Raw genomic sequence first — 237,999 nt, 5'->3', positions numbered from 1 at the left:
GTAGGGAGAACACGTTTAATTTTAGTGATCAAAGGGGACATGTGTTACATGAGAAAGTGCTAAACCTATTGCTCTTTAATGACGATGCAAGCAAGTGATTCTACAAAAAGGGGTGCTTGGATCTGAGATAGACTAAGAGCATTAGGCTACATGAGTTCTTTTAATCAACGGAACTGAAGTTCCATTAATTGAAGTAATGTTAGTCACAGTGAAAACAACTTTAAATAGTTAAACTAGTATTCGTAAAGTATTATTTTACATAGGCTTACACTTACGAAATGGTAATATGTCTTGGAATCAATAGGCCCATATAAGCTAAATAATGTTTAAAAAAATGTATGTGTGATTCATATTGCCAAATGCAATACATTTAAAATATCTATGAACGAACAAAAAGTTACAAATGACATATTTCACATGTATATTGTATTGTTTTGTATTTTATTTATTTCACAGTAGAAAGGTAAGCCAATACGTTCGCTTTGACAGAGTAGCGGAGATAAGCATACTTGTTAGACGTGACTCATACGCCACCTTTTGGGCACTTTGAGAATGTCTTCTCTTGCTCTCTAGTCAAACACACACGTTACATATGAAAAGTACAGAGCCAATACATGTTTTAAGATTGAAAAAGCTGGATAATGTTGTTTTGAATTGAACTGCAAAACAATGTAAACGTAATTCAATATACATAATAAATGCTAGTTTGTAAGGCTAAAGATATTTTAATAAAAACCTAACTCCATCATGACTCATCTGTTCTCCCTGCTAAACATATGTATCTAGAAGTTCGCTAATCTGTCATCTAATTGATCTGGTTGTTATATATATATATATATACAGTATAGCAAGAACAATATGATATTTGATCATTTACAGCTATTAACTTATAACAGTTCAACTATTAATTATGTGGATACAAATATATGTGTGTGTGTGTGTCTGTGGTGACCTTAAGGAATGGTTAGACCTGGGGTGCTTATAAACAGGCAAATGCCTGCATGAGGAGATAGAGATTGTGTCAGTCCAACTTGTCGGGGTAAAGCAGCAGCATACATCACATTTGCATATCCTGATCTGCTTTGATGCATCTTGAAATGCAAGTCTAGCCTATTAATATTTGAAAAGGATAGTGCATGAAAATCAACATTTTTGTTAAATTAAATTAACATGTGTTCTTCTCCTGTTCTGCATGGTTGATTAGAGAACACTATTCTGTCAGAGGAGTGGAGGAGGCTGCCATGTGATTAGTTGGATCACAGCAGAAGGACTCAACAACACTTTACATACATCAGTTTCATGTTGGAGTTCAACTACATGGCAGACTTTCTTTAAAAAATCCTAAACCATCATCGAGCCTCCTGAAAAGGTGTCGAAGCATCCTCGACAGGATATTAGACAGGAATAAATTATTTAGTTGAGAAAAGGGGTTTCAGTTCAGATCTGTGACACATTTAATTTCATAAGAAATGTTGAAAGACAATATTTGAATATTCAAAAGTAAGCTGAAGGTAATATTTATGATTCTTAGCATTTTGGTAATCTAGCAAACACTCATTCAGTGCAAATATAGTAAGCTTTTTTTCTTCACTTTGATGGCTTAGGAATTAAATCCAAGAACTTATCAGTTGCTGGGCCACCATTAGGCTTTTTGCCTACAATTTCCTTTTACTTATGTGGTAGGAAACAAGAAGAGAATGTCCAGTTAGTGGCTATTGGAAAATACACTTATGTTTTGTGCTGATGGCAAGACTAATGCTAATTATAGATAATAGCTTCATATGTGCAAAATGTTTAATCATAATGATATGCACTGACTGTAGACCCTTTTCAAGTTAATGTCTTGATAGTCCTATTTCAAGTATGACATTTAGAAAATGTAGTAGGAGCTGCAATATAGTTATTGCCATTCTTTCATTGACTTAAAGCCCTAACCGGTTGATGGTAAACATGACTGAGGACATTCATTTTAAAGTGTGCCAAAGTATTCCTTGTAATTCTTGGTAAAAGTTAATTGCAAATTTAAGGTATGTGGCATTTGAGATCCTGGCTATTGACTGCACTGAACTGTGTTCATCTTCAGTTAACTGTCAAATGATTGTCAATTACATTCTTCTACAAAATACAGAGTCATATTTCTATTCTGTTAAATCCTTCTACATTTAAATTGTTAACTTGCCAAAAGAATGTTTGTAAAAAAATGTACGAAACATTTTAAAAAACAAAAAAGTGCAATGCACTCACCTGGAATGTATAAATGGGTGTTATTTTCCTATTATTTATTTAGGTAAAACTTTTCTACTAAATGTGAGTCCACAAACTTTTCTTTATACATAGTCTGCTAATAAGCCCAGCTAGCTGAAATGTTTTCAACAGTGATAATTTTCAAGTAGGCCCATAACCACACTGATCTCTAAGGTATTCTCATACTCTAGGTATACAGCAAAAGCAAATTGATTAAAGTATCAATGATATTTGACATGGCACCTACTAAATAGGCTACTGCTGTTGTATTTGAGTAATACCTTACTGTTTTTCTCAAAAGGGAAAGCTGAAATCAATTAACATATTTCCAGATCCGATTGTATAATGAACAGTCTGTAAACTGGCACTATTAGGGTCACAAACTAACACACTCCCAATGAATGCTCCACAATCTGTACATGAACCAAGCATAAAGGCCTGGCATACATCACACTTATTATTAATGAATGGCAAGTTATGTAATTAACTCAAACATAATTTGCATGCATGCAAATCCTTCTTCTCCCAATTGGACCAGTAAAGTAGGACACCGTTCTCATTATCTGACCCAAATCCTTTACTTGTAACTCTAAATTCAATCAAAGTTCAGTCAAGATTAGTTTAATAGGGAATGACTGATTCATCATGTTTGATTAGGAATGTTACATGCTTTGTCAAATTACATAATGACAGGGACAGCATTTTCTATATTGTGTTATTTCATTTTTATTAGCAAATATTTCAGTAAGGCATATTGCTTGCTCAGGGGTATGGCTTGAAGAGCGTTTATAAATTAGTGAGTTCTTACCAAGGTAGCAGTGCATCTTTCATTAGTTATCAGTAATCAGTGGCAACTTCTGATTGTATTGTCTGTGTAGTGTTGGCGGTGCCAAGATATGATGGAATTTGTGTTATATCAACAGACATTTATTGCAGTCCCTTCTTCATGCAATCACATACTGCTAAAAGAAATAGGAATATACCAACCTTTCACTCTGTTAACATGCTGAACGAGAATCAATAACATGTGCAGGTGGCCAGCATGGGCTTAGCTCATGATATGACATAGACATCCACTGTGGTATATTGACAGCAAAGCTACAATGCCACATAGAAGAAAACAATGGTAATGATCTTAACATTACCATTACCATTACCATGGTCTTAAGTTCAGATATTATGTATAGATCATTGCTAGAACAACAGTAACTAACCAATTAGTTATTCTGATTCACACAGCTTGTTTGGAAAGATCAGAGAAATACATTTCTCACAGTTCAAACGATGACCATAAACATATGAAGGTTTTTAAAAATACTAATCTAACAATCCCTTGTCCGAATGACATTATTGCCACAGTTGCCTTTGTTAGCTAGCTTGTTACAGAATTTCATCCCAGCAGTTTTGTTTCTAGTGCAGCTAGAAATGACAACATTGATTACATAAAAGAAACATTGTAGTATTGTGTTTCTTGCGTTATTATGACTGTAATTGCTACATCACACAACTGGCAGCAATAAAAACAGCATTCATGCAAGTGTTGATGTCAGTGTCCAAAAAGCCTAACTGCCTGTCATAACTATGCCAGAGACCACCAGGATAAACCTGAAGGTTTCTGGAAGTCCATTCTCTGGACAAATGAGTCAAAAATGTACCTTTTGGGCAAAATCAAAACATATATGTCTGGCAAAAACCCAATGCTGACTAGCATCAGAAGAACCTTCTTCCAGAAGAACAGTCAAGCAATGTGGCTCACATGAAATCAGAGTTTTTGTTAAATAAAGCACTTTCATTGAATAAACAATGGAAATCTATGATATGTATTTATGTATAACCCCGTTTCCAAAAAAGTAGGGACTTACAGCTTTTGGAAATAAAAAAATCCAGTACCTCAAAATATTAGAATAAAAATATTAGAATACAGAAATGTTGACCTGAGAAGACCTCTAATCAACATATTAACTCAAAACACCTGCAAAGGTTTCATAAAAGTATGTTAATTTATGCACTCAATACTTGTTCGGAGCCCCTTTTGCACAAATTACTGCATCAATGCGGCGTGGCACGGAGGCAATCAGCCTGTGGCACTGTTGAGGTGTTATGGAAGCCCATGTTGCTTTGATAGCAGCCTTCAGCTCGTCTGTGTTGTTGGGTCTAGTGTATCTCATTTTCCTCTTGACACCTCTTGGTGCATTTCCATTTTCCTTCAGGTCAATCGAGTTTGCTGGCCAATCAAGCACAGTAATACCATGGGCAGCAAACTAGTTACCTGTTGTTTTGGCACTGTGGGCAGGTGTCAAGTGCTGCTGGAAAAGGAAATCAGTATCTCCATAAAGCTTGTCAGCAGATGGAAGCATGAAGTGCTCTTAAATCTCCTGGTAGAGGGCTCCATTGACTCTGGACTTAATAAAAAAAAAAACAGCACCCCAAATCATCACTGACTGTGGAAACTTCACACTGGACTTCAAGCAACTTCCTCCAGACTCTGGGACCTTGATTTTCAAATGAAATTCAAAATATACTTTCATCTAAAGAGAGGACTTTGGACCACTGAGCAACGGTCCAGTTCTTTTTCTCCTTCGCCCAGGTAAGTCGCTTCTGACATTGTCTCTGGTTCAGGAGTGGCTTGACACTAGGAATGCGACACTTGTAGTTCATTTCCTGGACACATCTGTGCGTGGTGGCTCTTGATGCACTGACTCCAGCCTCAGTCCACTCCTTATGAAGCTCCCCCAAGTTCTTGAATCAGCTTTGCTTGACAATTCTCTCAAGGCTGCTGTCAACCCTGTTGCTTGTGCACCTTTTCCTACCACACTTTTCCCTTCCAGTCAACTTCCCATGAACATGCTTTGATACGGCACTCTGCGAACAGCCAGCCCTTTCAGCAATGACCTTCTCTGGATTATCGTCCTCGTGGAGGGTGTCAGTGAGTGTCTTCTGGATCTCTCAAGTCAGCAGTCTTTCCCATGATTGTGGTTGTGTGTACTGAAGGCTCTGGGAGTTAATTAGCTGATTAGAGCTCTTCTCAGATTGACATTTCTGTAATAAAACATTTTTATTCTAATATTTTGAGATACTGGATTTCTGATTGAAACAAAAAAGGCTTGAAATGTTTCACATTATGTGTAGTCAATGTAGAATATATGAAGGTGTCACTTTCAGATTTAGAACATGTGTGCATCTATAACATTTCTCAGTTTCAACAATTGATATGTTGTCTTGGTACTATTTTCTATTGAATACCGGGTTTAAATGATTTGTACATTATTGCATTATGTTTTACTTTACATTTTACACAACATCCCAACTTTGTTGGAAACGGGGTTGTACTTTATTTTGAATGGGATCAAATTGGGGTTTAGTTAAGTATTTTCTGAGTTTATTTTAATATTTTATACAAAAATAATGACCATCCCTGTAGGGTTCACATACTTGGGTCAGACACTGGGTCACACAACCAGCACTTGGATTACAGGTCAATTGCTTGCCTGTGGGGGAGGGCTGCACCAAGCAAAGTCGAAGCAAAATGCTAAGGGGATGTTTTTCTGCGACAAGGACTGGGAGACTAGAGCCTAGACTTGAGCAATATTAAACATCTTGTACATGTGGAAAAAGTAAATGGGTCTGAATACTTTCCATATGCAATATGCATTTAAAATTACTGTGTGGTCCGACAGAATGATCTTAAGATGAACACACTACCTGTAAATTGCTCTGGTTTAGAGCATCTGCTAAATCACCTGTAAAGCTGCATCCTGGAATTATTGGCAATTTGTTGTGAAAGTGGCACAGTCGAGGTAAAACAGGTCTACAGAAATTGTGTTCAGTGTTACTTATTGTCAGGTCCTGGCTGGGGTGCCTCTAGGCATCTCTATGCGCCCAGGGGCCACAGCCAGGGCCTAACCGTGGGGATGCCTCAAGGCATCTCTACACTTCTGTTTTCTGTTCTCTCCTATCAGAGGCAGCTGCACCTTATTGTCTCTGATTGGGAAACTTTCTTTTGTTTTGCTTTAGTTTTTGGTTAATTATTTGTGCTGTTTGCCTCAGTTATTGGTTCTGCCTCGCCTGTTGTTGTTGTTGTTGTTGTTGTTGTTGTTGTTGTTGTTGTTGTTGCTGTTGTTGTATGTTTGTAGAAGAAGAAGAACATTAGACAAATGTTTAGTTTTGAATCTGCACCTGTGTTCTGCCTCCACGAATGTGACATGTATATTGCCAAAATATGCCACATACACTGATGAGCCAAAAATTGTGACCACTCACAGGTGAAGCGAAAAACATTGATCTCCTAAGGGGACATATCAAAATCTGGGTAGAATACATGGTAAGCAAACGATCAGATCTCGTAGTCAACGTGTTGGATGCAGGAGAAATAAAACAGGAGGAAAGACCTGAGCAACTGTGACAAGGGCCAAATTGTTATCTGTGGGATATGCTGGACTAACCAATCCGATCCACAGTGGCTCCACCTCGCAAATGACAGGACTTGATGGATCTGCTGTCTTAGTGCCAAATACCACAAGACACCTTCAGGGTTCTTGTAGAGTCCATGCCATGCTGTTTTGGCAGCACGCGGATGACCAAGAGCATATTAGGTGGTCATAATGTTTTGGCTCATCAGTACACACTACTGTACTGATCAAAAGTTTGGGGTCACTTAAAAATGTCCACGTTTTTGAAAGAAAAACAGTTTTGAACTGTTATATTATTGTGCCAGGGGAATAGAGTTTGTTCTGCTTCTCCTTTGTAAATCCTTTGTAAATCTACGGAATGCACTCTCTTAATTCTCCTTGTGCCCTGCTCTATTTGAACTTAGGAGGATACGAGTCCTTGGACCACACCTTAGGACTACCAGGCACGAAAACTCGTAGCTGTCCCTGTTCAAAGTCCTCCTGGTTGTGTTGCAAATCAAGCAGCTGACAATACCAGATGATTTCGACTGCCACTTTGCTGATCCCTCCACCCGATTGTCCCTGTCCTTGTGCATCTGGTCATGCTGCTGACTTAAAATATATTTTACAGACTCTGGACAAAGCCCACATGGATTTATTAATTATTATTTGTACTCTTAAAATGTTCACGTCCTAGCCATACTGGATCAACCCTTTTGTTGCTTGCTCTTTGGAGTTTCTAACTGGGTGTTCTGTAAAAGCACTCCATGACAACTGCTGATGTAAAAAGGGCTTTATTAATGAATTTGATTGATTGATCTGGAGCATCAGCAATTGCGATCACAAAGGTCCTCAAATGGTAGTTTTATAAAATAGTACCCGCAAAGCACCAGTCTCAACGTCAACAGTGATGAGGCGACACCAGGATGCTGGCCTTTTAGGCAGAGTTCTTTCTCTGTTCTTTTACTCATCTTAATCTTTTTTTGTGGCCAGCCATTATGGGTTTTTCTTTGCAACTCTGCCTAGAAGGCCAGCACCCCGGAAACATTAAAAACATTGGCAGGTATTTTTTTAAACAAACTTTGCTATTAGCTATTGATAATTTTGCTATCTATATACAATTTGACAAGATTTTGATGCCAATATTTATTCCTACAAAATATTTACCTGTTAAGAGCAATTTAGAAAAACTTTAATTTCAGTTTCTGTTCTGTCCTATCAATAAAACTCAAACATAGTCTCAGGGCCCTCCAGACATTTCAGAAATGTAATTGTAGCTAGCTCATCTGATTCATACAGCTGGGAATTTGATCATTAAATGTCAATTTGAGTCACGTGTACTAGCTGTGTAATACCTCAAATACATGGAATGGGTGGCATTAACTGAGATTTGAGAGCATAATAACCCATAACAATTCCATTGATGACAGCAAATGCAGTGATCCTCATTGAAATCATAGGATCCACCTGAAACAGCCATGGTTAACACTAGCTACAGTACTTCCCTTGCCATTCTGTAAGACAAAACCTTTTGATACAGGAACATGGGATAATGTGCCTTCATTTTGCAAGGCAGGCACCTACCTGTCATGCAATGCCTCAAACCAAAGAGTGAGAATTATTTTGACAATAAAAGCACTCATGCAATGTCTCAAACCAAAGAGTGAGAATTATTTTGACAATAAAAGCACTTAAAGGTTTATTTCACCAAAGCTCACCAAGATAATATACTAATTACTAATGTTAGCAATAGTATATTTGTTTGACAAAAATCTATTTCCTCAACACAATCTAGAATGAGCAAATTCTAATTTTGTGGCAGAATCACCTTTCTCTGCATTCGTCTGTTCATAAAATACCAAAGTTCTATCATTCATAGCAAACATATGCTGATCAGAGAATACAATAATTTCAAATATTGACAGGAAGGTTTTGAATAATAGACATTTTGGAAAAAACTGCTGATCATGCCCATATGGTGTTCTGTGTCTAGCAGTAAAATTACAAGCATGCACAAAAGTGCTCTTTAATTTTTACAAAATAATGTTCATATTTTTGCTCTACGAAATGTTTAGACAGCAGAATGACAGAAAAGAATGACACCAAAGTAAACATGTCTCAAAACAGTAGATTTCTAGCCACATATCCCAAAAGTTAATTCCCACAGGCACAGTTTTCAGTAAGCATGGCTCAGATCAATTTTAACAACAGTAGCCAAATGTAGGTTATACACTTTACAGGAGATTGCTAGCCAGAGATCTCAATAGTCAGTTACCTTGGCACAGTTTTCTTTGAACAAGGCTCTAAGCTATACATTTTACAGGAAAGTAAGTTGCTAGCTACAGATCTTGGTCAACCCAAAGCAGGCCCCACCAGAGTTGTAATCTTTTAGGAAGAGGAAACATGTTCACACAGTGTACATTTTACAAGATATATGCAGATAAAAACATCAGTGAAGACATCCAATGTTTCTATCAATCAAAGTCAACCGCAACTACACACAAATTGGCTTGGAGACTATTCTCACTCTTCAATATGGTTTAGCGTGCAAAATCCATTCACATGCTCCTTCTGGCCTATTATGTGTGAAACAAATTCAGTGCTCTATAAATCTGTCAAACTTGATAAAAACCAACTACGGGTCCTGCAGGGTGAAATGCCCATGTGTATTTCTCATGTAGGCTTCTATCCTACAATTTACCTAGGGAGGGGAACACATTATTGACACCATCTGACAGCATATTAGTAATATCAACACATGAGTTCAGTTGTGTGGAGTTAAGCAGGTGTTGGTCACACCAGCTCTTCGTTGTGCATCCTGAGAGCAGTTAAGTTGGCTACTATAATACCTGATTGAAAATTCTCCCATGCCCATCTATACTTTATTTCACAGGTGTCACAATCATTCAGTGGAGGGCCGAATGTTGCAGGATTTCGCTACATCCTTTTATCTGGTTGAAAATTAAGATAATTGATAAGTTAGGAATGCCCCTCATCTTGTTGTGTAGCTCATATTCGGACACCGAAAAACCAGTTCCATCGTGGAATGACTTTAACACCCTTGATGGTTTATTTTATGATTGTTAGTGTCTGGTTGTTGTTAGTGTCTGCAAGCTAGCAGTGTGGCAATATCCTTGACATTGCTCACTCTACTCAGAGAGAGGGGTATTTTGGAAGTTGTAGGACTGATCAAGACATTTAAAGCCATAGATCTAGACACTGTCAATGTTTCTTTAATAATTACTATAAAGACTACAGAAGAACAAAACATCTGGAAAAAAACAGGAGCTTTTTCTCTTGAAAGATGGTATATTTTCAATTATTCATCGTTATTTTGGTCAATTTACTTTACATAAGATAATGTAATACTTTCTTAATTAAGAACCAAATCCTACTAATTTCAGAGTCATCTTTATGCTAAATCTTTTTTTTTTATCTAGCACTTAAATGATATGGGCTCTATAAGGTCTGGTTAAAAAAAGGTATGTCATAAATGCCAAATTATTTCTCAGTTATGTTTTAGATTCAAATGTCAAATATGTAAACAATCCTTCCTCTAAAGGATCATTCTATAGATTCAATTTGCTGAACATTCCCTAAATTTTTGTTTTTGGTCTGAGTTTGTAAGGAAAGACTCTTGTGCAGTATATTAGCAGCTCACACAAGATGAATGAATCCAATTTGGCTTGATCCTGGCTTGATTGTACCATATTTTTGGACAAAAGAAGCTTGCAGAAATGTTCGGATTGCTTGCTAATACTAGTGTTGGTCTGTATTATGTTAACTGCAAATATTTGGAGAGGACTCAAAGTTAAGGCAGTGATCTACACAAAGCAGAACAAAGAGACTAGGGTGTTGAATGGCTCTCACTCTCACTCTATTAGTACAGCTAAGTGTTCCTTTTATTTATGTCATATAAATTACCTTATAAAAATGAGAATAAAGTAATTAATTTCACACTCTGTTAGCTATTGTGACACATTAGATCTGCATTTGTGCCGTTTTAATATAATAAAGTGGCAGTACTGCGTTAGCAGTTAATTGCAGTTAGACTGCAGTATTACCAAAAGGCATTGCTATGTTGCTCACTGCATTACAGTATATCTGCAGTTTCTTCTTTGTAAGTGAGGATTGGTCCTTTACAAATCTGACAGGATTGTTCTCTGTAAAACCCAACAAAAGAAGCCCAAACAAACGATCCTATGGGATCTACATAAATCATGTAAAAGAAGCCCCTAAAGAGTGCTATAGTACTGGAATCCCAAAGGGTTTTCTGAATAGGGTCTATGATGCATCACTTAGAAGGGAGGATACTTCAGACAGGGATCCATTTTAAATTCTCTCAAAATGCTTTCGAGTGTTTATTAAAATATTTGACAGGCCTATTTTAGTAGCCTGCTAGAAAACCAGTTGGATTATTATTTTGGTATTACTGAGATTCTGAATGAGATGTTAAAGATTTGAAATGCAAGAGTTTTAGTCCTCCAGATTCAAAGCTAATTAATAGGCGCATTTGATTAGGATTTCAGCAGTTTACTGGTGACACACAATGTTGTTTATTAGAATCGAAAATTGCAAGCAGTTAGACTTATTAATTTGTAATGACTTACAGAGACAAGTGTAACTAGTATTATCACATTAGATAGTGTTGCAACGCAATTAGCTAACATGTTAACGGTAATGCTTTTGTAGTTAGTGAGTAGTGTCAGAGGTTACGTTATGTTTTTCTTTGTAAGCTACTTAGCGTTAGCCACTCCAGCTACAATTAACTAGCTACGTAGCTATTTCCATCAATCAATCAAATGTATTTTATAATGCAATTTTACATCCGCAGTTGTCACAAAGTGCTTTTACAGAAACCCAGCCTGAAACCCCTAAGGGCAAGCAACAACTGAGTTGATGCACAGTGTCTAGGAAAAACTTCCTAGTAGGTTAGAAATTAGGAAGAAACCTAGAGAGAAACCAGATTTTGAGGGGTGGCCTATGTCCAGAATCCATAAACAAAATCCAGGTACACAAGTACCGGAACAATCAGGTGGGGTGAGAATAGTGGCAGCAGGAATCATCAGGCAGCCACTTGATCTGCAACAACACCAGGAGGACTTTGGACAGAGACAGCTACTAGCCATTCGGCCTGAAGTCCTGAAGTTGAAACAGAACAGGACACAAGGACATTTTAGAGCATGCCTTTGTTGGATTTACAAAGGAGAACTGACCCTCCTTCCCCAGCACAAAAATACAGCAGCGTAAAACCTTGGGGCCGAGACAGGGCCCACACAATGGCCCTATCCGAAAGTAACTGTTGACTGTCTGACCGTACAGTACCGTAGGTATCTTTTGTCAAAAGTAGCTGTATCAATTATCTAACTAGTAATGTTGTTTTCATTGTATTTTGCTACCCTTAAGTTGACAGTGTCATAGACATATACACTCACCTAAAGGATTATTAGGAACACCTGTTCAATTTCTCATTAATGCAATTATCTAATCGACCAATCACATGGCAGTTGCTTCAATGCATTTAGGGGTGTGGTCCTGGTCAAGACAATCTCCTGAACTCCAAACTGAATGTCAGAATGGGAAAGAAAGGTGATTTAAGCAATTTTGAGCGTGGCATGGTTGTTGGTGCCAGACGGGCCGGTCTGAGTATATCACAATCTGCTTAGTTACTGGGATTTTCATTCACAACCATTTCTAGGGTTTACAAAGAATGGTGTGAAAAGGGAAAAACATCCAGTATGCGCCAGTCCTGTGGGCGAAAATGCCTTGTTGATGCTAGAGGTCAGAGGAGAATGGGCTGACTGATTCAGGCTGATAGAAGAGCAACTTTGACTGAAATAACCACTCGTTACAACCGAGGTATGCAGCAAAGCATTTGTGAAGCCACAACATCCACAACCTTGAGGCGGATGGGCTACAACAGCAGAAGACCCCACCGGGTACCACTCATCTCCACTACAAATAGGAAAAAGAGGCTACAATTTGCACGAGCTCACCAAAATTGGACAGTTGAAGACTGGAAGAATGTTGCCTGGTCTGATGAGTCTCGATTTCTGTTGAGACATTCAGATGGTAGAGTCAGAATTTGGCGTAAACAGAATGAGAATATGGATCCATCATGCCTTGTTACAACTGTGCAGGCTTGTGGTGGTGTAATGTTGTGGGGGATGTTTTCTTGGCACACTTTAGGCCCCTTAGTGCCAATTGGGCATCGTTTCAATGCCACGGCCTACCTGAGCATTGTTTCTGACCATGTCCATCCCTTTATGACCACCATGTACCCATCCTCTGATGGCTACTTCCAGCAGGATAATGCACCATGTCACAAAGTTCGAATCATTTCAAATTGGTTTCTTGAACATGACAATGAGTTCACTGTACTGAAATGGCCCCCACAGTCACCAGATCTCAACCCAATAGAGCATCTTTGGGATGTGGTGGAACAGGAGCTTCGTGCCCTGGATGTGCATCCCACAAATCTCCATTAACTGCAAGATGCTATCCTATCAATATGGGCCAACATTTCTAAAGAATGCTTTCAGCACCTTGTTGAATCAATGCCACGTAGAATGAAGGCAGTTCTGAAGGCGAAAGGGGGTCAAACACAGTATTAGTATGGTGTTCCTAATATTCCTTTAGGTGAGTGTACGTTGTATTAGTTTGGTACGTATACTCCTGCCCATTTCTCTTGCATCCAACATATTGACTAAGAGAACTGATTGCTCGCTTACCATCTGATCTACCAAGACCTTGACATTTCTTGCTCTTAAACTCAAATAAAACAGAAATGCTCCTTTTAGGACCCAAAAAACAAAGAGCGTTGTTAGCAGATCTCACTGTGAACCTCGACGGCTGCATGGTCGTATCCCAAAAAGCTGTAAAAAACCTTGGCGTTACCCTTGACCCTGACTTCTCCTTTGAAGAACATATAAAATATGTCTCAAGAGTTGCTTATTTTCATCTTCGAAACATCGCAAAAATTAGAAACTTTCTATCAAAAACTGATGCAGAAAAATTAATCCATGCTTTCGTTACTTCTAGATTAGATTACTGCAATGCTCTTCTCTCTGGATATCCAGACAAATTAATAAATAAACTTCAATTAGTGCTGCACACGGCTGCTAGAATCCTAACTAGAACAAAAAAATTTGAACACATTACTCCTGTCCTGGCGTCCTTACATTGGCTGCCTGTTAGGGTTAGGGCTGATTTTAAGGTTTTACTCTTAACCTATGAATCAATAAGTGGACTTGCTCCTACTTACCTTGCTGAAATGATCCAGCCATACATACCTACACGTAACCTTAGATCACAAGATGCTGGCCTTTTAATTGTACCTAGAATTTCTAAACAAACAGTTGGCGGCAGGGCCTTTTCTCATAGAGCTCCACTACTGTGGAATGATCTGCCAATTAAGGTTAGAAATGCAAACTCAGTGCAAACTTTCAAGTGTCTACTAAAAACTCATCTCTACAGCACGGTTTATAATTAGGTGTAGCCTGGCCCGGGGGCATGAAGGTGACCAGTAGGCTTGATACTGTCCACCCTTGCTGTCTTGCCAGGTGGGAACTCGTCGCCACTGGGATGCCCTCCCTCCAATGCCTTTCGGGGGAAGAGTCACTGGCTTGTTGTTGACTCTCTGTTGCGCACTTGTGCAATTGGGCTGTACGCCGCTAGCAATACTCGGCCCTCATTCAGGGGGGTTGCGGTTGGTGGGTGTCCCTTTGGTTGATGCCTGGCAATGTGGTTGGATTGATTTCCTGCCTGTTGGGCCCTGTCCGGGGCCTCCCCCGGGTAGGGCCACAGTGTCACCGGACCCCTCCGTCTCAGTTCCAAGGTGTTACGCTGCTATATTATTGTGCTGGGGGATATGAGGGATGTACTACTAAGTTTTCTCAGTTTCCTCCAGTTGTAAATTTTAGAAGGAGATGAGGTCCTGGTCCACACCTGCGGATTACCTGGTTTGGGGGGCCCGTTGCTGTCCCTGTCCTTGTCCACCTGGTCATACTTCTGACCTAGTCTAAAATCAAATAGACTCTGGATTTAGCCCAGAGAAATTTATTTATTATTCCAATTGGACTCTTAATATCTCACCCGGCACAGCCAGAAGAGGACTGGTCACCCCTCTGAGCCTGGGTCCTCCCTAGGTTTCTTCCTAAAATTCGACCTTCTTAGGGAGTTTTTCCTAGCCACTGAAATTCAACACTACTGTTGTTTGCTCCTTGGGGTTTAAGGCCGGGTGTCTCTGTAAAGCACTTTGTGACAACTGCTGTTGTAAAAAGGCCTTTATAAATAAATTTGATTGATTGATTGATTGACATGTGTGCTTGTTAGGGGAAGATCAACATTATAAACTTCATCTGTGAGTGGTCATAATGTTCTTGCTCATCAGCGTATATTTACATGTGATGCATACGTCTCTCAGAGCAAAACATGTACAATAAGGCAATATGTATTTCGCTACTGAAAAACACAACACTTTAATTTTAACTTAAACTGTTTTTAAATTTCTCCTTCGGGTTCGTAGCACCTCAAATAACTTGGCTGAACAACTTTACAGAACCTATTCCCACAGCAACAGCCCCTGGAGATCTCCTACAAGCTTGGCTATGGTCAGGGCTTGCAACATAGTGCAACCAATATCATGGTCCAAAGCCAGTGCATGATCTTACCGTGGTTTCAGTCAGTACACGCCAGCCAATACCTGTGCCAGGCAATTTTGTGATTCCAACTCCTGATTAAGGCACGGGTTCATAGCTACAAGTGGACTCACCCCTCATTCACACATGAACGGCATGCCCTTGTTGAAAGCAGAAGCGCTCCATTGCTAGCCATCCAAAAATGGCTTCCCGCCACGCTCCTTGAAGCGGGACGGCAGCGCTGGCCATGGTGGAACCACAGCCAATCAGAGCACAGCAGAAAATCAATAGGAAAGCTTGTAGGAGTTACTACAATACTGAATAGTCCATAGCCTAACCAACACACAGGACAAAATGTACTTATAAATAAAAATTTAACTTTACAGAGGTGTATTTACTTCATATATTAGCAATATATTCTTACGAATAATCTTACATTTTGTACTAAAAACTATAAAGCACACTAAAAAGTAACTTTAAAGCACACTAGTCGCACTGCAAACCAAACCCCTTGGGTCAACCAGACCTTCTGCAAACTTTGATGGAATTGTCAAAAAGAGAAATAAGGGTTTCCCAAGAATGGTGTAACAAACCAAAAACATTCGGTAAATGGCAGTCCTATGGGCAAAAACAACTAAAAACAAGACGTGGCTCTAGTGGGCAACACGATCATCAATAAACAATTGACTGCACATTAGGTGCTTTAATACCAATTGACCAACCTTTGAAGTATCTGAACATTGTTGCTGAACAGGCGCATCACTACATGGCTATAATTTTCCCTTCGAGTGAGACAGGATGTTTGCATCATGAATATACCACATCCAATCTTTAGTAACTGTGTGATGCCACTGCGTCAGCATGGATCAAAAGCATTCTGGAACATTTCTGATGGTGGCATAGACAAGTTGCCAAGATTCCAGTGTCTAAAACAGACTGTTATTGAAGGTTCATACGGTCCTTTCCAAAGTAAAGTATTTCATACAGTATGTGAGATATTAAAACAAGAATTTGAAAAAAAGTTTTAAAATACATTTGAGCTTCATTATAACCACTCAAACAATAATTTGTGGTAATAATTAACACTGCAATACGTTTTCAGCAAGGTGTAGGGTTTTCTTTTTTCATTTGTGCTTGTGAAGCTGTGCCTTAATTTGAAGTGAAAAGTGCTGTTGAGAGGTAGGTAATTTAGTTACAGCAGGATCAAAAAGAAAGGGCATCTGCTTCATTTATTTACAAACAACTATTTACTCTGTGTATTGTTAATGCAAACTGTTTAGGGAACATGAAAGACATTTATTGTTTCCTCGAACATAGAATATTTTGTAAATTCATACTCAATCATTTATACTGTTGAACAATTGTTTCCACAAACCTATTATCAAATATTGATATGCTGAATAAAACGATAGCATGTTTTATTTCTAAAATGAGTTGATTTGTTAAACAAACTGACAATTTAGATTTTTAAAGCTCATGTATGACAAGATAAATCTTACTTGACTCTTTTAAAGGCGAGCACTCAGTCTATTCTTTTCATAAAATGTAGGCGTGTACATTGGAAAGAAAATGCAGTGATTCTTAACTGTTCAATAATTGAACATCAGTCCATCCCTTATTTAAACATGTTGAACTTAAAATGATAAAAGAGAATAATTTTTTTTTTTTCAATCTAAGCGCCTTATGTATTATATCCCTATGTTTACCGCCTGTGTAATCCAAGGACAATCAAAACCTTCATGCGTGGATGGTGTGGAGTACAAGGACACTTACAATGTTTTTACTACCATCTTCCTTAAAAATGTTAGCCTTCTTTCATCATGGAATCTCGGCAACAAACTAAGCTTAAATACCCAGGACTAACATGGGTATGTTCAACAGCTAACAGTTCAGCCTGTCACCACTATATTGTGAGTAGAGATGCTTTCACTTTTTTATTCCAGTATTTTATCCTTAATTTCATATAAGGTTTTGAAATAATTGAGTTTACTAAAATGACAATAGATTTTCCATAGTTAGGTGCTCAGCTATGAGATTTTGTTGTCTACTGGGAAAGTCAGTCATGTATTTTTCTATTTGCGTACATTTGGAGAGAAGAACATTTTGTAAAGGATTAATGTTTGAGGCCTTGATTACGTTTAACAGAACAGGACAGAATTAGCATAAAAGGCCCTATTTCATTCCCTTTGAAGTCCGGAGCATAGAATAACAAATGTATATGAACCAGCAGCCAAACGTCAATAAATGGAAATGCCACAATCCTCAGTGGATGGTATTGGTTGAATTTCTGCAGGAAGGAAAAAAAAACAGCCCATTTATTGCAAAATAAGCAGAATAGTGGATGCGATAGGTCTTATACCCACCAGGGCTAACAGGCACTCTGGGGCCCACACTCCCACTCCTCGAGGTGGGATGGCAGGAGAGGAGACGTGGCATCTCCCACCGTTGGAGCTCTGGGAGGTGCATTTAATCTCACAGGTGTTTTCAAAGAGTACCACACCGCAGACAAGGGTATGTAATTACTCTCCAATTAAAGATGAAGATTTCACAGGGGAAAAAAGAGCCTATAAGCTAGATAATGCTTGAGAATGTTAGAACTGTATGATAGTGTGTAGTACTGACAATACATGCTGTCAGAATGTTAGAAATGTATGATTATGCAGAACTGACATGCTATCATAATATGTTACACCTACTAACTGACAAAACAATTAACATAACTTTTACATAGCTGAACTTTTACAGAACCTGTACAAAATGTTGTTAAATGGCAAGTTTTTCTCGGTTTCTTTTACATCTAAAGATAAACTGTAAATGCTATGCTTCAAATACAGCAATGTTATTTCTACCCACCTTCCCAATTGAAAATCCAGAGAGATGGAATTAAAAATGCCCTTTTAGAAGAAGCTTTGAACTAAAGAAACATTTCAAAAAGTTTTATTAAAAGTTCATCTTCTTTGGTTGAGCCTGTAAGTTAGGTTCCTTTCTCAAATAATAGAATAAAGCAATCAATATAAATGTTCAAAGAGAATCTTTGGAGCTACGATGAGACTACATTTTGTACATTGTCTTTGATGATGGTTAAGCATGAAGAAAAGGTTCCATGAACTGGCAATAGATAAAGGTTTTTCTAAGATTCCAAAACAGCCATTCACAGATTTTACAAATTACAATGATTCAATATTTTTTATTCCATACTGTACAATCAATTCACTGAATATCTCAGCATACCGTAAATATAATTTTAAGGATTCAGATACCTTTTTTTCTGAAGACAAACCATTGAATTAAACAAATGCAATGTTAATATTTTAATAAAATATGAATTGTGCAAACTGCCGAAGACAATCAGAAAATATTAGATTTTCTTCCCAATGCTGTAAGCAAAAATGAATTTGGCAAGCTAATAAGAAACTGGCAGTGCTAGATAAAAAAAACAAATGTTATTTGAAAGTGATTTGGTGTAAGAATATTCCCATTTTTTACAAATACGCGGTCCAAGCTGCTGCCCCTGGTACATATTTTCTGCTGCAGCAAGGGTTTGAATCTGGCTCAGTGCTTTCACCCAAAATAAATTCTCCACTTTCCTGTCTGATAAAGCATAAAAGGTGCCTTAAAAGAAAAAATAACATAATAACATGTTCAGTATCTTATCATCATGTTCATCTCAACCTTCCAGTTGGTTAACTTTCTGCATCATTTTTTCAAAACAACACAGGTTTCCTCCAAATTCAGATGACTATTCAAGATAACTGTATCATCCTCCTTTTGAAAATATCTGCTTCAATTCTTCAATATAATACAGTATAATAACATGATAAAAGTGCAATAACATGTATAAAACATTTTCTATTATTGGATTAACATATTAGACACTTACAAAGTGAATATGCACATCAGCTCCCTCAGCAAATACATACATTTTCTTAAGAAAATATTAACTTTGTTTAGCTACAAATTTATTTTCACTGTGTGAGTCCTGATGCGTGTGCCACTGAGTGCAGGTTAAATGTTCACTAACGTTAATCTACTAAGAAGCAGTGTAACTGTTAGAATCAAATCAGGTCTGTCTTCAAGAATCCAGGTTTTGTTGTAACCATGGCACCTCAGTTTTCGGAAACCGCTTTGGCTGAGGGAAAAAGATCATAATGCAAAGTTAGTTTCAAAAGACTGTAAAATTCCACAATACCAAGCATAATGGATGAAATTAGGAATCAATTTTTAGCTGGGATTGAATTAAACAGTATTCTTTGATTGATCATTGGTTCACAATACTGTTTCTTGGAGCTAATGTTCAACTGAGTGTTCTAATCAATGCATGCTCAATAGGAGCTGATAAAGACTCGAAAACACAATATCACATCAATGATAGCAAAAAACTAGTAGCATACTAGTTTTTTGTCATTATTTTGATGTCACCAAATTGATTTTGGCTGCAGTATAATGTTAACTAGCTAGTTAATATTGAGAGGGGTCCACTGAATTTAAACTAGCTAAAATTAGCATAGCTAGAAATGTTTTACTAACTTTACTAAGTAATGATAACGTTTGCCAATTCTCAAAGTGCATTTGCTGACATGATGATGATCCGAGCAAAAACATTTCTAGTAAATATTAGCCTACTTTAGCAATGTTGTCGTATTTCCAAGCACAAACACAGTGGCACAATCCATGAATAATCAGGATGAAGTTTAGGTGCAGTAAAACCAAGGGTAACTGCACCAAATAACTTATCTTCTTGAAAATGTGGCATAAATATTTTCAAAATGAACTACAAAGTCTATAAGAACTTCAAAGGGATAATTTTGGTCCTATAATCAGTCATGTCAAAAATAGAGTTTTGTTAGACTTATGATTGAATCTGTGATTTACAGTGAATGTCAAAAGGATTTGGACAGTGACAAATGTATTAAATTTTTTATAATGGAGTGACTGCAAAGTTAAAGTACATACATTACACTGTGAATTGCACATTTTCTAGGATACGATTATTTGGACAGGTTAACATTATGCGCAATAAATTAGTGGTAGTAATTCTCTGCTAGGGTTGTACTGAAATCATCTTCAGTTTTTGCAAGTCTCAGGTTTTTTTGTCAACCGTTTTGTCTTTAGCATGTGAAAGGCATGCTCAAATGTATTCAGACCGGATGATTGACCGTGACCAGCTAATAAATGTACACTTTCTGGCCCAGAAAAATGTATTTATACAGTCGCTATGGCAGTGTGTTTAGGGTAATTTCACCACATTTTGTTATGTTATAAAGTTTATAATTTATTAAATTCCATTTTGTGCCATTCATCTATACACAATACCACATAATAACAAAGTAAAAACTGATATTAAAAATGCATGCCAATTTATTTAAAATAACACTGAAATAGTTCATGCAGTTGTGCTCATAAGTTTGCATAATGTACACTGGCAGAAATAGTGAAATTTTGGCACTGATTTTGAAAATATGACTGATCATGCAAACATTTTTTTTTTCATTTAAGGATAGTGATGATATGAAGCCATTTATTATCACATTGTTGTTTGGCTCATTTTTAAATCATAATGATAACAGAAATGACCCAAATGGCACTGATCAAAAGTTTACATACCCTGGAATGTTTGGCCTCGTTACAGACACACAAGGTGATACACAGGTGAAAATGGCAATTAAAGGTGAATTTCCCACACCTGAGGCTTTTGAAATTGTAATTAGTGTCGGTGTATAAATAGTCAATGGGTTTGTTAGCTCTCACATGGATGCACTGAGCAGGCTAGATACTGAGCCATGGGGAGCAGAAAATAACTGTCAAAATACCTGCGTAACAAGGTAATGGAACTTCATAAAGATGGAGTGACGAGACAGAGTAGAGCTTTATGATCACAACCATAAGCGCTAGCTTTATGGTCACAACCGTAAGCACTATGTTTGGAGAGGGGTCAACAAGGCCCACAGACTGTCCAGGAGCTCACTGATGCCCTGATCCAGGTCTGGGAGGAGATCCCCCAGGACATCTGAACATGCAAAAAAAGGACATGTACTCTTATAATCCTCACCCAGCACAGTCAGAGGATGACTGGCCACCCCTCAGAGACCGGTTGCTCTCTATGTTTCTCCCTAGGTTTCAAACTTACCTGCAAGGAGGAAGCCTCTGCACCATAAAGGACGTTTTTTCTTAGCCACTGTGCATCAATTGCTTGCACTTTGGGGTTTCAGGCTAGGCATCTATAAAAGCAATTTGTGACAACTGCTGATGTAAAGGGTGTTATAAAATAATTTTGGTTGATTGGCAGTGTACTGCAGGTTGTTGTAATGCTAAAAGATGAATGCTCTCCGCAGTCTGAGGTTGTGGGTGCTTTAGATCCGGGTTTCCTCAAAGACCTCTCTATATTTATATCCTTCCCTCAATCCTGATCAATCTCCCAGTCCCTGATTCTGAGAAACAACCTGAAAGCATGATACTACAACCACCATGCAACACTCTAGGGTTGGTATTAGCCAAGTAATGACTGGTATCTTGTTTTCACCAGACATAGGGTTTAGAATTCAGGCCTAATAGCTGTATTTTGGTCTCATCAGACGAGAGAATCTTTATCCTCATGCTATCAATCCATAAGACATCATGTCATATGCCTTTTATTCAGGAGTGGCTTCCTTCTCGCCTCAGCACCATAAAGTCATGATTGATGGAGTGCTGCAGAGATGGTTTTCCTTCTGGCAGGCTCTCCCAGCTCTGCAGAGAAACTCTGAAGTTCTGTTAGAATGGCCATACTGTAGGATTCTTGGCCACATCCCTGACCAAGGCCCTCCTTGCCCGATTACTTAGTTTGGCCCAGACAGCCAGCACTAAGAGTCTTGGTGGTTTTAAATTCTTCCATTTCACAATGGTAGTGCCTACTGGGCTCCTGGGAATTTTAAACTGTATTTGCCACAGGTGGACTAAATCAAGTTCTAGAAACATCACTCCGGATGCAGCTGAGCTCAATTTCGAGTGTCATGGCAAATTGTCTGAATACTTGTATGACAAATGCAAATGAAATATTTCAAATTTTCAACAAATAGGAAGGCATTCCTAAAACGTGTTTATGCTTTGCCATAAAGGAAATCTGTGTATAGATTTATGGCAAATATATTATAAGTGCCTTATATATTATGTAAATATAATACATTTCAAACACAATTTGTGGAGAAAGTGAAGGGGTCTGAATACTTTCCAAAGGCTCTGAATTTAGAATCCATTCCCTATGTACCAAAGTCTTGAAATTCCACAATCACACATATTGGCACACACACAACACAGTACACACTTTCAGAGGACCTGTTTTGGCTTGACAGTCCAGTTTTATCTGAGAATGCATCTTTTAGTTTAAAAGTACAGTACAACATGTATGTAAATTGTTATAAAGAAGTTGTATGCTATCCCCTAGGTAAGAAAAATACAAAATACTGTTATTTCGTTTGCATTCCTTTGGTGGACAACTTTGACTCTTTTTGGAGTTATGCCTGACTTACAACCAATTACAATTAAGCTACTTTCAGACCATACAGTTAGGTCCGGAAATATTTAGACACTGACACATTTTCCATAATTTTGGCTCTGTGCACCACCATAATGGATTTGAAACGAAGATGCAGTTGAAGTGCAGACTTTCAGCTTTAATTCAAGGGGTTGAACCAAAATATCATATGAAACATTTAGGATTTGCAATCATTTTCATACACAGTCCCCTTATTTCAGGGGCTCAGACTTAATTGGACAAATTAACACAACCACAAAGAAAATGTTCATTTTTAATACTTCATCGAGAATCCTTTACAGGCAATGACTGATTGAAGTCTGAAACACATGGACATCACCAAATGCTGGGTTTCCTCTTTTGTGATGCTTTGCCAGGCCTTTAATGCAGCTGTCTTCAGTTGTTGTATGTTTGTGGGTTTTTCTGCCTTAAGTTTTGTCTTCAGCAAGTGAAATACATGCTCAATCGGGTTGAAATAAGGTGATTGACTTGGCCATTGCAGAATATTCCACTTCTTTGCCTTAAAAAACTCCTAGGTTGCTTTCGCAGTATTGTTCATCTGTAAAGTGAAGCGCCATCAAATCAACTTGCTGAATTCGGCGAAATCAGAGCAGACAATATATCACACTTCAGAATTCATCCGGCTGCTTCTGTCTTCTGTCACATCAATAAACACTAGTGACCCAGTGCCATTGGAAGCCATGAATGCCCATGCATCACACTGCCTCTACCAGATGATGTAGTATGCTTTGGATCATGAGCCGTTCCAAGCCTTCTCCATACTTTTGTCTTCCTGTTCAAAAAATGCTGTTCCAGAACTGGCCTGGCTTTTCTTGATGTATTTTGGCAAAATCTTGTGAAGGGGGTTTTGGACAGGACAGGATCCTACGATCATCCACCACAGTTGTTCTCCGTGGACGTCCAGGCCTCTTTGTGTTGCAGAGCTCACCAGTGTGTTCTTTTTTTTCTCCAAATGAACCAAACTTTTGATTTGGACACTCCTAATGTTCCTGCTATCTCTCTGATGGATCATTTTTTTGCTGCCTACGGGTGGCCTGTTTCACTTGCATTGAGAGCTCCTTTGACTCCATGTTGGAGGTTCACAGCAACAGCTTCCAAATGTGAATGCCACACCTGGAATCAACTCAAGACATTTTATTTGCTTAATTGATGAAATACCGGTATAGCCCACACCTGTCCAAGAAACAGCTTTTGAGTCAACTGTCCAATTACCTTTGGGCCCTTGAAAAAGAAGGGGCTACATATTAAAGAGCTGTAATTTCTACACCTGAAATTAAAGCTGAGAGACTGCACTTCAAGCCCATATTCATTATTTATTTGTAACTTGAAAATAATTTGGTAAACAGCCAAAATAACAAAACAGTGTTAGTGTCCAATTATTTCCGGACATAACTGTATATTCAGGTGACTACTACAATGCAAATGGCTATGTGTCAAGTTCAACAAAGGTTGCATTTAATGTTTTTACATTAGTTTGACAAGGGTATCCTGAAGTTGAATGTGTGAATAAACCTAAATCTATATTTTGCTCAATAGAATGCATTATCTTGTATATGTGAGCGTGTGTGTGCGGATGTAAACTTGCATCTGCTCATGCTTTTAGTGACAAGGCTTAGGTTTCGAAGGTATGGTTAAAAAGTATGTCCCCACCAATGTTCAAACCAACCCTACGCCCTTGGCTTATAGGCTTGGCCGTACAAATGGAACCATCTCCAAACAGCACCCTCCAAAAGTACCCTAATAACTAAATAAGAACTATGGGCCTTGGCCAAGAGGTCATTATATAGGAAATAGGGTGTCATTTGGGCAACCCCAGGAGAAAAGAAACAGGAACAGGTTGGAGACAACACCAAAAAGAAGGAATACACCAAATACGAAGACATGCACAGTTATGCACCATGGACAAGGCAAGGGGAGATAGGGTTAGTAGTCAAGGATACTCAATGAATAGTGCATGAATGGAGCCAGTCCAGAGCCCGCCTGACAGTGCCATGGTCAAAAGATAGCTGGATACACACAGAGACACAATATTATGAACTGTCCATGTGTGTGTACATTGAAAAGAGTGTCACTTTGTGTGTCTCTCTGTTGTTTAGGTAAATCCTTTAAACAGTCCACAGATGGCAGGATAATTGGGCTTGTGAAATGCAGCTGTGAACACTGTTATACTGATAATACGCTGTGTTGAAACTAAATAATTCTTACTTCTGTTTAACTACACACAATGCACACATTGCTAGTGACATTTGTTTTGCCCCAAACCCCCCACAAACAATTTGGGCGTTACAAAAACAATTGACAGACAATTAGCAAAGAGAGATTAGCTGGCAGCTTGCAGATGTGTGTGCTGAAGGTAATGAGTGTGGTGCTCTAATACCTTTTGAATCACAACAGTTCGGTGAGCATGCAAACAAGAGGTTTTGAAAGCAGCACGGAGCCAGCCCCACGTTAGGCAGAATTAGCCAAACCCCTTTACATTAGCATGTTCAACATGCTGTTTGTTTGTCCTTACTTTATCTGCTCTGATTAGACAAATGAGAAGTGAAATCCATTGCTTAGCGGAGGAGGGGGAGGTGCCTGAGAGACAGGAGGAAAAGAAGTAGGAAGCGGAGGAGGAGGTGGTGGAGCGGGTATGGTAGGGATGTTAGGCTGTAGTGGCACCACTGATGAAATACCAGGAGAAAAACGATAGAGAGAGAGAGAGAGAGAGAGAGGGAGGGAGGAGGGAAGAAAAGGACATTAGATCACATTAGGAACAGCACTAGGAAATCAAAAGGTTAGGCCAGATGCTTGGTGGGACCACGCCGACCATCCTTAATAACACACAGGACACCTATCCAACTTAAACATTAAACATAATGTACATCAAACAACACACAATATTATCTGTGTTTACGGCTCCCAAATACTTTCATTTGTAATTAAAATGTAGCTGTATGTCAATAATATCCCAATGTTCTCTGTTTCATTGTGGTAACTACACTGAACAAAATTATATACGCAACACTATTTTTTTTGCCCCCATTTATCATGAGCTGAACTCAAAGATCTAAGACTTTCTCTATGTACACAAAAGGCCTATTTCTCTCAAATATTGTTCACAAATCTGTCTAAATCTGTGTTAGAGAGCACTTCTCCTTTGCCGAGATAATCCATCCACCTCACAGGTGTGGCATATCAAGATGCTGCTTAGACAGCATGATTATTGCACAGGTGTGCCTTAGGCTGACCACAATAAAAGGCCACTCTAAAATCTGCAGTTCCATCACACAGCACAATGCCATAGATGTCGCAGGTTTTGAGGGAGCGTGCAATTGGCATGCTGACTGCAGGAATGTCCACCAGAGCTGTTGCCCGTGAATTTAATGTTCATTTCTCTACCATAAGCTGTCTCCAAAAGCATTTCAGAGAATTTGGCAGTACATCCCATGGCCTCACAATCGCAGACCACGTGTAACCACATGTAAGATCGTCTGAGACCATCCACCCGGACAGCTGTTGCCACTATCGGTTTGCATTACCAAAGAATTTCTGCACAAACTGTCAAGTCGGTTACGATGACGAACTGCAGTCAGGTCGAGACCCTGATGAGAACGACAACGCATGCAGATGAGCTTCCCTGACACAGTTTCTGACAGTTTGTGCAGAAATTCTTTGGTAATGCAAACCGATAGTGGCAACAGCTGTCCGGGTGGATGGTCTCAGACGTTCTCATGATAAATGAGGGCAAAAATAAAAGTGTTGCGTTTATAATTTTGTTCAGTGTATATATCGGCAATATGGAAGTTTTTTATAGTATATAATCCATTTGAAAGAAGTCGAAATTAAACCATGTATGCACAGTTTCATTTACACCACAGAATTGACTGAAAAAATAGATTTGGCCCCTTCTGACAAGATGTCTTGTGTGATATTCAGAAATGTTTCTATAGTGGAAAGATTTTTAGAATAATTGACTTTGCTCTTCTAAGCATTTTAAGATCCATCACATCTTAAGGGCTTGAATGTAATTCTGTGTGACAGAGACAGAGAGAGAGAGAGACAGAGAGAGACAGAGAGTGAGGAAAAAAGGAGGAACAAGAGAGAGAGAGGAGCGACTCATCTGAGGAGCAGCTTCTGCTTGATGAGTGAACCAGCCTGTTTTGCCTGCCTACCTGCCTGCTATGAAGTACAGATGAACATTTATATTGGTGTCTTTTATGAGGGTTCATAATCATGTTCAAAGAGCCAGCCACAGGATTATGCAGAGTACAGTCTTAGCACATTCTTACTGGATTATTGATCAGCTTCACAAAATAGCCTCATAATGAGAATCCTCTGAAAGATTCAACACAGATCATAATTAGCTCCTCCGTCTTTACTCATGTGATCCACACTAATAATAAATAATGTTTGGTTATTAGGAGATGAACAGCCCAATTGCCCAGTTTGGCACCTTTTTCCTCCTCTATCATCTGTCTAACATTCTTGAAGCTAGCGAGCTAACCTCTATCCCATCTTCAACGACCCAGAGGATGTCAATGTGATGCAAGGTCATTTATTGATATTGTCATACACACAGTTTTAAGATAATGATTTGAGGATATGTTTTGCCTCCTCCATGGTGAACTTTTGCAGAAGTGCCAGCAGTGTCTTAAAATCTGTCTATGAACCAAAAAGTGGAGTACAACTCAATCTTCAGTACTCTTAACATGGCAATTGGAAATTACATATAATTGGCAGAGGTTTTATCCCAAGGTTCAGTTGAAGTTTGAAGGGCAAGAGTAAAATGTCTAGTAGATGTTGATAGGAGTGAGATAACCCGATCTTTAGAGCATTCAGGTACAATATATTTAGATTTTTGGAAAGGTTTAATACTTTGCGTGTATACCAATATATACAAAATTTAAAAAGTAACTCATCACCTGCAGTCAGACATTTTCCTCTAGCCCTGAGACATATTTGTGTTAACGCCTGTTGCAGGCCGTGTGTGTGTTCAGGACAGGTAGGTGTTTGAATAACGTGATGTGTATAAAACCGTGTGTAATGTGCGTGCACATGTAGTAGGAATGTATGTTGGTATTACCTGCAACCTGTTTGCTCTTGAGGGAGGCCTCAGAGGCCAGGGTGTAAGACATGGTAATAATCCTTTTCTGCTCTTGTTGTGCAGCCCCATCTAGTCCCACCATCTCTGGCTTGTCCGCCTGCACAGGGGGCCCCGCAAGGATCTGAACACTTATCACACACAAACACAATTCAATTGAATGGCCAGTCAAACTCGATCATCCATATTGGCCCAGTGAATACAGTGGTGGTGTGTGTACCTGGACTTGGCCAGAATGTTCTTGATGCGCTCCATGTTCCGCTGGCGAGCCTCCAACTCCAGAGGGCTGAGGGTTTCCTCAGGCTCCGAGTCTATGTAGCGCTCCGGGATTAACACCTTTTGTGGTTTGGACAGCTACACCCGGAGAAACACACACAGTGCCTTTCTATTAACTGGTATTCACCTCTATTACTGTTATTGTAGGGATTGGGGAATATATTCATGTTCGTAAACACTGAAGCTGAAAACTAGCCCAACTGTCTAAACAAGCTTAACTTGTAGATGAGGGAAGACATGGTGAAGCACTGGTCGCCAGAGGGAATCAAACCCACATGGCGTTGCAAGCACCATATTATACCAACTAATACTAAATATAGTGTCTCTCTTGGCTTTAAGTGTGAGAGCAGGCAGGATGGAGGTGGGGCTACCTCTCGGCTGAGGTCCAAGTCGTAGTCCAATGGCTCCCGATCCACCTCCTGGGTGGGTGTGGCTGTGGAGCGGAGGGTCAACCATTCATCTGACTGGGACCGGGGTCTCTCCGTGTGCTCTGCTGGACGCTCCTCTCCTTGGACAACACCCCGCGCCTCCTCACCTTGTACGGCCCGTTCCAGCAGTTGCAGGTCAAACTCCTGCTCTCGCCTCCACTGGAGGAAGGGTAGACAAACACATAAATTACATAACTAAACAACCACAGGACGATTACATGAAAACACAACCACACCACTGTTACACAGAAACACACCAGTTACATAACTACACCACTGTAATACAGAAACACACCCGTTACATAACCACACCACTGTTACACAGAAACACACCAGTTACATAACTACACCACTGTAATACAGAAACACACCCGTTACATAACCACACCACTGTTACACAGAAACACACCAGTTACATAACTACACCACTGTAATACAGAAACACACCCGTTACATAACCACACCACTGTTACACACAAACACACCAGTTACATAACTACACCACTGTTACACAGAAACACACAAGTTACATAACTACACCACCGTAATACAGAAACACACCAGTTACATAACTACACCACTGTAATACAGAAACACACCAGTTACATAACTACACCGCTGTAATACTGAAACACACAAGTTACATTACTACACCACTGTTACACAGAAACACGCCAGTTACATAACTACACCACTGTAATACAGAAACACACCCGTTACATAACCACACCACTGTTACACAGAAACACACCAGTTACATAACTACACCACTGTAATACTGAAACACACCCGTTACATAACCACACCACTGTTACACACAAACACACCAGTTACATAACTACACCACTGTTACACAGAAACACACAAGTTACATAACTACACAACCGTAATACAGAAACACACCAGTTACATAACTACACCACTGTAATACAGAAACACACCAGTTACACAACTACACCACTGTAATACTGAAACACGCCAGTTACATAACTACACCACTGTTACACAGAAACACACCAGTTACATAACTACACCGCTGTAATACTGAAACACACCAGTTACATTACTACACCACTGTTACACAGAAACACGCCAGTTACATAACTACACCACTGTTACACAGAAACACACCTGTTACATAACCACACCACTGTTACACAGAAACATACCAGTTACATAACTACACCACTGTAATACAGAAACACACCAGTTACATAACTACACCACTGTAATATAGAAACACACCAGTTACATAACTACACCACTGTTACACAGAAACACACCGTTACATAACCACACCAATGTTAAACAGAAACACACAAGTTGAATAACTACACCACTGTAATACAGAAACACACCAGTTACATTACTACACCACTGTTACATAGAAACACACCAGATACATAACTACACCACTGTTATACAGAAACACACCCGTTACATAACCACACCACTGTTACACAGAAACACACCAGTTACATAACCACACCACTGTTACACAGAAACACACCAGTTACATAACTACACCACTGTTACACAGAAACACACCCGTTACATAACCACACCACTGTTACACAGAAACACATCAGTTACATAACCACACCACTGTTACACAGAAACACACCAGTTACATAACTACACCACTGTAATACAGAAACACACCAGTTACATAACCACACCCCTGTTACACAGAAACACACCAGTTACATTACTACACCACTGTAATACAGACACACACCAGTTACATACCTACACAACTGTAATACAGAAACACACCAGTCAATTAATCACACCACTGTTACACAGACACATACCAGCTACATAACCACATTACTGTCACACAGATATACACCAATGTCCCTAACATTCGTTATAGATTTTCCACCTGTTGGTTAAGGAATTCTATTTTCTGCTACGTTGTCATTTTAAGTGATCATATCCAGTGAAACTCTAAAGACCTTAATATTGTATGGTCTTGCTTGTAGAAACATAAAGCATTGCTATACTGTGCATTTAAATATTTTTACACAAAATAATTCATATTTATGTTTGTGTGTTCTCCATTCAAGCATACACATAGAACGGTATACATACAATATGACAAATGGAACAATATTTCCACGGGCAAAACCACCAGCGTGTCCAGGACTGCTGATGGGGCTGTGTTGCACATGCAATATATGAGGTCTCAATCTCTCAGACCACAGCATGCGCCAGTCCACCAGTACAGTAAGTGATTGGAGAGATGTGAAGAAGAGAGGAATCCATCTAACTACATTAATTTAAATTTCAAATTGGTTCCAGTCATTGTGCTTACTAGACAAAATAAAAAATGCCCACTGCTGAAAATATCACAAATACATATTTATAATGCACATGCAATGAAGAAAAAACACATGACAAGCATGTATTTATTAGGAAAATGTTTATTTCTTATTTGCAAACCTCTACATTAAATATGTGGGGAAGAGGGAGCCTAGCAGATGGTCCATTTGCAGAAAAAGAGAAGTTATTAGCGTACTGTTTGTAAATAACTAAAGTTCTGATCAAACTTTGAATGGTTAGCACAGTAGATAAAAGTAGCACAAAGATAAATGTTCAGCAGTGTTTTCTGCGCCACTATAGTGCAAGCCGATTACACTCCTGAATCTACACCACGGCAAAACAATTGTGTGTTTTGGCTGACGAGCAAGTGGAACTTAGACCTTCCCGACCCCATAGCTACTCCAAGACGAACAAGAGTGTTGTTTGGCTCTGCTCTAACGTAACTAGATGTTATTAAACGCCGCAAGAAAGCCTGACAAAATTCATTAGAGAAAAAAGCACCAGATCTCATGTGGGTAGTTAGGCAAAGCCAGCTGAGTCGTTGGTAACTCATCATGTTGATTTAACAGATGTGTTTGCTGCAGTACTTTTTCTAGTAAAGGAAAAGGTTCGGAAAAGTAAAAATAAATGCACAATTGTGAGACAATCAAAGCCTATTTCAACCACATACAGTGGAAGCACCAAAATATGCGCACTGTAGCCTAAGAAAGGGTTGTATGCAAACAAACGTCTCTCGCACTTTTATTACAACACAATCTCCAAAAGATTTTATTCAAGGGGCGACTAAAACCTTTGTCTCATCTGTCACACTTTGCTTAGACTTCAGTCACAAGATTTTTGTAAAATAAAGCAAAACAACACAATACTTATTATTTGGAAATACGGTATTATTCAGAAATATTACATGGCATGCCAAGTTGTTTGTGTTTCATGGTGTGATTTGGGGAAACAATAAATGCGCAGTATTTATAAATGAGCAAATTATTAGAAAATGTTTGCTATTTACTATTAAATCCATTAAACGGTTAGAGTAAGAACTTTAAAATGAAATGGTGTAAATATTGTCAGAATATGTTTTTGCAGGATTATTTGTTTAATCTGAGCATCATAACGAAACCTGGTTAGAGACAGACAGGGAGATACACGGACAGCCTTAGAAGTAACTGATGGGGTTACTAGCAGTGGGCTACAAAAGTAGAGAAACAGGAACGCACCGGCATGGAGCCTGAGAGCTTAGGTCAAAGTGCACTTCTTTTAGAGTGGGAGCAATTTAGGAAGCCACTATACTACGGATTAAGGTTTACACACATACAGTAACACACACTTATTGAAAATGCAGCTTTGTGGATGAAAAGTTCTAGACAGTACATGTCAGACCTTTTAGACTTTTTAATAGAAAAACAAATGGATCATTTCTCAGAAATTATAAATAAGTATAATATAAATGTAAAAAATAACAGTCAATTCCTTTTGTCCTGTTGCTTGGATTACAGTAGTATGCCTGTTTGGATAGGCTTCTATCAATTTAGTACACCTGTTTTTGTAAAGGTATCCCACTCTTCATTACAGAAAAAATCAAGCTCAGTCTGCTATGTACAGATCTCCTTAAGTCAGTCCCCAGATTTTCTATAGAATTGAGATCCAGGATCTGACTGGGCCATTTCAGCATATTGATCTACCTGTCTGCAAGCCATTTCTTGTTGCCTTGGCTGTGTGATTTGGATTGTTGTCATGTTGGAGAAATTCATCTTTTCCTTCAGATTTCAGCCAGAAGACAGCAGGATATATCAGAGCAAATATGTACTATTTTTACTGTACTACTAGCATAGAAATATGCATAAATGACCAGTAGACATCTGCAGTTAATGTTTTAAGTCCTTCAAACCCTTAACCATCCTGAACTAGGTAGTACTATATCGGTCTTGTTTGGCAAGGGATGACGAAAAGGAGATGTTTGTGTTATTATTTAGTGGCAGGGTTCTACACAATCCCCCTTAAATCCAAAGAATACTAGGAGTTATTAATTGTTCATCTATCCAGGCCAAAGCCCCTTCTTGCCAAGCCGCTGTCGGCCTCTTGAAAGCCTCGCCGATTCGCTATCTCCTTGGCCTGTCAATTTTGGAAGGACATCCTGATCTTTGCAATGTCATGATCTTGTAATCTTAATGATGGTCTTCAATGCGTTCCATAACTAAATACTATCCCTCTCTTGATCTTTACCTTTTTTATAGCTGTTTTGTTTGTTCCTTATAGACCATGTATAGCGTATGCAACTAAGAAACTTAAAATCGTCAAGGAAATCTTACAGGAGCACTTGAATTGATGTTAGCAGATTGCAAAATTACCATTGCACATAATTTGGAATTTTATTGATTAAATCTGAACACAGTTACAACCCCCATTATAATGGGTGTACACACTTACACAACAAAGACATTGTGTTTTCTTTTGTGTTATTTTACAGATAAATTATGGCCATTAGTTTTTCACTAATATATTCTGGGTTACAAGATCTTATTAAAGGTGAACAAAGGTCTGACATGATTTGTCTTGTTTTAACATTTACATCAACCAAAGCTGCATTTTCAAAAGGAATGTGTTCACTTGATATCTACTGCATCTATAGTAGGTAAGATAAATATGCTAATATGATATGTTAAAAAAATACTTTGTGTTTTGCCATGGGTGGGTGAAGGAAGAGTTGGAGAGGAATGAGAAGGGGAATGGGCCATTAATGCTGCAAAAGGGATGTGATTCAGTACAGAACAATCAATCAGTTACAACCCCTTACAAAGCTGATCTCATCAATGCATTGATCTAATCAATTCACATATGATTCTCAGAAGCTAACCAACAAAAAGCCAGAGTTGGCCATCATGAGGTTAATCATTATGAAAAATTGCATATCGTTGCTATAGATTCCACTTAATTAATGGCAGCCTGTAGTATAAAATGCCATATGTCAATATCTCTCAATCATTTAAATCAGTTTCTTGGAGCTGATGACACTTGAAATCAGGGCCCACGCCTGGCTTGTCCTGTCTGTTATTGCATATTCGTAGTGCTTCATTTAGGTGAGAATACCACTTGTCACACTTTCATGCTACACCTCAGCGTCTCTCACCTATCTGACAGTTCCAGCAGTCCGTCTTTCTGTGCCAGCTGACAGCACCTACACACCTACTGTATCCCCTCACATCAAGTGCATTATGAAAACCCATGCAACTACAATGGATTAGTGGCTGCATGCATTGTTACATCTGCATGCACTGTAGCTGGAGCTCTAGTAGCCATGCAGAGTGTTTGGCTTTGATCTAACGTACAGAGCCCAGGTCTGCGGAGAGCGGGCGTTGCTGTGAGGATGAGTATGAGGCCCGTGATGAAAAGCTCTGCCGTTCTCCCTGACTCAGGGTCCTCTTGCGCTGGCGGACCAGAGCCTTCTGGTGCCTCTTCATCCTCTCCAGCTGCTCCTCAGCACTCATTCTCCCCCTGCTCTGCTGCAGCACATCCCCAGAGTACAGACGCTCCAAGGCACTCTTTGGTCTCTCCTGAGAGGAGGAAGGGAGGGCATAAATTACAAAGCCCATGACATCAGCCAGAGAGAAAGTCGGTGAGAAGGAGAGGGAGCTGGGATGGTAGAGGAGGCGGGGGGGGGGGACAGAGATGGACAAACAGAGCGTATGTGAAAAAAGAGGAGATTCATTGAAAGAAGAGAGATGGGTTAGAGAAGGCTGACAGAAGACAGTTTAGATGTCACCTCCATTTTCAATTAGAATGGGTTGCAAAACTGTATTAGGTTCCCCGACCATGTCACACCATTAAATCAGTAATGGTTTTTGCATAGGCTGTTACAACTCAGAGAAGTTTGGTAACTTTTTCCCAACAATATTTGTGCTGCCTAAAATGTTCATTTGGCTCCTAGTTAGAGTTAGTTGGAGTCTCACCTTTAGGCCTGAGGCAGTTGCGGGTCCTCTTCTGAGAGTAACATATGAAGAGATATTTGTGGACTGATTAATCCTAGATGAGGAGCCAGCCGGTCCTGAGAGAAAGTCAGCAAATATGAAAACACAGCTACCAATTTACCATGAGTGCCAGAGCTTGCTGGGACATTACAAACCACATGGTGTGAACTATTTTCAATATACTATATCATGCAGTTTGGTTATATGGAAGAGCTAAAGTGAAGAGGAAATTATTTTGCAGTATACAACCAATGTCATTCCACTTTACATAATTGTGAAATATATTTAACACGTGATAATTACCTCTGCTTGGCAAAGTCTGGTAGCCGGCATCATGTCCCAAGGACCTGATCCCCAAGTGAGCAGATCCTCCCATCCCGAGCAGCTGCGGTTCGCTTAGGTATGTCCGCAGCTCCACCTTACGTACATGGACAGAGATATCAGTACAAACCCACATGCATGTGTACATGCAAGGATAGGTTAACACCTCCCCACACACACACACACACACAAGCACACACACACACACACACACTGGGCAGGCTGGTTAACTCAGTGGTCAAGAGTGTTGAGCCAGTAAAAAAAAAGTTTGTGGTTCGAATCCCTGAGCCGACAAGGTAAATGATCTGTGCTTCTGTCCCCGAGCAAGTCAGTTAACCCTCATTGCACCAAGGTCATAGCAAAAAATGTGAATGGTAAATGGTAAAATAACAGTCCATGGCTCATTCACACCCTGCTGTCTCCGTTGGTGTATTGGCCAATCTCCCTGTCCCGCTTGCGTTCATCAGACTGCCGCTTGAGGCCCCGTACAGACGTGTGTCTGATGACGGTGGTCTCCCTAGGGAGCGGGGGCACAGCTGGGGGCTGGTCGTCAGGACTGTACAGCTGAGGTAGGGGCGGTCTGGGAGGGACACCCTCCTCCGCCTGCCGAGGACACAACCAACCAGGATCACATTTACTGTCATAAACTGTACCAGAACATTCCAAAATATGTGTCAGACGGAGTGGTGGAGGACGGGCGGCCACTCACCCATTTTGGCACAGACACAGGGTGGGCAGCTGCGGTGGTGTGCTGTATGGAGGTGGGGGTGGTGGGGCTATGCTGCTGGGCCAGTCTTATTTCTCCCAGGGAGAGACTGGCAGGCAGCGAAGGCACTGATGATGGCAACAATGAAGGCACAAGTTTTCTCTCTGGAGACACAAACACACATGTAAAACGCCCCCTGACGCAAACATGCAAAACACCCTCTGGTACAAACACGTACAACACCCCCTGACACACGTGTAAAAAACACCCCCGACACACACATGTAAAACACCCCCTGACGCACACATGTAAAACGACCCCCGACGCAAACATGCAAAACACCCTCTGGGTACAAACACGTACAACACCCCCTGACACACGCGTAAAAAACACCCCCTGACACACACATGTAAAACACCCCCTGACACACACATGTAAAACACCCCGACACACACATGTAAAACACCCCGACACACACACATGTAAAACACACCCCGACACACACACACATGTAAAACACACCCCGACACACACATGTAAAACACCCCGACACACACATGTAAAACACACCCTGACACACGCATGTAAAACACACCCCTGACACACAAATGTAAAACACACCCCTGACACACACATGTAAAACACACCCCGACACACATGTAAAACACCCCCTGACACACACATGTAAAACACACCCTGACACACACATGTAAAACACCCCCTGACACACACATGTAAAACACCCCCTGACACACACATGTAAAACACCCCGACACACACATGTAAAACACCCCCTGACACACACATGTAAACACCCCCTGACACACACATGTAAAACACCCCCTGACACACACATGTAAAACACACCCTGACACACACATGTAAAACACCCCCTGACACACACATGTAAAACACCCCCTGACACACACATGTAAAACAGCCCCTGACACACACATGTAAAACAGCCCCTTACACACACATGTAAAACACCCCCTGACACACACATGTAAAACACCCCCTGACACACACATGTAAAACACACCCTGACACACACAAGGCACAATAAAGGGTTCTTATTTTCAGGTCAAACTGTTTTAATTCATAAATGTGGACCTAGTTAATGATGCAACTCCAGACTGGGTCAAAAGTAAAGAATGGTGAAATTTGACACACTGGAGCTTCAGACACTATTATCACATCAAGATGATCATAATCAACTCTTCAGGAATTTTGTCCCAGTATCCACCTAACTCTCCATCTTTTCCAGAGCATCAGTATGGGTGGGTAGGAGCAGATACAGAAAGAAGGCCAGCACTCTTCTCACCTGGGTTGTTTACAGAAGAGATGGTGAACTGGTAGTTGACTTTGCTGGAGCTGAGACCTGCCATCACGTCTTCAATTCTCCATAGCTCTCTCTTTATCTGGGACCTTTCAAGCTGCTCACACACACGCATACACACACACACACACATACACACACACACGAGGAAGCACATGTTCAGTGTTGCTACCCCTCTTTTGACTGTTTTGTGATATCATGAATTATGTCTGTAATATAGATACTAGATACTTAGTTTCCTCATTCCCACACACAACAATTTGTGTGAGAATTTGACCCTGAGTGAGCATGTGTTGGCATTTGTAAGGGTGTGGTTTGGTCCTGACCTGAGAGAGACCACTGCGGTTCATCTGGCCCTCCAGAGCTGTCCTCAGCCACTCTACGTCTCTCTCCAGCCTGCTGTACTCGTTCCAGGCATTCGCCATCTCCTGCATGGAGCGAGGGATATAAAAACAGATAAAAGGAGAGAGAGAAAGGCAAAGTGAAGGAAATAGTTTTTGTTGTCAGTGAACAGGGCTGTGACTAGGCCAGGTGTTCCTGGCTGTGTCAGGCCAGACAGAACAGGTCTTACCGTGGACACCTGAGAGATCTCAGCTCGGATGTGCACCACGTCCTCCTGCAGTAGCCTCTGCTGGTAGGCTATCTTCTCCTGGTGGGCCGGCTGGTCCCTGTACTGCTCCATCTGCTGGTGGGACACATCCAGCACCGACTCCAGCTTGTCCTAATCAGAGGACAAGACACAATCTGTGACCTGCCAAAGGGAAGGAACGCAAAGAAGGAACGCCCAGGCACGCAACACCCATTGAAAACACCAGTCTTCTCTTTCAAATGGTTTCTGGATGCTTTTCTTTCAGTTGTATCCTGGCTACTTCTACGTTCAGTGGTTGGCAGGTATTTTGTTCCATGGAATTCTGCTTGTAAATCATCTCATTCGGAGATAGACACCCTCAGCAGTTGACCTCTCTTCCCCAATAACGTCACAGGTTATTTGCTACTGCAGTGTTTACATGGGACAACGGTTGCAAATTAATGTGTATACATTGCTATGGCAAGTTTGAGTGAATCCAAGCCTAAATATATGACTCTGGGCTACAGGCTGTCACATGGTAACAAATGGTTTATGAAAGGAGCTTATAGCCTATTATTGCTGCTTCTATGTGAAAGAAAGGCTATACAGCAAGGGGCTAAACCAATCCTCCCACTAAGTAGGCCAGGTAAACCCAGGTGTTTTTTCCCCTGGGTGGTTCTTCTCTGGGTGGTTCTTCCCTGGCTGGTTCTTCCCTGGCTGGTTCTTCCCTGGCTGGTTCTTCTCTGTGGGGTGCAGATAGACCCTTCTCCACAATTAGAGCACTTGGTCATCAATGCAAGAGTATAGGAGCCAACAATACACATAACCCAATACCTTGTCTTCCTTCAGAGTGCTTATGGTGGTCTCCAGCTCCTGAAGGATCTTGTCTTGTTCACACAGTCGACTTAGCTTCACCTGCAAAGGGGACAGCAACAGGCAGCATAGAGGACAGAGGTAAATACAGTCGATAAGAAGACTGAATATATGGACCGAACACAAAACCAAACATTGTCGGGTAAATGCTATTCAAATACAGGACCCAGCAGAATGAATTGATAGTCTGCTGTAGTCGGCTATGTCTGTAAATATGTCAATGGGGCCCATCTCTTTAAAAGCCCTGAGGACCTCTATTCATCTTCTATGTAAAATATTTAAATAAAGTCTGATACTGTCTGATGTGAAAAATTCTAATGCCCATTATAAGTAATCATGATCAAAAATACATATTTTGAAATGTGTTTTCCACGATGCTGAGCATATTGGGTAAATATTCTTATTGAGACTGGCAGATGTGTTCCCCCCCAGAAATGGGTTATATGTTTATGAAAACAAAATAAGACTGCCTAGTTTAGTCTTTCTCACACAGTGACTGTTTATTCTCGAGTTCTATTTATCTTTCTGTTCAATTAATAATTAAGCTGTTTTTATTTCACAGCCGTATATTGTTGTTTTAATTGCATGAAATATTCATTGTTCAAACAAATTCACCAGGAAATTCTTATAAATTGTTAAACTAGAACAATGCTAATGATGAAAAGCCAGGACATTCAGCTTATTTACCTCCGTTCTGAGCAAACAAAGATTTAAAAAGGCCGGATCACACAAATCAAACTGAAAAATTTAAGAGCTCCATGTATAAAATCCCATTACATGTATTTTTCCCTTTAAATTGAGAGCGGGAAATAAAAGCCCTTGTCGATACTTTCAGGCCTAAACCGTGCTGCTGTGGGTCCCCAGAGTGGCAGCTCATCTCTGCTCCCCTCCTTCCCTCCTCCCGTCTTACTACAGTACAACTACAGAATACTTCTCAACTATTTAGAAATGAAACATGTTGAGGAAAAAGAGATGGGCCAACCTGATGTTTATCAGTTAAGGTTTAGTTACGGGAGAATGTGGACAATTTACTCACATCAACATCACTCTCTGCTACTTTAACGGGCCTTGAACGTCTGTCTTTTAGTGTTTCACTTCCAGTAACCTACAATGACCCAAAGGCACAAATACAACTTACTTTTCACGCCTGAAAAATAGTTCAAATACTGCAGAAAGTGAAACCATCATTCAATAGACAAAAATTAACAGACCAAAGATTTTATAGAAATGATTCAGCAACAAGATAACACTTTTCTAAGACACATCTCAGAAAAGGTATGCAAAAGAGTCAACAATACTTTGATAGCAGTATGCACAAGCCATAAACACTATATATATAGTGCTGTGGGAAAGGTATTCACCCCCTCTCTGATTTTCTGTATTAATACAAATGTTTCATTAATTCTGATCAGATCTTTTTGTGGGTTATAGAAAATGGAGGGATTAGTAGGGGCAGGTGTTCCACTATTTTCATAAACAGTTAGGCCTGATTTGGGACAGTCCCTGCCTAATATGAATCTAACTTTGACCTATAAGATTAGTTTTCAGGACACAGGCTCCAAAGCCACATCATGCCACATTCAAAAAACTCTGGAATGGGTTACAGAGCCATTTGTACACAGCCCCCCAAAACCACAGTCAGGGCCATATTGTCCAGATGAAGATAGTTTGGGACAGTAGGAACCTTCCTTGGAGAAATCTCTCCAAGAGAAAGGCGTAAAATCACCCAAGAAGTCAAAAAGAACCCTAGAACAACATCCAGGATCAGGCATCTCTTGCCTCCAAAGGTCATTGTTCATTTCTTCACTATCAGAAGGCACTGGGAAAAAATGGGACTTAAGGCAGAGTTTACATTTAGAGCCTAAAAGCACCTGGATGACCTTAAAGAGTTCTGCAACAATGTTCTATTTACAGATGAGTTGAAAGTGGATCTTTCTGGGTGACATGGTCCCCTCTGGTGAAAATCAAACAGAGTTAAAGTTTTGGAACGGTCTAGCAAACGTCCAGACCTGAATCCCATTGAGATGTTGTGGCAGGAACTGAAACAAGAAGTTTATGCTCGAAAACCTACAAATGTCACTGAATTAAAGAATTTCTGCATGGAGTAGTATCTGACTGAAGGAAATTGTTTTTCACAGCAGTATACACATGAACATACAGTGGGGAGAACAAGTATTTGATACACTGCCGATTTTGCAGGTTTTCCTACTTAAAAAGCATGCAATCCAGAAAATCACATTGTATGACTTTTAAATAATTAATTTGCATTTTATTGCATGACATAAGTATTTGATCACCTATCAACCAGTAAGAATTTCAGGTCTCACAGACCTGTTAGTTTTTCTTCAAGAAGCCCTCCTGTTCTCCACTCATTACCTGTATTAACTGCACCTGTTTGAACTTGTTACCTTTATAAAAGACACCTGTCCACACACGCAATCAAACAGACTCCAACCTCTCCAGAATGGCCAAGACCAGAGAGCTGTGTAAGGACATCAGGGATAAAATTGTAGACCTGCACAAGGCTAGGATGGGCTACAGGACAATAGGCAAGCAGCTTGGTGAGAAGGCAACAACTGTTGGTGCAATTATTAGAAAATGGAAGAAGTTCAAGATGACGGTCAATCTCCCTCGGTCTGGGGCTCCATGCAAGATCTCATCTCGTGGGGCATCAATGATCACGAGGAAGGTGAGGGATCAGCCCAGAACTACACAGCAGGACCTGGTCAATGACCTGAAGAGAGCTGGGACCACAGTCTCAAAGAAAACCATTAGTAACACACTACGCCGTCATGGATTAAAATCTGCAGTTTGCCATCCAGAGGAGGAATGGGAGAAGGTCATGTGGTCTGATGAGACAAAAATATAGCTTTTTGGTCTAAACTCCACTCACCGTGTTTGGAGGAAGAAGAAGGATGAGTACAACCCCAAGAACACCATCCCAACCGTGAAACATGGAGGTGGAAACATCATTCTTTGGGGATGCTTTTCTGCAAAGGGGACAGGATGGTCGTATTGAGGGGAGGATGGATGGGGCCATGTATCGCCAGATCTTGGCCAACAACCTCCTTCCCTCAGTAAGAGCATTGAAGATGGGTCGTGGCTGGGTCTTCCAGCATGACAACGACCCGAAACACACAGCCAGGGCAACTAAGGAGTGGCTCCGTGAGAAGCATCTCAAGGTCCTGGAGTGGCCTAGCCAGTCTCCAGACCTGAACCCAATAGAAAATCTTTGGAGGGAGCTGAAAGTCCGTATTGCCCATTGACAGCCCTGAAACCTGAAGGATCGGGAGAAGGTCTGTATGGAGGAGTGGGCCAAAATCCCTGCTGCATTGTGTGCAAACCTGGTCAAGAACTACAGGAAACGTATGATCTCTGTAATTGCAAACAAAGGTTTCTGTACCAAATATTCAGTTCTGCTTTTCTGATGTATCAAATACTTATGTCATGCAATAAAATGCAAATTAATTACTTAAAAATCATACAAAGTGATTTTCTAAATATTAGTTTTAGATTCAGTCACTCACAGTTGAAGAGTACCTATGATAAAAATTACAGACCTCTACATGCTTTGTAAGTGGGAAAACCTGCAAAATCAGCAGTGTATCAAATACTTGTTCTCCCCACTGTATATACTTTATATATTATATGTATACAGTATATATATTGCATACATACATGATATATACATAAAACTCAGCATCTGTGTGTTTAGGACAAGCTTGAACGAAGGAAAACTGCAAAGCTACTCATTCCTGGCTGTGTATCAGTGGGCTTAATGACCATGTCCTTTCTATGAACCATTAGAAAATGAGGAACTACCAGGAAATGCTGCCCTTTCTTTCTCACTGATACAGCGACACATCAGACTTAAGACATGTTTCAGAGATCTGAGCAAGCTGGCTCAGTTACAATCATCATACTGTGTCTTTTGCTCATAGATTTAAACTGACTACCCAAACAGTGCTCATGACTTCTGTTGTTTCATTTCAAAGGGCATAAATACATGCACAGATACAAGCCAGTTCAAGCCAGCATGCTATCGCAGTAACTGACATTTTGTATTATTAGCCATCAATTTAATTGATTAGTCTCCATTTGTCAGTCCGCACAAGCTGACACAACATCACACTGATGGACTACAATACCCAGCAGGCCAAGCTATGCAGTGCAGATGCGGGTAGGTCTCTTGTCAGACTAGGAAAGTGAGCAGTGCCTACAGCATACCAATGATATTAGGAGAAGCAGTGGAATGGTGTCACTCTTTGTATGAACACCATCATTACATTGTAAATTGACCCACAATCTAACACACTATGTACCCCAAAGAAACAGGTCAATACTTTTGTTCTGTTTTAAAAAGAGAAATAGAGAGGCGTAACATCAGAACACACACATCAGTAATAACTTCCTACTCTAGACATGGCTTGTGGTGTTACATACAAATCCTTTAAAACCATCCAAAGCTTTGTACTGTTGTAAATGGTAGACATTTGCTGATAGCAGGACGCAGAAATATACAGTAAAACACAAAGTAATTCTGCTGAAGCTGGCATTAGACATATGATGCAGCAAAGCATCAAGATAGTGTAGGTCTCGTTCAGCGGCATTGCTTTATGATAAGTGGACTATACATGACGCTGTGAGCACTGTGTTTATTACAGTGCTGCTTGAAAGTTCAGTTTCCATTAGTAGAAGCACATCCCCATTTCCAAAATAGTTGGGAAAATGCAAATAAAAACAGAATGAAATTATGTGCAAATCTTTTATCCCTATATTTAATAGAAAATAGTACTAACATAAGAACAAAGGAAATATATCAAATGTTGAAATTGAGAAATCTTGGAAAAATACATGCCCATTTTGAATTTGAAGCCAGCAACATGTATCTGGGAAATTGGAACAGGGTGAGTCTTTACCAGCATGCTGCATCACCTCTTCTTGTAACAACACTCTTTAAGCATTTGGGAAATGAGGATAACAAATTGCCATAGTTTTGAAAGTGGAATTTTGTCCCATTCTTGCTTGATACAGGATTGCAACAGTTTGGGGTCTCCTTTGCAGTATTTGTCATTTCATAATGTGACAAAGGTTTTCAACGGGTGACAGGTCTGGACTGCCGGCAGGTCTTTACTACAGAGCCTTGCTGTTGTAATACGTGCAGAATGCTGTTTGGCCTTGTCTTGCTGAAATAAGCAAGGCCTTCCCTGAAAAACACTTCTGGATGGCAGCATATTTTGCTCCAAAACCTGTGTATATTGATCAGCATTTATGGTGCCTTCACAAAAGTGCCATTCACTCATGCCATGTGCACTAATGTACCCCCATATCATCACGGACGCTGACTTTTGCACTGTGCCCAGATAACAAGCCAGATGGTCCCTCTCCTCCTCAGTCCAGAGGACACGGCGTCCATGACTCTATGGTTTCTTCTTTGCACGGTAGAGTTTCAACATGCATTTGTGGATGCAGTGATGTACTGTGTTCACTGACAGTGGTTTTCGGAAGTGTTCCTGAGCCCATGCAGTGATTTCCACTACAGAATCGTGTCTGTTTTTAATGCAGTACCAACTGAGGGCTCCGAAGATCACAGATATCTACAGATCAGCTTTTAATTATATTGTTTACCGTACAGTGACTTGCAAAAGTATTCACCCCCCTTGGCAGTTTATCCATTTTGTCACGTTACAGCCTTTAGTTCAATGTTTTTTTTATCTAAATTTTATGTGATGGATCAGAACACAATAGTCTAAGTTGGTGAAGTGAAATTAGAAAAATATATACATAAAACAGTTTCTTAGAAAATTGGCATGTGCGTATGTATTCACCCCCTTTGTTATGAAGCCCATAAAAAGCTCTGGTGCAACCTATTACCACACATTTAGTGAAATGATGTCCACCTGTGTGCAATCTAAGTGTCACATGATCTGTCATTACATATACACACCTTTTTTGAAAGGCCCCAGAGGCTGCAACACCTAAGTAAGAGGCACCACTAACTAAACACTGCCATGAAGACCAAGGAACTCTCCAAACAAGTAAGGGACAATGTTGTTGAGAAGTACAAGTTAGGGTTAGGTTATAAAAAAATATCTAAATCTTTGATGATCCCCAGGAGCACCATCAAATCTATCATAACCAAATGGAAAGAACATGGAACAACAGCAAACCTGCCAAGAGACGGCCGCCCACCAAAACTCACGGACCGGGCAAGGAGGGCATTAATCAGAGAGGCAGCACAGAGACCTAAGCTAACCCTGGAGGAGCTGCAGAGTTCCACAGCAGAGACTAGAGTATCTGTACATAGGACGACAATAAGACGAATCCAATAGAAAATCTGTGGTCAGACATAAAGATTGCTGTTCACAAGCGCAAACCATCCAACTTGAAGGAGCTGGAGCAGTTTTGCAAGGAGGAATGGGCAAGATGTGGCAAGATCATAGAGACTTATCCAAAGCGACTTGGAGCTGTGATGACTTTACAAAGTATTGACTTTAGGGGGGTGAATAGTTATGTACATTGACTTTTACTGTTATTTCGTCCTATTTGTTGTTTGCTTCACAATAAAAAAACAAAAACATCTTCAAAGTTGTGAGCATTTTCTGTAAATTAAATTATGCAAATCCTCAAACAATCCATGTTAATTCCAGGTTGTAAGGCAACAAAACACGAAAAATGCCATGGGGGGTGAATACTGTATATGATGAGATCCCCAAACATTTTGCAGTCTTAGGTTGCGATAAGTTATTCTTGAATTGTTGCACTATTGACCCACAGAGTCTTTCACATAGTGGTGAACCCATCCTCACTTCTGACAGAACCATCCTCTCTGGAATTATCTTTTAATATTCAATCATGTAACTGACCTGTCGCCAATTAACCTAATTAGTTGTGAGATGTTCCACCAGGTTTAGATTTTTAGCATTACACAATTCTCCAGTCTTTAGTTGCCACTGTCCCAGCTTTTTTGAAACGTATTCCTGGCATCAAATTCAAAGTGAGCATGTATTTTCCAAGAAACAAAAACATTTCTCAGGTTCAACATTTGATGTTGTCTTTGTACTATTTTCTATTGAATATAGGGTTTGAATGATTTGCACATAATTGCATTCTGTTTTTCTTTACATTTTACACAGCTTTTCTGAAAACAGGGTTGTATGATATTTTGTCCCCAACATGCATTATTCTCAATCCACTTAGATACCATTTTATATTTTTTACTGTAGTTTAAACTGTAGCCAAGAGTCTTGTTTGTATAAGATCATTTCGTAGTCAAGCTGCTGGCTTTGTTAAATTAATAGAAGAACACAGATGAATGCAGGCTAGTAATTGTTCCCAGTATACAGAACATTATTAACAAACAAGGGTGGTTAAAACACATAGAGGACAGTTTCATTTCCTCCATAAACCTAAAGCACACAGCCCTGAGGACAGAGGGCAGAAAGCGAGAGATAGTCAGACTGACACATTATGTAAAGTATGGAAGAGACAGAACAGAGCAGGAGAAAGAAACAGAGGAAGAAGACTGTGTTCCTGGGGCCCACCTTCAGATCAAGATACTCCAGGTCCTTCTTCAGCTGCATGTAAGTATCATCAGCCTGACAGACAGTGTGGAGCGGAGAGACAGATCACAAGACTGGAAGCTGCAAAGGACGCTAGGAGACTATCGTATTATTGCTTCAGGTGCTGTTACCTCCCTCATTCTCATTCAAGATTCATCGCCAATCACCAGAATGTTTTAGAAAGCATAGGACAGCATATCAGGGAGATTGATTACACTATAAGAACTACCCCCCTCGTCAGAGCAGGGATTGTAGAGGATTTAACTGTTTTGTCATCAGTTGTTAAAAAAAAATATATATAAGAAAAAAAAAATTTAGCACACAATCTGTGGTATGGTTAAATCATGTCTATATGACCATGAAGAGAAAATGAGCGTTGATGGAGGGACTGTATTGTCATTTGTTTTCGTTGAGCCCCTTCGCAGCTTCACTGGGGTGTGCAGATCTGAGGGCAGAGCACTGCAATGCGTTTGGACTGGCTCCTCTAGGGAGAGACACACTACTAAGCCAGCCAGTGTGCCCAGGATCACATTACACTAACACAGCGAAACACACAGTTCAAAACTCTAGATTTAAAGGATGTATGTCTCATTGTAGTATCCTGGTTTGCAAAGATCTCAAATAGCAGATGATACGTATATCTGTGTAAAGGCAGGCATGGTGCATAGCTAACCAGAAACATACTTGGGGTGAAGCTTGGGAGTGAAATCATGTTTATATTTATATTTTTATTCAATGAAAGATGGCTTTGATTGAGGCCAACTATTCAAACAACACAGGCTGGTGTATCTAAAGCTGCAGGCAGTCCATGCTTAAGGAAACCACTGAAACAAGACAGCACAAACTAGGGTTGCAGAATTCCAGGAACCTTCAATTAAAATTCTCAGTTGGAATATTCCTAGATTTAGCGGGAATAAACAGTTTATTGAAAGTTCCCAGAATTCTTTAACCCTAGCACCAACCAACAAACTTGAAGATGCACAAACTGGGGGGTGACGGGGTCTTGGCAAGGGAGTGGGGCGGTTGTTTCCACGATGCGCTGGTTTTGGGCATTGGGATGGGCGGATGGGAGACGGCCTGACCTGCAGGCTGGGGCCTAGGAGGCCGTTGTGCTGTAGGTGGTGGAGAGTGTCGCAGTGGATGCCAGCCATCTTGGCCTGATGCCTCCTGAGCTGAATGAGCAGCAGGGTCAGCTCCTCCGGCTGCAGGAGGGCCAGGCCCAGAAGAGGGAGGGGTAGAGAGAGAGAGCACTTCACCACCTGGCCACCAGGGGGCAAGAGCAGTGAGGCCCTAGCTCTACCAGCCAAGACAGCCACGTGCATGAGCAGCCTACTACAATACCTGCTCCTCTCTCTAATCCGCCACCCACACAAGGCCCTTCAGAGACGAATAGAACTGAATCCACCAGCCTGAAAATGGTGCTGCTTTCTGATTGAAATATATTACATTTAAGTTGCCTCTGGCATTTTAAATAGTCCTAATATAAAGCATAGAATAATTTTGACTGGGTATGTAATGAAGATAAATGAAAAGACAGAAGCTATACCGTTTTCCCATGCAAGCTGGGGGCGCTGACTGTATGTGTGATGTAGCTCATGGATGGCATTGACCGTCTCTCTATCTGAGTAGTCTGTGGGAAAACAGAGTAAAACAACAAGTCATTGGGCAATCAAGCAGAATGTCAAATCATACATTTAAAGTTGCACGGGTGAAGAAGCCAGCAATGTGGTTCACATTGTTGGCAGCTTTACATCCCCGCTATGGGGCTTTTCAATATATCATCCCAAACTTAAAGACATTCACTAAACTTCACTAAAATTTGTGCACATATCATGGTTTTTCTTCTATCCACTTATTTATATCTAAAGAAATATTATGTGAAAGGTGTTCCCCCAGTTTAAGTTGCTATAGGGCTTTGAAGGTTTGACATTTTTGCTTAACAGACAGAATTCCTTAAAACCCTTAAAAGGACACAAACAACAAGAGATTTAATTAACTACACATAAATTATCCCCAACCTGCTTTCTTAAAATAACATTTGTTTGCTACCAGCGAGAGAAGCACTTTGAGCCATTCCCTCAGAGATTCCCAAGCCACTCTTTTTTGCTGTATAATAGGTTTTTTATTTAAATGTGAGATCAGAAGAAAGAGACTGTTGCTGATGGTTAGGATACAGTGGAAATGTTCATAGGGTGCTGAGAGGCCCTGGGCAAGTTGAATTAGCAGCTAATAACACATTTCTGTGATATTCCATAGAGGTACACAGAAAACAGTACAAATATACACACTCAAGCCAAAAAGGCATCACCAGCCCAAAAGATGCTGGATCCACCAAAACAAAGTTGCTCCGCAGACTAAATTTAGTACCCATAAACCGTTGCTCTCTCGGATGGTCTAACACACAGTGGCTCATTAAAAACATACTCTTCTTCTTTAGTGTTAAACATCCTTCTTCCTTCTGTGAACGAGTGGTGGAATTCTATTTGAGACACTTGTAATTAGTGACTTAGTGTCATGGCTGAATGATGAGGAAATGGAGTGGCTAGGACACGTTGTTTTCTTGGTGTGAGGACAGTGGGATGGTGATCCGGGCTGTGTGGAGGTCACTGTGGTGCAGCCTCACAAAGAGCTCCTCTCATGTGGGGGGTGTGGCAGCCGTCAGGGAGGACGGTGCCTGGCCACAGGGGTTACACACACACACACAGTGACACATGCTGCTATAGGCCTGAGAATTGAGACTGGGACGGGCTAAAAGATTGGAGGAATAGGGGATGGGAAGATTCACACACACCCTGCCACCTGTGTAGAAGGCCTGGGTGTGGACTGTGTGAATCCTTCAGAGCTTGTGACCGGCATCAAAGTAAAGATGTGGAGAAATCACAGCAGGGCTACTTCTCATGCTCCTCTTCCCATGGCAGGGCCCTGTCTCTAATGGTTAACACTTCTCAGTTATTATTCCAACTCAGTGGTGAGATGGAAATTCACTACAAACGAATGAGCTGAGTAACTGTGAGAATTTAAACAAACGATGAAAGATTAAGGCCTTTGCTGTGAAACAGCCCCCAGCTGACAGACCAGTCGCTCATAACACGTCAAAGCCCAATGGGTCAGTGTCCTACCTTAGAGAGCTGGGAGCACAAGCGTCCCGGGGAGCCAGAGCTGGCCGATGCCTCCCCAGGTAACACCTCACTCAGCGGCCTGACAGTCACCCTGTCTGAGGGAGTGTGTGGCCTGCGGGGGGACAGTGGTTTGAAGGTGGGGATGGACGGAGGGACTTCGCAGGGGGACGGGGGCACAGAGATGGAGCGGGGCATCTCCACCGTGACCCTGAAGGAGGCCGAGTCGAGGAAGTCCTGCCCGGCGTAGTTGGGCGCCGTGGGGCTGCCGTGGCGGAACTGCTGCCGCTGCTGCCACTCGTACAGCTGCCATACCATGCCCTCCTTGGTGGCCATACGCTCATCGGTGGACATGCGTAGGTGGCTGAGTCTGTCATGGGCGTATTTATAGTCACTGGGTAATTTGCATGGCACCGGAGGGGAGCTCCCACCTGATGGGAGCCTGGGGGACTTTGGCAACGTCTGGAAGGCCTCCACTACCACAGGCTTATGCTGCGCGGGAGGGGTCGGCCGGGGAAGGGGGATGGCGAACTCTGTCGTAGACGGTTGGCTAAGGTTAGGAAAGAGAGATAGAGCCTTTTTACAAATGGTGCAATGTACTGATTGGACCATGCAGACAACTGAGCGTGAATATTGAATGAAAGAAAGCACATGGGAAGAAGAATATTTCGAGAATGATCACAAGCAGTTCAGAGCGTGGAGATTTACAGTTGCCACTAGGGGGAGACTTTGCTTAGTGGTTGAGAGTGGACATAATATGTTCAATATGGCATATTATGCTGAGGCTTTGGTTAGGGTTAACATCAGTGAATCTAAGGATAAGGTTAAGATAATTATTCATAATAGTGAATATTAGGTAAGTGATGCAGGTCTTGTGACTGACCTCTTCGGATCTCCCTTGTGTACTTTGACCCAGTGCTCCACTTGAGCCAGAGCTGTCTTCCTCTGCATCTGCTTCTCTGTGTCTGAGACTAAGCCCCTATTATATACCACGTTCCCATTCTCCTCTGGGGGGAGTGCTGTGAGGATCGCATGGGTTTGGTTGTTCCTGGGGCACGAGGAGCCAGAGAGAGGATCTGAGGAGAGCTTTTCCACCTCTAACTGAGTAGCAGGATGGCTGAGCTTTTTTGGAGCCTCTAACATGTACCTCTCCTCCTCCCCCTGGGTCACACGGATCTCCCCCTCTGGAGGCTCTTCTCTCTCAGGGTGGTGGAGGCTCTCTGACCCGGACTGGGAGGACGTCTTACTGGTGGTAGGGTGGTTGTTGTTGATGTGGTTGGTCTGGGGGACTGCCTGTTGCACTGCCAACTCTGGTCTTTCTGTAACAGTCTCTCTGTAAGGGGAATGGAGATCATTAGTCATAACTGACTACAAAAGAACGGTGGAGGGCTTTCTGTTAGTGGGGAATTCCTGGGTGCTTGTTGTTTTGAGTCACTGTGTGGTTTTAGTATAAAAAAAAGCACAGTGACACAGAATACAAAAACACAGCCGATGACATTATGGTGAAGATGTATACTTAAAACAGGCTATTAGGCGGTATTAAGCTGTGCATATCACAACACCCTGGACCACTGCATTATACTGAGCCGACTCTGACTCAGCCAAAGTAGAAAAAGCTTTCCAGTATCCTCACTCAGAGTTCCTCAGTAGACACTTGTCTTTAGGGTGAGGGGAGTTGAAGTGAGGCTCTGGGGGGTAGTGAGTATGGAGGCATACTGGGTTCCCTTTGGAAGTCAAAATGACAGCGTTTTAGTGTTTAAGCAAATAGCTTGGGGTATCCTCTAGCTCCATCCATGACATGACTGCGGAGCTGATAATCCATTCAACACGACGGAGCTGATAATCTATTCAACACGACGGAGCTGATAATCCATTCAACACAAACAAGAACGAATGTGCAAGTCAGTCAGCTGAGATATAACTCCCAGACCAAAAATGGCCACTGCTAACAAATCACACATTTTCCATACGTTGACATGGCAGTTACAGTTCCGTTCATATTCTCTACATTAGACATACAAGTCACATTCGAGTGTTAGCCACCATCGCTTTTCTGAAAAATACTTAAAATCATACTGCACATATTGCAGGGAGCACTGACAGAAGGTTTTCATTTTGCATGAAATAATAACAATAATCAGCACAGGACACTAGATGGCATTGTTTTACAAAACATCAGATCCAGCCAGCCTTCAGCTGCAGCATGACAACTAAGATTAGACAAACAAAGTACACTGCTTGCTTCCTTCCCTACACCACAAGACACGTTATTCATCTGAGCAAACTTAACCAATCAAACTTAACCAAACTTATTTTATTAAAACATCTATACTTAATTAGGTCCAGTCCACAATATGACACACAATACATTTCTTTGTATGTGATTACATGTGATTTTGATATCATGCATGTTCAGTCATACTCATCAACAACCAAATAATAATACACTTCCACTATTATTTAGATATTCTGTTGGCCATTTTACAGTACTGCTTTTCACAGCAAATATCCTTCCAGCTGGATTCCATCTAGAAATACCTAACACTTAATTAACACTTAATAACAAGCATGCTTACTGTGACTTGTCTGGTCCCTCAGCTGTGGTTTTAAGACTACAAGGCAAAAGACTAATTAGCATTAAGAAAAAATTTGAAATACATGATCATTAATTTAATGTATGTGTAAAGTATGAATTTATTTACTACACATTTGCTGAAAGCTTCTGGGTTTTAAGTTATTGAATGCGACAACCATGTCTCATTCCCTAAAAAACAGCAATGAGCGGGTACCTCAACCATTTCCTTATAAGGAGTGCTGGGAGATATGAAAGCTAGACATTAAATAATCAACTCTAATAAAGTGTTAATTTAACACTGAGGGGTTTGATAATGCATTTTTCAAAACACTCAGTGGGCCATTACAACAATACCGGTAGAGTTAAATGCTAACATTCAGAGAGTGCTTTAATATTAACACGTGTTAAATGAACATTAGGTAATTGTTAAAATAATTATCCAGGTGTTAAATTATAAGTTTACATTTTGCTGTGTTGGGCTTTTGACGGTAACTAAGTAACAGGTGCATGATAATATTCCAGTGATAGTGCAAAGATGCTAAGAGTAATTAATTAAAGCAGCAATCTTTTTGAATTGAAAACTCAATAGTTCTGTCTTGGTTCCTGTCCCCTAACAGAGGTTTGAAAGACTGTTGTGATGTGGGAGGATGTTTTTATCTTATGTCTGACAAATTTAAATGGATTTGTAAACAACACAAATAAAGGCTACCAGTAAATTTGCATACATTGGCCAACCATGGGAGGATTGGCTATTTGACAGAGGAGGGACTATGACTGACTGTTTGAGGGAGGAAGGAATGTGACTGACTGTTTGCTGGAGGACGGTGTGTGATTGGAAGATTGACGAAAATGCTTAAGTACACTGAAATGCATACTTACTTAAGAATAGGTGCTTTATGAATATGTTTTATTGGATTCGATTCTCTATATATTAAAAAATCTTTTCACCACGGACGTATTTGGGAAGCAGCCTATGACTTTACCGTGTAATACAGTAGGAGGAGGGACTCTGTGAGTGCGCTGTGATTGGCCCATGCTCAGCTGGCAGCAGGATCAGGTTGAAGCACTCGACCACACAGCAGGCTGCTGCAGCATATACATCCCATCCCACAGCATACTGATGAATGCATACCCATCCTCGCCAAGCTGAACAAGCTAAACTATGCCAAGCAGAGCCAGGCAATGTACACCTCCACCCACAACCCCAACAGTTAGACACATTTTCTTACAGACATGAGTTAAAAAAAGTTACTGGGAGAGCTAGAGAGAGATTCTTGTTGAGAATCAAGGGCAGTGGGTCAACTGGGGACAAGTGCAAAGGAAATCGGGGCTCAACCTTCCAGACTCCAAAACAGTTTTTTCCCTCAGGAAATAAGGCTCCTCAACCAGCAACACTGATCCATGATCATACTGATCACACACAAACTTTCCAGATGCTCTGATGTCATTTCAAGTACTTTTAATGGGCATTAGAATATTCCTTTGCATGTACCATTCATGAGCATATTATCCTCAAATACAGCTCTGAAAAAAAGAGACCACTGCACCTCTTTCTTTCCTCAAAAATGAAGGTTTTGAGTGAGGTACAGAAGGGTTAGAATTAAGAGACCACTGCAAATTGAACGCTTCTGTTCCTCACTCAAAACTTTCCTTTTCAACTTTCTTGGAAGGGATAAAAAGGTGCAGTGGTCTCTTAATTTTTTCCGGAGCTGTATATCTATAAAACTCAATATTTTTACCATACTGTTCACACTCCCCATCCCACTCTTTCAAAAATTACATTTTTATGTATATTACTGCCATACTTGCAATATCTATAATACTCAATACTACTACCAATATTGCTGCTGTTTTACAGTATTCTTTTCAAACTGCTGCTATGTACAGTGTTATGTATAACATTGCTTTATCTTCTTGCTATATTTGTGCTGTGTATACATTCTTCTCCATAATTGTAGTGTGCTGTCACCATTCAAATGTTTATTACACTCATATAAATCTATAATATTTAATAACTCTGGCTATATTTTTGCTTATATATTCTTCTCCTTAACTCTCACTACGTAGTTGTCGGGTGCCCATGTCATACCCCTGCAGATAGTAAGGGAGTAAGAAGGGACTAACCTCTTGATGCCATGACTCTGCATGAGAGCAGCCTGGTTCATGGCTCGGATCCAGCCGTTCATATCCTCCTGCGTGTCGGCACTGAAGAAGTACGTCCTCATCCCACAATGTTCTGCCTGTGAGCCAATCACAGAGTTCTTATTGTAGATGTAGGAGCGCATTCCCGTGTGGCTTGCCTACAGAGAGAACAGACAGATCAGAACAATTTTAAACAAGGAAAAAAGGAAGGAGGTCCTAAGGGGAGAAAGACAGCAGGTTAGAATTACAATGGTGTTTAGTCACTAGGGATTTACAGGCAGGGTAGACACAGCCATGCTTAGATGCAGTACGTAAATATAATATGATTACAAGTGATGGTTAAGTACTGGCACACCCCAAAACATCTACACACTAATACTGTCCATACAAAAAGCTGAGCTGCAAAATTACAAGTGAATAAAGAGCCAATTTAGACTACGTGAGCCAAAAGGAGAGAAACAAATTTTTTTATTTTTTATATAATCACTTATTTTACATAATTCATTTATACATAACGTACAATATTACAATGGACTGCAAGATTAACCAAATGAAGGTTGGAGGGTTGAAAAGAGGACTGCGCCCACTCAGCAAGCCTACCATCCTCTTGACCTGGAAGATGCATAAGTTCACTTGGTGGCATTCAGATCAAACATGTGGCTCTCTGTGGATGAAGTGCTGAGGACTATGATGGTGAGTAGATACATGTTTTTGGTGCGCCAGAAGAATCACGATGGCAACATATGACAGATTACTACAAATCGCCCTTTTCCCACTGCACTCCTAATGGCTGGCTTACACTAACTGGGAAGATACAGTTTAAGAGGGATTTGTTTTTACAATTTTAAATAAATCTATTGGTTGAGTGTTATTCAAGTTTAGAGAAATCTATTGTAGTCAAATTTTTTTTGTTTTTTAAGTTTAACAGGGAGACGCTTCTGATCTTAAACAATTGCTAACTACAGCTCCGGAAAAAAACAAGAGACCACTGCACCTTTTTCTTTCCTTTCCAAAAGAGTTAAAAAGGAAGGTTTTGAGTGAGGAACAGAAGGGTTAAAATGAAGAGAACGCTTCTGTTCCTCACTCAAAACCTTCCTTTTCAACTTTTTTGGAAAGGAAAAAAAAAGGTGCAGTGGTCTCTTAATATTTTCCGGAGCTGTATATTTCAACTGTGCTACAGCCCGGCAAATTCCACATTAATACCCTAGAGAACAAGCAATTCCACCAATGTATTTAACCTAGCGGACCTAAAGCACAGTAACAGCACAACGTCTCACCATTTGCAGACAAACAGAAATAAAACAATGGTAACAATAACACTAATTCCACCAGTGAACTGCTGAAACACTAAGAAACCCCACAACCAGCCTTACCCCAGTCGCTGTTTGCTACAGGCTACTGGTGTTTTAATGAGATGCCCTCCTGTCTGTGACCCTTCTGTTCCCTGTCGGGCTCCCACTCCGCCCCCAGTGCATGGCTGATCCCACTCTGCCACTGTCAACCTACTGCCTGATTACAACCCAGATCAGCATTTCCCCAGTGTCCCTATTACAATGCAACCTTTATAATCCACAACTCCCTAGTATGCTAGTCCATGTATATTATGGCCTATTTTGACGGCCACTATTGCACAACACTTCAAAGCAGTATAGTCCTGCACCAACTGGTAAAACATCCTCCCATCTCTCCTGATAATAACTCCCAGTCTGGGTACAACTTTGTTCAGTCTCAGAAGGTGTCCCAAATGTCACCTTATTCCAGGAACCAAGATGCCGTTTGGAATGAATCACTAACAACCTCTCTTTAGTTTGCAACAAGTGGATTGATTGTGTAATTCATGGTATTGTACTGTATCTTATGATCAGCTGTACCAATTGTATTTGGCTGTGGGTTTAACAAAGCCTGTTTGAATTGCAGAGACCAGTATTATCCATGGAAAAGTGCTGAATAGACAGGCACAGAACAGATAAGCTAGCTAACACACTCACAGCCCGAGCTCTAGGATATTGCATCAACATCCAGGCTAGAACATAGGGTCGACATCTAGTCCCTTACCTAGAATATAGGTTCCACTTCCAGCCCCAGACCCATGCGTTTGAGTCTACATTCAGCCCCAGACCTTAGATGAGGTCCACCTCCAGCCCCTGACCCAGGACATAGGGTCCAAATCCACACCCAAGGCAATAGATCCAAATCTATTACCAGGACATTGGGTCCAAATATACACCCAGGACATATGGTTGATATCTACAACCATTACATAGGGTCAAACTATACACCCAGGACATATGGTTGATATCTACAACCATTACATAGGGTCAAACTATACACCCAGGACATATGGTTGATATCTACAGCTCCGGAAAAAATTAAGAGACCACTGCACATTTTTAATTCCTTTCCAAAAAAGTTGAAAAGGAAGGTTTTGAGTGAGGAACAGAAGGGTTACAATTAAGCGACCACTGCAAATTGAACCCTTCTGTTCCATAAACAGGACATAGGGTCCAAATAGACACTTGAGATATAATGTCGAAATCTATAACCAAGAGTGAAACCTCGGCAATTGCCAAGCTCTGTCATCTCTTTAGCATACAAAATAAATAATGTAATCTTTGCAGTGTCCTGGTGCTGCCATCTTGCCTCCACTTCTTGATGATGGTCTTCACACTGTTCAATGATGCATGTAATGCCCAAAAAATTATTTCACATCCTTAGCCTGATTTGTACCTTACAACAATACGCTCATGTAGATCTTTGGTTAGCTAGTTGTGGTCCATGGCTATATCTATTGATGGCATGAAACCCGGAGCTCCGACGTACCATTAGTTTTCAATACCCTACTGATGTTCAAAGCTTTGAACATCAAACAATCTCCTGAAAGGTGTCGGAACTACTGGTTTAAAAAAAGTAGCACTTTCCAACACCACGAGGCATAAAAGGAAAATGCCGTCGAGGGTTGTCAGTAGGGGTAGAAATAGGGCAGCAATCAAACCATTTGGCTTATAAAGTACATGGCCCATTGTAGCAAGATTTAAGAAAATAGCTTTTTGCTGAGCTTCTTTGTCAGTGCATGGTCTTGTCTGTGCTGGTCACCACTCTTCATTCTCAACTTGACAATAAACAATTTGGCATCTGATAGATAATGTAATATCATATTAGTTAATCATTTTTTATTTAATCAAAATTCTTTTTTGCGAAACACAGACAAAATATACATGCTTTTACAAAAAAAAAGCTTTTACAGTCTGTGCAACTTATATTTTGGCGTCCTAAGGTTTCTAATGACCTATTTGAACACAATAGATTAAATTATGGAATATTTACACAATTGAAATATCATTGCTTTTTTAGTATGCAATACTAATATGTAATTCCTGATGGTATCATATTTCCAAGTGTCTGTTAAATGTGTTTATTTTATGCTTGGAGCTGGCCCTGGCTACCAAACTTAAACTTTCTAAATGGAAATATACCTCTACATGAATATCAAACATGAAATACTGACATTTGACTGTGACTGACTGTGCACTGTGTTTTAAAGCTTTGAGCAATTTACCATTTCTTTGACACAAGCCTCAAATGTTTCAGAAAGCCTTGGTTGCCCACCACTAGCTGCTGTCTTCAAAGAAATCTTACAGAAGCAGCTGATTTCATTCACGGCTAACCAAAATCACTTCAACTGATGTTGGCTTACAGCTAATTAAAAGGGTGTTTACACCATTAAAAGATGGGATTTTATTAGATTTTTGTTGAAATATTGTTGGTTAAAAGACCTTATTACAAGGGGTAAAACCTATTTATTTCAGCCTTTACATAAGCAAAAGCTGTGTTTAAAAAAAGGTTTGTATACATCTAATATCCACTGTTTGTGTATTGTATCTACAACGTGTTTCCAAAAAAGTTGGGACACTGTGTAAAGTGTAAAGAAAAACAGAATGCAATAATGTGCAAATCATACAAAGACAACATATCAAATGTTGAAACTGAGAAATGTTATAGTTTCTTAATATGCCCACTTTGAATTTGATACCAGCAACATATTTCAAAAAATCTGGGACAGGGGCAACAAAAGTCTGGAAAAGTTGTGTAATTAAAAAAAAATAGATTTTGAGAATCATGGATGCTGCATCCTCCAGACAAAAGAGGAGGGGGACCATCTGGCTTGTTATCAGTGCACAGTTCAAAAGCCAGGATCCGTGATAGTATGGGGGTTCATTAGTGCACATGGTATGGGTGACTTGCACATTTGTGAAGGCACCATTAATGCTGAACAACATATACAGGTTTTGGAGCAACATATGCTGCCATCCAGATGTCTTCAGGGAAGGCTTTGCTTATTTCAGAAGAAAATGCCAAACTACATTCCAGGTGCTAAGCTGGCTTGCCTGCAGTCCAGACCTGTCACCCATTGAAAACGTATTATGAAACATGAAATCCTTTATCAAGCAAGAATGGGACAAATTCTCACTCAACTTCTCAACACTACAGCAATTGTTCTCCTCAGTTTCCAAATGCTTATAGAGTATTGTTTAAAGAAAAGGTGATGCAACACAGTGTCCCTGTCCCAACATTTTTGAAATGTGTTACTGGCATCAAATTCAAAATGGTAATGAATTTTTCCAAAAACAATACATCTCAGTTTCAACATTTGATAAGTTGTCTTCGTACTATTTTCAATTAAGGGATGAATGATTTGCACATCATTGAATTCTGTTTTATTTGCATTTTATGCAGCGTTCCAACTTTATGGGAAACAGGGTTGTAGCTGCAGCTACAGTAGATTGACAATGCTTGTTGAAAACAATGTGATGGTGATGAGGCAAGCAGAAAGAAAGGCAGTAAAACTGGAGATAAGTATGGAAAATGGAAGGATTGGAGGATGATTTGAGTAGGATGGCTGAACCTAGTGTTAGTCACACCTATCCCAAGGCTCACATGGTGATGACAGTGTCCTGATGACTGACATGGAGAAGAGTGGTGGTTCCATAAGCTCAAATGTATCAAAAATCAAGGTTGGGTGTGATTATTAAGACTACCTCAATATATGAAAAACTAGCGTTGTCCATCCATCCATAGCTGATACAGTAAAGTCATGCAAAATAGATGTAATGTGCATTTTTGTTGGTTTGGTGAATACAACATAAGTTATAAGCACAGATGACACAGATGACATTCTTGTGGGGAAGGATGATGGTAGACTAAATACTTCATACTGGGGCCACGGATGTGTGTTTCAGCAATTTACGGAGAGCGTCACTCTCTCCACGAGTGCACAGTCACACACCAAGTCACCACAAGAGGCTATTCAACTGACAGGATCAAAATATTTCGAAACAACAAAGACCAAACAGAACAGGATAGAGGTCATAGCATGGCTGTAGAAAACAGAATGGATTCTGAAGTGCTGTGATGGACCAGTTTTTAATCTGACAGAGTGAATTTGATTAACCTTGATTTGGTTGTTATAACCTGCACAAGCAGCAAGCTAACTCAAATACAGAGCCAGAGTAGCAAACATAACACTACAACATTACACCAAAACAACACATTTTGGAGAGTGCTAAGTGCTGAGGAGAATGCAGTTGGCAATGGGATGCTTGAGCAGCAGATCTACTGAATAGGGCAGGATGGGATGAGAAACTCTTGTCTTTAGTGCAATCATATTTTGTGATTAGTTATATGCTGGTAGTTGTCTACAGTATCTGTAATAACTCACTAAACTCATTCTCACAGAACATTGAGACACTGCTGTACATTCCACAATAAAGTGTCTAAACAGCCACACAACAACAGCAGACTGGGATTAACGTTTATCCATGAGGCAGTTGAAGTGTTCGGTTCAGTGAACTTGACAAACAGTTTTGGTGCCTGTGTAATGGAAGATCCTTGTCTGTAATACATGATCATCTAGCGAGAACTGTGAAGAACAGAGAGCTCTGGATAACTGGCAGTGGTACTGAGTGCAGGGAGCTCTCACCTAACTGTGATATACATTCCCTCCTAACGGGGTTGGGGGAGAGGGAGAGAGTACACTAGAACATAGCTTTAACGTATAATTAATTTGCCCCACAGCTACATTCGTCATTACAATTCCATTGTATATAAAGTGACCTGCAGTAGCAATGCAGAAGTAATACCCAGGTCTGCACCATACAAGTACACACAGAAATCCAAGCCCCACAAATCCACAGCCCCAAAAAGCCCTGCACAAAGGATAGAAAAGTACAGCAACAGAATGCCCTCAAGCTAATGTTTCAAACATTCACTGTGTATGGTTCTTTATAAAGACCCATCTGCTCTCACAGACATGGAAAATGGTATTGAAAACACTATAGCCTTGATCCAGCAAAGAAACCCATTCCTTATGTCTCCTCTGTCAGGGAACTGACAATTATATTATCCTCCACTAACAACAACCCAGCTTTGAAGTAAGAGGAGAAACAATAAAAAAAATATATATACTTTTTATTTGAACAATTCCTCAAACACAAAACATTACAATGAGTAGTACGATAGGACTGCCAGTTACTGGCACCCCAACAATCAATATTTTGTGAAGCCTCCACTGGAGTGGATAACAAAATTCGGTCCAGTCTCAACCACCCTATCTCAAAATCTCTATCACACATACTACGGATCAACAACACATTCACCACATTCTCTTTAAAGGTTCTATCAAATAGCTTTAGTAGGGGGGAGAGCAGTGTAATGCTTTGATGCTGCATTCGTGGTAGCTCGTCCCTTCTCTCGCTAAGTGAGAGAATTGTTTGCGTGGAGGGACAGTCCAGCAATTAGTTCAAGAGATTTATGAACCTAGACATATCTTAGATATTTGTCGTTATTTCACTTTAAGAGGCATTTGATACAGCGTAGCTAGCTAGTCATCTTCATTCGGGTTCATGTGCAAACCATACCCTTTTCCCTTATTAATATTGTGAAGTAAATATCATTGTTGTTCTTGCACCTCAATAAAAACACTTTGGCCTGGCAAATCCAAACTTAAAGGACGATGGTGCACTGATAGTGACGGAAATCAAACAACATGTACTTGTATTGCGATAATTTATAGTATTATATTATACTTGAAAAAACCACGTCAGGTTGTGATGTTGCTAACAGTTCTGCTGCTTTGCAACACACATGACAACGTCCCAATGTCATAACCCCATCAGCTGTGGGGTTAAGATAATCATGTCAGAACTTTATCCACCCTTAATGTGACATATAACGTGAACAATTCAATTGAAAAACAAACTGAAATCTTTGAGGGGGAAACATTTCAAATTAAAACTCACAATAACCTGGTTGCATAAGTGTGCACAACCTTAAACTAATACTTTGTTGAAGCACCTTTTGATTTAATTACAGGACTCTTTTTGGGTAGGAGTCTATAAGCATGGCATATTTTGACATGGCAATATTTGCCCACACTTCTTTGCAAAAGCGCTCCAAATCTGTCAGATCTCCTGTGCACAGCCCTTTTCAGATCACAGATGTTCAATTGGATTCAGGTCTGGGCTCAGGCGGTGCCATTCCAAAACGTTAATCTTCTTCTGGTGAAGACATGCTTTTGTGGATTTGGATGTGTGCTTTGGGTCGTTGTCGTGCTGAAAGGTGAACTTCCTCTTCATCTTCAGCTTTCTAACGGAAGCCTGAAGGTTTTGTGCCAAAATTGCCTGGTATTTGGAACTGTTCATAATTCCCTCCACCCTGCCTAAGTCCCCAGCTGAAGAAAAACAGACCCAAAGCATGATGCTGCCACCACCATGTTTCACTGTGGATATGGTGTTCTTTGGGTGATGTGCAGTGTTGATTTTGCATCAAAAAAACCTTTTGGAATTATGGCCAAAAGGTTCAACCTTGGTTTCATCAGACCATAACACATTTTCCCACATGTTTTTGTGGGACTTGATGTTTGATTCTGCAAACTTCAGCTGGGCTTGGATGTTTTCTTTGTAAGAAAAGGCTTCCGTCTTGCCACCCTACTCCATAGCCCATTCATATGAAGAATACAGGAGATAGTTGTCACATGTAGCAAACAGCCAGTACTTGCCATAAATTCCTGCAGTTCCTTTAATGTTGCTGTAGTCCTCTTGGAAGCCTCCCTGACCATTTTTCTTCTCGTCTTTTCATAAATTCTGGAGGGACATCCAGTTCTTGGTAATGTCTCTGTTGTGCCATATTTTCTCCACTTGATGATGACTGTCTTCACTGTGTTCCATGGTATATCTAATGCTTTAGAAATTATTTTGTACCCAATCGCCTGACAGATATCTTTCAACAATGAGATCTCTCTGATGCTTTAGCACCATGGCTTTAGCTCTGAGATGCAACTAAGAACATTTCAGGAAATTCCTACTAGAAAAGCTGAACTTTATTTGAGATTAATCAGAGTCACTTTAAATGATGGCAAGTGTGTAAAGACTTCTATTTAACATGAGTTTGAATGTGATTAGTTAATTCTGAACACAGCCACATCCCCAGTTATAAGAGGGTGTACACACTTAAGGAACCAAGTTATTGTAAGGTTTTTATTTTTCATTTTTCCTCCTCGAAGATTTCAGTTTGTTTTTCAATTGAATTATTCACGTTATAGATATCTAGCGGTCTTGTTCACGAGTGAGGGAAGGATGGAACGGGAGATTGACAGAAGGATCGGTGCAGCTTCTGCAGTAATGCGGTCAATGTATCTGTCTGTCGTGGTGAAGAAAGAGCTGAGCCGCAAGGCGAAGCTCTCGATTTACTGGTCAATCTACGTTCCTACTCTCACCTATGGTCATGAGCTTTGGGTCATGACCGAAAGGACAAGATCCCGGATACAGGCGGCCAAAATGAGCTTTCTCCGCAGGGTGGCTGGGCGATCCCTTAGAGATAGGGTGAGAAGCTCGGTCACCCGGGAGGAGCCGCTGCTCCTCCACATTGAGAGGGGTCAGCTGAGGTGGCTTGGGCATCTGTTTTGGATGCCTCCGGAACGCCTTCCTGGGAAGGTGTTCCGGTCCCGTCCCACCGGGAGGAGACCCTGGGGAAGACCTAGGACACGCTGGAGGGACTATGTCTCCCGGCTGGCCTGGGAACGCCTCGGTGTCCCCCCGAAGAGCTGGAGGAAGTGTCTAGGGAGAGGGATGTCTGGGCATCTCTGCTTAGACTGCTGCCCCTGCGACCCGGCCCCGGATAAGCGGAAGATGATGATGATGACGTTATAGGTCACATTAAACGTGGAAAAAAGTTCTAACATGATTTATCTTTGTCTCATTCTTTTACATCACAAAAACCTGGCATTTTCACAGAGGTGTGTAGACTTTTTATATCCACTGCATATCAAGTCACAGTAAAACACTTTATTATATATTTCTCCTAATCTGTAGTAGTCAAACTAGTTTTCTGTAAAATCCCCAAAGTATCCCCAAAAAAACTCAGAATTTATAATAGTTACATCTTTTTTAAATAGGGCATAGAATAATATCAGAAGTAATGCAATTATTGCATTATAAAAAAGCAATTACTTTTGAGACAACTTCCTTTGAATGTTGTGAAGATCTACCACATACTAGTGATTGTAGCACCTATAGTGGGGAGAACAAGTATTTTGTTACACGGCCGATTTTGCAGGTTTTCCCACTTACAAAGCATATAGAAGTCTGTAATTTATTTTGTAGGTACTCTTCAACTGTGAGTGACGGTATCTAAAACAAGAATCCAGAGAATCACATTGTATGACTTTTAAATAATTAATCAGCATTTTATTGCATGACATAAGTATTTGATACATCAGAAAAGCAGAACCTAATATTTGGTACAGAAACCTTTGTTTGCAATTACAGAGATCATACGTTTCCTGTAGTTCTTGACCAGGTTTGCACACACTACAGCAGGGATTTTGGCCCACTCCTCCATACAGACCTTCTCCAGATCCTTCAGGTTTTGGGGCTGTCGCTGGTCAATATGGACTTTCAGCTCCCTCAAAAGATTTTCTATTAGGTTCAGGTCTGGAGACTGGCTAGGCCACTCCAGGACCTTGAGATGCTTCATACGGAGCCACTCCTTAGTTGCCCTGGCTGTGTGTTTCTGGTCGTTGTCATGCTGGAAGACCCAGCCACGACCCATCTTCAGCTCTTACTAAGGGAAGGAGGTTGTTGGCCAAGATCTCGCGATACATGGCCCCATTCATCCTCTCCTCAATACGGTGCAGTCGTCCTGTCCCCTTTGCAGAAAAGAATGATCCCCAAAGAATGATGTTTCCACCTCCATGCTTCACTGTTGGGATGGTGTTCTTGGGGTTGTACTCATCCTTCTTCTTCCTCCAAACATGGCGAGTGGAGTTTAGACCAAAAGTCTCTATTTTTGTCTAATCAGACCACATGAACTTCTCCCATTCCACCTCTGGATCATCCAAATGGTCATTGACAAACTTCAGATGGGCCTGGACATCCGCTGGCATGAGCAGGGGGACCTTGTGTGCGTTGCAGGATTTTAATCCATGATGGTGTAGTGTGTTACTAATGGTTTTCTTTGATACTGTGGTCCCAGCCCTCTTCAGGTCATTGATCAGGTCCTGCCGTGTAGTTTTGGGCTGATCCCTCACCTTCCTCATGTTCATTGATGCCCCACGAGGTGTGAACTTGCATGGAGCCCCTGACCAAGGGAGAATGACCGTCATCTTGAACTTCTTCCATTTTCTAATAATTGTGCCAACAGTTGTTGCCTTCTCACCAAGCTGCTTGCCTACTGTCCTGTAGCCCATCCCAGCCTTGTGCAGGTCTACAATTTTATCCCTGATGTCCTTACACAGCTCTCTGGTCTTGGCCATTGTAGAGAGGTTGGAGTCTGTTTGATTGAGTGTGTGGACAGGTGTCGTTTATACAGGCAAACATGTTCAAACAGGTGCAGTTAATACAGGTTAAGAGTGCCGTTATAATCATTAACAGAAAATGAACATTAACATTCCTGTACTTGTTGTTTATATTTGAAATCAACTTTCAGCTTTTGAAGAAAAATTTCAACCCAGCAGTCAGACACAAATCAGGAGTGCAGATTAGTGCTGTCTTGGGCCACATTACATTACACTGTTTTGTTCATAAATGTTTTCAGGTGATAGAATATTTTGTTAGGTAAACTTGCGCAAATTGCCAGCTTGAGACACTTTGGAGCTGCCTTCCAAGGTAGTGTTAAAATACAAGATCAAAGGAGCCCCCCCGGATTGAAGAGGAAAATCAAGAGTTTGAGGAGATGCATGTACTAAAGCAAGAAAACAAAACAACTCCAAAAATGCAAAGAAAATGTGTGAAGTATTTTTTCTGCCAAGTAATTGAACATAATCAATTACAGGACAGGTGCAACCTTGCTGTAAAATGACAGCTGAGAAATAAGCAGGATTTCAGCAAAACTTGTAACAGCTTTTCAAATATCTTGTGTAGCCTAATAAATTATAATAAAGCTTCGTACAGGAATCTGCCATGTCTATATTTTCATTTACCAGGGCATGTAGTCTAGTAGTCCTGTCCAAAACAACATCCTTGTATTTTGAGGGTCGGACAGGTGCTACTTGAGGATCGAGCAAGAAAGAAATCATGAAAAATGAATGTGTTTTGTGCCAATAATTAGGCTAACATAACAAAACATGCCATTGTAAATTTTGCTCCCATTTAAATAAATCTTAAATGCAACTGCTGATGTATAAAGGAAAGGCTATGAAGTCTCAGTGAGCTGAAACAAATCTTAAAGGGGCACTGTAGAATCCTGTCTCTAATAATGGCAAGACTGAATTCACACAATAACACAACTTGTCTCCTTTTCCTCTGGTAAAAAATCTGGTATAGAAGTGTGTTCCCTGATTCATGCCACTTAAGTTTAAGGTAACAACAGTATGTTGTTCCTATTGGTGACTAGCTAGTTTCCAACTTTGCCCGCTTATCTTACCTTGAAGGCATATTTGCGGCTGATGTGATCATCAGGCTCCACAGGTGCAATGACATAACTGGGCAGAGGGATGCTTCCCAGGACAGTCTCCTCTCTGCTGTCTAGGGGAACACACACACAACATCATCATCACACAATATGACCCACCTCACCTCTGGCCTACTGCCATGACTATCTTAATTATTCTCCCTGTGTATAAATAGCACAGCTTAACTGCTTCATCAATGCACCATAATGTCCCATCAGACATGGTGATTTGTGACTATAGGAAGTATAATTGGCAAGACATAATTCAAGGTTGATTCAAGGAGCATTTCTGCTCTTCATATGGTGGCAGGGAGCAGGACAGGAGGCTTTTCTCCAGCTTAGTATGGTGAATGCAAAAGAGGTATTGTATAGGTGTACTGCAGCAATATGACTTCGTCATAGTCTGAGTTAAACAAAATATTATTTTGCATGCCTTAACTATTCCTAATTTTTCCCAGATTTAGGAGCAGTTTTTTTGTGAAATACTCTTAGACAATTTTTTTTATGAGTTACACCTAAATCAGCAAGTTAGGAGCTCCATTTAGCCTTAAGATGTTTTGTGAATACGGCCCCAGTACTTATAAATAACCTGTCTGTGTATTTTAGATGCACGATTTTGAACCCTTGGTAAATATGAGGAAAATGGGCGGTGCATTTTTTTATTTGTATATAATCTTTTTGGTCTTTTGGTCAAATATTCACAAATTCAAACCATTAATCCAGGTAAAAAAATTATAATAATTTATGCGAAATAAACTAAATAAATATCTTCCCTCAAAATATGGGTGCCACAATTATAGGCACACCTAGAAATAATTAGGACTCAAATCTAACTGTATATATCTAAGTATATTCACATTCATATTTTAAGTTTTTAAGTTCACCTGAGTAATTAGGAACACTTAAGTGGTAAGCCATGACTTCCTGTTTCACTGGGGTATGAATATGAAATGACACACAGGCCAAATTCTCATATTCATCCCTTACCATAGGAAACACCTGAGAATTAAGTTATGATGTGTGACAAAAGGTTGTTGAGCAGCACTAATCAGGAAATGGCTATAAGAAAATAGCTAAGTAGTTGAAATATGCCCATTTCCACTTTCAGGGAAATCATTAAGAAATTTAAAGCAACTGGAGATGCTAACAATCTGCCTGGAAGAGGTTGTGTGTCTATATTGACCCCACGCACAGTGAGGAGGATGGTTCGAGTGGCCAAAGAATCTCCAACAATCACAGCTGGAGAATTGCAGACAATAGTTAGGTCTTGGCAGCAGAAAAGTCTCCAAAACTACTATCAGATGCCACCTACATCATGCTGTTTGCTAGGGTTGCCATAAAAAGGTCTTTGCTGACATCAAACAACAAACTTAATCACATAGTTTGCCAAATATTACTGGAACTTTCAATGTGACTGGTTATTATGGTCTGTTGATATCCAAATAATTGGAAACAAGAAGACAGCCATGCAGAAAAGTACCTCATCCCCACTGTGAAGTATGGCGATGCATATTTGATGTTGTGGGACTGATTTTCTTCTGAAGGCCCCAGACAACTTTGTTGGATACATGGTATCATGGACTCCAAGAGCCAGCAGATATTAAATCAAAACCTGTCTACCTCTGCCAGGAAGCTTAAACTGGGCCAAGGTTTGATCTTCCAGCAGGACAATCATCCATATTATAGGAGAAGACTCTGTATATCAGTATAGCTGTTATCTTGGCAAAGGGAGGTTGCACAAGGGTATTAAATGAAGGGGTGCCAATAATTGTGGCACATATATTTGAGGACAATATTTGCTTTAGGATATTAACATACTTTTTCTTTCATATATTTTATTTTAATTAAAGGTTAGGTTTTTGCAAATGTTTTGAATGAAAGGTCAAGAGGATAAACAATAAAGACAGCCCATATTTATTGCACACATTTACCAAGGGTGCCAATATTAGTGGATGACACTGTAACACTGGACAGCTTAGAATGAGTAAACAGCCTGGTAAGTCAAGCAAGACCTCTACAATGGATGATAATGCTCACCATAATGAAGAAAGGAAAAGTTAGACTGAAATACTCTCCAGGTGTATACATGTAAGTCAAACACTACAGAAGACTTCACCAGCAGGACTAACACCAGCAGGACTCTTCAATGCAAGGCACAAACCACTAGCTACTATGGCAGTATGTTTAAGGTCACTGCCTTGCTATGATAACACACAGTCCAAGGAGTTAGGAGGAATTTCTTTGTACTACAGAAGACAAGGCATTTCTGTGCACCCTATTATCTGTTATTTTGCAGTCATTAGCGGTTACCTCATCACTAAAGGCAGGTGAGCCAGTTCCTGTGGCAACCATACATGCCAAAGTTATAACACCTTTTCACCATATTTCCCAGATGAGAGGTTAGTTTATGGTTAAAAACCTTTTTTCGCCTCTTGCCATTACTCAGGTACATGTTTGTTTAATCTTTACACAATACCCTTTTGCAGAACTCTGCAGTCTCCTTTAGGTACTATGACCATGTAGAATTGTTGATTGGCCAATTCAATAATGAATTTATTAAATCAAATTGAACATACATTTAATTTGCTGAATATTACACTAAGACAAAACCCCACAAAACAAAGTAATGACAACTGCAATACAGGCCTGACAACAAAGCATCACCGGAGAGCAAACCAAATGTCTGACAGGGTCAATGGGTGATAGACTACAGGCAGTTATGTCTTTCTAAGAGTTTTTTATGTTTTGGAAGCAGATTCGTTGGCATTCGGAGGAATTCTAAAACTAAATCAATTCATCCAGCAACCATTTTATTTACTCTCAATAAACCTGGTGTGCCCGTGCTACTCACCTTTGTAATAAAACAAGCAGTAGTCAGACAAGACAAACCACTTCCTTTTCCACAGCCTCATTCCAGAGCCGTCCTGGATTTGGAAACACAACATGAATGTAAAGCCCAAGCAGCAAAGCACTATCATAATCTCATGCACATTTCATAAATCAGGGAATGTCATATGCATAAGCTCATATTTATAGTCACATATTTTTATTTAAATGCTTCACTGCCATCAATATCCTCAGCTAGATAACTTGCTAACAGACAAGCTATCTGTGTTTTCTAAAGCAATGGCAGCTTTCAACCTGGCAGCCCAGTGTAGCATCATCCCACTCCATTCTCTATGTTCAGACTTTTCCCCTATACGTTCAGACTTTTCCCCTACTCAAGCACCTCACCTCGTTCTCACTTCTCACCCTTCCACTTGTCAAGTGTCACCATTCCTCATCCCTTCCTTAGTAAAGTGTCTTCCATCCTCCTCAGACGTCACCTCTCCCCAAGTCAATAATCACTCCTCCTTAATTCTCACCCCTTTCTTGGTCAGGTATCAACCCTGGAGTCAAATGTCACCCCTCCTTCTCACCTCTCCCCTAGTCAGGTATTTATTAAATTTCAGTAACATGATCATAATTTGTGAGGCTTCTAATTTCTTTATTAATAAATGTAAACTTTATTAATATTATTGGTAGCTAAATGTCTATAAAGACTGTAGGCATGTAACATTAGTATGTTTTGCTAGCATGTGTAAAATACATAGCTAGCTAGCTATTGTTATTGTGCAATTCTCAAGATGATGTGGAAGGCTCACCCACCTGTTTGTAGAGCCATCCCCTGACCACCACTGGGATATTGGGGTTCCTCTTGATAGCATGGTCCCTCTTGCCGAAACTATGCACCTTGCCACTACTCCTGAAGCCCTGTGGCTGGCAAAACAAACACATTGGTTTTGAACAGGGGCTGTTTCATTTACTTTACAAATAGCTGCAATTAGCTGACCAGGATGCTCAGTGGTAGAAGGAAGAAAGAAAGAGCTAGGTAAATCCATAGAGCAAATACAATATGACCATTGAGGTCCTATATTCATGAAGATGTTCTGGGATTAATGCAGTAAAAGGGCCTACTAAAAGTGTACATGTATTTATTGAAAGTCATTTAAATTTGGACTTTCCTTGCTACTTATCTACACACAATACATCATCCTTTTAAAAGATTGGTATGTAGAATATATTCTTCATGTGGGAGGTTTCTCATTACATCTTTGGCAAACATGATGCTGCCACCCTCATGCTTCACAGTAGGTGTTGTGTTTTTTGGGTGATGTGCTATGTTGGATTTGTGCCAAATGTAATTTTTGCAAATGAGACGAGAAATCCCATTTAAGTTTTGTCAGTCATCAAAATCGTTTGCCACATGGCTACATAATAAGTAGGGTTGGGTTGGGTTCCAAGTTGGAACCGGTTCCAAATGTACATGAACCGTGGATTCGAAAAGACACGCGCATTTCGATTCTGCTTCGGTTCCTAACGTTTGCATTTCAGTCGCATTTTACAGCCTATGAGTTGCACTTGTCTAACAGCACCTGCTTCGCGGACGGTGGACCTAATGTCACGTAATTTCACCCAGTACGTCAACAAAGCAACCACGTGAGAACTGAGAAGAGACATTTCTGTTTACATCCTGGACCATGGCTGACCACAGCAAATGCTCTTAAGTTTGGCTTAACTTCACAAAAATTTGAATGACATAGCAAAATGTAACAGCTGCAGTTAAAATATTTTGTGCAAGGGAGGAGGCACTTCCAATATAACGAAGCATTTACTTAAATGCTGCTTGAATTTGGAGGAATGCACCGTTTTCGATGTGTTGTTGTCACCCAGTTCCAGCCACAGTAACGTCCCAAATACATTAGCAACGTCTCACGCTCAGGTACACAAAACACAATAGGGCTGTCAATCTTCCTTTATAGTACTATTTGAATTTCATTCCTTATTTTTTTATAATATTTTTTCGAATATTAATCCTCAAATTTAGCACATCAACTTGTTGTCACATAGACATCAATAGCAACCACTGCGAGCTAGCCAACATGGTTATTGACTGGTGACAAGCTAACTTTGCTAGCTAGCTAACGTGAGCTTATTACACTAATGTACATAGACACCAAGCATAGATTGTTTACTATAATATATATATAATTATTATATATAACCTATCAACTGGTATGTGGGTAAATTAATGTAATCTACCCAGCTTGCTTGTAATTTATTTCTTTAAAACTAGAAAGACTGTTCCCATAGTGATTATTCCTTATAAGAAATAATATTTAAAAAATTATAAATGAAGGGGAAAAGAAACCTTCCTGAATCCTGTCACCCTTGAAAGTTGACTGATTATAGTCTAAATGTGCAAAGGATAAAAGTTAGGGACATTTTCCTTCTTGAAATTTTCCTTCTTCTCACCCAAAAAATCACAAGAACTGGATTCGATAAGCAGAATTGATTACATTGAAATGATACCCAACCCTAATAATAAGTGGGTTTCTGGGATACAGCACTTAAAATTGGATTCAAGGTAAACTTGCCATCTTAACAATCTTGGCAATAAAACCCTGTAACTCTGTCAAAGTTGCCATTGGCCTCCTGGTAGTCAAATTGATTTGGTGTGTGATTTAGAAAATGACTAGTTACACCAGAGCTAATTTAGGATTTATTTTACAATGGGGTGAAGACTCCTTAAAAAAAAAAATTAACATTTAATTTCACAGTAATACAAAAATAATCTCTTTAACATGTGTAGTGTTGTGTTTAGATAAAATCCTAATACAAAAGTATGAAACATATAAAGCATAATACAATGTCTTTAAGTTTTTCTTTTGTGGGACGTTTATAGTATTTTGTCAATTAGATTTTCCATTCATCTTCTCATTGCAACATATAATATGACAAATTAACATGAAATGTAAATATAGTATATACAGCTCTGGAAAAAATTAAGAGACCACTGCAAAATTATCAGTTTCTCTGGTTTGACTATTCATAGTTATGTGTATGTAAAACGAACAGTTTTGTTTTATTCTATTTTATAACTACTGACAACATTACTCCCAAATTCCAAATATAAATATTGTAATTTAGAGTATTTATTTGTAGAAAATAACCAAAAAAATATGTAAAAACTGTGCCTTGTAGGACTCTCCAGGTCTCCATCTAACCATTAGACGACCAGGTGTTGGGCAAAGCTGAAAATTTGACTTGTCAGGGAAGATGACCTTACTACATTCCTCTACAGTCCAAACCTTATGGTCTTTTGCAAACTTCAGCCTGGCACTTCTTTGCTTCTCATTGATGAAGGTCTTTTTTCTAGCTTTGCACAACTGCAGCCCTGCCCCTAGGAGCCTGTTTCGAACCGTCCTCACCGTGCACTTCACCCCAGCAACAGTTTGCCATTCATTTTGTAGGTCACTTGATGTCATCCTACAGTTGAGTGACATTCGAATGAGTTGACAGTCATCTAGGTCAGTGGACAATCGTTTTCGCCCTCTGCCAGTCTGTGGCTTTGTTGTCCTCAATGTCTGTTGCTTGACCTTGTTCTTATGAACTGCCGTCTTTGAAATTTTATGGAAGCAACTTGACGCTCACTGTATCCCTCTGCCAGTAAAGCCATTATTGAACCCTTTTCCTATTCCAAAGCTTTTCTTTTCAACTCTTTTGTCATGCTGAATAGTATATTTCTTTTCAAATTGCCTTTGAGGAACTACTTGCACTGTTTTTGCTATCCAGCTGGTCATATTGCAAGAGGATAGTGACAGTATACTTTTCCTTGTTAAATTACATTTGGATCAGGTAATCACCTAATCAGTACCTCATTAACAAAAATCTGTTGTGCCTGTGTTGGAATTTAACAGACACTGGAATGGAATGGCTGCCATACATGTAGAGATGCTGATTTAAGAAAAATTAGGAGTGGTCTCTTAATTTTTTCCAGAGCTGTATGTACAGTATCTCACAAAAGTGAGTACACACCCCTCACATTTATGTATGTGACAACCCCTCACATCTTTTCATGTGACAACACAATGTCACTTTGCTACAATGTAAAGTAGTGAGTGTACAGCTTGTATAACAGTGTAAATCTGCTGTCCCCTCACAATAACACAACACACAGCCATTAATGTCTAAACCGCTGGAAACAAAGGTGAGTACAACCCTAAGTGAAAATGTCCAACTTGGGTGCGATTAGCCATTTTCCCTTCCCGGTGTTATGTGACTCATTTGTGTTACAAGGTCTCAGGTGTGAATGGGGAGCAGGTGTGTTAAATCTGGTATCATCGCTCTCATACTCCCTCATACTGGTCAGTGGAAGTTCAACATGGCACCTCATGGCAAAGAACTCTCTGAGGATCTGAAAAAAAGAATTGTTGCTCTACATAAAGATGGCCTAGGTTATAAGAAGATTGCCAAGACCCTGAAAGACCCTCACCATGGTCGACCAAAGAAGTTGAGGACACATGCTCAGCGTCATATCCAGAGGTTGTCTTTGGGAAATAGACGTATGAGTGCTGCAGAAGTTGAATGGGTGGGGGGTCAGCCATTCGGTGCTCAGACCATATGCCACACATTGCATCCAATTGGTCTGCATGGTTGTCATCCCAGAAGGAAGCCTCTTCTAAAGATGATGCACATGAAAGTCCACAAACAGTTTGCTGAAGACAAGCAGACTAAGGACATTGATTACTGGAACCATGTCCTGTGATCTGATGAGACCAAGATTAACTTATTTGGTTGAGATGGTGTCAAGCATATGTGGTGGCAACCAGGTGAGGAGTACAAAGACAAGTGTGTCTTGCCTACAGTCAAGCATGGTGGTGGGAGGGTCATGGTCATGGGGGCTGCATGAGTGCTGCCGGCACTGGGGAGCTACAGTTCATTTAGGGAACCATGAATGCCAACATGTACTGTGACATACTGGAGCAGAGACTGGGCCGCAGGGCAGTATTCCAACATGGTAATGACCCCAAACACAACTCCAAGATGACTACTGCCTTGCTAAAGAAGCTGAGAGTAAAGGTGAAGGACTGGCCAAGCGTGTCTACAGACCTAAACCCTATTGAGCGTCTGTGGGGCATCCTCAAACGGAAGTTGGAGGAGCGCAAGGTCTCTAACATCCACCAGTTCCGTGATGTCGTCATGGAGGAGTGGGAGATAATCCAGTGGCAACCTGTGAAGCTCTGATGAACTCCATACCCAAGAGGGTTAAGGCAGTGCTGGAAAATGATGGTGGCCACACAATATATTGACACTTTGGACCCAATTTGGACACTTAAGGGTGTACTAACCTTTGTTGCCAGCGGTTTAGACATTAATGGCTGTGTGTTGTGTTATTTTGAGGGGACAGCAAATTTACACTGTTATACAAGCTGTACACTCACTAGCAAAGTGTCATTTCTTCAGTGTTGTCACATGAAAAGATATACTCAAGTTTTTACAAAAATGTAAGGGGTGCACTCAATTTTGTGAGATTCTGTATATACACAGGACAACTGAAAAGTTTAGACACACCTACTCATTCTAGGGTATTTCTTAAGTTTTACTATTTTCATCTTGCTGAATAATAGTGAAGACATCAAACATTATTAAATAACACATGGAATTATGCAACAACCAAAAAAGTGTTAAACAGATCAAAAAATATTTCGTATTGTAGATTCTTCAAAGTAGCCACCCTCTGCCTTGATCACTTTGCGTTCTCTCAACCAGTTTCATGAGGAAGTCACCTGGGATACCGGGTGTGCCTTGTCAAGAGGTAATTCATGTATTTTATTTACTACTTAATCTGTTAGGGGGGTATACAGCGGGCGTCAATATACACTCACCTAAAGGATTATTAGGAACACCTGTTAAATTTCTCATTAATGCAATTATCTAATCAACCAATCACATGGCAGTTGCTTCAATGCATTTAGGGGTGTGGTCCTGGTCAAGACAATCTCCTGAACTCCAAACTGAATGTCAGAATGGGAAAGAAAGGTGATTTAAGCAATTTTGAGCGTGGCATGGTTGTTGGTGCCAGACGGGCCGGTCTGAGTATTTCACAATCTGCTCAGTTACTGGGATTTTCATGCACAACCATTTCTAGGGTTTACAAAGAATGGTGTGAAAAGGGAAAAACATCCAGTATGCGGCTGTCCTGTGGGCGAAAATGCCCTGTTGATGTGAGAGGTCAGAGGAGAATGGGCCGACTGATTCAAGCTGATAGAAGAGCAACTTTGACTGAAATAACCACTCGTTACAACCGAGGTATGCAGCAAAGCATTTGTGAAGCCACAACACGCACAACCTTGAGGCGGATGGGCTACAACAGCAGAAGACCCCACCGGGTACCACTCATCTCCACTACAAATTGGAAAAAGAGGCTACAATTTGCACAAGCTCACCAAAATTGGACAGTTGAAGACTGGAAGAATGTTGCCTGGTCTGATGAGTCTCGATTTCTGTTGAGACATTCAGATGGTAGAGTCAGAATTTGGAGTAAACAGAATGAGAACACGGATCCATCATGCCTTGTTACCACTGTGCAGGCTGGTGGTGGTGGTATAATGGTGTGGGGGATGTTTTCTTGGCACACTTTAGGCCCCTTAGTGCCTATTGGGCATCGTTTAAATGCCACGGCCTACCTGAGCATTGTTTCTGACCGTGTCCATCCCTTTATGACCACCATGTACCCATCCTCTGATGGCTACTTCCAGCAGGATAATGCACCATGTCACAAAGCTCGAATCATTTCAAATTGGTTTCTTGAACATGACAATGAGTTCACTATACGGAAATGGCCCCCACAGTCACCAGATCTCAACCCAATAGATTATATTTGGGATGTGGTGGAACGGGAGCTTCGTGACCTGGATGTGCATGCCACAAATCTTCATCAACTACAAGATGCTATCCTATCAATATGGGCCAACATTTCTAAAGAATGCTTTCAGCACCTTGTTGAATCAATGCAATGTAGAATTAAGGCAGTTCTGAAGGCGAAAGGGGGTCAAACACAGTATTAGTATGGTGTTCCTAATAATCCTTTAGGTGAGTGTATGTCTAGGGTGGATATACAGAAGACCATCATTATGTCTGTACTTTAGTAGTCCAAATTATGACAAGAACAGCCTAAATACACAAAGAGAAACAACAGTCCAACATTACCGTAAAACATGGTCAGGTGTGGCATATCATTATGCTTATTAGACAGCTGATTAGACAGGATAGGCTAGCCCAAGGCACACCTGTGCAATAATCATGCTGTCTAATCAGCATCTTGAAATGCCACACCTGTGAGGTGGATGGATTATCTCGGCAAATGAGAAGTGCTCACTAACACAGATTTAGACAGATTTGTGAACAATATTTGAGAGAAATTGACCTTTTGTGTACATAAAGAAAGTCTTAGATCTTTGAGTTCAGCTCATGATAAATGGGGGCAAAAACAAAAGTGTTGCATTTATAATTTTGTTCAGTGTACATTTTAGTAATAAAATAATTACAGATGATTTTAGATGAATACTCAACTTGAGCCAATTCCTAGCAACAGTTCTATGGCATGTACAGATGAGTCAGGTTACCATTGCAGGGAATCATTACATGACATTTCCTCCTCCACAGCTGGCAGAGAAACATGCACTAATTACCAAAACTACACACGCACAGCTAACACCAAACACTAGCTAGCATTATATGTAAACATAAATATGTGCCATTTTGTCATTTAATCAATAGATGGGTTAGGTAAAATACATATGTTTGGAACCTTAAGCAACTAAACACAACTCAGAATCCAAAAAACACTCCAGAGTCCGTTATTTTATTTACGTGGCTCAGAATTACATTTTGTTAATAACTCGACATAACATACATGTCCTGATTTTTGGCAGGGAGGTAGTACTAATTAGGAACGTGCTATTCTATCCCTATCATTCTAGCTTATATGACTACAAATGAAATCATATAAATAATTCAGTCCAGAGTTCAGTTATTCGTTACATGTAAAATGAATAACATTAAAAACTGAAATCCTGTTCAAATAAATAATTTAATGAATATTGATGGTTCTGAACGTATTGGTTTAAGACTACGTGCATGATGCTGATACCATCAAAGACCAGAAGCATCACTGAGACTGCCGTGCTGGCATGTACTTCAACATTCACAAGTACCAACCACATTTCAGGCAGAAAGATAGGAAAGATGATAACGCGTTAGGAAGTTAGTCAAGCTTTTGTAGCCTGGAAATGTTCATAAAAGAGACAGTAAATCACTTTATTGATTGGCTACTTAGTGATGTATGAATAGACTGCCAAAGTCCTGAAGGTATACCACAGTCATGTCAGTGACAGAGCAGAAGGAGAGTTCAGAACTGTTCTGTGGAACTAGGATCCTTTTCCTTTATAAGCAGGGGGCAAGAACATTCACCCAGCATCCATTTCATATCTGTGTATACAAAACCACAATGAACTGCTCTTTAAAGGTATTATATAGTGCCTTTACTAAACCGTTTGAGTTGAGCCAGCACAATATACAGTACAGTACCAACCACTGTGGAGGTGTAATTGAGTCTTGAAGAAAATCACTAACCTATTAAAGACCCCGGCCATTAATCAAAAGGAGAGTGAATTCTCTGGAAGAGATTAAACCAATTCTCCAGCATGTGCAATAACACTCCAATACCCAGAACAATATCAATTCAAATTTGTGATACTGCATTAACTTGACCTAATTGCTACAGCACTTTTGTGAACACACCCAAACAAATTAAACACTGAGTATAAAATGCTTGCTTTTAACGGAAATACATTTTCTCACCTTTGACCCAGAGGTAGCATCCACTGTAGATGAAGTCACAGTCGTGGAGGTCTGACTAACCATGCTGGGGGGCCTTTGACAGGGCGGTGGAGGTAGCTTAGACATGCCCCGGGGCTCTGCCCTGTACGGAAGGCAGCAGAAGTAAATCAATTACATGAACAGCCACTCAAGTAAGAGTTTCTCCGACAATATCTTTGGCATTGTCTTGTTTCATAAAAGGATGGGTAACATGACAGAGCTTTTCCACATCCACATAGCCTCCAACACAATGACTACAGTAAGAAAACAAAGCTGATGAGCATTCTAGAGATCAAAAATGTATCTGCTCTCTTTCTGTCTCTTTACCTTCTCTCACTTTCTGTGTCTCTCACTCAGACACAAACGCACAAACACACAGCACACAAACACACCTACTCACAGGGGCGGAGTGATAATTTGATAAAGATCGTTACCGTAGTTTCCTGTTTATAAACTGCGCTTATACACAGATTTTGAAAACATTTTCAACCACAGCAGTTAATACATGGGTGCGGCTGATACACGAGTTTACATTTTTAAAACCGTTTTCACTGCAAACTTTTTCACAGACGTTTGCTTGAACACGTAGGTCTCAGAAACCCGTGTAGTAAATATGATACAATTGGCGTTACAGGGTTTTCAAAAAATATTTAATTCTTCAACAAGTTAATTTTGGTAGCGCCCTATGACAGATTTTTATTATTAATGTACAATGTACGTACAAGTCATTATTGACCTTTCACAAAAGCCTATCTTAGTTACTGTTGCTACACCTGTCAAGCTGCGCAGCCAAGCACAGAGGGGAAAAGTAGCATATTACCAGTCAGGGTAAGTGATTATCTCCAGATCGAGGTATTGCAATATGCAATCGAGGGATTACAATATGCAATAGAAGGATATGTTCACAATGCTCAGATAAACAAGGAAGGGACACAATAATTTAAACAAGAGTACAGACCTCAATCAAAGAATGAGAAACCCCATGAACACATGCGACCAGCACAGCCTTGTGGACTAGTCATGCTCTTGCACTGCCAGATAAGGTCTGTTCATATAGCAATTATTGAACTCTTTATCTGTCAACATTATCATATCAACTTCAGCAGAAAGTCACCTGGTAAAGTTAAGCCTACAAGTTCCCCGACGTAACAAGCTAATATTAGAGGTATCTAGCTAACGTAGTAGTAGTAGCAAGTACAGAGTAAGTCATTTTAATGGTCACATTAGCACCAATAACCATAACGTCAGCATTACAACATTGTTGTCTAATTAATAATTATGTATAAATGTTGACTAAAGCATTTCACAATCCAAGAGAAGTCACTGTAAGGGACTCCCCACTCTAAACTTTTCGGGTACCTTCTGTCAGATTAGCAGCAGGTGCCGTAGCAAATTTTAAGCCTTTATGACAAAAGCTTGACAGACCTTCTTCAAGTAGTGACCGGTTGATAAGGTAAGATTGGACAAGGACCATTTGGGGGAGGGGTTTTGCAAAAGGTCAATTCTCCGGCCAAATGCGGTTTATATAGGGGTGCGGTTAATACTCGTGTTGGTATACACACAAAGCTATCAAATTAATGGTGCTGTTTATACACGGTGCGTGTTACTGAAAAAAATCTGTTATGAAAATAATCTTTGATATTGCTCAGTTTGCTTTGTGCATGTCTGATACTAAAAGCTTTCGCAAGCTTCATCCAGTAAGCGTGCTCACACACTACAATTTTAAAACATTTGACCAGAACTAGAGTGCAATAAGTGCTTACCAATTAGTGGCTCACCTACTAGCTTTCAGACAGAGCTACGCAACGTGGTTCTCATGAGGGCTACTAGTGAAGGAGTCAGCCATGGCAGATAATGGAGAGGTTTCTATAGATGAAGAAACTGTCACAGAGAGGACCTACCACTTCTGTAATATGGAACTGGTTCAGGTTTTTTACATCTGATGAAGAGCAGAAAAAACGGTCTCCTAAATATACTGAAAAGTAGGACAGACACAGACTGGCAATACCACCAAAGAATTTTCGCATGTGAAACATTTTCATCCAGTTGAGTAACAAAAACAAACAACTACACTCACCTAAAGGATTATTAGGAATGCCATACTAATACGGTGTTTGACCCCCTTTCGCCTTCAGAACTGCCTTAATTCTACGTGGCATTGATTCAACAAGGTGCTGAAAGCATTCTTTAGAAATGTTGGCCCATATTGATAGGATAGCATCTTGCAGTTGATGGAGATTTGTGGGATGCACATCCAGGGCACGATGCTCCCGTTCCACCACATCCCAAAGATGCTCTATTGGGTTGAGATCTGGTGACTGTGGGGGCCATTTCAGTACAGTGAACTCATTGTCATGTTCAAGAAACCAATTTGAAATGATTCGAGCTTTGTGACATGGTGCATTATCCTGCTGGAAGTAGCCATCAGAGGATGGGTACATGGTGGTCATAAAGGGATGGACACGGTCAGAAACAATGCTCAGGTAGGCCGTGGCATTTAAACGATGCCCAATTGGCACTAAGGGGCCTAAAGTGTGCCAAGAAAACATCCCCCACACCATTACACCACCACCACCAGCCTGCACAGTGGTTACAAGGCATGATGGATCCATGTTCTCATTCTGTTTACGCCAAATTCTGACTCTACCATCTGAATGTCTCAACAGAAATCGAGACTCATCAGACCAGGCAACATTCTTCAACTGTCCAATTTTGGTGAGCTCATGCAAATTGTAGCCTCTTTTTCCTATTTGTAGTGGAGATGAGTGGTACCCGGTGGGGTCTTCTGCTGTTGTAGCCCATCCGCCTCAAGGTTGTGCGTGTTGTGGCTTCACAAATGCTTTGCTGCATACCTCTGTTGTAACGAGTGGTTATTTCAGTCAAAGTTGCTCTTCTATCAGCTTGAATCAGTCGGCCCATTCTCCTCTGACCTCTAGCATCAACAAGGCATTTTCTCCCACAGGACTGCCGCATACTGGATGTTTTTCCCTTTTCACACCATTCTTTGTAAACCCTAAAAATGGTTGAGCATGAAAATCCCAGTAACTGAGCAGATTGTGGAATACTCAGACCGGCCCGTCTGGCACCAACAACCATGCCACGCTCAAAATTGCTTAAATCACCTTTCTTTCCCATTCTGACATTCAGTTTGGAGTTCAGGAGATTGTCTTGACCAGGACCAAACCCTAAATGCATTGAAGCAACTGCCATGTGATTGGTTGATTAGATAATTGCATTAATGAGAAATTGAACAGGTGTTCCTAATAATCCTTTAGGTGAGTGTATAATATCAGTATATAAAAAAGAAAAGGTTTCGTTTTTTGAGTATATTTTAAGGTAATAATAATAACATAGATATACAGATAAATATATTGTCATTTATATTGTTTCAAAAAAATCTTGAATATTTTGTGAAATATGTTTTGGGCCATATCGCCAAGCCCTAATATACACACTCACATTAATCAGACAACATACTCCTTTAGTAGACAACACAAATGCTTACCAAATGGCACTTCACAATTAATCTTGACATCAATACATTGTTCACACCCATTTTGGGGTAAGAAATACAATTTGTTCCATTTAATTGGTATGGCATATAAACAAACAGCTTTTTGTACTTATCTATGATCTCCCAATATCTGGCCTCAAGTACCAGTACTCATACAGCATTCTATTACAGTTCAAGGGCACCCTTGCTTGATGATGCTTCCCTTAAGATAAAGAAGAATGTTTATGTGGTTGCTCCCCTAAGATAAAGAAAGAATCTCAGGGGGTTTCTTCCTTAGAATGAAAGAGGAATCTTAGGCAGTTATGCAAAACCCAGGCAGTGACACAGCTCACACTGTTACACAGATTATAGTGATCATAATAAGAAACGCCAATGGAAACGACAGTAGGAAGAGGAATGATGGAAAGTCTACTTTCCAACAGGGCCATAGGGACTTTGTAAAGAGTGTTTATTAACAGAGATAACTAAACAGTTGTGCCCTTCAACAATTAATTAACACTCCCCTTCTATAAAATGCAGTATTCCCAAGGGTTTGGGTAAGTAAGCAAAAAATACTTGAATCACAAATTTTGTACTGAGACGTTACACAGCTTCTTCCAAGCCCTTGTCGAAAAGGCTAATTCATATTACTGTATAGGAAGACTGCTCCGTTTACACATCAATCATCAGCTTTAAATGTTACAGTATATTGTTCAATAGTCTTTTAATAAATGCATGTCTGACTAAATGCTCTCATTGGGAGGCTGAAACGGGACCATGTTAGCAACTAACATTAACAAGTGGTTATGAGAGTGCATCATTCATCACAGAGGCAGCTACATGCCTTGTACTTACAGCATACTGCTAGTTCATATGGTGTGTTCACACCACAATTTTAAAGGGACATTTCACTCAGGAGGCCCTTTAGGTGGTGTGAATCATGTTTGAGAGATGTGTAGGCCAGTGTGATTTGTTTCACACATAATCGTCAAAAAGCAGGGCAGGAATGGGATTAGCACTCACACTCTTGCACGTCAGAGCGCAACCCACTCAATTGAGGCTTTGGTTGTATGTTTGGGATCATTGTCCTGTTGGAAAAGTAATCTTCTCCCAAGTCCCATGTCTCTAGCAGACTTCAGCTGGTTTTCTTACAGAAGGTTTTTCTTCTCTTTACTTTGCTGCATCTATTTTGCCCTCTATCTTCACTAGCTATCCTGACAGTATGTATGATACTCCCACCACCATGTTTCACGGTTGGGACAGTGTTCTTAGGATGATGTGTGGAGTTAGGCTTGCCCTAAACATTGAGGCAAAAAAGCTTGTCTCATCAGACACTAGAATCTTCCTACACCTGGTTTCAGCCCATAGGCGGTCATAGGGGACGGGGGAACACACCTTTTTACTTAATCTTAAATTGTTACACTATTTACCTGCCCAGTCTTTCACAGAGTGGTGAAGCCCTCTCTATCTTTATTTCTGAATGACTCAAGCTGCTCTATTTATACCCAACCAGTTACTGACCTGTTGCCAATTAACCTAATTAGTTGTGAGATGTTCCACCAGGTTGTTTTTTAGCATGACCCAATTTTTCCAGTCTTTTTTGAAACGTGTTGCTTGGATCAAATTCAAAGTGGACACAATAAACATTTCTCAGGTTCAACATTTGATATGTTTTCTTTGTACTATTTCCTATTGAATAAAGGGTTTAAATTATTTGCACATCATTGCATTCTGTTTTTCTTTACATTTTAAACAGCATCCCACCTTTTTTTTATATTGTACATGACTGGTTAGTGGTTTTATCAGTCTTTTGAAAAGCTTTAACATATATATTAAAATATTGCTTTCTCTTAGTTTAGATTGATCGCTACAGTAGAACTCTCAGCCTGGCTTCTGTTACAGGACCTCTGCATTGTTTGGCCAGAGCATGAGCATGTAACTGACTAGTAATTCTTCTGTTGGGTGCGTCCTGTTCCAGTGACGTTTTGGAAAAAGAAAGGTAATGGAATGTGTCTACAGCAAAGGCTGACTCAGGGCAGGACAGGAAAAACAAAGGATGCACAGCTAAAGGAGAGTTGACCACTATGGAACAAAATAAAATTTTGCTCCACTATCTGAATCTCGGCCAACATTTTTACAGCATGTTTTTTTACAGCACCAACGGGACCCTGGTTCGTTTTATTTGCGGCTTTCATACTGTTTACCTCTGCTGTCTTTTGAAGCATTCCCTGGGAGATTTGCTGTGAGATTGGCAGAGGAAAGGTGCAATATTTCAAATCAGTGAGAAGGGGGAACAGATCCAGGCATCAGGCCAACTAGGTTATCACCTGAGAGGGCCACGGCAGCAGCTTATTCCCAGCAACAACTGGAGGCTGCAGCCCAAGTCAAGCCCAGGTTTAGCCGAGCCTTAACAACAGCTCTGCTAAAAAGTAGGAATCCAGTAGTGCAGAGTTAAAACCACAGCAAATGCAGGCCTTGCCTCTGTGATATCCACAAAGCAGAAAGGAAATTATTTCAAATAATCTTGATAGATCATGAAGGAATAACATTTGATACAGTAGATGTGATAGTTCCACCCACTCATCACTCAAAGAATCATTGTTAGCTGACTAATCAATTTTTTAAAATAATTTTCATCTTCTGCATGAATAATACAACTACAGTAAGCTAGAATGTCTCTAACTAGCTGGGTAACAACTTGCTTTAGGGGGAACATGATAAATGACTCTAGTCAGATGCTAAGTGATTTTGCAAAACTCGATTTCAGGTAAAAACAAAATAAAAAAAAATTGAGGTGTCATCTTGAAGTCTGATGTGGACAGACAAAATACAATGTATTATGCTGCACGCAGTCACATATACGTGTCTTGTTAAGTCAAGATGCAATCTAAACTCAGAACTATGCATGCATCTAAAATGCCTTGAATCACCTAACAAATCATATTAAATCAGAGGGAAGTTGTGGACTTCCCTCTGATTTGGACTAGACTAGAGGTGACTGAGAAACTATTAAAACTGAGCTGAATATAATCCTATTGGACAAGACTAGAGTGAGTCAAATAATACTGGACAAGGCTAGAAGTGAGTGAAATCCTGCTAGACTAGAAGTGAGTAGAATACTACATTAAAGCACTTGAGGGAGGACAGTAACATTGATCAGAATTGGCAGGGTCTACTGGACTAGGAGGTCATTTTATATTTTTTACATAAGTTCAACCATACCATGACTCCAGGATATATTACAGAGAGAGGAAGAAAAGGTGATACAGAATAATTCATTATTTACTCTTGTGAGACCAGGGTTTGAATTCTACTCACAAATTAGACCATGTATCATATTAATGGTGCTACAATTAGCTAGCATCGGGTGTTGCAACAACTAATCGACAACATCAACACTTACAAGTAGTCGGCAACTATTAAGTATGGTGTATGTGGAATGCAGGAAAAATTGAAAAATACACTGAAAAATGAGTGGAAAGAAGTGTACAACTCTATTTTTCAGCACTTTACATTAAAGATTAAAAAAATACTTTTAAATCCGAGTAAAAATTTGCAAAGCTAAAAAGTGATGCACGCACAACACATTGGAGCCATGATGAGAGAGGATGAAGAGGGCTCAGCACAATACATTTCACTAAAACTAGTGTGCCACTGTCTGCTTTTCAGAGTTTAATTTAGTTGAACTTCTAGATATAACTTGTATTTGAAATTGAGACATTTTTTCATCTTGAATATCTGGTTGATCTGCACATTAACGTAACATTAGCACCAGAAAACCAGGGTAAACGTACATACAGTGGGGAGAACAAGTATTTGATACACTGCCGATTTTGCTGATTTTCCTACTTACAAAGCATGTAGAGGTCTGTAATTTTTATCATAGGTACACATCAACTGTGAGAGACAGAATCAAAAAAAAAAGATTTGATTTTGTGTATGATTTTTAAATAATTAATTTGCATTTTATTCATGAGTAAGAATTCCGGCTCTCACAGACCTGTTAGTTTTTCTTTAAGAAGCCCTCCTGTTCTCCACTCATGACCTGTATTAACTGCACCTGTTTGAACTCGTTACCTGTATAAAAGACACCTGTCCACACACTCAATCAAACAGACTCCAACCTCTCCACAATGGCCAAGACCAGAGAGCTGTGTAAGGACATCAGGGGAAAAATTGTAGACCTGCACAAGGCTGGGATGGGCTACAGGACAATAGGCAAGCAGTTTGGTGAGAAGGCAACAACTGCTGGCGCAATAGGCTATGTGCACAAGCGTATGGACGAACTTCCGCTTTAGCCAGATGTCGGCATATCATTTTCCGGTTTACTTAAGGCGATCACCCGCGTCGCCCCAAAATTTCAGTTTTTAGTAGATGTCTCCAAGACCTGCCTAAAATAAGCATTAGTGATTTCCATCAAATTGTTGATGCCTGGTCCCCTGCTCCAACAAGCAAGCGGAACAAGGGATTCAAACTCTACGTATCGAGTTTTCTGCACAACTACGAGGGTAAGTAGTTTACTGTGGTGTGCCGGCTGGCTATCGGGTAAGCTAGTTAGCGACGTGTTCCTTTTAAGTGTAGTATTAGGCAGGACAATAGAACCCATAAAAATTCACCCTAGCCTCCAAAACTGAAAAAAAAACACTGGCTGAGCTGGAACGCTAGCGTATCATAGCAAGTGAATTTAAACAAACCTTCGTTCAGCCTCTTCTAACCTGAATGAAGCTTAAAATTCCATAGCCTCAAAAAAGCACCAAAACAGGTCTCCTCTTTTATTTTACTACTGTAACCACATTTCACAACAAAACTGAAAAACAACAACTGGCATAGGAAGTAAACATCTGGTCCTATATGGTATTAATTGCGCTTAAACCTGCGTTACGTGGAAGTATATAAAAAATCGCCTTTTCCGACAATTTCTAGTCTAGCGTTTGAAGTCATTGAATGGCGCAAGCCATATTTTATTAAAAAGAGGACATTCTCCTGATTAAAATGATGCCCCACTTGTACCTTGAAACTTAAATGAGTCACTTACATTATATTTCTCCTTTTTTTCCGTACAACAGCATCACTCATCTTGTTGTGAGTTAGGTGTTTACTAATGCGGATGAGTATTAGTAAGTAAACCGGAAACTGCAATGCAGACTTCTAGACAAAAGCAGAAGTTCGTCATTATGCTGGTGTCTATTATTAGAAAATGGAAGAAGTTCAAGATGACAATCAATCTCCCTCGGTCTGGGGCTCCATGCAAGATCTCACCTCATGGGGCATCAATGATCATGAGGAAGGTGAGGGATCAGCCCAGAACTACACGGCAGGACCTGGTCAATGACCTGAAGAGAGCTGGGACCACAGTCTCAAAGAAAACCATTAATAAAATCCTGCAGCGCACGCAAGGTCCCCCTGCTCAAGCCAGCGCATGTCCAGGCCCATCTGAAGTTTGCCAATGACCACCTGGATGATCCAGAGAAGGAATGGGAGATGATCATGTGGTCTGATGAGACAAAAATAGAGCTTTTTGGTCTAAACTCCACTCGCCGTGTTTGGAGGAAGAAGAAGGATGAGTACAACCCCATGAACACCATCCCAACAGTGAAGCATGGAGGTGGAAACATCATTCTTTGGGGATGCTTTTCTGCAAAGGGGACAGGACGACTGCACAATATTGATGGGAGGATGGATGGGGCCATGTATTGCGAGATCTTGGCCAACAACCTCCTTCCCTCAGTAAGAGCATTGAAGATGGGTCGTGGCTGGGTCTTCCAGCATGACAACGACCCGAAACACACAGCCAGGGCAACTAAGGAGTGGCTCTGTAAGAAGCATCTCAAGGTCCTGGAGTGGCCTAGCCAGTCTCCAGACCTGAACCCAATAGAAAATCTTTGGAGGGAGCTGAAAGTCTGTATTACCTGAAGGATCTGGAGAAGGTCTGTATGGAGGAGTGAGCCAAAATCCCTGCTGCAGTGTGCAAACCTGGTCAAGAACTACAGGAAATGTGTTTCATGGTTGACATACACTCTGGATAGCCCTTAGCAAACTTTATTATTTTTGTATTGACATTTATTTCATTGTAAAACAGAGATCGTGTACACAACTGTGTTCATTTTACTTGTTATAAAAAAGAAAAAGAGAGACAATAATTTTTCTTTATTTTTTTGCATTACAGGGCCTGGGTGTAGAGCAGCTGAAAGTCTGGACACCCATGTAACGGAATAGGGGTGGGACAAGGAGACCATGAAAGAGAGCAGGAGGGGATATGGGAGCGATAGGTGGGTGTTTGTACAGTAGGTGAGAAGGATTTCACATGGAGGCAGTATAGTTTGACGACGATTGATGTTTTTAGTTGATCTGGTGGGCATGAGGAATCTGGCAGTGGACAAGTCTGTAAAGGATTTGGTGGTGATAAATGTGGAGATTGTTGCTGTAATGCAGTTGGAAAGTGACAAAGGCAGATTCAGAGCCAGAGTGGGACAGAGAGAGACAGAGCAGGACAAATTACAGAGGTGGAATAAGGTGGACTGGGTGATGTGTTTAATGTGGGATTGAAGTTAGTATGGCCTGTACATATTGTTCAGCATTAATGGTGCCTTCACAGATGTGCATGTGACCCATGCCATGTGCACTAATGTAACACCATTTACCACGGATGCTGGCTTTTGAACTGTGTGCTGATAAGAAGCCAGATGGTCCCTCTCCTCTTTACTCTTGAGGACGTGGCATCGATAATTCCCAAAAATAATTTCACATTTTGATTTGTCAGACCACAAGACACTTTTCTTCTTCCCCTCAGTCCATCTTAAATTAGCTTGTGCCCAGAGAGGGCAGTGACGGTTCTGGATCTTGTTTATGGTTTCTTCTTTGCATGGTAGAGTTTTAACTTGCATTTGTGGATGCAACGATGTATTGTGGTCACAGACAATGGTTTTCGGAAGTGATTTCCACTACAGAATCGTGTCTGTTTTTAATGCAGTGCCATCTAAGGCCCCGAAGATCACGGCCAAAACTGGTTTTCAGCCTTGTCCCTTGCATACAGAAATTTCTCCAGATTCTCTGAATCTTTTAATGATATTATGTACTGTAGATGATGAGATCCCCAAAAGTTTGTATTTCCAACATAATTCTCTTGCATGAGTCATTTTACTGACACCAAAATATTCCACCATGTTAAATAACCAATTTATCTTTCAAATTATCTTTCAGGTGTCAGGGCAACACAGAGACAGTTTCTTCAGTCCACAGAAGAGCATGTGAGAATGAAGCAGAGAATTCACCAAAATGTTTTTAACCTACAGTGTAACTCAAACAACATGACTACCCAATATTAGACCCAGACACTGCATCTTTCAGCACTGAGTGCGCCCCTGCCTGTCCCCCTAGTTCCCAACCAACATGCCAGAGGAAACCCAGTTCTCAATTTAGATCTGAGTGTGTACATGCAACATCCACACCTTGGCTTCCACAACTTCCAACAGTCATTCGTTTGGGCAATGCAGGCTGGTTGTGAAGAACTAATCACTGCATTGCATACTTGCTTTCCCCTGGGTGCACTAGTCAAGCTGTCACACTCCTCTATTTCCAAAACTGGAGTATGCTTGGAGGAAACGATATAGAAAATAATAGAGGGGCGAGGAATGGAGTGTTAAAACAAGTTGGCCAAAGTATAAATTGCAGCCACCAGAGACTCAAAGGAGCTTGATATGTCTTGTTACTTTAGCTCATTCAACCCTGCATACTACAGACATTAAAAAAGAATAATAATAATAATAATGTATCTCTGCTCTGGCTGTGACATGAAATCTCTATATCCTACCACATACAGTAAGGGTCAAGATGCACCACAGAATATGTGGCATAGGGTGTCAGTATGTGTTTCTTATGACACACACACACACACAGAGACAAAAACACCTGTCTTCCAACTTTGATGGATGGGCTTGATATGCTCCCTGGAGTTTCTATAGAAAAACTACAGTCAAACAGCACATGAAACATGAAACAGCACACTGAAGCCCAGATTATAAACATTCTTGATTAAAAATAATAGAGACACTCACTTTTCCTGGAGCATATACTCAGTGTTTTCCGGAGATATCTGTCCTGTCACAGGGTGTCGGAAAGAAGTGCTCTTCTGGTTGTGGCTGAGTGTCAGAGAGGGTGAAGAGAGAGGGAAGAGGGTGATGGGTGGAAAACAACAGGGGAAAAAAACATTAGTATCACACCATTAATCATGTCTGCTTGAACACTTCAGCCGTATGTGCCCTGGCGTGCTGGTTGCAGGCTGCTAGTTAGGAATCCTACAGTTATACACCAACTCTCCGGACTTTCAATGACTTTCCCAGCCAAGTGTTGAATGTGCAGTGATGTTGGCCGGCCAAGGCAGGGGCTCATATTATTTCACACAAAGTGTTTGGCTCAGCACTCTCCCCAGCCAGCTCGCCAGGCTTTATTGATTTCAATTACATGGCCTCAACTAGGAACTTAAAGCATCCCTCTGCGGTCAGATGAAATAGGAAAGGGACTGGGGGGAGGAAATATAAAGACACCATGAGGTGTTTTGCACAAAACCTTCTCATTCCATTATTACTTTCTTATACACTTTGAATGACACTAGCAGATGTGCCTGTCGGATAGCAGAATATTTCCAAGAAAAAGTCTCTGCCTAACTTACAGGAGTTTTGGTAGCAGTGGAGCAAACACAATTTTCTGTTTCAACTTTGGATTTAAGGCCCAGAAGACATTCGAACAAGACCAAGCCTAAGAACTAGTTCAGACTGTGAGTGGCTTCTGAATGTGAGTGGAATGTTTCTTACCGTGCTTCTGCATTGTGCAAATTCCTCTGGGCATATCAGAGCTGCCTAGAGTGGGTCACATCAGCCGGGCAAGCTAACCCCTCCAGATATAGCATGATAACACACCATAGGATTCCAGTTCTTACGCTACACTGTCATGTTCAATCCAGTCGCTGTGGAAACACAGCTGGCAAAGAAAAACAACCCAACCAGGGCAATGACATGTGGCAGTTTATTGATGCCCAATCCGTGTAGAAGAAAGAGGTATGATGACTGCTGATGTCATAACTGAATATGGAATTAATCAGCTGTTACAATTTTCTGATGCATTATTTCATGCTTTCCATTTTAATTATGTGCAAAATCAAAGTGTGTTGAATTTGAATTGAATTTGAGACCGTTTGGATGTCTCCAATGCTGTTATGTTATTGTGAAATATCTGAAGGAGAATCTTAGTGAACATATTGTTTATACTTCTGTAATACTTTATATACATTATCAACAATTTTATTGAACACTGGCGATGATGCTAATTGGTTAGAATTTCTGTAATTTACAGAAAGGTTTTCCCACTTACAAAGCATGTAGAAGTCTGTAATTTTTATCATAAGTACTCTTCAACTGTGAGTGACGGAACCCAAAACAAAAGTCCCGAAAATCACATTGTATGATTTTTAAGTAATTAATTTGCATTTTATTGCATGACATAAGTATTTGATACATCAGAAAAGCAGAACTTAATATTTGTTACAGAAACCTTTGTTTGCAATTACAGAGATCATACGTTTCCTGTAGTTCTTGACCAGGTTTGCACACACTGCAGCAGGGATTTTGGCTCACTCCTCCATACAGACCTTCTCCAGATCCTTCAGGTAATACAGACTTTCAGCTCCCTCCAAAGATTTTCTATTAGGTTCAGGTCTGGAGACTGGCTAGGCCACTCCAGGACCTTGAGATGCTTCTTACGGAGCCACTCCTTAGTTGCCCTGGCTGTGTGTTTCGGGTCGTTTTCATGCTGGAAGACCCAGCCACGACCCATCTTCAATGCTCTTACTGAGGGAAGGAGGTTGTTGGCCAAGATCTCGCGACACATTGGCCCATCCATCCTCCCCTCAATACGGTGCGGTCGTCCTGTCCCCTTTGCAGAAAAGCATCCCCAAAGAATGATGTTTCCACCTCCATGCTTCACGGTTGGGATGGTGTTCTTGGGGTTGTACTCATCCTTCTTCTTCCTTCAAACACGACGAGTGGAGTTTAGACCACATGACCTTGTCTCATCAGACCACATGACCTTCTCCCATACCTCCTCTGGATCATCCAGATGGTCATTGGCAAACTTCAGATGGCCCTGGACATGCCCTGGCTTGAGCAGGGGGACCTTGCGTGCGCTGCAGGATTTTAATCCATGATGGCGTAGTGTGTTACTAATGGATTTCTTTGAGACTGTGGTCCCAGCTCTCTTCAGGTCATTTTTGTTCTGGGCTGATCCCTCACCTTCCTCATGATCCTTGATGCCCCACGAGGTGAGATCTTGCAAGGAGCCCCAGACTGAGGAAGATTGACCGTCCTCTTGAACTTCTTCCATTTTCTAATAATTGCGCCAACAGTTGTTGCCTTCTCACCAAGCTGCTTGCCTATTGTCCTGTTGCCCATCCCAGCCTAGTGCAGGTCTACAATTTTATCCCTGATGTCCTTACACAGCTCTCTGGTCTTGGCCATTGTGGAGAGGTTGGAGTCTGTTTGATTGAGTCTGTGGACAGGTGTCTTTTATACTGGTAACTAGTTCAAACAGGTGCAGTTAATACAGGTAATGAGTGGAGAACAGGAGGGCTTCTTAAAGGAAAAACTAACAGGTCTGTGAGAGACGGAATTCTTACTGGTTGGTAGGTGATCAAATACTTATGTCATGCAATAAAATGCAAATGAATTATTTAAAAATCATAAAATTAGATTTTCTGGATTTTTGTTTTAGATTCCGTCTCTCACAGTTGAAGTGTACCTACTTTGTAAGTAGGAAAACCTGCAAAATCGGCAGTGTATCAAATGCTTGTTCTCCCCACTGTATGTACATGTATATACTGCTGTGAAAAACAATTTCCTTCAGTCAGATACTACTCCATGCAGAAATGCTTTAATTCAGTGACATTTGTGGGTTTTTGAGCATAAACTTCTCAATGGGATTCAGGTCTGGACGTTGGCTAGACCGTTCCAAAACTTTAACTCTGTTTGATTTTCTCCAGAGGGGACCATGTCACCCAGAAAGATCCACTTTCAACTCATCTGTAAATAGAACATTGTTGTAGAACTTTAAGGTCATCCAGGTGCTTTTAGGCTCTAAATGTAAACTCTGCCATAAGTCCCATTTTTTCTCAGTGCCTTCTGATAGTGAAGTCATGAACAATGACCTTTGGAGGCAAGAGATGCCTGATCCTGGATGTTGTTCTAGGGTTCTTTTTGACTTCTTGGGTGATTTTACGCCTTATTCTTGGAGAGATTTCTCCAAGGAAGGTTCCTACTATCCCGAACTATCTTCATTTGGACAATATGGCCCTGACTGTGGTTTGGGGGGGTTGTGTACAAATGGCTCTGTAACCCTTTCCAGAGTTTATTTTGATCGTGGCATGATGTGGCTTTGGAGCCTGTGTCCTGAAAACTTTAATCTTATAGGTCAAAGTTAGATTCATATTAGGCAGGGACTGTCCCAAATCAGGCCTAACTGTTTATGAAGGTAGTGGAACACCTGCCCCTACTAATCCCTCCATTTTCTATAACCCACAAAAAGATCTGATCAGAATTAATGAAACATTTGTATTAATACAGAATATCAGAGAGGGGGTGAATACCTTTCCCACAGCACTATATATATAGTGTTTATGGCTTGTGCATACTGCTATCAAAGTATTGTTGACTCTTTTGCATACCTTTTCTGAGATGTGTCTTATCTTGTTGCTGAATCATTTCTATAAAATCTTTGGTCTGTATATTGTTGTCTATTGAATGATGGTTTCACTTTCTACAGTATTTAAACTATTTTTCAGATGGGAAAAGTAAGTTGTATTTGTGCCTTTGGGCCATTGTAGGTTACTGGAAGTGAAACACTAAAAGACAGACGTTCAAGGCCCGTTAAAGTAGCAGAGAGTGATGTTGATGTGAGTATATTGTCCACATTCTCCCGTAACTAAACCTTAACTGATAAACATCAGGTTGGCCCATCTCTTTTTCCTCAACATGTTTCATTTCTAAAGAGTTGAGAAGTATTCTGTAGTTGTATTGTAGTAAGGCGGGAGGAGGGAAGGAGGGGAGCAGAGATGAGCTGCCACTCTGGGGACCCACAGCAGAACTGTTTAGGCCTGAAAGGATCGACAAGGGCTTTTATTTCCCGCTCTCAATTTAAAGGGAAAAATACATGTAATGGGATTTTAAACATGGAGCTCTTACATTTTTCAGTTTGATTTGTGTGCCTTTTTAAATCTTTGTTTGCTCCGAACGGATGTAAATAAGCTGATGATTAGGCTTTGCATGCCTCCCATGTCTCAGTTTCATATATAACACAACATTATGAATTCTGTATCTATGGAAAACATCTGCTGACCTCAACACAAAAGAGTAGAAATACCTGTCAGATGAATTTCCTGTGTTGATTCTTCCATTATAACGTCATGTTGTCGAGTACCACAGCCCTCTCTGGGATCTGTACTCAAGCGTAGCCATTGAGAAGACAGGTCCATTTGTCTGAGGAACCACTGGACAGAAACAAATGCTAAGTTCCTCCCAGAGTATAGCAGAGCTATCACTTTCCTGCTTTTGGTCCAAGCCTGATGTGGACTGGACTGTACCAGCCTGATGTGAACTCGACTTCACCTGGCTGGATTGCATAGAATAGATGCCTTTCACCTCTTCCTGTTTTCCTGGGTTATAAATGAGGTTGCACGCATGTAAAACCTCTTCATTATCAATCAAACGCCATAAGGAGATGGTTGATCTACACACATCAGGTAAAGGAAATTGAACTGTTGAAAATACCACTAAGCACAGTCAGGGCAATAATCAAACTTTCAGAAGTCTGGGACAGTTGCAACTTGTGGATGCATGTGCATAATTCCCCAATGCGTGATTAGGAAGATGGGGAAGGCAAAGAAGAATCCAAGGATCACAATTTCACAACTGTGAAACTGTACAGTCTAGATGCCAACAGTTAGATGCCACCTCTATGTCAACAATCTCTCACATTGCAGAGTGTGAACTGTGCCAAGGGTGTTGGGTTATTTTCAAATTGTAACTACAATTTGAATTTGTGTGTTGGGTTATTTTGGCCATGCACACCATTGACATGTTTGGCGAAAGAGGGGAATGGATGCAAGAAAAAAGCCCCTAATACTCTAAGTAAATATTGTAGTGGATCATTGACATTTTGGGTCTATTTTTCTGCAAGTGGTGCAGGGGCTCTTGTTAAGACCCATGACATAAAAAATTCCAATAGGTACCAGGATATTCTAGGCCAAAATCTGGTTGTCTTTGTCAAGAGATTGAGACTTGGCAGTGGATCGACCATTCAATGACACAATGATCAGAAAAATTGTAGGGGTGTCAATAACTTTCAAACCTATGTTTTTCCGAAAGATATACTGCTCACTGAAATGTTTTGTGTTTGAGAATTTATTGTGTTGAAATAATAGAATACAGCTCCCCCTTAAGTCAAAAATATGAAACGTATTGCTAATCTTTTCCATTCAGATTTGTTCACTTTCATGAAGGGTGCCAATACTACTCAGGTTGATTGTATGACAAACACTTCATGAAGATTACATTCTTTATCATCTAAGGCTATATTCACAACCCTTCAATTTTCCTATATATTTTATCTAAGGAGGCATACTGTGCATTCCTAATGTATTTTACCATATCAATCTACACACAATACCCAACAAATAAAGCAAAACATATTGATTGATTGGACAATTAATAGAAAATTATTTGGAAAATTAAATTGAAAAAAGGCATTTGTAAAAGCATATACACCACATAGCCAAAAGTATGTAGACACCACTACTAATTATTGTTTCAGCCACACCCATTGCTCACAGGTCCAAGAAATCCACCACATAGCCAATAAATCTTCATAGACAAACACTGGCAGTACAATGGGTTGTACTGAAGAGCTCAGTGACTTTAAACGTGGCACTGTCATAGGATGCCACATTTGCCACATGTCTGTTCCTGAAATTTCTGCCCTACTAGATCTGCCCCGTTCAACTGTAGGTGCTATAACTGAAGTGGAAGTGTCTAGGAGCAGCAACAGCCTCACCACGAAGTGGTAGACCACGCAAACTCACAGAGCTGGGTTGCCAAGTGCTGAAGTGTGTAGCGCATAAAAATCGGCTATCATCTGTTGCTTCACTCACCACAGAGTTCCAAAGTTCCAGAGTTCCTCCAGAAGCAACATCAGCACAAGAACTGTATGTCGGGAGCTTCACTACATAGGTTTCCATTGCCAAGCAGCTGTACACAAGCCTCACATCAACATGCACAATGTCAAGCGTCGGCTGGAGTTGGGTTAAGCACGCCACCACTGGACTCAGTGGGGACATGTGTTCTCTGGAGTGATGAATCACGCTTCACTATCTGGCAGTCTGATGGACATATCTGGGTGTGGTGGATGCCAGGAGTACATTACCGGAATGCATACAGCCTACTCAAAAGTTTAGTGGAGGAGGGATAATGGTCTGGGGCTGTGTTTCAGGGTTTGGGCTAGACCTTTTAGTTCACCTTAATGCTACAGGATAAAAAAAAAATTGACAGTTGGTTGCTTCCAACTTTGTTGCAACAGTTTGGGGAAGGCTCTTTACCGTTCCAGCATGACTGTGCCCCTGTGCACAAAGCGGGGTCCATAAAGACATGGTACGATGAGGTACTTGAGTGGCCTGCACAGAGTCCTGACCTCAAACCCACTGAACACCTTTGGTATGAATTGAAATGTCTATTACGAGCCAACATCAGAGCCTGACCTCATAAATGCTCTTTAGGTTGAATTGGCACAGGTTCCCACAGAGACACTCTAAAATCTTGTGGAAAGCCTATCCAGAAAAGTGGTGGCTGTTATAGCTGCAAAGGGAGGTCCAACTCCATATTAATGCCCATGGTTTTTGAAAGGGATATCCAACAAGCTCACATAGGTGTGATGGTCAGGTGTCCACATACTTTTGGCCATATAGTGTACTTGTCGATATAAGGTCCCACAGATAACAGTGCACATGACAATTAAGTCCCACAGATAACAAACCATGAAGGAATTTCCTTGAGCTTCAGAGACAAAAATGTCTGCAGCATTTAAGATCTCCAAGAACACAGTGGCCTCCATTATTCTTAAATGGAAGAAGTTTAGAACCACCTTCCTAAAGCTGGCCATGCTGCCAAACTAAGAAATCAAGAGAAGGGCCTTGGTCAGGGAGGTGACCAAAAACCAGACCGTCACTCTGACATAGCTCCAAGGTTCATGTGTGGAGAAGGGAGAACCTTCCAGAAGGACAACCATCTCTGCAGCACTCCACCAATTAGGCCTTGATTGGTAGAGTGGCCAGACAAAATCCACTTCTCAGCAAACAGAACATGACAGCCCACTTGAAGATAGCCAAAAGTACTCTCAGATCATGAGAAACAATATTCTCTGGTCTGATGAAACCAAGATCAAAATCATCTCTGATTTTGATCAAAATTATCTCTGGTTAGACCTGAAAATGTATGTGCAGCGAGGTTCCCCATCTTACTCATCTTACTTAACATAGTCTGCATGAAGTGAAGGGGTCTGAATACTTTTCAAATTCACTGTAAAAAGAATTTACCAATCCAGTTAGTATCACTAAGGCATCATGCATCAGAGCAGTTTCTGCATGCAAAAAACACAAAAACACCCACAAAGCAACACACATCACAGCACAAAGTGCCCCAAACACACACACACACGCACAGAACAATACACTGCCCCACTCTGGTTGGTCGTGGCCTTGTTCCAGTAACAGTGTGTAATGTGCTGAACTGCAGGCCAATACAGTAGGCTTCTATCGTCCCCTGTTAATTAGGACTGCATTCTTTCAATCTAATAAAGTAAATTACTTCTGAACTACTTGTCATGGAATTTGCGGCATTGCATCTAGTGAGCAAACACACTTGATTTTGCCATTCCATATGCTTTAGTATAAGGGATAAGACCTGGTTGTAAACCTAGTTTTTACATTATTCTGAATTGTAAAGAAACTCTAATTGCAGATGATTCAGTCTTGATGTCCTGAATCAAAAGCATAAAACATTTTTGAGTGCCACTATGAAAATAGTGCAAAAAAAATATACCATTCAGTCAAACCATTTATAACAAGATGAATGTCAAGGGAGTAAATTAAGGTGAAACTGTCATTCCAATGCCCATCAAAATATTGTGCAGCTTTTTTAAAGACTAAATACGATCAGCCTCACAGCCAAACTCTATGAAGATAAAAAGTGCTGTGCTAGTACTTTTTTAGGTTAGTTCAGTTTGTGTTTTTGATTATGAAATGGGATATGAAGTACTGTAATGTCAAGAATTGATTGTGTTTGATTTGAGTTTCCCTTTTTATCTTCCCATATCATGCAGACAGGGTTCTGGCTAGCCCTGGTCCACCTATGGTTCCACCAATGGAATGCGAGGACAGAGAGTTTTAACTGGGTTGATCGGGAGCCAAGGGCCAAGATGTGGCAGAAAAAAGAGCCACGGTTCAGATGTGGGGTTTAAGCATTGCCTGGAGGTAGGAAGGGAAATCTCCCCTTGCTGCTCTGACAAGTACCATGTACCATGGCTTTTTTAGCGAATACAAGCTTCAACTGGAAGCTAGTGGAGTGACATGGGAAAAGTTGGAGGTTTAACATCTGACGACTGCTGTGTTCTGGTATCTGCACATTTCACGAAGCTAAATTGAAGACTTTTTAAGGTGTTTTAAAGCAACGTTGAATTCAATTTAAGACCAATTTCAAAATACCCTATGCACAAATTACAAAAGGACACCAATTCAACGTGAAGTACCCACCGCTGTTACAGCAGCAAGCCTACTGCTAACAGTAATGTTACTGCCTATGGTTTGCGGGACTGTCGTGTGATACAAAAAAAAACAATTTGTTGAAGGCTTTTCACAACGTTTTCGGGCTTCTCACACCTCATATGAGATTCCACAGGTTTAGTTCCCATAGTGCCAAGTATGAAATAGGTCTTGCAAAAAACAAATGAGGCTTCATTTTCTATCCCTTCAACACATTTCAGCCATAAAGCAAAGTTGTTGATGTCCAACAACTTCTGATTGAATGTGCACTTTCCCATGGTACCTGTAGGATGTTTAACAGCCAATGTCTACTATGTAGCTAGCTAAATTACCTAGGTTATTACCACTGTTACTAGCTAGCTATCTACCACATGAACAATCGTGTTGGAAGAACAGCTTCCAACCATCACGAGTGATTTGATGACATCTAACATTCCGACTGAAATTGTGGTTCCTCTCTCCGTGCGACCAAAGCTAAAATGCGTTCACAAACCACACATTATTTTTGCATCACCTCTTCACAATGCCAACACAACTTAATTCTTTTTTAATAAAATAAGACAATTTAAGTCTTTTCAAGGGCTTTTATTTATATAAATTAATTTAGGACTGTTTAACTGTTTTTCCTAGCCACTACTGTTGTTTGCTCCTTGGGGTTTAAGGCCGGGTGTCTCTGTAAAGCACTTTGTGACAACTGCTGTTGTAAAAAGGGCTTTATAAATACATTTGATTGATTGATTGAAGGACCCGTGGACACCCTGGATAGGTTGCATGGGTTTTGGGGTCACACGCCAGGAGACCTACAAACAGTCTGTTACAGTAATCCAGATATGAGAAGTTCCTTATCAGGCTCAATCTTACCTCACATCACAAATGTGGGATAATATTGTATTATGCTGATGAATCTCAAACCAACCCCTATCTCCTACACACTTGCTTGGAGTGCCCTACATGGACACATGTTGCTGACGAAACTAGGAGTGGCTAGGGGTTTATTAAAAACGTCTCTTCAGGACACCCTCTTCCCTTGAATTATGCAATTAAAGTTGAATCTGATCATCTAATCTAATGTAATGGTCCACTGTTACTCAACAAAACAAGCATGGAATTCTAATTTACAAATCATATCAATTAAGAAGATAAACATCATCAACAACTGAACATTTCATTTAGGACATTTCATTTTGTATGCCTCGAAATCAGATGTCTTTCTAACTCACTCTACCCCGCCTCCTCTTCCTCTCCCACAGCCCCGCCTCCAGTCCACAATCCTGGAGCACTGAACAAACGTACAACTTTAGAGTCCAATGTTCAGCGGCAGAGCACACCGTACCAAATCTCACAGCAAAATAATAGGCTCAGGGTAATCCCCTCTCCAACAGTGGGTTTAAAGCCAGACTGGCAGCAGTGTGGCACAGATGTGCATGGGTATGACCCAGGGGGCATTCACCTGACCCACACAACCCAGGCAGTGCCATGCTGCAAACACACATACTTACATCTGTGTGACTTCAGTGCACATCAAATAAGGACTATCCTGTTGTTAGTGCATTCCACATCATCTAAAGCACCCAACTCTGTCCTACCCATGGTCTGCCAAATTACCCTCAAATGCACTTGAACAGCACAATAGTGGAGTCACATACTTTGTATAAAAAAAATGTCTGGGTGTATTTCTCTGTACTTATTTATCACTGAAAGTAACCAATAAATTGTTATTATAATTAATACAAACAATGTGTATTTTCAAATTGTACATCAAATTGCTCACAATGCTATTAACACCCACCAAGGAATACTCCAAATCAACAGCACACTAATTTCTTTCTTTGTAAGACGTAATTTGATTAGACATCCTAAACTCAGATTAGTCTTTGTTCTGTTATTGTCTCTCTCGTTCTCTCTGCACACAGTGCAAGCTGCGGCCTCACCTGGTGTGTAGCAGTCGATTATCTACTTATTGCGAGTTAGACTGGCAAGTGGTGGTTGTAATCCTCATGGTGGTGGCAAAGTGGTGAAAGGCTGTGGCTCTCTGGCAGTGAGGACCCCCAAGTGATGAAAGCAAGGGGTATTTTTCTCTTCCCAGGATTCTACTGTCTCTCTGAGTTTCACTTACAGAGCAAACCACGATCATACCCCCCCAAATTACAGAACCCCCCCAACCTCCACCACCTCTATGAATCCTCCTCCATCTGTCTGTCTGTCTGTCTTTTCTCTATCTCTCCTGTCGTTTTCACTCCCCCTTCCTCAATATGTCCATGCCCTCTTCTCTCTTTCAGTCAGAGCTCACAAATGAACTCCAGCCCAGTATAGGAAGAGGGGATGTCCAGCAGTCCCCAAGGGAAAAAAAGAGGAAGTAGTGTACCTCTGTCCCACCTCTCCCTGAGCTAAGATAAATAATGGGTTATCAACTGCCCTGCAGTTCTCACCTAGCAAGTTGTCATCATTCAAACCTTCAAACATGTACACAAACTAATTTTTCACTGTCAGGTCTGATTTACACGATGTTACTTTCACATCATCCTGACCTACAAATTTGGCAGTATGTTATTGTCAGCAGACCCTGGCACAATTCCATACTTGTCCTCTGAGAGGTAGTATTTGAGCTAGAGGCAGTGGAATGTGGGAGGGTACATTTGCATAGAGTTATTTGAGAGAGAAACCTGCTTTAGCTGCTCCTGATTGGTTGAATTTGATAGCCAGTTGTTCCATACTCTGTCTCATTTTGGGCCGATTCATACTACAACAATTATTCATACTACAACAATTATTCATTTAAATAATTTTTACATAATATGTAAATACCATTTTGTATTTATAGTTGCAGTGACAAGTTTTTTCCCCTGAATATTCTAAATGGTCAAAGCTACACGGATTTGTAGGCTGAATTTGTTAGGTTTGACACTTATGAAAAGCATGATAGCTAAGTTTGTAACTTACAATCAAACTTCATATTAGCCATCCAATCAAACTACAATTCTTATTACATGAAATGGAAAAGGGTTGGGGATAACCAGTGCAGCACACAATGTTGAATATGTTTCAGAACAACACACATCATTTAATATGTTACAATATGTTTCATTGTTTTCAGGATGGTACCAATCAGAAGCTAATATCAGCCTGATCATTCAGAAAAGTTTTTTTACTCATTAAATCTTTGAGGTAAAATTCTACACAATTAACTGCTACTTCTTGGCCAACAAGCTATTTAGACATATTGCCAGATGAAAGTCTCTAATCTCATATGGTTCCAAATAATGTGTAGCAAACTACAGCTGCTGACATTTGTCATGATGACAATAAGAAAGGCTTATTTCTGGTAAGATGTCCAAAACGTTTGATGCATCCCTGGATCTAAATTGTTTTCATCTGTAATGAGAATTGTTGGTTGGGTAGGAGTTTTTTCTCTTCATTATATTTTTATATTTGATGCAAATCATGTTTATCTAAATAAAAAGGGTCCTATTGTGACAGGGGACAGAGGCCTATCTTCTTCCTAATAACCACATTTTGACATAAGGGGCACTAATACATGTCTATCTCTCACACATACTGTACATTTCAAAGGTATGGTACCTCTTTTATAACCTCATTTGTGGGCCAGCAGATTACATGAGGTCTGTGACTTCATGAGAATGGAGAAGGAAGTGAAACTGATTCAGAGGTATGCAGGTCAGGCCATGCCCAGAACGCAGGTACTATTGACACAGCCAAAAGGTTAGTATTGCCATTGAAAGATAACCTTGGTTTACGTGCCAAAAGGAAAAGCTTATGACCCTTGGGGGGAAGCTAGAAGCTAGCCCTTTCTTTACCAAAATAGATCAAAATACATGAATAATTCTACTTCTTGAAGTAAAAGTTAAAAAGTATACATTACTATTGACTTTATAACATAAGCATTAGCCTTCCTTATCTAATCCAAAATAGACCAATAAGCTTCTATTAACATAGAGGTTGATAATCTCAGATGGTACTGAATCCATAGCTATGCAGGTCATGATACCAATCACAGTGACTGATTTGTAATAGCGGGTGTGTTTGTACTAATCACCAGTGAGAACCAGGTGACAATGATTTGCCGCAGGGGGTCAATGGTTTAATAAAAAATATAATAAATTAGTTGCAACAAACTTCTCATTCATATAACCAGGTTTATGGCACAATACATCTGTCTCAGTTTTCCAATACTAAGAGAAAGTGTTCATATATCATGCAGATATATTGAGTACTTTCATCACAACCATTTCCAGTTAATTATAGGGTCATTTCAAATGTGAAAGTGAAGGAGCAGAGTAAGGCAAAGCTACAGTCAGAGACATCCTAAATCTAACATCTGATTAGTATTATTACTTCATTATCCGGCTAAAATGGGTTAATCCCATTAAGATAAGCATTCTTCATGAGGACTTACATGTCCATTTGCCTTAAACAGTTAGGGTTAGGGTTAGAGTTGAATTTCCATTCAAAGTATTTTCAGGGAAATTATCAATGCACAGCTTCAAAAATCCCTGAGAACTACAAATTTCCTAAACAGTGAGAAAATGTGAAAACATGGGTACAGCCAAGTTACACAGCGTCCTCACTCCATTTCAACTATGACTAGCAAACAAGCGGACCCTGTTCTCTCCTCATCCAGGCCCACAGACCAGACCGACAGCTATATGCTCTGAAGTGCTGACATTGCTGGGCACTGGATCAGTGGGCATTGGGCAGGTCCCAACCTGTCCCAACTTTGGCAGTGCGTCTTCCTGGCAGCATGAAGATGTTTCAGGACTATGAGAATGAGCAGCATAGAACAGCCAAGGCACAATAGTTCTGAGCTCTGACGCAGCAGATTTTAATGCAGTGTTGTACCACACGCCTCCCGTCCCATGGTGGCGCTGTTTCAAAGCTGTGGTAAGGTCAAATTGAAGAGGCCTGAAAGGAGAGGGACAATGGGACTCTAATTGGGTGTTTTGTTGTGTATGAGAGGAGCCACTTTCTCGCAGAGAAATCACTAAATTCATAGGATGTTGATGCGATCCTGATATAGAGACTGTAGAGTCAGGGGAGACATGCAATGCTAAACATTACATGTGCCTCACAAGATAATAGAGCAGAATGTTTCTATAAAGGAGTAGAAAAAAGTAGATGTGTAGTCTTCAGCCATCAAATCCAACTAAGGTCTTCTGCTGTCCACGTGGACCTTCTATAAAATGGCTACCTCAGCAGCTCTCCTAATATGACTCCTCTTTTTCTGTTTATGGTTGGACAGTAATACCCCATAATGTAGAAACTCTGCTCTTGGTTCCAGTGCAATAAACATTAATCAACTCTCACTACGGTTTGTCATTGTGTAGGCAGCATCAACAGCAGTCCAAGCAGAAAGAAAGGCCTGGGGGAAAGAGGACTGAGGAGGGAGTCATTCAAGTGTGTCCACATCAGCATCATCATTACTTCACTGGCACAAAATTAGCTGACTGATAAATATAAAGGACAATATGATGTAATTCATCAAAGAAATTGATGTTTTATGGCTTCCTCTGACCACCACAATGAAATGACTTTCAACAGCACTTATTTTGTGATCAATAGAGACGGAAATTTGCTTTGTCAAAATGATACGTTTGAAATTTTCTGATACGAGTAGGGTAAGAATTGTCAGTAGAGTCAAAGAGGAGACCTGTCATTCAGGCCAAGGTGTTGTGGCTGTAGGTGCAGGCTCTGCATGTCATATCCCAATTGCTAATGTCCTGACTTCCTTCCAAAGCAATCAGGGGTCACCTCCCACTGCTCTATCAGCAAAACACATCTTTCCCTTCTGTCACTCTCAGATAAAGCATAAAAATACCCCCAAAATCTATGAATAACAGTGAATTTAGTGGCAAACTTTTCATTTAAATTCAAAATATTTCTAGATATGGTAACACTCTTTTGAGACTCCCAAAAGTATGTCTGTAGATCGTCTACAGATTATCTACTGACTATCAGTAACATTTTAACTATCTAGCCCTTACCCTAACCTCAGCAAGCAGTTGATTGCCAACTGAAGTTGTTTGTTGAAAGTATTACTGTGTATAGAACATCTACAGATAATATGGACTCTGAAAATAAACTGAAGCACTAGATTTGTTGTATGACCCGCATAGAGATTTCTATCAATCACATAATGAAGGTGCGCTTAAATGGTCAAATCACTGCAGTTTTACTGTAAGGTTTGAAAATCTAATCTAATCTCATTTTGAAATGTAACTCATTTTAGAAAAATGTATTGCTGACGACATAATGATCCCAATAATAGTCCTTTCAGACAGTTGTCTGCCCGTTTCAGTCCAAATTTAGTGGAAGATCAACTATAGCTTGTTGTTTCATACTCACTGAAAAGAAAAGTTGATTATTTAATGAGTTGAATGGACTTTTATATGGTGAATTTCTTGATGTTTATAATGTCAGGTGGGATCAAAACCACCTAGCTCAATCCAAAAGGCTTTGAATTTATAGGCAATGTTTACAGGCATTTATTTCTTTTATTATTATAACGTGACAATCTAGATTTGTCTATGTTAATTTTTATTTAGGTTTTTAGCTGTCAACAATACCGTAATAAATTTTACCGTAATCAATTAAATAATGTGACATTAAGTCTCGATATGCCAATTTTATTATTATTTCATTTTTATTCTATGTTTGGATTTTAAGATTGGAGGGCTGCTAAACAAAAATTGCACAAACCTGCTCTAAACTTTACCGTTGTAGTTCTTAATGTTGTTTCTTATATTGTTTTGTCTTGTGATTTATGCTGTTTTCATAGACAGACCTCACTTGAAAATGAGAAGAAATTCTAATTGTGACAAATTACATAGAGATTAAGAGACCACTGCATGCACCTTTTTCTTTCCTTTCCAAAAAAGTTGAAAAGGAAAGTTTTGAGTAAGTAACAGAAGCGTTCAATTTGCAGTAGTCTCTTAATTTGAACCCTTCTGTAACAACAACAATACAATTAGCATGTCTGTTAGAAAATGCCATGGTTTTGTCACAAAATTCTTTTAGCAGAAATTAATTTCCTGTATAAATACTACAAACAACAAAATTGTGGGCTATTTACTTGTTTTCCCCTGCTCAGTTGCAACATGAGTTTGCATTTGATTTGTGAATTTCAAGCACTCTACCGCCCCGCTCATATATGGGCAAAGCAATAAATAAATTAAAAACAAAAAGGGAGCAATTCATATTTTTTTAGGATTTTCTGTAAAGTTGAGGTCAAGTCCAATATTGGCTGTAACGTTGAAGAACACAGGCACAGGGACAACAAAGGACATTTAATAAAGATACCAAAACATGACGAAACCGAAACTAAATGACAAGAACAAACAGAACAACGTTACATCTGGCACAACCAATTCAAAGACCGACAGGATCCAATGGAGAAGCAGGAACTAAAATAAAGTCAGTGATGTGGGAGAACAGGTGCGTCCAATAGTCAATGAAATCAGATGTCTGTGATGAAGTGAGGGAGAGAGTGCGTTGAATTCACTAGCACGCCATGCCAGAATGTGACAATTGGCTATGTACACTAAATGAAAGTTCTGGGGGTAATTCTATGGGGTCTATAATTGGTCTTGTACATTGCCTCCTATAATGAGTAATACAATATATTTAAGCCATACGGCAAATAGGGGACTAGTATATGGCCAATATACCATGGCTAAAAGCTGTTCTTAGGTACTATAAATTGTGAATATGTGGACACAGTACTTAGCGGTAAGCCCATCAGACTGCACACCATGAGAACGATCAAAATTAGTTTAAACTCCTGTAATTACATTGGTAACTTGTCTATAATGACAATGAAATGCTGTACCAAGGCTAAGGACAGTAACCAAGCACTCAGCATTGCTTTGTGTCTAAGAATAGCCCTTGGCTGTGGCTTAAATATGGTGGTATAGTTAAAATAATGTATTTATCAGATAATATTTTCCAAAGCAATTTATAATTGTGAATGCATCAATGCATGGCAATGCTATAAATATGTTCTGAAGCCTTGCTTGAATATGATGTATAATGCCTTTATCAAGCAGTGCTTATTCCACCCTTTCTAAAACACTGGTTTATGTCATATTCCACGAAGCTGATTATGTCACATTTAAAATGGTAATTCATGTCACCTAATGTGTTAATGTACATTTTATAAATCGTGACACATACGTACTTTGTAACATAGTGGTATATAATGTAGTGCATTTGAATGAATGCATTATGAAAGCATTATAAAGCTTTTTCTTTTTACATTTTATAATATAAGCAGGACAATCTTTAGTTTTATTAAGTAACAACATTTAAGCCAAAATGTATGGCTTAATTTCAAATGGTTTGTGAAAAAAGTACAAAAAACAAATATATTCACATTCAGACCTTTGTCATTTTTCTGTGAAAAATCAATTAATTTTATTAATTAATTAATCTCCAGCATCATTAGCTTTTTTAAATTCATAACACAGACTTAACCCTATTTCCTGGACATAATGCAAAGTGTATTAGTTTGAAATTATCTACTGTACCATTTCAGCACATAGACCTGTAGTGAGACAAACCATAATTTCTCCCAGCTTTCTGTTGTGAGATGAGGTGAGATTAGTTCATGTTGCCTGTGACCTGACAGGACACTACCTAAGCTTCTGTCCTACACTGTGTGTACCATTTACTGTTTGCCAGTAGTGTATTTTTGATCTGATTGAGATAAGGATAAATGAATAAAGCACCTTGGGGAAACCAAGGGCTGTTTCTCTCTTACTTGACTGTAATCAGATTTTCTATAGTATCATTTCTCTTTCCACAACCTGAGATTGCTGTACTGTAGATTACTGAATGTGATGCATTTTCATGTATATAGCTCTTGTAGATATGACATTATCATAAATGTGGTGGTGGGGACAGATTTGGGTTCCTGCATCCATCTCACTGAAATGTTACAGGCCCTTTACTCTGACTGGTGCCCTTCTGATTGGCTGACTGGATAAGATCAAGGCATCATGTCACATCTCTCAATTACAATCTGTGAATAGGCCACAACCAAGATGGAGAGGCTCATCTGAGCATGAAAATTGAATTATTGGCCCTGGAATGAGCTTACTCCTTGTCTGTCTGCTCTGAGCCTCTCTTGTTTTTAGAAAAGAGAGAATTTAGGAGGCTGTTTTCTTTTAAGAAAAGCTATGAAACCATAGCGAGGAACCTCTCTCTGCAATGTGATTACTGTAGTCCATGGTCAGTTGGTTAACTGCATTAGTCACTGCGTGTTATGATCGTAGAATATTTAGTTTTTAGCCAATATAAAAAATCATCATAACTATTTAAATTACTTCAAAAGAAATTCAAATTCACCCCTTGTAATTTCATGAAGTCCCGTTCAAACATATGGCCTTGTTTCATCAGCAACTTCAGGAAGGCTCAGGAGAGTCAAAGATCAAGACGTGTCCTCCGAAGCACATCTAGCCAAGCCATTTTGATTTTCATCACTCTTGCTCAAGCAGGAAAAACTTGTTCACAACAATGATTGTGTAAAATGTTTTTTTCACTGTTCTTGCAGTAAATACTGCATAACCACTGAATCGCTGAACATGAATGGATCCCCCCCGACGTGGTATTCGGCGTGCGTCATCGCCGGCCTTCTAGTCACGCCGCTCCTCCTCCCACGGCACTGTCATGTCTTGTTATTGCACACACCTGGTGTCCATTCCCTCATTAGGTTCCCTATATTAGTTCCTGTTTCTGGGTGTCTTTGTGTGGTATTGTTCTATGTCAATCATTGTACTGGAGAGTTGGCACGTTTGTTTAGCGCTTGTTGCGCCCGTTTTATAGCGTGCCTTTATTTATGAACATTTCTAATACAAGAAACGTTTATCGCCTCCCTGCGCTTGACTCAAGTTTTTATCTACACACTCCACTACACCTGCATTTCGACAGAATACCACACCAAGAATGGAGTCAGCGGGGAGCGACCTGCTCCACCAACACGGCAATATGATCACGTCATGACCAAGATGGTCCAAGCAATGCGGCGGTTGGAGGCGAGGTTGCCTCCCGAGCAGCCACCACCAACAATCAACCCGGCCGAATTGCCCCTGCCATCGTCTCCACCGTCGCAGAGGAGGACCATTCAACGGGGACGCAGCCCAGTGCTCTGGCTTTTTGCTACAGCTGGGGCTGTATTTTTTTTAAATATTTGCTACAGCTGGGGCTGTATTTCGCCTCCCTCAACTAGGGAGAAGGTCTCGGCCCTTGTCTCCTGCCTGAGGGGCAAGGCGTTGGACTGGGCCAACTCCGTTTGGTCCGCTAACGGGCCGGAGTTGGCCCATTACGAGGCGTTCGTCTGCCTTTTTCGGGCTGTTTTCGATCATCCGCCCAATGGCAGGGAGGTCGGCAATGACGCACGCCGAATACCACGACGGGGGGGATGGCGCGCGTCTTCTACACACGTCCTCGTTACACATACATTGCGGTAGAAATTGGGAACAGATGTAGCAGTCTGATGCCATACCAGCTTGGGATTGAGGGTACATCCTTTTTTCTGATTTCTCAATTTCCCTATATGGCTTTCCCACTTATCACCCTGGGAAAGGTTTATATTGGATTCACGCTAGACATAAACAGTTAAGTTACAAAGGTAGTCTCTTAGATGGTTAAGTTTATACCTAGGTGACTTTCTTTGGCCTGACTCCTAGATTCAATTGTGCAGTGTCTTCTTTTGGCATTGAGTTGTCAATGTTGGTTTTTAGGTGTGGGCACAGTGCAGTGATTGTAGGCCTTGCAATCACTTGGCGTTCATCTTACCTCGAAACGCTAACTCACCTCATGCTAGTAATGGGACGTGTGAAGCAGACGCTTCAAGGCATGCTTCGACATTTCAACCCAATCTACTCGAAGCGAAATGGCCAAAGCTTGCATCTGAGCAACAATATCACGTGATTGATGACATTTGAAGCTTTGCGGATATCCACAATACCATAGCCTATTGTTAGAATGGTCTTACAGTTTTGGTTGAGAAATCAGCTGGCCAATAGCTCAACGTGTAGAGCTGTGGATGGATATGTCATTGTATAAGAGCCTCGTTTCAATGAAGTGGGGGAATGGGTAAAAGTGTATGAAAGGCCTGAAACCACATGGTATGCAGCATTCAAATGTGTATGTGCGTGTGATCATGAACAGTCGGCTCCAGAAGAAAGCCACTTGCAATTTCCTAATGTTGAACGCTATTATAATTGGGTACCAATGTTCTATGAGCTTGTACCGTTCAGCCGCGCAACAAGACCGTTCGTCATTCCTAAAGACAGCCCTTAGTGTAACGTAAATAACAATAAGGTGCCAAACTTTGAATACATTTAAAAATGCATAAACCACTACACTATCTGGCCAGTAGTTTATAAAGAATGCCTGGTAATATTAATAATTTTGTATGGGTGGCAGATTTACAGAAGATATATATTGCTAATGGAGATTTTGGGGTAGGCTCTCCACTATCCTGTCACAGTACAGTACAGTTCAGTATGGTACAGGAAGAATGTTATCCCAAAGAAATACACAACACTTCAGGGGTTGCGAGGATTACGCTAAGTCAGCATAACAGCACAGACCAATGGCAATACCACAGCGCCAATACCACAGCGCCAATACCACAGCACCTTCACTTCAATATGCAAGAAAGCAACTTCATTACCCACATAATGAACAAGTTACCGTGCTTCAACTCTGTTTTTGCATGCTCCTTGGGTTTCAAGCAGGGTGTTTTGTAAAAGCACTTTGTGACAACTGTTGATGTAAAAAGGGCTTTTTAAATAAATGTGATTGATTGACTGATGAAACTGTCAGAGGTAACAGCTTTTAGTAATTCAAAATAACAACTCATCACCCCATGCTGATGAAGGCAAAAGGCCTTGACCTCCCAACCCAAACAAATTAGGTATACTTAAGTATCATTTGAAAACAACTTAAGTTGTACTTATAGTCATATCTATATAGTAATAAATACGCTCAAGTGTTAAGTGTGCTAAAATATACCTACTTATTTCATACTTCAGTGTACTTATAACACATGATTATAAATAGCATTTTAGTAGTCTTGCCTTGCATTATTCAAAAGCTATTTATCTTATGACATTGTCACATCAGAACAAATGGTCCTACCTGCAAGCTTTCAGCATTCCCATACAGCAACAGTCATTAGATTCCATATTGATTCAAATAATTAGTTCCTGTCTCACAGATCTCTCTTAAATATGAACCTGCAGGGTTCTTCAGGACCAAAATAATGGTTTGTCAATGGACAGACTGTCCTTTCTCTGTCAGTGTACTGCATATTTCAAGGGGATAGTAGGACCGGCAAATTAAACAAGCATGCACAAGGTTGCATATGTTCACGTTTAGATAATCTGTCTGATCTGATCCTCTAAATCCTCTGACATCAAAAATAAATCAAGCATCAGATAAACACTAATCATTACGTCTAAAAGTGAGTCACGAAAAATGTGTATAACTTGGCAACCTCTAAGAGGTACTCCAAATGTGTTGTATGAACACAGTATTAACAATATAAGAAGTATACATTTTGAAGTCATAACTTGAAATTATATAACAGGTTGTATACAGTAGAAGCTGCTTCCTTTCAGCTTCTTTGGTGGGTCTATACAACTGTCCAGTGATACATGGTGATAAGTGGTAGTGGGTCAATTTAAAATATTGCTTCAAATGTAAATGTATCTATATAGCATTTATTTTATTAAAATGCGTTTTCAAGGTTCTTTAGAAGAAAAACTAAATAGCAGAAGCAGAATAATTTTTTACAAAACCAAGATCCAGCATGGGTAATAAGACAACTACTTAAAGAAGGCAATTGTAAATCCAAAGTAAATCAACACACCCTTGTAAAAAATAAACAACACAAACAATGAGTAATATTTTGGGCTCAAACATAAGGGAAAGCCATTTGTTTCAACAAAATAATGCAAAACATTGGTTTCAAAAGAATTGGTGCACCTAAAGAATATTTAAAATAAACCCAAACAAAGTGGGGTCTGTTATGAAATACTGAAACCAAATTGTAAGTGGTTTCAGTCTTCAGGAACTCTAGTGATGCCTTTCACCTCTTCCTGTTTCCCTGGGGTATACATGAGGTTGCACGCATGTAAAATTCATTACAATGTGTAAAACCAAAGGAAAGATAGCTGAAAAGAGGTTTTTTGACCTAAAGGAAATAAAAAAAATACACACACAGTTGAAAATACCACTGTGCACAGTCAGGGCAATAATAAAAAATTCCAGTATGGATCACACGCACGGTGAGGAAGATGGTGAGGGAGGCAAAGAAGAATCCAAGGATCCCACTTTCAGAACTGCACAGTCTAGTGGAATCTTGAGGTTATCAAGACTCAGAATTAAATGTTAACCAGCTCTTTCGAATGGTAGCACGAAAGAAGCTCTTACTGAACCCAACCCACAATTGCAGGACCTGAATTTGCCAAAGGTTTTTGGAAGTACATTTGGAATCATGTGTTGTTGTCAGATGACACCATCATCATGTTTGGCACCCGCACACCATCATCATGTTTGGCAGTGATCCCAAACATGTATCAAAATCAACCCAGAAATGGTTGCGGGTGTAACAAACACACGGACAGGGAATAAGGTTCCAAGCGTGGAAGCTGTTGTGGAATTTCTTGAACTGATGTATTTTTGGTTCTACAAATGTGTAAAGGAATTACTGGTTTAAGTATTGAGTTCATGGAATGGCCCTAAGTCCCTGGGTTTAACAAAAGGAAGAATGAGGTGATGTGGTAAATGTAAAGCTTTTGTAAGAATGGGGGTAGACACAGACCAATGAGTTTTGGTACAGGATAGAGGAAGGCACACAACAGGGGGTAGAAAGGATAATGGACATATGTTGTTTTCGCAGGATGAATATGCGGATTCTTACTCCAACCCATACTTGTAAAAGAATTGAATGCATTTCAAACTGACCCCAGACATGTTTCACAGTTTATTCTGTGTTTATTCAGCTTTGATACCTCTCACCTTGCAAGTAAATAAACAATGATAAGGGTGCCAAGACAATTATGTCTCTGTACCTACTTCCTAAACAGTTCTAATAGTTGGAATAGCCATCGCAAAGCGCATCACGTAATAAAGGTTAAAAAAAGGAACAGGCAGAAAACATAAACGGTGAAACAGGCATAGGTCAATAACAGGCAGGCAGATCAGGTGAAGGTCCAGAGGAGCAGGAACAAGGACAATCCAAATGTCGAGCAGGTTGGTCAGAACACAGAATCAAAAAGGTCAAAGGTACCGGCAGAAAAAGGCTGGTCAGAAGAGAAGCAAACAGGAAGCTTAGTACGTATTCAAACAGAAAACAATGCCTTACAATGAATGGTGAGCAGAGGGAGAACTAAATAGTTACTGAATGATAATGGGAAACAGGTGTTTTGTATTCAGGTAATTGGGATCTGGGGCATGAGTTGCATTCTCGTGTTTGTCTGAAGTGTCGGTAGGGGGTGTAGAAGAGCCGGGACAGAACTGAGATTAGGAGTGGTTCTTACAGCGGGACCATCAAATCAAGGTTTCACAATGGCCATCTCATTCTCCGGCCATGAATCCAATTGAAAACCTAAGACTACCAAGGACCTTGAAATGTGCATCATGGAGGAGAAGTCCAAGACCCATCCAAAAGTGTGCACCAACCTAGACTTTCCAGGAAAAAACACAATGCTATTATCCACTCCAGTGGGGACATCACAAAACATTGACTATAGAGGTGCCAATACTTTTAAAACCTACAGTATCTCACAAAAGTGAGTACACCTCTCACATTTTTGTAAATATTAGATTACATTTTGCATACCTTTTCATGTGAAAACACTGAAGAAATGACACTTTGCTACAATGTAAAGTAGTGAACATACAATTTGTATAACAGTGCAAATTTGCTGACCCTCAAAATAACACAACACACAGCCATTAATGTCTAAACCGCTGGCAACAAAAGTGAGTACACAACTAAGTGAAAATGAGGGGTGTACTCACTTTTGTGAGATACTGTATTAAAATGCTTTGCGTTTGAGAAATGATTGTGTTGTAATGAAAGTACAACCCCATTTCGAAAAAGCTGTGTAAAATGCAAATAAAAACAGAATGCAATGATGTGTAAACAATTTATCTCTATATTTAATTGAAAATAATACAAAGACAAAATAACAATTGTTGAAACTGAGATATTTAATTGTTTTTGGAAAAATACAAGCCCATTTGTAATTTGATGCCAGCAACAGGCTTAAAAAAGTTTGGACGGGCATTTTTACCACTGTGTTGCATCACCTTTTCTTATAACAATCCTCTGTGTTTGGGAACTGAGGAGACCAATTGATGGAGTTTTGAAAGTGAAATGTTTACCCATTCTTGCTTGATATAGGATTGCAGCTGCTCAATAGCCAAATGTTTTCAATGGGTGACCGGTCCAGACTGCAGGCAGGCCAGTTTAGCACCCAGACTATTTTACTACGGAGCCATGCTGTTGTATTATGTGCAGAATGTTGGCATTGTCTTGCCGAAATATGCAAGGCAAGTCACCCATGCCATGTGCACTAAAGCACCCCCATACCATCACAGATAATGGCTTTTGAACTATGCGCTGATAAGACGGATGGTCCCTCTCCTCTTTAGCCTGGAGGACACGGAATCCATGATTCCCAAATATAATCTCAAATTTTGATTTGTCAGACCACAGAACAGTTTTCAACTTCGCCTCAGTCCATCTTAAATGAGCTCGGGCCCAGAGAAGGCGGCAGCATTTCTGGATCTTGTTAATATATGGTTTCTTCTTTGCATGGTAGAGTTTTAATTTGTATTTGTGGATGCAACGATGTACTGTGGTCACAGACAATGGTTTTCAGAAGTGTTCCTGAGTCCATTCAGTGATTTCCACTACAGAATCGTTTCTGTTTTTAATGCAGTGCCATCTGAGGGCCCGAAGATCATTTGCCTGTGTTATCTTTCACAGAGTGATGAACCCCTCCTCATCTTTACTTCTGAAAGACTCATCCTGTCTGGGATGCTCTTTTTACACCCAATCATGGTACTGACCTGACCTGGTGCCAATTATCTAACTAGTTGTGAGATGTTCCACCAGGTTTTGTTTTTAGCATTACACATTATTTCCAGTCATTTGTTGCCCTTGTCCCAGCTATGCCTGAAACCTGTTGTATTTCTCAAGAGAAAATAAAACTTCAACATTTCAACAATTCAACATTTGATATGTTGTCTTTTTTATTACAGGTGCTGATCATAAAATTTGAATATCATCAAAAAGTTGATTTATTTGAGTAATTCCATTCAAAAAGTGAAAATTTTGATGATTATAACTGACAACAAATGAAAACCCCAAATTCAGTATCTCAGAAAATTTGAATATTGTGAAAAGGTTCAATATTTAAGACACCTGGTGCCACACTCTAATCAGCTAATTAACCCAAAACACCTGCAAAGGCCTTTAAATGGTCTCTCAGTCGAGTTCTTTAGGCTACACAATCATGGGGAAGACTGCTGACTTGACAGATGTCCAAAAGACAACCATTGACACCTTTCACAAGGAGGGCAAGACACAAAAGGTCATAGCTAAAGAGGCTGGCTGTTCACAGAGCTCTGTGTCCAAGCACATTAATAGAGAGGCGAAGGGAAGGAAAAGATGTGGTAGAAAAAAGTGTACAAGTAATAGGGATAACCGCACCCTGGAGAGGATAGTGAAACAAAACCCATTCAAAAATGTGGGGGAGATTCACAAAGAGTGGACTGCAGATGGAGTCAGTGCTTCAAGAACCACCACGCACAGACGTATGCAAGACATGGGTTTCAGCTGTCGCATTCCTTGTGTCAAGCCACTCTTGAACAAGACACAGCGTCAGAAGCGTCTCGTCTGGATTAAAGACAAAAAGGACTGGACTGCTGCTGAGTTATGTTCTCTGATGAAAGTAAATGTTGCATTTCCTTTGGAAATCAAGGTCCCAGAGTCTGGAGGAAGAGAGGAGAGGTACAGAATTTCTTGAAGTCCACGTTGCTTGAAGTCCAGTGTAAAGTTTCCACAGTCAGTGATGGTTTGGGGTGCTATGTCATCTGCTGGTGTTGGTCCACTGTGTTTTCTGAGGTCCAAGGTCAACGCAGCCATCTACAAGGAAGTTTTAGAGCACTTCATGCTGCTGACCAATTTTATGGAGAACCAGATTTCATTTTCCAACAGGACTTGGCACCTGCACACAGTGCCAAAGCTACCAGTACCTGGTTTAAGGACCATGGTATCCCTGTCCTTAATTGGCCAGCAAACTCGCCTGACCTTAACCCTATAGAAAATCTATGGGGTATTGTGAAGAGGAAGATGCGATACGCCAGACCCAACAATGCAGAAGAGCTGAAGGCCACTATTAGAGCAACCTGGGCTCTCATAACACCTGAGCAGTGCCACAGACTGATTGACTCCATGTCACGCCGCATTGCTGCAGTAATTCAGGCAAAAGGAGACCCAAATAAGTATTGAGTGCTGTACATGCTCATACTTTTCATGTTCATACTTTTCAGTTGGCCAACATTTCTAAAAATAATTTTTTTGTATCGGTCTTAAATAATATTCACATTTTCAGAGATACTGAATTTGGAATTTTCAAAATCCAGGCCCAATCTCTCCATCAGACCTCAACTTCTAACCACAGACCACCTGAAGGCACACACTGCAACACCATTACACTCACCTTACTGATTCATATTTTTTTATAAACTCAAATCAAACCTAATAAACGATTTACCCCAATTCATGTGAATAAGCAATTAACGTATATTTCGCGTAAAACCACAAAGAAAAAACAAAGACAGACTAAGATACAGATCTTCTATATAGAGGGCTGAAAGGTGTTGCCTTCACAGTCAAATCCTTTCAGATCTTCACAAGTGAGTAGGGTCTAGAGTTCAATGTGGAATTAAACTTTTAGCAACCCAGAAAATGTGTTTTTCCAACTGCTTCACATGACTGTAACATAGTATTCTGTTTATATCCCCTATGTCCATCAACTCAAATCTGAACCACATGGCCAGCAGAGTAAGATAGGGGATACATCACTATTTACATCTCCGGAAAAATTAAGAGACCACTGCAACTTTTTCTATCCTTTCCAAAAACAGTTGAACAGGAAGGTTTTGAGTGAGGAACAGAAGGGTTAAAATTAAGAGACCACTGAAAATTAAACGTTTCTGTTCCTCACTCAAAATGTTCCTTTTCAACTCTTTTGGAAAGGAAAGAAAAAGGTGCACAATCAGAGCATGCCTGACATACCACTCTGGAGGATTACGTACAGTAACAGTTGTGCTCATATGTTTGCATACCCTGGCAGAAATAGTGAACATTTTGCATTGATTTTGAAAATATGACTGATCATGCAAAAAATATATATTTTATTTGAGGATAGTGATCATATGAAACCATTTATTTTCACATTTGTTTGGCTCCTTTTTAAATCATAATGATAACAGAAATCATCCAAATGGCCCTGATCAAAAGTATACATACCCTTGAATGTTTGGCCTTGTTACAGACACATAAGGTGACACACACAGGTGAAAATGGCAATTAAAGGTGAATTTCCCACAAATGTGGCTTTTTAAATTGCAATTAGTGTCTGTGTATAAATAGTCAATGAGTTGTTAGCTCTCACGTGGATGCACTGAGCAGGCTAGATACTTTTCAGTCACTTATTAAGAAGCTTTTCGAGATACAAAGAAGAACTCACAGGTAACCTCAGGAGAAATAAAGGCTGCTCTGGAAAAAGACGGTGTGGTTATTTCAAGGAGCACAATATGACGATACAAAAATGAGCTGCATGGTCGAGTTGCCAGAAAGAAGCCTTTACTGCGTCAATGCCACACAAAAAAAACGGTCACAATATGTCAGACATCTTGACACACCTCAGAGCTTCTGGCACACTGTCATTTGGAGTGATGAGACCAAAAGAGAGCTTTATGGTCACAACCATGTTTGGAGAGGGGTCAACAAGGCCTATAGTGAACAGAATCATCTCCACTGTGAAGCATGGTGGTGGCTCACTGATGTTTTGGGGGTATGTGAGCTCTAAAGGCATTAGATAATCTTATCAGAAAATACTGGCAGACAATTTGCATTCTTCTGCGCATGGGACGCTCTTGGACTTTCCAGCACGACTATGACCCTAAGCACAAGGCCAAGTTGACCCTCCAGTGGTTACAGCAGAAAAAGGTGAAGGTTCGGGAGTGGCCATCACAGTCTGCTGAACATAATATCATCGAGCCACTTTTGACACCTTTCTATCAGTACCAGCATTCACTTTTTCAGCAATTTGAGCTACATTAGCTTGTCTGTTGGATCGGACCACACAGGCCAGCCTTCGCTCCCCATGTGCATCCATGAGCCTTGGCCACCCATGACCCTGTCGCCGGTTTAACGCTTTTCCTTCCTTGGAACACTTTTGTAGGTACTGACCACTGCAGACCGGGAATACCCTACAAGAGATGCAGTTTTGTCGCTCAGATCCTTAGGCTTGCCCATTTTTCCTGCTTCTAACACATCAACTTTAAGGACAGAATATTCACTTGCTGCCTAATATATCCCACCCACTGACAGGTGCCATGATGATGAGATTATCAGTGTTATTCACTTCACCTGTCAGTGGTCATAATGTTATGGCTGATCAGTGTATATATGTGACTCGCAACATGCAAGTTAAAAACATTTCAATAAAAATCTACCTTTGCTTGTGGCTAAAATGAACTATCTGGAAAAATGATCCAAGCCAGCAAAACACCTCATCCCATTGTACTTTATGTAGCCTGTTTTAATTATACTTTCAGGCCAAAAACAATAGGATTGCTGTATTAAGCCTTACTATTTTTTGACAAACTTCATCAGATACTTGGGCTATATAAACTGAGACTGAGAGGTGATGTTTGCTCAGACGCCTGTAGCTTTGGTTCATGACTTATTGTCGTTTTTCAATGTTCTTTAGAACAATTTTCATCTTTAATCCTGCTCTACTGAGCAGGATCTGTCAACAGTGTAAACCACATGTCGCCACATCTCTAAACCTGGCCTATGGGAAGGGTTTAAAACATCAAAATTGACCAATGGATGAAATGAACGTTGCCCTGCCCCATCCCATGCTCATAAAGTGGAAGGATATCAAACAAGAGGCTCATGGTTTCAGTCTGTGGTGGGCCTAGAAGTAAGGGATTACATTATTTGTAGCTCAGCTAATCCCTCTTTTCCAATAGCATTTCACGGCTGCCATGTCAACAGACAGTTTACATGTCCTTGGGCTAAGGGAGTAGAGATAAAGAGGATCCTGTAACAATCGGATTCAGCTCCCCTCATGCTGTGGAACATGTCCAATCCCCTAAAAGTACCACACACAGCTTTTGTCCTGCTGACATGCATATATTCACACAAGTAAATTCACAGAGGGCCTTGTTCATCTTCAATCCATTCATGGTGGTTTAATTATGTAGTAATTGTAGTATTATTACTGCACAATACTTAATTTGTCATACATTGGGATGTTTTCAATAAATCTTTTTTCATCGTATCATACAACAGTTCAATAGGACAGCCATTTCAGAAAACAAGATTACCAGTCAGAGAAGGAAAGACAGAAATGTTGCACTTTCACAAACATTGCCCATCAAAAGGATTGGCCCTCTAGGTAAAAAATAGCAAAAAAAGGCTTTTAGAAAATGTCATTGTCCTTTATCAGTTGAACTTACACTCAACATATTAGAGAACATTAACCTACTTTTAATTATTTTAGTCCATTAGGAACTAATAAGGGGTCATCTGTGATTATTTGTTTCACTGCAGTATCAATTTGAGGTGACGTGTCTAACGCCCCCACAAAGAATGAGGAGGACGGTTCAAGAGGTAAACATTCTCCAAGGACTACGTTTAAAGAAACTGCAGATATTGTTTGTATCTTGGGGTCACATAGTCTGGAAAACGTTGATAGGAACTGGTTTCTATGATCAGATGTTTTGAGTTGCTGATATCAAAAGACAGTGAAATTGTTTTCACAGCCTTTTTGTTCACCTTTACCAAGGGGCCCAATAATTCAGGAGGGCACTGTATATGGGATATCATTGACATATCTTTTTGTGTGGTGTTTAAATGTGAGGATAACAGGTGAACACTACCCTGTTTACAAATCAATATACACATGGTATTACCTGAATTTCTTATTTAGGCCCAGTGAATCTATTTATTTTTTTATGTAATGCATAATGATGTCCTTCAAGGGCTATGTCCCTGAGAACTGTCCGTATGGCCTTGTGACCACAGAGCTTTGACACAACTCTTATGTAATGTTTACTGCGGCACAGTTGGTTTTACCTCTCTGTTAACCTGTGTGTATCATCCCCTCTGAGCCCCCCAGGGCATACAATACAAACACTTCTCCCATCTCACACTATATCTCTCGCTCTCTCTCCATCCATTTCTCTCTTTAGAAGTATTGTAGGGCCTCTAGGTTACTGCCGATTTCTAACATTACCATCTCTCTCTTCTTGAATAAATATTTCAATTTTATATTTTTTTCATAAATTAACACACTGTCCTCTTCCATTTTCAATGCTACAAACAGTAATTTTTGTTATAATCTGTAAAATGTTACATTTAATTACGAAAACACTGAAGACAGGTAGCCTAGATGCCCTATCTTATAGCAATACCTAAAAAAAGAGAGAATTATAGTTTTTTTTCAGTCTTTGAGGGATCATAACTAGGTAGCTAGTAATAAGATTGTTCTCTCTCATTCTCTCCATGGTAATTTGTTTTTGTCTCAAACGGGGGGAAATAATCTTGGTAGATTGCATAATTGTACATCCATCTGATGTTCGAAGACAATTTGCAAAGGTGGATAAGAATTGTTCATGACCTGATGCTGTCAGACACTTCTAACTTTGCCAGCATGTTCCTTAGAACTCTCCTGTTAGTTGCGTGCAGTCTTACAAAGTTATGTCAATTATTTTGGGATTTATGTTCATTTCAAACTATAAATTGTAGGTAGCACAGAGGCCCTATCAGATGGACCAAAATACAGATAATTTTATTATAACACTTCATCTGTTGTGGGAATTGATTAACTTATTATAGGAAATGAATAGATATAATCCATATTCATTACAAACAACTGTAGATATTTGTTATATTATGACAAATATAGTGAAAATAACAAAACTTTGGAAAATAGGGCATCTTGGAAACCATTACCCTAATGCTGTTTTATAAAATTAACTAAAACTATGTCTAAACTGTGTTTTCTCTAAATTAGGTTTAATGTTTGGTGTAGAATTTGTTATTATACACAATGTAAAGTGTGAATGAAAGTTTCCTTTTAGTTTTTTTTGTCTGATAATCATCCGTTTACATCGCAATAGGGCCTCTTTGAGACCTCTCTAAATTCTAACGCTAACTCTATTTCACAAAATGATCTAAAATCAACATATCTTAACTCTATTTTTCCAGCTGTATATTGATAGATGATTTAGAACATGATATGACATAGCATGAGAAGTGTAAATGTAAACAACATCATTTTAATGTTCTCAGATAATCATACCTTTACAACCCAATAGGGCCTCTAGGGGACCTCTCTTAACCCACACCATAAATGTCCCTAAATGCACAAAGCAGACAATGCAGCAAAAACAACAATAGGTAACATTTCCAACCTGGTAACCTATTTACTAGACATTTGTATCTACAAGATATTACAGTATGAGTCAATATTACTGTGGAATTGTGATGTTATTGATCCTGCAAATTACCCTTGAAATTGTTCAATTCATTCATATTGAACAACCCCTGACCTCTGTGAAAAATATGAAAGCTTAACAGTTGAGACTGGTGCTTTGGATATGTCAACAGTGGGCTATGTCTGAAGAAATGGGTGAAGTGTTAAGCTAAAATGTCATCAAATAGTTATCAAGATGTATATACAATGTTGACTAGCTGAGATCGCACTCAACATGCAACCATGCCAAAATAACAACAGGTAAAATTACTGTGGAATTGTTCAGTTATTGATCCTGCAATTTACCCTTTTAAATACACAATTTATCCTTACGGAACGACCCCTGACCTCTTTGAAAAATATGAAAGCTTAACAGTTGAGACTGGTGCTTTGGATATGTCAACTTGGGGCTAAGTCTGAAGGAGTAGCTGAAGTAGCTTGTCTGTATCTTTATCTAAGGCCAAGATATGGACATAAATCTATACAATTATTGTCAAATTCTCCATACACTGTTGACCTTTTGGGACTGCACTAAACATGCAACCATACCAAAATAACAATAGGTGACATTTTGGGAGGATTAAATCTAGCAACCCCACACTGTTATCTGTAGGTTGGAACCAGATCAGACAATTCTACTGTGGAATTCTTTAGTTATTGATCCTGAAAAGTAACCCGCAAAGCATTCAATTTATCCTTATGGAACGACCCCTGACCTCTGTGTAAAATATGAAAGCTTGGGAGTTGAGACTATTGCTTAGAATATGTCACCTGGAAACTAGTCTTGAAGGAGTAGCTGATGTAGCTTGGCTGTATCTTTATCTGTAGCCGAGATGCCCTACCAATGTAGCCGAGATGCCCTATAGGTAGCCGAGATGCCCTGTTGTTAGCCAAGATGCCCTGTTTCAGGTAGCCAAGATGCCGTTACAGATCTCTCTCTCTACACCTTTTTCTCTCTTCATCTCTACGGTGCCTGTGCTGATTGAGTCAGCTGTTTAGGATGTTGTGTGATCAGCTAATCTGCTGGGAGGAACCACCCAGCATCCGGCTCAGTTGGATCTCTCCTGTTCTGCCTCCTGTAGTTGTCATTACACTGTTGCCAGGTTACAAATAACAGGAACACTGCAGAGCAAAGAGCCAGTGAGCTATCATTCTCACTGAGCCTGCTCCCAGAGACCTGCTCAAATAAACCAAGTTAACCCAGAGGAGTGCTGCATTACTGTACCTGCGCTGCACCACAGACAGTACAGGAGCTATAGCCAACTTGACACAATTAAACAGATTAAAGTAAGCCATGTTTTATTTCCAGTGGCAAGAATGATCAACTTTACTATTATCCTGTATAGAATATCAACTGTATAAAATATAGTAGAATGTGATTAACTGTTAAGATTCTGATTTAACAATCACTGAGCAAAAACCGATTGAATCAACATGGTCATTGATATTTCATATGATGACATTGCATCAAGACAAAAAACTGACTGGATGTTAAAAATGTTGTTAACCTAAGGCATTCGTGTCTTTCCAAATGTTTAATCTAAATCAAATGTCCTGTCCATGTTGAATTCTGACAACTAAAACAAATGTTGTCCTTGAAATAACATCTTTGAATAGTGAGCATATGCTTACACTTAGGATGTGCTACAAACAGCTATCAAAGCACAGAAGAACGTAGGAATGTATAGCATCTGTTCCTTAAGCTTATGGCCAGCATTCACATCCTGTGTGTTCAAACTGGTTTAGCAGCATATTCCTGTATCCTCCATCGCTGTCATTACCATGTCTACGAATGATTTACAAATCAGTTTTAATCAAGAAAAATAGCAATACAAATCCTTTTTTTAAATGGTGTGTCTCAGTCAATGTAACCACTCCTTTCGACTTTCATTTCACACTTTATTAGATTTGATATTCTACCAAACTAGCAAAACAGTAATTCAGGGAACTGTACACAATGCAATACTTTAAATTATCCAGCTAGCGAGGAGTGAAAGTTATGAGAAGTTTTACTAAGTTCTTGAATCGTGGGGCTGATCTCAGTTCTATTTTGTAGAGGGTGTGGAGATTTAAGAGGCTTTGAAAATCAGGCATCAAGATTAGTCAGCCACATCTGGCCCATTATGTCTAAACTCCAGATGGAGAGTCCTTAGGAGCCAGAGTAACCCTACTAGGAAAACCAACCCTTCCCTGGAATGTATCTGCAGTACACATTTGATCTTCTGTGGGAGATAAAAGGCTATACTGTTAATATTAGATGGAATCCACTCCCATTTCAAATACCGCAAACTTCTGCTAGATATGACCAATGCTATTACTGTAAATCCTCCAGTTAACAAAGAGTTGACCTCTACACCACATTAGCATACAGATGAATAGAAATGGCCTAGTGCCACGTGTCGTCCTGTGGCCAAGTGGCCAACTGGCTGAGTTGGACTGAACGCAGCCAGGCTGTAAGGTGCTGGTCGTATTTACATTATATAATTTACCTTTTAGTCATTTAGCAGGCACTCTTAGCCCGAGTAAATCACCTAAGTGCAATTTTATAATAGATTTTTCAACTGGTTTGTTTGGGGGATTCAAACTTGAAACCTTTCATTTACTGGCCAAATGGTAGAACCACTAGGCAGTCTGCTGTCCCCATTTGCGCAGGTTTCAGCTGGGTTGTGTTGAGCCTGCTTTATGACATTTCAGCTGGGTAGTTTTGGGCCGAGCCAAGTCAGGCTGTGATGAGCTAGGCTGGACAATGTTTGTCTGGCTTTCACTCCCAATCCAGCATCCAGTGGGTCACAGTATTAGGTATAAGTGTTGTCACACAATTCTCATAGTGGGGAGGTGAAAGGGAAGAGAAGTAGCAGGAAGGAATGATAAATAGATTGAGTAACCTTTTAGCTGTGTTTGACACTGACACCACTGCAGAATGATAACAAGCAAGAAATCATCGGCTCCTGTGAAAGGCATTGACAGAGCAATCTTGTCATGCATTTAACACTAATAATACATTTTAAAGTAATGTGGTTAGGTAAAGTCCTAATGATTAAGTTGTGGTTGTGTTATAGTATGCTGACACATGGACAGAACAGTATTATTTTCGCAATCAATTAAGCTTGGACCATTTCAAAAGTTAAGAAACTCTCATCACTGAAAAGATAAATTAAGAGATGCTTGAATTGGCTAGCATGGCTGACCCCATCGAGAAAATACATTCCAAATAGGAGTGTCTCATGGTCCGCCTGGCCACAATAGCAAGACATTGTGTTAGTATCTCAGGACAACATGAGTGAGCCTTCCAACAACCATCTGTGACCTTAGCATGCCTACACACACACACACACACACACACACACACACACACTTTTGTCTTTCTTTCCTTTAGGGGACCTGAGACCTATCCTTGACCCTGTTCTCTACCCCCTAATCCTAAACCGAACCTTAACATAACCCTAACGTTTACCTCAACTTTTATTCGTAAAATTAACCTAGACCAAACGCCTAACCCTAACGGCTAACACCTAAATGTAACCCTAATTCTAACATTATGCCCAACCGTACCTTTGTCCCTAAATCTAACCCCTCAGCCCAATGTCTAATTTTCCTTAGTGGGGACCTACCAAAAAACCTTGTGGGAATGATTTTTCAGGTTTTAATATCTTTGTGGGGACTACAGAAGTGTACATACAGTATATATATCTGTGTGGTCCTTACTACATTGACCATACAGAAACAAATGTATGTATTTCTGTTCCTCTGACATCAAAAACACTAATACAATAGTACAAAATAGTACAAAATAATTGATATTTAGTTTTAATCATGGCAAATTACGGTCCAGCCAAACTAAAACAAGGGCTTGATTAAATGACAGCATAGCTGAGCTAAAACAATGGCTTGGCTAAAGGCAGGTTTTCTTCTGTTTGATTCTGCCTATAGATTCAGCCTGACACACCACAGACATAGGCAATAACCAGTCGGTTAAAAAACATAAGAAAACAAGGCAAAACTTTACTGCCTGGGAGCCTTCACAGGCACATTACGGTAGGCAAAGCAGAACAGCCTGAACAGGCAGAAAGGTAGCCAGGTAGCAATAAAGTAGGCATTTGTGCATCTGTGCTAGTTCTGCTATTGGAGTCCTCCTGAAGGGGATGTCAGCCATACAGACCTGCAATGAGTCCCAAGGTTGAAGGGGTTCCTGGCCCAGGATTTAGAGGTGTGTGAGGAAGAGGAGTATCCTGGCTCTCTCCACATGCTAGTTGCAGGACAGGACAGCTCTCTGCAATGTGTTGTACACTCCACTCAGATGTGGTGCTGCTGGCTGCTGACGTCTCACTTGCATTTAAAAAAAAAAAAGCTTACCGCTTCTTCTCCAGGGCTGTCCAACACAAGAACTAGGGCTTACGCAGCATACCCACACCTGACAGGACCCTCCTGGTAAAACAGCCTCCAGCTCTTAGAGAGGAGGGCAGAGTGGGACCAGTTAACACCAGATCAGAAACACAGCAGAGCTAAGGAGAACCAGTGCAAGACCATAGTATGGAGCTTCAGCCATGGAGCACTAGGAGTATTGGCCTGGGATTGCCTGATCTCCCCTCCCTCTCCTCTCCTTGGCTATATGTATTCCAAAGCGGAGCAGTGACGTCAGAGCCCTTTCCTTTCCTATGCTGGACGCCCTCTCTCTGTGCTCCATCCTCTCTGCACTTACGCAGAAACCGCTGCCGTCACACTCACAGCATATGCTGGCTAAGAGGGAGGGAGGGGGAGAGCCAGAGGGGAAGAGAAGGGGGAGAGAACGATTTGAAGACAGAGAAACGGGGGAGAGATGATAGGAAGAGTAAGGAGGGAGCCGAGAAAGATGGGAACATTTTGGGGGACGTAGAGGGAGGGAGGGAAAAAGGGAGCCTCGGTACCCTGAGTAATGACAGCTTAGCATTGGCAGTGTTCCAATAGCCTCAGAGACAGATGACCATCGTTGCAGCAATTGCCTCATATCAGCTAATGGTGGGTGAAGGATGTAAAGGCAAGAGAGCCTCCAGTGAACAAACTGTTTCCCAAGGAGCATCCCCATAACCAGACCCTCTACAGTACCCAAGCACTTTACTATTTACTATTCAACTGTACTGTATTCATCCTCAGGATCCTCATCCACTGCTGCCCTCCTCATCCATCCACATAGCAACTAGTGGTGCCAGCCAGGATGGGGGCTAGACGGGACTAGATCGAGGATAGGGGGATCTGACCACTCGAATACCCACTGCATGGACTCGAAAGACATGCGTCTCATCGAAGAATCGGACCCGACAGCCACCCGTTTCCTTCACAGGCGGTCAGTCGATGGATAGCCCCCAGCTCAAGTGAGGCGCCGTCAACGCGTTTCCCTGAGGTGAGTGCTAATGTGGGCGCTGGGCTGATACCCGGGGGTGCTTTAGCCTTATCTTACCCCGTCCTGGCGCTGCCTATACTGTCCCCATCTCACCTTTGGCATCTACCTTCCTTATTCACACAAATAACCAAATGTATTTTATAAAGCATTTTTTCTAAATCTGCGGTTGTCATAAAGGGCTTATATCGATACCCTGGCTAAAGAGCAAGCATCAAGAATCTGACACACAGTGGCTAGGAACAAGTAGGATTGGAATAAAGGAGGGATAGAGGTCTAAATGGATAAATCCAAAATCTGAATACCCAAGATCTGATCCGTTATCCGTCTGGGTCAGATACAACATCATGTAGGTGATAATAGGATCCCAAATCAGATGAGGTATGGTGGCCACGGATCTCGGATCAGTGTGATAATGTGAAATACTGACTGTAAATTACCCGTGAAGATATTATAAGAAAAAATATTGATAATAATAAAAAATACAATATAATTCACATTTGCAACATTTTGCAGTTGGATAAGGACAGCTTATATTAGCTTTCACCTACTCCACATGTCTAGTCTGGATTGAGCTTCTACTGAACTTGCAACATTGTTTCAACTGGCTATTAGAACTGGAAAGATATTATTCCCAATCGCAATGGATATGATGAAACATGGCTGACTTTCTGAATGCAAGGTGAAAAAAATATCACCTTAAGAAGCTCAGCATCTCTAGAGGGCAGTTCATGTAAATATACTAGCCTACAATAAGACATCCCACACGCGCATTTACAGAATTACAAGGTGAGAAAATAACATAATGCATGTGAAACGGTAACGTTCCCTGCCAGACAAGTTCAACCAATTTGGCAGCATTTTCTGTCATTCAGATAAATTTGGGTCTCATATGCAATACTAGTCAAAAGTTTGGACACATACTCATTCAAGGGTATTTCTTTAATTTTACTATTTTCCACCATGTAAAATAATAGTGATGATATCAAAACAATGATATTACAAATGGAATCATGTAGTAACCCAAAAAGTTTTTAATAGATCAAAATTTATTTCATATTGTAGATTCTTCAAAGTAGCCACGCTTTGCCTTTATGATAGCTTTGCACACTCATTGCATTCTCTCAACCAGCTTTATAAGGTAGTCACCTGGAATGCTTTTCCAACAGTCTTGAAGGAGTTGTAGGCATTGAACATCTGTGGAAGTCTACATTTTACAAGAAGCTTTGGAAAAAATGGGATATAATGAAACTCCATTGAGACATCAGCATGGCATTGTTACATGGCATTGTTACATGGCATTGTTACATGGCATTGTTACTTGGATGCAAGCCTCCACCCTTCAATCAATCAGGGTTGTGTGTCCCATCCAGAGTACGCTAGTATTTTTTATTGGCCGTCAAAATTTGAGAATTACGGCAATATAGAACAGACCGGACAAATGTTTTAAATAGCCATATAAAAAGCCTATATTTAAACAGCAATAAAACACAAACTCTGTGATCCAACAAATGTTTTTTACTTAAATAAGTCAGTAGAATGAACTCTTTGCAATCTTTGCGAACTGCGCATATAGTTATATGTCGTGAAGCCCCACCCATCACTGAAAAGTTATATGCACATGGCTCAGCCAATGGGGGCACACCTGCCCCTATAAGTGCCTGAGCAACCCAACACACACCCTCCCTTTTTTCTTCAGCTCAGTCTGAATGTCAATGGATTATATTGCACATTTGAAAATTTTTGGAACGAGGGCTTACGCTGGTTATTCTTCATTCACCGACGTCTCAAATCATGAGAAGATTTTTCGCTGCCGCCTGGGTACGGGTGAGGATACCCACACCTCGTGTGTGCCCTGCCTGGGCCTGGACCCTCCTGCGTGTGCAGAGAGAGACAGTTACTTTGAAGAGGAAATGTTGATTGACGGCGCCCTCTCTTCCTCCAACGTCGGCGCTTCTGAGCACAACCTTCTAAGGACCCGACTCCCCTGACCCAAGGCCATCCACCTCCCCCCATGGAGAGGTTGAGTAGTCCTGCTTTTCCGGACACCGCCCATGTCAACGTTGAGGATGACCTCTTCTCCGTTGCCTACCTCACCTGCCCTCTTCCTCTGAGGGTGGAATTCAGGATTGAGCTGCCCCTCCCTCCTCTCCCTCCTCCTAAGGCTCAGTCTAGGATGTCGTTTGGCTCTTGGGCTGTCTGCTAATGAAGTGCAGCGCTTCCGTGACCACGCAGAGGGCTCCTGGTCTGCTCCTCTCTCTGCTAAAGCTCCGGTGAGGTCTTACACTGCCTGACACTGCTATTAGCGCTGCTGTCCCTCCTCTGGAACAGACCCTGGCGGCCCACTTTCTTCCCAGTATCAGATGGCACGGGAAGAAGAAAACGCTTGCTCTGCCTTCACTTAAAGATAAGTTGATGGCGCAATGATTCGACAAGACCTACGTGTTTGGGGTACAGTCTCTGGCAGCTTCAAACAACATGGCTATTCTGGCCTCTGCAGCAGATTAATTGGTGAATGGCCCTTTCTCCTAACATGATTTGGAGCATTATTGGAGCATTATTGGGAATGGCTTGGCTCGATCGCACAATCAGGAAGGGTTCTTCGATTCAGTTTCACAAGCCTCCCCCTCCCTTTTCGGGAGTGGTGGAGACGGTGATGTCATCACCGGACAAGGTGAGTGCCCTCCTATCAAAAATAACGGAACTCCTGAAAAAGGAGGCTATAGCAGTGGTCCCAGAGACACTGAGGCAGAGCAGGTTTTACTCCCTCTACTTCCTGGTTCCAAAGAAGATGGGCGGTGTGAGACCGCTATTGGTTCTGCACACTCTGAACAAGTGTGCGACCAAATGGACGTTTCACATGCTCACCATGACTTGTCTGTTGTAATCTTTTCTCCCAGGCAACTTCTGCACAAGCATAGACCTGAAGGACGCGTACTTTCATGTGACGATCGTTCCTCGGCACAGGAAGTTTTTCCATTTATTGAATGGATTTCGTGTAATAAAATCATAGACCCTACTGAAGAAATTAGTCTTCAGCATAATATCAGCACCCATTCAAATGCAACACACCATAGAAACAAATCTAACTTTGCAAAACTTGTCTGGGATTTTGTTGTTGGCAGAGAAAGAGACATACACTCACCTAAAGGATTATTAGAAACACCTGTTCAATTTCTCATTAATGCAATTATCTAATCAACCAATCACATGGCAGTTGCTTCAATGCATTTAGGGGTGTGGTCCTGGTCAAGACAATCTCCTGAACTCCAAATTGAATGTCAGAATGGGAAAGAAAGGTGATTTAAGTAATTTTGAGCATGGCATGGTTGTTGGTGCCAGACGGGCCGGTCTGAGTATTTCTCCTCAGTTACTGGGATTTTCACGCACAACAATTTCTAGGGTTTACAAAAAATTGTGTGAAAAGGGAAAAACATCCAGTATGCGGCAGTCCTGTGGGCGAAAATGCCTTGTTGATGCTAGAGGTCAGAGGAGAATGGGCCGACTGATTCAAGCTGATAGAAGAGCAACTTTGACTGAAATAACCACTCGTTAAAACCGAGGTATGCAGCAAAGCATTTGTGAAGCCACAACACGCACAACCTTGAGGCGGATGGGCTACAACAGCAGAAGACCCCACCGGGTACCACTCATCTCCACTACAAATAGGAAAAAGAGGCTACAACTTGCACGAGCTCACCAAAATTGGACAGTTGAAGACTGGAAGAATGTTGCCTGGTCTGATGAGTCTCGATTTCTGTTGAGACATTCAGATGGTAGAGTCAGAATTTGGCGTAAACAGAATGAGAACATGGATCCATCATGCCTTGTTACCACTGTGCAGGCTGGTGGTGGTGGTGTAATGGTGTGGGGGATGTTTTCTTGGCACACTTTAGGCCCCTTAGTGCCAATTGGGCATCGTTTCAATGCCACGGCCTACCTGAGCAATGTTTCTGACCATGTCCATCCCTTTATGACCACCATGTACCCATCCTCTGATGGCTACTTCCAGCAGGATAATGCACCATGTCACAAAGCTCGAATCATTTCAAATTGGTTTCTTGAACATGACAATGAGTTCACTGTACTGAAATGGCCCCCACAGTCACCAGATCTCAACCCAATAGAGCATCTTTGGGATGTGGTGGAACAGGAGCTTCGTGACCTGGATGTGCATCCCACAAATCTCCATCAACTGCAAGATGCTATCCTATCAATATGGGCCAACATTTCTAAAGAATGCTTTCAGCACCTTGATGAATCAATGCCACATAGAATGAAGGCAGTTCTGAAAGCGAAAGGGGGTCAAACACAGTATTAGTATGGTGTTCCTAATAATCCTTTAGGTGAGTGTAGATGAGTCACTCTACAGATCTGTGAACCCTACATTAGGGCTTTAAAGTCACTGAACATCCTTGGATAAGACCTCACTTTCTGTGAAATTGTACAAATTAAATTGTACAAATTTTCCTTCTATTCCCCCCATCAATCTACTCACCAAACCCCATAATGACAAATACAAAGCAGATTTTTTCCTACTGGACATTCAAGCCTAAGCACACAGACAAAACAACACAGGAATGTCATTGAGTTACCTAGCCAGAGCCCGGAATTGTGGTGTATCAGCAGAAATACTTTTGATAATTCTTTATCCATGGCTGTAGATCAATTGTTGAAGTTGTACATATGCCTTTCATTCAATCTTAATATTGAGTTAAGAAATAATCATTTTGACCACAAATGTATTTATTGAATACTTTTTTCAATGCAAAAATGTTATCAGGCACAGAAATCCCATACTGTTAAGTTTCTAATACTTAAGAGAAATATTTGGATAATATCAAACAGGTGCCAGGTCAAAGTAGCAGCATTGATAGTAATACCACTGTCTGGCACAAAAAGAAAAAACATCATATATATCAAAATATGACACCCAATATTGGTTGGGTTTAAAAGGCTGTTTAGTGCATAGTTCATGAATTATCCCTGAGTAAGACATGAATATAGAATCATAACATCACATCCTCATCTCACTGCTGAATGAGGAACATATTAAATACTTAACACGCATATTGGGCTTTTCATAACGTTTACCATGTTAACTCTTTCAAATAGCAATAAAAGAGCCTTACCGTTGTCTTTCCTGCTACTAGAAAATCATTTTGACAGGAGGTCAGTACTCAGAGAGCTTTCTCTCCACAGCACTGCTGTAGTTCAGAATGGGAAGTCCAGTACTGCAACTCTGGTGGTTACTCTTGTTTCCTCTGTCCTTTGCTTTCCTTTCAGCACTCCTTCCTTCCTACAGTGTGACCAGCTGCAGTAAGCAGCTTGCAGGCCACAGCTTGTGCCTGGATGAATCTGGACTCCCAGCACCCTTCCCTCAAACTAGGCCAACAATTCCTTGACAGTCCTGAGGGTCTCCATCTTCACAGTCCAGCAACGGAGAAAGCAAATATCCCCACTCAGGATGCAACACACACACAGAACTCCATCCCCTGTACCTGCATTGATTGTAGAGAGCTAGCTAAGAGGGTGAGTGTGCTGGGAAACAGAGAGAGAAGTGTGCAGCATCAGAAAGGGGTATTTGTGCTGTATCAGCCCAGTCTCTGATCTCATATAGGTAAGTCCGTCAGCACCTATGCGGTTCAGGCTTTCTCTGGTAACGGACTCAGATGATGAAGAGATTTACAGAAAGCGATAAGCGATCTATCAGTAGAGAGAAAAGCAATGATATAATGAGTCAGGGTCTGGTTTACTCCAATAGGTAAAGCAGTCGGTTCATTCCAGCACTTAATAGCAATAGTCTCAGATTACAGCTGCCATGCACTCAGATCAGCAGTAAGTGATGACCTTGTGTCAATAAGCCACCAGAATCCTCCAGTCCCACCCTGGACCATCTCTTCCCCAGCAAACAGGAGAGATCGACAAACAAATAGGGCTGGATTGGCCTGACATTTTTTGAGACGTGAAACGTGACTGCCTTGGGAGTACAACCTGTAACTGCACTGCTCACAAAAATTAAGGGAATACTGAAATCACACATCGGTTCTCAATGAACAAAATAAATAAAAGATCAAAATCTTTACTGCATCCTGTGTAATTCGTTAAGAACAAAATGACGTAACAGTCAATGGAAACCAAAATAACCAACTGATTTAGGGCTGGATTTAAACTCACACTCAAACAATTCAAATCACAGGCTGCTCCAACTTGCGTGATTTTCATCACCGCAACTCATAATGTGACTCAGTAGTGTGTATGGCCCCCACGTGCCTGTATGCTCTCCTGACAATGTCTGGGCATGCTTCTGTGAGATGGCGGATGGTGTCCTGGGGGATCTCCTCCCAGACCTGGATCAGGGCATCAGTGAGCTCCTGGACAGTCTGTGGCGCTACTTGGCGGTGGCGAATGCACCGATACATAATGTCCCAGAGGTTCTCAATTGTATTCAGGTCTGGGGAATGTGAGGGCCTGTCAATTGCATCATCATCCAAGAACTGCCTACGCACTCTGGCCACATAAGGCCTGGCATTGTCCTGCAACAGGGTTAACTAGGGCCCACTGCACCAGCATAAGGTCTGACTATGTTTCTGAAGATTTAATTCCAGTTCCTTACAGCAGTCAGGGTACTGTTGGCTAGCACGTGGAGGTTTGTGCGACCGATCATGCTGGATGATGTTGCAGGCAGCATAACGTTCACCACGGCGTCTCCAGACACTTTCACATCTGTCACATGTGCTCAGTGTGAACCTGCTCTCATCTGTGAAGGGAATGGGGTGCCAGTGGCGTATCTGCCAATTAGAGGATGTCAGGCCCTCATGCCACCCTCATGGAGTATGTTTCCGATAGTTTGCTTAGAAACATACATACACCATTAGCCCGCTGGAGATCATTTTGTAGGGCTCTGTCTCCTGGTATCTCCTCCATGCTCTTGAGACTGTAATGGGAGACACAGCAAACCTTGCGACGGCACGTATGGATGTGCCATCCTCCAAGAGCTGGACTACCTGTGCAAACTGTATGCGCTGCAGGTACCACCTCACGCTACCAGTAGCAACAAGGACACTAGCAAAATGCAAAACTAGAGAGGAATTTGTTTTTTTTAAACTAGAGAAGAATCCAGGAAGGATAAGGAGAGAGCAATTGTCTGAGGCTGCCACCTGCAAAACCATTCCCTTTTTGAGGGTTGTCTTGCTGTTGCACCTGTTGGCACTTTCATTTGCACCAAAACAGGTGACACTGACCCACAATCGCTTACGCTTCCTAAACAGATTGATATCCCAGAAATTAAATTGACTTGGTGTAAAACTGTGATGATTACGTGTTCCCCTAAGTCTTACAAACGAATCACTCTTGACTGTTGTTAACCTCTGTCAAGACCTATAGCAACAAAGCCCCAGCACCTCTAATCAATCCATATCAAACAAAATGACAGACGGATGTTGATTTGACAGATCCAATGGGTAATAACATAATTACAGAGATAGATGTATAGTCAGGACATTGAGAAGATAATGTATAAGATATAACCATGGTAAAATCTAAGGAAACAGGACCGATCATGAACACGCTATAAAATGAACAATTTTAATAATGATCTACTGTATGTAAACTACATTTCATTTCTTAAGGATAGTTGCTGGGGTTGGCTGATCTCGAATAGGACAGTTTGAAAGTGGTTAAGGAAGATTCAACAGCAATGCCTAGTGATTGATCAGAGAAAAACATTGTTTAACTGGACCTGTTCCAAATAAGGCAGGAACGCACCATGAGCACTACGAGCTACAAGCACACACTACAAGCACGCACCCACTAACACCCAGACACAAACCTCTGTTTTTCTTGTTTTTCTATGAGCAGAAAACCTTATTCCCTATTTTCCCTATCCCCTAATCCTAAATGAAACACAAATCCTAACCCAATCTAAACCTTAATCTACATATCCATTTATGCCTAAAATGTCATTTAACCCTAATGCCTAATTCTAAACCTTACCATTATTTGTAGGTTTTTGACTAGTTTCCTCTTTGGGTCTGGTTGAAATCTACAGCATATAATTGATCATTCAGAGACTACAAAGCAAAAGTATAAAATGTTCACTAAATGTGTCTTCACCTGCTCTTTAAGAAGCCTACAGTTGTTCATTATGATATCGTTCTACAGCTCTTCATAATAATACTAAAAAGGACTATGGATAATACAAGCACTGTGTGTGGTTTGTCAATGCCAACCACGTAAATGTGATTCTTAATTCAGCATCTGGTCTTAATTGCAATTATCGGCTACCCTCTACAAAAACACATTTTGTTGCAACACATTAATTGTTCATTACTCTAATAATTAATTAAATTATTCAGAATGGGAAACGGCTTTCGACGTTTGTCAAAAAACAGCAGCATGCATCACACCCTTCATATCATAGCCAAGACATTGAGATATACACCGATCAGCCATAACGTTATGACCCCCTGCCCTATTGTGTAGGTCCCCCTTTTGCCGCCAAAACAGCCCTGACCCGTCAAGGCATGGACTCCACTAGACCTCTGAAGGTATGCTGTGGTATCTGGCACCAAGATGTTAGCAGCAGTTGCAAGGTGGGGCCTCCATGCATCGGACCTGTTTGTCCAGCACCTCCCATTGAGATCTGGGGAATTTGGAGGCTACGTCAACACCTTGAACACCTTTGTGTTCCTCAAACCATGCTTGAACCATTTTTGCTTGGTGGCAGAGCACATTATCCTGCGGAAAGAGGCCAATGCTATCAGGGAATACCATTGCCATGAAAGGGTGCACATGGTCTGTAACAATGCTTAAGTAGGTGGTAAGTGTCAAAGTAACATCCACATGAATAGCAGGACCCAAGGTTTCCCAGCAGAACATTGCCCAAAGCATCACACTGCCTCCGCAGGCTTGCCCCTTCCCATAGTGCATCCTGGTACCATGTGTTTTCCAGGTAAGTGACGCACACACACCCGGCCAACTATGTGATGTAAAAAAAAACATGATTCATCAGACCAGGCCACCTTCTTCCATTGCTCCGTCGGCCAGTTCTGATGCTCACGTGCCCTTGTAGGTGATTTCGGCAGTGGACAGGGGTCAGCATAGGCACTCTGACTGGTCTGCGACTATGCAGCCCCATAGGCAACAAATTGCGACGCACTGTGTGTTCTGACACCTTTCTATCAGTACCAGCAATAACCTTTTCAGCAATTTGAGCTACAGTAGCTCGTCTGTTGGATCGGACCACACAGGCCAGCCTTCGCTCCCCACGTGCATCAATGAGCCTAAGGAGTGGGACTTTGCATGGAGTTGCATGGTACACCAGCCCATTTGGTGGGGGGAATTATACTAATGAAAACAAATGCTTTTCTGGGGCATTTCACAACTATATTATGTGATAGTTTAGTGACCAATGCAGGGGAACATTCCACTCTTGAACCCCCCCCAGAAGTGAAGTACCTGTAGCACTGCTCAACCATTCACAGCTGTACCTACTAATCCACCTTGTGCCCTCTATTTAGGTGTGGCTGTTGGCGATTGTGTAGTTCTACTATCTTAAATTGTTCTCTTGATGAAGGTACCCAACTTCAACTGCTGTGTTAGGCTACTGTATAAAACACATAGCCCTTCTTATCTGGATAGGTGCAGGGTGGGCTGGCATTTGATCCAACACGGTATCACATGTAATCTTTTCAAGGTATTGTACTTAGATGTTAAGGCTGAAATGTGGTTAGAATGGAATTCAGGTGGGGGCCTGCAAACATTAGCTTTTCTGATGGATGGTTAGCCACAACCAAATATTGCGTCTCTATTAAATGATTCCCAAATTCAACCAAATCCATAAAATAGGCTACTTGAATAGAAAATGGCATAAAGTATTCAAAGTTGCTGGGGATTTTTATCTACAAACATTAATCAGTGGAGATCTGTAATTTATGCGGAGTACGCAAGTTGTTTGTTAATTCCACACGACTGGCGACAATATAAGGCTAATGCTTAGCTTAGATAATCTAAAACAAATAATGACAACATACCAATCTACAAGCGAGGTGTTAGCAGGTGGGTAAATGCAACACAACGTTTCGGGACTGTTGGTGAAGTGGGTCTGACTTAAGGGAGGCACAGCTGGCCTTTATATTCGATGGATTTTTGGAGGGAGAATAAGTTGATATTCCAATTCCCATGCATCCACTGAACTAACAGATGTGTAGTTTACTAAAGCATTGTTAGGCAGCATTCATACCCCCCCCCTCCCGCCAAACCACCTCCCAAACCACAACTGTGCCAGAAATGATGCTGCCTCTGCAACATAGGGGTTTGTTTCTGTTGTTGATTACCCCCTAACCTCTTCCCCAACACTTCTCTTTTATTTAATATAATGCCCAACAGGGCCTTATACACTTGCTCAGTGTCCGTTCCCCGTGTCTCTCCCCAGACAGATGAGACAAATTGGTTGTTACGACTTAAGTATTTATTGCTGCCCCGTAAAACTGTATGACTTGTTTTACGGCAAAAGCAGGATGAATTCTGAAGTGTACAGGGACAATGTGTCCATTAAAGTAAAAGTAAATTTCTTCAAATCCATTGGATGGTGCCTCATCATACGGCAAACAAACTGTCATAGCTGCTAAGACATTTTAGTCCTTGATTGGTCAAGTAAATCTCCAGATCTAAATCCAATTGAAAATGCCTTCCTTTTGTGAAGATGAAACTGAAAAGTAAAAAGACCTCTTAAACACATGAAATGGAGATGGCCGCATTATATGCCTGCCAGAGCACCAACAGAGAAGTTACCCAGCATCTGCTGGGGTCAATGACTCACAGAGTTGAGGCAGGTTTTGCATGCAATGGATAGGCAAACTAGTATTGGACAGTATGAATCTGTCCCAAGACATTTTATTTCCAAGCATAGCGGGTCTTTGTAAATAAAGTCTTATCATTTCTAAATGGTGACACACAAATAACCTAAATAAAAGCTGAGAATCTATACTTTAAGCTCATAACTCCTTAATTTAAAATCCAATCTTCTGGAGTTAAATAGAATTTTTAAAGTTCAGAAGAAAAAATGCTTCACTGTCCCAACAATTTAAGGACTGTAGGACTGAACTATGATTGAAGGACCAGCATTATGGTCTTTTGCTGGAGGACAACATAAATATTCTCAGATGAATGAATATAAAATTCAGTGACAACACAACTAAATAACAACTAAAGCTTCCTCTCAGTTATCATTCTCTTCTCCTGATATTATCTATTTAATAATCACTGCCTACAGTAGATCATAAACCTGCTGCTCATTCATGCAGTGTCTCCATTCCCAGTGTCTTTCTGACAGAATGTAGCAGACAGACAGGAGACAGCCGAGGTGCTGGCATGTGAATTTAATCAGTAGAAACAGACCCAGTGCTTTCCTCCTAGAGGAGCAAACAACTCACAGGGGCACAGGACCCTCCCTCTGCATCATGAAATGACAAGTGATAAACTACAAGCATTCTACAACTCGAAAACTATTATCCACCCTTTTCACTCAGCCACCTCGTTTCCTAAGCAATATGCTCCTGCACATCTAAAAAGGTAAATGCAAAAAAATCTACATATTGATGGTGTTAACAGACAATGATTAAAATTCGAACTAAGTAACTAACTAAGCTTATCATATGAGGGTTTACCTTGCATTTTCTTCAATGGACTCCACCCTGTCTTTTGTGTTCTCCTCCATGTCTCTTTCGGTTTCCCCTATGTCTTTACCAGGGGACTCCCTATCTTGACCAAGGGCCTCCAGTTCCAGCACAACCTGTTCATGTTCAGCACGGCATTTAGCCTCCTGACAAAAAGGAAGGCAGCTGCAGCAGGTTCCCATCTTGGCACAACTAGCATATCCACTGATGCCTTGCTGCTGGCCACTCTGCACTGTCTCTGACCATCTGGACAATGACTGGCCCATTCTCTATAATGTACATCATCACAGGAAGAGGCTCATCAGCCCAGTGACTGCCATGTATTCACTGCAGGCTCCGGGGTTAAATATCGCAAGTCAGATTAGTGCCTGATGGAATGCCTGTTTCAAAGCCCTGCAGTACACAACCACCCACTGTATCAGCCTCTCAATCCACTCTTTGTCCAGCTTTCTTTCATTCAGTGCACTGTTACACCCTCCACCCCATCTGTACCCAACAGTTGAATAATGTGTTCTTTAACTGCCACTGCCCTAATCTGTCACCATGGACAATTATGATGACACGACAGATGTACTGTTAACTCATTGGCCTTGACTGACAGTTCAAACCATTTCATAGGTTAAAAAAAGATTAATGAGCAAACTGGGAAATGGCCATTTAGTGAGCCAGTATATGTAAACCTACAATATATGGGTCTTTGTAAAGATACATAGCATGCAGGAGTCAGAACACAGTTGAAGGGAGAATGGAGGACATTACTAACAGAACTTACGTAACAGAACTTAACAACAGAAAGTAAATCCACAACATGAAAACAGAACACAGAAACAAAATCCAAAACATGAGGAAACAAGGAACTTAAATAGGGATGGTGATCAGGAACACAAGTGAGAGCAATAACAAAACTAAACAGATGTCCATACTCCAAGTTCAAGTTTCAAGGTTTATTTGTCAAATGCACCAAACAGCACAGCGTCATCCTGCACAATGAAATTCTTGTGACATGGCACCCGACAATTATGTAGTTGATCTCCAAATGCGGGAGATCTCGCTGGACGTGACAGTTTTATTAACTGTATTTAATAAAGAACAGGGTTTCAGATGTGGAAAGTTGGTTGAAATGGTTGACAATCCACCCTGCACAACTGCTAAATATTTACAGGTTGAGCTGCAGCACTTCTGTCTGTGCAGTCCTTTGTACACTTAACCAAAATGGGTTTAATGGTAGGAAGCCCAGGAAGACCCCACTGCTAAAATGGCCTCATTGCTGGCCAGCGTTAAGTCCAGACCATGAACAAATAGAAAATCAATGGTGATAGCTAAAATCAGCAGCTTGGCAAACGCATCTCTCAAACATTGCAGAACAGGAGTCATTTGCAGCTGAAGGGTGGGCTAAGTTGCCAACAGAAAAATGCAGGAGCTTATTGATTGTTACAATGACGATTTAACTGCAGTTATCTTTGCCAAAGGATAACTGCAGTTAAATATTATCAAATATTAAGTTACAATAATTTTGTACATGTCATTGATGTTTATATAACAATAATAAACATTACTTATTTTTTTAGTTTAGAATATATACATATAATATATTTTCATGTGCATATATATATATCATCATCATTTTTTTCCGCTTATCCGGGGCCAGGTCGCGGGGGCAGCAGTCTAAGCAGAGATTATTCCTCCAGCTCTTCCGGGGGGACACCGAGGCGTTCCCAGGCCAGCCGGGAGACATAGTCCCTCCATGTCCTAGGTCTTTCCCGGGGTCTCCTCCCGGTGTGACGGGCCCAGAACACCTTCTCAGGAAGGCATTCCGGAGGCATCCTAAACAGATGCCCAAGCCACCTCAGCTGACCCCTCTCGATGTGGAGGAGCAGCGGCTCTACTCTGAGCTCCTCCCGGGTGACCGAGCTTCTCACCCTATCTCTAAGGGATCGCCCAGCCACCCTGCGGAGAAAGCTCATTTTGGCCGCCTGTATCCGGGATCTTGTCCTTTCGGTCATGACCCAAAGCTCATGACCATAGGTGAGAGTAGGAACGTAGATTGACCGGTAAATCGAGAGCTTCGCCTTGCGGCTCAGCTCTTTCTTCACCACGACAGACCGGTACATCGACCGCATTACTGCAGAAGCTGCACCGATCCGTCTGTCAATCTCCCGTTCCATCCTTCCCTCACTCGTGAACAAGACCCCTATATACTTAAACTCCTCCACTTGAGGCAGGCACATATATATATATATTTTAAAACCTCAAGGATAATGTGTGAAAACCTTTTGCTTAAAATTTTTCTAATAAAAAAATAAAATATATATATTATTTTTAAATAGTTCAAGGGTGTGAATATTTCTGGCCTCAACTGTTCAAACACAGAAATATGCCGAAGCCGTAGTCCATCTGACAAAATCGTTTAAGGCAATTTACCTGAGAAGTGTTGAGTCTACCTCTTAAAGTGTTAAGTCTACCTCTTAAAAACAATATAACATTACAATATAAATAAACATTAATACAATAAAAAGTAACCAGAACATCTTGTGTTGTCCAAAAGTTAAGATTGGTGATATCTTGGGAGATATGTCATGAAGAAATGTAAAGAAACCGGGCAAGTTGAAGAAAGAAAATGCAATTGAAGACCCAAATGGTGTCGGTACCTGATAGTCAGTGCTTAAAAGGCCAGTTCCTCAAAAGAACCGATCATCAGGGACAGGAGGCAAACAAGTATTTTCTCAGCATCTGGCATAGTAACCTGAGACCAAAACATACACTTAGACTGTGATTACATATCTTAGAAGAAATATCTATCTTTAAAAAAACTTTATCTATCAACACAATAAAGCCCCAAACACTCTGCAAAGACACTCAAAACATACTTGGAACAGAAATATGCAGATGGAAAACTCAAGAGTATTAGATTAGCCACCTCAGAGCTCCAACCTCAACATAATTGAAACTCTGTGGGTTCCCTTGGACCGAGAAACGAACAAAAAGCTGTCAGGGAGGCTACACAAAATACAGGTGTTTTGTAAAGTAATGATTTTTGTTACTTTTTCTTTGTTTATTTCAGTATTGTATATAGTGTTTTCATCTAAAACAAATGAACACTTATTGCCCAGCTAATTTACTTTAAACTATTTTCTCTCATGGTCTAAGTAATTTCTTTTAGAATGGATACTGACATTAACCCAATAACTCCAGAGAGGTTTGGTGCTCAGGTGGAGTGTTGAACTAACACATTGTTTCCTCTCCCACTTCCTCAGCATAAATGATTCATGCTGCAGCAGGTAGAGTATTCTCAGAGTGTGGACAGCACTATAGCTCCTGCACCACTACTGCAGCCCTTCTGCAATCACCTTCCGCAAGAAAAATACATCCCTGCCACAGCAAAAGGCTCTGGCAGAGCTAATGCATAATGCCTACAGAAAAACACTACATGCCCATTCTACATACCTACATAAGGGAGGGAGAAAGGAATAGAGAATGTCCTGCCTCTTGTATCTGCAGATCACAAACACCTACGAATATATCAACACAACAGCGATTAATTCATGAACACACCCTGACTGTCATGAAGAGCCTTTAAACCACCAGTCGGGTGCATTAACAAATGTAGAAGTCACAAAATATGCAATATGAAAGTGGACCAGCAATACAAAAGAAATACGAATAAGCCATCAAAATGTATTTGCCCCGTTTCAGATTTTCTCAACTGTTGGCATTGTTTTCCTCTGATGGAGGTCATTTGACTAATATCTGAAATAAATTGAAAACTGCATTGATTTCGAGTGCGCAGAGGTCCTCTTTCTTCTGTAACTATATTTTGTTCTTATACAAAAACATTAATCTAAGTGAACAGATAACAAAACAATGTTATATTTAATATATTTAAAGAATGTTATGCAACTGTACTAAAAGTCAAATCAGTTTTTTCAAAACGCTCTTAGAACTACTTCTCATGGATATCCTATGGATATATGAGTCAAAAGTAGCACTTCTGAGCAACAAAAGTCTCATTATGAATGAAAAAGTTAAATTATTTTGTTAACCAGACAAAGGTAGTCTACCTCTTTTTGAACTACTTATTAGTGTACTTTCATATTTATTGAAATTGACTTAGCATTTTTGTTATCAATAATGCAACCAGATGCCTAGTAGGCTAGGTACTGGGTAACTAGCTATCCAGCATAACTAATGAGTACTTCTATCATTTTATTATAGCCTACATTACAAGAGGTGAAAAACACATCACCTAATAACCACAGTGTCTAGTGGTTCTCTGTACCTCTTTCTCTATGTGTATGTACCTTTGCACTCCTCTCTCAGTTAAAAATGGCAGGAAATTGGCAAAAACTAATTTTGCATTGAACTCAGAAAGCAGGCATATACTTTTTTACGTCTCTATGCTCATAAATATACAATCAAAATAATCACTTCCATTGAAAAAATATCCTCAATGAAAAGATTACAATTGTGTTATATTCATTTTAGAAATCACGGCAATGTATTCAGGAAAGATGGAAACAAAAGTGAATTCCTATATAGTGCTTCAGAGATAAAGTTTGCAGTAGCATCAAGACGAATGTATGTTGAATCCCAATATAGAAGGGCACAATGATTTACTGATTACAGCTTCCAGCATGAGAGGTAGTGACTTGAGAGTGTTTAAAGACCTTGGAATGACCAGGAGAAGGCTAGAAAAAGAGATGGGACAGAACGCTCTCAGAATCACTAATGTCAGGTGAAGGTCAGAGCACGGACTTAACAAAAACGGAGAGAGGAGTAAGACAAGGACTGTTGTTCATGCTCTGGATCAGACAGGCAGCACTTTTCACCAAAATGCTTGAGAGTTTGAGAAACAGGAATTGGGGTTATTTTTTGCCATCAAACCCAAAGCATACACAGATCTGTTTGTTTACTTACAAACAGAAAAGACTGATGTAATACAGAATGCAGTCTGGCCTCCGATGCCTTGGGCTGAATGAAACAGCAAGAGGGTTTAGCTCTGCAGAATTCCACATCTCAACATTACATTTCAAACACCATTACCTGTTTGTAGGAATAGGTAGCAGTGTAGTTTCCAACTATACAGAAAAATTTGAGTTTGTTTTCCAATATCCCAGCATGAGCTTTTGGCATCATATAATCTGATATCCAGTTAGTTCACGTAAGATGTTTGTACTGTGGTCCATCTTTCTGCATACTGGGATCAGTCTAACAATTTCCACTGCTGGCTCCAGTGCCACAGAGTTTTTCAGTTGTTGGCATCAGCATATGGTTGCACCCCCCAAAAGAAATGTCTTATGTAATTATATTTGGCATATCAGTTTATTTCTATGTAAAGATCAATTCAATCAAAGCCCTTTTTACATCAGCAGTTGTCACAGAGTGCTTTTATAAAACACCCAGCCTGAAACCCCAAGGAGCAAGCAACTAGAGTGTTGAAGCACAGTTGCTAGGAAAAACTCCCTATAACGGGCCAAAATCTAGGAAGAACATTTTAAGGGTGAACATTTTAAGAGTACAAGTTGTAATAATTAATAAATGTATGTGGGCTGTGGCCAGAGTCTATAAAACCTAATCTAGGTGAGAATCATGACCAGATGGACAAGGACAGGGACAACCCGGGGGAGGGGAATTGTCAGCAGAGTGGCAGTTGGAATCATCAGTTATCGTCTTGCTCTGCAATACAACCAGGAGGACCGGACCTTGGACAGGGACAGTAACACATTTTTCGAGCCTGGTACTCCATAATTCAATCATGTCATTAGATGTTTAGAATACAGTCCCTTACATCTATGATTAGGTAACAAGCACTGGGACATTGGACTGTTTCAGTTAAGAACGCAATAATTTTTTTCATATAACACAGCATTTCTACCATTATGTTACCTGGTAAGTATGCCAAGAACACATTCTTATTTACAGCACAGACCTTCTATAGAACATAACGCTTTTTTTACATAAAATGTTTTGGATGCGCTAACCGCATATATATTTTATTTGCAATCATATCTACATGTAATCATTGTAATGAATGACATGGTCTGTTTTGGTCTGCACCGATGCAACTAACTCCAATAGCCTAGCTAAAGTTAGTCTGGCTAGCTAAACCTCTCTTGTTAAACATATAGAGGTAGCTAAATTAATAACAAAGTTAATACAGGAGACAATTGCATCAATCCAACCTTCTCCACTGCCACCCAGGCTGTCAGTGGTGGATCATTTAAACATTAGAAAAGTTTTACCTGACATTGGGAAAACATGTATATTATTACAGGTACATTTGTCCCAGGATTCTGTGTTATACTAACTGCACTACACTGCACTGACCACCCATAGAACCCATAGAAAAGTACATTAGCATGCAACTTTTAGCATGCAATAATTTATACTCCTCCACCTCCCAAAAAACCACATTATTGACCCACCCTGATTGAATGTACAGATAGCCGTCTGTATTTTGTACTTTCATTTTGGTAGCAGTGTACGTAAGGGGATGGATTTTCCACAAGTTATATAGTATAGTACACAACCCCAAAGCCTGTATATGGGTCACAAGCGCCTAAGACTTGCAGTTTGTATGCATTACTTCGTTTTTCATGTTTTGTGAGGTAATCTAAACGATCATGGGCTGTAAAAGTAGAACATTTGACCAGCTTGTGCACTAGCTCCATAGAATTCCCAGTGTTAGCCACCATATTTTAACAATGTTTTGTCTGCCAGCCTCTATGAATCGCAGAATGGGGGGAAGAAACACAACAGGGGGTAGGAATGGATAGGAATTGCGTAAAAACTTTGTTGATAGCAAGACAGCTGTGGAGCATCAAACCATACCTTACCTCCTGTAAGCATGGAAGAGTTTCTTACCCACGTCAGAGATTTTACTGATCCTGTATTTTGTGTATCTTTTCTTGCACATTTAATAAAATTGTTATTGTGGCAATAGAATTTTGTCTCTGTACCTACTTCCAAAGATTTCAACTGGATGGACTTTGAATTGCCACCACAATTTACATCTGATTAGTACAAAGATCCTCATCAAAAACCCCTCATCTCTTCCTCTGCCACTTGGCACATACAGATGGTTGACAAATAAAAGGAAAAATCTGAATAAAAGAGTGAATGAACATGAATGCAGATGCTTCCACGCAGATGTAATGCATGATACAATTAAGCAATTAACCTCCTATCATGCGCTGTGGCGTGTATGAACAGGCTGAGCAGGCCCAGTTAACCTCGATTTTAGATCAAGATGGCAAGAGGAAAGGATCTAAGTGACTTTGAAAGAGGGCTCATTATTGGGGCAACAATGGCACTGAATTGTCTGATGATTTGAACATGATGTGAATCATATGCTATTATCTTTGCAGTCACTAGATCTCAACCCATTTAAAAACCTATAGAAGATTTTGGATGTGTTAGACTCTAAACATTTTATGAAAAAAGAGCTGTTAACCAATTGCTGTAGGAATAGAAGTTCTTATTTTTACCCACCAAAAAGACTCAACAAGACTTCTTTACTTCTTGTGTCACCACAATGAAAGGATGAGTTAGGATAGGGCAGGGTGATTAGATGATACAATCAGATTGACACCACTGTCGCTGAGGACAACTTTACTATGTGAAAAGCTAGAAATAGGACGCATGAAGCCGAGGCTCCGAGGCTTGCTTCGAAATGGCAATCCAGTTTGCTTAAAGTGAAAGGGCCGAGGCTTGCTTTGGAGAAAGAAATACCACGTGATGGCGGATGTCACAAAGATTTCGTAACATTCTTGTTTTAAAAGACAAGGCACTTTCCGACTAGTGGGCTATAGGGCGTTCCAAGCCTTTTCGGTGGGAATGCTTGTGTAGGTGAACTGAGACAAAATAACCTGCTTCCTGAAAAGGAAGAAAGTACATTTGCCTTGCGTTAAGCAATATTGTGGAGATTGCGGGCATTGCGTTAAATAGTATGATAAACCTTAAAATCACAAGGATTGTAATTGATCAAAATCAAGGCGTGATTCATTTACAATATTGAAAGTTCAGTATGCTAATGTAATATATTGAAAGAAATACAATTACAGAAATCACACAGCCTTAACTTTGCAAACACAGTACAAAGCATCTTAACTATGAAGCCAAATAACATGTTCTCTAAAATACTTCCGGAGCATCAAACACATGCCAACAATTAAATTGCAACTAAATATTGCAACATAATTATATTGCAAGTCCAACCCACTCCACCATTACATCTCTATTAATAGAGGGGAAACATACATACAGTGGATATAGAAAGTCTACACACCCCTGTTAAAATGCCAGGTTCTTGTGATGTAAAAGAATGAGACAAAGATAAATCGTGTCAGAACTTTTTATTTTTGCATAAGTGTGCACACCATCTTGACGTGGCAATATTTGCCCACTCTTCTTTGCAAAAGCGCTCCATATCTGTAAGATTGCAAGGACATCTCCTGTGTAAAGCCCTCTTCAGATCACCCCACAGATGTTCAATTGGATTCAGGTCTGGGCTCCTGCAGTTCCTTTAATATTGCTGTAGGCCTCTTGGAAGCATCCCTGACCAGTTTTCTTCTCGTCTTTTCATAAATTTTGGAGGGATGTCCAGTTCTTGGTAATGTCTCTGTTGTGCCATATTTTCTCCACTTGATGATGACTGTCTTCACTGTGTTCCATGGTATATCTAATGCTTTGGAAATAATTTTGTACCCTTCTCCTGACTGAAATCTTTCAACAATGAGATCCCTCTGATGTTTTGGATGCTCTCTGCGGACCATGGCTTTTGCTCTCAGATGCAACTAAGAAAATCTCAGGAAAATCCTACTAAAATAGCTGAACTTTATTTGTGATTAATCAGAGTCACTTTAAATGATGGCAGGTGTGTAATTACTTCTATTTAACATGAGTTTCAATGTGATTGGTTAATTCTGAACACAGCCACATCACCAGTTATAAGAGGGTGTACACACTTATGCAACCAAGTAATTGTAAGGTTTTTATTTTTCATTTTTCCCCCTCGAAGATTTCAGTTTGTTTTTCAGTTGAATTGTTCACATTATATGTCAGATTAAAAGTGGGGAAAGTTCTGACATGATTTATCTTTGTCTCATTCTTTTACATTACAAAAACCTGGCATTTTAACAGGGGTGTTTAGACTTTTTATATCCACTGTAGCTACTGATGGGACCGGCGCTTGACTTGATATAAAATAATTGCAAGAACGGACATTGGATTGTTTGAAAAGGGCACTTTCCAACTAGGATAGAGGCGTTCCGAGTCTTTGGCAAGAACATTCGCCTCTCGAAAGAGATTGTGGGCGTTGCGTTACATTGCCTCAATTATTCGGATGAAATTGTGAGGAATGTTTATAATTAAAAACAAGGTGTGACACATTTACACAATTTAAAGATGAGTAGCCTATGTAATATAGGCTATTGAAAGAAATTTAATAATTACAGAATCCACAGAGAATTGTTAAACTTCTGACAAAGCTTCTTAGCTGTATAGCCAAATAACCTATTAATTCTGCCATTAAATCATTCCACAGGAATGATTTGTCAGGAAGACAAAGTTGTTAGCTACTAGAATAGTGTCCGCGTCTTTTCAATTAGACATCTCTTTTGGCTGTGTTCACTTAAAAGACAGCTAATACACCGAGCAGCCATAACATTATGACCACCTGCCTAATATTGTGTAGGTCCCCCTTTTGCTGCCAAAACTGCCCTGACCCGTCGAGACAAGGACTCTACTAGACCTCTGAAGGTCCTGTTTGCCCAGCACATCCCACAGATGCTCGATTGGATTGAGATCTGGAGAATTTGGAGTCCAAGTCAACCTTGAACTTGTTGTTGTGTTCAAACCATTCCTGAACCATTTTTTCTTTGTGGCAGGGCGCATTATCCTGCTGAAAGAGGCCAATGCCATCATGGAATACCATTGCCATGAAAGGGTGCACATGGTCTGCAACAATGCTTAGGTAGGTAGTACATATCAAAGTAACATCCATATGAATGGCAGGACCCTAGGTTCCTCCTTCCCATAGTGCATCCTGGTGCCATGTGTTCTCCAGGTAAGCGACGCACATGTTCACGGCCATCCATGTGATATAAAAGCAAACATGATTCATCATACCGGACCACCTTTTTCCATTGCTCCGTGGTCCAGTTCTGATGCTCAAGTGCCCATTGTAGGTGCTTTCAGCAGTGGACAGGGGTCAGCATGGGCACCCTGACTGGTCTGAGGCTACGCAGCCCCATACGCAACAAACAGTGTGATGCACTGTGTGTTCTGACACCTTCACTTGCTGCCTAATATATCCCACCCACAGACAGGTGCCATGATAACAAGATTATCTGTGTTATTCACTTCACCTGTCAGTGGTCATAATGTTATGGCAGATTGATGTATATTATACTTTAATATAATATACTATAGCATGTCAGATCAGAAAAATTTGCATGGAAATACATGAAACAGATGTGGATGTGGAAATAACACATCCTCATGAGACAGGCTACGAACCCACTTACATAGAGCATCTGATAGGTGCTCAACTCACTCAGCAACCAAATCTTAACAGTAGTGACGGGACGCGCAAATACGAGGCTGGGAGGCTGGCTCCGAAATATAAACCCAGTCTGCTACAACGAAAGGGCAGAGGCTTGTATCTGAGCAAAAATATCACATGATTGATGACCTCTGAAGCTTTTGGACATCACACAACCATCTAATGGGGTTTTTAAAAACATGGCGCTTTCCAACTATGCTTTAAAACATATTAAATAAAATTAGTATGCAGCCTAATTGTCAAGAACTAAGGAAATTCACAAGCTGGTGAATTTCAAAATATTTCTGCTACACATCATTCATTATCAATAACAAACGGGTAGGCCCAATACCATAGACGATTATTAGAATTGTTTGGTAATTTTGGTAGGAACATCAGTTGTCTGGTAGCTCAATGTGTAGAGCTGTGGATGGTAATTTTTTTTTGCAGTTGTTTTACAAAGGGTTCAAGTCCCAATGATTACTCGTTTATGTATAGTTTTGATGATAACACTGGCAACACTACATTTGTTATTCTTACGTCAGGAATATTTGCTCATTAGTTTATAATTTCAGATCTTAAATTAAGCATTGGATCTACTGTATTTTTGAGTGTTTATCACCAGCGTTTCTCTCGTAGAGATGTATCATTCAGATGTAAGATCACCAGCTGATTAATGACATCCGAAGCTTTGTTTGATCTCTACTGATAGGCACCGGGGCTTTCCTCCATGCCCAGTTATTTACAAGTGCTTCCCATATATCGGATAGTTAAGAAGACTGTGTGAAGTTGGTAATTAGATAGGCTGACATCACTGTCACAGTGTTGAATCTAGTTTGAGTTTAGGTTTTATGTGTCAGCACGCTTATTGAAATTATTATATTGATTTTCGTATGAGTTCTGTTAATATTTTCTCTTCCAAAGCCTCAATAACACCAAGGAGGTAAAAGTTTTTAAATTATTGTTGATCAGGAGACTGAACTAAATTCTCTGATCGAGGCATGCTTTGAAATTTCAACCGATTCTAATCCATGTGAAAAGGGCCGAGGTTGCGTCGGTGTAAAACCACGTGAGTAATGACGTCCAAAGCCTTGTTTGATCACATGCTTTTTCTAAAATCTCTTAGTAAAATGCAAGCTTCTGTGGTTGTTCAGTGTGGCTCGGTGCCTGAGACTTTCAAACAGCAACCTCTATTGGTCAAGTTATTTAGTAATTTAGTTTAAAAATTGTTAACATTTCAAGTCCAGCAATGTCGCAGTTGGTAGTGTTACGATACTCTTCATTGTTGTTTAAATACGTCTTTTTTGTTTTGTGTATCTTATGAAACTCTTAATAATAATACATTCAATAAAACATTCGAACAATAAAACATTTGAACAGATGCAGAGTTTAAAAATGCTAGCTGGAACTATTATAGTGTTAAATCTGCCCTTTTGTCCATGTCCCCTTGAGCAGGTAATGTATAATACAATGTTTTCCCAAATACAATACCAACCAAAAACAAGCAATACATCCATTCTGTACATATTAACATGTTAAATATTTGATTAGTTTTTTTACATATGTATATGTACATATGTACATGTGATTTTACCCTCATGTTTTTTTGTTCTCCTCTGCCTCTCCAGGATTAGTAGTCATTAAATTGGACTGAAGTTGTACCCAGCCTATAGTTTCTGCTTGGCTATTTTCCGAAGCCCCCAAACACATCAGCTCCACAATGCTTCCAGTATATAGAGCATATCATTCTCTATTCCTTATGTCTGCCACCTGAAAACATTTAGCCATTGAGCATCAAAACTGTTTATTAGAAGATCTAAGAATCACATAAGAAATATGAAATCACTCATCAAGCTTAATGTTCTTGTTAATTTGACTTGCATTAAAAACGCATCAGAGCTGTAGGCCTATATATTACAGCCGTGTTGGGTTGTTCTTTCCTCCATCCTTGCCTTTACACCACATAATGTATTCCTTTCTCTCGACTTTCTTCAGCTGCAGGCTACTTGGCTATGCTACTTGCACTCATCCAGTGTCTTCACATTCTTATATTTATATTTTTAGTGACTTAAATATGTTAATTGTATACTTTTACACTGTACCTCTTTTCACCAGTCATCTTTTGTCTGTCTCGCAAACTCTATCTAAAAAAATCTATGATTCTACTAGACATAATCTGAAACGTTAACAAATGTTATGCGGATTGGATGTAGTTTAGGCGTTTTATTAAAATATTTTGACATGCTTGGATGTAAAAGAAAACTACTGTAGGTTCCATTTGTTGTTCTGACATTACTCATCTCCGCGACGTCAGGACCAGTAATGTCATGTATGCAAGGTTGTCGATCATTGACAGTAAACTGTGCAATCTGTACAAACACTGTATCTTTTATACACAACCGTATCTGTAAATCGTCCCTGGTTTCATAGTCTGTGGACTTTCAAAAAAAAGTTTTTAGCTTGTATGTCAGCTCTGTCCTTTATACAGTGATACTCTACCAATGTTCTGATCCCTGCATGCAGGATCAACAAGACAATTTGTAAATCACTCTACCAGCATACACTTAAAACTGAAATATGTCAAGCAGCTCTCCAAACCTGATCCAATAGGGTCAAGCAGTGAAAAGTATTAAGTACAGTTTTACAGTCAGAACTGAATATCAAAGGTATTTCTTGTATTTACAAAAGTACTCATGGTTGAAAACCAGTACTACAGAAAATGTCCAAAATTCTTTTTTTTCCTTTCCAATTTTCCTTTCCATGAAAATATACATTAAATGAGTTTGAATAGGAAATATAGCTACATTTATTGGAAAAAGCAAACTTTGCTTTCATCAAAGATATCTCAATTTGCAGTACTTACAGCCTTTTAGACCTTTGGGATTAAAGTTGTCAATTTGTTGAGGTAATCTGAAGAGATTTCACCCCATGCTTCCTGAAGCACCTCCCACAAGTTGGATTGGCTTGATGTTTTTCCCACAGCAACTCAATAAAGTTGAGATCTGGTGACTGTGCTGGCCATTCCATTATAGACAGAATGCCACCTGACTGCTTCTTCCCTAAATACTGTAGTTCTTGCATTGTTTGGAGCTGTGCTTATGGTCACTGTGCTGTTGTAGGAGGAAGCTGGCTCCAGATGCTCAACTAGTCTACAGAAGGCCAGTTTTATTTATTCTGTATTCTGCACAAAAGTTTTAAGCTGTGCTAACATAATTGCAAAACGGTTTAAATTATAAATTTGGATTAACAAACACAACATGCATTGGAACTCATGGTTGGTGCTAATGGGCCTCTGTAATTCTATGTAGATATTCCATAAAAAATCATCAATTTCCAGCTATAATAGTTTTTTACAACATTAACAATGTTGTTTGTCCTGAAGGATTTTGGGGTTAGTTTTTAGCACTGCAGCAGTTGGCAGCCTTGGAACTTGGCAAACAGTAGCAAAGCGCAGATTTGATCTATTTGCAGAAAGAGAAACCTTTATCACTGGAGCCTTGAGATAAAATGCCTGCAAGAAAACAGATCTGCCTTTAATCTCAATTTAAAGTGTTTTGCTTTCACACTTCTGCTACATCTTCTAGCTAATTAACTAATTCTGCCCAAAATGCGGTTGTACCAAGAAACTGGTAATACCAATTATGGGAGGGGGGCATATAAATAGAGATCTAAGTGAAAGAACAACCAATAGCTGGAACAATAATTTCTAATTAAGAAAACGATTTGACTGATATAGAAGAGAGGGACTCTTTGTGGGTCTATGGTGTCATTAAAACCATACACATCTCTGTGCCTGTACCACAGTTTTGCAAACCTAAATGCCTATAAGAACAGTGTTCCAAGAGGACAACATTGTTTCTCAGCGGGATCAATTCTGTACTGGGGTTGCATTTTCCCAATGTATTGACTGCACTATAGACCATGAAATTAATGTTTTTCTCAGTTTTCCACAGCTATCTGTTTCCGGGGGACCATTGAGAAAACCATTTTCTTTGAGCTCTAGTGTAGCAACTTATAACCATCAATTGAAAAGAAATAATTGCTGAAGAGTAGAATATTTTATCAAAGAAATACCTTTCAGCAAAAAAAATACAAAACATTCATTACATTTAAGTCATTATTTAAGTGCCTGTAAGAAGCTAAAAAGAGGTTATCTAAACCATGCTAGAGGACACTAGGCAGACCTCCATTTCCCCACGGAGTTAGATGTCAATTAATGTGAGTTTTACTACAACCGCTCTGCCTGTCTGAACAATCGCTCTTTTGTGCCAGATCTCCACTGGTCACCACCAGCAACCTGCTTCACAATGAGCAAAGGGTTGTTAAGGAATCACCATGTGGACTTGGACTACGCTCAGCCCATCACGGCATGCTTCATAGACTGAAGATCAAGGAGATAAAGGGGGCCCACAAGTTACCCCAAAACCAATACAGATGATCGAATCTGGGGGAGACTTTCACCTAAGATGCAACAATTTTTGATGAAGCCTCAATAACCACATCAATGTCAGAGTGAATATATTTTATATTGCTTTTTGACAGGGGGCATGCATCAGATATTTAATGCTGCACTTCACAATTAACTATAATATTTCTGAGAGACTAGAGGAGTGATAAATTAACAAAGACATTCCTCCACTTGTGTTGCTTAATTAGCTGAGAGCTAGGGACAGGCAGGCAAGTGGGTTACCCATGCAATGACTCTGCCATAATTACCTTAAAGGAACACTGGACAAATGTAGAAAACCTGGCAATATCCAAGATGGCAGTAAATCAAATAAAGCTCTGAAGTAGACTGTTCACTATGATGCACTGAAGAGCTCACCATAAGGTAAAAAGAATAACAGCCACATCAGCAGAAAGGGCATGAATCCACAATAAGGGATAATGAAGAGGCCATACACATCACAAGGACAAACTCAACGTCTCTCATTTGCTCTTCCAATAAATAAACACTAATGCATAGCTAAAGTCATTCAAGAAGTCCTCGGTTGCACTTCCTATTAGGTTGCCCATGCAATTACATGGAACATTCCATTTAGATGTGGTTTAATTACATGAAACTAACTACACAGCAGGAATGAAGTAGTTTAATTTATCTCAATGTAGCAGTAGGGTGGAGCAAAAAGAACACCTAGAGAACGTTCTGAACACATTAGTAATGTATCAAGCAGTATTCTGTTGAAACCACTGTCTAACTTAATCAGATTTCAGATGTATGAGAAATGTAGGACAGTGACTCTGTCTGCACCCTGTCTTTTTCTGTTTAGTTCCCAGAGATCTGCTGTTTACTTAGCCTCCAATAATAAAGCACTATAACAAAGAAAATGTGCAGCACCAGAAAGGAAAATCAAACCAGAATGCTTCTTTTCATTGAAATCACGAACAAACCAATTATTTTTAGAGCCCGGCAGACATTTGAGCCATTACACATCTCCAGGACGGCCCATTGTTGTCTTTGCTCAGTGGCCAGAGAGAGGACTAAAATTACTCCCTTTATGCAATACATACTACAATTGTCATCTAAAACACAATTCTAAAATAATTTGCCCTTTTAAGAGCTGCATATTAAATGAAAGCTTCCAGCCTCAGTCGTTTCTAGTCCATAACATGTTCCTCAGCTGCAATACAGATAGCAGTGTCACGGACTGAAACACAGAACACTTTTATTCATTATCAGTTAGTTATTAGTGTCACATTACTGCTACATCATTTTGTTCTGTTATATTTTATTTTAAAATAATGACATTCAAAATGTATTATTGTAAGACTACGATAATTGTATTTTGGGAAATATTTGAAAACTAAAAAACTGAAAGGTGTTCAGCCCTGTGCTATGGACGAAATTGACCTAATCAAGCCACAATCACCTTACCATTGACATCCACTGTGAACAGTTAAAGTTGCTGTCACATTTTATGGATAAAAACACTGCTGTTAATGGATCTTTGGTCAGGCTGTGATTCTGAAGGAAAAGGAAGACCAAAAAGTATTCTAAAGTATTTAGAGATAAAGTCATAAGCATGCAACAAATAGCAAAAGGATTAGGAAAACATTAACCCTTTGGCGCGTACGATCACACCAGTGTGATCAATCTAGAGTGGTCCCTAGAGCGTACGATCACACCGGTGTGATTAGAACGTCATGTTTAGAACGTACCATTAGCATACCTAGCTACAAGTAACGTAACAATGGCTGGTAAAACCGCGCTATTATTTACTCACATTTAGCTCAAACAGTGTTTATAACTTTATTTCCTGATTGTAATTGTTTCAAGACCATACTATGATATTAACCAGGTAGAAAGCATTCAAATCGGGACAAGAAGTGTTAGTTACGTACCAACAGACAGCCAACACTAATGCACAAAAAACGAATTATATTAGCGACTACTACCGATCAAAACCATTGCAAAAACTTTCTAGAAGTTACGTTCCCCGTTGTATGCATTTTATGTAGTTTATTCATTTTCACTGCATTGAATAACTGGTCACGATTTGTTTGCTAGCGGTTAGCTGACGTTTTCTAGCTAGCTACAGTAATAAATCAACCAACTTTTGTAGCTCTTAGAATTCGAGTCAACGAGAGAAGCTTGCAATGCAATGCATGTAGTGTTCCTTACCTAGCAAGGTGACTGTTCAAAGGCTGGCATGAGTTCAAATGCTGCAGAGTACTGAAGTCACGTGCAAAAAAACTCACGCTGGGGGGTCGGTAAGGAATATTTGAAACTCACGCGTGAAAAGGTTAAAAATGGCTCAAAAATCAGGAAGTGGAAGCTGCATCACACCACTCAAGCACTACCAAAAGTCATTACTCAAACAAGGAGATTTATGAGAGAAGCTACAGAGGCCAACAATCACTTTGAATGAGCTATAAAGTTCAGTTCCTGAGAGTGGACTAATGGTGCACAGATCAATCATATAATAAGCTCTGCACAAAACTGCCCTGTATTGGACGGTGGCAGAAAATAAGTTGTCACTCAAAAGCTACCATCAGAAAGAATGAGATTGATCTAGCTGCAATGAGGGCAACATTTCTTGGCCAAAATTCAAAGCACTGTGTGTGGTGCAAACCTGACATTACCCATGTCTCAACAAATACAGTGAAGTACAATAGCGGCAGCAACATGTTGTGGGGATGCTTCTCCTCAGCTGGTATTGGGTATCTTCATAAAACGGAAGGAAGAATGTAGAAGCATAAGAAAGGGGTATATTGCAAGAGAACCTGCTCAACATCCTACTGGCCTGATTTCCATCAACAAATGGTGTGAAACACTGCAGAAGGAAACCCAGGCAACTAGTAAGCATATGCACATAGCTCTTTACTCTAGTGTCTAGATAAAAGGTGCACTATGTAAGTATGCGCCACCTATCGGCAGTGAGTTCAATATTGGTTCTATAACACCATTAAGATGCTCTGACACATAACATAGCTAGCTAACATTACTTTATCGTCTAGACCAAAAACTTTGGAGAAACCTACCTAAAACCTATCTGCGCTCCAAAAATAAAAAAAACAGAAAATCAAATGATATTTCTCCGTCATCATCAATCTAGCAGTAACGTACACACAGCTTTCCTTGACTGTCTTGCAAAGTATCTTAATGAGGTATCTAATGTCACCTTACTTGTTCAGCAAAAAAAGGTAGCCAACTCTGCATCACTGTTCATCACTTTTTAAACCTTCACTTGTCACCATTTAATGACGCCAAATCCAGATTAACCCTTGTTTAACTCTGTGCTAGTTCAGATGTTCGTTTTGCTTCATTATATTTTCGTTTCTGGTGCACTCAGTGTGCATGAATCCAAACAAAGCCTTCATTGGCCTTACCTCACACACCTTCAAGGAAGTACACGCCTACGAACGTCCCGATGTTTGACTTAATATCAGTCTTGACACTACCTTGTTAACGTTAAATTATGATATCTAAGGGTTATTATTGGACATTTTAATATGGAAAATGCTGCATAAGGGACCTTTAACAAATAACACTGTGAGTAGATTACATTTTTTGTACATAATCCTGTTAATAGCCAAGAGACAGGTGAATCCTCTGCTATGGTTTTAGGGAGCCGTAATACTTTCCTGAATAGACAAAGTTTGACTTTAGAAATCATGTCCTTAATTGCCTCCAGACTCGAATCATGCTTTTACATATCTGTCACTATATGGTCACAGACAGAAAAGTCCCTCTCCTGCCCCTTCCCAAGTAACACACATATACACACACAGCAATCAGATAGTCGAGGTCTTGCATTTTGGAGAATGTGAGCTGAATTTCAAATTGCTTTCTTTCAGAGCTTCTTGGCACTGCCCTCTATTTTCTTAACAAAGCGTGCAGAAAAGAAATGTTGATTGGCATAAGACCTCATACTTATGAGATCTGTATAGCTGACAATATCTCATGATCTATGTTGTGAAATCACATCAACTGTACTCTAAAACTGCACAACACATGTTCAAACACTTGCAGGAATATCATGAGACTATTGTGTGTGTGGTTTTGTGTGGTAAATGAAACAGTATAAAGTATTTTATTCAGCGCTCTCCCTGAAACAAACTCTAAATAGTAAAGCATAAAAAACACGTATATTATCTACCTACAGATCCTGACAATTATTTCTCAAATATATATGGTTAGGATACATAAGTCAAACAATCACGTCTCAATGAAGAGATATCTAAAAAAAAAAAATTTAAACATCCACTACTGTTCAAAAGTTTGGGGTCACTTAAAAATGTCCTTGCTGTCCATGAACAAATATATAAAATGAGTTTGAATAGGAAACATAGCAAAATAATAGGAAATATAGCCATTAACAAGGTTAGAAATAATATATTACCTGAAATAATAATTGTGTCCTTCAAACTTTGCTTTCGTCAAGAAATCCTCCATTTGTATCAATTACAGCCGTGCAGACCTTTGGCATTCTAGTTGTCAATTTGTTGAGGTAATCTGAAGAGATTTTGCCCCATGCTTCCTGAAGCACCTCCAGGAGTTGGATTGGCTTGATGGGTACTTCTTACGTACCATACGGTCAAGTTTTTCCCACAACAACTCAATAAAGTTGAGATCTGGTGACTGTACTGGTCATTCTATTACAGACAGAATACCAGCTGATTGATTTTTACCTAAATATTTCTTGCATAGTTTGGAACTGTGCTTTGGGTTATTGTCCTGTTGTAGGCAGAAATTGGCTCCTATCAGGCACCATCCACAGGGTATGGCATGGTGTGGCAAAATGGGGTGATAGCCTTCCTTCTTCAAAATCCCTTTTACAAATCTCCAACTTCATCACAACCAAAGCACCCCTAGACTATCACATTGCCTCACCAGGCTTGACAAATGGCATCAAGCACTCCCCCAGCATCTTTTCATTTGGTCTGCATCTCACAAATGTACTTCTTTGTGGTCCGTCCACAGCTCTTTTTTCCAGTCTTCCTCTGTCCAGTGTCTGTGTAATTTTGCACATCTTAATCTTTTCTTCTTATTGGTCAGTGAGATATGTCTTTTTCTTTGCAACTCTGCCTAGAAGGCCAGCAACCCAGAGTTGCTTCTTCAATGCTGATGATGAGACTGGTGTTTTTCTGGTGCTATTTGACAAAGCTGCCAGCTGTGGACCTGTGAGGCATCTGTTTCTCAAACTAGACACTCTATTGTATTTGTCCTCTTGCTTACTTGGGCCCCGGGGCCTCCCACTCCTCTTTATATTCTGGTTAGAGCCAGTTTGGGCTGTTCTGTAAAGGGAGTATTACACAGCGTTGTACGAGTTCTTCAGTTTCTTGGCAATTTCTCACATGCGACAGCCTTCATTTCACAGAACAAGAATAGACTGATGAGTTTTAGAAGAAAGTTATTTGTTTATGGCCATTTGAGCCTTTAATCGAACACCACAATTGCTGATGCTCCAGATACTTGTCTAGTTTTCCACCTACAGAACATAGACATTACATTAAGAAAATGCACCCATGTTTGGTCCCAAAGCCACGTAGCACCTCTGCTGCTGTTTTGCCTAAGCTTTTGAAGGCATGCATGTCATCCGCTTCTTGCCCCAGTACGTCACAGTTCAGCTGCTAGCTACCCTGCAACCTTGCTGGTGTTGGCAGCCCATACAAATTTTGTCCTACAGGTCTAAAAGTCTTTCTCTCTCTGCCTCATGACAAATACATTTAGAATAAAAGGATATTAGAGCTTTGAAGACACAATAACAAAAATCTCCCTACCCCATGTGCAGGCAATTTGCAGACAAATTGACAAATAGCATGGTTTTTCTATTATAAAGAAATTGGCTTTTTAAAGGTTCCTTCCCAGGAACCTATACTTGTTTTTTCACACACACACGCGAAAGACAACTGCTTATCTGCTTTTTAAAAAATTTCATACATGTTATGTTCTTATATATTTTTGGCAAAAATGTCTGTTCTGCTTATTTGTTTGGTTCCATACATCACATTTAAATACATGTTGTGTTCTCATTATCCTGGAGTCATTAAAAATTATTAAACGCAAAGCAGTGTGTTGTTTCCACCTATAGGGCAATGTAGACTACAGTAGCCTATCTATAAACACATAGTGTCCTGCATGAAACCGTGAGAAAGAAAAGGATGGCTTGCATTGAAACGTCATCATTGCTCACCCCGCCGCAAGACCATGAGCCTTCAGCGGGCTACACATTGCGCTTTGGAAAAGGACTACCCCGGGACAGCGTTTGTTTTAAGCCTAGCTATGAGCAAACCTATTTGTGCCCAAATCGGACGTTATTAGAGTCAATGCGCACATTTCATATATTACAACACAAAGCTCCACTCACTTAATGAAGTAGCTGGCCCCCTCCTCCGAGAATCCTTCTTCCCATCCCCGTGGTAAATCTAAAACATGAATACAATGCAATGGGCTGCTTAAACCTAGCTACATATCTCAAAGCAGTAGGCTAAAGCACCTACAAAGCAATCATCGATTGGCTCAATATCAAGTATTGTGTGTACCTGATCGTATCATATGTCCAGAGTTGACAGGTTCACTCGTACGAGGATGGAGCCAAGTAGTGTTCTGAGTTTCATCACTGAAAGGAACAGACACCTGTTACTGGACAAGGAAACGTGTATAACTGCGTAATTACCTCGTTTCGTCCTTAAAACTTGAATTCAAAACATCACAATATGCTTACTTTATGAAGAAGACCCTGCCATCTCGACAGACTCCGTAGGACCAGTAGTCGGGTAGAGTGTCCCGTCCGAGCGGTGCCGCCATGATCCCGGTTTGTTTAAGCTATTTCATTTTCCTCTCCTCTCCGCAGTTTTCAGGGAATCCGAGAGTCCTATGATCACCGCCAGGGAGACCGCCAGCAGAATTTTAAAGGGAAAGTTCACCTAATTTTAAAGGTGGCCTAATTTGTATTCTTTCCGCGCTTACATCTCATTCCTCTCTATTTTAAAAAGGGTGGTCAGATTTGCATGACTTTCCAATGTATGAATGTACAGTGGCTCTCAAAATTATTCATCTCCGTTGGACCACAATTTATTGTGCTACAACAAGAAATCTAAATGGATTTAATTAGAAGTTCTTGCCACATTATATCAAAGTGAAAAATAAAATATGCATATTGTTCTCCAATAATTACAATTCCATAAGAAAATAATTGAAGTATTCACCCCTTTGTTATGGCACCTAAATGAACTGTGATTCAACCAAATATGTTCAGAAGACAGGTAATTAGATGAATGAAGTCCATGTGTGTTTTACATGATTTCTGGTAAAATACACCTATCTCTGGGAGGTCCCACATTCAGTATATTCCTACCAATAACTACATCATGAAGATGAAGGAACATTCAATGCAAATCCAGAATAAGGTTCTTCAAAAGCATCAATCAGGGGTTTGATATAAGAATATTTCCAGGACATTGAATATCCATTGGAGCACAGTAAAGTATGTTAGCAAGAAAAACTGTGAATATGTCTAGAACAGACGGTCCTCAATAACTAGGTATCCAGGCAAGAAGCGCACTAGTCAGGGAGGCTAGCAAGAGTTCTATAGCAACTCCAAAGGAGTTATAGTCTTTCATGAACTGGGAAACACTGTGCATACTGCAACAATAGGCCAGGTGCTTCACAAAAGTGGCCTTCATGGGAGAGTGGCAAGAAAAAGACATTGTTGAAAAACACCTCAAATCAAATCTCGGCTAGGTTTTGTTAGAAGACATATGGGAGACTTTGAGACCAAGTGGAGAAAGATTCTATTGTCTGATGAGATCAAAATGGAGCTTTTTGGCCTCAACGCTAAGTGCTATGTTTGGTGCAAGCCTTACACCGCACATCTTCCTGGAATTTCCAGGCCTTGATGCAGAGAAGCATCCCTATTGCATGATGCTTCTCCGCATCAAGGCCTGGAAATCTGGTGAAGATAAAGAGCAAAATGGTTGAAGTAAAGTATAGAGAAATCCTGGAAGAAAATCTGCGGAGGTCTGTAAGAGACTGGGACTAGGGAAAAGATTTGTCTTTATAATATTGAACCCAAACATACAGGCAAAGCCAGACCGGATTGGCGTTAAAAGAAAGATGACATTGTCCCAGAGTGATTCATTCAAAGTCCGGACCTCAATCCAATTGAGAATATGTGGAAAGAGTTGAAAATTGTTGTCCACCAAAGGTCCATCCAAGTTGATGGCGATTGAAAAATCTAGCAAAGAAAAATGGGCAAAAATTGTGTTAAAGGAGTAATATGTATACTTTAAATTTTTTATATATTAGATATTAAAATTATTAAATGTCCAGAATAGTGTAATAACGGTGACCAGCATATTATGAACATTTTTCAAGTCTGAGAATTCAAATATTGGCTCAATGACTAGATATTTTATAGACACCCCAACATTGTATAATTTAATTGTAAATATAACCAAACTCAGAAATTCCAAAAGTGTGAATTTCTGAAAGGTGCTTTTCACAATTTTCAGAAATAACTTTCTAGTTCCAAGGTTTGGAAGTGCTGATTTCCTACAAATTACTACAACAATCTGGTCTGCAAAATGAGTCTCATTCACAGATTAAATGTATTAGCTATCTATTGGCATATGGCATGAAGCATGCTTGTATGCATAAAACTGATATATATATATATATATATGGATGTCAGCAGTGCATCTCTCTCACTGCAGCTGCATGAAGGACTGAGTTTTTCCAACCATGAAACATTACCATAGCGCTTACCCTGCATCAAATGTAACTGCCCAATTTCCTTCCCATAAATTTAATTTGAGGGTGTGTGAAAGCTCAAAGTCACAGTACTGAGTACACAGGAAACCATGTCACCAAGTAAAGAGGGATTGGCTGTGTCACTGGACAGCATACAGGAAGATTTCATTGCAGAATTCCCAGCCACCTCTTTGACATAATTGTGATTTTAATGTGTATTCCCCCAAAGACTGAATGACAGTGGATTTATCTCTATAGATAAAACAGTACTTCCACTGGGGCTTATTTTGCAGGGAAGAGTTTGTACCAAACACAGACATCAGCAACTGGATATTCTAACAAATCAAATATGCAATTGGATAATCTAACCAAACAAAATGTTGTTTTATCAATGTGTGCAAATCCCAACCCTTCAAGTTCTAAAACCAGTCACATTTTTGTGATTTAGAATTTGTCTTGGAAGCAGGCCCGGGTGCAGGATGAAATGACTGAGAAGGCATTTCTTATAAATGAGGGGGCATATCTAATTCATATACCATTTGCAGTGTTTATGGGGAAACAAAACTGGGGGGGCACAGATTCTATCAGGAGGGGCAATGCCCCGCTGGACCAAGGAGTATGGGTAGTCTGGAAAACAGTCTCCCAGTCCCAGTAGATTTATTTTTAACTCTAAAGGAAGAAAACTATATCCAATTCTGTTAGTGAAAGGTTATCAATCTCTTTCCTTCCTGGACTCAGGCTTAACACAGAGTGCACTCCTATGGGTGCAGAGAGCATCAAACATCCCACTAAGTTATAAACATTTGATCACAGCCCTTTGAGGACCTTGGAGGAGGTTTTGTTGGCCTGTTCCCCTTTGGTTTGATGCATGGTTTGTTTGGTAAGATGTTGTGAGATCAAATACAGAAAAAAAATCTATTTGACTGCAGATATTCTGCATCTAATCAGCACTTTCAAAAAACAACCTTGATATCAGATATTGGGTGGTAAAAGCCTTGCAGAGGTGTAAGAAATATGAGGTTGTTTCTGTAAGTGGTGGTCTGTCTTCATTGCTGACTCTGCTAAAGACAATGGGTTAGAAAGGTAGCCTAAGACATGCCATTGTTTACACATAAATTCTCATTTGGAGATGAAAAAATCTGACATTGCTATAGTTTCTATTCAAGAATCACTTCTCTCATTGCAGTAATGTTAGGTTTTCAGTGCCAGGCATTTGAGGAAGAGCCAGCACTGAGAGGTGGACACATACAGTAGTTATTACACCCAAGACCTACACAAATAGTTCATCCCAGAGTAGATGTTACTTGGCTCAACACACGCAAATTTGGCATCACCTAAACAACTGCAGTGGAACAATTCATCAACTAAGATGAGCATGCAAAGCACATATTTGACACAAATCATCCTTAACTTCAAGAAACAGCCCCTACAGAGAATGATCTTTACTGTCTGTAAAGTATGTTGAATCAATCTTAAAAGGTGATGCTTCCAACAGATGGGAAGGTGACAGTGAACATTTGTGTAACATATGTGTATTACATTAATCAAACATAACGTGAAACTATCAAATTGATTTGCCTACATTAGTTAATGTACACATTGTATGATCATGGATAAGCTAAAAAAATAAATAATAATAATTACTGGACTTTGTTGGGTTCACAGGTGTAGCTATTGCTGGAAACTGAGTTCATGCTGGAGCCCTACTGGCCAGGCATCACCACTCTAGTCCACTTTAGTGGCATGCTTCGGATCATGAACCGTTCCAAGACTTCTCCATACTTTTTTTTCCTGTTCAAAGAATGCTGTTCCAGAACTGGGCTGACTTTATTAGATGTTTTTTGGTAAAGTCTAATCTGGCCTTCCTATTCCTTTAAGCTTATGAATGGTTTGTACCTTGTGGTGAACCCTCTGTATTTGTACTTGTGAAGTCTTCTCTTTATGGTTGACTTGGATAATGATATGCCTACCTCCTGGAGAGTGTTCTTCGCTTGGCTGGATTTTGTGAAGGGGTTTTTCTTTACCATGGAAAGGATCCCACAATCCACCACTGTTGTCTTCCGTAGACGTCCAGGCCTTTTTGTGTTGCAGAGCTCACCAATACGTTCTTTTTTTCTCAGAATGTACCAAACTGTTGATTTGGCCCCTCCTAATGTTCCTGCTATCTCTCGGATGGATTTTTTTTGCAGCCTGTTTCACTTGCATTGAGAGCACCTTTGACCGCATGTTGTGTGTTTACAGCAACAGCTTCCAAATGCAAATGCCAGACCTGGAATCAACTCCAGAACTTTTACCTGCTTAATTGATGAAGAAATAATGAAGGAATTGCCCACACCTGTCCATGAAACAGCTTTTGAATCAGAAAAAGAGGGGGATACATATTAAAGAGCTGTAATTCCTACTAACTCCAATTTAGATGTGAATACCCTAAAATTAAAGCAGAGAGACTGCACTTTAAGCTCATATTCATTATTAAACTGTAACTTGAATATATTTTGGTAAACAGCCAAAATAACTAAACTTGTGTCAGTGTCCAATTATTTCTGGACCAAATTGTATATAGTCAGCATGGTTTCTACAACCAGGAATGGGTCAATATTTACCTCTCAAATACATTTTTGCTTTTTGTTGTTGGTAACTGCATGATAGGAGAATGCATTCATATGTTCCATTAGTCTGTGTGCAAGAACATTTGTTTTGAACACATTTGCAATTTTTGTATAGTCTGTAGGGTGGGACCTTTAAATCCATTGACTGACCTTTCCCAATTAACCGGTTAGTCAGGTCAGATGGGATCAGCCAATGAAGTCCAAATGAGTAGACTAAATAATAACAGCAGATACCTTCAGCCAATCAAACGTATTTTATTAAGCTATTTTTACATCAGCAGTTGTCACTAAGTGTACAGATACCCAGTTTGAAATCTCAAAGAGCAATCGTAAATGAGGCTGGAAGCTTTACTCTCATCAAACCATTCAGTGACCCCACGCGCTCTGTGGATTGGGGCATTGTCATTCTCGAAGAGACCAAATAATTAACCCTCTTTCAAAGTCACTTAGATCCTTTCCTCCTGACAACATGATCCAAAATCAAGATCAACTGAGCCTGCTCAGCACATAGCAGAACAGAATGTTTATTGTTTAATTGGGTCATGATGTACCACCTGTATGGTAGTATGTGCATTCATTATGTTTTGCCACTCATTTATTCAGGTTTTTCATTTAATTTTCACCAATCTGTATACAGTGGTGAGAACACTGCCGATTTTGCAGATTTTCCTATTTACAAAGCATGTAGAGGTCTGTAATTTTTTATCAAAGGTACACTTCAACTCTGAGAGACTGAATCTAAAACAAAAATCCTGAAAATCACATTGTATGATTTTTAAATAATTAATTTGCAACTCTTGAGACATATTTTATATGTTCTTCAAAGGAGAGGTCAGGGTCAAGGGTAACGCCAAGGTTTTTTACAGTTTTTTGGGATACAACCATGCAGCCGTCGAGGTTCACAGTGAGATTTGCTAACAACGCTATTTGTTTCTTGGGTCCTAAAATGAGCATTTCTGTTTTCCTTGAGTTTAAGAGCAAGAAATTCTCTGTCATCCACTTCCTAATATCTGAAACGCATGCTTCCAAAGTAGCTAATTTTGGGGCTTCTCCATGCTTCATTGAAATATATAACTGTGTCATCAGCGTAACAGTGAAAGTTTACATTGTGATTTCGGATTACATCGCCCAGCGGGAGCATATATAGTGAGAACAATGATGGGCCCAGAACCAAGCCTTGAGGAACACCAAAGCATACCTTTGACTTGTCAGAGGATATGCCATCTACACTAACAAACTGATATCTTTCAGATAAATAAGATTTAAACCAGGCTAGAACATGTCCACGTAGCCCAATATGGGTTTCCAGTCTCTCTAAGAGAAGGGAGTGATCAATAGTGTCAAAAGCAGCACTAAGATCAAGAAGCAACAGGACAGATGTGGATCCTTTGTCTGAGGCCATTAGAAGGTCATTTGTTACCTTCACGAGTGCAGTCTCAGTACTATGATGGGATCTGAAACCGGACTGGAGTATTTCATAAATGTTATTTGTCTTTAGGAAGGCATTCAGTTGTTGGGAAACACATTTTTTTTTAATTTTTGAGAGAAACGGGAGGTTCGATATTGGCCTGTAATTGTTTAATATGTCGGGCTCCAGATTAGATTTTTTTAGAAAAGGCTTAATTTCCGCTATTTTTAGTGAGTTTGGTACACAGGAGGAAAGGGAGCAATTTATTATGTTCAGCATTGGCTGACCTAGCACAGGAAATAGCTTGTTGGAATCAGGTCTAGCTGAGAGTTTGTGGGTTTAGAACTCATTACAAATTTTGTAAATGTGTCGAGCAATACGGTATCAAAAAATTGTCCCCATTGACACCTGGTCAGGTAGGTTCAAGACATTTTTAGGACAACTGAGATTTTGAGGACCATAACTATTTAAGGAGGAGTCAGTTATTTGTTTTCTAATGGTGATGATCTTTTCATCAAGGTAGTTCATGTATTCATTACAACTAAAGTGAAGACCCACTTCACTTGCTAAGCTTTGCTTTTTTGTTAACTTTGCAACTGTATCAAAGAGACATTTTGGATTGTTTTTGTTCACCTCAATCAGGTTGGAGAAATAAGCTAATCGAGCAGACGTGAGTGATTTTCGGTATTGTAGTGTACTGTCTATCCAGGCTAGTCTAAATACTTCCAACTTGGTGGAGCGCCACTTTCGCCCCAATTTTCTGGAGGCTTGCTTAAGTGCTCTAGTATTGTCTGTATACCAGGGAGCAAGTTTCTTGTTGCGTATTTCTTTTGTTTTTAGTGGTGCAACTGTGTCTAATGTATTTCGCAGTGTTTAGATCCTCGATTTGATCGTTTACAGATTTATTTACTCGTTAATGAGCGAACTTGTAAGAATATCAAGGAATTTATTTGTAGTCCGAGAATTTATAGTACGGCTTTTGAAACTCATTGTTTGCGGAGCAAGTGGATTTCTTGTTTTAACGGTAAATGTAATAAGACAGTGATCCGATATTCCAGGATTTTGGGGGGAAATTATTAGATCTATAATATCTATTTCTCGTGACAGGAATAAATCTAAGATGTGATTGTGGCAATGTGTTGGACCTGAGACATGTTGGATAAAACCCATTGAGTCAATTATGGCTTCAAAGGCTTTTTGAAGAGGATCATTGGACTTTTCCATATGAATATTGAAATCGCCAAAAATTAGAATACTATCTGCCATGACTACAAGGTTAGACAAGAATTCTGGTAACTCAGTGAGAAACATTGTGTATGGCCCGGGGGGCGTATAAATAGTAGCTATGTAAAACGATTTATTGGCCTGGTTAACTTTCATTAGTAAAACTTCAAAAGAATGAAAATCAGTGATGTGTTTGAGAGTAAATTTATATTTACTGTCATAAATATTAGCGACACCCCCTCCTTTTCGGGATGCACGAGGGATATGATCACTAGTATAACCAGGAGGAGAGGCCTCATTTAAGGCAGTGAATTCACTAGGCTTTAGCCATGTTTCACATAAACCGATAACATCTAGTTTATGGTCAATCTCCCTCGGTCTGGGGCTCCATGCAAGATCTCACCTCGTAGGGCATCAATGAACATGAGGAAGGTGAGGGATCAGCCCAGAACTGCAGCGCAAGCAAGGTCCTCCTACTCAAGCCAGCGCATGTCCAGGCCCATCTGAAGTTTGCCAATGACCATCTGGATGATCCAGAGGAGGAATGGGAGAAGGTCATGTGGTCTGATGACATAATTGGGGGCTTTTTGGTCTAAACTCCACCTGCCGTGTTTGGAGGAAGAAGAAGGATGAGTACAACCCAATGAACACCATCCCAACCGTGAAGCATGGAGGTGGGTCGTGGCTGGGTCTTCCAGCATGACAACGACCCCAAACACACAGCCAGGGGAACTAAGGAGTGGCTCCGTAAGAAGCATCTCAAGGTCCTGGAGTGGCCTAGCCAGTCTCCAGACCTGAACCCAATAGAACATCTTTAGAGGGAGCTGAAAGTCCGTATTGCCCAGCAACAGCCCCGAAACCTGAAGGATCTGGAGAAGGTCTGTATGGAGGAGTGGGCCAAAATCCCTGCTGCAGTGTGTGCAAACCTGGTCAAGAACTACAGGAAACGTGTGATCTCTGTAATTGCAAACAAAGGTTTCTCTACCAAATATTAAGTTCTGCTTTTCTTTTCTGTCATGCAATAAAATGCTAATGTGATTTTCTGGATTTTTGTTTTAGATTCCGTCACTCACAGTTGAAGAGTAGCTATGATAAAAATTACAGACTTCTACATGCTTTGTAAGTCACAGCTCCGGACATTGTTTTTTTTCTTTCCTTTCCAAAAAAGCTTTAAAAGGAAAGTTTTGAGTGAGGAACAGAAGCGTTCAATTTGCAGTGGTCTCTCGTTTTAACCCTTCTGTTCCAGGATCTAACATTTTGCCGTCACCTGTATCCTCACAGTCTTGTCATGTTCATTTGGTTTACATACAACAAACACCTAGATAACTAACATACATACAGCTCTGGAAAAAAATAAGAGATAGCTCCAAATTATTCTTAAATCAGTATCTCTACATGTATGGCAGCCATTCCATTCCAGTGTCTTAAACTCCAACACAGGCACATCTTATTTTACTTAATGAGGTACGGATTAGGTGAATACCTGAACCAAATCTAATTTAACAAGGAAAAGTATAAAAACCACTGCTATGGTTATCACTATCCTCTTGCAATAGGACCAGCTGGATGGCAAAAACAGTGCAAGTAGTACCTCAAAGGTAATTTGAATTTAAATAATAATAATTAGCATGACAAAGGAAAAGGAATGTTTTGGGTGAGGAAAAGAAGGGTTCAATTCTAGCTTTACTGGCAAAGGGATACAGTGAGCGTCAGGTGGCTTCCAGCCTGACAGACATTGGGTACAACAAAGCTACAGACTGGCAGAGGGTGAAAACAACTGTCCACTGACCGAGATGACGTCAACTCATTCGAATGTCATTAAACAACCGTAGGACGACATCAAGTAACCTACAAAAAGAATGGCAAACAGCAGCTGGGGTGAAGTGCATGGCGAGGACGGTTAGAAACAGGCTCCTAGGGGCAGGGCTTAAGTCGTGCAAGGCAAGCAAAAAGCCCTTCATCAATGAGAAGCAAAGGATTGAGCCAGACTCAAGGACTGGATCGTATAGGAATGGAGTAAGGTCATCCTCTCTGACGAGTCATATTTTTATCTTTTCACAACACCTAGTCGTCTATTGGTTAGACGGAGACCTGTAAAGGCTTACAAGCCATAGTGTCTCGCACCCACTGTGAAATTTGGTGGAGGATCGGTGATGATCTGAGGATGCTTCAGCAAGGCTGGAATCGGGCAGATTTGTCTTTGTGAAGGACGCATGAATCAAGCCAAGTACAAGTTTATCCTGGAAGAACACCTGCTCCCTTCTTCTCTGACAATGTTCCCCAACTCTGAGAATTGTTTTTTTCCAGCAGGACAATGCTCAATACCACACAGCCAGGTCTATCAAGGTGTGGATGGAGGACAACCAGATGAAAAAAACTCTGGAATTTGATGAAGAGGAAGATGGATTGTCACAACCCATCAAACAAAGCCGAGCTACTTGAATATATACTTAAACTATCTAAGATTTATTTTAGAGAACATTGAGTAAAATATCATCACAGTGTATTGCTTTTGTAAATCCTGAGGAGTAAAATGCCATCTATTTGTGAAAACTGAGATTGCCTGGTAAGAAAGATAAATCTTTATAGCATATAACAAAATATACATTTTTATAGCATTTGCTGCAGAGCCCTTTCGCCATGTACTGATTCAGCTAGAGCTGGTGCCTTCTAGGAAAGTATAATAACATTGAGTCACCTTGCTGCATTGTCAGCCTCTGGCTGTGGAGAGGCAGGCATCAGCAGCAGCACTCATGCTGCAGAGCTGCGCAGTACTGCACATCTTTTCTATGAGAGACTGTGTCCATGTGTTTATGGATGAGAGAGAATGGGAGAGAGGTGACAGAAAATATCCAATAAGAGCAATTAATTCAGTGCGGATGGTGATACACTTAAGTGTTAGGTACCCCACTGTCCCAGGATTCATGGTTTAGAAAGTGTTTCAGTCACAAATGCTTTTGGGCATTTTATTTATATTTATTTTACCAGACAAGTCAATAAAGAACAAATAAATATTTACACTCCTACAGCCTGGTAGGAGGCAAAGGCCTCCTGTGGGAACAAAAAAAGTAGGACATCTGGACAACACAGAAAGAAAACACACAATAATAAAACAAATACAACAACAAAATAACCTGAACACATGCCCATAATACTAAATGAAGAAAAGCCCTACAGCATGATTGCAACACAGCACACCCTTTACTGACAACTTAGTGCTGTGCAGTTACTGATCCCAGCTGAAATGTTAAAGGGGAATTTAACCATAACTCATCAATTTAATGTACTAATTACCAGAGGTGTGGACTCAAGTCACACATCTTGGACTCGATTCAGACACGAGTCACAAATATGATGTCTTTAGACTTGATTTGACTAAATCAAAAACTTGCAATTCGACAAACATCCATGACTTGTGACTTTAGTTGGAATTGAGCCTTTTGACTCAAACTGACCTCTCGAAGCCCAAAAATGACGATACTCCAAAAGTGTGCAGCACATCAACTTTTCATTTAACGGATTACAGTTTGAATCCGACAGCAGCCAATGAAATTGTGACTGCAGAGAAAAGGTTGTGTGTGGCAGTGTTGAGGAATGTCGGCAGGTGAATTCAGCCCTTGGAAAGATGATACCCACAATTATTATTTTCAGATATAAAGACTACACTAGTCAACAAAAATGTATTGCAACTTGCAAAGCATGCAGGAAGAAAATGACAGATGGAGGCACAACAACAAGGTTGTGGCTAATATAGCGAACAGCACTATATAACTTTGCTAGTGTAGCATGTAGGCTAATGTAATGTTAAAGCAATGAGGTTGGGCGAATGTGTACAAGCATACATCGTCCGATTGTGCCCCATAGCAAACTTGGAGATTTATGGCAGGTTTATTTGGAAAGTAATGAATATACTGTATATTTTTAAAAGCATTCATGATTTGTGTAAACTTTATATACAAACTACTTCTGTTGTTAAAATTATTACATTAAATTTGTTAAGAGCACATTATCACTTTTATAGCCATTCTTTAGCAAATTGCCTCCTTTTTAAATCATAACAATAACAGAAATCACCCAAATAGCCCTGATCAAAAGTTTACATACCCTTGAATGCCACATCCAAAGAGGACGAGAGCGTGAACTCAGTTTCCAGCAATAGCTGCACCAGTGAACCCAACAAAGTCCAATAATTATTTAACTAGTGTCCTTATCCAAGCTTATCCATGATCATACAACATGTACATTAGTAACTAATGTAGGCAAATCAATTTGATAGTTTCACATTATGTTTGATTAATGTAATACACATATGTTACACAAATGTTCACTGTCACCTTCCCATTGGTTGGCAGCATCACCTTTTAAGGTTGATTCAGTATACTTTTCAGACAGTAAAGATCATTCTCTGTAGCTACTGTCTTTTGAAGGTAAGGATGATTTGTGTCAAATATGTGCTTTGCATGCTCATCTTAGTTCAATTGTTCCACTGCAGCTGTTTAGGTGATGCCAAATTTGCATGATTTGAGCCAAGTAACATCTACTCTGGGAAGAAATATTTGTGTAGGTCTTGGGTGTAATAACTAGTGTTTGTGTCCACCTTTCAGTGCTGGCTCTTCCTCAAATGCCTGGCACTGAAAACCTAACATTACTGCAATGAGAGAAGTGATTCTTGGAAAAAGAACTTAAGCAATGTCAGATTTTTTCATCTCCAAATGAGAATGTATGTGCTATATACAATAAAACATTTTGGGGCTTCATAGACAACTATTACAAAAGACTGCATGCTGTCATTGATGCTAAAGGGGGAAATACACAGTATTAAGAACTAAGGGTATGCAGACTTTTGAACAGGGGTCAGTAAATGTTTTCTTTTTTGCCATGTTTTGTTTTATGATTGTGCCATTCTGTTATGACTTACAGTTGAATGTGAATCCCATAAGAAATAAAAGATGTGCTTCGCCTGCTCACTCATGTTTTCAGTACAAATGATACATAGATTACCAATTCTCCAAGGGTATGCAAACTTTTGAGCACAACTGCACATGGATAGGAATTTCTATCTTTTGATAAGCAACTGCTTGATAAGGTTAGGTTTAAAAAAAACAAACGTATTATACAAATCATACTGAAACAGAATTATGTCAAGATATTATAAAAACCAGTCTAGTTATTGAAAAAATCTATACTTCATATTTCATATGGCAGTGGATACTTTTATTTTTCACACATTAGACACATCACCAAGGTTTAAGATTGAGCAAGGCATTAAACAAGGATGCCCAATTTCTCCCTTTTATCTTTTCTGCAGAATGCAGATTTTCAGCACATTGTTATAACCCAACTTAGATGGTACCACCTTACTTCAAGTTCCCTGAGCACTCCATATTATTGAACATATTATTCTCCAAAGGTTCAGGTTTAAAATTGAATTTGTGTAAATCTGTATCCATGATTGCCCTCCAGTGGCGACATACAACAATCCCATTAAGTTCACTAAAAAACCATGGATATTATTGTCCAAGTATTGTCCAACTGATGAAATTGGAGGTGGGACAGTGTAGCAGGTTCGGTCTGTTTGTTCACGTGACAGGATTTACAAATGATGTTGCCTGGCACATGCAGAGACATCCATCCAATAACAAAGCAGCGGTCTGCATTCAAAGGTTGTGAGTATGAGACAAAGTTGAGAGTATTCTGTTTTTATAAAAAATATCCTACTCATTCAAAGTAACGCAAGATTGCAGTGATGTTTTTTGTTGTCTATGCTATTTAGCTATTCAATTAGGTTCTGTAAAGTAGCACAATGTGACAAAACTTGGCTGAATTATGTGTCATGCTTTTGAGACAACATTTTAAAAATCAAGTGGATTGGCACAAGCATAAACATAAATCCAGTAACAAGTGCTTGCATGTTTGTACATGGAACATTGTGGGACTTTACAGAAGTCTTGTTAAAACTGTAATCTGAACACATGGTATAAATTGGAGGAATACAAATCCTTACTTAATGTGTGGTTGCATAGAGACATTACATTTTCGGCTGTAGTTGTCCAGATGCATTACTCATCTCCAACAAAGCCATCAAATCAGAAACTTATTATAATTGGATAAAGTACACAATTTCAGAAATCTGTACTAGTCAAAAACTATAAGGATGATGCAGTGGTGGAAAATTGTAGGTCTTTCTCATCAAAGCACACTTTCATCATGGGAAGGGAATGTGTGCAGACAAATTCTTATATACTCTTAAATACATTTTGGCAGAACACGAGTGCAGCATTGTTATACATCTTGGCTGTCAGCACAACAAGTTCCCATTGCAAATATCAAGAGAAAACTGCATAAAGTTAAATTGATTCATACCAATAACTTGTGAATATGCCTTTAGATCCAAAGTGAGCACAGATCTGCTGGAGCAGTAACCCCTGGAGACATAGTTGCCAGGCATCATAGATGAAAACAAAAGTCTAGGATTGTATGGAAATACACAACCAGTACAATCTTGTGTACTTTCCCACCCCCTGAAGACCAACACAGCAGACAAGATCCATTCAAATGTATCTTTATTTATGCAAGACGCCTTATGCCACCAGAGCAGAAGCAGTAGAGGATTCACTGTGGATCAAGAAGGAAAAAATATTAGTGAAAGCAAAAGCAATGTAAACATACCAACCAGAAAGTATACATTAAAGACATTCTCTCATGGTTAATAATATGAATCAAATAGATTATAAATTGGTTGGTATATACTCTTAAGAAACTTGTTTTACTAAGAACAATGAAATAGAACCATTAAAGCTTTATTCATGCAATTGTCAATAACCTTTTCACATGCAGGTTTTAAATATTCAGCTTAGCTTTTTTGCACATCTATTCTACAATCCTAAAATGTGATTGTTGCTCCCCTCACTACAACAACCATTTTGATTATTTGACTTATTCTAAAATAATGGACTAGGGCAGCCCTTTTTAAACATTGTTTAAAGAAGCATGAACATTTTGCACATACATCCACTTCTTTGTAACTATACCACTGTCCCTTTTTAAGGTGCCTACTTTTAAGATGTAATTTAAGCTAAAGCCTAATTGGGAGTAACTGATTGTTAGGGCTCCCTCTCATAAATTACGTAGTAAGATAATGTTACTGCTACAATGCCTGCTATGACGGTTTTCCCAGTTGCTTTGACGAGGGATATTGACGGATTTGAGGCACCTTAAACTACCAGTATGAACAAGCGTGAAGTTATAAGGAGAGGTGACGGGTATCTTAGCACAGAACAACCACGGTGCTAATTTACCTCCAAAGTTTGCCTAGGCATTAATAACTCCTCTCAAACGATTAACTACAAAACAATTAATTAAAGTGTCATTTAGAAAAATTCAATAATATGAGCACTTCAATTACAGGTACGCTTTCCCATCCCTAGGTCAAGAGTTAATACTTACTACTTCCAGTTAGGAGCAAGAACTCTCTTGGTCTTGTAGTAACGTGCCAATCTGTGGATCCTGCTTTCAGTGAGAATCAGACGGAACTTAGCATCTTTATCCTGCAAGAAAAAGTGTGAGTTGAAGAGCCATTGTTCAATGTCATAAAGCTTAAAGGACAATTGGTTGTCTCAAGGCATGTCTCCACTAGTCCCCAAAAAGTTGGTTGGACCCCAATGAATACAAATCCATTGGAATTTTTTTATTTGAAGTCGGTGAGAAAATAGACCATTGTCAAACCAAGAACTAATTTGTTTAAATGAGATTCCTATAACTTCCATGGTGATTTGCAGATGGAAGGCAAGCGTGGAGATGTGTCTTAAAATAGATGTGTCCGGTTTTGTCTCTGGAGCTAGCAGATCACACTCAATTCAGTGGCTGTTTAGTTTGTTAATAGGCAACTTATGTTTGGTTATTTAGTGGTCGGCTGTTGCAGCCTATCGTCAAGAATGCAAAATCAAGAAGAGATTTATTTGCCAGAGCAGAATACTGACACTGCAAACAGTTATTGGTGGCTATAGAAACCCTAATGGTGTACTAAAGGACAGTCCACGGGAATGGGCAGTAAAGAAATAATTTAACTAATACATATGGTGTTTAATGGGTATTTATTTCAAATCGGTTTTCTGATTAAACGATACCAAGAAATTTATGAATTGGCACAGATCACTTCTTGTTAGCCAAACAAGGTCATCAAAGCAGCACTAATATAAATTAATGTCAGAGCCTCGGTGTGGCAATTATTAGGAGGTATCTGGTTAATCAATTGAAGATGGAATTAAAATGACATTAAAGTTAAATGAGAAAGAGATACTACAGCACTATTTAGCTAATCATTTGAAGAGGAATAGGGTTGAAAATGCAGTTTTGTATTCATGTTCTCAATTTGCCAAGGCATTAGCTAGCTAGGTAGCTTAATTATTTCATGGTTTGATGCAGTAAAGACAACTAGTGTCATCAGATGATAAATAACATACCAGGCCAGGATTGGTTGATGCCTCTCACTCTTTCCTGATATTTTACACCTTATACACAGCCATCCTCTGTCACAGCTAAGGCAGGCTATAGTTGCTAATACAGCTTCTCTCTTACAACACTGTTGCATTCGAGAGGTATTTGTATAGTAGTAATAATACACTGGACATTAAAGCACCTTTCAAAAAAACAAGCACACTGTACAGCAAAAAACAAGAAGAACCAGTTAGAAAGACAATCTTATAAAACTTTGAAGCACCACTGAAGTTCAAGCTACACAGAGGAAAAAAGCCAGCATGATTCAGTCAGTTTTAAGTTTGTTATTAAAGGTGGTGATGGAATCTGAGTAGCGGGTGGCTGAAGGGAGTGTTCCAGAGATTTGTGGCCGTAACACTGAATGCCCAAGCCCCCATGACATATAGGCTATTTTTTTTTTAATAGTGAGAAGTCCATTGTTAGGGAAGTGGAAACTATGAGAAAGGGGGTGATGTGAAGGAGGTTAGACAGGTAAGAGGGGGCAAGGCCATGGAGGGCCTTGTAGGGGAGGAGTAGCATTTAATAACTGATGCAGAACTTGACAGGGAGCCGGTGAATGTTGTACAGTGTGGGAGTGGAGTGTCCCCAGGGTTTGCTGTGATTGAGGACAGAGTTTCAAACATACTGGAGCCTGTCCAGGGCTTTTCCGGACACCCCAAACAGGATTCCATTGCAATAGTCCAGACATAATGTAATGAAAGCGTGTATGAGGGTCTCTATGATGACTGGGACCTGTTCAGTTGTAACTGCGCTAAAAAAATAAAATAATGTTCTCTAAAAAAAAATAATAGTGATCTCTATGTATATTTACAACCCTCATATATGTCAAATGTTTGCAAATGGAAATGAGCATGGGACAGGAGTGAGTGTTACCAGGACAAACAGGAAAAGTTGGTGGCTATATAAAACTTTTGCATGACTGGGACAGTATGATTACAGGAAAAGGGCAGCACTATGCTCCCATAAGCCATTGGGACAAAGACATGCTAAAATAACCTCATAGGATTTCCATATTGATCATGCAATGCATATTTTCAGCTGGATACACATTTCAAATTATGTGTTTTGGTTGAAATCCTGGTGGGTTTACACACTTATCACCCTCTGAAAGTACTAAGCGAAAACATCTAAGAGTCCTTGTTACCTTTCTGTTCCTCTCCAGATGCTTTCTCACAGCAACAGCCTTCTTGATGAGGTGATAGAGATCTTCTGGCAGGTCAGGGGCCAGGCCCTTGGACTTGAGAATCCTCAGGATCTTGTTGCCAGTGACAAAGCGCACCTGGGCAACACCATGAGAGTCCCTAAGGATCACACCTGGGGATAAAAGTTAAAAAGTTAGAAGAAGCACTGTTCCCTCTCCCACCAATTTAGACACATACACTCCAGTCCATTTGCTCACTCATGTAACATGAGAACATCCCTTCACTTTACAATTAAGTACCATCAGTGTTTTTCCTGTCTATGCCACATTGTAGCCTATGTCAGTTGATATTCCAATGCCGACAATGAGATAACTTCAGATGAGCCCATGCTGGCCGGTATTATGATGTATTATTTCCCTGGCATGTTAACAGAAAAATAGGTCAGAACAAAATGACCAAAGTTACGAAGTTAATTGATCGTATCAATGTTGTGACATAAATGTCAGGGGAGAAAGTTTGCTCCTCAAAAGTGTAACAATAAAGGGCTCGACATGAATGATGGTCTGCTTGCCCTTGAAAACAAAAATAATTGTTGGACAAGGAGAACGTATCTGGTGGATCATCTGTATGCCTTCCCCAATTATTTTGTAAAGAAAATGTCATACCACAGATATTACAGAATATCCCATTAATTCATTAAATGCTTGCATAAATACTGAGTCATGTAAGCTAAACCACGTATGAGCAATGTGGTTTGTTTGCACGCTAATTCTGCTTACACGCTAGCTAATATTGCTAACGTTGTTCCATGTTGACCATTGAAAGAGCCATGAAATAGCCTACTGAGAATGCCAGCTTTGTGGTTGCTGCTATTACTAATTTATTGTTATTATCATAAATACATCATTGATGTTGCCTGTGTGATAAACAGTGGACAAAACTTTGCCGGATATGAAATTAACATTGCAGAGATGAGCTGATTTCATCAGTCCAGTCTGTCTGTCTAACGGCTTGCAAGTCTGCATTTCGCTTCAAAGGGTGGCTTCAACAACAGTATTCTATAAAAATGAAGGCCATCTTTTTTGCATTCCTATTCAGACATCCAGCGGCAGAACAATAACACATTTTCCTTTAGACTGAGGGTCTTGCCCTTTTCCCTACACTTGTTCCTGCAGTGTTCCGCCACCACCAAACAAAAACATTTATGTAGTCATGTTTTGTTTCATTTTTCTTTCCTTTCCAAAAAAAGTTAAAAAGGAAAGTTTTGAGTGAGGAACAGAAGCGAACAGAAAGAAAGAAAAAGGTGCAGTGGTTTTCCGGAGCTGTACTTACGCTATTCATTTGTATCTCCAGCACAAAGGCTTACCGTATTTTTTCACTTGTTTAAGTCATTTCCAGACAGAAGAAACCTATTGGTCAAATAGAAATTCTATTTGGCTAAAAATCTTGTAAACCTTGTGAAGAGGCTTCATTAGATGAACCTCACGACCCTCCCTCTCCGGATTCCTCTCATCTTTTTTTCAATTAGAATAAAATTGAATGAATTGAATTAGCAATGTGTTAACTTATAGACAATTTTTTTTCCTGGTGTTTTTTTACCTCTCACTCCGACTGGATTGTGTCATAGAAAACTCTACTGTGGTTGGTGCAAGTTTTTAAACAATTAACAGTGAGGAGAAAAGTAGATTATGGTAGGTTGTAATCCTAACTCACACACTGTGCTCATAATTTTGGCAGTTCGCACATATCTATTTTTAGGAGCAAAAGCGATTGAAATACTCGCATTGTACAGCCCTGTACATGATGATTGATTGTTTTCTGAAAGATACATTTCATCCTAGCTAGTAGCTTATAAGGTCCTTTTGATGCAACATGTGGTCAGACTGCCAAGCAGTCTCCTCAAAGTTTGCCATTTCAGTTTAATACACGCTTCCACCAAAAAAGTATTGTCCATAATGGGGGTGTACAACAAAGCTGATTACCGCTTGTTTTGAAAACCTTAAATCATCCATAATAAAAAATCGGTCAACCTCCAGACAGATCAGTGGCATCCAACAATGACAACTGAAACTCGATGACAGAATTTCTTACAAAAAGTGCTAGACAGGAACAAAGTAAACATCCTTACCGATTTGAGAAGGAGACAGACCCTTCTTGGCCAGCTTGAAAATCTGCTCTTTGACATCATCAGATGTAACCTTCAGCCACTGCAGAAGCAATGTTTCAATGTTGGAGTAACTCACATACCAGACATTCAGTCAAATGCTCAGAACACACAATCTGTCCCTTAAAGCAAGGCTCAGTAAATACAAAATTATACCATTACTTTTCAATGTTGGATTCTATCTTTCAAATTACAAATATTAACACATAACTCAAATACAGACATTCAGTGCTTTTGATGTTGTAACACCGTATATACAGGAGCTATTTTCACTTTTTGCCCTTTTACATTCCTTTAAGGTGATTGCTACTGGAAAACTGCACACCTTGCAAACAACACCTCAGCGGTTGGACTTAACACAGCTTTGTGGCACCATCTTTAGGACCATTAGGTCCATCACCTAAACCGATTAAGTTCTTTGATAAGCAACATTATGCAACTAGCTAAAGTGTTAGTGCATCAATTATTAGTATCTAGGAAGTTTGACTAAGTCACGAAAGCTAGCATAATGTGCTAACAAGCCAGCAACTCATTGTTACTTATATAAAACTAAAGGGATTGGACTAACTGTTGCAGCACATTCAAAAAAAATAATTTAAGCTAGCAAGATACTGGTTAATTGTTAGTAGCTAATGAGTTTTCTACAAGCCAGCTCTAGGTTGTAGGTGCGATGCCTGTGCAGGTTGCCACTATGAAGAGCAAATAGAAAGCATAGCAAAACTACTGATCTGCAGACTGATTTCCGATAACACCTGTATAGATTCAGGGGCAGCATGTCGACAACATTATGCTACATAAAATAGGTTAAGATGTGTCAGACAATGTAGAGTTATAGCCCCAGGCCATAGTTTTGTTATTGATTGTATTATAGCGGGACAGGAAGGGAGTAATATGTTGCAGATTTCTCATAAGTTGCAGATTTCTATGTGCCACTGGTGGTCCTTAGTGAATTTCCAGAAATGATTACGCTGTGCGCAATCAAATTCATTCCATCACTAAGTTGATTAAATTCCCAACCATATTGGAAGCAAAACACAGAGGATTGCTGGAATAGTGTCTTACTATCTGAAGCTTTCTTGACTTGTTACAACCTATCTAACCAGACAGATACTTACTGTGGGAACACTGCGCCTGTAAGGTAGTGCGGACTGGGACAGGCCCTTGCTGAAACGTAAAAAAAAAAAAAGTGTTACATTGGTAGCTAGCTATAGCATTACGACAAATAGTATGGTGTCCAATTAACTAACTGCCACGGAACTCTGTCCCCCAAGAGTGCCAGAGACCAACATCCTAAAGGTTCAGAATTGTCCTGTAAATGCTCAAATTTGCATAAGATGTTCTTCTAAAGCACTCAGTTATGTTAGAAATAATGATTACTTTTAATTATGTTTATTTTTCGTCACAGCCTTCGGAACCATGCTTAACAATGGGTTGCGATCGAAACAAGTAGCAGTTATATCTAGCGTCCATTAGGATTGGAAAGGTTAAATAATGGCGTCTAGTATGCCTATTTCGCAGAAAACGGCACAATCTGATCGAGTGGATTTATTGTTTAAGTTTCAAAACTAACAAATCAAATTAAATAATTCCAGTTAGCCATAAATGTCAGCTCATCTTCAGGGCTGTGTGCGCGACCATTCATAAAATGTAGTTAGCGTGTGACCGTTAAGACAAATAAGCAATCTTTAATAATATTTTAATGTTAATGTGTACACAAGGTATTGGTTCAGATTGATAAAGTAGCCAACGGTACATCGCTTAAAATACGAAATATAGAAAACATACAGATATTTGTAAATATATCACATGTTTACCCTGGAGCGTGCATGCGACCCATGGCGGCGGCTTAAGCGAAAAGACAGGGGAAGGAAAATGTGTCGGCGATACGTCGTTCACGAACGAACGGCTCTTTTTGGTGGACGTTTGGAACCGAATCACATTGGTGAATGAATCCGTTCAAATGTTTCTTTATATATTTAGCTTAAACACCTATTACTTACAGATGTCACTGTATTTTTTTTATTTTAAACTTCATATTCGCATTGAATAAAATACATGCGAGAGAGTACATGTGTGTTCCAGGAGCTATTTAACGTACGGAAAAAAAAACAAAAAACGCTGTAATAGTTAAGACAAGCGATGTAACCGATTTGAACGAGCAATCCCCGCTCTAAAATATTCTAGCCAACTATTGTTGCTTCACCTTGGGGATCTGTATTTTTTTCATTGTTCTTGGACAATTTCAAATAATTTAATCGAAATGCCGTTCGATTCTTTCTGGTAAACGGAGCCTCAAGAACCGACTCACCGAAAAGACTCGCCTATCACTGATATTATTTCCGGTTCTTTCGGAAGTAAATCTTTTGATCGGAAGTGACGCAGGCTAAAGACTAAACCTTGTTTCCTAATACAGTTATGTCCGTGTACTCAATATTTTGAGCTAGCTCACTTTATTATTAAGGTGAAGAACAGAACCAACCCCTGGTTCACTCATGATATATCTGATGCTACTCATAAGACAAATATAGCATTGGCTAAGGCTAGAAAAAAAGCTTCAAGTTTTGATTGGCATACTTTTAATAAACAAATAAGGAACTTATGTATTAGGCTTGTGTGAAAGGCAACATTGTATACTATGTAAAGCCTATTGGCAGATGGACAAGTACAGCTACAAGTCATTTGGGCTAGGTGGTCCTGAGGCATGGCCCAGGGGCTCATGTCCTGCAAATGTTAAACAGGATTCCAGGAAAGTTTGAGAATTCCTTGGATTGAAAAGGATACCTAAATATACTTTTCGAACTGACCCTAGTCCCATGTCACATAAACTAATGCAACGTAAACAATTGGAACTTAGGACAAACTGACCCCAGTCACCCACAATAATATAGCAACATAAAACTAGTGGCTGAGACAGAGGGTTCCAGAGACACTGTGGCCCTATCCGGAAGTAACCCGGGACAGGGGTAACCAGGCACCACTTTGCCAAGCATCAGACCAAAAGGGCAACCAACCATAACCACCCTGAAAGAGGGTGGAGTATAGCACACAGAGTTCACTCCTGTTGCATGAGGACAGCAATGGGTAACAAGAATAAGCCAGTGACTCTGACCCTGAATGGCATTGGGTATATTTTATATGTTCATCAAAAAAGTGGTCAGGGTCACGAGTAAAGCCAAGGGCTCTCACAGTTTTCTGTGATATGACCATATAACTGTTTCAGTTCACTTTGAAATCTGACAACGAATCTTTTAGTTTCTTGGGTCTTAAAACAGGCAATGCATTTTATTTCTGAATTAAAAAAATAATAATCCCCTGAGCCGAAAATATGATATCAACTTTGGAGGGGACAGTTTAATGACGTTTTCTCAAGAGCAATTATTGAGGGGGACATCAAGAGTTTTGATGTAATACTGTTTCAGTTAGCGCCATCGGTTGGCTCATTGCAGTAATTCAGCAAATTCAGCTATTGTGTGTGAACTGTAACAACACAAAACAAATGTACTGGATTTAACCTCACAATAGTTACGTGCATAGCTATGACCCACTCTGCCAGATTTCCACACATGCACTGTACCTGTAACATGTGCCACTGCTGAGGGCTGGGATCTTAAAAACGCTTGTTGATAATCAGCACAGGTGCTTTCATTGCATCATTAATATTATTGAAATGACGTAGTTATGCTTACACAGATGTATTGGGGCGGACAAATCATATTTTTCCCCAGGATGAGGAGGTTATGTCCCCCCCCCCCCCCGGGATTTCTGCCTATGCCTGTTTGTTGAATGCATACCAGTGAAAATTGACATTGTGATTCCATAATATGACATCAGTAAGTGACATCATATATAGTGAAAATAAAAGTTGTCCTAAAACTGAGCCATGAAGAACACCAAAACATACTTTTGATTTGTCAGAGGACAGGCCACCCACATGGATGGGCAACTAGTTTTTTAAGACAATGCTTATTTAGGGAGGAGTCTGTTATTTGACTAATGCAGAAAGCTGTTAGTGAGTTTCCTTAAACATAGTGTCTTCTAACAAGAGACTCAAAGACCTGCAAGCCATAAGATTTCCGAACACTTGATCTGTCTGACCACCTACACGATACAGCTTAACTGGGGACATAGACTAATCACACACACGCATGCGCACTACGACTAATACTGCTGATACTGTGTTCTGCTGCTACTATTATTAATAGTAATTTGATTGTTGAGCATGAACCTGCAATTAGGAAGTATATTATATGTATCCTATGTATAGGACTATTACAAACAAGCAATCGCTTGTACCCCCCTGATTTAAGCCTGTCTTTAACTTAACCTCAAATACATAATTATTTGATTTTGAACAGCATGTCTTTGACCTATGTAACAATGAATAGCCAGTCAAGTAAAAACTGAAATACATTTGAGATCTCCCTAATGTCTTCACAAACCAAAGGAAATCGCAAAAAACATATGAAGAACCGCGGCCACCTCTTCCAAACGATTAACGCCACGTACGACTCAGTGCAACCTAGACTGATAGTAGAACTATGACTGGCAGTGCGAGGCCCAATCGAATAACGATGGGCGTCTTTAGAAAGTAGGAAGGAAGTATTTTATCCAATGGTCAACTACCCAAGTCATTTCATTTGTAGTCCATTTAGCCAAGATTTCATTTAGTCCCTGGCACTGTCAACAAATGGGTTAAGGAGTTGTATAATTATTAGCCGAAATCGTTTGACGGGGACTCTGATTAAAAAGTAAGTGGCAAGTATTATTTTGCTAGCTAGCCATTTAGATATTGTTATTTAACTACTGTACAGTAGCTACCAGACTCCAATAAGAGTCAGTGACTGCAACTTTTCGTTGTTGAATCCAAGACACAGCTTCTCTGTTATTTAGCTAGCACATATTAGCCTTTCGATTGATGGTTATCAATTATTGCATTATCCTTCGTCTTTTATTCAACATTTGTTGGCCTTTTTCATCTTTAACTAGCAACACTTATTCATAATATTGTAGTATGCTTTTGTGTGTTGAATGACCATCACTGTGCGGATGGACTGTGAACTGTAATGTTAGCTAGCTGAGCATCTCAATTCGTTCTGTTTGGTGGGCTATTAACGATACGATATCTTTTCACAAAAGTATCTGTGATCCCAGCTGCTAAATTATTTGGTTGTGTAACTTGCTTTAATCGCCCTCTCGAGGCGCTACAGATGCTCGCACGGTCTTCGCTAGGCAGTGGAACGGTTTTGCCACATTTACGGCTTTAGCTTTCTCTTTCTTGCCAATTTGATCAGAGCGGACTGATTGCAACACGGTGTTTATAGGATTCCATACTAGTATTCAACCAGCAGCACTAACGATTACGTCAGTCGTATTATAATGAGGAAACATTCAAAATAAAAGCGCCAATGTCAATATATTGCATAGTGTATAATTGGTTCTGTATGATTCCCTAAAGTAAGGCTTAAGATCTTTCCTGGGTTTCCATCAGGTATGTCAGGTAGTACTGCAGGCAGCTCGGTCAGGTAGTATGCCCAGTCAGGTAGTACAGCAGGCAGCTCGGTCAGGTAGTACTGCAGGCAGTTCGGTCAGGTAGTACTGCAGGCAGCTCGGTCAGGTAGTACTGCAGGCAGCTCGGTCAGGTAGTACTGCAGGCAACTCGGTCAGGTAGTAAGGCAGGCAGCTCGGTCAGGGAGTAAGGCAGGCAGCTCGGTCAGGTAGTAAGGCAGGCAGCTCGGTCAGGGAGTAAGGCAGGCAGCTCGGTCAGGGAGTAAGGCAGGCAGCTCGGTCAGGGAGTAAGGCAGGCAGCTCGGTCAGGTAGTAAGGCAGGCAGCTCGGTCAGGTAGTAAGGCAGGCAGCTCGGTCAGGTAGTAAGGCAGGCAGCTCGGTCAGGTAGTAAGGCAGGCAGCTCGGTCAGGTAGTAAGGCAGGCAGCTCGGTCAGGTAGTAAGGCAGGCAGCTCGGTCAGGTAGTAAGGCAGGCAGCTCGGTCAGGTAGTATGCCTGGTCCGGTAGTACAGCAGGCTTCCCAGTCAGGTAGCACGGCAGGCTGCCTGGGCACGTAGTACACTCCACTGATCAAAAGTTTTAGAATACCTTGATTTTTCCAGTTTTTATTGAGATTGAGAAAACACACAGTGATGGTCTTAATGTACTCTGAAATTAAAGCATAGAACTAATTAACAATTGGAAACAAATTGTTCAGAAAGTACTTCCCAACTGTTGCAGATGTTCCCACAAATGTGTTTCACTTGTAGGTTATGATAGCAGTATAATACTTTCTGCAGTACAATACTGTCCATATAATGTTTGAGTGTGTAATAACCGAATCGGTTCCAACACTGCTTTTATACAGACACAGTATTTGTAAGTAATCAACAAAATTTCAGACACCTGGAGGAATTGATAATCCTCCAGGCGATCAGCCATAACATTATGACCCCCTGCCTGATATTGTGTAGGTCCACCCGTGGGGAATTGGTAATATATGTACCATTTGTAAAGAAAACATGAGTGAGCAGGCAAAACACATGCCTTTTATTTCTTATGGGATTCAAATTCAACTGTAGTTCATAACAGAATGGCACAATCATAAAACAAAACATGGCAACAAAGGAAAAAAATGAACTGACCCCTGTTCAAAGGTCTGCATACCCTTAGTTCTTAATACTGTGTATTGCCCCCTTTAGCATCAATGACAGTGTGCAGTCTTTTGTTATAGTTGTCTATGAGGCCCCAAATTCTTGCAGGTGGTATAGCTGCCCATGTGTCTTGGCAAAATGCCTCCAGGTCATGCAAAGTCTTTGGTCGTCTTGCATGAACTGCACGTTTGAGATCTCCTTATAGTGCCTCGATGATATTAAGGTCAGGAGACTGTGATGGCCACTCCAGAACCTTCATCTTTTTCTGCTGTAACCACTGGAGGGTCAACATGGCCTTGTGCTTAGGGTCATTGTCGTGCTGGAAAGTCCAAGAGTGTCCCATGCGCAGCTTTCATGCAGACGAATGCAAATTGTCTGCCAGTATTATCTGATAACATGCTACATTCTAGATTCCCCGTGCCTTTAGAGGTCAAAAATAAAATATTCTAAAATATTCTGATCCCCCATCCTTTTCCTCACGAGCCTCCTTCTCACCATGGCTGAAAACATAGTCATATAATAATAAAACAAATGTTTTATCCATCCCAACACTTACCGGCGTAATACATGAGAATGCTGTTATTCTTTGTTGGTAGAAAATGTGGGTTGAGATGGACAGAGAAAAAGGGTAATTTTGTACCTTTGCCTCATTAGTTTTTTATTCATGTACAGGTTCTGGTCATAAAATTTGAATATAATCAAAAAGTTGATTTATTTCAGTAATTCCATTCAAAAAGTGAAACTTGTATACATTCATTCCACGCAGACTGATATATTTCGAGGGTTTATTTATTTTAATATTGATGATTATAACTGACAACTAATGAAAACCCCAAATTCAGTATCTCAGAAAATTAGAATATTGTGAACAGGTTCAATATTGAAGACATCTGGTGCCACACTCTAATCAGCTAATTAACTCAAAACACCTGCAAAGGCCTTTAAATGGTCTCTCAGTCTAGTTCTGTAGGCCACACAATCATGGGGAAGACTCCTGACTTGACAGCTGTCCAAAAGACGACCATTGACACCTTGCACAAGGAGGGCAAGACACAAAAGGTCATAGCTAAAGAGGCTGGCTGTTCACAGAGCTCTGTGTCCAAGCACATTAATAGAGAGGCGAAGGGAAGGAAAAGATGTGGTAGAAAAAAGTGCACAAGCAATAGGGATAACCGCACCCTGGAGAGGATAGTGAAACAAAACCCATTCAAAAATGTGGGGGAGATTCACAAAGAGTGGACTGCAGCTGGAGTCAGTGCTTCAAGAACCACCACGCACAGACGTATGCAAGACATGGGTTTCAGCTGTCGCATTCCTTGTGTCATGCCACTCTTGAACATGACACAGCGTCAGAAACATCTCGTCTGGGCTAAAAACAAAAAGGACTGGACTGCTGCTGAGTTATGTTCTCTGATGAAAGTACATTTTGCATTTCCTTTGGAAATCAAGGTCCCAGAGTCTGGAGGAAGAGAGGAGAGGCACAGAATCCACATTTCTTGAAGTCCAGTTTAAAGTTTCCACAGTCAGTAATGGTTTGGGGTGCCATGTCATCTGCTGGTGTTGGTCCACTGTGTTTTCTGAGGTCCAAGGTCAACGCAGCCGTCTACCAGGAAGTTTTAGAGCACTTCATGCTTCCTGCTGCTGACCAACTTTATGGAGATGCAGATTTCATTTTCCAACAGGACTTGGCACCTGCACACAGTGCCAAAGCTACCAGTACCTGGTTTAAGGACCATGGTATTCCTGTTCTTAATTGGCCAGCAAACTTGCCTGACCTTAACCCTATAGAAAATCTATGGGGTATTGTGAAGAGGAAGATGCGATACGCCAGACCCCACAATGCAGAAGAGCAGAAGGCCACTATTAGAGCAACCTGGGCTCTAATAACACCTGAGCAGTGCCACAGACTGATCGACTCCATGCCACGCCGCATTGCTGCAGTAATTCAGGCAAAAGGAGCCCCACAACTAAGTATTGAGTGCTGTACATGCTCATACTTTTCATGTTCATACTTTTCAGTTGGCCAACATTTCTAAAAATCCTTTTTGTATAGGTCTTAAGTAATATTCTAATTTTCTGAGATACTGAATTTGGAATTTTCATTAGTTGTCAGTTATAATCATCACAATTAAAATAAATAAACATTGGAAATACATCAGTCTGTATGTAATGAATGTATATAATATACAAAGTTCACTTTTTGTATGGAATTACTGAAATAAATCAACTTTTTGATTATATTCAAATTTTATGACCAGCACCTGTCTCATGTGCCATGAGTGTACAGCAAAAATGGCAATTATGACTTTACTCTCCCAATACTTATGGAGGGAACTGTATAATACAGTACACCGGGCAATGTTTATTTATTTTTTTGTTAGTTGCACCATTTCCGCTCGACCCTGAATGTGCGTGCGTGCGTGCGTGCGCGTGTGTGTGTGTGTGTGTGTGTGTGTGTAAAGCCTTTTGAGCTTTAGACATTTTATAGAATTTGGGAAGCCGTTATGGAGTTTTTCACAACGGCTTCCCAAATTCTATTAATTCTTGATTGCATCACTGTATGATCCTCATTAAGTTTCTCTCAATGTAGGCTACACAGTAGGTAGCCTACTACAAGTGACAGATGTAATTTGTTGTTTATATTTTTAACCACTTTTGTTGTCAGTTATTTGTCTGTGGCCTTTTGTGTTTTTAGTTAAAAAAAATTTTTGCCTGTGCTCATTGATCTCACAATGGGACATATACAAAGAGGAGTCTTCTTTCAATGTCTGTTGTTGGGGCACTGACACATTTTTGAGAAGACTGTTTTGTCTTTTTTGATTGAACTTTGGGTGCTTCTTGTCTTACCGTAGATGTCTTGGAGCCGGGTACTCCAGACCAGATGCCTTCTGCTTCTGGTACATCTGCTCTGTTTTGAGGGAGTGCCCATCAGTGTGGACAAGACCAAGGTGAACCAGCTGGAGGACAAAACCTCAGAGCCACCACAGAGTGTGGTAAGAGTTTGTGCAGATAATATACCAATTACGCATGGTGAAGAACAATGGTTGGGGTTTCACCAAATAGTTCCTGAGACAGGTAGCCTGTTGATCTCACTTGAGGTGACAATGTCTCACATGGATAATACAAATAGAGAAGTTATGTGTTAGAATTATGAATGCCTGTTTTCTGCTCCTAATCATCCTGTTGATTGTTAGAGTTCTCCTGATAAGCCCTGTCCATTCCTCCTTTCCTGAATGGCTAATTCTAATTAGCATGACAATACTGCTAGTGTGATATATTTTTCAGCTTTACAACTGTTATAATCTGACATTATTTAAATGAATTTGGATATTTTTACATAATGCCCATCTAAGACTGGATTTACAGTGCTGCTTAAATGTATGTGAATTCTACAGGGATGGTAATTATTTCTGTAAAAAATTGTATTAACTCAGAAATCCTTATTTAAACTCCAATTCGTAATAAACATTCCAAATAAACGACAAAAACAATACATTATATTTTCATTGTTTATTTAGCAAAAGTGGTTACATTTTGTTTTTCTACTACACGCAAGATATCTTCTAAACCAACATATAGAATTGGTTGCTATTAACCTGTTATGCCTGATTAAAAAAATACTGTCTCTGATTAAATAAAGTTTTCATGGTAAACACTAAAATAATCTAATTGTACTAGGGATTCACATAATTTCAAGCAGCTCGGTATTACGTTGTAAAGAACTGTATCCTTATAAGGTCTGTTCAACAATGCTATGTTATGTAGACTACTACAACTTTTTTTTTTTTTTTATCAAACAGGACACTGGACTCCACTATGACCGTTATCTCAGGGAAGTAATTGATTTTCTAGAAAAAGACCAACATTTCAGAGAGAAGCTCCATAACACAGATATGGAGGACATCAAGGTATTTTAAAGCATGTCCTTATTCTTGTCTTTCTTTCTTTCTCATCGTCATTGAAAACCTTTCTCATTGTCCTGAAAAAAAGCTGAACAGCACCAGTAGAATAATAATTGTCATGTTTCTTACAGATGGGTAAGCTGGCCAAAGAGCTGGACTTTGTCAGCCACCATGTTAGGACACAACTGGACGAGTTAAAAAGGCAGGAGGTCAGCCGGCTACGGACGCTGATCAAAGCCAAGCAGGACATTGAAGGAGGGAATGGTATGCTGCTTCCCAGTGAAAAGTCAATTAGTATTCATATAATCAGGGCTATTTAAGGTTTGTTAACAGCTCAGGTTTTTGACAGCTGAAATACTTCTGGTTTTCATAATCTCCTACCCAGGGTTGATTCAATCTTGTGGACACCAGGTGTGTTTAATTTACTACCAGGTTGAATCAAAAACCAAAACTGTTCTGACCCTCCAGGATCGGGGGTTGAGTCTGGCTTCAAATGCTGCACTGTAAATATTTTCAAACCCTAGCATCACAATTATTGGCTCCCAGAAAAATTGGGGGGGTGAAGCGAGCTGCTCTTGGAGCTCTATAGACTCCTTTGACCTCATGGCTTGGTTTTTGGTCTGACATGCTATGTCAACTGTGGGACCTTATAGACAAGTGTGTCTTTCCAAATCATGTCCAATCAAATTAATTTACCACAGATGGACTGTTATCAAAACCTCTTCAGTCACCACACCTTAGACGTAAATGCCTGGAGTTAGCTAATGTCATTGAAACTTCTGCATGGCATGTTGTTGCATTTGCGAACAACGCACCCTGCAGCACTGGGTAACGGTTACAGTGCCAAATTTCATATTGTGTTAATTACTATCTTTGCTGAACTTCACAGATATAGCAGTAGACCACCAAGCTCTGCTGAAACAGTTTGAGTACCTGAACCACATGAATCCTCATACTTTTGAGGTTGAGGATCTGGACCGGCTTATCAAATCTGTAAGTCTTAAGTAGAGTGATGAGCCAAAACATTTTGACCACCTGCCTAATATGCTGCTGTTCATCTGCGTGCCGCCAATTCAGCACCAGCCCACCGAGGCATGGACTCTACAAGACCTGTGGTATCTGGTACCAAGACATTAGCAACAGATCCTTCAAGTTCTGTAAGTTGTGAAGTGGAGCCGCATTGCATCGGACTTGTTAGTCCAGCACATCCCACAGATCCACATCCCACAGACTCCATAATTTTCCTCAAACCATTCCCGAACAAGGTATGCAGTATGGTAGGGTGCTGCTGAAAAAGGCCACAGCCATCAGGGAATACCATTGTACCTGGTCTGCAACGATGTTTAGGTAGGTGGCACATGAATGCCCGGACCCAGGATTTGTCTGCAGAACATTGCCCAGAGCATCACACTCCCTCCACTGGCTTGTCGTCTTCCCATGGTGTATCCTGGGGCCATCACTTCTCCAGATATATGGCGCACACCTACATGGCTATCCACCTGATAGAAAAAAAAATAAAGGATTAATCGGACCAGACGACCTTCTTCCACTGGTCCAAGGTCCAGTTTCGACTTTCGTGTGCCCATTGTAGGCGCTTTGAACTGTGGACAGTGGTCATTATGGGTAGTCTGCGGCTTCGCAGCCCCATATGCAGCAGGGTGTGATGTACTGTGTGTTCTCACACAATCTTCCCATAACCATTATTAAAATGTTCTGTGACTTGCGCCACAGTAGAACTTCCGTGGGTTTGGACCAGATGCAATAGCCTTTGTCGCCGGTTTGTCCCTTTTTGGACCACTGTTGGTAGGTACTCACTACTGCTGACCTGGAGCACCCCACAAGCATGGAGCACCCCCAAAGCCTTTAGACCTTGCCAAAGTGGCTCAGGTCTTTATTCCTGCCCATTTCTTCTACACCCAACACGTAGACTACGAGAACAGTTTGTTCGCTTACCATCTAATCTACCCAGACCATGTCATGTGCCCTTGTTAGGACCTGATTAACGTTATTCGCTTCACCTGTGAGTGGTCACAAATGTTTTGGCTCATCAGTTGTTCAAATCAAACCGTGTGAATATTATGGTTTTCATAGCTCCATGAAATACCTATAGTCTCTACCTGTAGGATATTTCAATGTTCATCCTTTATTTGACCAAAAGGCCACAAGCGATCTGGAGAACTATGACAAGGAGCGCCATGAGGAGTTTAAGAAGTATGAGATGACAAAAGAACATGAGCGGCGAGAACACCTCAAGACACTGGATGACGAAGGGAGGAAGAAGGAAGAAGAACATTATGAGGAGATGAAGAAGAAACATGCAGACCATCCCAAAGTTAACCATCCAGTAAGTTAAACTGGACTTCAGTATTCACAGAATCATATGTTTATTTGAAGAGGGACAATGTAGTCTCAGTAAACATTACAAAAGTGTGTGTGTGTCAGATTTAGCCAACAGCTCTGTTCCATTTGATGTCCCTGGGCAGATGAACATTACACAGAAAACGGACAGTACACACATCATCCTTTTTAAAACCAGGAAAGCACCAAGAAAATATGCTGTGCTTTCTACTGTTGAAGTATTGGTAGTGGTTGTGGAGTTTGGGGAGGGATAGTGGTAGTAGGTTTTGAATAGACTATTTAGAAGTGGTTTGTATTTGTAGACTATTTTGAGGTGGTTTGTATTTGTAGGTTTGTAGAGGTGGAGTTGTTAGAGGATATTTGTTAATTAGGCTAGAGTGAGTACTAATATTATTAGCTGTGTTTTAACCTCAATGTTTTTGTTTAAACATTCTGAAAGTGTTATAAGTGATTTCCGTTTGGAATGTAAAAGCATTTGGCTGTGGATTGGAGTGTAGATACTACAAGCCTTATGCGGTGCCCTCCATAATTATTGGAACAGTAGCCTTTGTTTTGTCATTTTGGCTCTTTACTTGAAAATGTAGAATTACCATCAAACAATTACTGGGATGTTAAAGTATAGATCCTCACCATTACATTTTTGTCTACATATTTGTTCCACCATAAACAACAGACAACACTTTATACATATTGCCCATTTGCCAATTTTTTTTACATTAATTAAAAAGCTGGCTTTTGATGTTCTTAGTTCTGACCAAACCTCTGAATTTCATATTGCCCACACTAGTCCATTTCTTAATTCTAAATGCCACGTCTCTCTCATTTTCATTAAATGCCAAAGGGTGTCACAAAGTATATCATTAGCTTCAATTAACTACTAACGGGAGGCTAAAGTTGTGCTATTTTTTCGCTGTACAGGGCAGCCAGAATCAGTTCAAAGAGGTGTGGGAGGAAGCTGATGGTCTTGACCCTGAAGATTTTGACCCCAAGACATTTTTCAACCTGCATGGTAAGTTTTCACAGTAAGTATGTCAGACTGATTTCACAGACTGACTTCACAGTTTGAAAATCATTGTTTGAATTTTCAGATTCAAATGGAGATGGCTTTTTCGATGAGCAGGAATTGGAGGCATTGTTTACAAAGGAGGTAAAGATAGGTTATTCCTGTTTTACATTTGACATTTAGCAGACCCTCTTATCCAGAGCAAGCATATACTTTTTAATTAACTGTTTATTCTGTGGCTTCAGCTAGAGAAGATCTATGATCCCACCAATGAGGAGGACGATATGGTGGAGATGGAGGAGGAGCGCCTTCGTATGAGAGAGCACGTCATGAATGAGGTATACTGTTGTCCATGTCGTGAGCCTTGAATAGTATATTTCCTGTAACTGAAAGTTATGGATTGGTTAAGCTTGGTTTCTTTTATATAATGTTACCAAATGTATTTCACATGGTGACTTATCTCTGACTGTTGACAGGTGGACACCAATAAAGACAGACTTGTGTCCTTGGAAGAGTTCTTGGTTGCCACAAAGAAAAAGGAATTCCTGGAACCAGATAGTTGGGAGGTGTGGTAGCAATATATATTCAACTCTGATTCCTACAAGCATACTTAAATATTTTATTACAAAGTAACTCATTAATATGAAACATCAAGTGTTTCACCAGATATATAAACACTCCTATGTTCAACAACACTAATTACATGAGCTGATGTTTGTTTATAAGGCTGTCCAAAAATGAAGGGGAGAAATAGTTAAAATACGGTCACAGAATTAGCTATTGCTAGAGATAACTCGGGCTTACTCTGATGTTGGTAAAACATAATTAAACTACTGTGCCCCCAACTCATGGAATTTTCTACAGGATGACCTACAGTTGACTATTCTGTAGTCAAATATTATTATTATTTGTAAGTATGTCAGTATTCTATGCTTTAATTGTTGTTACAATTAAATGAGACCCTGGTCTCAGTTTGATCTTTCTTGTTTAAAGTGTGTGCGTGCGTGCGTGCACGTGTGTGCGTTCTTCTAATCAATAAGTTGATGTACAAGGATATTAACTGAAATGGCATGCCCTGTTAGACACTAGAGCAAAACCAGGCCTACACTGATGAGGAAATGTTGGAGTTTGAGGAACACCTGGCCCAGCAGGAAGAGGACCTTAACCAGAGAGCATCTGACCTCCAGAAACAGAGGGATGAGTTGGAGAGACAGCAGGAGCAGCTCAATGCACAGAAAGTAGAGCTTCAGCAGGTACTGTGGGAAGTGGTAGGAAAACACCACATCTTTACAGTGATGTAAAATGAAGTTGTGTGGTATTGTACATTTAGACCTGAGCTGCCCAATTCACATACAACAATACGTTGCCATATGAATTTGCCATTACAGTGTCATGAAAAATGATTTCTCCCCTTTCAAAATATTCTGAAGTTAAAATATGCTAAAACAGAAATAAATCTCAAACAACACCTATTGCTATATAAAAGGAACTTGACTGACCAAATAACACATTTTGATGATATTGGTAGTATGATGGTTTGGGGATGTGTTGCTGCCTCAGGACATGGATGACTTGTCATCATAAAAGGAACCATTATTTATGCTCTGTAACAAGGAAAATGTCTGATCATCCATATGTGAGCAGAGACTATCATATGTCTTAAAAGCAACCCTTTTTTTGGGGGGGGGAATGAGCTAGTCAGAGTAAATACAATTTTGATATTGTGGTAAGACCTGAGACAAGCCATGCATGCCCAAAACCCCTTTTGCAGAAATGAATGGACACAAAATGAATCCAAATGAAAGGAGCTAACAGTGATATAGTCAGACATGAAGGGTAAGTTATTTTTCACACAGGTGTATTGTTCGTTAAATAAGAATCAACATTTTATATCAGCAAGGGTTTTGCTTGAAAATGTGATGAAGCATTTTAATTTATAACATGCAAAAAGGTGTAGGTTACTGCCTCCAGTACCCATACTGCGGTAGCACAGTTTCAAATCCCGCCCATTGTTCTTTCAGCAGCTCTTCTCCGAACTCTCCTGTGTAGAGGTCTTCATTTGATCCAAAATGTATATCGCTGATATTCCTATCTAACCCACCATTCTAATTACCACTCATTCTGACTGGGTTCTGAGACCGGCCATATCAGATCCCAAAATGTGACCGTTAATCAGATCGGTAGGAGCTCAAACCAAGATGTCTAGATGAAAGCTCAGATAACATGTCCTAAACCAACTGCAAAGCGTAACAAATGAATTATTTATTGTTATCAACTGGATATTTAATTCATATATCATCTTGGATACAGTCAGTATTTCACATATCACACCATTCTGAGATCTGTGGCCACCATACCTTACGCGATTTGGGATCCAACCGTCTAGAACATAGTGTTGTATCTGATCCAGTCAAACCACGGATCAGATCTCGGATAATCGTATTTCGGGTAAATCCGTGATGACCTCTAGTCTAAAGAGGCATAAAATGCTGCAGGATATGTATAAAACAAATATTCAAAAGTATAGGCATTGCTTTTTTTGCAGCACTATATCTCTGTTTTTCTGGGCTTTCAGGCAGTAGAACACATGGAACGGTTGAAAACCCAGAAAGTTGAGCCGCCTTCAGAGGTTCTTGGTGAGTGACAGTTCAGCCTTTTATTTTCTTCAATTGGTGTATCATTAGTTTTTTATAGTAGTAGAGGTGACCATTGAAAACAAGATATCAGTAAACGTGTTGTCCCCCACTTTTGCTGTTGTGTATTTGTGACTGGAGTTCGCAGCCTTGGTGTTTATGTGGTGCAAAATGCAGAGTTGTGCTGTCCACTGGACTATGTAGCAGCTTGGCTGCAAGCACATTTTCCATATACAAATATATGAGAACACGATAATCCATTTCTACCATCTATACTTGTCAATCAAATGCTGGCTGTACACTGCAAGTTTTGTCACAATGTGCTACATCACAGAACCAAATTTCATAGTTTAATAGCATAGTGTAACAACAACGTCAATGCATTCAATCATAAATTATAATTCTCCATAGTAGGTTAGTAACAATTTTATCTCAAAAACGGCTGTTCTGTCCACTGAGCTAAGCAGCAGCTTGATTTTGCCATTGAATGTTCTGTATATAACTATGCAAATACATGTTAATTGACATTTTGTCAATCAACTTTGAAGAAAATGCCAGTTCTCAACAGTAAGACACATTATTCAAAAGTGTTGTCAAAAATGCATAGTAGGGCCAGAGAAATCGCCTGGCAAACATCTGAATAAACAGACAGAACCTGCTACCCCTTCCGATTTCATTGGCGGAAGACAAACAATGAACATGTAATTTTTTTTTTTTAACAGTTGCAGGTAATGCTATTCCAGAACCACAAGGAGAGAACCATCCTTTGCCCCCAGGCCACCAAGATATGTCCCAAAACCACCCAGGTATGAAGCAAGACAACTACCTCCAGAACCAGATACCTCACAACACCCAGGATTTGTCTCAACAACACCTCCCGGATCTGCCGCAAGGACACCAGGAAGTGCCATAGGGCCACGATAACCAGCCCACTCAAACCCAGCTGCCTGATGACTGTGACTGTATAGGCTCTATGAATCAACAACTCTGGCTCCACGAGTCCTCATCCACAGATATTTACAGTGTTTATATACCTCCACTTCACCTTCAGCTAGCCATGTGGTTCTTTGTAACTGAAAACCAGCGAAAGAAAAATAGGATTACAGTATCTAGGCCCATTCATGAATTTCAATTAGAGTTTTTGAGGCAAGGAACAATTTTGTAGTTCAGATACCAGAGTATTATTCAATTTTTTATGTTTGGGGGGGGGGGGGGGATTCTGGTTATAGTATTGTGTATGGCCCCATACCAAATTAATTCCTATGCACTTGTGTATATTACTTACACCATGTTGTTGGTATAAGTAATATGGTGAATCTAAACAACAAAAAGTCTCCCAAATTTGTGATTAATCTTGCCTCAACAATGTATCCTGATGCATTCAAGTTCAGAGGCAACCAACCTAACATCAAAACGTTTCTAGAGTGCAGTGTGAAAAAGAAGCCCTATCCAAGAAACCTTGTGCAGCCTTCTGCAGGTCACCTGGGTAATCTAATTTCTGGCCACAATGATGCAGCTGTAAGGTGAGGCATTGACTGAAACCACTATGACAGTGCTGCCCAAAGGGTAATATGGGGACTCTTACCCCTAGCCTGTCCAAATGCAAGGTGGAATGATTACCAGTTGTGTACACCTGACAAACCCTCTCATATCTTCAAACGTGTTTAGGGTTTCAGATGGGTTTGATGGCTTGGGCTGAGGTTATCTAGGGATTGGTCATCATTTCTTTACTTCAAATCCTAAATTTGGGTGGAATGGTTTTGGTATTGTGAGTATCTAGAGACTGTATGTTAGAACATTGTTTGAGTTTGATTTAGGGGTGTGTGATATGGCAATGTGGTCTAATAATTTGCCGGCTACTCCATCTGGCCAATATTTCCTTTAAGATAACATTGCAAAAAGCCCTGATAATTGAGCATTATGAAGACCGCTGTGGAATGGATCAGAATATGGACTATGGATAGTTTTGGGAATGTATGTTAATTCCTGTGTTACGTGGCATCAGCTTGGACTTGATATCTTCACATCTGGTTACAGCAGTGTATGCTTATGTTGGCTAGTCATGCAAAGCCTGAGTGGATTTCAGTATTATTTATCAGTATAAGGCTTTTGTTGCATCTATATTCTAGCCAATTCACCAGATTTGTGAATTCTACGCAAATGTAAGAATCATATTTTTCTCTATGGACATTACGTCTGGTTTTAAAGTTTGTGCTTGAATTAAGGCTACTGTTTATAATGATCTGCAGGTCTGTTGGCACAAAGCTATGGCCGGGGCCAGTACGGGTATTTATACTGTACATGCACATTAAATGACAATGAGGTCTATATTTTTTAGCTGGGATGTAAACAAAAAATTTTTAGTTTTTAATTTGTTATGTGCTATTCTCATGAACCATCCAGAACTACACCATATTTTCATTGTTTGCACAAACTATTGTACATTTTTGGTTTGCCAATTGCACAGGACAGGTAATGATAATATAAAGTGGTGATTACTTTTTGGTCTTAGTGATTTGCTGTTTCTTTAGCTAATGTTTCAGACTGTCCCAAATGAGGAGTCCTTTCTACAAATCCCTGGGTTTGAAATCAATTTCAAGTTATGGTGGCCTAAGGTGATACTGTATTTAATGACCAAGGCAGAATTATAACAGTGCATTTATTCAGTGCTTCATTACTTGAAATGCTATATAATGAGTCAATTGTACAGTACACACAGGAATTCTTAATTTTGAGTAAACAGTCAAGTTTCAAGTTGGCTAGATTAAAATGCTCTTTAAAGCAGTCGATCATTCAGTTGAACCTACACCATGATCAGACTACACCATTTTGACAGACATTCTACCCAAATTTGCCATGGTAATACAATGTATACACATTCTTCACATTGACGTCTGTGTGGTGTTACCAGTAAACAGGTACAGATGGTTTTGCAGACACAGATTAAGCCTTATCCTGGACAAAAGTAAAAAGCTCAATGAAGAATCATAGTTTAACTTGTTTTTTTATAGTCTAGAAATAGGCTTAATCTGTCTGTAAAACGAGCACAGTGCTTTTTTTCATAACACCTAAACCCTGTAACTTTAGTCCCAGTTTTGTAAATGATTGTAAATGATCAAGCAGAGAACCAAATAAAAATCCAAAAGCAAAGGCACACGCTTTCCAGCTTGATCAGTTTAAGGCTATGCAATAGCATGAGTGTGAGCAGGCTAAAACATTGTACAGTAGGAGAGCTAAGTGTGGTATCTATGGCTTCAGACCCAGGCCTCACCAAACCGTGTTGGATTTGGAGAGGAGCAGTCATAAGGGTGGTCCAGGAGTATGGGTGAAGATTTAAGGTTTCCCTAGGTGAAGAGGGTAGTAGATTTGTTGGTATCCAAGACTAGTTGGCTTGCTGTACAGCCATTTGGGTCACCATCCCTCGACTGGGCTTGAACACTCCCCCTCGTCCTGTAACCGCCAAGCAGACAGAAAGAATAACAATCAGCTGAGGCCAGCCTAAATAACCCTTATTCTGGCCATGAACCCTTAGCCACATACTTTACAAATGCTAGTATGCACCTGGCAAGAACAACATCCACTATACCAACAGGGGCATTATGGCTGTTACAAGCAAATAGGTCCATTATAAAATGGAGTCTTCAAAACAAACCGTTTAATTCCTATGAATTTATATTAATACTGTATATTCACTGCTTTTATCTTAAACTATTTCAACTTCACACCGTTTCTTTTGATAGGTGGAACCCAAGGTTGCCCCAGAAGTTAGAAATATCATAGGATTACTTTGAGACAAAAACCAAGTTTCATAGATGTTGTAAGTCATATTTAAAATTAATTGCAAACAATACGCAATACGATACAGTATGTGGATGTAAAACTCCATGACAAAAACAGATTTCCTACACCCGTCACTAAAATGCAGGCCCGGGGCACAGCAAGTGAGAAGGGAGCCAGAAGCAGTGAAAAGTCCAAACTGCAAATTGTTACCAATCTTCTCCAGCCTCCTCTAACTTTTAAGTGATAATGTCAGCAAAGGCAAATAACATGGCAGGCAGCAGCAGGGATCAGGGACAAACAAAAATAAACTAGCAGCAGACAGCAGGTAATACAACATCTTTATTGAAACAGTCTCTCAAGGAGTATTATTGGCTTACAAAGATATAGAAAAAAGAAAATGCTATGAGAATTAAAAGCACAGGGGGGCCTAAGGGGACAGGGTGAGGCACTGACAGAAATATAAAAGATTCTCATGGGTTTGACTGACAGTGGAAGTTTCTTTCCCCCATTTATTTTGTACAAAAAATAAATTAATGAAATCTTTCAAGTGTACAGGAATTTCTATTTTGTTTAAAACAGACTTGCTGATATCGTAAAATGATGTGGATTTCAGCTTTGTATGTGTTAAAACATGAGAAGTATCTTAGACATACCAAAACAAGTTACACTGATAGAGGCCAGGAAAAAAAAATAGATGAGAAACAAACAAGTGTTATAAAAGTGAACACGATAAACATAAAATCTGAATGTTCAATCTGGCGGAACTGGACAGTTCGTTTTTCCTGCTTTTAAGATCGCATAGCTTCAGCATTACCTCGAGAGCAACCTCGAGGTCCTTGGGCTACACCCCGCTTGTAGCCCGGCTGATATCCTTCCTGTGAAAACAACAGGTAAATGATGAAGACCATCTAATAGAGCACCTTTATGACAGCATCTGGGTCAACACATTTTTTTCTCCTTCTATTTGGACCAATGCAACAAACCACTAAGTTTTTCTTATTGGTTAGTGGTGTCCTTACACGCTGGTAGGTGGTGTTGGAGTAGTCTCGAGGTGGCGTGCTGAATTGGGTAGGTTGTCCATAACCACTGTTTGGAGTGTTTGAGAAGGGAGGGCGATATCCATCATATCCTCCTGAGAAAAGAATGTATCCCATTAACACCATCTTTGTCCTACATCAATCAAAAATACATAGGGCCCTTACACAAAATGAGCTGGATTTAATACCTCGGAAACCATTAGATGATCCCCGGTATCCGTTGATCATTCCCCGGGGGTTCCTGGGGCCTCCGCGAGGCATTGCCCCTCTACTGTTATAGAAAGACTGGACAGGCCGCCCAAAGCTTGGACCCTGGGATGAATGTACCTGGTGGCCTCCAGCTGACGGCATCCCTTGGTCTTGGTTTAGGAAGCCGCCTACAACAGTCATTAGACAAAAATTAACAATCTTCAAATATCAGCTTATCTATGCCACATCCCCAACAGTCACTCACCAGACTGTGGTGTTTCCTGTTGGATTTCCTTTTGCTCCACAGAGTGTTCTGCTTGACTGCTAAAGCCCTGGCTGTAGTTGCTGGGCAACTGGTTCTGCTTCAGACTCTCTGCTTCATTTGTGGGGGGCACAGGGGCGTTGAGGTTGAACACCTGATGGAAAGCAGAAGTGTCAGATCACATGCATTACCTACAGACTAGCAAATCAATTTCAAGACATTAGCAAGAAAAGCTTTATTTTCTACTCTGACAGAAAAGAGGGACAGAACAAACCAAATGGGGTTCAGGCTTGGGGGTTCAGAAACTAGTGTTAACACTGGAATTATGCATATTAATCTTGTATTTTTGATTGACCAACTAGTTCTTCAACACTGCAACCAATTCTAAGAAAAGATACTCCAAATTCAGTTAAACCGTATATAATAAAGCTCAGCTTAAAATACATTTTTGGAAGATAGGACATTGCCAAACTAACAAAACTGACTTAATATTTAAATACGCATTTTTTTAATATGCATCTATATAGTACAAGGTAAAAAGTCCTAAGTCACCTGATATAATAGTTTAAAGCTACTAATATATTTGTCTTTGTTTGTAGAAACGCATGCATACAAAAAACATTAATACAGAAGTAACAAGAATGTCTTGTGTTGTCCATAAGGCAATTGATAACTTGTGAAAGGGCTAGAAAGGTCGAAGAAACTACAAGTTGAAGGCCGAAAACAGTGGAAAACCCAAAAAGTGGTCTTTACTTAAAAAGTCACTTTAAGGGACTGGAAGAAATCCAGTGAAGTACTTTTAACATAATCTGGCACAAAATACATGCTTTCAACCGTAAGATGAAGCAATCTTTCAAAAACGTCCTTTCAGCAAGATGATCGCAAACACATTTTTTACAGTATTTAGTACAGGACAACCAGAATTTAGAGAAAGTCCACTGAAGTTAATTGTTTCAGTTTTGCATTCTAAGAGGCCATTCACATGATATGGTCAAGAACGGCACTGTGCCAGAGAAATACATTTCAATGAAGGACATAGCTGCACTTTCCTAAAAGGCCTGTGCACACTGCATGAAAACACCAATGAGTCAAATAATCGCAAAGTTCAAATAATCGCTTACAGCATGTGGGGTCCAGTCATTATATGGAAGAGGAACTGTGTTCGTAGCTTATTTCCCACAACAATAAAACACTAAAAAGAGAGCATACCAGGACCTTACTAATAAGGCATGTAAATGAGGAAAAATTGCATTAAACAGTAAGTTTACTGTATTGCATCAATTTAATTTCAGGTTATTACACTTGTTGTTCATTTACACCTAGACACCAAATATTAAATCAGGGCTGATATAGCTGCTAGCTAACATTAATAGACATCTTTTTCATGTTGTTTTTTGACTAGCACTTGTGCCCAACCTTGCGTTCCACACAGCGCATACCACCCATCATGAGAATGGCCTATAAGGGGGGCCACAGAAAAGACTAACTTGCTTTGAAAACACACTCTGGAAGCTCTGGAACAAATTAAGAGACCACTGCACCTTTTTCTTTCCTTTCCAAAAAAGTCAAAAGGGAAGGTTTTGAGTGAGGAACAGAAGGGTTAAAATTAAGAGACCAATGCAATTTGAACGCTTCTGTTCCTAAATCAAAACATTCCTTTTCAACTTTCTTGGAAAGAAAAAGATGCAGTGGTCTCTTCATTTTTTCCGGAGCTGTATATTGACCAGTCCATTAAAGGGGGGCCACATCACAAGTGTTCGGGGTCCTGGATGACCTTGTATTATTCAGTAGCTGGTGTTTTAAATTAAAAACTAGGCGTTTCTTGAAAATGTGTCTCACATCTACTGAGAGTTTTTTGGCCTCTTCTTTACAGTATTCCTTTAACTGTGTCTGGGGGCTTTTTTGCATACACGGCGTGCTTCAAGTCCCCACACGGGGAATAGGATTGAAATCTGGGCTTTGACTTGGCTCTTCCATAACCATCCCTTTTTTTCTAGATGTTCTGTTGTAGCTTTGCGTGTTTATTTTGAGTCATCCTGTTGTAGGATCCATGTTCGGTTCAGCCACAGCTTTTAAAAAGATGTCCATGCATTCTCAAATCTCTGGTACAATTTGGATTTCGTTTTTGACTCAAAGATTGCAAGGCTGAGGGAGCAAAGCCTTGGTATGTTGTTCTTCTGCTCAAAGGTAGTGTTTAGTTTTCTAAACTTACATGGCACCTAACATAGCAGCCAAATTCCACCTTTGACTCATCTGTCCAGAGCACATTGTTCGATCCAGGTACTGTCTGACAAATGTCCGTTGTGTCTTGATATTTTAGAAATATTTGGATCTTTGGCATGATGTGTTGCTACACATTCTAGAAACATTTTGATCAAAATATTTAGAAATGTCTAAACTTTGTGAAGATTTGTGAACTTAATAGGTATGCTTACCATAGGCCTACTGCCTTTTACAATAATCTGTATAAAATGTGCGTAACAAACTCTGGTAATATTGGCCATAGCTTTTAAATAATTGTGTTTAGAGGGATGACTTAGAGAGTAAACAAAGATTTCAAGAAGTAAAAGGATTCAATATCTGTGTGGAACTATCAGAGTTAAAGGGATAGTAAGTCCAAAATCCATATATTGCTCAAATACTTACTTACCAAAAGATCTTCTAGAAGGCCCATAGACTGAATTTTTCAAACAATCCATTATTTATCTCTGTCCCAGTCAGTAATTAGCATTGAGCTGATTAATGAGCTGAATAATGAATTGTTTTAAAAAATACAAATGTTTTATACCATACCGCTGGACACAAATGATATGGAAAAAGTAAGAAAAGCAGCAGGTGAATGTCTATTTGCGCAGGAAAAACTGACCCCTTTTTTGAACAGTAAGTCTCCTTATAAATGCGTCAGCAAAATGACTGAAAAGTAAAAATATGCTGCCAATTCCAAATCAGATAGGACAGCTAATGTGAAGCACTTTGAATTGCTGTGTATGAAATATGCTATATAAATAAACTTGCCTTGCCTAAATATGCACATAAGCTTCATGCATGGCTTTCATTCTTACCCACAGGAGTAACACGCCACTAGTATTGGCAATTAAGACCAATTTTCTTTGCTCTAAGGATCTGGACACTGTTAATAGTGTTGTGTTATATCGAATGTAGTTCCCTGTCATAAGAATGGTGGTGTAGTACCTTCAATGTGTTATTACAGTTATGTGTGCTGTAGGACTGTTCAGTGCAAGTAAGTGTTGTCAGTAGTAAGTCCTCTAACAAAGCCTACCGCTTGCATGGACTGGAATGGTGCTGCGTTGACATTGATGCCGCCGCTGTGGGGGGTGGAGACAGGCGGGAAGGCAGAGGGCAAGGAGGACGAGGTGGACGACTGCTCAGACGACAGGGACATCGAAGCCTGGTTTAGGGAGGGTTGGTATGAGGAGACAGACGTCACACACTTAAAATGTTTTACCACAGGCCCACTTCAGGACAGGAAGGTAGGATGAGTGTTGGCAATCTCTCAAACACCCTGACACCAGCCAAGCACATAGAACCTCCGCCACCAACTAAACACAGGAAATGCGTTGACAAAGGGTGGAGCAGAGGAGCACCTGATCAAGACAGGGTTTACCTGGATATGGTCTGATCCGTCGGTTGGTGGCAGTGGGTCTGCTGTGTAGGAAGGTTGGTAAAGGGGCGGTGTGGAATAGGCATCAGGCGTAGGGGAGACCACGGGGACCTGGGGATGGCAGGATGAGGAAAGTTAGGGTGGTACATTTGATCCTGTATTTTTGAGATCACTAAATATCCGAACTCGTGTGGCCTGTGCGGTCCAGGGGTTAAAGCCACTGACCTCAGCATATGTAGTTTTAAATCCGGCCCATTGCTCTTTATTTCACCCACCCAAATGTCATTTATTTTAAATTAAACTTGAAAATACAAAAAGAACTGCCTGCCCCACTTATTAGAAATAAAAAACGTTAAAGATAAATGTGGTTCAAGTGTCATTATTGACGCTTACTTGTGGTGATTCAGGAACTGTGCTTGGATGAGGAAGTCTGGATTCTGAATGAACTGTTCAAGTTACAGATACACAGTACGTGATTAGAGTCAGTAAAACATTTAAGACACCAAAATGTCGCCTCTTTGTCGTGGCATAATTTAGAGGAGAGTTAGCACTGACCCATATGCTGCAGGTCCATATTCTGTGTAGGTTTCAAGGGCTGGGCTGACACAATGGCTGGGTCTAGGGCATGGCCTTCAAACTCCAACATGGAGTCCTGTGGGAGGGAGAACAGGGGTCAGTGTGAACAGAGGCCAAGCAAGATATAATACAGCTCCTAATACAGGACAAATCAGACTGTAAGGGTCAGTCAGACAAGCTCTCACCTGCATAAAGTTATAGGTCCCCTGCATCTGGGCCATGAGATCTTGTACCACCTGCTTCCTGACCACAGGGTCAGGCGTCAGTGAAGGGGCGATTGGGTTCACAGTGTGGGTCTCAGGAGCCAAATGGGGAGGAGGATGATGCTGGAAGGCATTGACCACCTAAATACACAGCGAGCGATGTAAATCCAGTCAATGAATGATGTGTCTAAATGCTAAAAGAGATGCAATGAGGTAGCATACCTGGGTTTCTGCTGTCCAATCCTCTAGTAAGTTATTGTCAGTGCTGCTGTATGTGGTTTCCGGAATGAACTGTCTGTTTACAAACTTCCCAAAAACACCAGACTACTAGGTTAGATTTCAATAGGTATGGGAAAGCATACAGGGTAAATCTAATGTTTAAATGAGAACATTCACCTCCTTGGCTTCTACTTCAATGGCATCTATGTATTCTTCAGTAACCGTTCCTTCTGCAAAAAGAACAGCCCATTCTGAGCAAGATCCGTTCATACAAGTGTTCTACTCGGGTGACGAGGTATGGATGTTGGTTACCTTTTTGTGCAGGCTGCTCCCCACTCTCGGACACCTCAGGTGCGACAGACAGCTGCTGCTCCTCCTCTTCCTCCTCTTCCTCTTCACACACTCCATTCTGATGTTTTTGTGCTCTGTCAAAGTAGCCACTCAGCAACACCTTGTCCAGGGTCTCCTTCAGTGCCTTGTCTACAGGAGGGGCAGGTTGTAGTGGATTCAAAATCATATTACAGTTCTGCAGTAAAGATTGTGCAAAACCCTACGTTTGTGCAAACCAAGTGCTCCGATTTAGGAGGCTAATTCTGGTCTATAATCACCACATTTTACAGCACTGTGCCTGCTCTGGCCAACATCTCCTACCACAAGCAATCTAATAACCCCAAATACTTATAATCCACAATACCTTATTATCAATCCGCTCCGGAACGCAAACAAAATGACAGGTGTGCCAATTCTAGGCTGGAATTACTCCTCAAAGCCCCACAACCTCATCAGAATTTCTCCAAAATTATCTACACAATATTTTCTGCAACAGTGCCTGCATGTCCAGCATGTCTGCTGCACTAGAAGAAACTAAGTGATGAATGGGCTTTATTCCAAATGTTGAATTGATTCAGTTGAGAACAGCTACATTTGTTTCTTAACGCTATGACACCCATTGCACATTTAGAACTGCCACAGTACTTGCATTTAAAATGTTTACATACACAGGTCTACATCAGGAACCTCATTGCTGCTATCCCTGCATTTCAGTTGCACATGCTACCCTACTCCTTCAATTTACCTCTATCGCAAATTCAGAATGCCAATAGGCATTGCCACTTGTACCCGCACAAATATTTCTCACTTGTACATACACTATACTTAATACCTGTACATTTTCCATTGCATATTTAGAATTGCCATATGTAATGCATTATTAGCACACCTATACATTCCACGTGTATATACATATACTTAGTACTTCTACATTTTTCTGCCCTCCTCTATTTGCACTTCTGGTTATACGCAAACTGCATTTCGTTGTACTGTACTTGTTCAATGACAATAAAAGTTTAACCTAAAAATCTAATCTAAAATCCATATACAGAACATTTGACTAAACGAAGCAGAGCCTAAATGTACTCCCAGTTAAGCAGTGTAATAATCAGAAAAATGTCTTGCTCTTTAACTATACAGCATCTGCTGTGGCAGTGTTGCGACAATGCATGGCCATAAATGTGAATTAGACATTATGAAATTGGGATAGGGTAATAAAATTGGGGTAAAATGTAGGTATAATACAGAAAGTAAAAGAAACATACATGTGGTTCCTGCCACAGCCTTATCACTGCCCTCAAGCAGTTCCCATAAATGTTGAGAGGCCTCCTCATACTGGTCAATCAACCTGGAAAACAGGAAAGAACATTTACTTTCTCAACTATGTTATACACAAGGATTGAAGTCCTATGACTAAAAATGTAAATTTCAAGTGATGTTTGCAGTTCCAAAACTAAAATATTACACCACACACTGCTTGTTATACTCCCAAGTGATTTAGTATAAACCCAATGTTTCGACCCTAAGGTCATCATCAGGCATTCACAATCCAAGCTCTCATATACACAATTCTCAATCAGTTCTCAGTGACATAAGTTACTGAAACAGGAGGAAAAAAACAGATCTGTATTGTATATTAAATTATTTATATAATTACAGAAATATATCAATGTATCAACTTACATATAATTACAGAAATATATAATACCATATTATATAATTACAGAAATATATCAACATTCAACATATGATCACACAAAAGTATAATATACAGAAGGGTGACAAACTAAAGGAATAACCTGCATAAATGAGTGAAGGAACATAACGAATGCAGATGCTTTCATACAGGTGTACTGCATGATGAGACCGCTTACAGAGAGGAGGTAGAGGACCTGGTTACATGGTGCTAGGACAACAACTCAATGTCTGAGAGACAAAGAAGATGATCGTGGACTTCAGGAAGCGGCGGGAGTGGGTCATGCCCCCATACACATCGATGGAGCTTAAGTGGAGAGAGTCTCCCACTTCAAGTTCCTCTGTAAGTTCATCAAAGATGACCACACTTGGTCCAGACAAGAAGACTCGGCAGTGAAAACTGCCCAAAAGCGACTACACTTCCTGAGGAGACTCAAGAAGTTGAGCATGTCTGTTAAAACTCTCACCAACAGGTGCACCATTGAGAGCATCCACTCAGGCTGCATTAATGTCCAGTACGGCAGCTACTCCGCTGCTGATCGCAAGGCCCTCCAGAGGGTGGTGAATTCTGCGGAGAGCGTCATCAGCTGCCATCATCCCTCCGTGCAAGGCATCTACCATATACGATGCCTTAGGAAAGCACGGAACATCATCAAAGACTACCGCCACCCAGACTAAGATCTGTTCACATTGCTGTCTGGTAGATGCTACCGGAGCACTAACAGACTCAGTTTCTTCCCTCAGGCCATAAGGCTTCTCAACCAGCAATACTGATCTATGATCATATTGATCACATGAACATTCCAAATGCTCAGATGTCTTCCTATGTACAATAGAATGTTTTTATGTACCACTCATAGAAATACTCATACAAATACACAAGTGTCTAGTATGAGAAAGGCACCTCACAGGTCCTCAACTGGCTGCTTCATTAAATAGTACCTGTAAATCACCAGCCTCAATGTCAACAGTGAAGTGGCAACTACGGGATGCTGGCCTTCTAGGCAGAGTTGCAAAGAAAAAGCCATATCTCAGACTTGCCAATAAAAAGGATAACTTGAAATGGGCAAAAGAACACAGACATGGGACAGAGGAAGACTGGAAAAAGGTGTTATGGATAGGCAAAGTTTGAGGTGTTCAGGTCACAAAGAACATTCGTGAGATGCAAACGAAATGAAAAGATGCTGGAGGACTGCTTGACACCATCTGTCAAGCATGGTGGAGGCAATGTGATGTTCTGGGGGTGCGTTGCTGGTGGTAAAGTAGGATATTTCTACATGGTCTTGAAGATCTTTTTACCCATGGCACTTGATTGGAGCCAATTTCCTCCAACAACAGGACGATGACCCAAAGCACAGCTACAAACTATGCAAGAACTATTTAGGGAAGAAGCAGTCAGCTGATGTTTTGTCTATAATGGAGTTGCCAACACAGTCACCGCATCTCAACCCTATTGAGCTGTTGTGAGAGCAGCTTGACCATATGTTATGTAAGAAGTGCCATCAAGCCAATCAAACTTCTGGGAGGTGCTTCAGGAAGCATGGGGTGAAAACTCTTGAGATAACCTCAACAAATTGACAACTAGAATGCCAAAGGTCTGCAAGGCTGTAATTGCTGCCAATGAAAAATCATTACTTCTAACAATGACTATTTCCTATTCATTTTGCTATATTTCCTATTCAAACAAATTTCATGTATGTCTACATGGAAAACAGTGACACTTCTATGTGACCCCAAACTTTTGAACTGTAGTGTGTAAGTCAAATCGCTTTTAGAATATATAGCAAAGACAAATGTTTTGCAGCCATATTGACAATATATTGGTACAGTATTGGTACTATCAGAGATAACTGACGGACAAAGTGGTTTCCAAAACATCTTCACCCCTATTTGTAATTTTTTATGTAGAATTACTATTAAAAACAAATGCCTATAACAGAAATAAGTCACAGGGAAGGAAATGTAACTCCTGTGTATACCATAAAGGTTAGAAACAAAGAGAAGGATTGTACCTGACGTCATGGTCCCGTTCAGGGCCAACCAGCTTGTAGAAACTGTCCAATGCATTGAGTTCAGAGTCTGTGAGCAAGGGGCAGCCTGCAGACAGCTGTTTCAGGTCTTGTCTTGTCTGCTCATCCCCCAACCGGTCAAGCAGAAACTGCAACTCTAAAACAGTCTTCAGACGCCTTTGCTCCATCTCCTCCCGCTGGAGCTGTTCCCTCCTGGCCGACTTCCTGACTGCCTTTTGGATCTAAAGTACAAGAGTGATGTCACAGCAGTATCTCTACCATGAATGAGGAAAAACGTATTTCACCATTATTTAACCAATTATCAAGTACAATGACAACATGGTCAAATGCATAGTAATTGCAAGAAAACAGTTAAACATAAATAAAGAAAATCTAAAGTCAAAAGACAGTAAAAAAAACAAAAAAAACACAAGAGGGTACAATACGGGAAGCACTGATCAGCATTTTGAGGCCGACGTGATCAATGTTTTTTGGATTGGCCAATACCGATCTAAATTAAGGTGCCAAGCAACGCAGGTGCTGGAACCCTATTGTGTTATTTGTTTTGTTAGGGGGCAAAGAACAGAAAGTGCTGGAACCTTACTGTATTTCTTTTTCTTTTCTATTCATTACTATTATTCCCCCTCCCTTCCTTTTCAGAGGTCCATAAGTCAAGAGCCATTAAACTTTGCATTAAGTGTATGTTGTAGAGACAAAATCAAGTTCCAGATATTCCCTTCTCATTGTGACCAACACGTTTGCTGGGGTACATATAATTCACTATACTGAATTTTCGACCATTGCACCTGTTTGAACTTATCAGTATAAAAGACACCTGTCCACAACCTCAAACAGTCACACTCCAAACTCCACTATGGCCAAGACCGAAGAGCTGTCAAAGGACACCAGAAACAAAATTGTAGACCTGCACCAGGCTGGGAAGACTGAATCTGCAATAGGTAAGCAGCTTGGTGTGAAGAAATCAACTGTGGGAGCAATTCTAAGAAAATGGAAGACATACAAGACCACTGATAATCTCCCTCAATCCAGGGCTCCACGCAAGATCTCACCCTGTGGGGTCAAAATGATCACAAGAACGGTGAGCAAAAATCCCAGAACCACACGGAGGGACCTAGTGAATGACCTGCAGAGAGCTGGGACCAAAGTAACAAAGGCTACAACTAGTAACACACTACGCAGCCAGGGACTCAAATCCTGCAGTGCTAGAAGTGTCCCCCTGCTTAAGCCAGGCCTGTCTAAGGTTTCTTAGAGAGCATTTGGATGGTCCAGAAGAGGATTGGGAGAATATCATATCGTCAGATGAAACCAAAATACAACTTTTTGGTAAAAACAACTTGTCATGTTTGGAGGAGAAAGAATGCTGAGTTGCATCCAAAGAACACCATACCTACTGTGAAGCATGGGGGTGGAAACATAATGCTATGGGGCCGTTTTTCTGCAAAGGGACCAAGACTGATCCGTGTAAAGGAAAGAATGAATGGGGCCATGTATTGTGAGATTTTGAGTGAAAACCTCCTTCCATCAGCAAGGGCATTGAAGATGAAACGTGGCTGGGTCTTTCAGCATGACAATGATCCCAAACACCCTGCCCGGGATACGAAGGAGTAGCTTCGTAAGAAGCATTTCAAGGTCCTGGAGTGGCCTAGCCAGTCACCAGATCACAACCCCATAGAAAATCTTTGGAGGGAGTTGAAAGTCTGTGTTGCCCAGCGACAGCCCCAAAACATCACTGCTCTAGAGGAGATCTGCATGGAGGAATGAGCCAAAATACCAGCAACAGTGTGTGAAAACCTTCTGAAGACTTACAGAAAACAAAGGGTATTTTGAGATTAACTTTTGTTATTGACCAAATACTTATTTTCCACCATAATTTACCAATAAATTCATTACAAATCCTACAATTACATTTTCGGGATTTGTTTTCTCCTCATTTTGTCTCTCATAGTTAAAGTATACCTATGATGAAAATTACAGGCCTCTCATCTTTTTAAGTGGGAGAACTTGCACAATTGGTGGCTCACTAAATACTTTTTTGCCCCACTTACACCCATAACATTATGACCACCGGCCTATTTTTACGTAGGTCCCCATTTTGCCACCAAAACAGCCCTGACCCATCGAGGCATGGACTCCACTAGACCTCTGAAGGTGTGCTGTGGTATCTGGCACCAAGACGTTGGCAGCAAATCCTTTAAGTCCTGGAAGTTGCGAAGTGGGTCCTCCATGGATTGGACTTGTCAGTCCAACACATCCCATAGATGCTCAAATTTTTTTATTGTGTCTCTCAAACCATTTCTGAACTATTTTAACTTTGTGGCAGGGCACATTACTGCTTAAAGAGGCCAATGCCATCAGGGAATTCCGTTGCCATGAAAGGGCAATTTATGACAAACCATACCTTGCCCCGTATTGAAGGTCCTTACACCTGTCTAAACTTATTTAACTCTTACTTTTCTTAACCAAAATTTTTGAAAACATTGTAGCAAAGCAACTTTTACAGGTGGTGGAACACAATTTTTGTTTTGAGAAATTCCAGTCAGGCTTGTCAGAAACACAGTACTGAAACTGCTCTTGTTAAGGTTACAAATGACTTGTTGAATGCTGACTCTGGAGAATGTTCAATCTTGTTGTTACTGGATCTTAGTGCAGCTTTTGACATTATAGACCACAGCATTTTAACAGACTTAGAAATTTGGGATTTTAGATAGGGATTGCACTAGATTGGTTCAAGTCATATCTGTCAAATAGAGCATTTGTAGAATCCATTAACAATTATATGTCTTCCTCTGTGCCTGTCATGTGGTGTTCCACAGGTTTCTTCCTGGGCCCAATCCTGTTCTCTGTATATGCGCCCATTACATAGTATAAATCGTCAGCATGACATTTATTTTATCGTTACGCAGATGACACACAGCTGTATATCGGTTAAGCCAAATGACTTGAGCAAGTTGTGTTCTGCATAATTGCCTGGAAGACATTACAAACATGTCCAATAATTCTATTCAGTTAAACGCTGATAAAACCGAAGTTTTTATTATTGGCCCCCCATCTATTTTGTATGAAGTTCGGTTGGCTCTAGGATCGCTAGCAAAACATTGTGCCTGTGGCCAGAAATATGGGAGTTTTCTTCCATCCAGACTTTTTAATTTGGAATAGAATACACAATATAACAAAAAAACTGGTGCAGTCATGCTTTTACCAACTTAGAAACATTGCCAAAATAAGATTGATTTTATCTTTTGAGGACAACTGAGAAAATTATACATGCTTTTATTTAATCTTGCCTAGATTACTGTAATGCTTTCTTTACATTCCTCAACAATCGGTTCCTAGGTAAACTCCAAGTTATACAGATTTCAGCTGCCAGACTTTTTACAAGGACTAAATCAATCCAATTCAGTGTTGGCAGCTCTACACTGCGTGCACAATTATTAGGCAAGTGAGTATTCTGATCGTATGATTATTTCTATGCAAATTTTCTAACTCAAAACCATATAAATTTGAATGCTCATTGGATTGAAAAATGTTCAGGTAAAATGTATTGGTGTAATGAGGCAGGGTGTGGCAATAGTGAATAACACCTATTATTAAGGTGTGCATAATTATTAGGCAGATTCATGACCTCAAGTAAAAGGGACCGAAAAAGAGATTTAACTGACACTGAAAAGTCAAAAATTGTAAAATGCTTTTCAGACGGATAGAACACCGGACAACCAAAGGTTTTGTTGCAAGTAGTCAACTGGGGTGCACAAAACGCATGGAGAAGACACAAATTCACTGCAAAAGACTTGAGAATAATTAAACGTGAATCTACCAGGAACCCATTATCCTCCAGTGCCATCACATTCCAAAACTGCAACCTACCTGGAGTGTCCAGAAGTAGGTGTCAAGTGCTCAGAGACATGGCCCAGGTCAAGAAGTTTGAAACATGACCACCACTGAATAAGATTTGAAATGTACTGTATAGATTGGGCAAAGAAATACCCGAAGACAGATTTTTCAAAGGTTTTATGGACAGGTGACTCTTGATGGACCAGATGACTGGATCACTAATGAACACACGGCACCATTTCAGTCAGGCGCCAGCCAGGTGGAGGAGGGGTACTGGTATGGGCTGCTATCATTAAGGATGAGGTAGTTGGACATTTTCAGGTTGAAGACGGACTGACACTCAACTCCAATACCTACTGCCAGTTTCTAGAAGATACTTTCTTCAAACAGTGGTACAGGAAGAAGTCCTCAGCATTCAAGAAGGCCATGATCTTCATGCAGGACAATGCTCCATCACATGCATCCAAGTACTCCACTGCTTGTCTAGCCAGCAAGGGCCACAAAGATGGCCGAATAATGTTCTGGCCCCCTTCCTCTCCTGACTTAAATTTTATTGAGAATTTGTGTGCCCTTCTCAAATGTGAGATTCATAGTCTGGGAAGAAAATACACCTCTTTGAACAGCATTTGGGAGGCTGTGGTTGCTGCTTCAGCGAAAGTTGATCGTGAACAGATCAAGAAACTGACAGACTCCATGGATGGAAGGCTCATGGCAGTTATTGAAAAGAAGGGTGGCTAAATCGGTCACTGAATATTTTTGAAAGGACAGAAAGTTTAATTGTAATTTTACATTACTTATTTGTTACACTTTAGAATAAACACATTAGTTGGGAGCATTTTATTTTTAATTAGTTGCCTAATATTTCTGCACTCTTATGTATTCCCCTGAGAAAGATCAAAACTTACTTTTCCTTTGTTAAACATTCAGGTAAGAGGTTCAATTATATTTTGGATTGACAGAGCATTGTGTTTGTTCAACAATAAAATAAATCTTGAGGAATACGATTTGCCTAATTATTGTGCACACAGTGTACATTGGTTACCGGCGAATTTCAGAGTAGCTTTTAAAAATCATTTTTAAGGCACTACATGGTCTGTCACCTGATTATATTAGTGACACGCTAAAACCATACTGCAATGTTAGGTCTCTCAGATCAGCTGAAAAAGGACTTCTGGCTGTTCCAGAGTCTAGATTGAAAACTAAAAGGAACCAGGCTGTGCTATATGGGCCCCTAGACTCTGGGACAACCTACCACAGAACGTCAGAGATGCTACATCAGTACATTCCTTTAAATCTTACCTAAAACTAATTTGTATAAGATGGCTTTCACTAATATTTATATTATTGTGATTTTATATTTTGCTTCTCTTTACTCTTTACACTTTGTGTAGCTACTGGAAAAGCGCTATACAAATTAAGTTATTATTAAAATATTCCTTTAGTGATAGCAGGTATTGAGCTACTTTTAGTGCTCCGCTTTGCCTTTTGAAACTGCTTGTAGCTTCATGTCTTGTGCACACAAGTGGGGAAATTGCTTGCCGCTCCACAAATGACCATGGGAGCTGAAATAGTTTCCCCTTGGCTGTTTTGGCCCGTCAGTTACGGCTGTAATGCCCATCATTAAGCTTGGTAATAGTTTATGCAATTATAGGCTGCATATTTGAAGGACATTAGCTCACAAATGTTATTGGTTTTAAGTAAAAAAAATTATTAAAAAAAGAATTGGATCACTTGCCGATTGACAATCCCAAGTGATAATTAATAAAAACAAATGCACTAAGGTGCACAGTTTTTATGTAGTGAAAAATACCAGTGGGTAAGATGCTTAGCACCACAAATTTGGGATAATGAAAGTGTTAAGTTCAAGAGTCTTTTGTAGAAGAATGACAGATAAAGGAGGTATTAACTTTAAGGATGACCAAGGTATCTACCAGAGAGCAGCGTTCTGTCTGGTAGGCTGATGTTGAAGAGCAAACTGAGCTAAAGCAGGGATTTGCCTAAGAAGTAAATAAACTGGTACCAACGTGTGTGGCATGGAGTGTGCAGCCAGTTTACCAGACTTTCAGAGAGAAAGCTCCACATGGAATACGAGCAGCAGTTCAGGCAGTAGGAGTAGGTATAGCAGATTTAAAATCATGGCCAGAAATAGCCACGTGATTATTGAAGATCTCTAAAAATACATTAAGCATAGTAATTAAGACCTGAATCAAACCAAGAGACTGAACTCACCTCTTGACCCAAAGACAAGAAGCTCTTCTGCAACTCCCGAGCAAAATCCAGGTTGTTTGACACTTCCTGGAACTTGGTCAAGGCTTCCTACAGATTAAGCCAAAGGGAAAATACACATTAAATAAATTTTAGCTGTGTCACAGGTCTAAAAATAAAAGAAACCTGCAGTATACAGACAATAGAAAGTTTCCTGAGCCAACAGGCTACCATGAAAGATGTGTTTTGTACCTACCAGCTGATCCTGGTTCAAGCGTTCTCCTTTGTTCTTCTTGGCCTGGTAGTCATCCAGCTTGCCCTATTGAAATTCAACACACATTTAGAGTTACCAAAAGGTCCCCTAGTAAAAATGTACCAGATCTGGTTTACCCAGGTAAAGACCAGCAGCAATGCACTCTGCATCCCACTGCAGGCTTACCACTAAAGCTAAGCAAGGTCAGGCATGCTCAGAAGAGCGTGCAAAATAAAAAAGGAGTCATTAATACCTTTTTCTTTTCCATGTTGCGGACCTTCTTATCAATCACCTGCAGCACCTGCTTCATGGCCTCAGACTGGGTCCCAGAACCCAAATCTGGGCTGGAGGACTGAACTGCATTGTTGCCAACCATTGCTGAAGGCATCTGTTGAGATGACCAATTTGTGTTAAGTAGTCAATATAAGTGAAGTCAAAATAATAAAAATCTCTGAAGGTGCAACACAATATAATAACATCTTCATATATAGAATGTTGATGATTACAAAGGATTCATTGAGTAGGCCTATAGCAATTATTAAATTATCATTGCAATTATTTGTGCTGACCATGATCATTTTGCACAATATTTAGATTCCACAATCATGCTTCAATTTAAATAAGAAAACTTTACACCATGTTAGAAATGTTGCTACAAATAGAACGCAAATTAGCTGTGTCTCCAACAGTTGGATGTCCCACCTACAGGTGGCAGTTGGAAATGTTATGTTGCAGAACATTTACAGATATTCCTTCACTGCATAATTTCTGTTGTTTTCTTGAACGCTGTTTAGAATTGTTTAGTAATGCAGTTGAACCAAAATGCTGTTCAGTCACGTAAAATTAGCAAAATGATTGGATCAATATTTCCATAGACTATTTATTACATGAACTCTTCTTTAACAAAAATTTTGTAATTATCTCAAGTGAGTATAACATCTTTTTCTGATAATGTAAGTTATGCCAAACTGAGCTTTGAGTTTCTCCACTGCATATTAACTTTGGGAAAAGAAGTTAAGCGTCCTTGTATATAAACGTTCTTGAACCACCTAATCATTCCGTTAGGTAGGCCCACACAATTGTTTTAGAAAAAGTAAAATAATGATGTTTAAACAGCAGTAGAACAAGAGGTGAAACATCAGAACACATGTGCAAATTATGTAACATTTTATTGACTCCACTTTGCCAACAACTACATCATGTCAATGACCAGTTGTAAGGGTTGCCACCCATTTGGTCAAATATTAAATAGCTCCATATTTCACTGAAATAATTAACATTTTTCAAGTTTTCAAAATGATTCTTTCAATATTTGACCATAATAACAATCAAAGTCAGTTTAAAGTACATAGAATATAGCCTTGGCATTTTGTGTAAGTCATGAATACATTTTAATTGCTTCATATTAAATATTAATTAAATAGTACACAGAATTGAGACACCTCACACCTTCATGTATAAGCCTGGTTGTGAATGTGAGTCGGTGTGACAAACTGACAGCTGAGAAGCTGTCAGCTACCAGTCTTGGTAATTATAAAATGCAGGAATTGTGTAGTCTGCATATTTATTATGACTAAGTCTATGATTTAATATTTGATGGAGCAGAAAGTATAAACTGAGTGGTGGTGGATAGATAGCTAGCAGGAACTGTAGAAATTTACTTAAGCAGCACTTTACCATTATTGCCAAAATCCTTATTTCAATGCTTGTTTTTTATGGTGCTGTCTGTGACTGCAAGCCAATTAACTAGTGGCCTAAAATGAACCCAAAAAAATGGGTCGTTATAACTATTATTTGCATGACAAACTAAAGTGTCATGATCATGACAGCCCTATTCATATTCTTACTTAAATATTTTCTGTTTATCTACTCAGCTTGATAACGTTTAACATGTTGCTGTACACAGGAAGTCCATAAATATACAGTACCAGTCAAAAGCATGGACAGACCAACTCATTCAAGGGTATTTATTTTTTACTATGTTCCACGCTGTAACATTATAGTAATGCCATCAAAACTAACTAATAACATATATAATTATGTAGTAACCCAAAAAACATGGACAACAATGCAATCATAAATTACAAAGTCATCGGACATGCATACGTCATTCCAGAAGTTCCGCCCTAACACACGTCACACTGGAAGTCCCACCCAGCAAACCTGATGTCCCCGCCCACAAGGGTCATAAATCACCAAAGTGACACAATATACCCTACATTTACTACTAAGGCATATGTGGCTAAGATTGGATGTCTACACAATGGGATATGTAAAGCACCTCATTGAGCTGTCATCACACCACACTGTGAGCACTGATGTCATCGGAATATACATGGGAAAGCTTAAGACTGTTCTCCGGCAGGTTCCAAGACTTCAAACAACATGCCTCAATGTTTTCTTTTTTGATCAAGCCAGACATCTTGGAGCTGTGCCTGTTGGATCTGCCCCTATTTCAGTGGATGGGGATCAAGGACTTCAAAATGCAGCTGATCGAGTTCAAGGTGCCATCCCACTGGTCCTTTAAATTTACGCAGATACACAAAGACCGGAAAGGAACAGATAGATCAGGGACCCCCCCATTTTCGGTCCACGTATCTTTGCTAACAGATATTTTCACACATTACAAAAAACCTGAGGCTCACGTAGAGCCTGCTGACAACGGACCACTCGGAGGCCTGTGCACAACTCAAAATCTCCAAATATGTCCCAAAGCTAACATGGCTCACCAATCAATAACAGGGACAAAGACTGCACCCTATCTGTAAAATTTTAACTATAATTTTAAAGGATATAGCCTACACTTCATCTTCATTTCAGTAAATGTTTGCAAATGCAAAGATGTGTATGTAGAGGCTTCTGAAAACTGACAGGAGATGGAGTAAGCCTAGACTACATTTTCTAAGCAGTGACAAGTCCATATCCCTCAAGATATGGACTTGATAACATGGACGTATTCTGGACAGGTTGTCATTCAGTAATGTTTAGGGCTGTGGTAAACTGTTGTTTCAGGTGTTTTTGTAAATTGAACAGTGTATTTTGGCAATAAATATATAAATGTTAGGCAATTTATTAACACAGTTCGACAAACCTGCATTACCCATTTAGAAATGTTGATAGGTAAAGCTTATAAATTGAATATGCAAATACTTTATATTTCTAAGTGTAATGTTTTTGAACAAAGTGTTACTTCAACAAAATCTGAAAAAAATCTAACTAATCATACAAACAGTCTATAAATCAAAGCCAACATTTACGCACCTATAATAAACGTAGACTTAGGAAAGCCAAAAATAATGAATTATCCTGCCACAGGGATATCTACACGCGTCTTAAGGTCTGTGCAAGAATCAGCACCTCGGAGAGTACCTTGTGAGCCTTTCTTCATCTGATGCAGGTAGGTAGGCCTATATCTGTAGAGATAGCTCCACAGCAATACATTGACAGTGCCTGTTTGGTTTAGCCAGGCAGACAACCGTAATGTGAAAACGATAACTGGCAAGAAAAATCAGTAGAATTAATAAGAATTTTTTTTATTATTATTGGCACAAGGTTGCGGAATATCCCTGATTTGCATCTGAAGTAAAGCAAATCATTACCACAGCACATTTAAACCAACTCTTTCACTCTGTTTTACTTTTGGTCGACCAGCTTGAAAAAAATACAAGAAAATCCACATATTTTAAATATATTTTAAAAGATTGTGCACGCAAGTGCAAATGTAGGTTATTTTCAAATGTTACAAACTGTATTTAGACCGCATAGACCGAGGGTGCGCCTTCGGTAAATCACATCACTAGCAATTCTGCATTTTAGAATGCGCTTTTATATATGTTCTACATAAGAAAAGCAACAAAAATCTACATAATCAATGCTCCTTTCTTTTAAACGTATAATGCGCCAGCTCCCGTATTTCCTTGGTACAAGGATAAGCGACCTAGCATACTAGTGAAGCAAGCTCACGTTAGTTATTCATCCAATTTGGAATCTTGATTTTAGACTGATTTTGGACAATCATTAATACACTTTGGATCTCAAGATTAGGAATACAAACGTCCTTTTTGAGTCGTCGGACGCATAATTGTAAGCTAGCTAGCGTACCTAAGTTACAGTAACCACCAATCATCACGTTAAGATCTAATCATCAAAAATAAGTTACGGTACAGTAGTTAACAGCAATTCCCATAGTTGATCCTACGGATGGCCACAAGTACTTACTGCATAATTTTCAGAGGAAACCCATTGTCATCCAATTACAGTACTACAACAGACTACAGAGTCAGCGGGCTGTATCACACCTGGCTGCATGGCAAAGAGCGTAACCAAGTCTAACTAGCTAACGTTAGGTAGCAGTAGAGTAGTCCTCTTGTTTATATAGCTAAGACAGTGGGTTAGTTATTTTTAGTAGCAGGTTAGAATAAACAAGTTAGATATCCGAGCTAGAAACGTATACATTACAGTACTAGTAGATGGATAATATTACTTTACTATTCTACTTCTTGCATCCAGCTGGGTAGATTATAATAATTGCCTAACGATATGTAGCTAACTCGACCCGAAAAATGATTACATTTGTTTTAAATGATACAGTACTGTAAATCTAGCCATCACCAGACTCACAATGTAGGCTGGTGTTGCAATGTACCTTGCTAGCTAGTTAGTTAACTTACAGTAGTTAATGTGTAAACATGGTTTTAATGAACTTGAGAGTGCGGGAGCATTATACTGCACAACAATGCAAGCGATACGACTGGGCTAAACTAGCTTGCTACTGCCTGTAGCTAACAGTTGTTGGCTGGATTGTTTCGGAATGTCTGACAACATTTACTTACCTTTAGGCTACCTTTCTTTGTTTTATCGTCTGATGTTGTAGTTTTAGTTCTCTATAATGTGTGTAACGTATATCTAGCTAACAGTGTTACTTTATCTCGACAACGCTGTTCCGCCTCGCCGGCCTCACCGACAACTATGCTAGCGCTGCCTTCCAATATGGTGACCGTAGTGATGGATCCGCAAACGAAAAGCTCTTCTTCAGGATTGAGTTGGCATATCGTATTCAATTGTATGGTGCATGCACAGCCACCTACCGTACCGGAGTGTGAGGTCAGTTACGGCCTTCCTACATTCTTCTTTCCTCATCTTCTTTCTTTTCTTCTTGCTTTCTCATTTTCGGGTATTGTGTGTATATTGATAAGGGGAAAAAATCAGTTTGATCCATTTTAGAATAAAGCTGTGATGTCACAAATTGTCGAAAAAAGTTAAATGGTCTGAATACTTCACGATTGCGCTGTATGTTTTTTATGCATAGCATTTAAATTAATCCCACATTTAATGCAAGACATTCATTGAAGCCCACGCTTTTTGAAAGTTATTTTCCTATGCTTTGATAATTAGGCTATCAGAAATTAGGCTACAACGGGCTAAAACCTGGGAGCGTGTCGTGGCACTGTCACGTCACGGGATTCCCTACTTTATAGCCTAAAAGAAGCGCTGGTGGAGGCCGTGCCTGGGAGAGAGGTGGGAAAATGAATAGGATTATTCTATAATCGCGTACTTCAGGTACGTACTTGGTAGGGTGACCAGATTCACCAGGGTGGAATACAGGACAGTTATTTACCCCACCCCCTCCCCTTTGAACAGTTTCAACTGTAAAAGCTATACCATAACACCATATTGCATATGATAAATGAATGAATTGTACTGAAACAACAACAAAATTATCTTTGCACTCCGGATTACATGAACACATTAAGGTCTGAAACATTAACGCAGACTTCGTTTCAGATGTACACAGTAACGACTGTAATAACGTAACAGAATTATGTGTACTCACTTTTGTTAACTTTATTCGGGTGTTGTGGAGTCCGGTGGCCTGTTGCACTTTTCGCATGAACCAATCTTTCTCAGAGTCCGCTTGTCTTTAATGAGTTTGTCATAGAAAGCTGTGCACTTTAATGCAAAATGTACTCGAACAAATAACATTGCCTTAATGTATGGTTGTTACAGATCTGGGATTTCGCGCGCATAAGTGCCTGGGCCTGGAAGCTCGGGAGAACTAAATTGTGTTTAAAATAAAAAAGTCTGTAAAAAAATAAAATAAAAAAGGAACTTTAAGACTGACCGTGGTGGCAAATCGTGACAACTTATCACATTCGAATGGGCCAATAAAAAAACAGGACCAAGTGAAAATACAGGACAAAACATGATTTTTTTCTAAATAAGTCGGGACAACTGAAAACGGACTGAAATACGGGACCGCCCAGGGAATAACGGGACGTCTGGTCACCCTAATACAAGGGCTGGGCGATATCAACAAAAATCGTTATTGCGATAAGTGGACCCAATTACATTTAACAATATATATCGAGATTACTTTGGGTTGAAAAGGCTGAGTACAATTGTGTCATATTCCAATGTAGTTTAGACATTCTGTTAACTAAATTAATGTAATTAACATTAAGTAGCCTACCAATGTAAATTGTTATCGAGATGGGTCCACTCATCGCCATACACATTTTTGTTGATATCGCCCAGACCTAGACTACGTACCTGGCGTCTGATGTTAAAGTACGTACTGTTTATTGTACTAGTGTAACAGTGTTGGGACCCGTTCAGACATACTATACGCCGTCATAAAATTGCCTCTCAAAATTTGATAATTTTGTTACAAATTAATGGGACGCCAAATCTGAATTGTTAGATAGACACCTATAAGCATTGTGTTAAACTGACTAACTTTTTATATGAAACGTTTATTTCCACTACAAGTTTATAGTTTTCAATCAGGTGATTGCTCGGACAGCCTGGCATGATGGTTCTACTTCCTGAAGCTTTGCCCATAGGGGCTTCGCTCCTATTGGTTTACCCCTTTGCCAATAGCCAGTCACTGAACATTTTAATATGCAAATCACACCTCTCATGGCCATCTGCTCCATGGCTACAAAAGAGGTTCTCACACTCTGCTCAGTCTCCCTTTTTTCTTCACGAGAAAGGTTTAAGTATGCAGTCTACAGGACAAAACAGGCCACCGCTCCAGCGGTCGAAGATGGTGAAGCCATCCTTGGCTTAGTAGAAATCTCTGGTTGGATCCTGTGTGTCACCGGCAGCGTTTGATCAATGTCCCAAGCTCTCTGGAGTCAAACCTCGTGTACTGGAGGGACCCGCAGTCTGCTACGTGGGGTTCCCATGTTGGTTCGGAAGCTTTGGCACTCCTACGCCTAAGCTTGAACAAGTTGGCCAGCTATGTTAAGAATAATATACACCAGGTTTGAAGTTCCTATGACCAATATTGAAAAAGATATTGAAGAAATACAGAATTAAATGTATTCTATTGATTTATTTATTATTAATAAATCCATAATGACTTTTCCACAAAAACAAAGCTTGAACAAGTAGGCCAGCTATTTTTACAATAATATACACCAAGTTAGAAGTTCCTATGGCAATCATTGAAAAATATATTGAAGAAATACAGAATTAAACATGCTTCAATAGATTTATTGATTAGTGATGAATCAATAAAGATCTTTTTAACAATATGAAGTGTGGTTTAGTATTAAGCATGTGGATTGATGTTGATGATAGTCCATAATGATACTATTTGTGTATAGACATTTCTGCGGTTACCTGGTTTACTCTTTGACCTCGGTCCCTAAATGTGGAAGGAAGCCTGAACGGAGCAACGAATGTGAATGTCTGTTGAATCTCGAATATAAAACTGATTTCACCTCAGTCACCACTGACAGCCTTGGTTTTTATGGAGAAGGTTGGATTGGTGATATTTTCTTCTGTATTAACTTTATTAATTTAGCTAACGCTATGTGTTTTACAGGAGGGGTTTAGCCAGCCTCACAAACGCTAGCTAGGCCATTGGAGTTGGTTGCATCGGTGCAGACGAAAACAGACCATGTCACTCATTACCATGATTACATGCAGATATGATTGCAAATACAACATATATTTGGTTTGCGAATCCAACAGATCTGCAACTATATGGCATTTTAAGGTATAAATAGTAAAAGTTTTCGATGGTGGCCAATGGAAAGATACTTTGTTTTGCCCGCCAAGTGGGCATTCCCATATGCCGTGACGTCAATAGCGTTTATGAACTACATGGCTTTTGCCATTGGTTTTTAAACATTTAACATCTGATTTTAATTTCTAACCTGCAGATGTCACTGTCGAGTCAATGTTTCGTAAAGCCTCAACACAAATGTTTCAGTTGCATGGGTGTTTTGAAAAAGCTGATTTAAAGCGTCGTTCTGCCGAACACTACAATTCTGGCACTGAATATTTGACCTCTCTGTAACTCAGTTAGTTGCCATGAAAGCTGACACATATGTACTGCTAATTGGCAAACAACCTCTGCAGCTCTGTTTGTAAATGTGATTTAGTTACTTCAAAGTAAGTCACTTTCCATGTGCTGTTTTTGTTATTTTGTCCACAACCTTCTCTATATTTTAGTGGAAACGCAACTGGTGACAACATTAATGCTTAGCTTAGGCTAGCAAGAATGTTAAGTAATGATAACTTACTATGCTACGAACAAGGTGTATGTGCACACATGCATATAAGGACAAGTTGGAGAAGAGGCTCTGAGTGGAGCCACCACTTACCTTCTTGTTTGTTAGGTTTTTGTAGGGAGACGGCACAGGGCATATTCTGATTTCTAACAACTTGGAACAGTGCATCCTATGTATTGATGGATGTGTACTGTGTTATGCTGGATTCACAGCCAAATTACAAGAGAAAACAATTGAGGACATGAATGCCTATTCTCATGAATAGCTACATGGAGAAAAGTACATGTGAAGTGCTCTGGAAAGTTCCAGTGCAAGTCATGCAACTGCGAGTAATGTTATCAATACATTGTTGTGTTGCAAAACAGCAAGAGCTCCAGCTCAAGTCAAGCCCTAAATATTGATTATTTTGGGGCACAAAAAAAATTAAAATAATTACTGGCTAAAGAAAATAAGTGTTAAGCTTTTTTAATCACACAGGTTAACTTCACACAGAAAGCTCTAGTAAAAACTCACCAAATGGTACTGGGAAAATGCCTTTTCCAGTTGGTTACTGCAGTGATTAGAGCCAGATTTAACTGTCTTGCTATAATTTCTGCCTTGCTTTCTTCTACCTTGGAAGAAACATGAACAGAGACCAATAACATACTGACCAATAACATACTCAAATAAAAATGTGCAACACATCATGCCACCATACACAAGTAGCAGCCATTTCTTCTCAATCACTGGGGTTTGGAACAGCTGTAGGTCTCTTGTCTTCTGTTGATATATGTGTTTGTTATTCTTCAAAGTAGCCTGGTTTGGCACAGATCTCCTTATTGTATTATACTGAAGATGGATGGCCTAAATTATAAGTCTGTTTTAAGATTTGCTCCCTTTATTGACTCAAGTTCATTATTTAAGGGTGAAAAGTAACTACACCTCTGATAATGAAGGAACAATCCAGTAAATACATTTTACATTTTTAAAGCTGAACTGATTTTTAAGATGACAAACTAATTATTATAAGAACACTTTTGTAAATAAATCTTTCAAACATGACAACATACTTTTACACAACGTCACATCCATATTAGAGTTACATCCGTAATGGTCAAATTTCCTCTCCAAAGATATTTCTTTTTGATTTTGTGTGAAAATGTCACATCCATAATTGCCCTGCAGCAACTTAATTTTTGTGAATTAAGTTTATCTGAATTTTTTTTGTCAAGGACCAGTAAATTAAAGGGCTATTGTAAATAATTAGGTGGTACAAATAACTATTGGCCTTTAGGCTACTCCCATAATTTTAATAAACTCACCAACATATGTAAAATTAGTTAAACCAAATTGAATTCTGAAAGTTTTAGGTTTATAGTTTGTAGTGAGTTACATGCATCAGAATGTAATTGGGAAGTTCATAAAAAGGTCAGGAAAGATCATCAAGTAATAATTGAATGTACAATATAATCCAAGATTATAATCCAATATAGTCCCTTTTAATGTGTCCAACACAGGATGTTAGCGTTAACATTACACATATTCATGAGTCATACTTTTTACGGGTAAAATGGCTAATAGCTCAAACTTCAAAATTTAGGTTTGAATTTGTTGGAGTAAAACAGAAAACACTTTCTATTTTAGAGTGAAACACAAGTGCCACAGGTCTGGGCCTTGAGATGCTTGAGAACAGTAAGAGCTAAACTGATGATTTAAACAGGGTCCTCTGACAGTAAATGCTTGTGCAGGCTATTTCTGGAGGCTGTGGATGGGTGTAAAAAAGGGAATGTATCTGAAAAGAGACTCCAGTCTGTCTTGGGGAAAGAAAGTATTTCAAGAAGAATTGAGTTTAGGCTCAGACCATTACCACCCTCATGCTTCTGCCTGTCAAGAGAGTATCTCCATCTGAGGGTCTTACTCCTGCGTCTCTCAGACAGCTCCTAAATAACCTTGCTCTCATCTGACATCTCCTCTTCAGCCTCCAGATCCAGTTATCCTCTAAGTCTTTTTCATAGCCAGTGCGTGAACGACCGCTGCCTTCTTTTTCTCTATTCTGCATCACTGCAGAAAGACATAATTGCATCCATGGCTGACGTTTTTGGCTTTGCATGTGAGGTCTTAAAAAAAAGTTAAAATGTGACCTACTTGGGGGAGTTGGAGAAATGGTGTTAACAATTATAAACAAGTGGTTAGTGTTTGGATTGTGAAAGGATGACAACCACATGAGAGAAGTACTCTGTGTGCAAAGAGTGGAAAGAATAAGTGAAAAAATTCATTTGACTAGAAATAGCAATAAACTGTCTCCTTCCAAAATGAATGGTTCCAGAATTCTGTCTCCCTGTCCAGTTCTGTACAGGGGGTCTATCATTGTTTTATGTACTGGCATAGAGGAGCCAACAAAAAACATACACACTTACATGGAAACATTGGTCTTTAATAAATGCATTTTAAAAAACGCTATGTAATGTAAACCTATATGACACATTAGCTAAATCATTTCTAATTACAAATGTTACCTGAATGACAGGCTCTAAAGGCTACTTATACCTAATTTTGATTTTTAGTAAGATAGATGGCTTAATAAAAATTTCTTGATGAGAAATGTGCGGCCTGTGTAAATGTAGCCTTTTGGAAAATGTAGCATTAAAATAGCAAGTTTGCAACCAAGAGCCTAACCTCTAGGGCCTAGGCCAAAGAATGTACAGGCTAGTGTAAATAAATATTAGCAAGTGAAATGCATGTTCAATTGAATTTAAATCAGCAGACTGACATGGCCAGTCTAAAACGTTGCTCTTTTTCCCCCTGATAATCTTCTTGGTTGCATTGGCATTGTGTTTTGGGGCGTGGCCATGCCATGACACTACCTCCACCATGCTTCACAGATGAGGTGGTATGGTTTAGATCATCTGCAGTTCCTTTTATTCTCCACTGTTTTGCCATCCCATTACAACAGTCCATAAAACTCTGTTCAAAACTGTGCTACCTGATCTCTGTACATTTTAGCAAATTATATTATGGGCTTTTTGTATTTGGTGCCGATCAGAGGTTTGCTTCTTGCAGAGTAGACTTTGTAATTCTACTGTAAAAGTCTTCTGCAAAAAGTACATGAACCCCAGCATTCTGGAGGTTGATAGGGATTTCACAGAAATTTCACCCATTTTTCTGTCATCAACTGCTGTTTTTTTTCTTGGTCGACCTGGTCTTTGCGAATTGCTGAAGACACCAGTGGTTTCTGTCTTTTTTGAGGACATTCCAGTTGGTTATGCTGACATTTTTGGATAATGTTAAAATTTTGTTCCTCCTTTTAAAAATGTTTCCCTACATGTTTTTCTTAATTGACAGCTCCCTAGACTTCATGTTGGATTATGCTTAGTGACATTGAATACAGACTTCAAATGTAAAAGCAAAGGACAGAAATGAGACTACACCTTCTCTTCAACTCTTGTGTGAATCAATGCAATAGGAAACGTGATCAATTAGAAACACCTCAGAGCCAAATGTCTTAATACACTGCTCAAAAAAATTAAGGGAACACGTAATCATCACAGTATAACACCAAGTCAATTAAACTTCAGGGATATCAATCTGTCCAGTTAGGAAGCATAAGCAGTTGTGAACCAATGTCATCTGTTTTGGTGCAAAAGAAAGTGACAACAGGTGAATGGGAGAGGCAACAGAAAGACAACCACAAAAAAGGGGATGGTTTTTGCTGTTGGTGGTCACAGACAATTGCTCTCTCCTAATCCTTCCTGACTGATTCTTCTCTAGTTTTGCTTCATTTCATCTTCATTTTGCTAGTGTCCTTGTCACTACTGATAGCATGAGGCGGTACCTGCAGCCCGTTCAGGTTACACAAGCAGTCCAGCTCCTCCAGGATGGCACATATGTGCCGTCACATGGTTTGCTGTGTTTCCCAGTACAGTCTCAAGAGCATGGAGGAGATACCAGGAGACAGGCCTTTACACAAGGAGAGCTGGACAGGGCCGTTGAAGGGCATCAACCCAGCAGTAGGACCGGTATCTGCTCCTTTGTGTGAGGAGGAACAGAAAGAACACTGCCAAAACCCTTCAAAATGATCTCCAGCAGACTACTGGTGTGCATGTTTCTGACCAAACTGTCAGATACAGACTCCATGAGGGTGGCATGAGGGTCCGACATCCTCTATTGGGAACTGTGCTCACAGCCCAGCACCATGCAGATCCATTGGCATTTGCCAGAGAACACCAGAATTGGCAGGTCCACCATTGGCGGCTTGTTCTCTTCCCAGATGAGAGTAGGTTCACACTGAGCACATGTGACATATGTGACAGTCTGGAGATGACGTGGTGAACGTTATGCTGCCTGCAAAATCATCCAGCATGACTGGTTTGGCGGAGGGTCAGTGATGGTCTAGGGAGGCATATCCTTGGAGGGTTGAATAGACCTCAGAGGGGTGACCAGTCCTCTTCTGGCTGTGCCGGGTGAGATATTAAGAGTCCAATTGGAATAATTAATAAATGCATGTGGGCTAAATCCAGAGTAGGGAAGGAGAACTGACCCAATCCCCCAGCACAATAGTATAGCAGTGTAAGACCTTGGGACTCAGACAGGGGGGGTCTGGCGACACTGTGGCCCTACCCGGGGGATGCCCCAGACAGGGCCCAACAGGCAGGAAATCAATCCACCCACATTGTAAGTAGGAGCAAGTCCATGTATTGATTTATAGGTTAATAGTAAAATCTTAAAATCAGCCTTAACCCTAACAGGCTGCCAGTGTAAGGATGCTAGTACACGAGTAACGTGTAACATTACATAATTTTTTTCTAGTTAGGATTCTAGCAGCCGTGTGCAGCACTAATTGAAGTTTATTCATTGATTTGTCAGGGTAACCGGAAAGAAGAGCATTGCAGTAATCTAGTCTAGAAGTAACGAAAGTTTTTGATAGAAAGTTTGTGATTTTTGCAATGTTTCAAAAATGAAAATAAGCAAGAGACATATTTTATATGTTCATCAAAGGAGAGTTCAGGGTCAAGGGTAAATCCGAGGTTTCTTACAGTTTTTTGGGATACGACCATGCAGCCGTCGAGGTTCACAGTGAGATCTGCTAGCAACGCTCTTTGTTTCTTGGGTCTTAAAACAAGCATTTCTGTTTTTCTTGAGTTTAAGAGCAAGAAGTTCTCGGTCATCCACTTCCTAATATCCGAAACGCATGCTTACAAAGTAGCTACTTTTGGGGCTTCTCCATGCTTCATTGAAATATATAACTGTGTGTCATCAGCATAACAGTGAAAATTTACATTGTGATTTCGGATGACATCGCTCAGAGGGAGCATATATAGTGAGAACAATAATGGGCCCAGAACCGAACCTTAAGGAACACCAAAGCATACCTTTGACTTGTCAGAGGATATGCCATCCACACTAATAAACCGATATCTTTCAGTTAAATAAGATTTAAACCAGGCTAGAACATGTCCACATAGCCCAATATGGGTTTCCAGTCTCTCTAAGAGAAGGGAGTGATCAATAGTGTCAAAAGCAACACTAAGATCAAGAAGCAACAGGACGGATGCGGAAGCTTTGTCTGAGGCCATTAGAAGGTCATTTGTTACCTTCACGAGTGCAGTCTCAGTACTATGATGGGGTCTGAAACCGGACTGGAGTATTTCATAAATGTTATTTGTCTTCAGGAAGGCATTCAGTTATTGGGATTTTTGAGAGGAACAGGAGGTTCGATATTTGCCTATAATTGTTTAATATGTCGGGATCCAGATTACATTTTTTTTAGAAGAGGCTTAATTTCCGATATTTTTAGTGAGTTTGGTACACATCCAGAGGAAAGGGAGCAATATATTATGTTCAACATTGGCTGACCTAGCACATGAAATAGCTCCTTAAGTAATTTTGTTGGAATCGGGTCTAGCTGACAGTTCGCTGGTTTAGAACTCATTACAAATATAGTTCATGTGTCAAGCGATACAGTATCAAATAATTCAAGTGTCCCCATTGACACCTGGTCAGGGAGGTTCAGGACATTCTTATGACCACTGAGATTTTGAGGACCATAACTATTTAAGGAGGAGTCAGTTATTTGTTTTCTAATGGTGATGACCTTTTCATCAAAGTAGTTAATGTATTCATTACAACTAACTTTGCAACTGTATCGAAGAGACATTTTGGATTGTTTTGGTTCACCTCAATCAGGTTGGAGTAATAAGCTGATCGAGCAGACTTAAGTGATTTTCGGTATTGTAGTGTACTGTCTATCCAGGCTAGTCTGAATACTTCTAACTTGGTGGAGCCCCACAGCCTTAACCCTAACAGGCTGCCAGTGTAAGGATGCTAGTACATTATGAGTTGCCATGATGAAATTCACACAAGTTGGAATAGCCTGTGATTTCAATTGTTTACTTAGATTTTCAGTTGTCGAGTTTGAATCCAGCCCTCAATCGGTTGATGATTTTGGTTTCCATTGACCATTGTTACTTCATTTTGTTCTCAATTAATTACACAATGTACAGTAAAGATATTGATCTTTAATTAAAAAAATTATCGAGACCCGATATGTGATTTAAGTGTTCCCAAAATGTTTTTGAGCAGTGTACTTATACTCAAAATGGGTGGAAGGTACTCTGTTGTTATTCTTAGTTAGTAAAACATGTGTGTTGGAACAGCCAGAAATAAAAGGTCTGTACTTTTATCTAATATTCTCCTATAATCCTATTTTCATATGCATTGGGTGTACAGCAAAAATAAAAATTTTGACATTACAGTCCCAACCCTTTTGAAGGGCACTGTACATAATTTTAGTTTTTCTCAAGAATACTGCATCAACATTTGTTGATTGGTGGATTAGATTTTTATCAGATAAAGTTGGAATTCTCATAGCCACAGGTGCCAGGGCTCAGCTCCTGCCCAATTTAACCCCAGGCTGGCTTACATCAGAGTAACTCGTCTGACTATACATTACTTTAAGAAGCCAAAAACACCCACCCAGTCCCATGGTAGTGAATGGATATGGCTAAGAATCCTAACACTGGCCTCCCTGTGTTACAGGCCTACTAAAACTGGGGTATCCCTGCAAATTGCCCAGTGACAACTGTCTTCAGTCAAGCCATTGAACAAGTGCACAGGCATGACACACGCCTTCCCCAAATAACGTACCTTCCGCTGCTGTAGTTTATCAAGTCTTAGATGGAAAGCTAGGAAGGGTGTCTGGTTCCAATCACGTCTTTCCTGGAGCCTGAGAAGGCTGAGCCAGAGAAAAACTGAACTCCTTTGAGGCAGAGCAGCGCTTAATTAAGAGGTCATGTCTGTCACATCACAATTCCACTTACCAGCAGTCACTAAGGGGTGAAATACAGATGACTAAATCAATGAATTAGTATAATTAAAATACAGATAAAGGACAGTGCATTAGACCAGCATATCTGAAGTTCTTGAAGCTTTTCAAGATTTGCTTTTAGACAGAAGATGGCGCCAGTATCACAGATTAGGAGGAGAGAAGCAATTTAACGTGTTAAGAAACGCAACATGCACGTTAAAGTATCTTCATCAGTTTAGACACTATAGACTGAAAACAATATGATTAACTCTGATAAATTTGTGCCATAAAATGAATCAATGTCAATGAGGAAAATGCACAACATTCATTACTCAAGACTTCATCCACTGGCGGCTGGGAAACCTCCGCAGCCACCATGAGGCGGGGAGGCACCTACACCCCACGGGCCCTACCCTGCATAGCAAAAATGAAGATGGGCCTATATAAAAAGTACAAAATTGCAAACTTTGAGGGCATTAAAACTCTGCTTTTTGAGAGCCCCTGAGTTTCGACTGCCAGGTAAAGAAAACCCATGGAGTAGGCTACATAAAACTTCTTCCTCCCCCTTCCAATTGAAAAGCACCACTTTGAAAATTGCTAATTATTACATTTTCATAGATGACAATAAGTTAAAAAAATATGCAAGCGGTACTCATAAGGGTAACAAGTGTTGTCTGAGCAAGCTCGTGTAAAACACCCAAAGATTGTCCTTGTTTAGACAAGCCAGTGAGGATGCTTCGGCACCTCCATAGATGAAACGCTGCCGCCTCCGACAGCTAGCAGCCGCACATCTTCACTAGCATTCAGTGTTAATTTCGTCCACAAAAGTGCTATAGCTCTGTCCTTGGTGTTGAAAAATGATCAATAGGCTATATAGTGCTGTCCGTTAATTGTGCTTATGCAATTGCACTTTTGAAGTTCAAACCTTTTTAAAATGTCTCTTTCCGTTACTGAATATGTATAATTAAAGGCAGACAGCCAACAGCCTATTGACGTAGGAGGCAATGCTATAAGCTAATAGATGGAGATACATTTTGAGTGGTTTGGGGAGGGGCTTCGAGCTCCGACATTGCGGAGAAGCCTCTGCAAAGTCTGGGCCACCACTGCCTTTATCTGTGATTTTCCTTTTGACATATTTCCTTATCTATACATTCTGTCACAGAGCTTCATTATTCCTTTTCAGAGTCTTAGTTGAGAATACAGATGTCCAGAAAAGAGTTGTGTGAGTAGTCAGAAGTTTAATACTTTAAATAATACTAGATTATTTGGATCATGGACCTGTGCATGGCCCCCAAAGGAACAGACCTCTTTACACCTCCAAAATGATCCCCGGGGTCCGGTCCTCTCCAGGACAGACTGGAGCTGCAGGCAGGGTGGGGGTTTATAAGATCCTTAGCTCCTCTCTCTGATGTAGCCCGCTGAGTAAAGGTCCCACATCCTTCAGCACTTCTCTCCTGCCGCACATTCTGACTGGATTAAATATGTGCAGAGGATTTATTGGCAAAAACCACAGGGGCCCCACAAACACTCACAGCTCTACTCTGTGCTGCCTAGGCGGGTGCAGACATTTTCACAGCTGTCCCACTGTTTACTCCACTCTTCTCTCCTTTTACAATATAGTCTTTGCATCTCTCCTCACTTCCTCACTACACTACAACAACACACCTCTTTTTCTTTGTCTCAACAGACAATGGATTTTCTTTACCCTCTTCAGTTGTTTGGGGATGTGTGTACTCCATCAAGACTGTTCCTTCAATTAGTCAAGTTAATGATGCATGGGCCACAGAGAGATTACAATGTCCCCAGTTGTACCCCCTATAGTTATCAACAGGGAATACAATTAAAATCGCCCTTCTGGGCCACAGACCCTGATTAATTTCTACCTGAAAAAATTTAGTTATTCACTCAACACTTTCTTGTGCACGAGAAGCTAACAATCACGCACATCATTTTACCATAAGTTGTGTGGGTGCTTTTCTAAGTGTATAGGCAGCCAAACACAGGATAAGGTCTGCTGCACTTTCTTGAGAAAGACAGTGAGTCCCGTTTGTCTAAGAACACTGTCGTCATTTACAGTGTCTGCTGTCTATAAGCCATGGAACCTTTCAGTGTTTTCTTTAGAAGGAGACTTCAGTAACAGAGACCGGCTTAATTTAATCAACTTTGGTAACTAGTCTGAAAAACATGAGCCTCTTTCTCATCCCTGTTTCTTTGGAGTGAGGCACTAGCTGGCCCCTTTGGCCTGGCAGGCCTCTATGGATTCAGAGTAGGCACAGTGATGAAGTTGAGATCTGACGTGGGGGGAGTCTGTGGATAATGTGGTCAGGGCTGAGATTGAGGCTAAAGTGTCAAGAGTTATGTTTGAGTTATGTTTTGATTTAAGAGTAGTAACGGGGGATCCTATTGAAATACCAAAACAGGGCAGTATTTTGAGCCTGTCTTAGTGGAGTAAGGCTAGGTCAGTGAAAAAGTGTCAGTAAAAGTGTAGACAGGAGACTCAGGGCAGCATAAACACACCCCTTCCTCACTTTCACAGTTTTTATTCACACCAACGTCCTCCCTCCTTTTGCTCTCTCTTTTCAGTGGTCTACCAAGCCAGAGTCAGCTGGACACCTTACCTCTTCCCACTGGGAGACGTACAGGAATCACACCATGTATTAGCCTTATGTACATTACACTATATTTGCATGTTCATCGGTTTACAATAATTTACAATGCGGCCGTCATATTTTTGAGAATATCATTGCCACTGTCAGATGCTTGAAGTCAGGCCCAGTACAAAGTAATTACGATGACCTTAAATGCAATCAAGAGCTCAGCGTCATCCAGCAGTTCTTGCCTGCTCATTCTGTGTGTCATACAACCATCTTAAGCACTTGTGTATGGTGCTTATTCAACCAAACAAACAAAGGCAAGCAGAGCTGGAGCAGTGATTAGAGAAATCAAACAAATCCTTCATAGGATGTGAGCGTGTGGGTCTCTAGGCCAGATCAGGTTCTTTGGAAAGGGTGAGTCAGTCAAGCTGGGTGGGGTGGTGGTGGTGGGGGTCAACTCAAAAGCCGACGGTGCGGCCTGTCTCGATTCAGTTTACCATATCCGTCATGGGAAGATTGCCTTTATTTTCTTTTCATTACAGGACCAATCCCTCCCCAATCCTTCCAAACAACAGTGGAATAACAGCTTACTTTCTCTGTGTGGCCTAGGAGGAGAGTGGAGTGATTGTAGTCTGCGGTGAAGCCCACTGAAGACACTTTGGCCTTGTTCACACTGGTAGTTAGAAATGACATATTTTTTTTCCCATATCCAATTTAAATCTTAACAGGTAAAATCCACATGCAAGCCCAACGGGTATATGGGCTTGTATGTGGAGTTTATGGGTAGTTTGAATTATACAAGTCTAATTCTTGGTCATACCAGTCAGATTAGCTTTTGGATACCATTATTTAATTTTGGTCTTGGAAGGAGGTTGCTATCTAGCACTAGTGGTATTGGGAACCAGCATTAGTGCAATGATTGAAAGAATTTCAGTTACCATTGGACAGCAAAACTATCCATATGATTTAGAATATTAAATGCAAGTGGGAAACATTCATAGTAGCCATCCGGGGAAGGTGGCTAGGATCGTAATCCTTTGGATTTTTGAGCTAGACAATACCTAAAACAAAAATATGACTATTTCACAAACAGTGAATATGCATGATATGATTGCATTTCAGGACAGTTCCCCAGTTGTCCCACTATGAATAATTTTGACCACTAGCATAACAGTCAAATTTATTGTCAATACTCCTTGTTTGCTAGGGGCAAGCATGGTTAACTTATTTTCTCTTATTTTGTTTTCCCTAAGAATACCAACCTGGGACACTGCTGCATTTTAAAGTTCAAGGTCAACCCTCAACAGCTGAGACTCATCTCTCAACAGTTAACAGGTGTTGTGATTGCTGCTTTCCACATGGGCACAAAAACATTCCCACTCCCTTTTTGTGAATACGTATGAATTAACAATCTGAAGTTTCTTCGGAGGTGAAGCCTAAATTAGAATATCACTTATAGACTGGAATTATGTCAAAAATGGAAAGGGGATGGGAAGAATAAAAGAAAAACAACTGAATACCCAACTCAAGATGATTACAAAAATCCCCCCAGTTAGAAAACATAAGCAGATGTTGCGCAGTCTAGCACAATTTGGTGGGGCAGGTGAGTGATGTAAAATGGCATGGCCTGATACACCCAGTGAGTCCACAGAACAGTCTCTGCCTAATTGGCGTTCCGTAGCCTGCTTCACAGAGCCAAGGAATACCAACGCAACATACATGACCATTCTAGATCTGTTTAGTGTTTCCCTAACGATTGGTTTATGATGTGTTTAACTACACATACTGGCTTGGCCCAGAGACACGATGAGATGGTGACAAGTTAACCATTAAAGATACTCCAACACCTATGAGGAAGGGAGTAACTGATCCAGGCTGTAACTGGGTGACTGTCTAAATGAGGATCTGATCCATTGTCAACAGATCCATTGCCTACATTTTTGTTTGCAGTAGTGTTGCACCTTCTTTTTCGGCTTTCATTTTACTTACCAGAGAATTTCAATATCTGGAACAAAAATAAAGATGAGGCTTTTACTTACATCCCAGGAACACCAAAGAGGAGTCTCAGTTTGAAAATAAATCCTAGGCTTTTTTCAAAAGGATATTTCCATCATTAAGGGAGCATTTGAAGTCTGTGCATGACCATACAATCCAGCTATAGCAACATGTTCTTTTGAAACAGCCACACACCCTGTGTACCCGTTTCTCTGGTTTAGCTTTTAATGTAACTGCGATCAACCACAACAAGATTTCAGAGGCCAGCGTTCATCCCTTAGAAATCCCGCTGAACGTGAGTCGTTTTGAAATTCCAGAGTGTCATGCCAACCGTGAAGCCTCCCTGCTTCTTGACGGCACTTCATGAAGGGCAATTTTCCTCTGGCTGAGCTTCCCGAAGCTGTCTCACCTGGAAACAATCTGTAACACAACCGAAGGGTCCTGACTTGAAAGCCTGTTCCATCCCTTTGAAAGTCTCCTCCTCGTAGCCTATGTGGCGCTGGAAATAGTCCCTTTGTAATCTGTAGATACAAAAGACAGCAAGTCTCCACTGATCAAATTCATTATGCAAATAACCAAGAAAACAAAGTAAGAGGATTTTGCGCTGGCTTTGGAAATGTTATGCATTGTTGTAAAACCAATGTAAAATAGAGATATTATGGAATGCTGTAGATGTAGTAGTGATGCAGCACTGGGTTCCCAGGATCCCTGCATCTTCTGAGAACTTGGTCATCTCCTAGATAAGACATGACTGACTTTCATTTAACAAATGGTCTTCCTTTGTCAGTAGCACAGGAATTTACCCCTACAGAGCTGTGAGGATAGTCAAGGCCATAAGTTAAATTGTAAAGGCTGTCCATTGAAGGGTCCTGAGGGACCTACTCCAGAGTCAACATGCCAAACCTCATTTCCTCATCTTCTCTTCTTCCTCTGCAAGCAATCTCTCCCTTCTGGGTGTGATGTTGGGAGGCTAATTCTCAACAACACTGTGCAGTTACTACTGTATGGGTGTAAGATGGAGAGGAGGGTAATCACTGGCTCTTGGTAACCTGAGAAATACAGTCTACATTTCCCTGTGGGATATGCATAACACAATAGAAAAAACACAGAAATTAACATAAAATGTATAAAAATATAACACAGAATATAAATATACAAATGTACAAGACTATTAAATTACATTTGCATTTATAATGTCCAAGGAATATACAAAGGCTGGGGGTGAGGGTTAAAAGTCCTGATTGTGGTGATGGGGGAGTGGGGGACATCAGGATTGGGCTGGGATCGCCCTCAAAGGTTGTATTATACAGTCTGATGGCTGCAGGCAAAAAGGAACGTCTACACCTGTCCTGCTCTGTCCTTCACTTGGGGAGGGTGAGCCAGTGACTAAAGGTGCTCCCCGGCAGCCTCAGTTCGTAGAGAGGATGGAAGTGGTTGTCCAGGATGGAGTTGATCTTCCTCATCATACTCCTCTCTGACACTGCCTACAGTGTTCAGTGTTGCTCCAACAACAGAGTTGGCCTTCCTCACCAGTTTGATGATGTCCCCAGTCTTGATGCTGCCTCCCCAGCACACCAGAGCAAACCACAGACTAGTAGAACATCTGCAGTAGCCTGCTGGACACATTGAAGGACTTAAGCCTCCTCAGAAAGATCAGTTTGCTCTGTCCTTTCATGTAGGAGGCCTTGGTATTGTTGTTTGACCATTCCAATTTATTTTCATGTGCACTCCCGGGATCTTGTATGATTCTACCACCTCCTCAACCTCAATAGTGATAGGGGTCATCAGCTTCCTGATCCGTCAGAAGTCCTACACCAGCAAGTCATTTTTTACAGTAGTGGCCTATTCACAATACATGTTGTTTGTGTCACTTTTGTTGTAACACATTTGTGAGTCTCACAGTTAGACGTTGTGGTTATCGTATTAGTAATCTCAGTTTTGCATGTTTTACGGCTGTAATTTTCCTTCCCTCCTCGATATAGTCCTCGAATCCAAAAATTTACTTGTTTCAGAACCCATCCAGATTATATGATAGCGAGGTCTCAATCACGTACGAACTGACGACTTAACGTTAACCAATGAAGGCTAGGCCTAGTTTGAGTGATGTTGAGAAAAGTGAAACTAGAGTG

The 237,999-nt window shown here is 40.2% G+C and overlaps 4 protein-coding genes across 11 annotated transcripts; 1 reads left to right on the top strand and 3 right to left on the bottom strand.

Annotated features, from left to right (window-relative positions):
• Positions 1-18,442: 18,442 nt before the first annotated feature.
• Positions 18,443-159,783, bottom strand: plekha7b (pleckstrin homology domain containing, family A member 7b). 6 transcript variants are annotated; one of them, XM_034286733.1, is made up of 30 exons: positions 159,644-159,783; positions 159,462-159,538; positions 159,287-159,344; positions 89,272-89,355; positions 77,707-77,827; positions 69,670-69,780; positions 68,873-68,945; positions 65,995-66,095; positions 54,061-54,236; positions 50,509-50,694; positions 50,245-50,409; positions 49,365-49,911; positions 47,792-47,875; positions 47,328-47,504; positions 46,228-46,281; positions 39,720-39,788; positions 38,645-38,725; positions 37,814-37,963; positions 37,569-37,670; positions 37,228-37,339; positions 35,907-36,067; positions 35,609-35,800; positions 35,180-35,294; positions 34,859-34,953; positions 34,238-34,462; positions 28,533-28,748; positions 28,106-28,239; positions 27,868-28,016; positions 25,315-25,465; positions 18,443-19,400 (listed from the first exon to the last, which is right to left on the bottom strand). In XM_034286733.1, the coding sequence occupies exons 1-29, from the start codon at positions 159,724-159,726 to the stop codon at positions 25,329-25,331; spliced, it is 4,035 nt and encodes a 1,344-aa protein (XP_034142624.1). In that variant the 5' UTR covers positions 159,727-159,783; the 3' UTR covers positions 18,443-19,400; positions 25,315-25,328. The 6 variants fall into 6 exon arrangements, with proteins under 6 accessions (XP_034142624.1, XP_019895790.2, XP_019895801.2 ...); XM_020040231.2 differs by having other exon boundaries at positions 47,328-47,447; positions 50,245-50,694; XM_020040242.2 differs by lacking the exon at positions 47,328-47,504 and having other exon boundaries at positions 50,245-50,694.
• Positions 159,784-173,461: 13,678 nt separating this feature from the next.
• rps13 (ribosomal protein S13) lies at positions 173,462-180,577 on the bottom strand. The gene is made up of 6 exons (NM_001303781.1): positions 180,528-180,577; positions 179,829-179,877; positions 178,678-178,756; positions 176,552-176,721; positions 174,358-174,458; positions 173,462-173,526 (listed from the first exon to the last, which is right to left on the bottom strand). The coding sequence occupies exons 1-6, from the start codon at positions 180,548-180,550 to the stop codon at positions 173,493-173,495; spliced, it is 456 nt and encodes a 151-aa protein (NP_001290710.1). The 5' UTR covers positions 180,551-180,577; the 3' UTR covers positions 173,462-173,492.
• Positions 180,578-183,342: 2,765 nt separating this feature from the next.
• nucb2a (nucleobindin 2a) lies at positions 183,343-197,749 on the top strand. The gene is made up of 13 exons (XM_010890503.5): positions 183,343-183,461; positions 188,202-188,342; positions 189,150-189,257; positions 189,383-189,515; positions 190,141-190,244; positions 191,410-191,595; positions 192,528-192,618; positions 192,698-192,756; positions 192,858-192,950; positions 193,089-193,178; positions 193,695-193,865; positions 195,188-195,248; positions 195,968-197,749. The coding sequence occupies exons 2-13, from the start codon at positions 188,202-188,204 to the stop codon at positions 196,156-196,158; spliced, it is 1,428 nt and encodes a 475-aa protein (XP_010888805.2). The 5' UTR covers positions 183,343-183,461; the 3' UTR covers positions 196,159-197,749.
• Positions 197,750-197,856: 107 nt separating this feature from the next.
• Positions 197,857-220,632, bottom strand: caprin1a (cell cycle associated protein 1a). Of its 3 annotated transcripts, none has more exons than XM_020054369.3 (19): positions 220,565-220,632; positions 215,731-215,865; positions 215,481-215,543; positions 215,249-215,335; positions 209,171-209,409; positions 206,729-206,811; positions 205,446-205,613; positions 205,311-205,363; positions 205,137-205,220; positions 204,897-205,055; positions 204,691-204,787; positions 204,529-204,581; positions 204,139-204,246; positions 203,794-203,922; positions 200,517-200,667; positions 200,251-200,439; positions 200,045-200,157; positions 199,840-199,900; positions 197,857-198,695 (listed from the first exon to the last, which is right to left on the bottom strand). In XM_020054369.3, the coding sequence occupies exons 2-19, from the start codon at positions 215,863-215,865 to the stop codon at positions 198,628-198,630; spliced, it is 2,040 nt and encodes a 679-aa protein (XP_019909928.2). In that variant the 5' UTR covers positions 220,565-220,632; the 3' UTR covers positions 197,857-198,627. The 3 variants fall into 3 exon arrangements, with proteins under 3 accessions (XP_019909928.2, XP_010888806.2, XP_034151486.1); XM_010890504.5 differs by lacking the exon at positions 220,565-220,632 and adding an exon at positions 220,310-220,500; XM_034295595.1 differs by lacking the exons at positions 203,794-203,922; positions 220,565-220,632 and adding an exon at positions 220,310-220,502.
• Between the last annotated feature and the right edge of the window lie 17,367 nt (positions 220,633-237,999).

This window comes from Esox lucius, chromosome 2, assembly GCF_011004845.1.
Source record: "Esox lucius isolate fEsoLuc1 chromosome 2, fEsoLuc1.pri, whole genome shotgun sequence".
Lineage (NCBI taxonomy): Eukaryota > Metazoa > Chordata > Actinopteri > Esociformes > Esocidae > Esox > Esox lucius.
The sequence above is the reverse complement of the archived record's forward strand: the minus strand, read 5'-3'. Positions and strand labels throughout refer to the sequence as shown.

Bases quoted from the DNA above. Each gene is read 5' to 3' on its own strand.
- rps13 (NM_001303781.1), bottom strand. From the start codon at position 180,550: ATGGGTCGCATGCACGCTCCAGG. The intron at 179,878-180,527 runs GTAAACATGTGA...TTTACGTTTCAG, and splicing joins GGTCGCATGCACGCTCCAGG to CAAGGGCCTGTCCCAGTCCG. The intron at 174,459-176,551 runs GTAACAAGGACT...TTTTTCTTGCAG, and splicing joins ATCTGGAGAGGAACAGAAAG to GATAAAGATGCTAAGTTCCG.
- caprin1a (XM_020054369.3), bottom strand. From the start codon at position 215,865: ATGCCTTCAGCAATGGTTGGCAACAATGCAGTTCAGTCCTCCAGCCCA. The intron at 209,410-215,248 runs GTGAGTTCAGTC...CTTGTACTTTAG, and splicing joins TCTTGTCTTTGGGTCAAGAG to ATCCAAAAGGCAGTCAGGAA. The intron at 205,614-206,728 runs GTATGTTTCTTT...CCCCTCCTGTAG, and splicing joins GGCTGTGGCAGGAACCACAT to ACAAGGCACTGAAGGAGACC.
- nucb2a (XM_010890503.5), top strand. From the start codon at position 188,202: ATGTCTTGGAGCCGGGTACTCCAGACCAGATGCCTTCTGCTTCTGGTA. The intron at 190,245-191,409 runs GTAAGTCTTAAG...TTTGACCAAAAG, and splicing joins TGGACCGGCTTATCAAATCT to GCCACAAGCGATCTGGAGAA. The intron at 191,596-192,527 runs GTAAGTTAAACT...TTCGCTGTACAG, and splicing joins ATCCCAAAGTTAACCATCCA to GGCAGCCAGAATCAGTTCAA.
- plekha7b (XM_020040231.2), bottom strand. From the start codon at position 159,726: ATGGCGGCACCGCTCGGACGGGACACTCTACCCGACTACTGGTCCTAC. The intron at 159,539-159,643 runs GTAAGCATATTG...TGTTCCTTTCAG, and splicing joins GGCAGGGTCTTCTTCATAAA to TGATGAAACTCAGAACACTA. The intron at 77,828-89,271 runs GTGAGTGTCTCT...CCTTCCGTACAG, and splicing joins GAGTATATGCTCCAGGAAAA to GGCAGAGCCCCGGGGCATGT.